At 38.6% G+C, this 288,358-nt stretch overlaps 1 protein-coding gene across 17 annotated transcripts; it reads left to right on the top strand.

Annotated features, from left to right (window-relative positions):
- Positions 1-75,283: 75,283 nt before the first annotated feature.
- SORBS2 (sorbin and SH3 domain containing 2) lies at positions 75,284-282,148 on the top strand. 17 transcript variants are annotated; one of them, XM_082863979.1, is made up of 26 exons: positions 75,284-75,821; positions 109,685-109,817; positions 144,245-144,300; positions 156,634-156,692; positions 187,111-187,160; positions 191,922-192,014; positions 196,647-196,673; positions 196,915-197,039; positions 211,497-211,635; positions 215,270-215,442; positions 220,548-220,614; positions 221,297-221,341; positions 223,870-224,059; positions 226,734-226,848; positions 234,545-234,703; positions 237,257-237,313; positions 241,507-241,556; positions 244,216-244,403; positions 250,883-250,971; positions 252,345-252,391; positions 256,559-256,673; positions 256,759-256,887; positions 258,254-258,457; positions 274,095-274,144; positions 277,815-277,921; positions 280,029-282,148. In XM_082863979.1, the coding sequence occupies exons 5-26, from the start codon at positions 187,151-187,153 to the stop codon at positions 280,088-280,090; spliced, it is 2,241 nt and encodes a 746-aa protein (XP_082720105.1). In that variant the 5' UTR covers positions 75,284-75,821; positions 109,685-109,817; positions 144,245-144,300; positions 156,634-156,692; positions 187,111-187,150; the 3' UTR covers positions 280,091-282,148. The 17 variants fall into 17 exon arrangements, with proteins under 17 accessions (XP_082720105.1, XP_082720103.1, XP_082720104.1 ...); XM_082863977.1 differs by having other exon boundaries at positions 109,685-109,821; XM_082863978.1 differs by lacking the exon at positions 156,634-156,692 and having other exon boundaries at positions 109,685-109,821.
- The last annotated feature ends 6,210 nt before the right edge of the window (positions 282,149-288,358 follow it).

Below are 288,358 nucleotides of genomic sequence, written 5' to 3'. Positions count from 1 at the left end.
TGGGTGATGCCACTCAATATTTTACTCTTTCATTCATTCAATAAAATATGTTTCTCATTTGGAATTTTAGACTACAGAGCTCTAAGTGAGATAGTGTGTATACATTGGTATCGTCGTACATCGGTGGACATCTGTATATATTTTACGTATTTATATATATATAGTTTATATATAGCTTATATCTTTACATATGAAGTTTATAAACTTCCAAAAATATGTATATACACACACGCTGGATTTGAGATGATACTTATTATAGTTTCTCACCATAAAAATTAACATTATAACACCAAAAGGCAACTCTGGGAAACAGACTACCAAGGAAATTTAATCTGAACCTCCCACTATCCCATGGTCTGGCTTCAACCAACAATGACCAGTGAGTGTCTGAAGGAATGGATGGACAATGAATCTTCCCAACAATTCCACATAAATACTGAATATTTCTCTCAAGTGGGGATTTGGAGTGTAATAATTAAAAACCATTTATTAGAAGGAAGATCTTTGCCTTTTCATATAGATATAGATATAATGTTATCATATTCACATGTATCAGAGTCCTGCATATAATCCAAGATACGTGTAGAATCATATGAAGAATGGGAAAATTTCATTTATTTATTTATTTTTTTGTGGTACGCGGGCCTCTCCCATTGCGGAGCACAGGCTCCGGATGCGCAGGCCCAGCGGCCATGGCTCACGGGCCCAGCCGCTCCACGGCATGTGGGTTCCTCCCGGACTGGGGCACGAACCCGTGTCCCCTGCATCGGCAGGCGGACTCTCAACCACTGAGCCACCAGGGAAGCCCTCATTCATTTATTTATTGATGGTTATTTCTTTATAGCATGCTACAGTAGGTATTTCCTTAAGCTATGCTTTATGAATGAAAACTTTACAAATAACTTCAATAATATCTATTTCATTTCCCAAAAACAGTCTTGCTAAAAAATGATTTAAAATTTTCTGGTTTGGACTCAGATATCTTAACAAATAATTATAATTAACTTCCCAATGTCTGTAAAAGGTTAATTCAAATAAGCATTGATAAATAAATAACAAAAGTCGTTCCATTTTTGCATGGAGCGGCATAGTAAATCTAGAGAGGTATAAAACAAGCCATTGCTTGTAAGAGCAAACAGCAATAATTTCTTGCGTCTATACAGATGAGACAGCTTTTATATTCTGCGTGTGAACACTGGGCATAAACTAAGCTGGTGTTTTCCTATCTCCCCTTTAGCGATCATTTCCTCCAAAGCATTTGCTTGAGGATAATGCCCACAGCCCACACTCGGCCATCTCCAGGGCAGACAATAGGGTTTCACTCCCCTTTCTACACACCTTCCTGACCTTGAGACGTTTGAGCATTGTTAATCAAAATCTCCCAGTTTTTTCCTAAAATAACTTTGATATTTACTTTGCTCTGTCTTTACCTGAGTAAATGTGAGAGTGGCAAGGACAGTGAGGCGTGTCCCAAATTAGCCCTGTCCTGCAATCGCTTGGACTATTACCCTGGGCTCAGACAGAATATGGGAAGGAAGCAGAGGGTCGTTCTCTCTCTCCCAGAAGAGCTTGTGTTTATTCTTCTGACAGCAGAGAACCAAGTCTTCGACTTGGTAGTTCACATGAGGTCATTATTTAGTACACATGAATACATACAAAAAGACAGAGAGGACAATTAAAACCTAATTCACACTCAAATATTAACCATTTTAAAAGGTTTATGTCACTATGCTTCAGAAATGGAAGAGCGTTATGTTTTAGTAATGGAATACTGTTTTGCTGTGGCTTCCAGCATTTTCACATGAGAGTCATTTTTCTGAGCCAAAACATTTGGCAGATCTCTGTAATGAAAATAATATAACTTTTAGTATCTCTTGATTGAGAAAATAAAACACTACTCTAAAGTTGACCATATATTTAAGTAGCTTCTACACACAATAAAAGTATTATGCATATGCATATGTATTATATATGTTTTGTGTGTATATATATGTATATATGTGTATGTATTCAATCATTTATAAACAAGCTCAATTTAGATATGTTTTATGAACTCCTTGAAATTATCCTTTATCCCCAGGGGTTTGAAGCCAGTGGATTGGGGACAGCTGATTTGCTGGAGTGACACAGCTAGGTCATCCGGTAGGCTGGCATTATTGCTTTGTCCCTAGAAGACGCTGCACTCCTCAGGTGGTTATGTCTCTGTTTAAAGACCTGAGCTTTGCCATAACTCCCTGGGAAACTGCTTCTTGTTATGCTCTCTCATCTTCTTGGTCCGATGAAACATCAAGTTCACTCCACAACATCAAAGTCAGATTTGAGGTTGTCTCACATAACACTGGATGTTTACAAGTTGCTTCTGTCTTTGGGCTGCATGTAATGTTATCTATTTAATCAAAAATTTCAGAGAAAATACTGAGTCAGAGAACATTCTTTTTTATTCCCACCTGCCTCTGGTGTCACATGCAGGCAGAGAGTCACCCAAGGAAGGCTTTTGACTTTCTCACAGAGAGACAGTGTCCCCCCACAGTCCTGAGGCTGATGAGGCTACTGTCACCAAAGAAGCCTCTTCCTTTGTTCCACTCTGGAGTTCATCCAGTACCACTGCAGTGGTACTTGTAGTGCAATAAGTGGACACGCGTACTTCATCAGTGTCTACAAACTTAGACGTTCTTCTCAATCTCTGTCTCCATTTCTAAAGCACAAAAATATAGTCTCCCAATGTGGGAGCATTCCTTCTTGTATATAAACAGAGATCCTGCTACTCTTATATTGTACGGGTGGTAGATATGTATGCAGGTCTTTTTCCCTCGGAAGTCATGTTCAAAAATTAAATATATGAGTTATATGCTTACAAATTAAATTTATAAAATTGGGGTCACAATAGGAGGCCACAGTTCTCAGGTAAATAAAATTCCAGTCTCAATGCAGCTTTTAATGAATACACGCTAGTTTCTAGAGTTTTAAAAAATACATCATACTGGGGCTTCCCTGGTGGCGCAGTAGTTAAGAATCCGCCTGCCATTGCAGGGGACACGGGTTCGATCCATAGTCTGGGGAGATCCCACATACCGAGGAGCAACTAAGCCCGTGCGCCACAACTACTGAGCCCACGTGCCACAACTACTGAGCCTGCACTCTAGAGCCCGTGAGCCACAACTACTGAGCCCACATGCCACAACTACTGAAGTCCATGCACCTAGACCTCGAGCTCTGCAACAAGAGAAGCCACTGCAATGAGAAGCCCATGCACTGCAATGAAGAGTAGCCCCCGCTCGCTGCAACTAGAGAAAGTCCGTGAGCAGCAACCCAACGCAGCCAAAAATTAATTAATTAAAAAAAAATACATCATACTGTTGCCCAGGGAGTCAATTTCTAGAAGGATGGGCAATTTTTGCTCAATACTCCTAGTATTTCTCAATGCAAATAAGACAAAATCATATGGGCCAGTAGTTTTCGAAATCGAATATGATCTTGACAATACGCCACTGAAATTATCCTAGAGTTCTCTGCATGCCTTATAGATTTTAATACTTTTGATATCTTGCATTGAGCAAGTCCCTTGGACATGATTCCTGTATAACCAGAGCCAGCTTTGAAAGATTCAAGGTTATAGTGCAATTTGAGAGGCTCTGAGAAAGATTTTCATGCAGGTCATTCCATTGTTATCTTGGCTTAATGAATTGTGTAAAACATGTAAAAATTTAGCTTGAAAAGAATATAAGAAACTCAATTATTTAAGTTAATTAACTAATGCTTTTCCAAGAACATATTTGCCAGAGGGGGAAGGAAGAGGTCTAGATAAGCAGGTAGCTAAAGGGTAACTCCTTTTGAGGGGAAAAGGAATTTAAAGACTTTTACTAACCACAGCCTCAGCCTTCTTCACAATACTGTCCCAAACAGCCATGGGTAACTTCTGCCCATGGGCCTCAATCATCTATGTGTCAAGCCAAAATGGACAAGAAGTTAATTTACAAAATCATGATGATAACCATAGCAATAGCTTCTCCTACCCCTTACTGAGTACCTGGCAGTATGTGACATGCTTCACATCGATTACCTCTAAACTTCTCAGAGCCTAGGTTTTTTCTCTAAGGATTAAGGATTTTGAATTCTAGATCCAGAGTTACCAAATCATTTTTTTATGGCGTACCCCATAGAAGATCACTACAAAAAATAAAGCTATGTTACATTCTCTTTAGTTCTTAGTAATAATAGTGACGATGGCTGATATTGATTGCATGCGTACTATGCACCAGGCAGTCACCACACTGAGAACCTTCCATGGATGTGGTGCTCAAAACACCCCATGGAATCAGTGCTATTGCTATTGTCAGGTCACAGATGAGGAACCTGAGGCTTAGAGAGGTGAAGTAACTTCTCCGAAGGTGTGCAAATAGTTAATGGCAAAGCCAGATTCCAACTCAGCAATTACGGCTTCAGAGCAGGAGCTTTTAATTACTTTGTCATAGAATTAATACGTCATTTGGGAATGTTGCATAAAGCCCAGAACAGCTAAACCATTTGTTCTCAACAGAGGTGAACTGAAGTAATTTACAGAATACAAAACCAACAACTTAGGAGGCATTATAGCAGCTTTAGTAAGCTACAGAAAGCAATTAGGATTGAATATGCATTAGGCATATGTATAATTGATTTATATACATAAATTATTATATAATATTAATTTATATGCTATTTATATAATAATTACCTCTATGTATACATATATATAATTCCAACTACCAAGTTAGAAGCTCTTCCTTTTTAATCTCAGCCTTGCCAAAGATGGTCTTTTTATATTGTCTTTAATAACTGTTTGAGACACTGTAGCCTCTAATATTATCATTGTTACCTTAATATAGTAGAAAAAATGTAAGTTAAGGACTTTAAAATAATTTATCTTTTTGCCTTCCTCAAAGAGAGACTCAGAAATTGAGCTTTGAAAAAGTAATATTATTTCAAAGTGACATTTTCTTCAACAGTTCTACCTCAAGTAATACTTTTAACCCAGATTTTGAAGAATGGATAGAAGTATAATATGCTCGTTGAAAATATTATTTGCAGGAAAAATATTATTTCCTGATATAATTTACAAAGAAGAGGGCAAACTACTAATAATTCTAATTGACAGATAATCTACAAAACAGCTCTTTTTACAATAGGTCTTTCTTATGATACCTATACGCGAGCCTCTCACTGTTGTGGCCTCTCCCGTTGCGGAGCACAGGCTCCGGACATGCAGGCTTAGCGGCCATGGCTCACAGGCCCAGCCACTCCACGGCATGTGGGATCTTCCCGGACCAGGGCACGAACCTGTGTCCCCTGCATCGGCAGGCGGACTCTCAACCACTGCGCCACCAGGGAAGCCCGATACCTATACTTTTACTAAGGAGCTACTATTTCACATTTTGTAAAACTGAGGATTTAAAAGTTAAAATAAGCAGAAAGCATGAAGCTCTTTTAACCACAAAATTCTGGTTGCTAATGATCTGGTTACGTGAATTTTCTGACCAATTAAACTTTAACCTTGAGATTTTGTTTGTTTCAGTGCTTGCCTCGTAATAATTGTCCAGTAAAGACATTTCTTTACATGCTAAGGAGCTTGTAATTCATTGTTTGAAACCCTGATAAGTGTTATAACATTTGCCTTAATAAGAATAATTTAGCAAATATAAATTTATCTTTGCATGCTAACCAAAGATCCTATAACCATTGCTAGAAAACTCTATAGACATGAGGATTTGAGTGATTAGTATGGATGTATAATAACCCAAAAATAACCCCTCAACATTTTAAAAACATTTCTGCCATAAATTATTTTACTGTAAATTTTTCTCTTCAAATTTTTGGGTAAGGCAAGGGAAAAAAATCTAGTTTTGGAAACATTTTGCACAACACATGTATTCTGAAAAGATGAATATGAATTAAATTTTATAAATGGCTTCATCATTTTAGACTGACTAAGGGAATTCCAGGGCTAATTCTTCAGGAAAATAAATAAATGCAACCTAGCTAGTGGGAAGCAGCCGCATAGCACAGGGATATCAGCTAGGTGCTTTGTGACTGCCTGGAGGGGTGGGATAGGGAGGGTGGGAGGGAGGGAGACGCAAGAGGGAAGAGATATGGGGACATATGTATATGTATAACTGATTCACTTTGTTATAAAGCAGAAACTAACACACCATTGCAAAGCAATTATACTCCAATAAAGATGTTAAAAAATAAATAAATAAAGTACTACTAAAGTCAAAATAAATAAATAAATAAATGCAACCTAATTTATCATCTTGTTTCATTTGTTTGAGATTGTGAATGCTGGATTTGTACCAAGTGAGGTCAGCCTTGACCCAGAAAAAACAGATGTCCATAAATGGTGTCTTAGACAACCTGGTCATTGCACTGCTTTCATTGGACTATCCTTGGGTTCTGGATTAAATTTAGTCCTTGCTTTTAGTTACTGAATCAGAGGCTTAGTCTGAAATGTTGCAGTGTTTCTTCTCTCTCTCTCTCTCTCTCTCAGCATACACATGCACACTTGCACATATATACAGAATATTGCAGCAAATTGAACCAAAGCCTGGTACTCTTTATGTGGCTCCATTAAACCATCCCTAGGCAAGAGTTGCTCAGGATATTACTATTTGATCACATCAGCACAACATCGTGTGGGACATCCTAGACAATTGGTTTTTAGATTTATGCTCAGTGCACCTTAATTAAATCACACGATGCCTTGGCCTCTATAATGAAGCTCACGGCATCCAAATAATATTCTCTTCGCTTTTCCTGAAGACTTGGAACTGACTCCTTTTCCATGTCACTCCCCATTTTATTCCTACTTCATCTTTGACTTTTTCCCAGAGACAAAGACTAAGCAATAGGGCCAACATGCAGATCAATGTAGTCATAAGTTAGTTTAATTATTGCTTCGTAGCCTTTGTTTTATATCTATTTTGCCACCATTCACTGACTAACCCAAAGCAATACTGTCTCTGAAACACCCAAGGATTATTCTTGATTCTTTCATTTTTCTCACCCAGTCCATACTTCAATGAATCATTGAGTGTGACAGATTTAACTCCTAAATTAAAATAACAACAACTCCCTTTCTCTCCTTCCTTACACACATGGTACTCGTTCAGGCCTTTCTTATCTTTGACATAGAATATTGAAATATTTTCCTTTGTAATCTCCCTTATATTGCCCCCCCTTTCATTTACCCACTGTTCGGTTGCTAGGATGATCTATTTAGAATATAAATTTTAAAACTTTCAGTGGCTTAGGATACAAATGAGTTTCCTGGATATCACACAAGTAAAAGTATTATCAGATTCCTGCCCTATCATCTTTGCTCTACCTTCCTGCAGGAATGGGATGTTAATAAGAAAACATTCATTAAAGACACAGAGTTTATATGTCAAAAAGTCAATGTATTATAGTCATTGTGCTTAGATAGAATGTTAGCCTCTGGTAGAATGTTAACCCTTCAGCTCTTTGAATTCTCTCATATCTTGGCTTGAACCCATATCCGTCAGTGTTCCATGACTTTATTTACTACATGGAGGAGATTGTGGGGCATATCCCTTTAACCATCCATATTTATGGTTGCTACAGATGACTGCACTTTTTCCAGTGGTTCAGTAATACATACTAATCACTGGCATGTGGTAACTTTTCCCCCCAACGTGTAAGCAGTACTTGTAATGGCGGACAGGTATCATCAGAGTAGCTGGGAACTGTTGAGTGAAATTCATCAACACACTGATGTTACTTCCCAGTGAAATCATCCTTCAAATAAGGACCCTCTGGCTGCAGCATTTGCAGAAGATATGGCTCTTTGTAAGTTTTGTAAGTGAGCACACACTGCAGACACATGGGCCTAGGAAAAGAGTATAAAGAACACCCAGTGGGGGGGGAGTCACAGAACACCCTTTGTCAATCATTTTATTACACCACACAGTATTTCTGTGTTTAGAAACAAGAGCAGTAAATTGAAGTCAGAAGTAAGGGATTTCCATATCTCAAAAACCAGTTATTAACTGTTGAAAGAAAATTATTCTGTAATGTGTAACCTCAGTATAACTGACGTAAATATTATCCTGCAAGTTAAATTTTACTTGTATTTCTGAAAGAAGCTAGCTCAGGAAAGTTCCACTGTTTGAAGTTTTACCTTATCATCATATTAATGTTCTAGTTAATCTCAGTATAAATAATATCTCAAATATTTATATTTCTCTGGTATTCTTCCCTTTTTAGAGTTTTCATTCGTGTAATTGTTTGAGAAGGTATAAAGCCCATTATCACAACTTTCGCTTCGCTTTCAAAATTGACTTTTGATGTTAGTGCCCATGATTAAATGAAAAAAGAAGGCCATTGGCATTCCCTTTTCCCTGATCTTTTTTTCCAGCCCCACGGAGGTCAGTCCCCATTACAGCCTGTTCTTGCTTTGAAAACTACTTCAAGATACAATCCCTGCTCTGTGGGAGGGTGTTAATACAATCATCATTAACTACTATTATTCCCTTTAATCCAACAGCCTGGTTGTTCTTGACACCTGCTGAATATACTAATAGCAGCAAATGTGTCTAAATCTCTTCTTGGAGATTGTATTGAAGTCAGAATCCATCAATGCATAAAATTACCCATTTTCTTTAAGTGTATTTCCTTATGCATGAATCCACTGGAATCTATCTTTTCCACTTGCTTCCCATAACAAATTCCACAAGAAAATTGCTGTGGAGTCCATTATTTATTTTACCCAATTTCATTAAATGAGATCACTTTGACTATTCCAAAACATTTTTGGGGGGGCTAATGATCATTTGATTCTTCTTCGGAGATGAATAATTATGGCGATAACTTTTTTGAGATTTCACATCACTCTAATACATTCTGTTAATCAATCCTTACTGACTATTTACAATCCAAGTGAAGATTTGTGCTACAAATTAGTGATCAAACTTTTTCATTAATAATACTTTTGAAAGGAAAAGACAAACTATAGTTTGCCTATATTTTATATCTCTGAAAAAATTATTAATGTTACAGTATGCTGAAGTCATAATATTCAAGTTTCTTATTGTTATGGCCAAGTTCTCGGAGAAGAACCCTAGTCCTTCATTCTCAGCTGCCTTGTCTGGGCCAGTCACAGTCAAAGGACTACCTGGGACCAAGAACACTGAGACCTGGTCACTGAGCAAGAAAGCAGCCAGGCTCTGGGACCACATTACTAGGGTTCCTGACAGGTGTGGTGCTATCACCATGGAACACCAGATGCCACCCTTGGCACCAGGACCATTGTGGCCTGGAGAAGGGATGTTCATGCCACTGCAGAACTGTCCTCCACAGACCTCACCTCTCTGGGTTATCTGTCCCTTAAGCAAAGTCTGAGGCTGGAGCATAGGCTGAGCTAGGTAAGAGCCAGGGAAAGTGTGTACCTGGCTTTTTTTTTTTGGATTCTTTACTGGAATGGTTTAATAGAGTAGGTGTTCCTACAGAAGGGAATTGCTCAAACAGGCATTGAGTTCAGAAGTTGCTGTGTTGCCAAAACAATGTCCACTACACCATGACCTTGATATAATCAGTTGCCTTTGCTTCAATGACATCACTTTTTTGCCCTGTCACTGATAAGAGGTTGGTTTACGGTCAGAATATTGGTCTCCAGTGAGCCCTAATCCATTCTTCTTTCTTTTCTGTGTCTTGGGTTCTTGGAAGCATGCAACTAGTAAATCACATTTTATTAGGTCTAGAATTAAAGGTAAATGTGCAATGGGATCAGATGGCGAGATCATTTAAAAACTGATGCTAAGGTGGGACTAGGTAGGGTAGAAATATTGATAGAAGTGGCCTGAGAATCAGAAGGTGCGGGTGTGTCCAGGTTCTGTCAGGAGCTCACTGTGTGATGGCTCCCTTCTGTCTCAGGAGAATGCTGGGCTAGGATGAGACGATCTCCAGGCCCCCTTCATTTTCTGACAGTCTATGATTTTCAAGTCCCAGTGATGTTTGCCATAGCAATGGGGTGTGATGTCTGGGATGATGGCATGCTTTGTTCCCTTAATGGGGACTGAGGCAGCAGCTCCGTTTGGCATAAGCTGAGCTGTGTCAGCACAATGGAGCTGATTGGCTGGGCCCCAAAAGCAGACCCCAGAGAGATATCGATTCTGACAGGCAAACAATTAAAGGGGGAAATTGGTGCTTTGTGGATAAGACATCCGTGTGCCTGTGATATCCTTGACCAAGTTTTCAAGGGAACATGTGGCTTAATTGGAACGGACAGAACTGCTCTGGGTTAAGACCAGTCTCAAAAGGGGCTGGAGACGATGTCTGTGGAACTGGAAAGATACACTGACATTTTCAAATCTATTTTTATTTTTGAAGGCTTCCAAGAGCAGAAATGACTATCTCTTTATGTTTCTTACTTCTGCAGCCAAGTAATATGTTGGAAAATTAGTCAAAGTCACATTTTAATGTTATGCAAAGCTGCTGGGGGCCATGAAGCATTTGGCAAGTTTTACTCCCACTTTCCCTCCACATCTCCTGCCAACGTTTTCTTCTGCATTTGATCCTTTTGCTCTGTTCTTTTTCATCTTTTCTCCTTTAACATATTCCCATACTATTTGTACTCTTTAAAAATATGCACATGTATTGCCATGATTCCTTCCCTCACAGACTTTCATAGTATCTATGAATGAGGTGCTGAGTGGCCCAGATCCCTCAGGATCACAGCAAAGGATGAAGTTTTACAAATTCAAGCCCTTTTAGTGGGTGTGTTCCAGCACCAGCCATCAGTCCCTGGCACCTCGACCTGGATGTGACAGTGGGAGCTGTGTCTGCTGTATTTCAACTGTCCATCCTGCTTCAACCAGCCACAAGGGTGCACATGTCAGGACACTATATCAAGCCTTCTTACCTTACATGTCTCTAGTACATGCATGAGCCAGCTGGAGCCGCCATAACAAAATCCCATAGAGTGGCTGTCCTAAACAAGAGAACTTTACTTCTCACAATTCTGGAGGTTAGACATCCAAAATCAAGGTGCTGTTCCATTGGGTTCTGGGTGAGAGCTCTCTTCCTGGCTTATGGAAGGCCACCTTCTGGCTATTTCTGCACATGGCCTTTCCTTGGCGTGTGCATGCAGGGATGGGGCAGGGAGGAAGAACGGACTTATTAGTGAATCCCATCATGAGGGCCTCCTCACGATCTAATCTAGCCCTAATTACCTCCCAAAGGCCTCATCTCAAAATACCATTTCATCGTTGGTTAAAGCTTCAACACACGAATGGCTGGGGTGGGAGATGGGGGCACAATTCAGTCCATAATAGGACGGCACAAGACAGCCCATTCCCTAAGTACTGAACATAACAGGACCTATCTCTTCATCCTTCCTCCTCACGATGCAACAGAAATCACTGTAGCTTGCCCTATTTCATTCACAGCTGTCTCTTTATTGCCCTCCTCCACGTACAGCATCCTTAGCAAATTCAAGGCCAGTCACTTCATTGGTCTAGATAGTAACGGTCAGAGTATTTGGACCGGAGAGGAACGTATTCTATGCTTCCCTCATTCTTGTGTCTTGATACAGTTGTCCTTTTACCTGTTCCAAGTTGTTGTTCCTTTTTTTTGTGGTAAACTATAAATAATATAAAATTCACCATTTTAACCATTTGTAAGCGTACAGTTCTTCAGCGGCATTAAGTACATTCCCATTACTATGCAGCCGCCACCACCATTCATCTTCAGATCTTTTTCATCTTCCCAAACAGACTCTGCCTCCAATAAAATACTAACTCTTCTTTCTTCCTTACCCTACCCCCTGGAACCACTATGCTACTGTCTGTCTCTATGAATTTGACTACTCTAGGTATCTCATATGAGTAGAATCATACAATATTTGTCCCTTGTGACTGACTTATTTCACTCAGCAAAATGTCTTCAAGGTTCATCCACATTGTAGCATACATCAGAATTTCCTTCCTTTTTAAAATAATCTATTGTATGTAAATATATACCACACTTTGTTTACCTAGTCGTGGACATTTGGATTGCTTCCACCTTTTGGCTGTTGTGTATAATGTTCCTATGAACACGGCTCTACAATCAGAATCCTTCTTAATAAAACAAATAATTTGGAATTCTGCCACTGTTCTCCTCAGAAGAGGAGATAACTAACACTGATTGCTTGGTGTTTGCAAAAAGGAAATGTTGTAGAGCTGCCTGAGTGGATATTTCGGATTATGTCTACCCTTTGCCCCTTAAGGATACGTGACACAATTCTAAAACATTAATAGGACTTCCCCGGTGGTGCAGTGGTTAAGAATCCCCCTGACAATGCAGGGGACACGGTTCGAGCCCTGGTCTGAGAAAAGCCCACATGCCACGTGAGCCACAACTACTGAGCTCGCACGCCTCAACTACTAAAGCTCGTGTGCCTAGAGCCTGTGCTCCAAACAAGAGAAGCCACAGCAATGAGAAGCCCACGCACCTCAACGAAGAGTAGCCCCTGCTCACTGCAGCTAGAGAAAGCAACGAAGACCAAATACAGCCAAAATAAATAAAATTAATTTAAAAAACAAACAAAAACCAAAATAAAAAGCTAAAAAAAACCCTCTCCTTCCTGTCCTCTGCTCCATCTCCCCCGTCCCCAAAGGACGCAGCTTTTATTCCAAGCCCATCAATGTAGGAGGGGGAAGTAGGAGGCCCAGAGAGGGCAAGAGGCTGCCCCAGGGCCTGTAGCACGCCCCTGACCACTTAGGGCTTTCCAGGCACCGTACTCCAGCCTGGTCCACCTGCCTGTACCCTAAGGCCAGTTGGCCAGGGGCGAGGGGTGGCTCCTTATGGCTTTCATGCCCTTTGTTTGCAGATGTTGAATTTTGCATCATAATTTCTATATTGTCCCTGAGTATTAGAACTGTAATTTATTCATTTTTCTGTGTCTGTGCCAAGACGCCCAGGCTCTGGGCCTGCCCTCTTGCCTAGGAGGCCTTGCCAGCCCGCAAGCTTGTGGGAATACCTAGTACCTGAGCTTACAGGTACCAATGAAGAGGCTCTATTTTACAAAAAAAAAAAAAAAAGTTAAAAACTTAAAAAAAAATAAAACATTAACAGCTTCAAAGTTCTTTCACTGCTGGATATTTTCTTTAAAATCTTTATTCTTCTGTATACTCAGGCTAATTTCTAAGGCAATTGCAACATTCTAGTTCACTCTGATGCTTAAGGATTTCTGGTATAAACAAGAGTAAAGAAATTAACTTGGCATCAAATTTAACATAAAGTATTAAAAGAGTTATAAGGGTTTCTTAGATTAAATTTCAGGAGATACAAAAATTCACTTTTTTTGTTGCCTGGTGCAAAAGAGAAATACTAGAATATACAGAATCTTAACCTCATAACATTTGAGATCTGGAAGGAATTGTAGAGACAACGTAGCTCAATTCCTTTATTTCATAGTTGAACAAACCCGGAGAGATTATGTGATTTCTTTGTTCACTCTATTCTTTTATTCATCATTCATTCAATATTTGAGGGTCAGGGCTTCCCTGGTGGCGCAGTGGTTGAGAGTCCGCCTGCTGATGCAGGGGACGCGGGTTCGTGCCCCGGTCTGGGAAGATCCCACATGCCGTGGAGCGGCTGGGCCCGTGAGCCATGGCCGCTGAGCCTGTGCATCTGGAGCCTGTGCTCCGCAACGGGAGAGGCCACGACAGTGAGAGGCCCGCGTACCGAAAGAAAAAAAAAATTTGATGGTCAACTATACATGATGCGCTGTGTCCCAAACTATAAAACATACACAAATTGCTTATAGTTTTGTTCCTACCCTTAAAGAGCCTATCTTCTAGCAGGAAAGACACTCTAGGCATTGAAATTCAACAAGTATGGAGTCACTACTATGTTCAGGCCAGTGTGCCCCAAACTGAAGAGGATACAAGAATGGGAAGGAAGGCAGACCCAGAGCTGGTGAGCGTGCAAGCCAACAGTGGGACAAGATGCACACACTCTGCACTGTTAGAAAGGGCCCAGGTGAGGCCTTGGGGCACAGTGAGGACTTGAAAGGGTTTTAGGGATCACATCCATCAGGGGAAAACATGTACTTCTGGACAGAGCTAGTGCCTGTCCACAGGCTTCAAAGGATGTAGATGAATAGGTAGAGATGAGAAAATTGGGGAGGAATGTGACCAGCACAGGAAGGCAGGAGAGAGTGAGGCTTTTGCGGGGGACTCACCTTGGGAGCATCTGTGGAGGAGGGCTTGAGGCACAGTCTCTGCTGCTTTCCTAACTTTGCTAGGTTACGGTTCCCTGTGTTAAGAATGCTAACCTGTTTTACTGAGGTTATAGTAGCTCATTTTGCTGAAATATCAAAAATAACATTTTTCAAATCACTTGCAAGAAAAATATTTTTAACAAACCACAACGTTTCTAGTCCATAAGCGTGCATACGGCCTGGTATGAATTTACAGTGTCAAACTCTTAAGTAATAAAAACCACAGTCTCGGATAGCCCCTAAGTTGTGATTTCCCCTTCCTGAAACCAAACTGGTTGTTAATTAAGCAGTAGTTTTTCAACTCTTCAAACAACTAAATCTTTATAACAGCTGTGGAACTGCGGAAAAGAGGGAAGTGTGTTTCTTCAAAGACTCTAATTTGGCTTGCTCAAAACCTTCCTCAGTACACAGAGCACCTTCTTTTCTCCCCAGCTCATACAGCATTCTACTAGCAGAAAGAAATGTATTAGTTTTTTATCACTTGAACTGTGAGTGTTTAAGTGAGTACATCTGCACGTTTACTCAACAACCACGCTTTGTTCCATGGACTCCATCCCTTTGCTCCTTGGATGCCGTCTACTGCTCCCACTGGCTGTCTGGTCTTTGCTAATATGACCCAAGTGCACCTACAAAGTCAACACTCACCTCCCAAGCATTGCTTCGTATCTTTAGACTGGCTGGAAGGTTCCTCTCACTTGAGTTTTTCTTGAGTTGCCTGAGTATTTCTTGAGTTGAAATCCGTTTCTCTGCAGTTTCCAACCATTTGGTCTAAGTTATACCATTTGGGGCACACTGAACAATATGTAACTCTCATCAAAGCACAGCTTTGAAATATTTGAAGACGGTGACAACGTCCCTTTCTGCCACAATGAGTTTGCTCCAGGCTGAATGACCCAGATCGCGCCGATCATCCTTTGTGCCTCATAAGTCCCAGTCCTCTCATCATGCTGTTTCCTCTTCTTGCTACACATGTCCTAAAGCCCTTTGAGTGTGTGCTTCCCTACACTGAATCCCATGTCCCAGATTTGGCCTGAGCAGTGGATGTGAAGCAGAAGCAGACCACGCCACATTAACAGTATGTCTCTCAATACAGCTTAAAATACCCTAGACTTTTTGATGCCCTCCTCACTTTTTCTTTCAAAACAATTGCCAGCAGGGGTTTAAAACTCTTTGGGCATAGTCAGGGAACAAGTCATTAGTCAGTCTAAATGCTTTCTCAGTTCATAATTTTCTATCTTTGCCCGTGGACTTGCTGTGTTCACTTGTAACACATTGTATTTGCTTGTAAATAGTTGTGTTTACCAGCTTGTCAGGTGGTTTACCAAGGAGCACAGTCACTTATTAAAAAAAAAGGAATGTTTAATGCCCTGGATTTCCTCAGAACTTTTAAATAGGAATGATAAGTTGAGAGAGTGGCCTTTTGGAACTTATACGTTAAAATAGAAAGTTTTATCTGACATAAATTGTAGCAGTATTTTCTTAGATCAGTCTCCCAAGGCAAAATAAATAAAAGCCAAAATAAACAAATGGGACCTAATCAAACTTAAAAGCTTTTGCATAGAAAAGGAAACCATGATCGAAATGAAAAGACAGCCTATGGATTGGGAGAAAATATTTGCAAATGATGTGACCGGCAAGGGGTTAATGTCCAAAGTATACAAACAGCTCATACAGCTTAATATCAAAAAAAGAAACAACCCAATCAAAAAATGGGTGGAAGATCTACATAGACATTTCTCCAAAGAAGACATACAGATGACCAAGAGACACATGAAAAGATGCTCAACATCACTAATTATTAGAGAAATGCAAATCAAAATCACAATGAGGTATCAGCTCACGAGGGTCAGAAAGGCCATCATCAAAAGGTCTACAAACAATAATGCCGGAGAGGGTGTGGAGAAAAGGGAACCCTCCTACACTGTTGGTGGGAATGTAAATTAGTGCAACCACTATGGGAAACAGTATGGAGTTTCCTTAAAAATCCAAAAATAAACCTACCATATGATCCAGCAATCCTACTCCTGGGCATATTATCTGGAAAAGAGGAAAACTCTAATTCAAAAAGATACATGTACCCTAATGTTCACAGCAGCACTATTCACAATAGCCAAGATATGGAAGCAACCTAAATGTCCATTGACAGATGAATGGATAAAGAAGATGTGGTACATATATGCAGTGGAATATTACTCAGCCATAAAAAAGAATGAGATATTGCATTTGTAGCAACATGGATGAGATTATATATAGAGATTATAATACTAAGAGAAGTAAGTCAGACAAAGACAAAATTATATATCACTTATATGTGTAATCTAAAAAATAATACAAATGAATTTATTTACAAAACAGAAACAGACTTACAGACATAGAAAACAAACTTATGGTTACCAAAGGGGAAAGCGGCAGGAGGGATAAATTAGAAGTATGGGATTAACAGATACACACTACTATATATAAAATAGATAAGCAACAAGGACCTACTGTATAGCACAGGGAACTATATTTAATATCTTGTAATAATCTATAATAGTAAAGAATCTGAAAAAAAATATATATATAGCTGAACCACTTTTCTGTACACCTGAAGCTAACACAATATTGTAAACAAATACTTCAATTTAAAAAAATATAAAGTTTTAAAATCAAGAATCCTTTGCTTTATGGAAACTCATATGAATAAGACCAAATTCTTTTTCTCTAAAAAAGATATCCCCAAAAAGTGTAATGGAAAATGGAGTGGGTGTGTGTGAAGCACGATTTGGCATTCATCGCGCTACCCTTTTTTTCTCTACAGAGATGCCAAGGATATTCTAGAGAAATTCTAAACAAGGAGCCAAGTGTTCAAGTTCATGTCTACATTATTACATATTTTATCTTTTCCTAAAAATTTTGAAGAGCGTGATGAGAAGTTATAAAAATAACCGGTTAGTTCTTTTTTGAGTTTATATATGGTGATGTAGATGGTAGGCCTAAAGAGAATTTGAAAAGTAAACTATGAAATGCTAGCCTTTTGAAGTGTAATTGGCAATGGAGGTAATCTCATAAGCTGAGTGGGGTCTATGAGTCTGGAAGGGATCTGGAGTACGATTTGGCCCCCAAGCCTTAGTGGGTGGCCCTGAACACTCCAGCACTCTGAACTAAGCCTTCATTATGGTCGTGAACAGCCCCCCGCCCCTCCCCACCGCCGGAAGGCTTGTTTACTCAGCAGCATAAGCCAAAGCAACACGTGCCATAGGGGGTTGTGTCTTATTTCCCAGGCAGGAATGTGAAAGGGCAAGAGTGGACTTGGACCTCACTCTCAGGTTATGTAGCTCCCGTAACAGCATCTTAGCATCCCCAGCATCCCATCGGAAGGCTACACAGAAGAACTACTTACTTCTCGCTCAAGCCTTCAGAGCTATGAGGAGAAGCCCGTGAACTGGGTCCAATTATCTCTAAGTTCAGTTTTTGCTAAATGGCACCTTCTTTCCTAGCAACATTGCTTGAACATTTGGGGATTTTTTTTTTCCTTCCTATTGGTGTCATTCCCAAGATAATTGCAGGACAGGTGTGGAAGAGCTGATGCACACACTGAGAACAGATGGTGGATTTGATATATCAATTTATTCAGTGCTACCAGTTAAGTTGCCTGGCTTTTCTGTAGGGAAATCAGTAGCATGGCTATAACTTTATTACTAAAATTATTGTATATATAATAATATATATTTATTTATTGTTATATATTTAATAAAATGCACATGTATAACATGTAATCATTCCTTCCAAGGACTGAGAAAAGATTGTGTAGATAAAATAACTAAAGAAACTCTCCATTATATGAGCATTCCAGGCATACACTGACTTCATAAAAGACTAAATGTTAGAAACTTATTATGAGTCAAGAGTGTGTTTGGAACTAAAGAATGTTGAGAGATCATGTAGGAATTGGGTCCTATTCTGAAGAAATCACAATCTAGATGATGACTCATCTACAAAGTACCTGCTCAGCTCATGACCTGAAAACCAGAAAGAAGTGTGATTCGATTCCCCAGTGAAATCGTATCTTCCCTCTCAGGAAACTCAGTGATGGTCTGGATTCCCTTTGTTCAGATCTTATTGATCCTTTATATTTTTTGAGCCTTTATTTTGAACTTTAAACAAAAAATTAATGACTATTATTAAAAAATAGTGTGCACTTATATTAAAAATCAAGCAGTACAGAAATGTATAAAGAATGCAAAATGTCACCCAAAGTCCCATCACCTTGATATATAATTATCTTTAGTGTTAATATTAATATTTAGCTTTCTATAAGGACATCCAGATAGAAAAGATAAATTGGGAACAATTTCCATATATAGGAACTATAAACATGTCAACTTAGTTTTTAAAGTCAGGCTTATTGAGGAATAATTACATTCAATAGAATTCACTCTTTTTATGTGTACAGTTTTGTGAGTTTTGGCAGATACAATCCTGTAAGGTCCACCACAGTCAAAATATAGAATGTCACCGTCACCCCATAAATCCCCTCATGCCCCTTTCTAACCAATCACCTTCTCCCTCTCCCGGCTTCTGGAAAAACTGATCTGATGTCTGTCTCTATAGTTTTGCTTTTCCAGAATGTCTTATAAATGGAATCCAGAATGTCTTATAAATGGAATCACAAGCTATGTAGTTTTGTGTCTGAGTTTTCACTTAGCATAATGCTTTTGAGATTCTTCCTTGGTGTTGCATGTTAACAATAGTTTGTTTCTTTATTTTTACTGCTGAATAGTATTTCATTATACCAACATAGCACATTTTGTTTATGTGTTCACCAGTTGAAAGGCATTTGAGTTTGGGCTATTATAAATAAAGCTGCTTTGAACATTTGTACTCAGGACTTTGGATATAAACTTTCTTTCTCTTGGGTAACAACCTAGAAGTGGAATTGCTATCGTCAGTACATGTTTTATGCCACAAGAAACTAGAAAACTGTTTCCTAAGTGGCTGAACCATTTTGCAATCTCACCAGCAATGTATGAGTGTTGTAGTTCCTCTGAATCCCCACCAGCACTGGTACTGTCAAGTTTTAAAATAATTTGATCCATCTAATGGTGCATAGTGGTATCTCATTATGGTTTTAATTTGCATTTTCCTGATGACTTACATTAAGCATCTTTTTCCTGTGCTTCATTTGTTATTAACGTCTTTTTTGGTGAAGTATATCTTTGAAGCTTTTGCCCGTTTTCCAAATTGAGTTGTTTGTTTTCTTGTTAGTGAATTCTGAAAGTCCTTTTTGTAGTATGGATATAAGTTCTTTTCCCAGTAAGTGTTTTGCTAGTATTTCCTCCCTGTCTCTGGCTTGTTTTTAAATTTTCTCAGCACTGTCTTCCATAGTAAAGAAGTTTTTAATTTATCAATTTTTTTCTCTTATGGATTGCGCTTTTGTTATCGTTTCTAAGAAAGCTTTGCCTAATCCAAGATCACAAAGATTATTCTTCTGTACTTTCTTCTACACTTTTTTTTTTTTTCAGGCAAGGCTTTATTGGGGCCTCTGCTGCAGCAGTGGGGAGCGAGAACAAACAACAGGTTCCCTTGCTTACTCGCTCCCTGAGGCAGGGGCAAGCTTGTTCCTTATGTAGGGTGAGGGTAGGGGTGTGTCCAGGGGTCAGGCCAGAGGGGTGGCTTAGGTGTTTTGCTCACACCTTAGGTGGTGTTTTGTGCAGGGGGCATGTGCAGTACCCTGCTTTTGCTCCTGACCCCCTGCTTTTTTGCTCCAGGCTCTTCAAAAGTGGCAGTTGGGTTTTTTGGTCTCTTTGTATCTTTTGTCCAGAATTTGCCCCAACTGCACATGCACACAGTTATTTTTAGTCCCATACAGTTTCTTTGTATTTTTGTTGCTTGAGGAGAGGTGTGTCCAGGTGCAAGCATTGCAGCACTGCTGCAAAGGGTCCCAGGTCCCAGCCTGTCTCATTCCCCCCTGAGAGACTCTACACCCTTATTCTTAAGGGGTAAGAGGCTGAAGGTCTCTTCTTCTGAAACTTCTTCCTGCTGGACAGGGGCCGCAGACCCTAGCCTACCCCAGAGGTGCAGAAGTCCCATGCTGACTGCTCCAAGGACCTGTAGGAACCTGGGCCACTTTCCGCTGGAATGGGCTGGATTCCTTGAGCCATCATGAGCCTTACTTCAAATATTTTAAAGATTTATATATATGTCTATGATCGATTTGAGTTAATTTTTGTATAAGATGCCAGGTAGGGGTCAAGGTTCATGTTTTGGAATAGGAGTAACCAAAAGCTCCAGCACCATTTGTTGAAAAAAAACCGTCCTTTTTCTCCATTGAACTGCCTTTGTACTTTTGTCAAAATCAACTGGTGTATACGTGGGGGGGGCAGTCTCGAACTCTCTATTCTATCCTATTGACCCATGTGTATATCCCTTTGTCAATACCACACTATTTTGATTATTGAAGCCTTATGGGAAGTATTGAAATTCTGTAGTGTGAGTCCTCCAACATTGTTCTTTTTTGAAAAAATGCATTTTGACTATTCCAGTCCTGTATTTTTCAATATAAACTTTAGAATTGGTTTGTTGATATCTACAAAAAATCCTACTAAAATTTTTGTTGAGATTGCATTCAGTCTCTAGATGAGTTTGGGAAGAACTGACATCTTAATATTGTCTCATTATCTATGAATATAGTAGTCTCTGGTGGATTCTTTGGGAATTTTTATGCACACAATCATATTGTTTTTGAATAAAGACAGGTTTTGCTTCCTTTCCAATCAGGAAGAAAGAATGGTTTTCATTTCTCTTTCACCAGTTTAATTTTCAAAAGGTACTAAATGTAATTTTGCACTGATGGAAGGGAGAAATTATATAAAGCTGAATGAATTGCAGAAATGCAGATAAATATTTCTTTGTCACATCATATATTAGTGTCTAAAAGATAACATCAAGATAATGAAAAAAATGTTTTGAAAACCATTAAGCAGTTAGGTTCATTAAGTTTTTTATACGTTTGTTTTAAACTTAGGTATTATTGATGAACTCAATCATATGAAAGACTAAGGAAATTAACAATTTTATACTTTCTTTTCCTTTTCTTATGGGCTGCTCTTTGGTTATATTGTTATATTCATTTTGCCAAGATTTATAACACCTTAAATTCTGTAACCAAAATTCCCACCATAATTTAACGTTAGTGTTATAGTAAGAAAAAAGTACATCCTCATACCCATCCTCTCATAATTGCTTTTCTATTACTGACATTTTTGCTTTGATTAATAACATATTTGACCAGATATCATAGTCAAAAGTCATTGGCATTTTTTCAAGAATTCATTTGTTCCATATTTCCTAAATTCTGAAGAGGTCTGTGACTTGCCTAAATTTTTCATCACTTATAGATGACTTCCTTTTTTTCTATCTGGATATCTGAAAAATTTTTTTTTCATATTTGATGTTAAATAATTTTAAAAGATGTATTTTGGTATCAATTGTTCTATATGCATTTCCCCAGGAACACAGTTTCTGTCCCTAATTTCAGAGAATTTTCCTTGGTACAAAATTCTTATAGAAAGATATGTTGGTTGATATTTTTTCCCAAAATACTGTTTACTTGGATCATTGTCTAGTCTCCAAAGCTATTATCTTCTCTCCATTTGCTTTAATCTCTTTTCCTGTGCTTTCACTCTCATCTGTTTATTGCTGCCTCTAATGCACTGTTCTGTAAAGGTTTATTATTTTGTTTGTCAATTTGCTTAACTCGAAATATCCCTCTTTATATCATAGTTTTGTTATCTGACCATCTAAAGTTCGTTTTACTGAAGTTATGTTAGATCCTTCTAGAGTGCTAAGAATTTGAAAGGAGTATCATTGTGTAATGCCGTTTAAATTTTACTGTTTTATAAATTCAGACTTGTGCTCACTGAATTCCTTCTTTTTTCTTTCCTTTCCCTTTCCTTACCTTTCTTCCCTCTTTTCTTCCTTCCTTTCTTTCTTTCCTTTTCCTTTGCCCCCTTGTATCTCCTCACCCCCCTTCTCCTCCTCCTTCATCTCAGTGCTGCGCTTGTATAGCTATCATCCCATTTTTCATGATGCTTATGCTTACCATAACAATACCTTCCAGAGCTTTCACTCACTATCACAGAATGAGGGAAAGGATCCTGAACCAGTTACCCCTTATCAGTTCTTATTTTCAAGTTCTCTTTGCCTCTAGGCTATCGCTTGAAAATTGGCTATTTTGTTCTATTTAGTTCCCTGTAGTTTGAGAGTCTGGCAAGAAAGGAAGGTGCCAAGTGGCCCTAAGCACAATGTCTGTTAGAAAATATCAATGAGAAATTTGCATTTATCCTAGTTGTTTGTGAATACCATATTGCTATTTTTGTAGAAGGTTTGTTTTCAGTGTTTGAGTTCTTTGTTTAAAATATGTTTTCAAGACATACATATAACTGCCAAATAATAAAACAGTATTTTTTCCTTAAGACACCATTCATTACTTTATAATTGTTTTAAAATGATAGATCAGTTTTGACAGGGCATAATATTCCTCATTTTATTTTAATAAGATTGCTTTTCTCAAGAAATCAGTGTAATTATAGAACAATCCAAATGCATTTGAAACCATATCAAACTTTACATGCTCCCCAACTACGCAGAGTAGTCAGCATAACCCACGTTTGATTTGAAGATTCAAAGTACACTTAAAACAGTCTGTCCTAAAATCATTAAGTGCAGCTGGGTTCACTAAAAAACAAGATATACAGGCCTCCTCTTCCTATCCTAGAGGGATGGAATTTGAAGAATCAAGTTACAGATAGCAATGAAAATAGAGTGGGGAGGTAGCGTGCAGAGGGGAAATGCACAAGAATTAGACAAAACTGGTCTTGAGTCTGAACTTGGCCAAATCTTAGCTATTTAATCATGGGCAATTTACATATCTTGCCAAACCTCAAATCTTCAATCTGTAATGTAAAGTGGGAACACTTCCAGTTTTCTTTGATTCATTCTTTCAGTCACACAGCTGGTATATACTGAAAGCCCACTATATGCCATAGTAACTCTAGGCATGGGGTAAAGCAGGACATAAGAGAGATACTTGAACACCCTGTGCTTGCGGTGCTTACTTTCTAGTGTTCGTGGTAGATAGTTTACCCAGGAACAAATAAATGGATAATTTCAGATAGCTGTAAGTCCTCATGAAGAAAACAAAAAGTGACTGGAGAGTTGGTATTAAAATAGCTGCTGCAGTTGTAGAAAGACCTGACATAGACATAAACTTGGCCTGGTCAAGGGACAGAAAGACAGGTGCTGCGTCAGCAGCTTGAATGAGGTGGGAGGGGTAAGAGATGATGTCAAGGAGGTAGGCAGAGGCCAGATGGTGTAGGCTAAGATAAGAAGATGGAATTTTCTTCCACTACAGTGAAAAACAACTGGGGTCTCCACTGGGGAGCAATAGAATCAGATCTGAGCTGTAGGTTACTTTGGCTGCTAGATGGAAACATAACGCAAAAAGCAAAGAGTGTCAGCAGATACACCGGCTAGGAGGTGGTCCCATGATCCTGGAGGGGCCAAAATGGCTGGAGTTAAGGTTTTGACATTGGAGGTGATGGGAAGTAGTTATATTCAGGAAGTAGTTAGAGACGATGTCAGTAAAACTTGCTGAGGATTTGGATGTGGGGATGAGAAAGAGGGAGGAACCAGGTATGGCTCTGGGATTCTTGGCCTAAGAAATTGGGTAGATGGAGGTGTCATTTACCAAGATGGTGGAGAAGGAGGAAGGGACAGGGTAGGGTGGGAAGAGGGTGGGCTTGGATCAAATGCTTTGTTTATTTTCAGTTCTTTTCATAAGATTTTATAGCGATCTTCATATATGGATTTCCTGAAAATTTTATAGCTTTTCAAATTACATTAATAACTTTTTTCACATTCCCACTTCTACTTAATTGCTCAAGTAGAGCAAACACTATTTTTTAATATTTATCTGATATACATGCAAATTCTTATCATTTCTTTTTAGGGAGAATCACCTGATTTTTCTAAATATAAAAAATATCACCAGAAATAAGAGACAGTTTGATCTTTTCTTTTTCAATGCTTATATAATTACTTTATACCTTAATGATATATACTACAACCTTCAAGGGTGATAAGAGTAGTAGGAAATATTCCTGTCTAGTTCTTTATTTTAGTTGAAAATACTTTAATGTCATGCCTTTGGATAATATGTATTTTTGTTTTTTTGGTAAAGAGTTGCTGTATTTGGTTGTCTCTGTTTATTTCTATTTTTAATGAACATTAACTGCTGAATTCTGCCTTTTCAATGATTATCTAATTTTTTTAAATTGTATGACTTTTAGGAGAGATAGTTGTACTTTCAAAATGATCAAATCAACTATATGTGATACTGATTCGTGGTTTACACTGACTAGTTAGAGAGCATTAATGTTTAATGTGGTTTGTAAATGCATTTGAATTGTTATGTAACTGCAGTAATTTCTTGAAAAAGGAACTTATTAAACAAATCTCTTTTTTTCTGCTTATCTCGGCTCTTTTATAAAAGATAAATTTTAAGTTTTTTTTAAATCAGCCTTTAATTTTAGAGCTAATGTGTTTAACAGATTGCAAATTGCAATAATAGGTTTTATCTTTCTGGCTCTTTCACGGATAGTTATATATATGACATTATTATGGCTGCTGTTTGTGCCCGCAGGAGCCATTTTTAAAGAAAATTTAATTATATTTCTATTCTTTATGATCCAGAGGTTATGACAGATAATTTTATTCTTTTATTGAAGCAGATCTCTGACTTAGGGTCTCACTGTCCAATAGAAATTGCATTTCAAAATTGAAAAAATTTCTAAAACACAATCATGACTAAAAAGAATTAATCAACTAAAAAATTACCATGTTATTTTAACGTCATCAGCATATTTTCTGATTCTTAGAGTTTGGTTTTAGGGGGACATGAATAGTTTGATAACACTCCAATTTGTCCAGAACAAAACTTATGCCTATTGTTCCAGCATCCTATCTTATTTAGCATTTGTCCTGGAATTTTCATTTTAACTGAATTGTTATTTTTGTTGTTGTTAACATCATAATGTATTAATATTTGCATTGCAATAACATTTGTTATTCACATTTGCACTTAACTAAGCCAGTAGTACTTACACCTTAGACTTTATTCTTCCAGGTTTGCCATGGTCTGGTCTATTAGTGTGTAAGATAATACAAGCAGAAAAAGAGGGTTCATTTAGAGTGTGGCTAAATCTTAAAGCTGACCAGTGATAACCCTTCTGTCTTTTAGAAAAACTTTTGGACATATTAAGACCAATCCCTTCCTTTCAAATACAGAATGAAGTGCAGCAGGGACAGAGACAGCCAAGGGCAGCTAATTCCTTCCAGTTTTGGTGGAAGTATAAATGAGTAAATCCCCTTTTGAGTGTGAGGGCATTTAGCCAGTAAAGGTCAAAGTTTAAGATGCATAAAATGTTTAAACCTTAAAATAAAAGTTATTGCAATTCTTCTAGAATTCTGTCAGACACAAGTACCTTACACCCAGGCCAAAAGGTATATGGAGAAGAGGAACAAATACAGAGAAATGTTTCTCATGGAGAAAAACTGAAAAGAATATGAACCACCACCAGTGGTTAGGTGGTGGTTATTAAAGTATAGCAGTTCCATATCATGCCATACTATGCAACTCTTAAAAACAACTAGATTTGTGTATATTGAAGTAAGAAAAAAACTCTTGCAAGTCATGTTATTAAATGAAAAAAAGCAAGGGATAAAAGCGATACTGATTCTAGGATGACATTTATGATAAACAAAGCAACAACTGTATACATGTGTCAGTGTGTAGTTTTTATGTGTATGTAAGCATCTCCCTGATAAACTCCTGGAAGGAGCCAGGCACAACTGTTCACAGTGTTTGTGTCTGGAGAGAGAAGTGGGGGAGGGAAGGCAGTCGCCAAGGGGGTGACTTGCATATTTACTCTTTCCGTTTCTATGTTGTTTGAGACATTAACAGAGAAAATAGAGTCATATCTCTTGTTTATGATTTTTAAAAACTGAACACAGAATAAAGAAAAGCCACTCTCTGTTAACTGTGGCCATCAACTAATGTCCTTAACGTGAAGATTCACTCAGTTACAGCAACATGGATTGACCACAAGGGGACTTTCAATGCTCCAAGATAGGTTTTTGTTTTTTTGCTGTTCTTGTCTGTTTGGTTTGGCTTGGTTTTTATCTAGGAGAGTTTTAACCTCAGAGTTCGGCAGATTATAAAACAAGTGGCTCAGCACTGAGTTCTGGTGTGAGAACTTTTAGGGGATCTCCAAAACACTATCTCCCTAGCATATTCTCTTAATCATCCCTACACTTTTATGATGAAATCTGATTCCATTCAACTAGGTATTTAGTCATAAAAATAAAAAGATCCAGGATCTTAAAATATATGAATGTTTGCACATGCAAAGCCTTACACTAAACACAATATCCTGTAACATGCAAAAAACAAAGTAGGGTAAAATGTGATAATAACTATTTAACTTTAGAATCAAATAAATGGCCTTGTCCCTATATTAGTAGCAAGGTCATTCACACAATTATAGTGAAGGGCAAATAATGGAAGTTTAACGTCAACAAGTAACTGAAAACAATTGTTAGAATACTTAATGATATAGCAGAATTCATTTATAATTAGGTCCTTTATAAAAGCTATAAAAATATCAATAGGGAGTTGAATGTGTGTAGGGAGATGTTATTAGAGAATGATGTGGCCCTAAAGCTTATGCCTAACTTTAGCAGGCCCCTAAAATGCATTTTTCAATTACAATAAGCAGCAGAAGTTTAAAAATTATAAATATGTAAAACTAAAAATATAAAGTCATTCAACATGCATTTATCCGGCTCTTACACTGTCCCAGGCCCTGTCCCAGGTGCTGAACAAAACAGTAGACAAAACTGACCCAAATCCTTGCCCTCAGGAGGCTTACATTCTAATGAACAGATTTTCCATAATTCCACCACTTACACAAAACTAAAGTTTATAGTTTGGCCTATAGCTTTTTTACCTTTTCTCTTTGCATTTATGTGTGTATTTCTTCACAAAATTGAAACCATGTGAGTGTTTTATACTTAAAATAATGTAGCCACATTTTCCACATTATTATTTCTCAACAGCATTATTTTCCTGGCATCATCATGTTCTAATGTCTAAGTGAACTGTGGTTTATTCAATCAGTTCCTTACTATTTCAGATGAAGAGAAGATTCCATGTATAAATGTTATCATACCATGTTTGTCTTTCTCCGTCTGACTTATTTCACTTAGCATAATGCCCTCAAGGTCCATCCATGTTCACACAAGTAGCAGGATTTCCTTCTTTCTTATGGCTGAATAATATTCCATTCTATAGGCCACAATTGTTTATCCATTCATCCATTAATGGACACTTAGGTTGTTTCCATATCTTGGCTAATTGTGAACATGATGCAGTGAACATGGGTGAGCAGATATCTCTTTGAGATTCTGTTTTCACTTCCTTTGGACGTATACCCAGAAGTGGCATTGCTGTATCATATGGTGGTTCTATTTTTAATTTTTTTAAGGAACCTCCATATTGTTTTCCATGGTGGCTGCACCCACTTACATTCCCACCAACAGTGCACAACACAAGGGTTCCCTTTTCTCTATATGCTCTCCAACACTTTTTTCTTGTCTTTTTCATAATTGCCATCCTTGCAGGTGTGAAGTGATATCTCATTTTGGTTTTGATTTGCTGCATTAACTTTCCATTTGGGAAATTATTTCCTTTGAGTCCCTAAAATGTACTAGAGGGTCTGGTACTCACCATCGTGTGCATGGAAAGAAGCTAAAGAAAGAGACTGACCAATGTCACTTAACCGTGTTCCCTCAAACCCTAACACAGAATGGGAACTTAACAGGTGCTCAGAAAGTTTCAACGAATGAATTAGACTTATTTCCTTAATGTTCATGGAATTATTTAGAAAAAAAATTCTTGATTAACACTAGTTTTATTTTTAAAAAGGACAACAGTGTATTCCTTCCAACGAATAGCATCACCTCACCAAAGTGGAACCTTAAGACTTTCCAAAAAGGCCTGATCCCCGGATTCACCTGGCAACAACTGTGATCCAAAACCTTTTTGAAAGGTGGTGATAAGAAGGCACCTGAGAAAGCAAAGCAGGGGCCACTGTGGTCCTCTCTGAGCTATCAGTACAACATTTGTCTAACTACGCTGACCCCAGAAACTTCCTGGGCTGGGTTTTCTGATGCTGCCAGCAGTTTGCTCTCATTGGAGATACAGTTATTGTGATCAGAGTTCAAATGGGTTCAGAGACAAACCATTTGAAACATAACACTGTAAGAGTGGTTGAGGCTTCTGATTAGTTCAAATGAGTCTCCTTTGTTGGGATAAAGAGTTGGGAAGCCCATGGCGGGTCATGAAAAGAAGAGAGGCCGGATCCAGAGAGCAAAGTGTTTTCTGTGAGAGCCCCAGGGCAGGCGGTGGTATGTTATACTGTGGCATCTTATATCTCTTAAAGATTGCACAAATCTTGCAATTCCTATAAGCAGGGAATCCAACTTTTCGTTATGGGCACTATATATAACAATTATATTTTCCTCACTTAAAAGGCAGATAAAGGCAGAAGTTTAAACCTGACAATGGCCCAACAAGTTTGAAAATGTACTGCTTGTAAATTACTATAGTGGCCAGGTGTTATAATTACTTCATATCTAATGTACAGTACAGTTGACTGAAAGTGTTACTCTCTCAGTAAACAACTACGGAAGACTTTTCAACTTTGTATTCCCCAGAGGCTTATAAACAAAATGATACTAAGGGCCTTTATATTTCATGGTTATCTTTTATTTGAAGAAAATATTCATAAAGTATGACACATTTAAATGATTCCTCAAAGAAACCCATTCTCTCAGAACTAGAAAAAAATTCCCCTTCATTTTATAGCTGGGAAATTTGCTAAACGTGCGGAGTCAAAAGCAGAAATGAGGCTCCATCTCCAAGTTCGTGGATCTGTCCCTGAGACTTTATTCCGGGCTGGTGACTATGGCATGTACCCCGAGTTGTCTACCCAATATCAAATCTCCTTTCTTACTAAGAGAAGCCTGGTTGCATTTGAAGTGAAAAACATGCCCAAGTGAAAACTACATTTCCCAGCATCTACTGCAGCCAGTTTGAGTCAGTGAAATGGGAGCTGCAGTCACTACATGGGGTTCATGAAATGTTGGTAACGTGCCTTATTGCCCTTCCTGTTTCTCCTTCTTCTTGTGTAAACGTGATAGCTGAGGGTGCAGGAGCCATCCTGTATGAGCCAAGTAGGAGGCCATATACTAAGGATGTCAAAACACAAAGATAGAAGGAAACTGCAATAGTAATAATATAGCAGGTTCTTCATATAAGTCTTGATTTGCTTACTTATTATTTTTTTTTCTCTTGGCCGCCGCGCCGCATATGGGATCTTAGCTCCCCGACCAGGGATCGAACCTGCGCCCCTGGAATTGGAAGTGTGGAGTCTTAACCACTGGACCTCCAGGGAAGTTCCTACTTATTATTTTTGATAGAAAAAACCAAAACCTTAATTTATTTAAGCTGCAGTTTTTCAGGTTTCTTCTATCAATTGAATGCCTATCCTAACCAAAAGCATATCCCAATGCAGTCCTTCAGTAAATCAGAAAGATTAGAAAAATAGCATTTTTTCAATCAATTATTTACGTCATCTTTGCTCGTAGATTTTGCTGCTTGGAATAGAAAACTACCTGCCCAGCACTGTCCCTCCATCTTTGATGTGGTCCCCATCCTTCCCCAGTATGCATGTCCATTGTGTTTTCTCTTGTTCACCACCAAAGGCAAATTCTTTCCCAACAGTCTGAGCATTCAGAACTTCGTGGTGATTGTGTATTTGTCTTATGCTCCATAAAATCAGCATTGTTTCTCCTCTAGATTTAACTCCAGAGGATTTCGTTTTTCCTTATCACTGTGTACTTATAGCAGAACATTTCTGGCCTATATTGAATGAGCTTCAGATTTCTATCTGAAAAATTGTCCAGCCACTGCCTGAGACAAAGGATTTTACGCACCGGTTCAGAACCAGTGCTTTTTGGTGGGTATCGGACACAACGTGACATGCTCCTAGTTATGGAGTCAATTTCCCTGCCTCTGAATTTTGCCCCATACCCTTAGCTTTTCTCTCTTCCTCTAAGCAGGCTTTAGAGAAAGGGGTCAATGTGAAAAAATTACAACAGGTAACAGAACAAAAAAGTTGGTCCTTAGCCAAAAATCAAGATCTTAAATAGTGGCGGGGTAATTTATTGAAATATTACATGTTTCTGTGTTCTCTATGTTTTTTCCCTCCATGCCCCTCCCCCCAACACGAATCCGTTTTTCCTGAGATTTGAGGGTTTTGCTCTGTAGAAAGTGGAAGCGTTTTATTTTTGCTCCACTACTCAATGCTACTCTCCTCTATGCCACTTCTCTGACTTCCCGTTGAATGTTAGGGGCACTTCCTGTCTTTCGTAGAAGCATAAATGAATTGAAATTAGGCAGGTGTCCCAAAGGGAGGGGAGAAAGGATTTGGCCTTTGAAGGCGTCCAGAGGGAGAGACTTCCCAACAGATGAGATGGAGGTGGGTGGTGTTTGTCCTGTGAGTAGCCTGAGGAGTTAGTGGGACCTCAAGGCATAGTGGGACTCCAGTTTCACAGGGGACATCCAGAGCCCAGTGTGGCAATAAGCAGTAGAGTGTGCAGACCTAAAGGTGATACAGAAAGGCTAGATAATGGACGCATTTGTACTCAGGACTGGGGCCTCTCATATTCTGGAACTAGAAAGACACCAGCATCTTTGCACGGCAGGGATGGGGCTCAAGGAAAAACTCTAGTAATGACTAAGGTTCCAACTCTTGCCAGTCCAGTGGTTGAAATAAAATTTAAGTTGACTTAGACCAAAGAGAAATGTGAACATTCCTCTTTGCCTGACTTCTTGGACAGAGATTCTCACCTACTATATCATCTCTAGAGGAAATGAAAGATTGGCAAATACAAATCTTGCAGTCATGATGTAAAGTCCCCTCTGACCCTAAGCACACTTTTAGCTCTGTTGGGGCCTGTGTGTCTCACGAGGTGAATAGGGATCATCTTGACATCATTCACAGTCTGGATTAGTTAAGAATATTTGTTTAACCCTTTGCTAATAGGAAGTACTATTTGAATCTTTAAAATAAACTTCAATATTTAGTGTACATTGCATGACACCTGAATGAGATCTCTTCTCATTAAAGCACTGCCAGTATCATTTTCTCAGAACTCAGAATCCTGCCTTTATTTGGGCAACTCTGAAATTGTGAAATTGAAATTAACAACCAGCCGAAATATACAATTCAGATTAAGAAACGTACATTTATTGAAGCTGGCAATTCAGGGATAGTAGTACTAGTGATAAAATAAATTCTGAGGTGGCAGGAGTCTGTGCTTTCTACTGAGGTTTTTAGCCAACCATCAAGATGGGAAACAAATAAATTTGTCATAAAATATGATTTGTTGTACAGATTAGAAATAAGAATTTTGAGATGGAGAAAGAAGGGGAAATAAGAAAAAGCTAACTGACTCTCTCACCAGGAAATAATTTTAAGTGATTTGAGCTAAATGCATTAAAACAGAGCAGCCTCAGTTTATGTAAGGCAGGCTCACTGAATCTGTTATTACTTCCACTATATATGATAGGACAAAAAAAAGGCAGAAGAAAAATTATGCCCTTGAATCACATTCATGGCCCTTTTAAAGTTGAATGTGCATTAAATGTAACATATTTGTGTGAGGGTTTAACCGTTTGCATCCAAGAAGGGCAGTTCTATATAACTCAAACTCATTTCCAATGTAAGATGTTTTATTTTAATGAAATGTTGTTACTAATAATTGGATTAATTGAATTAGAAGTGAAATAAAATGTGATTCATAGCAAATCCTCCTTTTTGGCTTGTTTGATACACTTGGTTGTTTGCTGTGAGGCTGGAAACATTGGCCCGTTTTGTCTTGACTGGTACCCACCCAACACCAACTTCCCCCAGCCGCCCTTTAGTAATAGTTATCCGTGTCTTACAATGCCGAATGGCTGGTAACTACAGAAACCAGCGCAGGGATTAGCAAACATCAAAGCCCTCTCAAATATGACTACTTTTTGAGACTTTCTAAACCTGGAATTCCCCTTGGCAATTTGTCCGAATCATGATCTGCATTTCCTGGGTGAGAGCTCAAGAAGTCACATGGCAAAGGCCTAGTTAAATCATGTCATTTGAGACCAGTTTGTGAACAGTTTGTACTTCAGAGCCAAACCTGTTTCATTGCTAAAATAAAAATCTCAGCACCATGGGCAAGAGAAACTAAGTTATGTTTATCGAGAAAGAGCTAGAATTTTTGCATAAGGTATCATAAAAATTGGGAGTTGAATTTAAAACCTGATGGTGCTACGGCTTGACTAGGCTTCTTTGAGACTAGAACCAGAGGTTACATCAGAAAGAACTAGAGACAAATACAAAGCGTTTGAAGTGGAATGAGACTCCTAGGAGTCAAGGTAGGAACAAGATGAATATTTCCTGAGTGGGTGAGTAATTCCTTTAGTAAGGATGCTCTTGGAAGTGGTGTGGTGTGATTTTCAATGCTCCCACCCCAGACTGTAATACCCTTCAAAGCCTATATATACATATATACGTATATCCTAAATCCCTCAGAGCTTTATTTTTTTCTGGGTCTCAGGGGAGACAGGACATAGTTAATCTGCTGATTTTAGGCCTGAGATTTGTATACAGCACGCCAGCAAAGAGGATTATTTCCAACCTAGTTAAGCTAATTAGTGGGTCTTGGTGAGGGCTGGAGTAGCAAGGGCAGGGGATGGGGGGACAACAGGAAAGAAGCTGCAGAAGTCCTGCAGTCATGTGGGTTGTGGCCTTCTTTGCTCCCGGGCAGGGGAAGGGCCAGTGTGCCATTGTTACGGTGGCTTACGTAGTGGTCACTTGAGTTGGAGGTTGATAATTAAACTTATGTGAATTATTTTCTTTTACTATTAAAGGCAATTCTAAATTATTCCACCTTGGCAGCCACATCAAAGACAGGAAAATACAGAACAGAAAGAATGCCTTAGGTAATGTCTAAACTAAGCATTTATTTGGGGAGATAGCAGGGCTATAAGACCATGGACTGGGCAGGGCAAGGTGAAGGTTTATCCTAAGGCGCCCACCCAAACTTCCCCTGTTGTGTGCCAATTTCTATTAATGTTTACTCCTGCTCTCATTACATACAACCCACTTTCTACAGCATGTCTGCTTTGCCCCCATCAAGTTACTTTCTTTTGGTAAATTGTTAAATAATTCCCTTCCCGCTTCCACCTTCCAAATCCCTAGAACCTACTCCAATTGAACAAATCTAGTGATAGTTAGGAGTGATGATTTCAAATCTTCAAATGTGATAATAATCCAAATTTCAACTGGATATTTCTATCCTAATGTTTCTGCTTTGTAGAAAAGTTTGCAAATCAACAGGGAAAAAAAAAAATCTTACCATACAGGTAACAAACAGCATCACGAAATAAACTTATGTACAACAATCCTTTCATTTCTGAGAGATCACTTCCATTCGGGGCTTTTATTTACTTTTTATTTATTGAAGTATAGTTTACTTATAATATTAGTTTCAGGTGTACAACATAATGATTCCATATTTTTATAGATTAAACATCATACAAAGTTATTATAAAATATTTACTGTATTCCGTAAACTGTATATTACATCCTTGTGACTCATTTGGGGCTTTTAATCTCTTTCTTTGCATCTAACCCTTTCTCGTGGGGAAAATTCAATGTGATATTCTTTGCCTCAAAGGTATTTCGTTGGTTGGATGAGATTTTTTTCCTGAGGTATGTTTTCGCCCTTCTTGCTTTTTATAGTATGATAAGAACAATGATCTCATTCTCTCCAGTTGATAATAATGGCATACTTTTTATAACTTGAAAGGCATCTGCTTATTGATATGGGAGTTAAAATTAACTGTAACGCAAGAGTTAGCCATTGCATGCCTCGCCTTATCTTGTGGAGCAAAATAAATAGGATGGAAAACATGTGACACTTGCTCTGAAGTCTTTGTAAATAATAATCTGTGTTCCTGTGGAGACTTTTATCTTCCTTTTACGCTTTATTTCACAGCTAAAAAGTTAAACAAAGAACCCAGTATCCTTTCTAAATAACACTAAAATGAAGAGAAAATAAAAGTCACATTTAATGAAGATGTCACATTTAATTCATAATCATAACTTTCCACAGGTTAATAAAAATGTGACAGCTGACAAGCTAATCTTTCTCTTTGGAGGTGACGCATATCTCCACGTTTCCTGTGGGATCCTATTCTGTTTAAAAATTACAAAAATACCATTAAAGCTGTTTGGAGTTTCAATCCCAAACAAAAGGAAGAATAATAAATGAAATTAAGGCGCCTGACAAAATACGAAACCTGGAGACTGAGTGATTATAATAATCTTATGCAACAGCACTGATAGTTATAAACTAATTTATGAAATGACTTAACCCCAAGTGGATATGAAAGCAGTACATTTAACATGTGGTCTTTTGTTTATGAGTTAAATCTGTAAGGATGGTGGATCACAAATAGTGATAAATTCCCTCATGAAATGAGGACAGGACTTTGCCCGGGATTGCAATTGTCTCTTCACCTATCTGTGTCCCCAACTAAATGAAAGTATCCTCATAGGACTGCATAGTTTTTTATCTCTTTTTTTTTCAACCTCAGTATCTGGCACATTGCCTGGCACATACAGGCACTTGATAAAGGTTTACTGGTATTCAGATTACACACACTGTTGAAAGAAGGCAGATCCTATAATTCTGAATCTAGCCCACTGTTTAAAAAAATTTTTAGCACCATGCTTCTCCTATTGTAAAAATGCAAATGCCATGTGGAGAGGTGAGGGGATTGTGCATTTAGTCTAATCACCATTGAACATATTAGGATAACAGATAATTTAAGCTATTTGAGAGCTTCTCACCACCCTGTCCCCAGCCCACCTCACCACTGGCCTGGGGTGCAGGGTGTGGGCCCTGGCAGGGACAAAAGGGTGTACAGAAAACAGCTCTGGACCACCGAACGGGATGAGGTGCAAGGTGCAAGGGTTCTTACAGGGTAGGTAGGTACGCAGAGGAATTTTACCAGCTGCCCAATTGCAATTAAGTCCAGGCTTAACCACCTGTCCAGAAGGTGGCAGGTGTATGTGAGAAGGGCGGACACCCCGTCATCATCCCCAGAGTAAGGGAAACACGAGAGGGACCTGGGAATGAGGGACAGAGGAAGAAGAGGCCTAGTCTCCAAGCCTCACCCCAGAGCAAAAATGACCCTAAAACTGGAACATTCATTCAAGAAATACGTTTTCTTGCATATTATGTGTCAGACACTGTTTGGACCTTGTTAAATGCTTTAGAAATGAGTCACATAAGCTGCTACCCTTAATGCACAAAGAATTTAGTTCGGGAGGTGAGGGCTATGTGTAAATAATCACACACCAAGGCAAGCAAGTGATCTCAGCCGCATGAGGGATCTCAATGGGCTTAGTGTTTAGAAGAGGAAAACTGCTTAGAGAGCTCTCCCACCACCATGGTGAGCCCGGACCTCATGGCCTTCCTGTCCCCTCTCTTCACTGGAGTCACAGAAATACAACGTTCGCTCAAAGTCAAATTTATCATGTCACTCTCCCGCCGAAAACCTTCACTGCTTTTCAGATAAGTTAAACTCTGTACCATGACCTATAAGGCTCAAGGCTCTGCATAATCTGGCCTCTTCGAATCTAAACTGTAGTCACTACCCAACTCCTGCTGCATCTCCAGGTTTCAATTGCACTTAATGTTAATTCCTCTCTCTCTCCCTCTTTCTCTCTCCCCTCCCCCCTCACACACACACACACACACACACACACACACACACACACACACACACACACAGGGTTTTCTGTTCTACTTGTGCAATATTTCTGGCAATCATGCTCCTCCACCCTCTGTACCCAGTAAATCCCTGCGGTTTCAATATTCTCCTCTCTGCTACCACCACCCTGCTCAACCCGCCATCTCTCATCTGGACGATTGCTGTCATTACCCTGCTTCCAATTGCTTCCCTATTATCAAGACTCTACACAGCAGGCAGAGTGCTCTTTATAAAATAGAAATCAGAGCTCTTTTCACTTATTTAATTAAAATTCTGCCACAATCAAATCCAGACTCCTCTCCGCTTCTCCAGCCTCCTTACATGAATCACTGCTTTCCTCCGACTCTTTGCTCTGCCCACACTAGCCTTCTCTTGATTTCTCAAGCACTCTGAACTCCCTCTGAGCTCAGGGACCCACACACATCCCATCTGCCTGGAACATTCTTCTCCCAGATGTTCTCATGGCTTTTCTATTCACTGAGGTCTCAGCAAAAATGTCAACTCCTTAGCAAGACCTTTTCTAATCTGCCAAACAGAAGTCGTCCTTCAGTTATGCCAGGGGTCGCCAACCGCCAGGCCATGGACCGGTACCAGTCTGTGGCCTGTTAGGAACCAGGTCGCACAGCAGGAGGTGAGTAGCGGGCAAGCGAGCGAAGCTCCATCTGTATTTACAGCCGCTCCCTATCAATCGATCGCATTACTGCCTGAGCTCCGCCTCCTGTCAGGTCAGTGGCGGCATTAGATTCTCATAGGAGTGTGGACCCTACTGTGAACTGCGCATGCAAGGGATCTAGGTTGCGCACTCCTTATGAGAATCTAATGCCTGATGATCTGAGGTGGAGCTGAGGTGGTGACGCTAGTGCTGGGGAGCGGCTGCAAATACAGATTATCATCAGCAGAGAGGTTTGACTGCACAGAGACGGTAATCAATCAATTGCTTGCAGACTCAAATCAAAACCCTATCAGTGAGTAGCAAGTGAAAACAAGCTCAGGGCTCCCACTGATTCTGCATTATGGGGAGTTGTATAATTATTTCATCATCTATTACAATGTAATAATAATAGAAATAAAGTGCACAATAAATGCAATGCGCTTGAATCATCCTGAAACCATTGCCCCCTCTCTCCCCGCTCCATGGAAAAATTGTCTTCCACAAAACCAGCCCCTCAGGCCAAAAACGTTGGGGACCACTGAGTTATGCTCTTCTCACATGGCACCCTTTATTATCTTCCTGACTCTCCTCATTATCTAAAATTATTGGCCATTGATTTGTTTACTTGTTTGTTTACTTGTCCATCTCCCCCTGCACTGGGATGCAAGCTCCTTAAGATACGGAACCTTGACCATCTTGTTTATCCAGTGCCTCATATGAGGCAGTGATGGTGATTTATAAAGATTTAACAACTGTTTCCTGATTTAATGAACAAACCTTCTTTCTCTCACTCTTCTCCTTTTTCATTTGCCATTATAATTCTGTGTAATTCTATTTCATCTCTAGTGGAAAGTTTCCCAGAACCCCAGCTGCTTGTGCAATTACCAGTGACCTTTTATTTATGGGCCACCTTCAAGCCACGTCTAAAGTTAAACAGGAAAAAAAAAAGCTAATAAAGTATGGAAGAATCTTTCGCATATGGTAAAAATGGTAAAGGCTCAGTGTCATTTTTACCTGCCATTCATCTAAGTGACTCATAGTATTGGTTTCTTTACCTGTTCATTCTTTCCAAGCAGCTGTTCTTGGAAATAACAGCCGCTGGAGCCTTAGGTTTTACTCATTATCCACACACCTCTTGCTTCAAGTTCGTATCCACTCCACTCTCTTTCCATTTATTCGCCATCTTTTACTGGTCACCTCTTAGGCACTGAGAATTCAAAGGTGGCTTAAAAATGGCCTGGCCTCAGGAAGCTTACAGTCTACTAGAGAAGAATGGTATGGAAACAAGCAAGAGCAATAGATGCCATAGGGTCTAGAATATAAGTATATGCAGGGAATAGTGGGGTGAAAACACGAGGGAGAGGCTGATTTTCCATAGCAATGAGAGGGGTCGGGAAATGCTTTGGGGACGAGGTGACCATAGAGTGATCTTACACAGAGGAAACAGGCATTCCTAGCAAGGAAGTAAGGCCAGTAAAAGTGGGAACTGTAAACTAGTCCAGCACTTGGAAAAACCACACAGAGTCTGGGGTGTAGGGCATGAGGGGAGTGGATGAAAGCAGGGAGTAGAGCCATGAGGAAGATGAGATGTGCTCTGCAGAAATATTTGAGTTTTATCCCTTGGAAAAAAATGGAAATGGAAATAAAATGGTGTTTATTTTCCACCCCAAGAAATTCTGAAAAAACCATAGTCCATTTTCAGAATGAGTTTTATTTCTTCAGTCTTTTTGACTAAAGTAAGTCCTGTTAAGGTCAATACTGTATTTTTTAAAGACTTGGGAGATACCTCCTCTCAGACAACAAAATAAAGCAAGGTGATAGCTGTTGTTTGGTTTGCAACCTCCTGCAATTTTTCTCCTGTCTTTGTCTTCCCCCAGACTTTTGGGTTCACCCAAACCTAGTACACATGTGTTACAATGCATAAATGCACTAATCCCAATATTGATAAAATTTAAAGGTTTTACAGTAACTAATAAATAATTAGTAATTTCAAGGCATCATTGGAGACTATTGTAAATATCTAGACTCTTTTGACAGTTCTTAGCCTTGTTTACTTTTATCGTAAAAATAGATGCAGTTGTCACAAGGAAAGAAATTGGCAAGTTGTCATATGTTTGCCCCTACGTTTTGGATTTTATCCAATTACTACATAGAGTAAGTTCATGAAGCCAATTAATTCTTTGAATAAAAACGCATTCCGCTTTCTGTGCCTCCCCTTTAGTGGCATGCTCTGAAATGCAGGCTTGTCTAAGAGAAACCAGTGCTGATGGCAACCTCAGCGAAAAAGCAATTTATGGACCTGGTGGAAAGAAAAGGTGTCAAATGGCGATCTGCAACCCCCAACAAATGCACAGTGCCTTCTTTTACCAAAGCGTTTTCATTTCTGCTGTGTAAGGAGAATGTGGAGAAAAGGTGAGAATAGGAAATATGAAAATAAGTAGTGAAGAAAAACAGAGTATTTTAACTTGTGATGCTGTAAGAGTGGCTAGAGGCGCCACCAGTGAAAAAATCTACAGAATTACGAAACTCACAAAGGTCTTAGCTGTAGATAACGTGTAAAAGGGAGGAGATGGGAGGAAGGAGGAAGTAACTTCTGCTGTGTGTCTTCTACCTGCCAGGCGGTGACCTGGCCATATTAATGCATAATCCTAGTTATTATTTCCCATGATTTTGAATCACAGTTGGATGGTACTATTGGGATTTTACCTATAAGGAAGCTAAAACTCAAGGAGTCGGTAACCTGAGCTGGTCACCTAGAAGTGTGGGAGATGGGATTGGAATCTAGCCTGATCCAGAAGCACGTGATCTTTCTGCTTCATGACACTGCTTCTTATTCTAAATGAGGAACATCCTAGTTTACATGCATGATTTAAATTAGACTTTGGACTAAATGAGTAACAAAGGCATGTGAAAAATGCACTGATTTGTATCCTATTGCTAATTTGTTTGAATTTTATACTTTTTAATAAACGGCAATTTGAGTGGAAATTTAGTGTTGTAATCTACAATGCAGACCTATATTTGATTTACATTTATTGAGTGCTGAGTATGTGCTGAGAATCACAGTGGCATACTTCTTCATTAGAAAAAAGTGGTTCACTTCACAAACCCAACGACCAAGGCAGTGCCTTATCATCTTTTGACAACCAACCATAGTTTACTTCAAGGGACTAGAAGAAAATGGAATTTTTTTTTAGTATTGTTGCTTTAAAATGTTGTGTTAGTTTCTGCCATACAGCAAAGTGAATGAGCTACACGTATACATATATCCCCTCTTCCTTGGCTTTCCTTTCCATGGAAAATGGCATCTTAATGCTAAACTAGGAGCGCAGGTATAAATGACAACAGCACACATCACGGGTAGCATTGTGGTGGGTAGTGAGACTGGTGAAGGATTTAGTATGAATACTGACATCTAATCTGGGTACAGATGCTGGGTTTTTATTCTGCTTTGGTTCCTGATGATTCCTCAGTGTTTATATTTACCAAACATAAACAGACCTCTCTGAGTTCGCTCTCAGAATGTGCTTTCCCGAATGGTTTGTTTTTCAGAGAAGGAAAGTTGTTACCAGATCAATGTGCTTAAGGTAGTGAAAAGCCCTTGATTCGCCGCCAAGAAGCCTCCTAGTGAAATGACATTCCCCCCCAGGGATTTCAAGTGGTTAATAAAATCTAGTGCTTTCTGTGTAAAGTGCTTATTGTTGTTTTGTGCGTTCTGAGGTACACTTCACAAAAGTTGCTACAAACATAAAGATGGCCCCCTATCAAATAGATGAATTTGCATGTCCACAATAAGTATTGAAGCAAAAGCTTTATGAACATCACACACTTGGTCTGTGTAGATAAAGCTAAATTTACCACGTGCACATGCCTAAATGAACTCTTCATAAGTCTTCGGACTTCAGAGAGGAAACGCCATCCTTGTTAGCCTAAAAACAGCTAACAAGTTTTCATTTTAGCTCCTAAAATCTGGGAGAGAATGTAAGAAGGTAATGTGAGGAAAAATTATGCCCCAAATAAAATAAGGTAGTTAATTCTTGGAGAAACTGGTAATCTATGATGATTTTTGCAGGGGTGAGTAAACTATTAGACTGTGGTCTTTATTATGCCATCATTTAAATGCATTTTTAAGTATATAAAGAGATTATAGTCTTTAAGATGTCTTCATACAAATGTGTGCATATAAAATGCTTTAAATTTAAGAATGAGGAATCTGATAGTACTATATAGTTTGAAACTAGCAGAAAGCATTTTAATGTTATGGGAGAAGTTTCATGGCACCCAAGGGCAAGGATGCTTTTGGAATCAGAGATGAGCATATTCTCTCTCTCATTCTCTCTGTCTCTCTCTCTCTTATCCCTGCATCTCTTTCTTTTTGAGCAGCTTCTTCATTCCTCTTCCTTACTGTGCAGGAGTCCTCTGGCCACCACAAGAATTTCCAGTTGTGCCTCTCTCTTATCAAGAGAATCATTTTGAGGATAGATTCTTTTAGCTCCAAATTTAGATTCACAATAGACACATTTTGTTTCTTTAAAACATAGTGATTTGTTCCGCAAAATGGATAACCAAGACAGTGCCTTGTCATCTTTTGACAGTTGAGCCGAAGTTACCTCAAGTGACTGAAAGAAATCTTAATGCTAAAGTAGTATCCCAGATGTTCATTACTGCAACAATTGCGTTCTTGCCTAGCTTGGGACAGCTGCTGTTCCCTGAAGCAGTCAGCTGTAGCCAGGCGTTCAAGTTCACAGCGGTATGAATATGCTGCACTGCTATTATAACAGTAGGCGTATAGAGGCACCCCCGCCCAGGAGGATGAGGTGAAGAAAATTCAATATGCCTATCTCAGTGACCTTATATAATTGAAGAGATTTCAATTCAAATGGGACCACTGCGTTTCGTAGCTAAACTTCAAAACAAGAAATTATTACCATTAATCTTTTTCATATTCCCTGTGAAAATTCAGACACAAATGTGTCTGCCTGCCATCCCCTCCCCCACACTCTTGCTGACCAGCTACTGCTCACCTTCAAAGCTCAGCTCAGGTTTCTACTCTCTCTGGGACGCCTTCCTCAACTCCTCCCCTCTTTACTTAATAACATCTAATTGTTCATACTTGAAAAAAGCACTTGTCACACTCTTTAGTACCTGTTTAAAGACTGTAATGGATGATTTACGTGTTAAATATTTTATTTCAGAGACTATTTTCTTAAACTGTCATGTTAAGATAAGCCTAGTAGTACAGATGGCTGACTTCTACAAGTAACCTAAGAATAACATCTGAATAACACATCTATGTCTCTTTTTTTTTTTTACCTATTTGGTGCTGATTAAAAGCCTTACCAAAAGTTCTAGACACATGTCAATTATACCTCAATTAAAAAAAATAATAAAGTCATTGAGAGCATGAAAAACAATCCGAGACACAAACCAAATACTCTATAGTTTTGTCTTCGCCAAATAGAAAAAACAAAAATGATTTTCCTTCCATTTCCTTCTTAGACCTTGTTCAGAGTTCCTAGGTTTCAGCTCTATCACCGAGAAATCTTCTGGCACACTCTCTGTGGTTCTACTCCTTGTCTGAGGATGGGATAATACCATATGCATATATCTAGGAGAATGTTTGAGAACTTTTACAAGTATAATAGAGAGGGAGAAATCCTGACAGTTATTTTATATCTCACATTGAAAAATTAGATGTTTGCATATTTCTCCCCAAAGGTGGAAAGGAGATATATCTCATCAATGTATCCTTCTTATGTTGTCCTTATTATACCCACAAGGAAGAAAGAATTATACAGCTGCTTTCATCCATCACCACTGGACCGCAATCCCAATGCACACATTTGGGGTGTGGTAGGAATCCTATCTATGAACAAATGAAGCCAAGATCATGCCTCAAAGAATACCAGGATAACATACTTTCTGGTTCGACATCATGTATTTGGAAAAGGATACATACTTCATCCTATAAAACTCTGGAGAAGTGATTTTATTGATTTTAGCTTCAATTTCTTCACCCATAAAATTAGCTGTATAACACCCGCCAAATGGGTGGTTGTGGTGCTTTGATATATTTATCCAAAACTCCATTTTTTGGTTGGTTTTGAACTTGGCAACTATAGTCAGCTATCATTTGGGGTAAGAGTTTTCTAAAACCAACAATGCCAGGATATTAAAGAACTACACACTGTCATTTGCTTGTGTTTCTCTGACAACCATGAATAAACTGTCCCATTTCCCTCTAGAAACTTTTTCACAAAGATGTTAGACTTGACATATGGGACAAGCCAGTGGAGCAGAATCTTAAACTTCCTCTTATAGCTCAGCATCTCTCAAGATTGCTGTGAGGACCCACGACACATGGATGGTTAGGGAGCTGTGCATTCTTCCCAGCTCACTCATTACCAATCGTACAACCCACATGAAAGCCACATTTAGTACTTCTCCTTATTTTAAGAGGAAATGGTGACTCACGCCTGAGAGGCAGGATGAGAAGAAAAGTCTCCTAGGCATCTTCAAATCAGATTCTCTTCTACTCTGCACTTATGCTGTGAACGAGCTTCACTTCTTAACAAACCAGAGACCAAGGCTAAATTAGTATCTATACAATCTTGAAGATTTGAAGGCTTACACGGTGCAGTAATTGCCAGTGTATGTGTGGATCAAAAAGCAATGTAGAGGGCTTCCCTGGTGGCGCAGTGGTTGAGAGTCCGCCTGCCGATGCAGGGGACACGGGTTCGTGCCCCGGTCCGGGAAGGTCCCACATGCCGCGGAGCGGCTGGGCGCGTGAGCCATGGCCGCTGAGCCTGCGCGTCCGGAGCCTGTGCTCCGCAACGGGAGAGGCGGCGGCAGTGAGAGGCCCGCGTACCGCAAAACAAACAAACAAACGAGCAAACAAAAAGCAATGTAGAAACCCTGATGCTGCTGAACGTATGCTTGTCTTCTGTTTTCTGGCAACCTAGATCTGCTCTTTATTTCTTTTTTCGTCTCAATAGAAATTAAGTGGTTTTGGCCATCAACATTCTGCCTGTCTTCTTTCAGTCTCCTGTGAAGAGGACCAGATGGAATAGGGCTTTTTATAGTCCTGACACATTCATTGGAATTGAAATAATGGGCTGCTAATTTTCCATTTTTATAGGCAAAGACCCAGGCCTGCACTGGGAGAGCATGGCATGCTGCGTTACTGTCTTATTCTTCAATGAGGGCTGAAGCATCAAAGATTTGCATCTAAAAGAATAACTGTGGAGACAGGAGAGGGCTTACTTAGGAGCAAGAATTTCAGAGTGTATGAATGAAGAGTTATCCTTGCATTGGAGATAACTTATTTTATCATGGGAATACCACCAGAATCTCAACAAAAAGGGGGTGAGGGGAGGAACTGTAAGTTCCTGTAAGTGACAATCTAACCTAACCACCAGTTTGAGCAGTCAATTCAGAGTGTCACTTTGAATTCATGAATTCTTTACTTGTCAACTGAACAGACCTAATGAAGACTTTTCTATTAAGGAAAATCCTACTCCAAAATACAAAGGGTGTCTTGCAAGATCTCAAGCCAGAATTCACAGTGGACTTGGGAAGCTCCCGTGGCTCCATCACATGGTGCCTGCTCTCTGGAATGGCAACAGGACCAAGAAGCGTGTGCCAAGGTGGAAGGACCTTTACTGACCCTGCGTAGGAAGAACTTGCTCTGTGGATCCGATAAATGGAACACCAGCGGTCCTTGTACTAAAGAGGAGGTTCAGATACCACTCTCATGATTGAAGGGCATTATCCAAAAGAACAAAAACATAACTTTTCCAGACCAGCTAGCGGCAAAGTCATTATGACATGGGTGTGCCACTGTTATTTGCTTCTTTGATATAAATAAGTCACAGTGGTAGAAATGCCACAGTAGATGTTTTACTTTGCTTCATCTGGGGGTATCTAATGATCTCAAGCAACTTGAAAATGTTTAGAATATATTATCTGTAGGAATGAAGCCTGGAACTGTACCCATTGGATTTAATAGTCAGAGGAGAGACCCAAACTCTTTGTCAGGAAGACTCCTTGTAAAAAGGTTATAGATACAGATACAGACATAGGTGTCCTTATATAAAGGACATATAAAACTTGGGTTTAGGGGCTTCCCTGGTGGTGCAGTGGTTGAGAGTCCGCCTGCCAATGCAGGGGACGCGGATTCATGCCCCGGTCCGGGAAGATCCCACATGCTGCAGAGCGGCTGGGCCCGTGAGCCATGGCCGCTGAGCCTGCGCGTCCGGAGCCTGTGCTCCGCAATGGGACAGGCCACAACAGTGACAGGCCCGAGTACCGCAAAAAAAAACACCAAAAAGCTTGGGTTTAATTATGAACCATGAAAATATTCATTTCTGTGACAATTTTCCTAATACTTTTTAAAGTTTACTTTTCATAAAATTCTGTTCATTCGAATTTCCCTTTAGGTTGATTTCCTGGTTTCAAAATCACAAAGTCACAGAAGTCATCGACATGAACAAATAAACTACCAGAGCAATATTTAAGGTTGTGTGTCACGGTGGGATTTCGTGGGTTGGAAACTCACCCACCGGCACCTCCCAGTGCATTGACTTCCACTTCCATTTATATTTCATGATATTAGGGGATCTGTAGTGAAACACAGGTTGATTGTTATCCACATGACACATGACTTCCCTAGAATGCCCTTGAAGTACTGAATCACCATGGAGACCATTAAACTTGACCTGAATCCTAGAGCCTTTATGAAAAAACTGCCATAGCTACACCCTCTTTGCCTCCGTTATACGGTACCTGTATAATTTGGAGGTATCTGAGGCTAGAGTTTAAAGCATAGTCCCTAGGGGCCTCTGAGGTTGATCAAATTCTCTGGACTGCCCCAATCCCAAGCCATGACTTGGGGACAAATGTTGTCATTCTTAAATTTCTGGATGGTTCAGATCCTAGAGTATCGACCAGGTCCACCCTGCATCCAGCATGAATGTGAGAAGTGTGTGGAATGATAAATAACCAGCTAGTTCTAATGTGAAAGATGACTTAACTATTCTTTGATGAGAGTAGCCGTCAAAAATGATAGTAAAGAAATCGTTTCCATTGTGTAAGAGATACCTGTTCTAGATATTTCAGTCATTGTCTCTTAAGCCTGATGAACAAGTCTCCTTAGATGTGAGCTTCCACAGTTTAGTCATCATTCCAGGGCCCTAGGGTACAACTTACTGTTCCGGAATAACACTTTGCTAAGTAGTCTATGGGGTTTAAGTTGTCACATTCTTCATGGAGTCAAGGTTACTATAATCGTCACTACAGCAGCTCTGGGAAGGGCCACAGAGTGGAGGGGAATTTCACACGTGCCACGTGTTGCTTTCTCATTCTGCGAGGTCTGGCTTGGACCTGCTGCTGTGGCAGTAGGGGAGATATGTCTGGACGATCAAACACGGGGACCCCAGATCCTGTGAGGATGGATTCTGAGCTATAATTGGTCACCATGACTCACTCGTTTGGCTTGATCTTATGGTAGCAGCATTTCAGCACTCAGCAGTCACCTCCACGCTGGGCAGGGTGAGAATTTGGTGCATCAGTCCAAAAGATACGGAGGGTGTTTTCACAGGGAAACCAAATCGGATCACTTCTTCCAACCAACCCCAAAGAAAGTGACTTACTTCACCGTTTACTCAGTAGGTAGAAATAAAAGTAAGCCTTTTTTCTTATCGTAAAACAAATTGTTTCTTGTTAGTTAAGACTCAAATATGTGCTGGTAAGAAGAATTAAAATAATATCAGTATTGTGCCTATTGTTAACTACAAGATGAGTGTAAGTTTATGGGGCAGAATTTCTCTAGTTGCCTTAGCCTATGCGCCCTTTTGTCATAAAATACCTCATCTCCATTGCCTCTCCTGCCACACGGAAGAATCCTCACAGGCATCATGATCCCACAGTGAGTCTTCCCCCGCCCCCCCGGGTATTCTCATCAAATAAAAAGGTTTTGTCAAGCTTTACTTTCCCTAGTTTTTATTTGACAAATAGGGCTCTTTCTCCAAATTAAATATCATAAGTAAGATTTTTCAAACACAAATGCCCTTGGAGATTCTGAATCATTACCCCATGTCCCCCTCCTTCTGTCCTGCTCCCCAAACTTTCCTGGTTTTGAATTACAATCCTAGAGGAAAAGACACACAGCGGTTTAATTTGATTAATGTAGCACTCAGCAGAGCCCCACTCTCTCATTCTCCACAGAACGCCTTGCTTTTCTACCTCGTTGAATAAATGGGTGCTATTATCTCATTCTTGCTTCAGGCTCTACCAATGAAATTGCTCTTAATAGGGTTGCCAACACCCTTTCATTTGGCTTAAGCAACTGGTATTCTCAGTCCTTTTTTAAAGTCAGGTTTATAAAAGTATAATTTATTATAGTAAAATTAACCCTTTTTAGGTGTATAGTGATATGAATTTTGAAAAAGGCATGCAGTCGTGTAACTCTCATCACATCAAGATATAGAAAATATTCATCACTCCAGAAAAGTTCCTTGTGTCTTCGTGTAGTCAGTGTCTTTCCCACACGCCAGGCCCTGGCAACTCCTAATCTGTTTTCTGTCCCCACAATTTTGCCTTTCCTAGAATGTCTTATTAATGGAAACATGCAACATGCAGCCTTCTGTGTCTGGCTTCTTCCACTAGCATGGTGCATTTGAGATTCGCCCATGTTTTTGGATGCATCAGTAGTTTTTACTTTCTATTGCCAAGTAGCATTTTATTGTATGATGTACCATAATTGATTTATCCATTCTCCAGCTGATGGATATGTGTGTTGTTCCAGGTTTTACTGATTATAAACAATGCCCCTAGAAATATTCATGTACAGGTTTTTGTGTGGACACATGTTTTCAATTCTCTTAGACAAATATCTAGGAGTAGCTTAGTGGGTTACATGAAATTTATGTTTCACTACATCTGAAACTGCCAAAGTGTCTTCCAAAGCGGCTGTGCCGTTCTGCATTCCCACCACAAGTGAATGAGAGTTCCTGTTCTAATATATCATTGCTAGCATTTCATTTTATATATTTTTTTATTTTAGCTTTTTTTATTTTGGTAAATTATATATAATATAAAAGGTACCATTTTAGCCATGTTAAGTATACAATTCAATGACGTTTAGTAAACTCACAGTGTTGTGCAACCATCACTACAATCTAGTTCCAAACATTTTCATCACTCCCAAAGGAAACCCCATACCACTAAGCAGTCACTCCCATTACTGAAACTCTCTTGACTTCCGTGATCCCACACCTTTTTGGAGCTTCTTCCTGCGTCTCTTTTGTAGGAACTTCCTACTCCAGCTACCCTTATAGATTCCAAGGAGTCTGTCCCAACCAGATGCTCTGTTCTTCCTACATACATTCCCTGTGTTACCTCATACAGTCTTGGGGTATCCAATGTCCCCTATGTGCAGATGACTCCTAATTCCATATTCAATACCAGACCTTTCCCAGCAGGCTTATTTATCCAGCTTCATGCCAGCTGCATTTCCCAGAGGCATGTCAGATTTAATATTTCTAATATTTCCTCCATTCATCCAACCCTCTCCATATGCCTCAACAAGCTGTTTTCTCCAGTGGTAATTTTTTAAATACAAATCTGATTGTGTTGCTCCTTTGCTTAAACCTTTTAAAGCCTTCTTCCAAACTCTTCACAAGGGCTTACAAGGCCCTACATGACCTGACTCCTACCTAATTCTCAGGCGTCATCTCCTAACACTTTCCTCCTTGCCATTATGCTCTAGCCACATGGGCCTCCATTCTCTTCCTTGAGCCAATCAAGTTTGCTGCTACTTATGCCAGAAATAAATCTTTGCATGACTAATGCTTTTTGGTCATTGAGGTCATTCAGGCTGAAATGTGACCTCCTTAGGGACGCTTTTCTCTATTCAGTCTAAGTTAGTCAATCTACTGCCTACACATTCTCTTTCCTACAGTCCTATTTTATTTTCTTCCTAACAGTTACTACCATCTGAAATGACATTGTCTAATTATTGATTTCTGGTACTCTTTTTTTTCTGTCTCTAAAAGGTAAGCTCCATGAGGGCAGGCTCACTGATCATTTTGATAGTAGTGACTATCTCTAGTACTATACCAATGCCTGGGCAGATAGTAAATGTTCAATACTAAAGGAATGAAGAAATGAATGATGGATGAATTCTATAATTCATTCATCCATCCACCTGGTTATGTCAGCCAGAAACCTGGGTATCATCCATCAGAGTTTGCTCAGTAAAACAGAAACCACTCCAGGTATTTTAAGCAGGAAAGAATTTAATACAGGGAATTAGGAAATTACAGAATCAATTAGAAGCACTAAAGAAGCAAAGGTCAGAGAAGTCACTGCTAGCCTTTAAGAAAACAAATTATAGGAATTTCAAAGAACTTCCACCAAAGATCTCAGCTGTCTACAACACCAAAGGGAGTGACCCTCAGAGCTACTCACAAAGCGTCATTCTGCCATCCACCAAAACACATGCTCCTGCTCACCACTGCTGGAATAATAATGCGTTTTCCTTCTCTATTGCCTTCTAAATCTTTCCTGAGTATGACTTGTGGGAACCTAGCATGAGACCCTGTTGGATAAAGAGTGACAAAAACGTCAGTGCTCTCGCACCTTCAATATAGGGGAAGAGTACAGAAGGAAAGAACGGTGTTGAAACACTAACAATCCAGTCCCCGGGCTCACCCACCTCCAATACATGAGCAAGTGCTAGAGATTTCACTGCTGCACTTCCCTCAAAGATCTCAAATGTCTTGCCCCCATTCAGGCCCTCATTATCTTTTGCAACAGCCTAACTGGTGTTCCTTTCTTTGGCCTGTTTCTTAAAATAATCTGTCTAAAATATAACTCTGTATTATTCCCTAGCTCAGGTGTCTTCAATGCTTTGCATCACCTACAAGGTAAATTCAAGTTCCATAACAGCGGAAGGAAGGCCTGGCCTTTTGACATCCTTTATTCTTCTGCAACACTGCTTGGCCTTTCTTCATCTCATCCACTTTGTCCGGTATGCTTCCTGCCCTCCCACTTAATGCCCGATTATCCTTTAAGACACAGCTCAGGTGTCACCTTCCCCAGGAAGCCTTGCTTCACCCCCTCTCCCTTCGCTCTCCCTTCCCCCTCTGCTTACACCCACACCCAGTCTGAGCTAGAAGCACCTTCTTGATGCTCCTATTCATGTGGTCAAGTCAGTTTATGAATCAGTCTTCCCTGCAGGAGTGCAATCATGTTCAAAGGATGGATTCTGCCACCTTGTCTTGGCATCAAGTGCCTGACAATTCAGAGCACACAGCAAACATTGATAAACGAATGAATGAATGAATACATGCATGCATAAGTACATGCATCTGGTCCCTTTAATTATTTTTAAAGACTGGGTATATGCAGAGAAAGAATTCCCAGAGAAATGCAACACAGTTGTACATAAAAAGTGATCAGGACTTCATACTTCTGAGACACCATCTCTGATTTCTCTTCCAAGAGTAACACATTTTCGTTCCTCCTGCCTACTTGTATTTGATGAAAAAAGAAGATTGGAATGGAACTAAAAGGGTTTTGTATGCTCAGATAACTTACAGACATGCTTAGAGGAAATTAATAGCAGGGGTGGCGGATCAGATATGCAAGATAATAGCATTGTTATTTTTCTGAGTACAAGCAGTTGGCCACACAAGAGAGATGCTTATGAAAGAATCACACCAAAAGCCAGCCAGATTCCATCTAGCCTGAATGAGAGACTTATTTTTGGTCTACAAATAAGTAGGTGTTTAATACTTTGGCATTCTCTTTGACCCATTCATGTGAAGTTGCCTTTTCTTCTTAGAGCATTTCTGTAATATAGGAAGTTCTGACTTTTCTCTGTTTACCTAAACAATATGCTTAAAATGAACAGGCCCTGTTTATCCATAAAATACCCTGACTCTACCAGTAAGCTAGCAGCACAGAACCTCCTTATGGAGCTTCACAACTGGTGAGCCACACCTGCGCTCCGCTGCTGTCAGCAAGTATGTCTACACTTAGAGGGAAGCGCTGGTGTGAAACTCTGCTCAGCTGCTCTTCTCTACTCTTTCCACTTCTTCCATGGGAAATGACTCATGGTGAGCACCAGATTATATCCTACCTAATAAACACGCTTCACCGTGCTTCATTTCTCCACCCACTCACTGATGCTCAGTGATGCTCTCCATTCTCTTTGGTGCAAGTGCCCCCTGCCTTTATGACTCTGCCCCTCTGAAGGCCCTTCTTTGATCAAGCCAAATACCTAATGATCCTAGGTAGTAACTTAAGATTTCTTGTTTCACCTCTCCAGACTTAAAGCACACCACATTTTAATTCATACAAACTGCCTTTATTTTATGGTGCACTGGCTTTTAATTTGCTTCTTAGAGTTTTATAAGTGTGCCCTTCACGGTCCAAGACTCAGAAGACAATTCCATCAAAAAACAACTCTTAACAACACTATAAAGAAAGAAGAGCACATGAAGCACTGCCATGCGTGGGAGGAAGCTCCATTTTTCTCCTGGCCTCTCCCCCATGCCTCTTCCCTAGGGAACACCCAGTGCTCTAGAGCTTTTGCTTTGGAATAATGACTGCAGGACACATGGATGTGGTAAATATCAACAAAAAATAAAAAACAGTCTCTTGCCGCTCTCCCACCTGATACCTGGGGCCACTGCCAGAGTCCCCAGAACTGCATTAAGCGCATGGATCTTGGGTGAAATAGCCTGATTTTCCCAGATCTTCTTCGGTCCTTGTCGAGAGACTCATTTGGAAATTCTCAGAAAGTTATTCATGTCTATGTGCCCTCTTTCTCTGCCTAGAGCTAGTGACAGAAATTGAATCTGAGGGTTGTATCAGGGTTATCCTGGGCATTTGTCTCTTGAATTTGTCTTCTGACTCAGTTCCCTTCTGAAAGTTAAAAAACATTTTTTTCACAACAGAGCATGGGCCCCACTGTTACCGGATCTCTCTAAAGACAGACTGCACAATATAAAAAAGAGAAATGTTCTCTCCTTCCTTGCAAAATACCACCATGTAGCATTGGGACCTTGAAGATTTTGTGCCTCAAAGCCAGGGCAAGAAAAGGATGCCCAGTTGATGCCCCATGGAAGACAGTGGGACCTGCTGGAAGGACAAATGTATATCACGTAAATCACCACCACCAGATGCTCTGAGGTAGCTGAGCAGACCTGTTTGTGAGCATATATGAGATGCCAGGGATTCACAGACCCTCATGGTGAGCTATTAGTGATAAGAGGGTCTGCGTCAAGGTGAGGACAGAGAAGTCTGTACGGTTACTGTTACTAGGTCTTAATCAGTTTTTCTAGAACCCAGAGCCCGGCAGAGCTTATGTACTAAGCTAATACTCTATGGGCGAGGGATGGAGCTCTGCAATCCCAAGACGTAAGAGTGAGGGAAAACTGAAAGTGAGGCAGGGAAAGAAGAAAAGCAAAGATGAGGTGATACATTACTGAGCTGGCCAGAGTTTCTCAAGGAAATATGGGCTGTTGCTAGGTCATGTGGAGTGCACTACTACATCTTAGCTCTGCTGGCTCTTCGCTCTCTTTTCTCCCTTGGTCAGTGTTAATCCACCCACTCCCCCAGGTTCTCCCCTGGGGAAACCACTGTGTCAGTGAGTTGAATTGGGCCAGACTTGGGCGGTGATGTGCTGTGACCCCAACTCCACTGGTTATGACGGCGGTTTTGCCTAAGCCCTGGGGGAGCGGGAGGCAGTCTGCGGGTGAGGAAATGAGGTGGCAGAGGCCGCAGCTGTGCTTTTACAACCACAGGGGTGGCGCGAGTTACGGCTGGACTACTGCAGCTGGGAGGCCAGGAAGACAGCTGAGGCTGATGGGACAGTAGGGGCCCACCAGACCCAGGGTGCGTATAATATGGGTACTGTGCACTTCCTGGCATGGCAGAAATTAGCATCAAATGGGAAACATTACAAAGGAAGATGCAGAATTTCCGTAGGGATACAGACTCCTAGACTTGGATAAGTGGAGGAGCTGTCAGAGACCATCTCCACATTAAAACACTTCAAATGGAAGCGGTTAGATGACTTGCCCATGCAGACTGCAAAAGAATCCAGAATCCTTCCTTTTCTCGAAGCAATGCTGGTTTTTTTATTATTTAAAAAGCTACACCTTTTGGGGACAGTCTGAGTAATTTTTCTCTTAGATCTTTTTCATATTTATGGTTGCATATTTTAATACTTTTATGATGATTCACTACATAGAGATTTACAAGCTTTTCAAAAGCAGTATCTCAAGACGTCTCGAAGAGTTATATTTATATGGAAAGATCTGACTGCAGGAATGTTACAATCATATTAGGGGTTATGCTCATAAGTCTAAAGAGGAATAATCTACCTCAACTTAATTAGAATGAAAGCCACTTCAGCAAAGCAATACACATATATCTTCTTTCAACCTAGTTACATTTGATTAAGGATTGTATGAGAATTTCCCTTATACTTGGCTTTTCTTCTGAGGTTTTTGAAATGCTTAAGGGGAAAATAAAGGTATTTATTATAAGACCTTTGAAAACAATAGCCTCCCTGTTTATAAAACGTGGAAAACACTACAGCCCAAAATCAATTTCAGAAACATTTTCCGGGTTTAGATCCCCTGGCTCACCTTGGCTCAGGAGTAAATGGCATTGCAACCTGCAGTAAATACTTTGGCCTTCATCTGTGTTTGGGCCTGCATTTCTCTGGGCATAAAGAGTTGATGAATTCTTCTTTTATGTAAAAATTTAAAAATCCATGTAAATTTAACAATTTCTGCATATAAGCAAGATTAGAGTTATGTATTTTTTTCTTACATATGTGTGTGTATATGTATATATGAATTCATCAAGAACTCAGTATGCATAGGCTAGAGATATAATAGGAATATGTAAGATCTCTTTCTTAAAACATTTTGTGGGTAAGATAGACTCAATCAAATATCCACTACTAAGAAGTGGTAAGTGGTGGTTATTCCGAGTGTTCTGTGGACATAAGCACCATACAGTTTTAGAAGTAGGAGCTTAGCCATGTTTGTAAACCGAGTACACTAGAGTCAAAAGATCCCGGGTGACTGTCCTTACATCACACGCCCAGTTTTAGGCAAAAGTGTATCTTTTCAAAACTCTGACTACTCACATAATTCCTTCTTATCTCTGCACTTTCAGGCATTAAAATTCAAAATAAGGTTTTTTTCTATGGAGTTATTTGGATAAGGGAAGCTTGATCCTTGAGTGCTAGTGACATTATGGTGTCAGGCTCTGAGCTACATTCCCTGGGTTTGAATCAAGGCTCCGCCACTTACTAGTTGTGTGACCTTGGCAAGTTTTCTAACTTTCTGAGGCTTAGTGTCCTGGCCTATAAAATGGGGATAAATTTCACGCCTACCTCTTAGGTTCACTGTAAAGATTAAACGAGTGACTTCTATAAAGCACTTAGTGATGAGTACATAGTAAGCACTTAATAGATAATTGATTTTAAAATTATTATTATTGTTTAAGTTGCTTTTAATAAACTTATGAGATAATTTTATAATGTATTTACCCTCAGAATCTCTATTTTTTCTCTGTATATTACCTGGCCTCTTTTATAAGCTGACTTTTTATCTACTCTGATCAGGAAAGACCCTGGCAGTGTAGCTGTTGTTTCAAAGCAGAAAATAAAGCTTGTGTAGAAGGAGATGTTGAGAACTGTAAAACGGGGAAACCTACAGGGCGTCATCGTTCAGTTAGTTTCATTGTGTCAATATGGATTTCAACACATTAATTTTCCAACTATTTTAGTAAATTGCTCTGGGATTATGCTTTTAATGCTTTTTAACTATGCTTTTTTTTTTAGATATGGATTCATGATCAGAGTTCCAGGTAGGCAGCTATAGCTCTTCACCTGAATCTTTTTAGCAGCATCATGCTGGAGACCTGAGTCATTGTTTATTATATCCTTGCTTAGGTTTCCCAGAATTAAGCTTCACTATCATAGGAAGAGACATATGAATATGTCAAGAGACTTCATATTTTCCCTTGAGTCTACAATAGATTGTTTATGGAACTTCAAGGCAACAGGGCAGGCTGAGTCTCTTCAGAGATTCTTCGTCTTGTGAAGAAAACCAGTCTCCCACCTTCAAGGGGGGCTTTCAAAAAATTGAAGTTGGAATCCCCTGCCATTATGTTGGTTTCTGGATGGAGGAGAACTGACCAAAGTGTTTTTCTATTACTTAATGCCCCTTAGCTGAATACTGCTGCAAACACACACACACACACACACACACACACACACACACACACACACACGCACATGCACACGCACACGCACACGCGCACACACACACACACACACCAAAATTTTAAATCTCTCCATTTTATCACTTTTTTGAGCAACGTCCATATAAATTTTTACTTATGTAAGCACATTCTAATGCTCTGTTGAGAAATTCTTTTTCTACTGTAGTCTAGATTCCTCAGGGGAAAATGTCAATGGATCACCTGAATATAAGATGATATGGTTTCATTCCTTTCACTATAAGTCAATAAAATTTTAAGCTCCACTGGAATTGAAATATTCTTTTATTTTCCTTGAACATTTTTATAGTAACTTGCATGCTTTATTTCATTCCACTTTTTCCCATAAAACTCTTGAAAATTATTTTTGGAGATATTTTTAATGTTTCTTATAACTTCCATGGTTAGGCTATTTTATAACTTACAAACATTTTTACTTTGGGAATATGTTTGAAAACAGTAGTGCAGTTGCTAGCAAAAAATGATTACTTTTTTTCTCATGTGCAAATCAAATTAAATGTATACTGATATTCCATAATATCTAAACTCAGTCATTTTTGGTGTTAACATTTTTAAGGTCCAACCTTGAAATTATTTTAGATAGAAATATTTATATTCACTATTTTGGTAACATGAAGAGTAATTCTCATTTTAGGATCTAGTAGCATGTATCTTGTAGAGGGGTATACACATTTAGTGTTGATCGAACCCTGCCTGATTTGAGAATAATATGTGGATATTTTTTTCTTCACCTCATGAATCTAAACTTTTCAAGAGCAAGGGGGCATATTTCGCTCCTAAACACATCATAGAAATGTACAGATGCTAAAAGCACACTCTAAAATATATGTGTTTATCTAATTAGGGTCTCGTGTATACTTTTTATATTTTGTGTTTACTTATATTGTAGAAGCTGGTATACCCATTATTTTATCACCTGAATATCTATTAATTGACATTTCTAATGTTGTAATTTATATTCCTATTATCCATTGATTAATTCTAGAACTACCTGTTGAATGTGTGTTACATGCTACTTGGTGCAGACTTACATTCCTGGAACTTTTAGTCCAGTAAGGGAGTTAGATGTTATCTATGTGATACAAAAACATCAAGTGCCTTCTGAATCAAAATTTAAGAATAATTATTGCCATTAGAATTATACTATTGAATTTTATTACATTTAACTTTGTATTAATTGAAAGGAAAATTAGTTGAGAATTAGTGTTAAATATTAATTGAAAATTAAACATCAAAATGAAATATTAATTCAATTAAGCGCCCTGTGAAAATCCTTGTAAAAGCCTGTGAATAGGTGCTGTAATTCCCATACTATACATGAAAAAAACATGAAGATAATATTCCACAGTCATATAGTTGTTGACACTGATAATCCTTTTGTATCTCATATGTAGTAGTAATCTATTACTCAAAATTTTTCTTTCCCAAACCATTTTATTTTTAAAAGTGTGTTTAAGGCATATATTAATTATGTGGTTTAGTAGTGCTAATTGCTTAACTTCTTACATTCGAAAGGATTTAATTAGGCAAACTTAAAAGCACAGAAGCCACAGTATTACGAGAAGATAATCCCAGGAGCAGTGTACATGAAGCCATTTACTTAATTTCAATGACCAGTTTCTGGAATGTTTAAGCTTTGTTGAAACATTCAGGAACAAAGGGGACAGTGACCTCCCCATGAAAAGAATTCTGTGAATAAGCTGATCAGTTACTTATCAGTCCTGCTATTGTAGCTGTGCCAACCAGACATGTTCGCATTACTTGGACATGATGTGCTGTGGTAGTTATACTCAGACAGGAGAGATAAAAATAAAATTATGACTTCACTCTCCATGGATGACTTATTCTTTGTTCTTTGGAATTAGACGTTTTAAGACCATGTATGAGAAAAACGTAATTTAGAAAAATGTTCCAGCTTGTACAGTAATACTTTTAACACTCCGTAACAGCTAGAAAGGTGAGATCTTATAAATATCAAACCCACTAAACTCTGCTGTTATGAGAGGAAAAGAATTTTTTCAAAGAAGCAAATTTCAGAAAATACTAAACCTCAACCATTACACTTGAATTCAGACTAATGATTATTGATGAGAATTTCGTTTGGTTCAGCAATGAGTCCCAGCTTAGATTTTGAAAATGGGTTACGATAATTATAAGATTGACTATATTTATAGCCAGAGAACATCAATAACAGTAATAATAATATTTAACATTTATTGCACAGTTAGTATGTGCTAGACACTGTGCTGAGCCTTTCATAGGAATTATTTCATTTAATCTGTAGCCCTGCTAGTTAGATACTGTTATTAGTTCCAACTTAGAGAGGAGGAAATGGAGGTCTTTCTAGCTTCACAGTTTTGTTTCCATTCAGCCCTAGGTAGACACACAGGGAATGCATTTTTTAAGCGCCAATAACATGGCAGAGTACAGTGGAAAGAGCAGAACTTTGCGACTCAAGAGACCTGCCTTCTATTCTAGACTGTAAGCTCCCTGAGTACTCTGTCTTGGCTACCATTCTATGCCCAAAACCTCTCCTAATACGAGTGACATAATAAATACTTAATGAGCCTTTTTAGAATGACTGAACGAATGAATGAATGAATGAATGGGTTGCTAACAGTGTATAATCTCGGCCAAGTTGTTTAATCCCTTTGGGCTCCACTCCTTTCTTATTTCTTTCCTATTTTATATCTTCCTTGCTTCCAGAAACGATTTCAGGTGTCATAATAAAAGATGCAACTGCATAAGACCTTTAAAGTAAGGATAAAAGATCAAGAGTGATATACTTTAAGTAGGAAAAGCCAGACCCCAAGTCAAGGATAAGAAGGGCTGCTTCCTTTGAGCATGGAATTGAGACTGAAAGTTGCTACAGAAAAAGAGCACCTGCTTGCACCCACCCCACCTACCAAATCTCCTTCTGCCACATTTGGACAGAGCGTTCTGCTCCTGGAAGGATTCTTGGAGAAAAGAAGAGAAAGGCCCAAAATATCAGCTTTGCTGTCTAATTATTTTCAATCATTAAATCATTCCAATTCTAGATGATCATTTAGGTCTGTTTTAGAGCATATAATCAAAAACCCAAACAGCAGAAAAACCTTGGGTAGGAAAACAGGCTTCTTTTTCTAGTGAAATCTGAGATACCCTACTGGATGGAGGAATTAGAATAGCTCAAAAAATAAGGAAGAAGTCTAAAGAGCAGGTTGAATAGATCAGAAAGAACCAAGTCACAGCAAGTCATAAGTACAATCAACATAGAAGCACAAATTATTCCTGACCTTCACTAGCAGAATGGTTACTGGAAGCAAGAGAAACCTTTGCTAGCAGAATGGTTAATGGAAGCAAGAGAAACCATGAAGGAAAGAATAGAAAAATGTTCTGTCACCATCACACAAACCCAGTTTAACATGATCACTAACTGTTCTAGGGAGGTTGTTTGTTTTGGGTTTGGGCATAGCAGTCTGATAGGAAAAGAATCTGAACCAATGGTGAGAAAGGTAAATAATTAACCATGTTACTTCGACAAACAGCAGTAATCTGAGCTATTCAGGTTGTGCCTCAAAAAAAGAAGCATTAGTACCAGCAAGACTCCATCCTGAGAAGTTTTCCTTTATCCTCTGGACCTCAGCTTCTTTACTTTTACTGCAGAAGCCACTCCCTTTCTTAAATTGGACAAGGCTGCACTTCAGAGATCAAAAGGAGGTCTTTCCAACACACTAAAGATATGCCCCTATTTCTTCAGTGTTTATGATGATGTTTATTCAGCTGTTTCCTCCCATAACCGTTTTCTGTTTGCAGACTCAAAATCAGATATTGGGTAATTCAAAGAATAATTCAGCAAAAATGTGCTTTATCATCTCATAGTCCCTTACAGGTGTGCTGGAGTTCCTGCCTCTATATGATTATCCTGCAGATTCATTAATTGGGAAACCTCCAATAGCTCAGCGTCTCATTCTTCAAACTATGATCTGACAGCACCTAGATGGCCAATGAGAATTTTCTCACTATTTTTCTTTCAATTTGCTACATCTAAGTTAATAATAGTAATCAGAGATAGAAATAACGAAAAAATGTGAAGTGAAAAGAATACAACTTGACTTGCAAAATTGCCAGTATAAATGTGTAATCAAGTGATATGCAATTACAATTGTGCCTCTTAAAATTATATCATACATGGACCTGGGACCCTTGGGAAAATTATAGTGAAAACTACCGAATTAAAAGATATAGACTGAAAAAAAAAAAAGATATAGACTGCAAAAGTGTTAGTTATACTTCTCTTCCCTTTCTTAGTCCAATTCGGTAAAGTCATTTCAACTGAAGATTTAAATCAGAAAATCAAATGATTTATTTGATCTTCTTTAGAGATACATCTTTGGTACCACTCAAAAAGTTGGGTGGAGAAATAAGTAAGTATTAATTGTACAAAGCAGATGGATGGAATTAATAATCAATGAAAAAATATCTTGACATTCTTTATGAAATAATTTTTTCATGGATGTTTTATTCCAGTGTGTAAGTACGGGGTAGTTGTTAACATTTTATAAGTAAAGACTATGTGACAGAAATTGGGAGCAAAACTTAAAGGAAAACTCACTCCCCTACCTTGTGGAAAGTGAGATGTTAAATCTGCTTCATATAGTCCTTCAAAGTCATCTCTTGGTTTGTCTGTCTGTGTGTCTGGTGGGAGTGAGGATGAGGATGGAATAGGGATTACTTTTTCTCATTCATTTTCTCTTTCTCTAAATATTCCATGTTGTTCTGTCCAATATTTTTATTAATTTGTTTGTGTCATCACCTTAATTGTACTGGAAAAAAATTCCAGAACAAAATTAGGATCCACCAAGATCTCCAAGAGTTAGAATGAGAGACAAAATTAAGTTCTACTGAGGTCTATGCAGAGTCCTACAAGACTAAGAGATAAATGGCTTTAAAACAGAGTTTTATTTAGCAACCACATCACAGTGTTCACATATGGAGCTTAGAGTCTAGTATTTTAATACTAGGTCACATGAATAGAGAGGCATGGTAGCAAGAATGAAGATTGTCTCATTCTTTGCATGGGTTAGAGAAAAGTTGGAGCAATCTTCACAGTTTAAGAGGAAAAAGAAGATATTCAAAAGATAGAGGCAAGATACAGGTTTTAAAATTATTACAAACTGGGAACAGGACTTCCCTGGTGGTCCAGTGGTTAAAGACTCCACGCTTCTAATGCAGGGGTCGCGGGTTCGATCCCTGGTTGGGGAGCTGAGATCCCACATGCCTCACAGCATGGCCAAAAAAACAAAACAAAACAAAACAACAACAACAAAAAACTGGGAACAAGTTTTGGGAACTAGGCACAATTAGTTCAAAAAGAATGTCTATGGAACACGTAGGGGATAGGTTAAATCTGTTCTGCTGTTCCATAACACAACAATGGGACCATTGGTAAAAAACTGGGAAAGCAGACTCCACTCACATATGAAGTCCTTGACAACAGAATAGACTGCTTGGGAATGTAGGGAGCTCTCATCACAGGAGTTGGTCCATCCAGTAAAGGCTGGGTAGTGTTTGCCAGGGTTCTAAGAAGAGGTCAAGCCCAAGGCAGCACTTCAATCAACTGACCAGCAAAAAGCCCTCTCCCACCCTGAGAATCTGTCATCCAATTAAAGAAATGAAAATTAAAGGGCAATCAATGTGGAGACAAGAGATATTTGATACGGAATTCATGTACTATGTTATGTGTCTGCTTCTTGGACCATGTAGTATCTGATCTTGCCACGATTGTGGGTGGGTCGAAGTTCCATGCCTTTCTAGGATGCTCTTGAGGTTCAGCTATGCTCTTGGTGCTTAACTGCTATCAGGGCAGCTTTATCTTTTCTTTCTTTGTTGTGCTATAGAAGAGAAATGAAAAGACTGGGCCCCCAAGGATTTCTTAAAGGCTATTTCAAGCCCCAAATGATGGCAATGATGATGATGATGATAATTTTAGAGGATGCTAAAATCCCTCCTATCTGCCCTTCAGGACCAAGTGCTCACCCACCCAGCCCCCAGGAGTATGTACTGCTGAAAGCTCACAACTGAGTCTCTTTCCAAGAATGGTTTCAGCCAGTTATGCCCCCTTCATGTAGGCAGCCTGCAGGATGGATGTGGGAGTATAAAGGCCCAGTCCCTGTGTCTTCACTTGGGACAAATTGGAAGTCTTACCTCAGCACCATAGCTTCTGTGTTCTCTATTGAAACTTCACAAGAGTTCACCTTCTCTCTTTGTTCAAGGTTCCCTCTCCCACTCCCCTACAGGTATTATAACTAAGGGTAACTCCCCAGTAAACCTCCTTGAATAAATCCCCTCCTTATCATCTGTTTCTAGAGAACCAACCACAGCGCTAATCATGATGATGACAATAATGATGGTGCTGATGGGGGTTGGGGGGCAGGTAGCCGTAGCAGTGGAGAAGGAAAACCAACTGCATTCCATTTGCATTGTCCTTTATACTAGCAAATAAAAAGATTCATTTGGGCTTCCCTGGTGGTGCAGTGGTTTAGAATCCGCCTGCCGATGCAGGGGACATGGGTTTGTGCCCCAGTCTGGGAAGATCCCACATGCTGCGGAGCGACTAGGCCCGTGAGCCGTGGCCACTGAGCCTGCGCGTCCGGAGCCTGTGCTCCGCAACAGGAGAGGCCACAACAGTGAGAGGCCCGTGTACCGCAAAAAAAAAAAAAAATTCATTTGATCCTCATAATAACGTGGGAGTGGGCAGGAACCCAAACCATTCCCAATATATAAATAAGGGAACTGAGAAACATAAAGTCTGTGATTTGCTCATGATCACATAATTAGGGATAAATTTTACAGTAAATCTTGCCTTCTGGTTCTTATTTTAAAGTTATTTCACCTAATTATAGTGCCTGACACTTCACAGAACTCAGAAAAATATTTGTTGGGATAAATTAGTGTGATTTCATTGGTCCTTTATCCTTCCTTTTCTCCCACTGACCCTGCAAATCAGGGAAAGATAGAATGTTATCTGATTTTGCAAGATAATCATAGTTTCAAATATTCTGAATTCTGTTTTCAATAAATCTGCTTATACTCACCAGCTGACAAGACCAACTTATTTTGTTCCAAAAATATGACTTGTAGAAGCCTAATGCACAAGGCAAAGAAAAAGAAAATTTTCAAATGGATACTCAAGAAATATTTCCATGACATGCTGACTCACTGTGCTGTGGGCCTGGGGTGATGTATATCATAGACCAGTATAACTGGAATAACGTATTAATGGTCAATAAGGGCACAAACCTCAGCTTGATGAGTGTACCTTATGGGTCACTCTGACAAAAAATATTTCTACCAAGTCCTAAATGTAAAGAAAAACATTAGAGGAAGTTCCCCTAGTTGTGCAGAGCATCTGAGCTCTAAGAAATGTTTATTATGCTATAAATGCATTATGTGGCAAATGAATTTACAAGGATTTGAGTTCACATTTGACGAGGTGTCACTGATTTAAATACTGCTGACTAAAACGCTGCTCCCCCTACTTTGATTTTGTTTGAATCAAGTTCTTGTTTGGCTTGTTAAGCCATGGACTTTAAATGCTTTCAGGTTAACTTGTTTAATTAACTGCAGAAAGACTCCCTGTGGTGACCTAAGATACTTCACTTTTTAGGAGTTTTAGGTGAAGATCTTCTACAGCAGAGAGAAGAAATCTTGAGTAATCTAGGTCACTGCAACTGAGAGAAAATCAAAACCACTGTTCTTCTTTCTTCACAGTGGACTGAGACCCAGTGTATAGAACAGCTGGAAGCAGCAATTGTATCATTCATGTCAGGAGCAACTCTCTAGTTTGATACTGAAGTGATAACTGTTGCTAGTATAATAATTTAAATTCTAAAAATTCTTCCTCCCTTGCCACAGTCCTATGTGCAGTACCTCAAAGCAATGAAAAAATATAATACTTTATTCTATGATGCAGAAACTATAATGAGAATGATCAAGATGATTTATCCTGGATAAATGGCAGAAAAAAAATCCCTGAAAACATCACGATTTCTTTACAGTTGACTTCCAGTAATCTGACCCAAACAAAGCACAGGAGTCTCTACATTTACAGAAAGTTGATTTACAAAGTGTTTCAATAAGAAATTTAGTACGGTAGAAAGATCATGTAATTCTCTGACATCAGAAATTATGATTTTTTGAAGCCTAATCTCTCATCTCTCAAATGAAAATAATTCCTACTTGGCAGGTCTACTATGAAGAACAGACTTAATATTTATAAAACTTGTAGCATAGTGCCTGGCACATGGTAATCTGCTCAAAAAATTACATTGACACAGCGATGGGACTATTACACTATGCTTTGAAATTACAAATGATTTTCAACACAGTTAAAAAAAAAAAACCACCCAGAACAAAATGAACAACAACAAAAAAGATGTTCTCCATGTGCCTAATAATTCCCTGAGATTTTAGGCACTTTAGAAAGCTGCAATAACTGCTTTAGATGACTGCTGGTCTGAAGCTGCTATACTTGACCTATAACCAGACAATGGTGTAAAGCCTGGGAGAGTCTGAATTAAGAAGCAATGCCTGCCTTTGTAGATACAATGAAATCATACATGTTTTCTCTGAAATTGATGACTGAAGAGAACATGCAAGTCCACAGATGGATCTCAGAATCCACGCCTGGGCATCAGACTGCCCACCGCCCACACACGGGGGAGGACGCATTTTGAAGTGAGAACGTGGGTTTGGAGAATTTTGCTTTGGAAGATTCTCCTGGAAAAAGCAATCAATCTGGAGGAGATCTGGTAGGATCTCTTCAACATATCAGATATATCCCTTTGTGTTGTTCTGTTTCAACTTCATAATGGTAGATTCAGTCTATATCCAGTAGAAGAATCTTCTAGTCAGTTCAGCAGAGGAACAAAAAAGCATCTAAGTAAACATCTTGTTTGATATTTCCCATCAATTTCCTGGGAATTCACTCATTTATTAATTCGGTTCAGTAACATTGTCCATGCTTTAGTTCTTCACAGCCCCAACTCTGGATTGAGAGCAACAACTTTTTCCTCAAAAAAAAAGATAATTATAACACCATAACTGCTATGGATTGAATTGTGTTCCCCAAACAGACATATTGAAGTCCTAAGCCCCAGAACCTGTGAATGTGACCTTATTTGAAAATAGGGCGTTTGCAGATGTAATCAAATTAAGGTGAGGTCATAAAGCATCGGGGTGGGCCCTACTCCAATGATGTGTCCTCATAAGAAAAAGAAATTTGGACACAGACACACAGAGGCAAGATGATTCTATAAAGATCAAGGTAGAAATTGGAATTATACTGCCACAAGCCAAGGAACACCAAGGATTTCTGGCGACCACTAGAGGCTAAAGAGAGGCTGGTAAGTCTCCTTCCTTGGAGACTTCAGGGAGAGCACGGCTCTGCTGACATCTTGACTTCAGACTTCCAGCCTCCAGAACCCTGAGACGATATAGTTCTGTTGTTGAAAGATACCCAGTTTGTGGTACTTCGTTACAAAGCCCTAAGAAACAAATACAATAACCATAACCATTTCGGTGTGAAAAACAAGTCCCATGAAGGTTAAGCAAGTTACCCAAGATCACCTAACTAGTTAGAGCTACTCCTTATCTCACAGGAGGTATAGGCTGTAGACTGTTCATTTCAGGTCATTTCTCTTCAACAGCTGAACAAAATTTTGAGATCCAATACACTGAATTCTCTACTTGGCCTTTATATCAAACCATAGACAAAACAGTCTGACTCACTCGTTTAAAAATCTTGATTCCATAAATATATGACCTTGAAAAAAGACCAAATAAAAATAGCACCCAATGCCTACATTTATTCTGTTCTTCTCTGCTCTCACTATACTTTATGGCTAACATTTTTTTCCCCTCAGTCTCACGTGAATTGAAAAAACCATATAAAACAGATTCCCACCTTCTCATTGAAATTATCTTTATATTCATCAAAGCTTCCCCTGGAGAATATATTAGTAAAGCTCAAATCTTTCTTTGATGTTTTTCATGATCATTATTATTATTTTTAATAACTGTTTTATTATAGATAGTCAGTTTATCGAAGAGTATACAATCAAACACAAGTAAAGAAATTTTGTACATCATCCAATCACTCATTTTTAAATATGGTTAATGTTTAGTGTAAATCCTGACTGCCCTTCTTCCTTGACACTATGTCCCAGATTTTACTTACAAAAATGGAATTGTATTACTGCACATTTTTATGGGCTTATTGCTGTTGCTGATTTTTTAAATATAACATGAGCATCTTTTGTGCTATAAATAGGAACATTTTTTGTTAAAAAGTCAAATAGGATCTTTACTCCAGGCCTTCTCAGAGCTTTCAAGATGTATGAGGTCACCATGAAACTAAGAAAGAAACATGGTTTGCAGGTTTTCCCACACATTTTTGGCCTGTGGTGCCCTTTTTGAATAGCCTTTCACAGAACACATTTTGGAAATATCATACTACATAATTACTTTTAAACACTGAACATCTCCCATGGTGTGGAGGAACCATGATCTATTTAATCACTTCCCTATGACAGAAATCAAGTAATCATCCTCTTTAATGTACTCCCTGCCTACTTTGTAAAATTCCCGTCCTATTTCTGAAAGAAAATATCATCTTTCAATAATCCTAAGATGCACATTTCTGCCATTTAAACATCCCAGGAAACAATACGCTTATCAGCTAGGCAGAGGCAGTCATGCCACCCTCACCATGTGCACGTACGTCGAAACTCACTGAGTGTCAGGGAGTCCTGAACACAGAAGATGCGCACCCACTTTAAGCAGTGCACCTGTGCCAGCAGCTCTCCTGATGGCATAGAGCAGTGTTTCTCAAACTTTGGGCGTCATAGAATTTCCTGGAAACACAGCAAAGAATACAGAAGCCCAGGCTTGCTGGAGCAAAGCATGGCCTGGGCCTCTATTTTTTACCACTTTTCTAAGTGGTTCTGAAACATGCCAAATTTTGAAAACTACTAAATAGATGATAATACTGTGTGTGCTGCAGGGAGGGAGAGAGGGCATCTAAATGCCATTCAGAGGAGTTTAACACTGAGCGTGAGGAATTTTAAGAACATCTTAACTACTTTCCCAACTTTTTCTTTCTTTCTTTTTTGTATGCCCAGAGTGACAGATGATGAAATTTAATCCACATATATTTAAAAGAGCTATTCCAACAAATAATAAAAATTCGAACATAAAACGGAACATTACAAATTTACTGGCAATTTTTTTTCTCTTTAGAGGAACATAAAATACTGATATGTCTTATGATTTATGAGTCCTTCATTTTTCTGGCACGTCTCTGGCACCTAATATAACCTCAGATAAAGATGTTCAATAAATGTCTGATAATGATGAGCTATAAAAAGTAATCAAAACATACAGCCCTATGAGTTGCTCCATTAAAATATATTGCCTAGGGACTTCCCTGCTGGCGCAGTGGTTAAGAATCCGCCTGCCAATTCAAGCCCTGGTCCGGGAAGATCCCACATGCCGCAACTAAGCCCATGCGCCACAACTACCGAGCCTGCGCTCTAGAGCCCATGAGCCACAACTGCTGAAGCCTGCGTGCCTAGAGCCCATGCTCTGCAACAAGAGAAGCCACCACAATGAGAAGCCCGTGCACCGCAACGAAGAGTAGCCCCCGCTCGCTGCAACTAGAGAAAGCCTGCGTGCAGCAACAAAGACCCAATGGAGCCAAAAATAAATAAATAAATAAAAATAAAAAGCATTTACTAACATATTTTTAAAAAATGTATTGCCTATGTAAACGTGTCCCAGAGCTATCTTCCTAAAGTACAAATATGGTCACATCTTTGTTCTTTTTAAAGCCCTATGATGGCTTCCCATTTCCTGAAAGATAAAGTCCAAAGTCCTGTACATGTACAACAAAACATTTCACAAACTGTCTCACGTCTACCTTTTCCGCCTCATCTCCTCTCACGCCTGCCCCAGCCTGTGCTTTAGCTACACTTAATGTAGGTTGTACGAACTTTGAACTTGCTTTCCTGTCTCCGTCACACGTGCTGCTTCCTCAGCCTGGCAATCCTTTCCCTGAGCTCCCAGACTGGCAAACCCCTTGTAAACCTCTCGGTCCTCTTCAAGTAGAGCCCCTTCAAGAAGCTCCAGGACTAGTCATATTTCTCTGGCTCCCTGGGTAGAATTGTACCGAAGAGCAAATCACGTTGTAATGTAACTACTTAGGTCACTTGTACTTTCCTGCACTCAGAACAAGAGCTGTAAGTTAGTAACCTGACACCGGATGAGGTTCTTGGCAGGTAGTACAGGTTAAAGGAATGTTTGTTGGATTGAATGGAGGGGCGGCCATGGAGGAAGATACAATTCACCCGCGACTTCCCCAGGCTGTTCATTCATTCATTTGTTCATTCATCGTGCCTGTTTCTGCATACCGGGTGCTATGCTAAGCAACTGAAATAAGGTGAAGACTAAACAGACATGATTCCTGCTCTCATGAAGTGTATAATCCAGCAGGAACTGGGCTGCCCCAGGGCCCTGTCTGTGAGTAGCATCACTTTCAAAGTCCAGCTGTAGAAGCCTTGAAGAAAAATGTGACTCTTTCCTGAGGGGGCCACCCCGAGCTGATTCATATTATCTCATTTGATCCTCATAAAAGTCCTGTGAGGCACTCAGGGGATACATTCATTTCACCCAATTTATGAAAGAAAATCCACCAAGGCCCCTCACACATCTTACACTTACACATGTTATCCCCTTGGTTTACAGACTTTTTTCTATGTCTTTCCCTCATTAAGGCCTCCATGTCTTCCAACATACAGTTTAGGTGTCAACTCTTAGAATTCTTTATCCCCTCTCGTGCCCATCGTAAAGTGGTTTGTGAAATGATATTTTGTGCCAATTTAAACCCACAAGGACTGTTTACAAAGTTAATCTTCTTCCTTTGATACAGAAAACGTCCAAAAGGAGAACATCCTACCCAACTATCAGTTCAAGAAAACTATCCAGCAATTAGGACCTAAGTCTTACTTTTGATAGCATAGGAAATGCATTCTGCTTTGGATAGATTTGGTAAAATAATTACCATTCTGGGGTACAGTTCTATCCTGATAAAATGGAGCTCCCATCCAGTTTTCTGCAAGGGCACACAGGTCGTTCATTTTTTTCTAGCTGTGTATGCTGTCACTGTGTCACTGGGAGGCTTTTTAACTGCATCTACTAAGTCCAGTACATTTTGTGCCTTTGGTTTTTTGTTTGTTTGTTTTCAACATTTTTCTCATTTGGTATCAGACACTTGGATTCTAAAACATGTACCAAATCATGTATTACACAGACCTCATTATTTGCTCATTTCGATGAATAAATCTCACTGAACGGTTGCATCAGAAGTACTTCTAAAGGGCAAAGGTGACCCGCTCTAATTTTCATTCCTCTGAGATCTGGCTGCTGAGGGCTTTGGCAGCTGCCTCTTCAGAGTTTCCAGAGGCTGCCAAGTTTCACCTTGTGCATCATAATTTGTTTCAGTGGCTCAGGTGAAACCAACAGCGTTTGTTTTAAAGTGCTTCTCTCCAGGCGTTGTTTGCTGAGGCTGATGTGTTCCCTTACTAATTCAATAATGCGGTGACGGCAGAGCCCGATGGCTTTCTGTGGAGTCAGGCACTACGCCATGTCGCCACAAGGTACCTGGGAGCCACTGTTTCCATAGGAAACAATAGTGAGTGGAAAAGGTCCCTTGAGATACACTTCGTTAATTTGGTCAGAGTGCCTCTCAGAGAACAAACCACGGCCCCTTGTAGGACAGTAAAAGCCATCAGCCTCCTCTTTCTAGGTAGCTTTTTTAGCTTATCATTATGAAGTATAAACAATCAAATTCCTTGGAAGCAAGTGCAGCTTTTTCTATATGGCTCGAAGAATCTCTCACCCTGTGGGCTTAATAAAAGCCAAGTGTGCTTTTCTCTGGGGGGCAGGGGGGGCAAGCAAGATGCATTTGTGTGTGTGTGTATGTGTGTGTTTGTGGGGGGGGGGGTTACCAGGGCTGGGGGACTGGGGGGTGTGGAAGGTTCATTGTAGGTTAGCTTTTTCTTTTGTTATTGGCTAACACTAAGATTTTTTCCGCCACCTGGTACTGACACATATTAATGGACATTTTCAGATAAAGTCATTCTGGAAAGCTCCTGGTGTTATAGGCATCTGCAAGCCCAGAGCTTGATAAACCTGAAATGTTTAAAACAATGTTGTTATTATTAGCCAGCAAGACCAAGTTCTCTGGATTTAAGCCTGGCCAAATCTTCTTTCTGTACCTTCTGTTACAGTTTCCTCTTCCTCTTAATCTAGAGGGGATACAGAATTTCTAGTGGGTTCTGGTAACTACGAATGGAATTTACTTCTGTGGTGCACATACGGTATTTTTGTGTTAATAGATTTCACTTCACATTCGGCTTTTAAAAACAGTTTTATGTAGCAGACATTTATATTCTTATCCCTTGCCCTCTGGCAAGATTTTGTTCTTCAGTAATCATTTTCTCATTTGTAATTCATTCAATAAGTGGATTTCCATAAAGCCTTCACTCTGCTGGGTTTGTTTTGGTTTCAGGTATCTCTCATTTATGAAGGTCATTCTGGATCCTAATCAAGGTCAGACTTCCTCAGAGGATATGAAGGCATTTGATTAATAGCCTGTGACTAAGTTGGCTTCCCAGCATATGTTTCTTGGAAGACGGAATCTTAGAAATAAATCCCATTTGCTTCACAGAGGTCCTCCAAGCCTCTTTCTAATCCCATCCAAGGTAGCTGTCACACTTCCCATCTTGGTCCCATTTAAAAGCACATTTTTCATGTTATTGCTAACATATCTAATTATGCAAGATTTAGAAAGATCTTTTGGCATATTCTATGTGTTGCTAGGAATTAGAAAATTCAGTCTAAGCTTTATAACAGTCTGTGCTACCCCATTAAACAAACCATGCTCAAGTTCTGTTCTTTAAGTTGTATAAAGAGCTTCTCTGCTCTATCAGGGACAGGATCCCTTAGAAGACTGTCACCCAGCTGTGGAGTCTGCAGGGATAGGTGTGACTGGAGAATATATTGCTTCAGTCAACAGTGATCCTGCTGAATTTTTATAGCAGTGAAGCCGGATTAAGAAGGATTTCAATATGGGAACCAAGGGATAAGTGGCTTATATCAGTATAAGCAGTAAATGTAGGGAAATATCAAACTTCTTTCAAGAAAGTACAAAATGGGACTTCCCTGGTGGCACAGTGGTTAAGAATCCTCCTGCCCAGGGGACATGGGTTTGAGCCCTGGTCCGGGAAGATCTCATATGCCGCGGAGCACCTAAGTCCATGTGCCACAACTAGTGAGCCTGCACTCTAGAGCCCGTGAGCCACAACTACTGAGCTCACATGCCACAACTACTGAAGCCCGGCGCCTAGAGCCCGTGCTCCACAACAAGAGAAGCCACCGCAATGAGAAGCCCACGTGCGGCAACGAAGAGTAGCCCCTGCTTGCCACAACTAGAGAAAGGCCGAGCACAACAACAAAGACCCAACGCAGCCAATAAATAAATAAATAAATAAATAGGAAAGTGCAAAATGTTTCTAATACTCTCTACCGAAGTAGCCTCTTCATAATATCAATCATCATTGTCATCTTAGTCTATAACTTATCAACTTTACTTTTAACTTTGATAAACGTTCTCATCAAGTAATCTTATCTTAAACCTGTGTTTGTTTTGAACACTATTTTATTCTCATTTTATTTCATTTTTCAAACTTTTAAAAAAATTTATTTATTTATTTATTTATTTTTGGCTGCGTTGGGTCTTCGTTGCTGCACGTGAGCTTTCTTTAGTTGCAGCAAGCGGGGGCTACTCTTTGCTGCGTTGCGCGGGCTTCTCATTGCAGTGGCTTCTCTTGTTCCGGAGCACAGGCTCTAGGCGCACGGGCTTCAGTAGTTGTGGCTTGCGGGCTCTAGAGTGCAGGCTCAGTAGTTGTGGCGCACAGGCTTAGTTGCTCCGCTGCATGTGGGATCTTCCCGGGCCAGGGCTTGAACCCATGTCCCCTGCATTGGCAGGAGGATTCTTAACCACTGTGCCACCAGGGAAGCCCCATTTTTCAAACTTTTTATCTTGAAAACAAAGAACTTCAAACTTACAGAAAGATGGAAAGAATAATAAACTAAGTTGGAAATACCCTTCACCTAAGATTTACCAGGTGTTAGTATTTTGCCACATTTGTGTTAGCCCTCCATAGATAGACAGAGAGATAGGTAGGTAGGTAGAATGACAGATATAGATGTACACAGGTTATAGGTATAAATCTATCTTCTATCTCTTGTTATAAGAGCCAAATTATACCGCAAACACACACACATAAGACATTATTACACATTATTATTCTTTCTGCTGAACCATCTGAAAGTAAGTTGCAGACCCCCTGGCCCTTTACCCTAAATACTTCAATTTGTGTTTCCTAAGAACAAAGACATACATTTTTCAAACCATAATATAGTATGAAATGGAAACATCACTGTTATATACCATACAGTCCATATTCACACGCATCTACTGCCTCCATGGCAGGCTTGATGGCATCTTTTTTTCAGATCTAGTGCCCAAGCCAGGGTCACACACTGTTTTCAGTTTCTCTCTTGAGTCTCCTTTTATCTACATCTGTTCCTCAGCCTTTCTTTTTCTTTCATGATACTTGCTATTCTTAAAATAAAAGTAATCTTAATTTGGAAAGGCACTTTTGCTGACAACATTTTAGGGGGATGTGATTTATATGACTTTAGATTTTGTCTTAGAAAATCATTCTTATATCACGGTTGTGGTAGTATACACTTCCATACCGAAAAAAAATTCTGAACAGGGATTTTTACCCACATTCTGCGTAATAAAAACCAAAACAATTAGCAGTGAATTACTGGTTCCCCTTTATATATCAATGGGTAACTTACTAACTTTTAATTATATAGCAAATTTAATTGTAATGTTTAAATATATAAAACATTTGAAAACACCTTCCATGGGCATTTTGTTTAAAATTCTACATTAAGACAACAAACCTCAATAGAGAAAACAGGCAAGAGGTATGAACAGGAAATTCATAGAAGAGGTAACGCAAAAGACCATTGTACATGAAGAGATGTTCAATTTCATCAGTAATTAAAGAAATGCAAATTAAGATGATAACGAGCTGCTACTTTGCACCTACTGTAGTGGCAAATATTTGAAAACTATATAATGCCAAGTGTCCCTACCATAGCTGATGGGATCAAGGACTGGAACCTGACTTAGGGCAGTCCAGGTATACAGCTGCTGGCAACTTATGAGGTATCTCCTCTGGCTCAGAAAGATGAGGTGGGACGATCATATTTGTTTCTTGGGAATCCGTATTTAGCAATGAACAAGTTAGAAGGGAGAAAAAAAGTCTGCTCTACATGCGGTAGAGCAGAACCAGAGGGCCAGAGCAACAGTGATGGGTCATGGCAGCCAGAGTTACATATGAGAGGAGAGGCTTGGGGTAGGTGATGAAGCCACAGCGTGCACAGAACACTCATCCATCCCTCCCCAATCCCCACCCCCTGCCACACAGAGTGATGTATAATGATGAACAGAGGTCCCATGAGGGACACCATGGGAGCAAAAAGATTTGTCTCAGTTCCTACCAGCTTCCCAGTTTCTAATCCTGAGCAGCTTTGGGCGGTTTCTAGTTCTCTTCTTCGGTGGATTATAGTTGATGGTGCCCTGGGGCAAGAAGTCACGAGATAAAAGAAGACCTTCAAAATTCCAAAGGAAAATGACTCCAAAGATTCTTAAACCTAGCCAAACAGTCACGTACAAGGGTAGAATAAAGACATTTTCAAACATACAATGAAAAGAAAAGCTACCCTAAGACACCAGATGAACTTAGGATGTTTCTTCATAACTTTTTTAAAATGCCAAAATTTAATCAAAATCACTTAAATTCTTCTGAAGTTATAGTAAGTCAATAATGCATGGTATTGAAAAGATGAACTAAAACCCAGACCTCACACTATCCAGTCATTCAGCACCTGTTCAGACAGTGTTTTAGGTTCTCCTTCAAAATGTACTGAAAACTTAGAATATTCCAAGTATGACAAATAAGACATGGACCAGGTTGGCTTTCGGGGAGTAGACAGAGCAGTGGAGAAGTCAGACAAGAAAGGAAGACTGCTAATAACCTACGGTGCATGGCAAGTGTGTAATAGTAGAGGTAGATTCCAGGTACACTGGAGGCACACAGGAGCCCCCTACAAACTCTGCCCGTGGCTGTCTTTAGCGAGGTGGTCTGTTTGAGCAACGTGTTGAAAGATAAAGTCGGAGGCAGATTGGGATGGAGGCAAAAGGTGCTGGGGGGGGCGGGGATGGGATCTGGCGGAGAAGCTTTTAGGAAGCAGGAACATCTGCAAGGCAAGGAAGCCAGAAATGGGATGTCATTCAAAATTGTTGAAACCTGGGGAATGAAGAGTAGAATATGAGGCTGACATTGAAGGCAGGGGCAAGTTCAAGAACAGCAAACTCAAAATAACTTAAGGGAAAAAGTACCTTAAGTCAGAGCAGGCTGCAAACAATGTGGAGTGGGAAAGGCCCACCCACGTTTCTTCAGCAGATATGCTAACCTGAGCAGGCTCAAACCCTCCACCTGTGAATCTGTTTGGAGACAGAAGGAAAATGGGATCCCCACATCTGCATGCACAGGATTCTTATGCATAGTAAAGTTAGGGAATTACTACTGGAGCAGGAGTCCTAACACGGGCTGGGAAATGCAACACTCACAAAACAGGAAATCGACGACTAGCAGCAAATGAAGGAAGTATCTATGTTTACAAGTGCAAAGTATTAATACAACTATTTCAGTCACGTTGCTAGAAACAAAAATAAACAGGATGGCGTCTTGAAAATATATCAAACAGAATATGACTGGTGACAGTATTAAAGGGTGGGGATTTTGCAGAAAGAATAAATGGTTAATGGTATGTATTATGAGAAATTCCCTGAAGAGGTGAAATTTTGAGGAAGGGTGGGATGTGATCCATCTAACTGAGGAAGCACAACTATTCCTGCTTGAAAGGTGAGATTTAAAGCAAAGCTTTTTTTTTTTTTCCTTTTTTGCGGTACGCGGGCCTCTCACTGTTGTGGCCTCTTCCGTTGCGGAGCACAGGCTCCGGAGGCACCGGCCCAGCGGCCATGGCTCACCGGCCCAGCCGCTCCGCGTCATGTGGGATCTTCCCGGACCGGGGCACGAACCCGTGTCCCCTGCATCGGCAGGCGGACTCCCAACCACTGTGCCACCAGGGAAGCCCAAGCAAAGCAGTTTTAATTTGGTTTGGATTTCCTGAAGTATTTTAATATTACAAATAAATTATAATTGAGTTGATCATTTTCTGCAGTAGGAAACAATAGGAATTTTTAGAATTTTATTTTAAATTCTGTAGTACATAAAAAGTGTATTAAAATAATTAAATACATGGATCCACAGGTAACATCTTTGGTTATTTTGGCCACATATAATGAGCCATAGGGCTTTGTTTCAGCTAAGTGGCTACAAGATTATCACTGAAAAACAGAAAGTATAACTGTCCACATTTGCCAGTCTCCTTTACGCTATGACGCGAAGGTGGAAGCTGTTTTAACAATGGTTCCAATTACTGTCTCTACAGTGATTTGCATGTTATTAACCTGGATAGACCCGAATCTATCTATTGAGAAGGGCTTCGCTTTCTCAATTTCACATGAAGCACTGGCTCATATAACAAAAGTTCCTCCTGAAAGCTGAAAACTCAGAGCACTTGCACTATCGGTGAAATACTGAGAACGATAACAGAAGCAACCCTCCTCCCAAAATGATGAGTTTCATGAAAAGAAATTAACAAGCTGTGTGGTGCACTGCACGTGATCAGCCATGCTTGCTAAGTCTGTCTGTTGGTTGTTGCTATGACTACGAAAAGCCAGTGGAACCCAATGAGCTGTCTGCAGCAGTGCTGGGAGGACCAGCCATTTTACTTATGGAAAACAGTGTGGCATATTCCGCAGAGCTTTACCCTGGAAGAAGCATTTTTTTAAAAAATCTATTGAGGGAAGAGAGAAGTAGTGGGCATGTTAGTATACAATTAGGACAGCCAAGCATGCCTGCCAGCTGCCATTTGGACGAGCTGTCGACTGCCTTTCCTAGTAGCTGATTTGAGAACGTGGAATGCAGAGAGATAATGCTGCATATCTGCTATCAGACAGCAGAAAAGGTTTTTGTCTTGGGAAGGCTCGCCTTCCCTGCAATGTTATCTCAGCAGCTCTCTAGCTGCTTACCCTGAAAACTAGTGACCCCAAAGGAGGTGTTTTCGTCTGCAAACACAGGTCCTGTGCGTGGCTGTAGCATATGAGTGGCAAGTCTGAAAAAGCAGGTGTGTGCTCGGATGGGCACTGGACTGTAACGCAGGCGGACGCTCTCGGGTTTACCTGCTTCCTGTTAACAGATTGTTGGCTCAGAGAGCATCTGTCTGCATGCTGAAGCTGAGGCTGAGAAGGAGGTCCCTGTGTAGCCACTTGACTGACAGAGGTAAGCTTTTTTGTCCTTTTTCAAGCACAGCATAACAATAACTCCGAGCAAAACTTAACCTAAACATTTACAATCATTGTGTTCTTTGGATTTACCAAGGAAATACATACACACAAACACAAACACACACACACACATACATACACATACACAAAATAGTGTCAGAGACTTAGAATTGTTTCAGTAAGTTCAGGTTCTAGAAATTGTAATGATTTTTTTAAAAATTACTAATATGCCTTGGGGTTTAAAATAAATATTTGCTGTTTTAACAAACCACGATGGCCTGTCGTTCTGGACAGCCTTCATAACCAGCAACAATCTTTCTCCCTTAGAAACAATGGATTCTTTTACGACCTGCACTTTGACATACATTCAGAGAATTACGTGGAAAATCAGCAGCTCGAAAATTGTGAAGCATTTATTTTTAAGCCTCTGAAATGATGTATTTAACTCTTAACACACCTCTATATACGTTTAAATTAAGGAATTCCGTACCCTATGTAGGTCATAAGAGCCAGTGGCTTGTACCCTTGCGTATTCTGAGCACAGAGTCCTGGTGTGCTGTTTGATTTAGTTGCGGGTAGTTGTAAAGCAAATAGTGTAGGTACTGGAAGCTGCTCACGCGTCCTTTCCGAGTATCATGCATGCCACGCTAGCCCAGAGCACAACACCCTCATTGTGTTCCCTGGCTTGGAATCCAGGCAAAGAAAGGAAGTGAATCGCTGCATTGAGTTCAAGCATAGCTATAGTATGTGTCGGTAAAACTTCTTTTATTGCACAACTTTTCTCACAAGCAGATAGGTTTCAGAGATAGAGAGTGAAACCAAAAACACGACCCTCCTCCAACAAATGTACTAATATTTGCAATGGATGTTTGCTGTCCATCACTACGTGATAATAGCACAGACTTTGAACTGCAGTAGGAATTGCTCCTTACTGAGTATTTCTTTGATTTATAGTCTCTTAGGAACAAAGCTGTTACTGTGGATTGAAATTGGTCAGTCAAATCGAAATTCCTGGTAAAGAAATGACCGAATAATGATTAAATTGTTTCAGCAACATTTCAGTTTTACGTAAATCAGTTCTATTGTTGGTCTACCAGAACGTCAGATCATTTAGAATTCTATGGAAAATATTTAGGGAAAACTATTTTGTTGAAAACTTTGAATAAAAACTTCTATGTGCTAAAGATGAAATCTACCGTGAAATATAAAATAAATAGGATCTGAGATCTACTTCTAAGAAATATATTTTTATTTTCTATCCTTTTACCCAATATGTGGATGACATAGGAGTCACCTTTTAAGTATAATAATTTTCATTGCTACATATGAGCACACAGCACCTGTTTCACAAATACAGCAATGTCATTATGCCCTCAGATAAGACAGTTATAAAGCATAGGGAGAATATTTTTCAAAACTTCTCTTCTAAATGTCACCAATATTCAAGGTATAAAAATATTCAAAAAGTTCAAGGTACAAGCAATCTCAGTCCAGAAAATCATCTCCAAACATTTAATAATAAGAGCTCTAACTAGGAATATTGTCTATTTGTGTGTGTGAGACACTGGGTAGGATAAAATGGTGAAACGATAGCATTGTACTTCACTTACGTTTAACTTTCAAAGGAAAGTTTAACTAACAGACCTAGTGTTAGGTCAAATTTTATAAATAAAGATATCAGCCAAGGAAGTGATTCTGCTATAGCAGGAGGAAAAGTGGAAAAAGTCTCTCTTCAATTTAATTCCTGTCAGAGCTTTACACGGCAAAAGGAATTTCTAGAATTAACATAGTGAAAAGTCCGGCAGCAAGAAAATGATTTTGCCTTAGTTTTTCTTGGGGGAGCTTTTAGAAGAACCAGGTGTGGAAATACCTAAGGCTGTACCCTGTTGCCTTTGTGGTGGCAACATATGTGACAGGAGTCAGCCCCACTGGGAAGAGTGACACACAAACTTTATACCTGTACTTTTTTTCCCTCCATTAGTAACCTTTTAAGGTGATATGCTATGAAAGATTAGCATTGTAAGTGCATTTCTGCACCACACATCTATGTAGTTATTAACGCAACAATTTTGAGAACCAGACGCAGAGCTATAATCCCTATCCTTCAACACTCTGCACCTTGGCTTTTATCTATTTAGGTACTCTTAATTTCTGCCACTTCCCAACTCAGCTGCTGGCAATAGCAAATACTTTGTAATTTCCCAAACGCACTATACCAAACTTTTGCAAAGCCAGTCTCCTCTGTATAGACTTTTTCTTCAAATCTCCCCCGCAGCAGCAGCCACCTGCCATGCATCCTTTCAAAATCCAACTAGAATGTCTCCCCAGACACTTCCTCGCCTTCTGCTTCGGCTACATCTGAATCTTATATCTGTAGTTCTGGCTATTGCACCGTAGCGCATTTGTCTCTGCTTATGGGCTTCCAGAGTTTTACTGACCTCTGACTGTACTTTGTCCAGTGTCTAGAACTTGGCATTCAGATATTGTACTGGTAACCTCGGACTTGACTGTTTTCCTATTAGTTACCGTAAATATAGGCTTGATCTTGAAAAAGAAGTCCTATTATCTATTATACTGCATTTGATCAGAGAAACTCAAAACATTTAGAAACAGTGATGAGGCTTTAATTTCCTTGATATGAAATTATAGTTTCAAGATCACAATTGGATAAAAGCTATAAATGTCCTATAATATATCAGAATTTTCTCAAAGAAAAATTTACAGCATATAAGTTTTAAACAAAACCAGCTTAGAAGCTTTAATATCTAGAGGATATTGTTTTTCTATTTATAGCTATTACAAAATTTGCAGGGGAAAATAAGTACAGTAAGTATCCCTATTAGAAATATGCTCTAAAATCAGGTCATTTAAAATTAATGTTGAACTGATGTTGATTAGCACTTGATTATAAAAAAGTTACTTACGGAATTGTCTTCCGTAAGCCAGAGGAAAGTAGAGGTCATGAATTGGGAAGAGACCAAAGGATTAAAATAAAGTCTACAATAGGAGAATTTCTTTTGATTTTCCTTATAAACCTGAAAGGTTATTGGTAATAACTGGCTACATTATACTTCCCCATAACTTGAGTTTCTGGGTGACGGAGAGAATAGTATGTTAGTATCATTCTTGATACAGATATGCTTTTGGTTGTAGAGACTTCCCACTCTTTTTTCTATATTAGATGGCATGATTATTATTTTTTTAAAGCTTAAATTTTTATACCCTTTTTATGGAAAATTTATCACAATGTTGTAATAAAAAGTAATAATGTATCAAAAATTACATTAAGAATTAATAACTATATAATCCCTCATCTCTAAGATATCCATCTAAAAAGCAAAAGTTGGACTTAATATAGTATGAATTCTTGTACATAAAGTAGCAAAGATTAGGAAATTTTAAATATCCAGATGTTAAGAATTAGAAAGCAAAATATTTGGTAAACCACTTAAATTCATATTTCTGGACACTATAAATTCATATTTCTGGACACTATTTTACACTATATTGCAGCATTGAATTTTATAATCAAAGTAAGATATATAGCAACTCTTAAGTGTCACGCTGTCCTTTAGTTTATTTTGACTATCTTCCAGCTGATTTTAATGTGTAACATGCTAATTTAATAATAGCTAAAGTTGAAATTGGTTCTATGCATCTTAAAGACTAATCGTGTTTAATCAATTATTTTAAATTGTACACAGTAATTAGATTTCAGGAAACATGATTCTATAGTATTTCTGCATCATTTTTAAGATTTTCTATTTTAAGTAATTTATAATATTTTGAAGGCCTAAACTATATATAACTATGTTGACATTCAAATGAAATGAGTGAGCTCTTGTGGCATTTTATAATGAAGTATACTAGTACATAATTGTATTAGATAATTTTTTCAAAGTTCCTCAAATAATTTAATCATAGATGCCTATTAAATTCTAAATTATCACTGCAAAGAATTATATGGAGATTTTCAAGATCTCTTTACAACATTTCTGAAAAAGTTAAGACATATACATTTAGCTATGAGGGAACACTTCTATAACTATTGAGTTCTAAATATTAATGGATAAGAAACCTCATTCCAGCTTAAGCTCACTTAAGATGATCTTATTTGAATAAATGACAGAGAACCAGCAAAGAGAAGGTTTTATTTTGAGTTTCAGCAACGTGATATATCCACGTAGATCTATATTACACTTTACCCCAGTCTTCAAAACAGAAGTTTTGCCAACCAGGAATTTTAGCCAAAAAGACAGTAGTTTCCTCTTCCCCTTACAGGTCTGGTATGCATAGATCCAGCATTAATTCTGCACCTTTGAAAAGCATTATTTGAACAAAAATCCAGAAAACTTTCTCTTTTCCTACCTCTAACCAAAGATCTCACTTTCAAAGAAAATTTTCCTACCTCAAAAAAAAAAAAATCTAGCCATATTCTCATTATATTTCCTAAATTTTTTCTCTCCATGTTAGAATTTAAGGAAATTTTATTTTTCATAAGAACGTTATTTGAACATTTTAGTGATATTTTGGTTCTTTAATTTGCACTGTTGCCTACTTTTTAAATTTTTGTATAACCTAGACATTCAATTCTTCTAACTTTCCTTTGAGATGTTTCCTCAACAGTTGGTGTAAATTGCATGTCAAAAATATTTTCTTATAATGAATTGTATCTTCTGCTGTAGGTAGGAAAGTTAGTCCAATCAATGTGGAAATACTTCTCCTTTTTAGATTCCTAAACCAACTGTAGCAAAAATAGGCTTCTAACCAAGAGCACTTGTTACAAAAATCCTTAAGAGTCTAAGCAGGGAATGGCATGAAGAATGGGAAACTTTTAAAATGTATACACACAAAAAATATGCAAATGAGACATTCTAAGGAATAATTGGCCACGCTGGAGAAAATGTATTAGTATAAATGTTCATTCTGTCCTACTCTAAAAAGTCCCTGTCCCTACTTCTAGTCAGGGGTAGTTAACTTCTTCAGAGACATTTAGTCCTCCATGAAGGTGACCATTGGTAGAGACAGCAGCCTCATTGATGGAAAGAAACATGCTTAAGCTTTTGACTGTGAGGGCCTCATCCTCCACCTGTGGACACGTCAGCTACTTCTGCCTCTTTGGATCCTATTAATATCAGATCTTAATGTTTTATAAGGTTTTCTTTCACTTTACGCTATTAACCAAAAAAGTTTAAGAAAGCAACACTTGGTTGTTTAAAAGTGAGCTATTTCGTAGATTGTCAGGATGCCTTCACATCTAATGATTTCAATTCTCTGAACTAAAGTTCACAAAGGAAAAGATATTAGATAACAGTTTCAGCTGTTCTGGTGCTAACTGTGTCATCTGGTGAACTGTTTGAGCACTTTCTGAAGCATGTACATTTAATCTGTCAGATATATAATTGCAGTACAGTAAATCTTATTATATCCTGTGGGGATAAATAACTTTTAATATCTAGATTTGATATTAAATATCAATATCTAGATTTGGAGACGTATATAGCATAGCATTACTAGTAGTGAAGATAAAAATTTTATAACCACTGAGTTCTTCTGGAACAGTGTGAATAGACTTGTGTTGTCTGATATACCTTGAGTACTGGCTTGAACCAGTTTAAGTAAAGGGAGATCCTGAGAGTAGCAAGTACGGGAAAAGGTACAGATTGCTTGGGCAGAATTAAAGTTACAGGGAAAACTCAGCTTGCTTTACAATAGCAGCTGAAACCTTGTAGGTACATGGCAAACAAGTCACTCTATTAAATATTCAGTCAGTATTTGTGGAATGAATGAATGGCTCACAGTTTTCCCCTCGATGTTGTGTTAATGGCAACACATTGATTACAAGATGTTGCTTGAATTTAAAGATCAAATGGTAATTGACAAGATTTTCTGATTTTTGTTTTTTGGAAGTCATGAAACTGAGGAGAAGGAAAAAAGGATGAAGATTTTAGAAAACACTATTATTTTTAAAAATAAAATATAGTCTTCCTGGTGAGAAGCACTATATTTCTAACAATGATATAAAGAGAAATATAACCAGAAACTTAGATAAAACTCAAAGGACACACATCATTTAGAGAATAATTCAGACACCAAAAAATTTTGGTTTCTACTCTTAACTTTCTTAAAGTCTCAGGTTATCATCACATTCATCAAACAATATGATCAACACTAAAGAGTAATTTTTTCCTTTTTAGATAAGTGTAAGAGAGAAAAGTTAAAACCTAGAGTTACAAAATTTAAGAGGTTTACTTTAAGGCTTTAGAATATAGTTAAACAGAGAATTCAGTGTAGAAAAAGGTAGCCATCTGGGAGATCTTTTCAAATTAAAAACTGTAAGAATTGGGAGGCCAATTGGCCAAGGCCAATCAAAATATCTGTTTTGATTAAACTCAAGAAAACATTGAAAACCTGAATAACAAGATTTCAATAAACTACAGAAAAAAATAATTTGATTTTTTCAATCCAAAAGATATTAATAAGAAAAAATTATATACTTTACTCTGTACTAGCTACTATCTGAAGAGCCTTACAGATATTAATATTTTGCTGTTGTTATGTCCCCATACAAAGATATTACATAATTGTGGACTGTATTTCCCATCCTGTATATCTCATACCTGTGACTCATTTATTTTGCAAGTTTGTACCTCTTAATTTCCATCACTTGTTTTTTTCCTCCCCTCAGCTCCTCCCCTCTGGCAACCACCTATTGTTTCTCTGTATCTATGACTCTGTTTTTGTTTTGTGATGTTTACTCATTTTTTTTTGTTTTGTAGATTCTACATGTAAGTGAAATCATACAGTATTAGTCTTTCTCTGTCTGATTTATTTCACTTATCATAATACCCTCTAGGTCCATTCATATGTGTCACAAACATCAAGATTTCATTCTTTTTTTTGTGACTGAGTAATATTCCATTACAGACACACACACACCCCCCCCCCACATCTTCTTTATCCATTCATCTTTTGATGGGCTTCTGTATCTGGCTACTCTGCATGAAGTTTACTCTGTCCTAGCTACTATCCCAAGAGCTTTACATATATTAAAGCTTCCTTTCAGTGAAGGATCTGGGAATTTACAAAGCTTTTAAAGGTATTTGAACTGGAATTTTCCAGAATGTGATCTTAAATTAGTTCCCAAAGAGGGACTGAATGAATAGCACATTTAGTTGCTCTTTCTTAGATGCTCTCGTATCACTTTGTAAATTATATTCTTTTTTTAATCTCATTTTAGTGAAGTTTTTTCTATATGTATCTAATCTTTCCATATGAAAGTGAACTCCATGAGGGAGCAATAGTGTTTTATTTCTATTTTTACCTGCATCATCTTGTCATGGGAATGGCCAACAGTAGATGAGTCTGGGTGATTAACCCGAGTAGGCTGCTGAATCAAATGTTAATAAATAAAATTGACACCAAGGAAAAGAAATAGAGTCAAGGTAATAAAAACTGTATGTAATTCCATGTAACCATCATGAGAAAATTAAGTCAGTCCACAAATCCTTAAACATTTGTTGTTTTGTTTTGTTATAGTTTTACTCTGTTTTTGGTTAGTATGCTTTGATAAAACACGAAGCTAAATGTCAGAGCAATCCTTTTTCAGACATCAGACTTCCTCAGCAGAGGAAATCATGACACAACCAAAAATGATCCAGCTCATTTAAGCCACTACAGACTTTTTCCCCAGAATTTAGTCTCCTGAACAAGTTAACTGTATGTTCGTTATCTCTGACAATCAAGGAAACAATAAAAATGTGGGAAAGCACAGTTACCTCCTTTACCAGAAAAACTTTTACTCATTTGTTGAAAATATATCTGTTTTGGGAAAAGGGTTTTCTTAGATCAATAATTCAGATGACTGATAATATATCCTGAATTCTTTGACAATGAATTTACTTAGAAACTTTTTTTTATATGATTTGTGGTCTAAAAGCTGATTATATCACTGACTTCCTTCCCATCATAAATTTAATTTTAGAAGACTAACATAACCAGTTTATATAATTAATATGACTTCTTGAGTTAAAAAAAAAACCTTCTTTCGGAGGTGCACAAAGTGCTTTTAATACGTGTTAAATTAATTTTTAGATTTATTGGCAGCAGAGAGGAGAGTCATCACTCTAGTAAGTAAAAGTAAATGACAAAGCCATAAATAATCTTATTTTATAAGTAAAAGTAAATGAGAAAGCCATAAATAATCTCATTTTATAAGTAAAAGTAAATGACGCAGCCATAACTTAATTTGAAAATCACCTTCATTTTGACCCAAAGTCCCAAATGTCCTCTCAGGGCCTCGTATGGACAGTTCTCTGGTAAAATAATTTCACTTGCTCTATATATTATTATGTGGTATATTAACACATCATGATCATTTGGAACCCTAAACTTTTACTTCCTTTGGAATGAATTGGGAAAACATACCCCCAAAACTCTGGTTCACTCTTTTTGGCACTGATCTTTGCAGCTGTCAAGAACTAAAAGATTATGATGATAAAATTGAGTTTCCTGGGGAATGTTCCATTTATGAACTGCCTCGTCTCCAGACTCCTCTGTCATTTCACTGCATCTGCTTCTAACCTGGCCTAGAAGAAGTGCTGGCTTCCATGGTCCAGAAAAAGCCTGTGGGGTGGAGAGGACAGGAGCTTAACAGGAGGACCCCAATCCTCCAAGAATGACCCCTCCAACAGGGTCATTCAACTAAAAGAGTTTTAAGTTCAGCAGAAACTAGGAAAAGTCACATGTTCTGATTTCTAACCAAAAGTAAAGCATTTTTTGAAAAATCTGTACACTATGTAATGCATCTCAGAGTGAGAGTATTTTATCTGGCCAACAAAACAGAATGGCCTGTTGTTGACTGACATTGAGAAATGTCACTTCCCAAAAGGTCAGATTACTAACTGGTCAGTGCGTTCTTTAAGGAAATAAAATCAGAATTGCATCTGACAGTATAATGCCAGGGACAAATGATTTAAAAACTATCCTCAAACTATATTTGCCCAACAAACACATCAGAACCACAAGTTCATAACTGCTAAGTGGACTAGAATATCTAGAGTCACCTGTCCCTGCAGCTGGGCTTGACCATACACTGACAAGATTCTCTAACTCTGTTTTTTTCCAGACTTTTGAAGATTGTTGTCTCAGTTGTTGGTATGTTAATATAAGTTAGCTGGCTTCTGATTTTATCTATGATATTGAAAAGAAGCTTTGATAGGGAAAACAGAGAATGAGAGAGATCCTAAGTTCTGGGAACAGTGTAAAGAGAGACCAGACCCAAATACAGATATCAAAGTTGTAGTTGTATATTTTTAAATAATTTTTGAATTTTCATATCATTCTTTTTTTTCATGTACATCACACTCATCAAGGACCTACTATGTGTTTAGCATGGATAAAAAGATGAAAAAAAAAAAGAAAATGAAACAGAAAGCCATTAAGAAAGTTTACAATTTAGTAAAAGAGATGACAGAAACACTAATTATTATAATTTCTTCAAAAGACATGCCCCAAAGTAAGTGTCATATGATGTAGATAAAGAAGTTCTTTAACTGTTTTAAGAGATAAAGTTCTAGAAGATGGTAATAACTAGCTCAGGAAAGGGAGGTGTTTTAGAGGATCAGGGAAGATGACTTAAAGGAAATGATATTTGAATTAGGTCTTGAATGGGGTGGGATTTTGATAATAGCTTGCAAAAGCAAGGTTTGTAGGCATCCTGAATTGTTTTACTCCACTAACTAATTTATTTAGCATCCCCTCACTGCTTTCACATGTCATGTAATCTGCACAGGCATCCTGTGAGGTAGGTACTATCATCACCATTTTACACGAAAAAAGAAGAAATGGAGCTTCTTCATTTCTTCCTTTCACCAATACGATAGGTGAAAGGCCTATCGTATTTTACTCATATAGGTCAGTTGCTGACTTTGAGAAGCATTTCATTCCAGGGCAGGGATAAAGGCGCATCCAAAGATTAAGAAGTGAGAATGTTTTTAAGGATGTGGAAGCAACAGGTACAACTAGAAAATAAATGGAGAAGACTCCAGATACGACAGTAGAAAGAAAAATAAAAGAGGGAGGGAGACAAATGAAGAAATTTGTTTGTTTTGGCAAAGAGCTTAGCCTGTTTGCAGCCATGGAGAAAGCGCCAGCAGGAGAGAAGGAAGGTGCTAGAGGAAGTAGGGCTTCTCCAGGAGCAAGACCTCAGAGAGGGGGCAGCAAAGAGAGAGAAGACTCAAGGACAAGGAATAGTCCAGCCTCCAAGGGAGCCGGGGAGGCTGGGACCTAGGTAGCATGAGCGGGAATTGAGAAATGAGATCAACTCCTGACAGCTAGAAGGGAAATCTCAAAGGACAGTCTTATTACACTGCAGTATGGGTAAGGTCCAGTGTGTACGTGAGATGGAGTGGCAGCCTTGTCTTGTCCACAGTGGCGAATGAACAAGGAGGCACAAAAGGTGAAATAAAAGCCAGTGGAGGGCTTCCCTGGTGGCGCAGTGGTTGAGAGTCCGCCTGCCGATGCAGGGGACGCGGGTTCGTGCCCCGGTCCGGGAGGATCCCACATGCCGTGGAGCCACTAGGCCCGTGAGCCATGGCCGCTGAGCCTGTGCGTCCGGGGCCTGTGCTCCGCAAGGGGAGAGGCCACAACAGTGAGAGCCCCGCGTACCGCAAAAAAAAAAAAAAAAAAAAAAGATAAATTATCTCTAAGAGTTTTTGAGGCTTAACTGCGTTATGCATGTTAAGTGTGCAGAAGGGGGCCCAGCATGTAGAAAATGCTCAAGAAGTGTTAGAAAGTATTATTAGCAATCATTTTTTAAATAAATTTATTTATTTATTTTTGGCTGAGTTGGGTCTTTGCTGCTGCGCGCAGGTTTTCTCTAGTTGCGGCGAGCGGGGGCTACTCTTCGTTGTGGTGCGTGGGCTTCTCATTGCAGTGGCTTCTCTTGTTGTGGAGCACGGGCTCTGGGTGCGCAGGCTTCAGTAGTTGTCACACGCAGGCTCAGTAGTTGTGGCTCGCGGGCTCTAGAGCACAGGCTCAGTAGTTGCGGCACAGGGGCTTAGTTGCTCCATGGCGTGTGGGATCTTCCCGGACCAGGGCTCGAACCTGTATCCCCTGCATTGGCAGGCAGATTCTTAACCACTGCACCACCAGGGAAGTCTGCAATCTTTTTTTTTTTTTCTTTTTGCGGTATGCGGGCCTCTCCCTGTTGTGGCTTCTCCCGTTGCGGAGCACAGGCTCCGGACGCGCAGGCTCAGGGGCCATGGCTCACGGGCCCAGCCACTCCATGGGCTGTGGGATCTTCCCGGACTGGGGCTCGAACCCGCGTGCCCTGCATCGGCAGGCGGACTCTCAACCACTGCGCCACCAGGGAAGCCCTGCAATCATTTTTATATAAATGAGTTAAGTAGAGAGGCATGTGCTGTGATTCTCCAGGCTGTGCAAGTTCAGTGGTGACTAGCCAGAGTCTTAGCTCTTGAGAGCTGTTCATAGTCTTCAGGGTTGAGGGAGGGGAAGCTAATGATGACCAAATAGCATCACAAATACCCGTACAGTGGTGAGCAAGCACTCAGAATAGGGTGTGATGATCTCCCTGGATGATCTCAGAAGTGTGCAAGGTTCTGGACGGAGAGAACACCATGTACAAAAGAATGGGCATGAGAGAACGCTGGAGGTGGGTTAGTGGGTCTGGAATGAGGGAACCGTAGGGAGAACCGAGCCTAGCGTGGGGAGGGGCAAGCACGTGGGCTTTGCAGTCACACGGACTTGGATTTCTTTTCCAGCCCTGTGACTGCTGAGCATGTGGGGACAGGACCCCCAGCCTCTCTAGATCCCTATTTTACTACCTTCAGAGCAGAGATAATAGCGCTCACCTCTGAGGATTAACATTGGGATTAAGTGGGATTATTGTAAATGACTGGCATATCACCTAACACATCAAAAACACCGGAGGAATGGTAGCCACACCACCAGCCTCGGGATCAGCCTTATGATAAAGTTTGGATTAAATCTTTAGATAAGAGAACCATTGGAGTTCCTTTTTTTTTTTTCTTAACATTTTACTGGAGTGTAATTGCTTTACAAGGGTGTGTTAGTTTCTACTGTATAACAAAGTGAATCAGCTATACATATACATATATCTCCATATCTCCTCCCTATTGTGTCTCCCTCCCACCCTCCCTATCCCACCCCTCTAGGTGGTCACAAAGCACCGAGCTGATCTCCCTGTGCTATGCGGCTGCTTCCCGCTAGCTATTTGTTTTACATTTGGTAGTGTATATATGTCCATGCCACTCGCTCACTTCGTCCCAGCTTACCCTTGGAGTTTAAATGGGAAAAAGTAATGCTTATGTTTGTGTGTAAAAAAGATACACCTGGTAAGAGTCTATCAAATTAAATGAAAAGAGCAAGAAGTGGTTATAGAGAGTTTCAACATCTGAGGCAAGAGAACAACAGGCATGAATGAAAGTGATGGGTCAGGGAGAAAAGTGAGGGTTTTATAGTCAAGATTACTATATAACAATCAACTCTTCTAAGTGTTTGGAATGCATCTCAAACAGTGACTGCTCAACAGTCTTAAAAATAGGTGATTCTAATTCACTGTGGTATTGCATTCATAGAGGTGGAGGACACGCACAGGATCTACTTTGCTTCTGCAGGAGCTCCTGAGGCATCACTGAGGAAGAGTTTGGGGTATAAAGAATATGTGGGGGCTTCCCTGGTGGCGCAGTGGTTGGGAGTCTGCCTGTCGATGCAGGGGACACGGGTTCGTGTCCCAGTCCGGGAGGATCCCACCTGCCACGGAGCGGCTGGGCCCATGAGCCGTGGCCGCTGAGCCTGCGCTCCGCAACGGGAGAGGCCACAACAGTGAGAGGCCCGTGTACAGCAAAAAAAAAAAAAAAAGAATATGTGGGTTCTTGCTTTGAAACGTGCTGAGCCCCCGTGATCGAGGAACAGCATGTGCTAAAGCACAGAAGCAAGAAGGACATGTTCTAAGGACTGAAAGTCAAGTCGTTGGGTGTGGTTGGAATGCAGGGTGCTTGATATGGAGAGAGAGAAAGTAAAACGGACAAGCAGGCCAGAGCAAGATTGCGGCATCATTGTTTCACAGTCAGGTCGATGAGAAGGCACTGAAAGAGTTCAGGCAGGAAAGTGAAATAATAAGATTTCCATTTTAAAACCTCTACTCTGGTATAAAGTACAACTGAGAAGGGGGGTGAGACTAAATGCAAGGATTTCACAGAGGAGGATGGTGTAAACTACAGGAAGAACACTGCCCCTGACCTTGTTCTTTTATCTCTGAAGGATGTGAGATATGAGACTGGAGTCTCGGAAATTTCAGGAGACTTTGATTATCTGTGTTGAAATTTCATACAAGAGGGAATGCCATACAATACGCAGAGCCCAGTGCAAGGTGAAAATGCTAGACCCCTTATTCAAAAATCATTGATAATTTCAATGATGAACAGAGTATTAAACCCAGCACCTGGCCTTTCTAAGCACAGGGTCAGATGTAAATGCTCAGGTCACAGGCGCATAAAGCCAACCCTGCACACAACTTGCATTTTTATTCATCGTAAGTGAACACTCTTGTCTTTTGTGCACCAACCGCAATGGACTTAATAAGATGATTAATGAGTCTGAGCTACTGTGGGGTATCTCTACTGGTATCTACTATCTCTTCCTGGCTGGAGGAAACGCAGCTTCTCCCCAGGCTGGGGCCCTTGGGAGGCAGGAGTCCTGCCATACCCTTCCTATACCCCACACGGGCAGGACCTCGGTCATCAGAATACCGTCACCCGGATCCCTGCATCATGTCGAGGGGGCCTGTGAAGTCCCCAGTGTGGGAGGGATCTGGCAGCTCCTCATTTTCCTCTACCTTCTAGAAAACCCTCTTTCCCCACCCCTTCCCATGGTCAGAGCGCATTCCGACATGCAAGCAGAAGATCGAGCCTCCTCAGAGGATGGGGGAAGGGGCACGGGGTCAAGGAGGCATAATCTGGAATTCCCTCTGATAAGCCCAATAGCTACAGAGTTTGAAGTAGGCTGAAGTGTCTGCAGTTCTAGGTCCAGGCCAATGCTTGAAGACACGTTTGGATTTTTGTATCTGTGGCCTTCTGTGAATGGAACTCCCCCGACCTTAAAAATGTCAATATAATGATCAATTTCAGACTTTCCCTGTAGTGTGTTACATATGAAAGTAGAGATCTGCCTCACTGAATAGCACCAGGCGCCAAGAGGACCCCAGACACTCATGAATGTGAGTGCACCTCCCCCACGGTCCCCCTGACTCCAGCCCAGCCTTGTCCTTCCTTCTCCATGTGTCTCTCCATTCTCCTTTCCTTGTCAGTGTTGTTTCTTTATGTGGTTATTATAAAAATCCAAATTATAGTTTGAAGTGCCATTTGCTGTATTTAGTAAACAATTTTATGTTACTTATTCTTGGTTGCTAATTTTTAAAGGTCAGTAAATAACAGTATGAATTAAGTCGTTTTTATGTTTTGATAGCCCATAACTGCTTTTCCTTTTGTATGAGCCTTGTCAAAGACAGGTTTTCTCCAATTCTGCATGAAAGTCCCTCGGATTTTTCAGGAAAGGAGGGAGCAGGCAGGGAGAAGCCTGCGGGGAGCTGTAGGGTAAGGTCGAGTCGTGGGCCTGCCCTTTACGAGGATGTGCTGGCATGTGACTTAACATCTTTCAACCACAGGTTTGGAACCAGAAGAATGAGGCTCTTATGCCTAGATCACAGGCCCATTAGTTCTAGTACATGAAATAATTCATGCAAAGTACCCACAGCAGTGCCTAGCACATAACTGGCTCTCAATAAATGACAACTATGCTGTCAATAAAATTCTCCTGGGATGAAAGAGTAATGGGGATCTAACAGAGATCTTGACATAATGAAGTTCGACTGGGCCCAGAGCAAAAATTACGTAACACAACAATGAATTTCCACAATAGATAATTTAAAACTTCTAAATATAAAACCCACCAGACTTGCAATGATCACATATTTCTTAAACCTGAAATTTAATTTAAAACTCAAAGAAACTTCTAGAAGAGTCTAACAACACACTATCTTCTGGTCTTGCCTGAATTATATCACACTAAGGCAAACTATGCAGAGTATTAACTGCGAACACAATACTAGGATAGAACGAGGGAGATCACCATTTCTAAAGATCCTAATTCCAAGGAAGAGCCATCCTGCCATTAACTAAGCTAACAGAGAAGAATTTTAATTAATCCTACAATCCTAAAGTACTTGCTTCAGAATGTATTATACGGTCGTTTGCCAATAGATTTACCTGCTTAATTTTGTTTTTCTTGAGCTGATCTAAAATTAATCTTCATGTCATGTGGTGTTGAGCTTCGTGATCTGCAAGGTTAGTTAGGAATGTAAAATAACCGTAAGTATTCTTATAAATAATAATATTAGCTACCATTCCCTGAATGCATACTGTGTCAGGCAGCTTGCCAAATTCCTTAAATACCTCACATTGACTGTACACAAAAACACTCTGATGAGGGTATTATTCTCATTTTACGGAAGAGGAAACTGGCTCTGAGAAGTTAAACATCTTGTACTGGGTCACACTTGTGGGGAAGGTAGAAATCAAACTTGGGTCGGCCAGATTCCAAGCCCTGTGCTCTAACATTTTTCTGCTTCTTTGTGGGAACTACTGATTAGCAACACCACCCCCCTAAACGTTATAACTCGCCTGTTATCCTTCTCTATGTTTTTCTTTGTGGACGCTATGGAAACATTTATTTACAAGACTACACCAAGTGTCTTTATTCCCAAAGAGCAGAAACAACGCAACAATAGAGGTATGGAGGAAAAAAAAATCTATGAGGCCAATAATGATTATTTCTTTGTGGTGAGATTCCAGATGGTTTTTCTTTTCTTCTTATGCTTGTCCATATTTTCTAAATCAACTTCAAGTTTTGAAACTTTCAAAATAAGGAGATGCATATAGGTGAGGACCAGAGGAAATTCGTGGGGCACCAATTCTGATGTTCTAAACATCAGAATTAGATGTTTAGACATCTAATTCTGATGCTACAATGCTAAGCAATAGGAATGAAAAACAAAACGAAACAAATCTCTGGATATAAATATTTTATCAATTCCCTTTTATTGTCATAATTCGCCTCCACTTTAATTTGGGAGGTTATTTGGAATATGTCCCACTGGAAAATTGATCACTGCCGTCTTGGTTTTCTGTGCTCAGTGTCAGTGGCCTGTTTACTGGCAGTGATGGTTTTACCTCTGGATTAAGAATAATTAGCTCTACTTTGGAACCAAATACAGTGCAAATGGAGTTCAAAAAGAATTAAGAACCATTCCCTTTGTCACATACATGTGGCTACGTACACACGGAACAATTTCCCTTTGTTAACCATGGCACTGTGATCTAAAGAAGAAGGTGGCCACTTTGAGAGCAGGTACTTTGAGGGAAAAACAATCTTGTCTTCTTCACATTTTTAAGATAGTACCTAGTATGATAGCGTGTAAGAGTCCTCACCTGTATGACAAATTACATTTCACAGGTAAGTCCTAACACACTAGGTGAAATAGATTATCCAGAGCATTTAAAATAAGAAAAATAAGGGGAAAAAACAATTCAAAAGATCATATCCGAAACATCTATTGTTCAATATACATTACATGACCTGCCTTGCCTGACTTGGTTCTCCCATTATTCCATCATTCATTTTTCACTGGCATTAAGTAAGCTTTTTCTATGAATTAGGCAGTGTATGCTATGAAGAAAACAGAAGGTCTTGCCCTTGTGGAGCTTATAGGCTTGAGGTCTATTTATACTTTGTATATGAGGCTGAATGGCTCAATTCATGAATGTATGAGCCTGTACAAACAAAACATATGATGATATGAAATGTGGAAAAGTTTTTTCTTAAATACTTACTGTATTCATAAATATATTTCCCAATTTTTTCTAATATAGGTGGTGAATTTATGCATACCATTGGATGATAATTAAATGGGGCATTAGCAAACTATATTCATTCTAATTTAAATAGATATCATTTTTTTAAGTTGCATTGAAAATAAGCATACTTTTCAGAATTAGTACTTAGAAAAATCTTTAAAGTTGTTTATGAAAAATGCCATTTTAATAAACATCATTAAAAGCAGCACATTGCTATGCTTTTAAATCACATTGACACCGTTTATTGCTTTTCCCCACACTCGTGGTTTTCAACTCAATGTTCAAACTTTTTCAGAGGATAGACATTATGGAATATTTACAACCAGGCACCAAAATCAGCTCTTCTTTCCATTTGTGTGATGTGAAAGAGGAAAGCAATTTCAATGAAACAGAATCAATGCTGAGTTACAAAAGTCGTTCATTTCAGGAAAATGTGATCAGGGAATCTTGAGTTCTGCCCTAAATTAATAAAGTCAGTTGTTAAGTGATAAAAGCATTTTAGAGTATTTATCTGTGAAATGAGAAATGCTTTCTACCCGCCCAAGGGACTAGTGTAAGAATAAGGAAGTTAACATTCTTGACCTTAAAATGTTAAAGTTTCTCAGTATAGAGGTTCCTTAAAAAACTAAAAATAGAGCTACAATATGATCCAGCAATCCCACTCCTGGACATATATCCAGAAAAGACAAAATCTCTCATTGTAAAAGATACATGTACCCTAATGTTCACAGCAGCACTAATTACAATAGCCAAGACATAGAAGCAACCTGAATGTCCATCAACAGATGAACGGATAAAGAAGATGTAGTACATATATACACAGTGGATTACTACTCAGCCATAAAAAAAGAGTGAAATATTGCCATTTGCAGCAACATGGATAGACCTAGAGATTATCATCCTGAGTGAAGTAAGACAGAGAAAGACAGATATTATATGATATCACTTATAGGTGGAATCTAAAAAATAATACAAATGAATTTATTTACAAAACAGAAACAGACTCACAGACATAGGAAACAAACTTATGGTTACCAAAGGGGAAAGAGAGGAGGGAGGGATAAATCAGGAGGGTGGGATCAACAGATACACATTACCATGTATAAAATAGACAGACAACAAGGATTTCCTGTATAGCACAGGAACTATATTCAATATCTTGTAATAACCTATGATAGAAAAGAATCTGTATATATATATATATATTTATATATAAAAAACCTGAATCACTTTGCTGTATACCTGAAACTAACACAATACTGTAATCAACTATACTTCAATTTTAAAAAATGTTGAAGTTTCTTTTACATGAAGAGCCACCTGTCAGTGTGACTGGCTATGCAGATAAATGGAGTGAAATATGAGTCCATAGATATCTTGGCTCTTTTGAGGTGGAGATCATTCCAATTTTAGAGCTCTGCAGCTACTCAGGTATCTTGTTATAATTCCCGAAGTTTATAGTCCTTATCCATTTTGGGGAAGCCATTAGTACATATCCAACAGATGAAATGACAAAGATACATTTATTTTACTTGTAGAGCCAGTGATTATCATGTAAGCGAGAATCAGGAATGTTTTAGTATAAATGTGTCTTTGTGTACGAGTGTGGGCACTAATCAGTACGTGTTAATAGACTGATTTACTCACTTCATTGTTCTTGTGTTTTATATCTTAGCCCAATGCTAGTTCCTCTCAGAACAAAGTTAACAAAACCACTGAAGCAGCGACTGGAGATAAGTAGTAGGAAATAAGACCTCGAACCTCCTGCCTCCTGAAGTGTGTGAAACTAGAGCCACGTTTCATCAGCCTAGAAATTAGCAAGGACCGTTCATAAACCTTTTAATCACTGTACGGATATTGCTTATCATGGAAACAGAAATGGCAAACGCAGCCCTTGAGGCACTGCTCACTTTGATTTGGAAACAGTGTAAGAATTTATATGAATTTATATGTATATGTTGAAACTCAAAACTTCTAAATATACTAAGACAGTGAGAGGATGGTTGAGAAGCAAGAATAGCAGCAAAGTTACATAAACATTCCTCACCTTGTATGTTTTCAAGATTCTTTAGTATTTAGAAAGGAGATTTATGAAATATTGCATTAAAAATCAAGACGATTTCAATGTTATGTCTGTCTTGAATGATTCTGTTGTAAGAAACTAATATATTCTGAAGGCACCACACAAATTTATCCTTCTATAAATAGATCTATTTATATAACTATATAATATATAAATTATAAATGTAATTTATCACTGACTTGATAAATTATATTTTGACAAATAGTCACATTATTATGACTGTATTTTGAATAATTTCTGTATGAAACATGAAGGCTCTGATAACTCTGTATTCAATTAAAATCCAGACAAGATGAGCTACTATGAATGAGAATGAGTTCTCCATGGAGGTGGTTAGTAGAAGGTGGGCAGTACCATTTCCTACGAACAGTGAAAGTACCTAATAATCATCTCAGGGCAGCACAAAAGCGAGCTTTAAAAATGAACCTTAACTATTGTAAATAGTGCTGCAATGAACATTGGGGTGCATGTCACAGATGTAGAAAACAAACTTATGGTTACCAGAGGATAAGGAGGGGAGGGATAAATTGGGAGATTGGGATTGACATATACACACTACTATGTATAAAATAGATAACTAATAAGAACCTGCTGTATAGCACAGGGGACTCTACTCAATACTCTGTAATGGCCTATATGGGAAAAGAATCTAGATAAAAGAGTGGATATATGTGTATGTACAACTGATTCACTTTGCTATATACCTGAAACGAACACAACATTTACATCAACTATACTCCAATAAAAAAAATTTTTTTAAAAGACCTTAAACTGAATTTTGAGGATTCACGGGGGAAAAAAAGAGCAATATTACGTTAACTGGAAGAATAAAATCATCACAACAAAGATGACTTAACCTGGTCTAAATCCGTACATCAACCCTAACCCCAAAGAATGATTGGAGCCCACAGCCAGGGGGTGCTCTGACACTCGGGAATCAGGTATTCACCAGCAAGTGTTCTTCAGTTTGTAGGCTATGGCGTTTGTCACTACTTGAAATTTCCAGCACCTTTGTGGTTACCCAAATAGAACGTGGTGCGGAAGTCCAGTCTGGAGTCTCAAAGGTGTGTTCAAATGTGCGCAAGTCTTTTATTTATTTTTATTTTTTGAATTCTATTTATTTTTTTATACAGCAGGTTCTTATTAGTCATCCATTTTATACACATCAGTGTATACGTGTCACGCGCAAGTCTTTTGAAAAGAGGCCAAGTGGATAGATCTTAATCAGGAACAAGAAAACAGAGTTCACGTTACAGAATGGTAGAGCCACTGCAATTTATAGCTCAGGTTTGGTTTGGCCACAGGTGATGGGCACTGTTTGTTAAGGCCTTTCCAATTCCTTCTTCTCTTACCCAACGTTATATATGCAAATCTAAAGGCAACCTGAATTTAGCCCTCTTTATCTGTCTTTGCAGGTAGGATTCATTACAGAGTATAATTGCAAAACTGGGCAAATAAGTGTACCCTAATGTAATGCTATAAAATGAACTCAGAGTTCCATTTTTTAGAAGAGTTTTACTAAGCAAGCCCTGCATTAATAAAAATAATTTCTTACTGAGAATTATCTCACTTTTGAGTCCTTTTTCTAATTATCTTAAATGGTATTATTCTCCTTTGATAATTTATTGATTCCAAGATCACTTTATTCTACTTGTGTGTCTGACTACACCTCAATTAAAATATACCTAATACTGACCTTGGAAGCTCCAAATTTTTCTTCTTTTCTCTTTAGGATATAGTCTATTAATTTCTTTCCACCACTGACTCCCTTCTTACTAGAGTTATTGCAAACCTCATCTTCTCTACTGTTGATGTCTATTTCTTTTTATCTCTAAAAACCTCTTTTGGTTGCAGTTGAAGCCATCACCTGATACTTTAATGAGTCTACTATTGTGGGTAGCATTCACCTCTAATTTAGTTCATCGGGGGTTGAACACAAGTTTCTATCAAAGCTGCTCCCAGGCAAAAGAAAGTAGCAGTGGGTGATGGAGTAGGTCTGGCGCTCGTGGTACAGACTGACAGGACCCAGTGGGAATTCTCATCCCAACTTAGATCTAGAATCTGCTGCTGATGCTGTTTTATGCCCTTTCAGCCCCACTGGGATACCGTGTCTCAGACCCTGAGCCTAGTGATTTTCTATAAAGTGATCCTCTGCATCCCAATTTTCAAAATATAAAGGGGATGATTAAGTAGGTTTTATAGTGTTCTTTCCAGTTATGATTCAAGGTTAAATGAAAGATAAGAAATATGGGAAGCCAAAACTGGTGCCCCAAATCTGCTGACTATACCGTTTCCGAGGATATGTGTGTTGTAGCAGAGACCTAGGATAAGGCCAATACATAGAGCCCACCTCTCCAGGATCAGTGTGACTGGATGTAGGCATCAAGCTTCTGAGTTCCCACGGTGGAGACACTCAGTGTAGGGAAGAGAAAATGTGGGAGGGGGCAGGGGGAATCAAAGAGAAATCAGAAGAGCTGAGTTATACATAAAAACTCCTATGACTCAAAGAAGAAATCAGACAACAACTCACAGAAATCATGGACTAAGGTCATTACCATCTTTCTACAAAGGAAGAAAATATAGGTGATATATAGAAATAGCCTTATTTAAAGATGCTGTTTACAATCCCCTCAGGTAATGATCACTGTGACAACACTTCTCTGTTCCTTAGAGCTTATCTTTCCCTTCCATATGTGTGAGGAAAAGGTTGTCTTTTATTTACTTTTTACTTAAATCTCTTCCCCAGAACAGAAGTTCGATTGGTCAATGCCTGTCTCTCTCAGCTCTTTCACTTAAACAAGTCAAGCCTTCTGTGTATTATTGTGGTTGTTTCAGTTTCTCAGGCAGGGTATCCCTGCCTGGTTTCATTAGATAGTCACTTAGTACATTCTAGGGACCGGACACTGTGCTGGGAACAGACGATACTTGTGTTTTTAAAGGGAAGCCTGTTCTCAAGGAGCCTACAGTCTAGTAGGAAAATGACAGCAAGCAGCAACAATACATCAAACATCCTTCCACAACAGGTGCTTAACTAACTGGTCTTCACACAGTCTCATTTCATCCTCTCAAAAGGCTCCCCAAAAGGTAGGGGATATTGTCTGCAGTTTACAGATAAGAAAATCAAGGCTCAGACAGATTGAGTAACTTGCTAAAAGTGACAGGGCTTGTCACTAGGCGAACTAAGCCTGATTCCAAACCTTGATTCTTTTTTCTTTCTACGTAATTATTGCTATAATAGAGGTACTTATACTTCAGTTATCACTCATCAGAATTGTAGTCAATGGATATAAGTTAGTATATGTTTGTTTTTAGCAAAGATGGATAGAATTATAACTCTGTTCCTCCCACCTGCTAAGGGAATGATAGACGCTTACAGGGGCTTACAAAGTCAATTCTTTTTTGCTTCTTCTGGGTTATTCCTTTTAATGCTAATATCTTTTCCTCTTCCACCTTCTACTCACCGAATAAGATGATGATAAAATGCTGTTGCTTTAAAGAGGAAAATATCAACCATAGAGAAAGTCATTAGCAAAGTCATTAGCAAAGATGGGAGTTTTCTTAATCCAGCTGTTTGCCAATTCCATGAACGCTTATTTAAAATTAAAAATTTTTTAAACCCCATAAACGTCTGAACGTGAGCTATCTGAAATAACTTTAAGGAAATTAAATTCAGTATCTCAGTGTGTCCTATCCATTTCATTTTCCCCATCAGCAAAGTGAAAGTACACGTATTTGCAAAGATCAATTAATATTTTTGCAAATAATTTTTTTCTACCTGATTTTAAAAAATAACTGATGGTTACTGTGTGCCAGGTGTGATTTTCCATGCAGTATCTTCTTCAATTCCCTTAATAATGCTCTATGGTAACTAATGATATCCCCACTTTTCAGCTGAGGGAAGTGAGACTCAGAGATCATGCCCAAACCAAGCAGTGAATAAGGGGCACAACCAGAAAATTAACTAAGGACTATTTATCCTCAAAGCCCATGCTTTCAACTACCTGTCATGCACCATCGAGAAAATGATGATAACAACAGGAACAACCAACACTTATGCCGGTTGTGTATGAGGCATTGTCTTAAGAGCTGTGCGTATATTAACTCCTTCAATCTTCATACCAATCAGATGAGTCAAGTACTGCAATAGCTCTTATTTTCTTAACGCGAGAACTGGAGCTCAAGGAGATTCGAGTAACCATGCTATGGGAAGCAGTGGAGTCAGATTTGATGGTGGCAGAGAGCCTCCAGAACCTTCCTCTCAGCCATCGTGTTCTTCACAGATATGGATAGAAAGAGAAAATATTTATACGTGACTGCTTGTTATAAAATGGAATGTATTGCAATTTATATTCATTTCCTCAATTTATGGTACGTAACCAGAAGCCATGAGACAAGAACGCTTAAAATAATTTCCACATTGTGTGTGTATCTTCAGTTTTACTTAAAAACTGGAAAATTATTGGCTTCCTAATCCAACATGCTTTTGCCTCAATTACGACGGAGAGCATTACCATTTTAAGAAATCATAAGTAGAAATCTTTAAGGTCATTTAATACTCAAACTCAGGACATCCCTAGCCTTGAATATTTTCTCAAAATCACTTTTTCTTTAACAAGGACAAACTCCATCATTCAATTTAGATTTTGAAAGCTCGGTAAACTACATTGAAGTGACCCTGTTTAAAGTTTTCCAAACAATGCTCTGGCAATGTCCACTGAGAACAGGATAAACAATGGGTTCCTGTTTTGTATTTCCTGTATATTATTATGATATTCTTATTTCTCTTGATATCACTGATCATTAAATGTTAGTTTTAGAAAAAAGAGCTTGACTATATTTATTTAAAGCCAAAAAGATTCAAATGCTGCAGGTCCAAGGGCTTCAAACATATCAGCTCTGTTTTTCACTGCAATTTTCAATCCATTAGGAAATGATAAGGGGCCTGAAACTGAACGCAGCAACTCTTGTGAGGGCTGATCGTTGATACCCAGAAGTACTTTCAGAACTTCTGAAACTATTTTGTACATGATATCTTTTTTAAAAAATATTTATTTATTTATTTGGCTGTGCTAGGTCTTAGTTGCCACGTGTGGGATCTTTTAGTTGCGGCATGTGGGATCTATTTCCCCGACCAGGGATTGAACCCCGGCCCCTGCATTGGGAGTGTGGAGTTTTAGCCACTGGACCACCAGGGAAGTCCCATGTACATGACATCTTAATAGCCGGCCTAATTGTCTTCTGCTATCTTTCAGCCAGTCTGATGTGAGAAAGTTGTCCTTAGATGGTTGTGTCACGTATGTTTGTAGCTTCAAGCGACAGATTACCTTTAACCAGGTGAGGGGTTGGTTTCCCTGAAACAACGAGAAGCCCAGGGTGGGTTCAACTCTGCCTAAGCAGGTGCCTCCCAGAAGGGCATCTGCGTTTCCATCAGCCTAGAGGAGCAATGCCAGGTTAAAGGGCAAAGGGCACAGCAGCCTTCTCCTCAGGAGGTTCTGTGTTATTATCGCGGTGTAAAATGTCTTGCCTTCAGCTTATCAGCCTGAACAAACTGCAAGGGAATCTGAGAAGGTACGTTTTTAAATAGACAGGGTACCAGGAGTCTGTAGCAAAGTTGAAAGCAAAAATGGATCCTCCACAGGTAGAAAATTGTGTCTGCTAGGACTGTGTGACACTATTTATTTCTGGAAATAATGAGTCTGGAAATAGCAAAATAAAATGTATCAGAGGGAAACTTCATTCGAAAATGACCCTGAGAGAAACCCTTGCTGAGAAAAAGAGGAAACTCGCTAGAAGGTAAAAATGTGAGCATTTACTTTGACTCAGACGTCCATTCCCCACCCCTCTGCCTGAACACAAACTACCCACTGCTGCAGGCAGGAGAGGCCCTCTAGCACCTTCCTCTGGAGACCAGGCCAGTCCTGGCTCAGCCTGGAGTCTGAACAGTGATTTTCTCCCTTTGTTGTAAAATTGAGATATCATTACTCATTTCTTGACATTTCTAACATGCCTCTCCCATACCATCTTATTTCTTGTGTTTCCTTTTTGTTAATAAGACTATTGTTGCTATTTTTAGGAGGTTGACCTTGCTGGTCAGACGGTTCCCACCCAAACTTTTCTATGTCTGGCACTGAGGTAAACAGATGAGGTTGCTAATAGCCAGAGGCAACTGGTCCAGAAGCTCCAGCCACCCCAGGTATGGCCTGGTCAGGGGATAACTGAAGGGATAATATTGCAGCAACATCTGTAACCCACTTAGGACACACCAACAGGTCACACAAAGAGGTAGGAAGGTCTGGATTAGAGGACAGATAGCACAGAAAATATTAACATGTTCAATATCTGAAGGTTGCCATTTCTAACCTGCATTCATTTTAGGAAGATGTTTTTCTTATGCACTTGATATAACGAATCTGTAGTTCCTTCTAACCCTTGAATGCTGGTCAACTCTTCCTTTTTATTCTTCACTCATATTTCATCTCTGTGAGTTTCAAGAAAACTTTTCTAACATTTTGTGTATTACTTATGTATGACTGTCCTTGCAAAATTAACTTTTGTGGCCACAGTAACGATGGAAATGTGCCAAGGATTGTTGGGTTAATTCGTTTGTTTTTTAAATGCCTCAGAAAAGATACTTTTCATGCTGTGCTTTGATGACTTCAAAGTGTTTTACAAATGTATGAAAAGAATATACAAAACAGTACATCTTCAAACATGCTTAGGCCATAACCAGCGTCCCTGTGCCCATGGTAGAAGAAAGCGTTACACAGCCTCTTCCCAGGCAACAGGACAAAGATCAGCCCCCAGTTTCTGATTCTGCTCTGTAGCCCAGGCCACACAAAGCTCTCCTTTCCTCTCCTTTGCCAGAGAACAAGATCACAAATCTCCCAGTTTCTCAATGGCTAGTAATTCCTTGTGTGTTTATAACTAATGCACTATATGGACATGAGAAAGGGTTTCAAGTCACAGGAATGACAATGGCCTGACCAGGCAGTGTTGTTGGTGTGATACTTCATGTCTGTCTGCCTGTCTGTCTTCTCCTTATCAGGTACCTATAAACAACATCAGGTATGGCTTGTAGGGAGTCAGGTGGTTATAACTGTCTAGCAATATACAGACAAATATATCATTCTCTCCAGCAACCCTAATCAAAAGAAATTTTGATCAGGGACCCCCAAGTGAGTGATTAATACACCCTAATGGTGTATTACATGGTTCTGAAAAAGGTCTGGAGAGTTGATGCGAGAATGCAGGTAACTTGATTTATTTCAAGCCTATTTTAGAAGATAAATGCAAATTATTAAGATAATAGAATATATTATATCCTGAGGGGGAAAACAAGTGCTATCTGATACTTCAAAAAGCTTTTAAATTAAATACGTAACTACAAAGCAATACAGTTCAGAGAATCTTCTTCGTTGGAAACAGCTGCTTAATTAGAATACAGGGTTTTTGCCTTTTACAAGATACTTTTATTTTACAAATTCTCGTTAATATACAGCAAAAATGCCATCGTGTGTTGCTTAATGCCTTGAGCAGGACTTACTTAATCAAATGCACACTGAGCCCTTCCTCTGTGCAAGGCACAAATACAACACACATGTCAGGGGTACGATGAGAAGGGGAAATAAGAGGAGAAATACATGAATCAATCACTCAAACAAATGCAATGTTTGACATTGGAGGGAATGTGAGGAATGTGGTTCTTCAAGAGTTAAAAACAGTATAATTTGAAGTTGGAGAGCCTGACTCCTCCAGCTCTGTTTTTCTTTCTCAAGATTGCTTTGGCTATTTGGGGTCTTTTGTGTTTCCATACAAATTGTAAAAATTTTTTGTTGTTGTTCTAAATCTGTGAAGAATACCATTGGCAATTTGATAGGGATTGCATTGAATCTGTAGATTGCTTTGGGTAGTATAGTCATTTTCACAATATTGACTATTCTAATCCGAGAACATGGTATATTTCTCCATATTTTTAGGTCCTCTATTAACGCATATATGTGGAATCTAGAAAAATGGTACAGATGAACCTATTTTCAGGGCAGGAATAGAGATGCAGACGTAGTGAACAGACATGTGGACACGGGGGCTGGGGGAAGAGGAGGGTGGGATGAATTGGGAGATTAGGATTGACATACACTACCGTGAGTAAAATAGACAGCTAGTGGGAACATGCTATAAAAGCACAGGAAGCTCAGCTTGGTGTTCTGTGACGACCTAGATGGGTGGGATGGGGGGAGGTGGGAGGGAGGTCCAAGAGGGAGGGGATATATGTACACATACAGCTGATTCACTTCTTGTACAGCAGAAACTAACACAACATTGTAAAGCAATAATACTCCAAAAAAAAAAAAAAAAAACAAAAACAAAAAAGCTTGACCTTGGCTGGAGCAGGGAAGCCCTTCCTGAGGAAAAGGCACTTCAGCTGAGGGCTGAAGGGTGCACGAATCCACTGCTGAGCAGGGCAGGCGGCCGGCAAGAGGGAGTAATGCACGCACAGGCCCTGACCACGGCCCATCCCAGGAACTGAGAGAAGACCAGAGAACCTGGAAGAAATGGAGCTAGAAGGAGGCTAGGAGATGTGGGTGGAGATGTGAGAAGATAGCAGGTCGTGCAGAGCCTTAAATAGGCCCCTTTACGAAGGTTTATCTTAACGATTTTTCTACCATATGTGGCAACTACAGCACATGCTCAATTTCAATGGCATATAAATATCAAGAAAAGCTTAGTCATGGTTATATAAAACGGCAGAGGCACTTGCTAAATACACATAGAGTTCAGACAGTAAGATTAAAAACAATAAGGTTTTAACCAGAAAAGTGAGTTGGAATAAAGGTTTTAAGAAGTTATTTCTATAGAACCTCTTGCATTTGATACTGGTTATTTAATCGTTCCTTCAGACTCTCACCTTATTTGGTAAAATTCAGTCCCAGATTGCATAATGGCACATGAGATGGCAAATCACCTCCTAAAACACATTCGCTTCACATCGGTAAACAGCAAGCAGAAATAAGTGGACATACGATTTGACAACTTTAGATGTAGATTACGGGGGCGAGGGGGAAAGGCCAAATGGAATCTCTGTTAAGTCCAAGCAAAAGTTGAGATGTTAGAGTTAGGAGGGGGTTTATAGCTCAGTTCTTCTCCCTCCCTTTCAGGGCACGAGTGCGGAGGGCTTGCGTGACTGGTCTGAAACCACTCACCTCTTGGGCTTGGGTTTCCCCACTCAGTGCAGTTATTGACTGTTCCGCACGTGTGACACTGAGGTTCCTGGAGATGGCCCTGCTGACACTTACTAAGGGCGTGATGCTTCCAAGCATCACCAGTTTTGTTGAGCATGCTTCACTCTGTTTCATGTGGTCTAAGCAGACAAGTGTAAAAGATGTTAGTACACTTAATCTAGCCTTCATTTTGCATTCAACATGCCAGACTTTGGGGGTCTATCCCTTCCTTTGATCAGTGTTATCTGATGTCTATTGTCTCTATAGTATGAGAATCTGACTGCCCTTTCGGTACATCTTTGAAACTCATGCCACTGTTTCAGACGGTCGTGCTGCCTCTCCCTAAGCACTAAAATATTTGACTAAGAGAATGACGCATTGTTCTCCTGGAATATTAGACAATGCTACCCAACTGACATGGCCACAAAAACCTTCCAACATTTATACTGCAACTCACTTTTCAAAGGACTTCAGAGGGGAAAAAAATGTAACCTGGAAAACAATATTCATGGGAAAACTACATTCACTTCCTTCCTACTGAGATCCTCTCAATTAATAGGAAGTGATGAGGAATCAAATGAGAATTCGGAGTTCTCTTGGGAACAAAATTTAAACAGCTCTCAAAGAAGCCCTCAAAATACATGTACTCAAGAACCCATGCATATAAAAGTCCCTAGAAATCATCATGGTATCTGAAAACAAATTACTACATTTGGCCATATATGCTAACCTGCACAGTTAGATTCTACTATATTTTAATTATTTAACCAATAATAGCATTTACAACGTGCCAGACTTTTCTACATTCCTTTCAAATGACAGCTATTCTAATCCTCACAACAGCCCACTGAGATAGGTCCTATTTAAAGAGGAGGAAACAGAGGCACAGGGAAGTGAAGTAACTGACCGGGATTCTAACCCAGACACACTGGCTCCAGACTCTCTGCTGTTAAGCATTACACATATTTTAAAGTTTTCTGAAACAACCAACCAACCTGTGAGACATAAAGCTACAAATGGTCGCTGCATACAGAACTGGGAGTTTTAAATATTACCAGTGGGTCCGCTTTCTCTCTTACAATGACGATTTTATTTTCAGGAAGCCCTTTGAGCCCACAAGGCTTTGGTGCCACCTGAAAAAGTGAAAAGTCATTTGGCAAACTGGTGAGATCATTCAAAATAGTGTGCTCGCTTATTTAAGGGTGGGGCAGAGGATCCAGAAGACTCTCTACTCTAAAATACCAATCTTTCTCATGGTTCTAACAAGTGGAGTGTTATCTGATTTAATAAGACCCTTTCCTGAGACATAAGTACCCTTTAGCATGGTTTGTTCTACATCAACTGTGCCTTAGCTACATTGTTTTAATTAGACAAATACTTAGCCGAAAACAATCTCAGTTTTTCTTGTGTGCTATGGAGGGAGAGAAGGAAATGTACAGCTAGACTGACTTCCAACATTTCCATCCATTTTCCCCCCTCTTCATCTCAGAAAGATTATTCTTGCTCGAGCCTCTGAAACCAATCCTGTCCTTTTGGAGAGTTTAAGAACCTCAATGAACATGGTGGCTGGTCCCACTCATGCCTCGCGCAAGGGTTCTTGTAACTAGGTCCTTATCTTAGTCTTTGGAGCCTGTATCTCTGCCGGCAAACTTGCCAAGTGTTCTCATTCCTCCAAGAATTAGTTGTTGACCCATGGACCCCTCTTTTAAGTAGCATGGATCGAGACCAGTGGTTCGCCAAGTGTGGTCAAGAATCACTGGGGACTTGTGAGAGATTAGAATTTCAGGCCCCTTCCCAGACGTACTCAGTCAGAAACGAGGGGTAGGACCCAGCATTCTGTGTTTTGACAAGCCTTCCAGGAGACTCTGATGCTCGCTACAGTTTGAGAACCATTGGCCTAGATGGCACTGCCCAATAAAAACAGAATGCAAGCCACATTTGTACATTTAAAAGGTTCTGGCATTTTAAAAAGTAAAAAGAAACAGGTAAAATTAATTTTAACAAATTATCTTATTTAACCCAATATGTCTGAAATACCATTTCAACATATGATCAAGTCTCTTTTTCATACTAAGTCTTCAAAGTCTGGTGTACATTTTGCACTTATGTGACATCTCAGTTCTGACGAACCACATGTTAAGTGCTCAACAGCCGTATGTATCCATCATATTGGATAGCCAAGCTCTAGACTTACAGTGATAATAGCATTAACTTTTATGCTTTCTATGCATCAGGCATTGCTTAGTTAAGCATTTTGTGTGCATCATCATGTAAACCCTCCCACAACTCTGTGGATTGGTACTGTTATTATCCCCATCTTATACAGGAGAAGGGTTATGCCAAAGCCCTATTTAGTGCTACACCAATATAAGAAGTCCAACTCTAATATAAGCATTTTCCAATGATTTTAAATCAACTTATTTGTAAAAATAAAAAAAGAGAGAAAGAATATAAATAAAATCATTAACAGTGGTACAGTTGGTACAATTGCCAAGGCATTAATAACTTATAAAAGACATAGTGGTTGCAAAAGTCCAAAATTTAGTCTTCTAACCTTTAGAAATATGCCTCAATCTGCACTCTTGTGTGACATCAAATCTGTCAAAAGGTGCTTATGGACAGGCTGTCTGGACAGTCAGGATCTTTGGGGAACAAAGGAGACCTGGGTGAGTCACCTGGCAGTGTAGGACTCATCCTAAATGGGGAGCTAGCAGGGTCATAACCTGTTCATTCAAGTGCAGATTGACATAAAATGATTAATAATAGTTAAACAGGAGGCAGTGGGCTTCTCTCAGTATTGGTGTGAAAAGCAGGCAGTTTGGAATTTAAAAATTATGGTTGACTTAGTACTCAAAGAGTTAATCTTTATCTGTTCCCTTAACTTCCATAGTTTCTCAAGGAAGGCCAATTTAAAAATGTATTTTCCTCTTCATTATAAACTACTATAAGGAGGAAAAAGTAAAAACAATTAAAAATTTTTTTTCTGAGGCTAGGCTTCTATTTTTTTGCCAGAATTACCATTTATCATTTTGACCAAGTAAAGTAAATATCCGATTTTAAACTGACAGTTATTTAAGACATATTAAAACGGGACCGCTTAAAATAAATGAACAGAAAAATGCATTATTCTACAGAGATCTTTTTAAAAACCCTGCTGCATATTTTTTAAATAAGGTTAATCTTATTTTAAAATTTTGATTACATATTTCAAACGTAAGTTATAATTTTTTTAATTTAAATATCTGCATAGTTTTAACATGAGCGTATCATGCCGAAAGATTTCACTATTTTACCATAGTAGTTGAAATAGCAGTCGTGTAACTTTTTTTAAAAAACATATCATGGGCTTCCCTGGTGGCGCAGTGGTTGAGACTCCGCCTGCCGATGCAAGGGACACGGGTTCGTGCCCCGGTCCGGGAAGATCCCACATGCCGCGGAGCGGCTAGGCCCGTGAGCCATGGTCGCTGAGCCTGTGCGTCCGGAGCCTGTGCTCAGCAACGGGAGAGGCCACAACAGTGAGAGGCCCGTGTACAGCAAAAAAAAAAAAAACACAAAAAACATATCATGCATAGTCTTCAGTATTTTCTTTCTTTTTTCTTCCAGTTTTATTGAGATATAATTGACATACAATACTGTATAAGTCAAGGTGTACAGCATAATCATTTGATTTACGTACATTATGACGACCACAGTAAGTTTTGTGAACATCCATCATCTCATATAGATACAAAATTAAACAAATAGGGAAAAAAGTGTTTTTCTTATATGAGAACTCTTAGGATTTACTTTCTTAACAACTTTCATATACAAAATACTGCAGTGTTAATTATATTTATCATGCTGTACGTTACATCCCTAGTAGTTACTTTTAACTGGAAGTTTGTACCTTTTGACTGCCTTCACTCCATTATCTTTCCTCCAACCCCTGTCTCTAGTAACCACAAATCTGACCTCTTTTTCTATGAGTTTGTTTGTTTTTGGAGTATAATTGACCCACAACATGATGTTAGTTCCTGTTACACGGCATAGTGTAACAGGATTTCACATTTCTATACATTTCAAAATGATCACTACAATAAGTCTAGTTGCCATCTGTCACCATACCAAGATATGACATAGTTATTGACTGTAGAGATTCCCCACACTGTACATTTCATACCTGTGACTCATTTATTTTGCAACTGGAAGTCCGTACCTCTTATTCTCCCTCACCTATTTCTTTCCTCAGTAGATTCTCTAATCAGTTGCAAGGAAAGAGTTGAATTTGATCTGAGCCTCTGGTAACCAACCTTCATAATAGTAACTATAAAATATATCAAGGTGGTTTGTATACTGCACTAAAATCAGAGAATCTTCTTACACCTCTCCGGAGTACTTTCTGACTGCGCAAGCCTTCTCTTTGTTATGAAGAAAAGGGAATTGAGAGGATTCAGGAATTTCATCTACGTAGAATAAAGGCTTTTATAAAAAATACTTAAGTGTTTCCTTGGTAGGAAGTAACTAATTTTCCTTCTTAGGGGTGTTGCTAAAGGTATAATGAAGCAATGGAAATCAGGAGTCGGTCTGATGACGCATATCTTCCTTTAGTCAGAGTAGAAAGAGATCTCCATCTCCAGTTGCTATGGTTTGAATAGCCTGTGGAAAAGAAGCTGTAGAAGTCTGTAGCAAATTCTGTCCTTATTCTTGCTGCGTTTGTGTGCTGGAAGCCTTTTGAGGCAAAGACATTGTTAATTTTGTCCACTGTTGTATTCTCATCAGAGTTCTTGGCAGAGAGTAGACTCAGTACTTGCCACAAAAATATTTGTTGAATGAATGAATGAATACAATTTGTAGATCTTAATTCATCATTCTACAAACAAAATGAAAGCTCAGAGATTGCCAGTCATTGTTGGTGACCCAATCTGAAATATTTCTTCGTTGGCCCTTGGAGGGAGACGCAGGGGATGGGTGCCTGTCTGCGTCTTGTCACTGAATGGACCCCAATCTCTGCCAACAGATAAGAAATGTCAACAGCTTAACCCAGTAGCTGTCAAAAATAGCATAGTTGATGAAACTGGAAATTTGGGTGTGGGCTAGAAATAAACCATTTGTCTTCGGTCTTAAGAAGGGTAGGATGATAACAGCTATTCCTCCCAGAGAGATCTAAAATATTTTTTAAGACCCGTATGAGCAAGCAAGGAACTATCCGAAGAAAACTCTTTCCTCTCAATGAGGCATAAATAGAACATCTTAGTTTCAACAAACCAGGTGGATCATTTTGAAAACGCGAGGATTATGGCAAAGCACTATGTTTCTTTAAGGTTTCAGTCGAAATGTTTTATTGTGTTTTGTTTTCAATCGTGCTGGCACTTTTCCTCAAAATGTCAATGAATATTTGCACAGTGAAGCAAGTTGTTGTGGGCTTCCTGGTTTCTGTCCCGCCCCCCTTCCCCGGAGGGGGGCTGTGGTGATTCGGCAAGGTTTTTTCATCCCTTGCAGACAACCCCGGCTGCTGTTAATGCTGAAAATAGCTCAAACGCTCTCAGAACAGTAGCACCACCCAGCAGCTGGGATTCTTTCCGTCTCTCATTTGCCTTCTCTCTTGCCTTTTTTTTCCCTTCAGACACTTGGGTTGGACTTAATCTTAAACCTCTGGAGTTCAAGACCTTTTAAAAAGGGCTAAATAAACAATCTCCACGTGTAAAAGGCCAATGACTCCTACCTCTCTTCAGAGCAACTGTTGAACCCGGCTGCCTGTAGGTAAGATTTTTCTTTAATTCTTGAGTGATGTTATTGGTTTATGATATGTTTATGACTGATGTTTTTTAAATAACTTGTTAATCGGGAGAATAAACGGGGGTGCTGAACGATTTCCAGGTAAATACGGTGTTCCAGGATACAGCAGTAGCATCTGTGCATTTCTGTGGCTGTAATTTTAAACTGTGCTGAACGCACTCTGTCCTGTTGACCTGCAGTACAGACCCGCCTGTGATTGAGCTGCAGCAGAACGCTAATTAAGCCTCATTGCCAGAGTCGTCCAGAGCCTTGCAGACATCCTAATTTTCCTGTTTAGACGGCTTACTTATTTTTAACTTTCTAAGGGCCTTTTTTTTTTTAAGGAAAAAGATGCCACTACCTGAGGAAAGGAGATATATTAGTAATTATTTTAAGGACAAGGAGATAGCTCTACCTTAGTACCTTCTTTCATCACTGTGCTGTTTATTACTTGCGTAGAATGAGAACAGTTTTTGTTTGTTTGTTTTGTTATTTTGTATACTCCTAGCACAATTTGGTGACTCGGTTTTGAGAATTCCTTAACTAGCTGACTGTCTTCAGCTAGCAGGTTTCTCCAATGTGACGATATAATATTTTGGAGAGTTTTCTGTGCCTTCCCCTCCCCTATCTTATGCTTGGTCTTGACATTCTGCAAAGGACTTTGATCTGTGGACTTTAACTTCAAACACAGCATTTACTTTCGTTATGAGTATTTACTATGTTCAGTAAAAAGTCTTTTCTTTTTTTTTTTGGTTTAACGCTTTTATATTATTTCCTTTGAATAAGCTATTGAGCTTTGGTTTTCTCTCACTGATATGTGTTAGGTTTTATTAGTACACGGACCCCCAACTGAGAGGCCAAGACTATTTTATGGCAAGTTTCTTTGACCATTATAGACTTTATGATAGCTCTCTGTTCCCCTCCAAGCAGATGTCTAAAATCAAGCAGCAAATGACGGTGCACAGACCAGATTCTATCAACCGCTCACTTGAGTGCCTCCAAATTACCATGTGCCTCGGGGACTTACTGTTGCTTTTTAACATGGACACTGAAGTCCTTGGAATTTAGAGATTCTTGTTTCCAAAGAAGTTTATTGGTGTCACACCATATTTCAAAAGAAAAATGCATTTTAAACACACATCTTCTGGGTAACTTTTTTTAAAAAAAGAAAGAAAACGAAGAAGAAAAAATAAAGAGAAAAAAAATTAAAAAAAGGAAAACTAGAAAAAAAAAGGAAAAGAAAAATCCTCTGTAGACAGAAGTCTGTATTGGTAGTGAAACTTCTGCTGAATGAGGGCTAAGGAATGAAAAAAACGTATTTCCTAAAATAGGCAGAGGGTAGCACTTTCTAACCATTCAGTCAAATTCTTTATTTTGGAGAAAATTCATGTATGTATTACATTTGTTTTTCACTCTTTTCTTCTTCACCACAAGCAAAGGTTATTTTCTAAGTCCTCAGCCAGATACTGAGTTTGATGTTCCCTGGCAAGCTGTCCCTGTGTCCTGGTGAACGTGAAGAGTAGAACGAGCCTGATCCTGTCAGGATTCTGTGTAAGTCCCCGACTGTGGGGACTGATACACTGTGCTCCGTGCTCTGCACCTTGCTGACAAGGAAGAAAGCCAGTGGCTGCAGGACTCCTGTTCAGAGGGGTGGAGTAGGGAGTCAGCTATGGGAGACGTCCCTCCAGGTTAGGAGCAGATGCAGTATGATCTCTAGAACTGGGACTGAGATAGTAGGAGAACCTAGAGCTATTCAGTCTAATTTATTATTTCCCAAAGCTGGACATTTAATTGCTAACTTTCTCCCTTCAGATCTGCATAATATGGAGCTTTTTAATCATCCCATTTCTGTGATGTGTGTACATTCAAAACTTGAAATCCTCCAGTTATTTTGAGCATACACTTCCCTGCCTTGGGGGGTTCTAGAATACTCTCCTCCTTAATACTAGGAAGGCTTGATTTGGCATTGCTGAGGAGAAATGTATTGCTAAAAGGCAATACAAGTTCAGTTGCAGAATCCAAAGGATGAAATGGGTTTGGAACATGATAGAGGCCATTAAATTCTTAGGCAAGCCATTTTTTGTGTGTTTTGTTGGGTTTTTTTGTTTCTTTGTTTCCCTCTGCCCCTTAATTTTACACTGAAACTTTGGCTTGTTTGAATGTGAAACTCAAGGAGAAACCTCGCCAAAACCACTGAGTTTCACATAGGTTCCACATGAAAGAAGTATTCTACCCAGCCTTGCTTGAAACTTGGCCCATGTTTTGCCAAAAGTTTCATGAATGTCAGTGAGCCTGGATTTGAAACATAATCCCAAACCAGGTGACTTCTGGCGACTTTGAGGCTGTCCTGTAGAAGTATAGAATCTGTCAAACAAGGACACCCCTTATTTTCATATCTCTGACTAATTTCATGTGTATACACATTTTCCCAATAAACTTCCATTTGTTCTATGATGTTTTAAAGCCAGGTTCAATCCTAATATGAATTTTTATAGCTGTGGGACTGAAGCATTGGCAAACAGAAGTCTGCATTTTAAATTCCAACACAGTCTGAACCAAGTGGTGTGAACATGTTGGTATAATTCAGCTGAGGAAGGAAGTCCCAGGAGAGTCATGGAATGTCTTTCTTTGCTTAAATATACTTCTGTGCTTGTGTGGAACAAAGAGTAACATTTTGTCCAGGTCTATCTGCTTGACAGTATGCCTTTTGTTCGCTCTCCAAAGGTGGTGTCAAATGTATTGGTGGAAAAATAATAAACTTCCAGATATATATTTTTTTGCCCGCTTAACTGATACACTCCTAGGGAACATTGTAAGCATTAAAAAGTTCAGTACTGATACTTGTAATGTAATGTATACTGAGGATAAAGGGGTACTCAGCAGAGTCTATTTTCTTCAGAAAAGCTTTACCTAGAGCTGTTGTGTGACAGTCTAATGGGCTGGGTTGTGTGTGTGTGTGTTGAATGGTTGGAAAGGAAGAGGGGATTTGTAAGCTTTGTTCAGCAAATGTGTTATATTTAAACCAAAAACAACTGAGAAGAAGAAGGGGACAAAGATGAGAGCAGTGGAAATAAGAAGAGACCAACTGGAGTAGAGGATGAAGCATCAGGATGGTTTGATACTGCCTTCTTTAACTAGGCTTTCTCCTAGAAACTAAAACTCTACCTGCAAAATACCCACACCTGTAATTTTATTTAACACTCAGAATTATCAGAGATAACAGATTGTATTTTTATTTCACCCAGTGCATAGGTGTTTCACATTCAATAACTACTTTGATTTCCTGGATCATCTATCTTAAGGTAGGGTGGTATTACTATTAATATGGGGTTGGTCATGCAGGCATTGTGTTCCCAATGTACAGGTGAGGATACTGACCCCAAAATTGCCGCATCATCCACTTTACATTCCTGGTAAATAGCAAATGGCAGGTTGGCTCTCATGTCAAGAGCTTTCAACATGTACTATTCCACCCCATTGCAAAATACAAAGATATAAAACAAGTTAAAAATAATAGCCAGAGGATAGGAAGAAAATGACTGGTCCAAGCAATGAAAGAGCTATTTCGAATCATAACAACTTCTGACTTCCTATACTTCACTGAGAGAAAAACGTAAGCAAAAGAGGGATTAGGATTACAGAGAAAGACACACATGTGCCAGTGGTATAATGAACCAAAAGTTATGACTTGGTTGATTGAAACAGAAGATACAGGTCAGCAAAAAGAATCAGGTTAGTAATGACACAGCTTAAAATAATAATGTGCTCTCTAATGAAAGGTCAATTCAGTATTAGAAAAGATAGAATAGAAACACTAATCTCTTGTTCTGAAGATACATTTGGGCTTGAAAAAAGAAACTGAATTTAGTTTAATGGAAAAACACATGTATAGCATGTGTTTTTAAATGTTGTGTTTTGGCTACTTTGACCCGTTGCAAATCCTGGTCCAAGTACAATTTTGAATTGGTTTAATTCTAGTGGAGCCGTTGCTCCTGACACGCATTCAGCTCAGTGGTAGTTCTCTCGTTCAATTTTGTAAACCTAAGAAATTTGGTTGGTTTCAAATTTAGCTCCAAGCAGTGTTCAGAAGTTTTGTGTTTGTTTGACCTGACCATTTAAATATTTTAAAACTACACAACACTCAACCTTTAGAACAAATTCTTAATGCTAAAAACACTTAAGAACATTGAAAAAGTTATACATAAGTACATTGTCTGCAAATTTAATGAACAACCAAATATAGTTAACAATACAGTTTTGACCTAGATCAAAACTATTTTCTATTCCACATTTAGCTGTTTTACTATGAAAGTATTCACTTTTTAAAAAATTGTTATTATACTGAGATTAAAGATCATGGTTAAGAATGGAAAACTGGGAATTCCCTGTCAGTCCGGTAGTTAGGACTCTGCACTTTCACTGCTGAGGGCCCGGGTTCAATCCCTGGTCGGGGAACTAAGATCCTGCAAGCTGCAGGGCATGGCCAAAACAAAAATCCCTGAAAAAAAAAGAAAAAGAAAAAAAAGAATGGAAAACTGTCCAGAAACAAATATGGCTGTGTAAATATGCAGTTAGAATAGAAACCGCATCCTCGTGGTACCAGCAGAGCCAAGTGTTGGAAAGCATGATCTGGCATCTGGTTGACCTTCATGTGCACATGTGTGAATAGTCCAGAACGGTGGGCCTGTACTAAAGGATTCAGCAGGGGAGTGTTGGAGATAAAGGAAGAAGTTTTGTGCTAATTCAAGAAGGATGTTAAATGTCAAACTAAGAGATCCAGCCCTCATTCTGAAGTAAGAAGTGGTCATTATCCCTGACTGTACAGGGCAGTAAAATGATAACTTTGGGGAGAAGTAAACAGTTGACAGAGTATCACTTCTTAGTGGTTGAGTTTAAATAAAAAATCAAATTGCTTTCAATAAAATTCATTTTATAATTTGAAATATAAATTTAAAAAATATTTTTAATTTATTTAATTAAATAAAGTTTTAAATAAAATCTTATTCTATTTTATTTATTTATAAATTGTGTTAAAATTTGAAATATAAATTGTTTTCTTATAACATGTAAACAATTGTTTACTATAAAAATCAATAATTTACTATTGTTGGACATAAAATTAAATCATTGAAATTTTCTTTTTATATCAAATATGATTATTTTCATTCAAGGCAGAATAAAACCAAAAGTAGATGTAAACAGGTTTCTAAACTTTATACTGATATCACAAAAGACTGTGGCTTATGATGAGACTTCTTTTTTTAAAAATTTATTCATTTATTTATTTATTTGGCTGCGTTCGGTCTTCATTGTTGCGCTCGGGCTTTCTCTAGTTACGGTGAGCAGGGGCTACTCTTCATTGCAGTGTGTAGGCTTCTCATTGCAGTGGCTTCTCTTGTTGCGGAGCACGGGCTCTAGGCATGTGGGCTTCAGTAGCTGTGGTTTGCAGGCTCTAGAGCGCAGGCTCAGTAGTTGTGGCGCACGGGCTTAGTTGCTCCACGGCATGTGGGATCTTCCTGGACCAGGGCTGAAACCTATGCCCCCTGCATTGGCAGAAGGATTCTTAACCACTGCACCACCAGGAAAATCCTGATGAGAGACTTATAAAAACCAAGTAAAAGACTGAAAAGCTGAGTAAAATGGTAAATTCAGTAAGAGTTAGATGATTTTTGTTGAAAGAATAATGAAAGTTGATTTTGTAAAAAACAAAAAAACTTTTTTTAAGATGACTACTGGTCTTCAATATAAAATATAGCTTCATTTTAGCTTTTGTTTGAGCTACTTTACTTTAAAAATCAATGGATGAATTTCATATTCCAAAATTAATATAAGGTTGGCACTTGGGCTTTGTCTCATGTGGTGAGATCCATGACTTAATAGCCAAAGTTTGTGTAAAAACTTGTCTGGAAATAAAGTGATAATAGTTATGCTAAGGTGAGAAAATTTGATTGCAGTGAGATTTTTATCCTCCTTACCATATTTTGGATATTGAAATTAAACAAAAAGCATTAAGGGTTAAAAATCACTTGTGCCTAAATCATAATTTTATATATTCACTTACATCCTTTTCCTAATTAGTGTTCTGAATGACTATATAGAGCATACAAATAAAAACACTTGACAGAAGACCAGTTTGTATTTCTCAGTGAACATTATAGCTTTGTACATTTAACACTTGACTGTGCTTATTAATTTAAGAAGAATGATCTTACATATAAATCAAAAAGGAAGAAAATTAGGAGGTTATTAGTAAAACCAAATAGTGTTTTAAGTAATTACAAATAACTCCTTTTTTTTTTAAGATTTTTTTTTTAAATTTTTATGTGGACCATTTTTAAAGTCTGTGTTGAATTTGTCACAATACTGCTTCTGTTTTATGTTTTGGTTTTTTGGCTGCGAGGCATGTGGAATCTTAGTTCCCCAACCAGGGATCGAACCCGCACCCCCTGCATTGGAAGGCAAAGTCTTAACCACTGGACCGCCAGGGAAGTCCCCCTACAAATAACTACTTTTAATACCCTAAGCATTTTCATATTTACTGAGTGAATATTTTCGTAAGGATCTTTTTCTATTGCTTCAGTCATTTACTTCTTAAAGACTCCATTCACCATCATATATGAATCATATGAGACTTGAGGTTTAAAACTTTACAATTGACACAGACTATAGATCAATCTCAATGCAGAAAACATTGATAAAACCCAAAACAACTTTTCAAAATAAAAATTCACAACCAGACACAGGAAAGAATCGCTTTAACCTTAAGAAAAAGAAAAAGCATCAGGGCTTCCCTGGTGGCACAGTGGTTGAGAGTCCGCCTGCCGATGCAGGGGACCACGGGTTTGTGCCCCGGTCCAGGAAGATCCCACATGCCGCGGAGCGGCTGGGCCCGTGAGCCATGGCCACTGAGCCTGTGCGCCCGGAACCTGTGCTCCACAACGGGAGAGGCCACAACAGTGAGAGGCCCGCGTACTGCAAAAAAAAAAAAAAAAAGCATCAATTAAAAACCTATATCATAAAAGTGCACTGAAAAATATGAAACTCAGATACTGGTTACCTCAGGGGAGTTAGGGAAGATATTTCAATCAGAGGCGTGTATGATAGGCTTAATTGAATTCATATTGTCCTTTTTTTTTTTTTTGTGGTGCGCGGGCCTCTCACTGCTGTGGCCTCTCCCGCTGCGGAGCACAGGCTCCGGACGCGCAGGCTCAGCGGCCATGGCTCACGGGCCCAGCCGCTCCGCGGCATGTGGGATCTTCACAGACTGGGGCACGAACCCGTGTCCCCTGCATCGGCAGGCGGACTCTCAACCACTGCGCCACCAGGGAAGCCCCCGTAATGTCTTTTAAAAAATATTTTTAGGACTCTGTATTTTATTTTTTTATACACAGCTTATTAGTTATTGAATTCATAATATCTTATATTTTAAGATGAATGGTGGGTACATGGATATTTGTTATATTATTCTTTTTATCTTTTGAATGTCTGAGTAAAGACCCGTATCTCCCATGCCTTAAATTTAAGATACATTGTATATACCAAAAAAATTTTAAATATATTTCTCAGCCGATAATATTGAAAGACAATTTTAAAGCAGAGCAGATTTTCTGAAAATTTACAAAGAAGCAATACAATAGGTGGTGTGTTGTTTAGCCTATATGTCTATATTTTTACCTAGGGCCCAAAACTTCTATAAATGGTGAATTAGAAAAGACAATGAATTTAGTTCTTTTGCATGCAAATGTCTATTGTAAACCTACATTCAAGATCACTTTTGTAGTGTGTATTGTTCCACAAGGCATTGTTACATACAATTCTTAGAATCTATTAAATGTGATATTTGCTCTTCAAAATAGTGAATAATTTGTCATTTTGCTTTATGAGAATTTGCAACGGGGTTTGAATGTAGCAGTGAATAAGTATATTTTAACTTATCTCTTTAACATTGGTTTTAGGATAATATATTGAGATGAAAGGATTTCTGTTTCAAGATGCTCTATGCAATAAACGTATGAAAAATGATTTTATAACATATAGGCAATCCTCTCAGTGGCCATGGGACCGGGACCATAAGCACAGAAAGCAATAATGTGGTTGCTATGCCTGAGTTTCCAGTTAATGTTATCCTGTGCACAGTGAGGACTACCTATATTTAATATAAAGACTTCACTCTGTAACTTAATAGCACATTTCTTAAAATTTAATTTATTCAAAAAATTTACATACACACAACTGTTCCTTAATTTTCACACTTAACACTTCTTTGATATCACAGGGAAAGAAACCTAGTGATTTTTCATTATCATTTGACAGGAATCAATGCTTAATTTTGAGAATTTTTATTCTGAGTTTTTTGTTTGTTTTATTCATAGAGTTATCCCAAATGCTAAAATGGAAAAACTGGCAGACATCACTATTTTCTTAGGGGGTTTGATAAATGATGGATTATACTGAATAATTTTTTTCCTTTTTTTCATTACAAGTAATTTTACACGTAGTCTGAAAATTCAGTACAAGCCAAAAGTTCCTTATTTTAAATCATAAAATTCAAAGAAAATATATTTTCTAGGTTTCTAGGTAAAGTATGTCAAATATTTGAATGGTAAACAATAAACACATTGAAGAAATTGTGCAGTTCTAATAACACAAAGAATTACTTTGAATTTCTTCATGTCATTGTTACTAAAGCTGAGAAACCAGTTACTACATAATTAACAAAAAGTAATATTTGGAAACAAATGTGAGAAAAAGGCTTTCAGGTTACTGGCACTATGCACTGTCAGCTCCCTGACCATTAAAACCTCTTCTCCTTTGCCTTCTGTGACACTGGAAGATTTTCCTTCAATCTCTCTGATCACTCCTGAATTCACTTACAGGTGCCTCTTTCTCTGCCTGACCTTAAAGGTATTCCCTTGGGTTCTGTCCCTCTTGTTTAATCTCCACTCAGTTCACCTTTTCCTCCTTTATGAAAATCTTAAAATCTATGTCTCTATCCCTGATCTCTCTCATCAGTTCCAGACTCGCATTTCCAAGTAACTGGTAAACATCGCATATGAATATCTTCAGTGTCCTTCAAACTCAAAACTTCTAAAACTCATCATCTTCCAACTCTCAACCTGCCCTTCTTCCCCAGGGCTATGTTTTAATATAATCATTTCACCCAGTTACTCAGAATTAGAATCTTAAACAAGCCTTCAAATTTTCCTTCATACCAACTTAGTCACTGTTGATTCTATCTACACTTGCAACTTCAATATCCCCCCTTGCCCTAGCTTAGAGGCTGCTGCAACATTCTTGGCTAGGATTTCTCAGTACTGTCCCGATCACTCTTGACATCCATTTTCTCTGCCTTCCAGTCTAATCCCTTGAAGCCAGAGTCATTTTGTCAAAATAAACAAGCTGTGCATGTAGACTTCCCAACTACCAAACTCCCCTATCATATAGCAAGTACATTCACTTTGCTTTCTTTTCAGGCTTGAAAGACCAGGAATGGTGACCATGTTAACCAATGGAAGTAAATTCAGTACATGATGTTCAGGCATAAATAGCCCTGTGTTTTCCCAGATAAAAGGCAGAGCTGGCAACCCTTCCAGACTCATTAGTAGAAAGGGTGTGGCTCGCTGTGCCAGCCATGGAACGGAGATCCAGTGTCAGTCCTGTTACTTCTCTCAAAGAGCCCTTTTCCTCAGACTCTCCTTCTAACAGAGTAATAACAACATTCGCCAATCACTTGTTTGGTTGCCACTTATTATGTACTGATGTGATGGTTGTAGGCAAATGCTAAAAGATAAACGTTTTGTTTTAAAAAAAAATCAGACCATAGTAAGAACACAAAGTTTTAAACCAGAAACTCCATATGATTCATATGTGACAGTGAAAGAAGTCTTTAAGAAATAAATTTTTTGAGGAACCCCCACACTGTTCTCCATAGTGGCTGTACCAATTTACATTCCCACCAACAGTACACAAGTGTTTCTTTTCTCCACACACTCAACAAGACTTGTTATTTCTTATTTTTTGATGATAGATAGCCATTCAACTCTAAAAAATGTGAGTATCTTCAAAACCAAATATAAAAAAAAGAAATGACTGAAAATATAAAAAGATCCTTATGACAATATTTCACTCAATAAATATGAAATCGCTTAAGGTATTCAAAGTCATTATCCGTGGTCACTTAAAACACTAATCGGTTTTACTAGTAAATGCCTGATTTCCTTCCTTTCTGATTTATATGTGAGAACACTCTTCTTAAATATAAGCACAGCCAAGGGTTAAATGTACCGAGCTCTAATATTCAGTAAAAAATATAAAAACAAGGTATGGAGTTATATTCTGGAACAGCATAAAGGTCTCACTCTTTGAATTATTGCCATAATTTCGGTAAATGTAACTTGATCTGAAAAGCATAATATAAAGGGTGAAATTCTAAATACCAAACTTCTGGATCTTTTAACATTTATGGCACCATTGGTCTTTATGTCATCTAGTCAATAATCATTTGTTAAGAGTCTACTCGGGGCCTTTTCTCACCTTTTGAGATGGCCCACATTCTGTGGAGTGTGTTTCTCTCTAAATAAATCCACTTCATAAAAAAATAATAATAATAAAATAAAAAGAGTCTACTCGGTAGTCTGTTCTGGCCTCTGTGATGGTCCCTGTGGACTAGTCACCCCCACCCCCATCCTCCGTGCAGTTGGAGGTAGTTATTGAAAGGTAATTGGCCAAATAGTCATGTAATTCAAATTGTAATAAGAGCCATGAAAGAAAGATAAAGGAGGCTAGAAGAGCAGAATCTACAGTTCTGAGAACCAAGGGTCAATGACAAAAAGACTGCTAGATTTGGAATTTAGTGAAATTATTAGGAAGGTTAATTACTTGGGGTAGCAATCAAAAGAGGCATTTCCTGTGCCAAGAATGATGGCCCCTTTTATCAATTACTGAGGGTAAAGAATAAAGAGATGTGGACGTGATTCCTCCAAAAACAGGTATGTCAGGCATCACTGTGAATATCCACCCTCTAAATGCACGTGAGTTTATGTGATGGACTTTGTCTCCTGTGGAAAATATCTTTAGAATGATAGCTAGCTGTGCTAGTATATATAAATTCTCCATGGGTTATGGAGATAGTGTTGTCTTTGCTCCTATTTAAATACTGAAGGAGTATGATTTCTGAAATGATATATGAAAGATGAATGTGACTTTGAGAAAAACTTATTTGAGCTCTGAGTAGGATTTTCAAGATGAACATCTAAGGAAAATCTAACAAGAGGGATATGGAAACGAAATTTCTCAATGAATAAAGACCTTACTGATTTGCAGCTATGGAGTATTTTGACATATGTTCAGGTGTTTGCTTTGAGGCATGTAAGGACTTAAAAGTGAAAGAAGATGTTTAAAGTGTTCTTTCTTACTTTGAACTACATTTCAAAGAAATATATAATTTCAGCATCAAACATGTATTTCCTCCATGGACCAACACAAATATGTGTGTGTGAATTAGATCTTGTGGTTGGGGTTATTCCTATTATTTTTATTATGTATCTGAAATGGCAGTTATTTAAAATAAAATATTTTCTGCTTTAATAGTATGATTCAGAGTAGGATTGATAACAATTTTTTCTTCTGCTACTTATACCCTCATTCACATTTTTGAAAGCAGCAACATGGCTAATTTATTTTAAGAATTTCAGTTATTTCAAACAAAAATATCTGCATGCAACTAAAAATAGAGAAACTTGGCTTTTAATGCATTACATGTTTTTATTTTTCTGGAAATGTTCATGACCTTAGATTTGTAAAAGGTAGCTGAGCACTTTTCTGACATTTCTTTGCCAGGGATCAGTATTGCCCTAGAAAATGCTGTGTGAAATCACAAAGTGGGTATCTGTATAGATACGTTTTAATTTTTCAGATTATTCCTTCCTCATGTTTGGCTTAACCATGAACGGTAACAAAAGGGAATGAAAGAGAGTAATAAACAACGAGTATTCCAATTCAGTGAGTATTATGCAAAGTATTAAACAAAGCACTTCCAATTCAATGAATATTATATTCCTGATGTAAGAGTTGAACCCGAGAGCTGGGAAATCCGGGTGATAAATATATGTTGAATAAAGTAGAATCAAAACATTTGTTGGAGTGCCCTAAGCTATCCTTGAGTATATGCCATTTCAATGAGCCGACCTGCAGTGGAAAACAGAAATTTGCTCCATAGGAATATGAAAGTGCTGTGGCATAGTGTTTTACAGAAGTTGAAGATCTAACCTTAAGTGACTGCCGAAGTTGACTTAGAATTTTGATAACAATACAGGATTTTTGCAAAATGTGATAAACTTTGAAATAATTAATACAACAGTAACATAAGACCATGAAAGCAATTACAGAATTATTACTATAGGATATAGATTTATTCTATTGACTTACCATCTGAAATATCATCACCTATCTTTGAATACTTATCTTAGAGCACAACTTCTAAGAGCACTCATGCAAATCGCAGCTATATTTTATCAAATTATTCCATTTTTCACATTCCTTAAAAATTGTGAAGGAAAATCTTTCAACCCATAGGAAATTCAACTTTCAGAGAAGACCTAAATAGACATCTCTCCAAAGAAGATATACAGACTGCCAACAAACACATGAAAGAATGCTCAACATCATTAATCATTAGAGAAATGCAAATCAAAACTACAATGAGATATCATCTCACACCACTCAGAATGGCCATCATCAAAAAATCTAGAAACAATAAATGCTGGAGAGGGTGTGGAGAAAAGGGAACCCTCTTGCACTGCTGGTGGGAATGTGAATTGGTACAGCCACTATGGAGAACAATATGGAGGTTCCTTAAAAAACTACAAATAGAACTACCATATGACCCAGCAATCCCACTACTGGGCATATACCCTGAGAAAACCATAATTCAAAAAGAGTCATGTACCAAAATGTTCATTGCAGCTCTATTTACAATAGCCCAGAGATGGAAACAACCTAAGTGTCCATCATCAGATGAATGGGTAAAGAAGATGTGGCACATATATACAATGGAATATTACTCAGCCATAAAAGGAAACGAAATTGAGTTATTTGTAATGAGGTGGATGGACCTAGAGTCTGTCATACAGAGTAAAGTAAGTCAGAAAGAGAAAGACAAATACCGTACGCTAACACATATATATGGAATTTAAGAAAACAAAATGTCATGAAGAACCTAGGGGTAAGACAGGAATAAAGACACAGACCTACTAGAGAATGGACTTGAGGATATGGGGAGGCGAAGGGTAAGCTGTGACAAAGTGAGAGAGTGGCATGGACATGTATACACTACCAAATATAAAATAGATAGCTAGTGGGAAGCAGCCGCATAGCACAGGGAGATCAGCTCGGTGCTCTGTGACCACCTAGAGGGGTGGGATAGGGAGGGTGGGAGGGAGGGAGATGCAAGAGGGAGGGGATATGGGGATATATGTATACGTAGAGCTGATTCACTTTGTTATAAAGCAGAAACTAACACACCATTGTAAAGCAATTATACTCCAATAAAGATGTAAAAAAAAAAAAAAAGAAATTTCTTAGGTCTTCTCTACTTGATTCCTTCACTATTATGAGATATTGTAAATTGTTATAACTATGTTCTCTCTACCCACTGTCATTAAATCTCTCCTATCTTACAGTCATGTAGCTCATCCCTTAGAAAAAGACATCCCCTCTTCCCTTCCAACACACACACACACAACAAACCTTATTCGATTTCTAGATATATCAATGGAAAACCTTACCCTAATTTATGAACCTGATAATGTGTGGTATTGTGAGAATTACTGAGAAAAAAGCAATCAACGCTTTGAGGTTGTTACTTGAAAGGTGCTTTCCTTATATTAGGCAAAAATAGTTTTAACTCATACTTCATATATTTAACCAAGGAACTGTTCTCTCCTCCGGCTTTTGGCATACCAGACTTAGAAAGACTGACCTTCTGATCGCTCTAGATATAGCACCACCATTCACTCACACGGATGCAATTGGAGCACCTTCTAAGAGCAAAGCACTGTTCTGAGTTCTTGGGACACATCAATGAACAACACTGATCAAAATTCCTAACCCAACAAGCTTACAGTCCCATGAAAAGAAACAAACAATAGAAGATAAACATAATAAGTAATTACATAGCAGATAAGAAAGTAACAGAGTGCTTTTAAAATATAGCAGAGTAAAGAGGGTCTGGAGAATGTGTTGAGGACAGTGCAGCTTAGAATTTTAAATGTTGAGCAAAAAACTTGAAGGTGTGGAGTTATCCATATGGCTCTCTGAGGGAGACATATTCTAGGCAGAAGGAACTGCCCCTGCAAAGACCCCAAGGCAGCCAGGGCTTCCCTATTCGAGGTACAGCAAGGAGGCTGGTCCAGCTGCAGCCGAGAGAGAAGGAGAGTAACTGGAAGATGAGATCAGAGAGGCACTTACACTATAAAAGGCTTACCCTGGCTGCCGTGTTGAGAGGAGTCTGTAAGAAGGGGAGGGTGGGAGCTGGGGGACTAAGTAGGAAGCTAGTGCAATCATCAGGTGAGAGAGGATGATGGCTTCGGACAGGGTGGGGATGGAGGAGGTGACAAGAAGTGACTGGTTCTCCCTGGGTATCTAGATCCCTGGGATATTCCAAGGTTGAGAGGTCAGGAGGAAGAGGAGAAACAAATCAATGAAGCTCTGAGAAGACATATCTGGGGAGATAGGAAGAAAAGCAAGAGGATGCAGTGTGCCGGAAGCCAAGAGAAGAAATTATATCAGAGGAGGAGGAATGATCAAGTAAGACGACAACTGAGACTTGGCTAGTGAATTTCACAATTTGGAGATCATTAGTGACCCTGACAAGAGCAATTTGGTGGAATGGTGTAATTCTGGAAAGTCTTTTGCATGATATTTAAGTTAAAAAACCTGAAGTGCTTTTATTGGTGGTTGATACCTTTTCGATTGATTTAAACTTCCACATTATTTTTACTCCACTTGACCGTAGATTCCAAAGCCACTGCGCCACTTGAGCACATAAATGCCAGTGTTTAATGAAATATGTATATTCAGGTCTGTAAACCAAACCATGCGACTTGGAGTGCTTCCTGCAGACGATCTGACTGATGAGCATTTACATGGACCATGGCAATACCCAAAAGCAAAATGCTTTTATATTTGTAGATTACTTCATTGAACTATATAAAATGGGTATTGATAAATGTATTTACTCCAAACATGAAGCATAACACAAGCAAATTCATGCTGACTTACTGGCAATCTGTGAATTGTTGTTTAGGGCCTGAGAGTTTCTGCATCACCAGTTCTTACTAATTGTATGAAAAATTACATGATATTCTGGTTATCAACCTCTATGTTAACAATCTATAGCAGTTTCCATTTATTACATTCAATCATATCAGTGAACCAACCAATTCGTATAACCTTTGCTTGCAAACAACTCTTATAATAAGAGTAAAATAAGAAAGCCACCATTAGGAAGATCATTTTTAAACACCTAAGCCTGACCTTTACCATCTGGTTGTATAGATCTAACTGGAAGGAAAGCAGATATTTTAAGGATTTGAAATAGCTGAACTAATTTATACTCTTGTCTCTGTAGTTAATACAGTGGTTTAATTTCTAAGGACTCAGAATAATTGTTAAAATAGAATTGTGATGTTGGTACAAAGCAAATGACATTAAAGATAAATGCTATTTTCATATCTTTTTTTTTTTTTTGCGGTACACGGGCCTCTCACCGCTGTGGCCTCTCCCGTTGCGGAGCACAGGCTCCGGACGCGCAGGCTCAGCAGCCATGGCTCACGGGCCTAGCCGCTCCGCGGCATGTGGGATCTTCCCGGACCGGGGCACGAACCTGTGTCCCCTGCATCGGCAGGTGGACTCTCAACCACTGCACCACCAGGGAAGCCCTATTTTCATATCTTGAAATTATTTTATAAAGACATTGGCTTCTGAATTCTCTTGAATATCAAGTTAACAATGAAAAGGAACATTAACAAAAATCTCTAAAAGTTTATATTTAGTCTAAATATAAAATTAAAGACTAAAATTTGATACGAGGTTTAGTTGTGTGTTTTTCTTACCCAGAAATCAAAATTTGAAAAGCAGTAAGGGTATTTTGTCCTGCTCTGTGTTCTTCACTTAGATGAATTTCCTGTCTCATTTCTGAGGCTAATTATGAAATGACAGCATAATCAATCAGATACTACTCTGTGTCAAATTATGTTTCTTGAAGGGGCTTTGCATACTCTAAATATCTTATGTTGTAATAGAAGTCACTGAAGTCCAGAAAAATGAACTAAACTTGACAATATCTTAAAGTCTTCTAGTAGAAGATCAAGCCCCCTGAGCAGTGCACCTCCTGTTTTTCCATGCAGTTCAATGAGGAAACCATGACAAAAGTAGAGAAATGGAAACCCTCTTCAGGACCCAGCCCTGGGTGTTACCTGTATTACCTATAAGCATATGTAGCAGATAAATTTTTGTCGGCTGACCACATGTAGTTAAAGTTATGCAGGGTTCAGGCCACATTCAACAATGAGTAAGCCCTGAGTTCTTGGATGGCTTAAATAGATATAGATATAGATATAGATATATGATATATACACACTGATATTTACTTCAGATCTTTTTTCTAACATTCAAAGTTAAATTTGTTCTTTTAATAAATGTAACTGGATATGAGATTGGGATCAGTGAGATGAACAAATAAAAGACTTTTACCCCATGAGGTATGAGGAATGAGAAGCCATTTCCTTCTTTATATATAATTAGACGGAAAGGTCTCGAAAGAATGAATACGATTGCTCTTAGCCCAAAATTATATTGATGGTGGCTTCTGAACAGAATGATGTTTGCTGAATGATAAGAAGTTCCAAATGAGAACTTTAGCCCTTGTGTTCCAAGTTAATGGATGCTTTAGCCCGCCCTGATAGTCAAATCTGGTTTTTCAAGACTTTGTGCTACTTCCAACTCTATGACAATTTTCATCATAATGTCTCCTCTGATAATGTCTGCCAGTCAAAATATGACTGGATTATTCATGATCTGATATTTATACCAAATTTCAAGTTGTGTATTTTTGACTGGAAAACTGTCTTTCATGTCAGACTCCTCACATTTGTGATATTTCTGGTGCCTACTATTTTCTCATGACTCTTCAAATACTTTCAAGGAGCATCATTTTGATATAGTCTATGAATAGCAGAGTCTATAGTCCCATTCCGGGTGACAGTGACTCTTCCCCATGTTAAGACAAAGATGCAGGGGACACTAATCAAATCTTTCTCATGAACTGGACATGATTGCTATTGGAAGCAAGACTGTCAATCACAGAAGGAAAGGAGCATTATTGCTTAGAAGACCAAGAGGGTGGCCTGGGCATGATAACCGACTAGGTCTGATCCTAACTGACTGCCTGAAACAGAGGCCTCCCACCTCAACCTCACCTCCCACCCTCCACTGACCTGCACGGGATATTTAATCTTCTTGTGTTAAGCCACTAAAATTTAGGGCCTGTCAATTACAGACATCCGCCAACCTTACAGTGCTGATGAAACTATAGAGCTACATAACCCTATAGTATAATATGTCAACATATCCTAATAGATTTTGTGATTATATATGAAGAGATATTCCTCAAGGGAAGTCTTTTTTAAAAGATAGGTGAATAATTTCAGAAACTCAAATGCAGTGGTGCCATGATTTTAAAAGAATTTTTAAAATCATTGATTTTTAAAATCATTAATTTCATTTGAAAATATTTTAGTTACATTTATGTCTTTTGGACAATGCTCATTAAATATTTCTGCCTTCTAAGAGGATAAGAGTTATTCTATCATAAGGAAGAATCCACAAGACACTCATTTTTTTAATTCCCTCAAATGAAACTGTTATCCTTTCTACTTTATCTGAAAGGAGAATTTTTATGAATAATCTTTAAAAACAGACTTGAACCTGTCAAGTTCCAAATCAGTACCCCAATTAAAATTTTTCAGATTAGATTTTTAGAAAGCATACGTTACCTTGAACTCCTCAATGTATTAAAATAAACAAAGGAAATCTAAAACTTTCTTATTACGAAGTTGTACATCTTATTGAATCTTTATGCAATTTATAGTTCTCTTGATAATGTGTTCTGTTTTGTTTTTTACCACAACCTATTTTTAGAAAAAGAATTCCAGACAATCCTTCATCATCATTAAATGACTTAGGAAAATGAAGATGTTAGTGCTGGTGTTAAAATGGCCCTAGTTCTATACCCACTCCCCCAAAACCTTTTTTTTGTATTTGTGGGTCGGTGTCCTACAAAATATAGTGGATAAAGAATTAAAATTCATTCATTAGGTCTAATTAGGATCAAATATATATTATGCACCAGTAGCTACACTGAGTGTATTTCCTAGGCTGGAAATTGTTTGTGGCTAATGTGTTGTAGCAACCCATAAAGTACTCATGGCTGTGTTAACTGGTTCTGAGATTGGGTCCCCCTTTGTGGAAGGTCTTTCATCTCAGTAGCTGCTTTCTATAATTTGGCTGGGGTTTCCCCTACTAGTCCAAATGTAGCATGTTAATGCCAATTTAAAAATCAAATATTATGAATAATAGACATGCATTTTTTTGTCTAATAAATATCCATTAATTACCTCAAAAGGGAAACAGATTCTTCAGGATATACATTTTTTCATGACTAAATGGGCCAGAATTCATTAGCAGTTTGGAAAGACAAATATAAAATGGGACCAGTAGCTGAGTTTAATTAAGTTGTCACTTCTTTCAATTTCTTCTTTAAGGCTATTTTCCACTCATTGTATCTGAATTCTTTCTGAAAAGGACCAAGTTCAGCATACCATTGCTTTCCATTGGCATGATTTTGATAGAGTATTTTCAGTTTATTTTTTTTAAAGGGTGATGAAATTGAATATATGCTTTCAAAAGTCTTATAGTAAATGTATATATTAAATTCTAGCCACAATAATAATTGTTGCTTAAATTCATGTTTAGCAAATGCATAATGCCAACGTTTACAACTGTGCAGTACTAATTTGCAGCTAAGTAGAGTCGTTTATTTTTAAGATCGTGTTCTGGTTTTCACTGGGATCCTCTAGACTAGGTTTCTCGACCTTGGCACTGTGAATATTTGGGGGCAGATAATTCTTTGTTGTGATGGATTCTCCTGTATGCTGTTGGATGTTTAGCAACATCCCTGCCTTCTAGAAGCCAGTTAGCATCCTCCCCCTTCGCCCAGTTGTGACAACCAGAAATGTCTCCAGATTGTCCAATACGCCTATGTCAAAATCACCATGGCCTTACAGAATAAAACTGCTGCATTAGATAATAAAATATCCCTACATTTCACCTCCATGTAAAGGTGATTTCACTTGTTTGTAGACACAGCCTCTAGTAAAAACCCTTCTCCAAAGCAACTTGGACTTGTCCCAATCATTCCAGTGCCTAAGCTTCTGGGGAATGTCAGGCATCTTTCCTTGGCCTCCTTTCTCTCCGTATTCCTGCTGCTTTTAGATGTCCCAGCCTATTACATGCATGTGTACATGTGGACACACACACTTTGCCGCTGTTGTGGTCAATATGTATCTCCTGCATTCAGAAAGTCTCAGCTATCTTCTGAGGACATCTGGGCAGCTGCCTCTCCTGCCCCTCCCAGCCCTCAATCCAGCCTCCTCAAGCTTGGTCAGAGATTGACTTTGCCTAAGGATGACTATTCTTGCCCCTTTGCCACCTAATTTAGCAAAAGGTCAAAGATGATGGCCGACCTTCTGCTCATCTCACTTTTTCTCAGGCCAGGCCTATCTTGTTTCAGTTTGTTGTTCGTCTTCCTCCTCTCCTGGTTCTCAGCACTAGTTCTTACATCCAGATCGACTGTACTACCTACATTCTTTTCAAATAGTTCCTTTTTGCCCTGACCTCTATCTCAGTCTTGACTGGAAAGCTCACAGATTCCTCTCTTTTCCAAATTCATATAGTAGTTAGAGCTAATGGCATTCCTTTAAGCAATTTATTTAAGTGCCCATGTGATATAACAATCCATCCATGATGTGTTTGAGCACTTGTTTGCATCCTACATCACGACCTTTTCATGTGGTATGTTTTGTTTCCCCAAACAAGGCTACAAACTTTTTGAGACCGAAACCATGTTGTAAATTTTTTGCATCCCTTGATGTGCCTTATGTGTTGATATAATGCCTCATATATACTGGGAAAGTGATTGCTATTTGCTCTTGTGATTTGAATTTTAACACCCGTGTAAGGTCAAGTAGAAGAGAGAAATGCTATCAAAAGGAAAAAAAAAGAGAGAGAGAGAAAAAAAGTTAAGCGCTCCTAAGTAGCTTATAGTTTACCCCCAAGTTTCAAAATATAAATAAAAACCAAAAGACAAAGTTAGGGGCCACGCTTTCTCATTCAAGTTCTCTATCACTCTTTAGCACTACTCACTCCATGAAGAGGGAGCATTTCATTCTCAAATGAGTGACTCAGGAAATGTTGGTGAAAGTGGGGCTTGTTTGTTACTTTGGAATTAGTTCATTTATTTTCCACATGGTACAAAATAACTATGCAAAGAGTGCACCAACTTTATCAGTAAACTCCAATAAAGATCAAATGTTGGGGCCTCCACGGCAGCCCCTGGTCCACTCTGCAGCTTTCGATTGTGCCGTATGATTGGGACAGTGTGTGCTGGTCATCTTAGCTATTAGGTTATGACAGGTAATATGCTGCTTTTGAATTTTCAAGATCCTTTTCAAATATATGATTCGATCCTGAGTGCAGATGTGCTCTATGTTCTTGCTATTTTCCAGTGGGAAAGAGACAGTATTGCTGGGATGATGGGGAAATTTAAACCCACAGTTTGATGGTGATGAAATGAAGCTGGATTTTATAAGTTGTACATATTTGATATATACAGTTGACACTTAGAGTGATACTTTGTAGCATGCTTTTCATTTACACATGAGGGAGAGCTTCAGAAGAGTTAAACTTTCTGAAAGTCCCAAGGCTAGTGAGTGGCAGAGCAGGGACTCTAACCTGGGTTTGTGTGACACTCCAGCATCGAGATTGGTCCTCTGCGACAGGGAATCTCTCAATAGTATGGTGATAGGATTAAAGGGAGGTATTTGCAAGTAGCTGTATAAGTGGTTACATTTGAACAGTTTACTAGTTCCCCATTGAATACACTTAGCACCCAGCCCAACCAGTGTTTGTAGACAGAAAAGGAAGCCATAGCACCCAGTTGGGGCAGCAGGTGAGCAACAATCCCCCCAAAATAGCTTCTCATTTTTTGTTTATAAGGAGCCTAATGGGTATACGCTGGGTAGATATGGAGTTTCTTTTTTGGGTTGCATCAAAGGTTTTGATCTCCATTTCTGTATTTGTTTTGTCTACACGGGCAACAGGAAGTCTTCCATTAGATCTGTAAACTCCTGGCAAACGAGTCCACTCAGGCCCATCCTGCTTTTGCCTCGGCAACATCTCCAAAATTATTTCCTTATATTTTAACGCATATGTTAACTAACTTATCTTTCCAGTTTCTTCCCTTCCTGAAATTCATCTGGCCTAAAAGTCCATTCACCCTAAGGTTACACAACTTCACACGTTTGTCTCTGTAATTCTGACCCAGAATGGCCAGGAATCAGAGGTCCATGTGATTAATTCATTGGTATATAATTAGCTCTGATAATCCAATCCCATCAAGATTTCAGACTGAAAAAAAAATGTCTTTTTTCTTCTTTCTTGTTGTTGCTTAATACAACGTGAGGGCTCTGTCTCTCTCTCCCTCAAGGCTGACTCTCGGTTGGGTATCAACAAGGCAGGAAGCTCAGAGCAATTAAATCTCCTCTGTTCCCAGAGGTGGCTCAGAGCAGGGGCAATTCCTGGGAGCCCTTTGCTCTTGGCAACATCATGCCGTCTTGCCTCCTGGCTGTGGTGCTAGGGTCACTCCCATAATGCACTGCTTCAGTGTTCCTCTCAGCACCACCACCAGAGGTTGATTAATGGCAGTGCTGGCTGATCCCTACTGGTGACTGTAGAATTCCATGGCTTTATCAAGGATCAGTTTTATTTAAAAAGTCTTGCTCAAAGTTTCCTAAATATGCATTTTTTTAAAGCCATAACCACAGCAAGCAGAGCCGTATTTCTAAACATCTTTTTGGTCTTTGCTCCCCTCTGAGAAAAGAACACCATCTTAGCTTGGAATTCTCTCTCATTCTTCCTCAGGTTCTCTTCCAAGAAATGAGGGCTCCACCCCTCATTTCTTCAGGTGGAAAGGTGCTGCTTCTTGCAGTAGGGCACAGGAGCTCATCAATAAATTAGGCTCCAGAAACAGCCCAGGGAAATCCTATAGTTGCCAAAGGTAAAAGGTGAACCAGCTCTAATAATAAGCCAGGTTTGCCATCATTTTTCAGTATGTTACTTGGATTACAAAAAACTGATGAATCAATTCACTAACAAGATCTAATAGGATCAGAAAATTACTTTGAGGTGGTGAACAAATCGACTTTATGCTTCAAATGTCACTAATATCAAACCTGCGGATACAAAATCCGTGACAAGTCTCTCCCACCCATTATTAGCTCCTTAAAGTTGCCCCTGGGGCCCTGCCTTGATAGCCTGGACTGGCTGTGGAGGGCGCTCTTGCTTTAGTGTGCAGGGAGACGGTACCAGTCCTTAAGCGGTTTCAGCGCCCTGCTGCCCATCTCACTTTACTTCAAACCCCAGAAGCAAACGTCAATACAGAAGGGTAATATTGATGAACGCTAAACTCCGAAAATATGTTCAAGAACAAATTGTCAGCGTGATTAAAAATCAAAGCCAGCATGATTAAAAATCAAAGCCAGCATGATTAAAAAGAGCTTCCCTGAATGACTAAGCGGCCTCGGGTGGGATTCGTGAAGGATTCGTATGAGGTCCTGAAAACCTAGCCAGTCATTCCCAGTATCCCTGCTTCACACTCTGAGGCCCTGGGCCACAGTTCACTTCGTTGGAGCCCAGTCATCACTGAAGAGGCCAAGGCCACATGCTTGGATGTTGTAGTAATTTGGATGGCCAAGGCCACATGCTTGGATGTTGTGTAATTTCCCAGTTCCACAGTGTCACCAAGAGCAGCCCTCTCTACCTCAGAGTGGACCGCCCCAGAACTCACAAAATGTGCCTCGAAGAGAAGAAAACTTTGTTACCAGCCCTTACAACATCTTAGACCAAACTGGGGAGAAAGGCAAGGATCCCTCGTCCAGGAGGTGGCAGAGACCACAACTTTCCCCCTTCAGGCATGGAGCAGTGTATGCTAGGAGAGGACAGGGGAAAGCCATTGCCCTGATCACCTGAGTCTAACTCACTGTCTGGGGCCCAGGTAGGGACCAGCAAGGGACCAGCAATGGCACAGTCTGGTACCTCTGGCTGTCCCTGAGAGAGGACAGAATGCTCTGTCTTCTACGGGGCTCTTACTGAACACACTGCCCATTAACTACCACCCTCCAGGCCTTTCCTATCAGATGGATCATCGAAAGCCTGTTTGAGCTCACATCCAAACACATGCGATAAATTCACATTACTGCAACACAAAAAGGTGCATCCCTTCCTTCTAGCTTAAAGCCTACAGGCTGCAACTAGTTTAGGAGACAGTCTGGTTGATGAGGAAAGAAAATCTCCCCACACAGGAATATTTTACCAGGCATTCCTAACCGTACATCAATCCAGGATGAACTTAGCTTGTCATAGCTTGTCACAGTTTGTCCCAGCCTGTAACCACACAGCTTCCATTCCCACTTAAGCAACTCGAATCAGGTAAAAGAGGCCATGTGGATCCATCACAGTTCTGAAAAACATCCCTAAAAACATGCCTGATGGTGATGTCAGTGGAGGACTTTTCAGAAACAACTAAATGTGTTTGAATTATGTCACTAGGGAATCATCTTTCTATAACTTTTCAAGCCACTTAAGTGTAGAGAAAACATTCTCTCCTGTAAATCTTACCTAAAGGTGACCCTGATGAAAAGTCACTTGCTGTTCTTCCCCGAGTGTCTGTCATTTTGTTATTCCTTCTGTGATTTCTCCCTCTGCTGCCTTTCCCATAGTTTATAATGTAGGAAGATAGACTTGAGGTTTTTCTGATGAGTGGAGAGAACTAAAAATATGATCTGGAAGACTTATTTGTGACAGCTGGGGCTGCCCCACTTTTCAGGAAGGCCAAAGCGGCAGTCAGAGTCATGGCCAGGGGATAGAAACCAAAGAGATGGATGAAACAGGTTTTCATCATAGGCACTCTTGAGGCACCTGAGCTGGTGTCTTCAAACCGTGTGTGGGTGCTGGGGGCAGTCTATGCCTAAAAATAAAACATACGTCTGAAGAGAACCGAAAAGAGAAACGCCATCTGTCTGATGCTACTTTGTTTTTTACCTGTGAAAATAATATTTAAATTCTCCTCAAGTATTAAGCTGGTTTTCTACTAAATATATCAGAGTACACCCTAGATAGGGTAAGACACTGATTGACTGATACAAGAAACTGGATTCCATACCCACCAAGTGTTCTTGGGGATCCTGGAAAAAAGGCTGCCTGGAACTACTAGGTTTCCAAATCCTACAGGAATACAGTAACTTACACGATGGGGTATACTCTTTGGAAACCACCTGCACTGACATGATCATAGTGTCACTGTATAGTTACGATAGTATCCAGCCACGTGAACCTATAGGAGGCAAAAGTGGGAGACAGAAAAACAAAAAAATAAAAAGGAGAGGAGGAAGAGAGGAAGAGGAAGAAGGATTAGGAGGTGGAAGAGAAATAACACAAATAATACAAAGAATCTTAAGTTTGCCTTGTCTGACCACCCATTTGATACCTGAACCCTCTCTAACATGGAACTTGTGGGAGTGCGAGCGGGCAAGGCAAGGAAACTGAGTAGATTATGAAGTAAAGAAACAGAGTTCTCAGCTACTGGGGGTACATACTGAAAGGAGGCAATAAATCATTGCATATCACACTTTTTAGATATATGTCTTCACTTCATCCTCAGGCCTGAAGGACGATGTGGAAGAAACAATTACAAGACTCACAGTCCTGGTCTTCAGCATCCTAGGTAGCAGGCAGGGAGCAAGGTAAGCAGCCTTCGCAAAATTAGCAGTGATATCAGGAATCCAGTGGGTACATGAGACAGAGTGAGTTCAACACTCTAGGTTTTCACGCTGTGCCGAAATTAAGGGAGGTCAAATGACTTATCGAAAATTTCCGCTAAGCAGCAGATTGTGAAACAAGCCTGCTCACCAGGATGCTACGAAAAAGCAATAATAAATGAAAGTGATTGTAAAAATATGGTTAAGATACACTTTAAAAAGAAAGTGTATCTAATAAAGAGTAACAGTACAAAACCTCAGTCTTACCCACCGTATGATCTTGAGATCTGAGGTTCAGATCTAGGGTGCAGTTTTGTAGGTGGGTGTAAAAGAGATCCCTCCTCAGAAAAATGCAGCTGGTACCAACTATGCCCAGAGGGCTCATGGCTACTTGTTGCCATGCTGCCCACGGCCCTTTAGAGTTAAGGGGGCACCAACACATGCTGCAGGCTATGAGGCTAGGTGCGGGGTCATATGGTGTGCGCACAGGTAGGGGCTTTATAAATACAAGTTCCCAGCTGTGTAACACCCTATCCCATAGCACAGCTTACGGATTAGGAAACACTCAGAATCTACTTAATGCCAGATTCATGAATGCCTTTAGTGAACATTCCTCTTTCCTGACTTCCCTACATTTTCTCTCCTTTTTACTATAGCAGATATATCTCTATTTCCGATTTTAAACCTTTGCTAAAAAGTTTATTGTTATTATAATAATAGCTAACAACTGTTGAGTATTTTCTGTGTCAAAGACACTATGGTGAGCTGTTTTGGTGGATTATTTTATACAACCCGGGAAGTAAATTGCACTGGGATATAAACTCCATGAGGGCACGGACGCTGTTCTAGAGTCTTCTGGATTCCTTTTGCCTGGGGGGTAGTAGGTACTCAATACATCTTCACTGAAGGAATGAACAAATGGATGAGTGAGTGAAAGAGCAGACTATAAAGCAGGTACTATTATTATTCCCATTTTGCGACATGCAAAGTTAAGTGGCCAATCGATGGGGAGAACAAGATACAAAGCCAGGCAGTCTGTCTCCACAGACAGTCTTCCTGATGTGTTCTGGTACCACCTTTACATCAGGTGGGTTTTGTTTTATTTTTATTCACTGCTTGCTTTAGGAATTGAGTTGCCCTAAAATGCCAGCTGGCAGGCTTGAAAGATAAGATTCTCAAGGGTTGCTTCAATCCCACACCCAAACTCTTGGAGCCAGGGCTGGCCCCCAAGAACTAGAAATTGTTTTCTTCCCCAAGAAAGAGCAGAATAAAGAAGCCAGTGGGGCAAGTTAAATCAGAAAGAATGCAAGGGGGCTGGGATACCAATTTCCGAGAAAGGCGAGGGGGGGCATCTGGAAGGCCGCCAACGTTGGAGGGACTAGAGACTGCATCAGACTGGAGCGGTTCTTCAAGGCAGGAGATAAGACGAGCCGGTACAGACCACAGCGCAGGGAGGACTGGGTGGGGTGGGAGGTGGTGAACATCTTAATAATCACCTCGAAAATCAAGCATTCAAGTTTGCTCTTGTATGCTGGCCACTGTATGATTTGTGGCTGGCTTAGTCCAATGTAAAGGACCAGAAATAAAGCAGATAACAAAAACAAAAATGTATTTTTAGTTTGCTTTGTGTAGCGTCTAGTGCAGTGTCCAATCCGGGCCACAAAAGCAAGGGTGCATAATGAAGGTAAGAAGGGGGGTGGGTCTCAGGTGCGAGCCTGGTTCTAAAGCAGTGACAGGACTGGAGAAATGAAAGGTATTTTTCATGCTTTTCTCTCTGTTTCTCACTCTGCCTTTTTCCTTGTTGACTCCTCTTGTTCTCTCTTAAATAATGTTAAAGTTTTCAGACCACGTTTCTCTTTCATGTCTTATACTCATAGACCTTGTCATATTCAGGCAAGGCACAGACCACAGGTCCTAATTTGGCAATTTTTAGTTAGACTTTCTCTACACATTTTTGGGTTCCATTTCTGTGCCACGGGACCAGTACATGACCAGTACTTGCAGTGAGAACTGGTCTGAGGTGCTTCTTTTGCATTTCTGGCCTCTCAGCATCACTCCATGCTGCAGCGCAGATGAGTTGACCTTCAGGACTTTATTTCACTGACTTCCAGCTTTCCTTATGCCAAAGCCACAGATCATTCTTGTGTTTGAAAGTACCTTTTTGCAAAAGCAAAGAGGAAAACCCAAGCACCATAAATAACTTGGCCCGCACACCCCACAGTGATATTCCATAGGTTGAAGTTTCTGTGCCCGTTGACTCCTTGCAGGGGTGCATATGCTTATAGCTCTCTGTCGTTTATGTAAATGAAGCAGGCGCTGCCATGCCCACAACGCTGATGCCCTGATGAGTACCCTGTGCACGTGCGTCTGCTGACCAGCACAGGCGAAGTCCAAGTTCGATGTATAGGCAAGACCGACACTGTGCTCTGCTCGTCCTGCAGAAGCCACACACAGCAGACTTGTATTTCTGTCAAGGGCTCCGGTTTTCCATCATCTATTTTTTATAGCACTGATACTAAACCAACTGCAGCAAATGAAGGGTATTCTTTCTGGCTTGGGTGCATCACCATGCTGATTTGCCGTTCCTAAGAAGCAGGCTCGCTGAGTTGGGTTTTATCCTTTACCATGGGAGACCTAGTTCAACAAAACGTAAGTGTTTTGAGATGGCTGATTTTTTCAAAATGTAAATAACGAATTCCTCATGCATGAGGGGAAATGGCCATGTGATAAGATGGAATAGGGATGGAAATTTTATTTGGTACAGTTGGTGGCAGGATGACAGTGGATTTGAAGATGAGCGAAATAAATTGCTTCATCCTCCAGTTTCTCAGTATATCATTAACCTCTGAGGGAATCTTAGTTTATTCTGAAGCAGCTTTGTGATTTTCAGAATCATATTGTCATGTGCTCTCTCTTAAATGTTTGCATATCCTCATCTTTATATGGTCTCCAAATAGAATAAGCTTGCATTTTTAGACTTTAAAGAGTGATAAAGATTTGCAAACAAGGAAATTTAGAGAGAACCATTTACAAAGGACCATAAAGCCCTTCCCCCATACCAAACACTCTCAAACACCCTCACACACTAACAAACACAAAGAGATTTTAAAAATTAACTAGCTAACTAGCAATAACATTACATATCAACCTAGAATGCTTTTTGCTTACAGTAGATTTATGCAGAATAATTCGTTAAATGTCAGTAACAAATGACCATATTTGTTGCCCAATGTTAAGCTTTAAATCTGTAGTGTATTTCATCAGGTCGTTTGTGGTTTTATGAAAGCTAATGTTCTTTATTTCTCTATGAATATTTATCACATTTCAGGTGTATAGCTATTATTGCTTTTTCAAGCTTGTTTTTACTTTGTCCTATATTCTCAACTCTAACACTATTCAACTTTTTGACTTTGTGAATGTAACTACCATTCTCAGCTGATAAAAAAGAAAATACCAAACTAAGCCATGTGAATTGCTATTTTTCAGTGTTCCTGTGTGTCTGTGCTTTACCTAACAGCAAGATCAATAGGACACCAGGAATGGAAACAAGTCAGCTCTGGGCTGCATTATTCACCTTCTATTAAACTTGACAGCTAATTTGCAAGTTCGCACTTTTTTAATGCTAGAGTTCTTGAAACCCTGACAGCTGAACCCTTCTAACTCCAGCTAAGTATGAAAATAGAGAATGGAACCCAGAGGGTGCCCTTGCATTGGTATCGTTTCCGAGGTATTACTTTGGTCAAAGACAGAAATTAATTCATGTTTACTGTTTTCTGGTAAAAGGGAATAGTATGAGGGCAGTGAGAGAAAAAGTAGAATTGGAAGTGTTATAAAACAAGCCTGAACATTCCACTGAGGGTCACAAAAAGAATTAAAAGACCAAAAATTTAATCAAAATTAATTTAACAAAATCAAGTTAAGTAAGGATCTTTCCTTAGACCCACTGATGGAATGTTTCAAATGCTTTTTCTATACAAAGAGACATTTAATCTGATAGAGCAAGTGGCATTTTTAAACCCCAGAAAAACTATTTATTCTTAGAAAAGAAGAAATCTTGGACATGTAGCCAGATATGGGAAAAAAATATTTAAGGGGGGACATTTTTTGGCAGGAAAGAGAAAGAAAATAGTTTTTTTTTTCCTGAAACACTTGGCAAAGCAGAAAGCTTAAAAATATTTCCCAGCTTGACCAGTTGCAAAACCACACAGCGTGTTTTGCCTTTCTGTTAGGGAAGAAGGAAAATCCTCGTCTGCAATGGGTTTATGAGTCCCATCACTTCCCATCCCCTGACGGGGATTAGTTCCATTAAGTCCACTCCGGTTGGAATGCCTAAGCTGTCATCTGCCCTGACCCCACATGAAACACACGGCATTCTGAGAAAGAAGGTAAAGCAGCCAGTTTCTCAGAAAATATCGGAATGACCCTCAGAGGTTAACAGCACAATCATTTCCACAAAAATTGCTTCCAATGTGGATGTGTTCTTCCAGGGTCGGCGGAGAATCTGTGTCTGCTAAAAGCTGCACACAAACAAGCTGCCCTGATTGGATTAGAAGCGTAGGCAGATGCTGGAGAAGAAGGCATGGAAATCACAAAAAATGTGCTATTACCATTCCTTCTTAACACCATAGCTTTTCTCTCTCCAATGCTTTTTGTCCCCTAGTGTGTTGTATTCCCTAAAGCAGTTTCATTGAGATGATTAAGCAACTAGAAAATGATCTCTTCTAAACTAGTAAGCCCTTGTGCTCTTTTGGTCTCGTATTTAAAGTCAACAAAGAGTGTTTCTATCTGCTGACTGGAGAGTGGAAATGTTTGTTTATTGAAAGGAAACTTCACAGTATTTTTTTCTTTTTTTTCCATTTTACCTCTGAGTTCAACAAGAGGTCTGGGTCTTTAGGCAGCAGACAGAACCTGATTTTGTGGAGATTTGGCTTTATCTGTGGGAAAGTCCTTTCATTCCTCCCACGATGTAAAATGTAAATCCTCATAAAGATGCCTTACTTTCTCCGATGCTGGGAAGATACCATATGTACCTCACCTTCCCACCCAAGCTTCAGAATCAGAACCTTCAAACTGTCAAGGGTCTTATGGAGTCTCTCTTTTTTTTTTCTTTTTGTGCGGTACACGGGCCTCTCACTGTTGTGGCCCCTCCCGTTGCGGAGCACAGGCTCCGGACGCGCAGGCTCAGCGGCCATGGCTCACGGGCCCAGCCGCTCCGCGGCACGTGGGACCTTCCCGGACCGGGGCACGAACCCGTGTCCCCTGCATCGGCAGGCGGACTCCCAACCACTAGCGCCACCAGGGAAGCCCCTCTTATAGAGTCTTTGAGAAGACATAGTTTTAAGTTTTTTCTTATTTTTTATTCTTCAACGATAGAGTTCACCTCCATTCTCCCTCCCTTAACTTTAAAACAGAAAACAACAAGAAAAACACAACCTCGTTTCTTTTGAATTGCACCTTATTGTCAGCACAGATCTCCCTAAACAGTACAGCCATTCTAGGGGAGGCGCAGGTTCTAAAGGAGCAAAGTCTTGACGCTGATCGCGCTGATTGCGGGAAGGGAGACCCGGCTGCTGGATGGTCCCCCGGGCCCTCCACCTCCTCTCTCCTCCGGTCCTGGGTGGGTGGGTGTCAGCCGCTACTGCCCTTCCTACCAAACTTCTTTAAGGCCCAAACCTGAGACTTGAAAGCAGTGGAAATTCTAGGTATAAATGCCAAGTCAAAACAATCATTGGAAAATGAACCTCTCCTTCTCTTTCGCCCTGAAAAACACTGAAAGAAGCAGTGCTTTGAAAGCCCCTAAATAATTGCCGAAAAGGGAGAAACCGTGGGCAATCTCAATAGCAACGAATGCTGCCAGTTCTTAGCCTGGTTACTATCCTTTAGTAAATGAGGTGAGAAGCTCAGACTCATGAAGGTTGCGAAGAGCGACCCAGGACTCAGACGCTTTTACTATGCTTTACTCGACTTGTAACTTGAAGTAAAAACGTTAGCGATGGGGGCAAAGGGAGAAATTACAGTATCGCTAGGTAAGCATGTACTGTTAGGTAAAACGGATGAGGATTTGGGGAACCCTCCAGTTTACCTCAGTATGGGCTCTCAGTTCCCGATTCCAAGTCACTGCTGAGAGTGGGTCACTGTGTAGATGACCCATCTCTGAATGAACAGCTCTTGAGCCCGGTCCTGGAGGACCCTTGGGTTGAGCGGGTTGTGTCAGAATGGCCCTGTTATTATCAGAAACAACTGGAAAACTCATGGGGGCTGGGAGTCACCCACAGTACAAATCCTGTGCTGTGACCAGTCAGCCTTGGCTCCTTTGCAAAAGGCGTTTAGTCTGAAGCCTCATTTTCAGAGTTTGTGTTAAAGCAAACAGAACCAAGTGCTGTGGTCATTGAATGTCATTAGCTTCAACCTCCCCTTAAAGCTCACCCTCCCTTCCTATTTCTCCCGAGTCCCAGGTCTGCTCCATGACCTCCAGAATACCCAGCTCCTTCATGTACAGACTTCCATATAGTTTGACCTTAATAGTCCCAGGGCACTTGCAGACAAGGGTAGACTTTTGTAGGGGAAGAACAATAATTTGCCCTCTATCCTTCTGAGTTCTTAGCTAAGACTCCTGTAATAAAAGACAGATAAACAAGAGAAAAACAAACAGAAGTTTATTAACATGTATACCTCATACATGTGGGAGATACACAGGGAAAGATGAGAAACTCTCCAAGGTGGCTTAGAATTCAGGCTTAAATGCCATTTTCACAGGGAAAGGGGAGGGGGGATGTGGGCCTCTGAGGGGACGGTAAATGATATTTAGGACGATGAATGGACCCTTAGAAGAACAGACAGGAGGTGTGATAGTTTGTGAACATGTGTCTGGGTGTGGTGTTGACTTCTAGTCTCCTCTCCGGTGAGAAGAGTCCCACTTTCCTGGTTGATGAAACTCTCAGAGGGGATCTGTGACCATTGAGTTCCTTTCGGAGGATCTGTCTTTAGGCAGATAAGGGAGTTCAGAGAAAGCCTCTCCCTGCATTTGCTGTTTTTCAAGTGCCTACAGCTCAAAATAATGAATATACCAAAGCAGCATATCTTGGGGTAGTATATTCTGCTAGTGTTCACTTTTGAATGAAAACACCAATATGCTACTTCTTTGCCTTAGATGCAAAGCATACTTTTCCTTTTAGTTTAATACAGACCCAGACTTGCACTACAGCAGCTGCATGAAGGTTAGTGATTGGTGAGGCTGACACAGCTACAAAGTTGATTGAGATGGCTCTTGGTCGACTCAGTATCCAAGCTCTCAAGAAGCCACGATGAGCAAACCCTTTGGGACCGTTATGATGGGGCAGTTTTAATGCAGCCATAGCAGAGTACATCTGAGCCCTGCCTGTGTGGGAGACACAGCCCCACCCCTCCCCTGCCTGGACCTGGGTAACTGGGCACCTGTCAATGGCCCTACCATTGGGGGGCGGGGATTAGCTAAGTTACTATAACGTTTGGAAAAGAGCTTGACACACGTGTTGGCTGCGATAGATACTATAATTGCGTTGCTGGGAACTCAGCAACATTAGTATTGTATTAAAAATCAAATTCTAAATATTTTCTGAGATATTTGTTCATTGCAACTGTTAAATAATCTGAACTTCGAGGCACGTGCACAAAACTTTAGTTTTCTGCAGGTAAACCATTTATTTTGATCCATGATAGATGAAGGGGACAAAATTACACACACACACACACACACACACACACACACACACACACACACTCAAATACTTTAAAGATATAGTCCAGGAATGGTGATTTAACTAAAGTTTAACATAGAAGCAGATGCATTTTTAATGAGGTTTCACCAGATATTATTTATAAACAGGTAGTTTAAACAGAATGAAGACTTGGAGAGATTTGGGGGGAGGGTTGCGTGCGTGTGTGTGTGTGTGTGTGCGCGCGCACACGTGCTCTTTGCCTTTTTCCCTTGTCAGAATGGTTCCATTTAGGAAACAAGCTTTCTTCCCAAATTTGCAGATGTCTGCAAATAGTATTCTGCCCAGAAGGGAAAAAATAGCTTACTATGATTCATTTGAAACAAATCTCTTAGAATGTCAAAAGGGAGTACTTATTGCTGTGAGAAGATTGATTTATCTGCAGAAACAGGTATTGCTTCTCACCCTAAAATCAAGGCCTTCCCTTGAAACAGGTTGACTAGGCAATGCCTCCTGACAAGATCTGAGGCCCCCTGACAAGTCCTCACTAGCCCCCAAGTAGCTCCCCACAACCCATGACCCTTGCTTCCTGGCTGGTCTGAAATTCCTGCCCACAGGATCAATCCTATGTTTCAAAAATACAGATAGCTTGCTTAAAATAGAATTTACCTGAGAGAGGAGAGTGTGTTCAACTTCTGTTAGCACCTCTTAGAGCCTTAAATGGTCAGATGAGCTACTGCACCCCTTCAAGGTATAGAGAGCAGTCCCCGAGAGGTGATTTTCAATTTGTGAAAAGCATCTGGGCAATGGAAATTTGAATTGTAGAGAAAGAAAGGATCAACAGCTGGTGAAACATCGAGGAAAGATCCTTTGAGGAGGGGTACCTAATGGGGTCTCCTTGCAGGATGAGTTGGCTGTGGGTAGAGGGAAGATAGCAGAGCATGCAGTGGGCACAGAGGGAGAACACTCCAGAGAGCTGACTGGATCCTGCAGAAATGAGGTTGCCTCACTCTTACCCTTTATATCTCCCGCCTCCCCTATCTCCACATAGATTTGGGAAGGACTAGAAAAGCGAAGAGGAGATGGGAATGGTGGGTATAAAATATACTAACACTATAGTCTTTGCTATTCTGCCTACTTCCATTCTATTAAAACGCTCATCAGTGGTAATGAAGCTTTGTAAGAGAAAGTTTGTTTTAAACAAAAGGGGCAAGGAAAGTGACAATAAATCAGCAAAACAAATCAGGGCTTCCAAAGTCACACTGCCTGCTCCAGCCCCACCTGAGACCCACCCTGGGTAAAAAAAGCCCCAATCTACCCTATTCTATGTAATTCTGGTGGCGAACTGTGGTATGTAACAAACTAAAACTAACGACAAGTATTTGCACAGTTTCTTTTTTGCAGCTGTTTCTTGAGAAGAAGGTATCAAACTTGGTCAAGAAGAAAGTGTATATACAATGATAAAGTGAAGTTTTCCTGAGTTTGATTTCATTGCTATTTTGGTTGTTTCGTGATCGTGGAGCCGATCCCACCCACCTATTTACTGTAACGTTTCTTTTCTAGAGCCAGAATAGGACAGACTCATATACCATTCTGATCTGGGTGCATTTCTTCAGAAGGTATGCTGTACTCACGGGGAACCGCGGCTGCCTGGGCTTGGGGCTGACAAGGCCAGGAGGAAATCTGTGCATGTATTTTAACAAAAAGATTTACCAGGGAAGTTAAGGAAATAAAATGATGGGCACCAAAGAATATGAGGCTACTCTGACCTCTCCTTGCCATTCATTCCTATCATGTCCCAGCAGAATTCTGTTGAGATTCTGCAGAGACACCTTTGATTTAAGCTGATTGATTTACAGGCCAGTGGGGAAATGAGAGGAAGTGAGACGGGGAGGCCAGAGCGATGGTTTTGGAATTCTTGACTCTGCCTTATTTCACGGTGGAATATTGTGCTGGGGGTCTTAGGAATACTGTGAGGAATCTATAACGAGGCCCCATCCTTGTCCTAAAACTCCTCCCATCTTGCTCTTCTCAGTTACAGCCACGCCCATGTGGTCCCTACTCGTTATAGTGATTGGATGTCTCTTGCTCACTGACACTTCATGGAGCACAGGGAATGCTCTGATCGCCACAGGCATCCCTGATGGCAGGACTTCTAAGGCCCTCCAAGCCACCTACTTACGTTGAATTTTCCCTGGTGCAACTGGGCTCCAATGGTGGACAGGACAGCAAGGCCCCACTTCCGGATGTCCCTGCCTGCCTCTTCAGTCTAGTTAGGTTGCTTCACCTGCCGATGCCCAGGCATGCCGGCTCTCTCTGTTTCTGACACCACCCTGGCCAAATGCTGTCTGGATTTGGTTCTACCATATGGTGTTCATCTAACTCATCATGGAGGAATCTACCCAAATCTATCCCCTGAAAAGGGCGAACTTAAGTAGTTCCTTTACCCCTTTCTGACAAATTGTTGCAGCCTTGAATTGCAAAAGAAGAGATGCCTAAAGGATATATCCTAGGCTCTGTATTTGTTTCCTAGGGCTGCCATAACAAAGTGCAACAAACTGAGTGGCTTAACACTAAAGAAATACCTTGTCTCACAGTTTTGAAGGCTAGAAGTCCAAAATCAAGGTGTCAGTGGGGTCGTACTGCCCCTAAAGGCTCTAGGGAAGAGCGCTTCGTGACCTTTTCCTTGCTGCTGGTGGTTGCCAGAAACCCTTGGCATCCCTTGGCCGATGGCAGCATCATTCCCATCTCTGCTTTTATTGTCACACAGTGGCGTTCCTTTTTCTCGTGTGTCTGTCTCTCTCCAGATCTCTCTCTCCTTAAAAGGACACCAGTAATTTCATTTAGGGCCCACCCTAATCCTCTCTGACCACATCCTAACATGATTACATCTGCAAAGACCCTATTTCCAGACGAGGTCTCTTTCATCGGTACCAGGAGTAGGACTTCAACATACTGTTTTGGAGACGCAGTTCACCGTACAATCGCCACTCCTGGGCACTGGGTCTCCGAGCAAGAAGCAGCTCCTAAGTGTATCGCAAGCTCAAAACACACCCCTCAGTCCCCAGACTCAGCACTCACCCTCTCCCACATCCTTGCAACTGACCTGCTCTGTGGGGTCCACGCACGGCTGTGGCCTAATGTCTCACTGGCAGGACGGGCCCACCTGGTCCAGGCTATTTCTGAGTGAGGTCAGAGCCCGGAGGACTAACCACCCCTCACTATCACTCATGCACTTTGGTCTACTTTGAACTTTAAGCCCGAAACTTACTTTTTTCTAAGTACTATGATCATCCTTGGAATAGATCATTCTTTTTTCACATTCTTTCTGTCACACTTAGACGCCCTTCCAATCCACACACAATATTGAGATTTTCTTCCAAGGGAATGAGTTTTCCTAAAACTTCATGGGTCCCCTTGATTGTTCTGAATTTGGAGAGCTGCAGAACACCCTGGAGTTACTTATTCCTATGCAGACAACTTATAAGACCACCAATCTCCACTGAACTTTCCATTTTCTACTCCTATATTACTTTTAAAAGGAAAATGTTGACTTCCTCAACTATAAATCGGGTTTTAAATGTGCATATTTTTCAAGAAAGCAGGTCAGATATCAGGGCACAGATATCACACTGTGGGATTTATTATCCATGATCTACAGTAACAATCTGTGTGACACTTTTAGTCCTCCATCTGCACACTGATTTGAAAGCACATCCAGAAACAGACAGAGACAGAGGCAGAATGAGAGAGAGAGAAATTCCACTTTCTAAAAGTCAGTGCTTAGTCATTGCATCAGACTTTGTGTAAAGACAAAGAGAATGGGACTTCCCTGGTGGCACAGTGGTTAAGAATCTGCCTGCCAATGCAGGGGACATGGGTTCAATCCCTGGTCCGGGAAGATCCCACATGCTACGGAGCAACAAAGCCTGCACGCCACAACTATTGAGCCTGCGCTCTAGAGCCCGTGAGCCACAACCACTGAGCCCGCGTGCCACAAGTACTGAAGCCTGTGCGCCTAGAGCCCGTGCTCCACAACAAGAGAAACCACCGCAATGAGAAGCCCACGCACCGCAACGAGGAGTAGCCCCCGCTCACTGCAACTAGAGAAAAGCCCGTGCGCAACAACGAAGACCCAACGCAGCCAAAAATAAATAAATAAATTAATAATTTTAAAAAAAGACAAAGAGAATCCTACTGAAACAGTAAATACCAAGAGGCTTAGTTAGGTATGACAAGGCAAGACATTTTATAAATTTTTCATACATAGGTACAAGCGAAAGTGATTTGTGAGACGGTAATTTTGCATTATGCTATGTTCAAAGACAACTGAAATTCCTCATTTGCGTTAACCATCTGAACTGTTTTCCATTTGGAGGAAAGTTCTATTCTGAGTTCCAGCTCCTCCCATATTAGGTGGGCAGCATTGGAGCCTCTGTATTCGAATCTGTCCAGATGCCACTGTGTATCAAAGTAAGTTTTACATATCCTAGGTGAAGGAAGGATTTAAATTAACCAATGGGACTTGGTTTCTTAAAACAGCCAGTTAAAGAATATGGATACTTGACCATGAGAAAAAGATACAAAATAGTGAGTGGCATGAGTCATTTGTTCCCTAATAGAAGGGAATGACCTGTTTAGTGGTTTTCATAGGAAAAATATCCAGTAAGCAGATAACATCAATTTAAAAAAAATATATCAGTAACAATGGAATTTGGGTAGAACACTGATGTGCAGCTAAGTCAGGATAAAGCCCCTTCCAGGTTTCAAGATGGTTGATATTTGCTCACCTGTTCCAGCAGGAAGGCAGGTGCCTGGAAGCCCGGTTCCAAAGGTGGGACAGCATTTAAAGCCTGGACCTCCTCAAGCCTGTGACTTCTGGGGCAGGGTCCTGAGCTGAGCTATTATTCCTGGGTTCTAGCTGCAAACCGCCTACTGCAAGCTGGGCTGCAGCAGTTCACATGAGGAATCTCTGACTGTCCTTCTTGGAGGAACTTAAAAGGGACTCGCTCAAGGACTGCTTGTCAGAAATGCTGAGTCATCAGTGTTCTATTACAATTCATCACATGCATACATTGCCTTTATTTGTGGAGATTCATAAGAGCTAAAACATGACTTCTTAAAGTTTCTTGGCTGTCCTGACTGTCCCCCTGAGTGGAAGAAGGCATGCTTCACAAAAAAGAAAAAGATGACTTTTACAAAAATTCAACCCACCCGAGAGATGCTGAAATGAACATTTGGAGATATTTTTCTCCTGCTCTTAAAAAAATTTCATAGTAACCTTTTTAAAAAACAAAATTGGAATTACACTGCATTGCTTTGCATCTTCAATTTTACTTCACTGTTTTGAGAATATTGTTCCCATTCATTAAGTATTCTTTGAAAATGTAAATTAATTCGCTGCACAGGGAGTTTACACTAAATAAGTAAATTACAATACAACCCAATGATAAATACTAAAAATTTTCTATCTCTTAATGCTAAAGGAGCCAGAAATTCTGCATTGAGTGTTGGATTTTGCTCATTCCCTCAAAAAAACTGCGTTAAGTTATACCGTACATGAAATGGTACGGGTTTTTTTTTTTTTTCCTACAAAGTAGATCATGATAATTCTAAAATTGGGCAGAACCACCTGGAATATGAGTCATTAGACTAAGTAAGAAGAAAAAGAGAAAGAGCAATAAAGTGTCTTCCCAGGAAACTGAAGATCTGCATTATTCCTTGTATTTCACAGGCTGGAAATGTGCAATCTGGGCAAACGTTAGATCAGATGATTCTCCAGAATTAGCTGACCCTGTGTATCTGTGATCCACTTGCCTACAGAACTGCGGCCATCATTTGACCTGAGGGTGAGGGGTGTTCTCTCCGAAGCAGTTTAACATAAGGACAAGGCACACAGAGAAAGCACTAAGCATCTAGCTCTGCTCTTTACTTAGAGAAAATGCAGAAGGAAATCCTGTCTCTAGCCCCTTAGAGGACAGTCCTCTGAAAGAGTAGAGATTTGCTTGGCTGGCTCGGAGAGAGCTGGGTAGAAAGTCAATGAAACATCTAGAGTCCTTTTGTTTTTCAAGTATACAGACTTTAAAGTGTTAGCAGCTTTATCCTGAGTGTACTTGTTTAATACTGGTAGAACTTATACTTTACCACATAAGAAAATAAAGGAGAACAGGAAATAAAGAAGCAGTTTCTATGAGTCGGAGATAAGGCCTTGATGTACGAGATAAGCAATTCCCAGTCACAGAATTCTTATCATATTCTCTACCCTGCGCTCAACACTTTCCATATATTATCTAATTCTCACACAGTCAGTGGTAAATAGATATCATCATTGTATTCCGCAGCTGAGGAAGGAAAGACTGGGGGGCTGACTTCATCTACTGTCCCACTTAGTCCCTCAGAAAACATGCATTTAGCTCCTAATGTGTAGCCACCATGGTGTGAATGCGGGGGAACGTGGCCGGGAACACAGCCATCCCCTCTGCCTCCTTCCCGAGCGGCCAGGGATTTGCATCTGTCTGTCCGTCTCCAAGGCACTGAACCCAACACTAATAGTCCTGTTTAATAGAGAGACTCGTGCAGTCTCACAGGAGACCAGTAAGTAGCACTGTATGTTTATTTATTTTCTTCCTGATTTGAGAATCACCATGATTAACCTTAGAACTTGGAATGAAAATAACCGGTGATACTGTGTATCATTCTGTGATGACGAGATGAAGACAGGATTCATTTGGTTATAACCAGATTTAGAAATAAAGCCCTGTAGTTTTGCTGCTTCACCAAAAAGTCTTATCAACCACCACGGAAGAGACAAGAATGCTTACACTAAAAGAAATATCACCAGTATTTACCTAGAACACAAGATTCATCCCGATGACCAGAATTAGACAGAATGGCAAAGTCAGAACCTTAGCAAAATATTTTCAAGTGATCCCCATCCACAAATACAGTTTTATTTGGCAAGCCAAGGGCTTTCACCACAGCAGGTGAAAACGTTTGCCTAGGTGACAGATGGTAGAGCCAGGCAATCATCAATTCGTGGCCACATTTTTCCATATACCATGCAATGGGCTTTTTTAGGGAACGCAGGCACTGGCACTATGGTAGATCTTCTGGTCCCCATAATGGAAGACAGAACCTTATCTGAGTCCTATTCTTGGGCTGGTTGGATAAACCCACAGACCCAAAATACAAACACTTTGTTTTTGGAATAAAAATCTTTTTTTGAACTTTCTAAAAATGTCCACAGTATTCTCCATAGGTTTACTAAAACTCAGATTAATTTTAAGGCATTGACCATGTATATTTCAAGTGTTTTTTTTTTAACATCAGACCCCTTGTCAAGGATTGTACCACCAGGGTGTGTTTAATCTTAAAAGTAAATCGTATTTCTGTGAGTTAGTCATCAAAGAAAGCATAAAACCTGTCTGGAGCAGATTCAGGGTCAAACATTAATCAGTAATTCAAAACAGTGATTGAGGTGATTTTATTTGGGTTTAATTATTTTTCCTGAACAAGCTATTCCTCTTACTTTATCTTAAAATGTATAGCAAACCTGGTTTTATCAAAACAAAATATGCCTAATCATGGGACATTAATTGGAAATCAAGTTTTATCGTTGCATAATGGTTTAATAACCTTGATAAATAAGGCTTGTGTCCTAATGAACACATTTGGTTAAAGAAGCTTATTGAAATGAAATGAATCTCTTCAGGCATTTCTTTCTTAATGTAGGTATGATCTCATAAAAGGCTTAATTTGGTAATCTGGTAACAAAAATCATTAATTTTTCACTAACTTTGAAAAAAATCAAAAGTATTGAAATAAATAAAATTGACTCATTTAAATGCCAAGAGTATAATAAAAGCTAATTACTGAATTTATTAAAATCCTCCTAACTTCCTCTTGTATGTGAGTATTGTTACTTTGATAGTAAGTCATTAACACAATATGGTGACTCCGACACACCTATTTAGCTAGCCATAATTGTGTAATCGAGAGCACCGAAGTAAAAGCACCACTGATGCAAACTGAGGACATTCCTTAATAATCTGTCGACTTTTCAGAGGGGAAGAGAATTTGCTTTGATGAAGCTGTTTATATCACATCAGTGTTGACTGAAGTGAGTGACTCATTTAGTAACCATGGAAATAACGCCGAGGAGTATGAAGGGGGGAACAAGTGTGCAGGCTTCCAGATGCTGCTGCTTTTGTGGCAGCATCTGTTCAGGGATCCAAATCTGATTAGAAACACATTTAATGTCTCAAAAAACCAAACTCATTTGGTTTTGCTTTCCCTTCACACTTTTGTTGTTTCTCTAGAATAGCCCCAAGTAATTATAAAACAAGGCAACCCAATACTTCACTCACAGGACCCTATGTTCTTTCCAGAAATGAGTCTCATATTTAAAGATGTGTGTCCAAATGTGCTAAAAACAGACCTCCTCCCAGACACATTTTTACTACTTCTATTTCTGAAATCCCTGGTCAATCTCCAGGCTCCCATACTATATTTATCTTTATGTTTGTGTCTTTCTATAATATTTATCTTGCATCTGTTTCCGTGATTTTCTAATATATTAATACATATATACTTGTAGGACAAACAGACAAGAAAAGAACATCAAGAAAATAGGCAATCAATCTCCTTATTCACTCAACCTAAGTCAAGTTATATGTGTATATACATCTCTCCATACTTATGTCTCCACATGGTTTCCAAAACTATAATCTGTTTAGCTTAAGTAGCACAGAGTTCCTATCAAGTAAGCTTTGTTAGATTAAGTATCTTTGGGGATAGATCTTTTAAAGATGATCCATGAAAACTTTGGGTTTTTTTCTATTTAAAATAAAATTCTACTAATACGTTCCTTTGATATTCAACCAGTATTAACTGAAAGTCTACTATGTATAAGGCACAATGAAGAACACGAAAGTGAATAAAGCATGGTCCTTGCCCTCAAGAAAACATAAACACAAATAACAGAAAGTAAGCCAAGATAAAGTGGTGAAGACAAGGAATTATATTCACTTAAATGAAAGCAGGCAATTTATGTTATATATACAGCAGGCAACTTTGACGTGGACCTCCAAGAATGGGTGTGATTTTAAGAGTGATCAGGAGTAATCCCAATGGAGGAAACAAATAAAAGATATGACTCAAAATCATATCTGCCTCACCACACCAGTCATGCGTTCCTGGGAGACAGAGACTGGTTTTGATGATCTGGGCACCCCTGAGACCCAGAACTATGTCAGACACATGGTAAGGCGCCCAGTTAAAATGTGCCGATTTAACTCGAAGGCTGAAACATAAAATGTGCATAAAAATGAGCAGCAAAAAGTCCAGTTTGGCTAAAGAACAGAATATGAGAAGGGAAATGGAATATAGCATCTTGAAAATTATGATGGGAACATATTGTGCTGGGCTTGATTTGGAATGTATAAATAGATAATGTGAAGTCACTGGTCCTTTTCAAAAGATTAACCTTGCAACAGTTGCACCATCAAATCGAGAAAGAGAGAGAGACGGAAAGAGGGATTGAGAGAGATGAGAGGGAAGACTAGAGACAGGAAAACCAATCAAAAGATTAAGATGGGGCTTCCCTGGTGGCGCAGTGGTTGAGAGTCTGCCTGCTGATGCAGGGGACGCAGGTTCGTGCCCCGGTCCGGGAAGATCCCACATGCCGCAGAGTGGCTGGGCCCGTGAGCCATGGCCGCTGAGCCTGCGCATCCGGAGGCTGTGCTCCGCAACGGGAGAGGCCACAGCAGTGAGAAGCCACCCCCCCCCCAAAAAAAGATTAAGATGATAATTTGTTTGATAAAATGGAATTAAAATGAGATGATGACCCTGAAATTAACAGTAGTAGTTACAAGAACTCTATGAACAATAGCAAAAAGTGATAAATACAACAATAGCTAATATTTAATGATCAGTGCTATACCCAGGCACAGAGTCAGAATTTCTATTAATCTACCTTTTGGGACTCTTACTATAAAGTTGTAATTCACAAGTTTATAGGTGAGGACATTGAGACTTGGAGAGATTAAGTAACTCCCTCATAGGAGCTCTTCTAGAAACTGTATTAGGATGTCACATTTTGTCTCATCCTCTGGAATAGAATTCTATGTGGTAGGTGTCAGAAACCTACATTTAGAAGCTTTATCAAATGAAGCTTCTCTTTTGAATACAAATAATTAGCTAGAGTAGGCAGCACCAGTGGTAATAATTCCAAACTAGAATCTCTGCAGCATGGGGCTTTTTACAGGATAATTCCCACCCCTTTGTAACTAGGGGATGAGAGCAGGCTGTGATGGTTGATAGCTATTGACCCACAGAAGGCTGAAGTTCACTGTAAATATTAACAGGAGAAATGCTCGAAAATAGATGTCTAAATCTTTTTATGGAACTAGTCAAAGATTTACTGTAATTGTTTTTTTTTTTAAAAAAAAGCCCTCCATTAAAATATAAACTGGCAACACAATGTTATATGTGATTCACTTTTTTAAAAAATGTACTAAGCATGTAAGGTGTGCAAGGTGCTGAACTAGCTGGAATGTGAGATAAACGGTGAAAAGAAATTAGCCTTAGTCTCACATGTATCACAGTGAGAGAAACAGACAGACGTGAAATAGATAAGTATTCTAGTATTGCCAAAGGAGAGTGTTTTGAGAACATAGAAAGAATAATGACAGTCAATGCATCAGGCATATGAACAAGCCAGTTTTAGAGTCTCTTTCTGTGTTTGAGGTTATGAGGAATACACGCATGATTTCAGAGACTATTTTTGCCTGGGGGAAAATAAATTGTATGTTACAGGATTTGAACAGATTAAAAACATTTTAAAAAGCACAGAAAGAAAGAGTAATTAATTAGGGAAAGGGAAGCCTTTAAGAATGGGTGGGATTTAGGGAAACCAAAAGGTTAAGGAAATTCTATACCCAGATTGGGAAAACAGCATGACCATCCATGGTGGCTTTGAGGAAGAGCAGGTAGACACGGCTGAAATGAGGGGCATGGTGGAAGATAAGATTGGAAAAGAAGGATGGCGTCAGATCAGGGGATGGCCATACAGTCACACTAAATTGTTAGAAGTTGACCTTGGACAACAGAGAGCCCTGAGAAGTTTTGGAAGGAGTGACATAATTGGGCTAGGTTTTAGGAAGAGACCTCTGGCAACAGTGTAAATGATGGTGAGGGGAAGTAGGAGAGTTAGGTTAGGTACTTCTACCTGAGATCTCAGAGACAAAGTATGGATCTGATCATCGGATGTTGCATTAGGAAACTGTTAGGTCAATTCTGCAAATACCACAGCACTCCAGAAAATATTTGCTGTTGAAGGATAACTAGCTCCTTCTGGTAGCTATGAAGACCATTAACTAGCTGCTCACTCCTTTGTCTTCTTTCACTCTCTGTGCATAAAAATACTCCCAAGTAATCAATAAAAACACATCAAAGTGGTCCCAGCACAGCTTAAGATCTAAATTTATGGTGTCTTTTTTCTTTTCTTAAAACACCCAAGCATCCTCAAAAAAAGCCAAAGATGCTATATGTAAGTCAAGAAGCCCAAGATCTTTTTTTTTTCCTCCCAAGATTTTCTTAATACTAAGCTTCTTGGATTGTTAACTTTACTTGAAAGTTGAAACAATGAAAGGTAATTTATACCCCCGAAACAGCTTCCTGCTGTCCACTTGTAAAGAAATTGGCCTTCAGAATAGAGGAGTGAAATTACCTGGAGTATTCAATTAATTGGCTAACACAGAAATGCTTTTAAAAACACTGAAAATTGTTATTTCCTGGGTATCTGCCCTTTGTGTACATGGCACGCCAAGAGAAGTTTAAAGTAAGTAAAGTGATTAAAAATATGAGGCTAGGGGGCTTCCCTGGTGGCGCAGTGGTTGAGGGTCCACCTGCCGATGCAGGGGACACGGGTTCGTGCCCCGGTTCGGGAAGATCCCACATGCCGTGGAGCGGCTGGGCCTGTGAGCCATGGCCGCTGAGCCTGCGCGTCCAGAGCCTGTGCTCCGCAATGGGAGAGGCCACGGCACTGGGAGGCCCGCGTACCGCAAAAAATAAATAAATAAATAAAATGAGGCTGCAGTGCACCTCTAGTCTATGGATTAATATACTGCCACTTTCTCCTCGCTCCTTATAAACCCAGGACCTTTACATCACAGAAGCAAGGTTCACGTCCTGCTCTGTGACTGTGAACTCTGTTTCTTCCTCAGCTCTACAGAGATCACTGAACTAGAAAGATGCATGCTTCAAAAGGAAGCACTACAGAACTCCCCAAAGCTGTAGAATTTCCAGTGTGAATAAGACACAATTCCCACCTCGAGCCTCCAGATTCTGTACGCCTGAACAAACACCGGAAATTATTCTAAGGAAATTAATGGAATAAGACTTGGTAGTTCTTAAGGCAAATCAGCATCTCTGCTGCTTCTGGGTATTTGAACACACTTATACTGGTGCACTGGATCTTTTTTTTCCTCCTAGCTTCCCGTAAAGCTTCATAATTATTTTCTCACCATCCTCGTAGAAACAGATTGCTCTGTTAACATCTATCACCTAGGTTTAAGATTATTAGATCATACCCAACATCTATTACCTAGGTTTAAGACTATTAGAACATACGCAACATCTATTACCTAGGTTTAAGATTATTAGAACATACCCTGTTCTATGTGATCTGTAATTCAAACTAAATTGGTCTTATTCTCCAAAAACATAAGATTGTTTTCAAAGTTCTTAAGGGAGATAGAGCAAAAGAATCCTTTTCTTCATGTTTTCAGTGAAGTTGCTGCTACGCTCCAGCAAGAAGGCATCTGTGTTATTTCAGGTGCTTACCTTTATTGCCAAAGTTGTGCCCCAAATACAATATACCTTTAAGTGGCTCTGGGATTGATTAATTTCTCAGATATTTTCCTTCTTCCCTCCATGGTGATGTGAAATTCAGCTCTGGCCCACTTCAGCTATTACACAAAATAACATTATACTTAGTCTTACAAAACTGGCTCTTTTTCTGGCACTTTGGGTGCCCATTTTGGGTAGAGTTTTGGGTAACAGTAAAGGAGGGTTAAGAAAAGCTCAGGTGTTTCTGGTGAGTAGACACTTAATATCAAGTATTCTCAATGCTTCAGCCATTAGTTAAAGGAAAAAGGAGATGAAGTTCTTAGGCCCAACACAGGGATGAAGGAATAGGACCTCTCTGCTCTCTTTCAAGTCCTACTCTTTCAACAGCTTTCTCAAAATTCTGTCCCAGAATAACTTATGATCTATGCCTGATTATTTTTTATCACCAATCACATGCCACAAACAGACTAATTGTAAAGCACAATTCTGCCAAGGCTGAAGTGATATTCAGGATTTCCACACCTCTAAAGATATCCAGAAAGGCAACATAGCTGCTTCATGCTAAACTCAATTAGAATAAGTTCCAGAAACACTTTTCCAAATAATACCACTTTCTAATTAAATAACTGTGTGAATAATAATAGTTTAAAATAAATCTAATTGTTCATAGCTGATTAGGATATAAGAAGCATTTTGAGATCCAAAGAATTAGGAACTCTCCTATGTCATTAAACTTCCATGGATGTTTTTCATTTAATAGAAAACAAAACTTGGGGGCTTCCCTGGTGGCGCAGTGGTTGAGAGTCCGCCTGCCGATGCAGGGGACACGGGTTCGTGCCCTGGTCCGGGAAGATCCCACATGCCACGGAGCGGCTGGGCCCGTGAGCCATGGCCGCTGAGCCTGCGCGTCCGGAGCCTGTGCTCCGCAACGGGAGAGGCCACAACAGTGAGAGGCCCGCGTACCGCGAAAAAAACCCAACAACAACGACAAAAAAACCTCAAAAAGTAACACATTCTTCCCTGACAACACGGTCATAGCTGTTTCATCACCCTGTCTAGGGCCAGTGACAAAACATGATCTCCTTTCTATTTATCTTTTGCAGATTATTCTGAAGTACGATTTGTTCTAACAGCTGTTACAGAACTCATGAACTTTTGACAGGTATCAACGGCGCCCATTTATATAATTATGTGGGACTTTAATTATTGTTTTGGCTAAAATCCAAACAACTTCTCGTTTTTCTCCCTTACTACATTCTACTACCATTAAGAAAGCTGTTTTGGAGAAAAATTATAATCTCGCATGATAGTTTTCTTTAAATTATTTGGAAGTTGAGCAACATAGGAATAAAAGTCCATAATTTCTAAGAGGAAGACCTCAGTTCTCTGGAACAGGGCTTTTCCTTAGGTGATTGGTTTAGTCTCCTAAAAAAGTTCTTGTTTTCCTCATTTTTTTCAGTGCATGTCAATACAGAAACCATTTTTCTCTCCAGAAAGATTTAGGTATTTTTTTCTTCTACTTTATGGTAAAGTACTTGGCTTATTTGAAACTGTGGTCTCGGGTTCATCTTCTGGTTATACCCCCCAAAATTCTTTCTCCATAATTGTTTGGTTCTCAACCCTGTTTGCATTTCACATCTGGATCAAAATTCCAATTAAAAGTGACAAAACAGGGACGAGGGCAAGACTTTCACTGGTTGCTCCAGAAAGTTTGCTTACATAAGCTTCAAAGAGCTGCTACTTGTTGTTATCCTTTGAGAAAGTTAGGGCACCAATTCAATTACCGTGGTGATTTTTGTCTACAAATAGATTATAGATCAAACATTTCTATCATACTTGAAAGAGTGTAGGGTGGGGCTGGAGGGAGGAGAAGGAATTAGGAAGTTAGTTTTCTTTGTAGCTGATTTTTTGTTCACAGTGTACATTGTCCTAGATTGTCTCACTTTAGCCTCTGACCAACCCCATGAGGGAGACAGACCAGGAACTCTAGAATCATCCCCACAGCAAAGGTAATGCCTTTCTTGGCTGAGAAATGTTTCTGAAAAAATTTTCCAAATGTCTAGAAACTTTCACTTTGTCCCTGTTCCTGCACTGCAAAGACAGAATACACTGTATACACAATGCAGTACACACAAGGTAAAATACAACTTGATTCATTATTTGGTTGTAGCAATCTTCTCACTTGTAAAGCATGTTTACATTATATGTGAATAATCAGAATCTACTGTTATAATATCAACTCAGGAAAAAGGAAGAATTCAGGAAAAAATAAGGAATTTAAGACATTTTTAGAACTTATTTTCTAAACCTCAGGATAAATCATTTTTTTTCCCCTGAAGACATTCCATGGATATTTTGCCTTTTATGGTTTTTGCCCTCTTAATCTTTAAATAATTTTTACTGGAAATGATCAATAAAGGAATAAATAATGGGCTTGAAGTGCTTTATACTTAAAGGCTTTATGGATTTAAGAATTCCATCTTATTTAATATATCATACTACCGTTTGTTGTGCCTAGGGCTGTTTCTTGAGGTATTGAATCACTTCAAACTCCACTGAAATTCTTCTTTGAATGTGTTATCACTAGTGATTAATAATATCTGTCTGGAAACTTAGAAATTAAATTTTATATTTAATTTAGGCACTTGTTTTAAAATTGTTCATTTCAGGAATTCAATTAATGCATAGTAATGTTAAAAATTAATACAGCTCTGTGCATGTCTTTGGACTATTTCCTCAAACAAAGGCTCACTCCGAACTTTTTATGTACAGAACATTGTGTTTAGACATGGGATAGTAAACATTGGAACATGGAATGTAGGTCTTGGCCTGAAGGAATCTATAGTCCAATAGAGATGATAAGACATTCAAGTAAGAGTGGGAGGAAAAACGGAAGGAAGGCAAGAAGGAAGGAAGGAAATAAGATCTTTGAAACAGATGCAGGGGTTATAGTGCCACCAGGAATATATTTGCTAGCCAACATTTCACTCAATCTGTGACGATTAGAAGGAAAATAAAATTTACTATAAAACTGGAGACGTTCTCCTTATAACTATGCATGAATATAAATTGAAGGAGAAGTTATGCTTAGCTGGATTCCAACCATGGTAGTCCACTCATTGGGATAAAAGCTCAGTGCTGTTAAAGATACAAAATAACAGAGGCTTAAATAAGGGAGATGTTCATTGCCCAGTCGTATGAAAGCGCAGATTGGTATTGCTGTAATTACCAGGGGCCCAGTCTCCTTCCTCCACACTCAACATACGGCTTCCCTTTTATGGTCAAGATGGCTGCTGCAGGTCTGCATTCCAGCCAGCAGAGAGGAAACAAAGGGAAAGCAGAAGGCACCCCCTTCCCTGTAAGAACCTGGCCCCTTGGCGGGTGCACACATAATTCTTTTCACACTCACCAGCCAAACTTTAATCACAAAGGAAGGAAAGCTGAGAAACGTAGTCTTGGAGAGAGTGGGCGTGAGAGGGCAGCTAGGTATCTCTGCCATGGCTAGTAACCGTGCTACAGTCTCCTACCGAACCCCATTACTATGGATGAGAAAAGTGATCTTTTTCTTTTTTGGCCACATATTACTAGAGCTTTCATTTTCAGAAACAGATAAGAAATGCATCCTGGATGATTTCAGCAATCAAAGGAGGATTTCTCACTTCGTCAAGTGCTACCCTCTTGCAGCTGAAAGCTAACACCTTATGCTAAGCTAGTTAGAGCCAAATACAATTAATTAGATTAAGCTTGTCACTAAAATATCAAGACAAATGTTCTTGAAACATGGCACTTTCTCCCTTTGCCTTTTTTTCCCCCCTTGTCTGGTTTATTTACAATAAAAGTAGGTTGAGGGATGGAGTTGCAGAAAGTGATCCTTATAACTGTTACTCTATACATCACATAACTGATAACCAAATGCTGGAGGGAAAATCGTATCTGAATTGTGTTAGCATAGACTGCCCAGCCTGGATCACATTTAATAATTAATTACGGTGTGTGGTTCATGCTGGTTTGAGAGCCTTTATAAAAATACTACGGGCAAGTCTGTATACGTCATTCTCTAAGGAGCTTTCTCGATTTAGTACCAGAGCTGTGACTTGCACCTGCTGCTTCTCCAAATCAGAAAAGACTGAATTTTCCTTTTCTTCCTTCCTTCCTCCCTCTCTTCTTTCCTTCCTTCCTTCCTTCCTTCTTTCCTCCCTCCCTCCCTCCCTCCCTTCCTCCTTTTCTTTTTCTTTGTCACCTCTCTCTAAGAAAATGATTTGCCAGAGTAGTTTTTAAAATGCACTGTTTAAGAACTCTATGACACACCCTTATTTATGCAATGGACAACAGACAAGCTGATTTTTGGAAAACCAGTTCTCTTTTAGAGTCATTGGGCAAACTCGCTATTTAATGGAATTTGATAATACATTTGTAGAGAGTATGACTCATCTGTAGAGCAAAAATAAATCATCTAACAGTTCCTGATTTCAAACTCTGCATTTCCACATGGGCAGGTTTGCTTAGAACTAACCTGCAAAGGAAATTGTAGCACAGGACTGCTCTTCCAAAGAGGAATCAGAAAATTACGAATTGTGGAGATCAAGGAAACATCGTCTAGAAGTCCAACTCTCTCATTTGCAAATGAGGACACACGGAAGTCCACAAAGGTAGAAAGATCCCACCCAGTTAGCAAACAGAACCTGGATCCCAGGTTCTCCCAAATCCCAGAAAAGTGCACTGTCTGTTGCTTAACACTCGGGACCACATGACTTTTAAGTGGAATAAACATAGATGTCCTTGTGCACAGAATCTGATTAATATGTAGCTAATCTTAGGTAGCCTGGAGCACATATATACCAAATTCGTAACCGTCACTGAGAGTAAGGTGATAGTCAAAAGCTACCAAGACAGGATATTTAAGTAAACCTCAGCTTTCTCTTTGCTTCCTTGAGCTTTTCCTACTTTGGCAAGTCTGCTCTTTTTATCTAAATGTGTGGCTTTCCAACCTTTTGAAGTTTCATATACCTGATCCTCTAACTCTTGGGTGGTGATGAGCTGTATTCTGGGAGCAATAAAATAATGCTCATAATCATAGTGAAAATGAAAATGATAGCTTATATTCCCTTAATCATTTTTAGTGCCAGGGACTTTCCTAAGCATATTATTTTCTAAGTATATTACATATATTATTTCATTCCATCCTCACACTAATCCTGTGAGGTATGTACTGTTATTTCCCCAATCGTATAGTTGTGGAAACTGAGGCACAGAGCATGTAAGTAATTCACCCCAAGTCCCCCAGCTAGTAAGTCGTAAGAGTTATTGTTTACACCCAAGTTGTCAGTTTCAGTCACTACAACATGTTAGCTCTCATAGAAAAAGAATTCTATAGCTCACAGTATGTACAGCTGTACATATACAGTATGTACAGAAGATGGTATGGCATAACGAAATGAGCCTTAGTCTTGGGGCCAGAAGGGTTACAGTCTTTTCTTTTACTTCAATCCAGAGGATTGAGCTAATTATCCTCTTCAGTGCGTGGACCCATATCTCTTTTGACCCATGCTAGGCTCCTACATGTACGTGTAAGCACTTCTTTTAAGCCATAAGCCACCCACTGTATCTATGCATGATACTAGTATACTATTTTTGAAGAAATTACTAAAAATTATGATTCCATTTGATTAAACAAATAATATGTATTAAACACTGGTAACATGCCAACCACATTGGCATGTGGAGAAATACTGACCCTGCTCAGATAACAATTCTTAAAATTCTACTACATTTATCTTCGTGGCTCCCTTAATCTCCTCCCTTCATGCAAAACGGCCCAGGATTCAATACTTCACTGCAAGTAACAGGAAAAAATGATTCTTAAGCAATCACTGCCTTTTTTTTTTTTTTTTTAAACTTCTGGCATTCTGACAGTGGGGCGGTTATGCCCTATAATCAAAGGAAAACATAAACCGGTCATCTCCTAGCAACGCACTGAAGATTACTCCCAGGGAATAATTTGTGTGGCTGAGTCTGAGCACATGGAACTTTGAACTTTGAAGCCAGCAGAGCTCCTGCTCTGGCCATTAACTCTTTTCAGTACCCTGCAGATACAGTGAACCCGTTTTTGATGACATTGCGGGAAGAACAGGCACCAAAATGTCCCAAGCAGGGGCAGTTCTATGTAAAAGGAACTGAAGAGTTTTATAATCTTTTTCGTTGTCTTTAAAAATCTAATTGCAGTGCAGTGTCACTAGTCATCAAGATCATTTTGCTGCTCTGCGGTTCCCCTTTGCCGAAGCCTGTTCCCTGCCTCTCTCATATAAAGGGACATCTGTCGCCTAGGGTTGGACAGCGTCACGGCATCCTTGCCTTCCCTGATGTTTCCTCCCAGTGGGCTTCCTTCTCTGCCGGCATGGTCTGGTGTGCTGATGAGACCAGTCAGTCAAAATCGGCTCCTTGTCCATCTGACGAAGCCACTGCTCTAGGATCCTTCACGTGCCAGATGAAGGTATAGTCAGAGCAGGTTTTATTCGGCCATCTGTGCACTAAAGAAGCAAGTGTGACGCTAGGAGAATTCATGTCATCTCATCAATCCAGGAGTTAATACACTCCTTAAAAATGTTTAGTTTATAAAAAGAGAAAACCCTACTAGAGAATTCATTTGAATGAATGACCGTGGCAAGAAAGGGACCCATATCTGAAATGAGTCAGCCACTAGTCATAAGAATCAACATCAAAGAAACATTCACTTTTAACAGGGATGCAAGTAACATTTTTGGCTTGATGTGCCAGATTGATCCACTTTCAAATGCTTTATGTATATTAATCATGGGATCTTTAACAACGCTAGGAGGTTGGCACCATTGTTATTCCTACTTACAGAGTGGAAAACTCAGGTTCAGAGAGAGGATAAGTAGGTTGCCAGAAGGTATCCACGGGGATATGGTAGAATGGGCTTTTAACCCAGTTGGCTTGGCCCCAAAGTCCTGATCACCGCACTAGCCCCCCCGCCCCCCCAGCAGCAGGCATTATCCTGCACCGACCCCAGCTCTCTGTCTGGAAACTGAGGGCAGAAGGTAATGATGCTACAGTTCTTGAAAATGCTCATAATTCAGATCGTAAATATTAGTTCTGAAATACTTTTTCTATGAAATCCTCTGATACAGAAATTATGTCTCTTTCTCTCAAGAAAAGGAAGAGGACTGCTTTCTTTTAGGTCTCTTGCTGTGGTTTGTATATGGAAAAGTATTCTTGTTCTGAGCAGACTAAAAGATGTAATCAACTTTAGGTTTTCTCGGTGCCCCCCCCAGCAGAGTTGCATTATAGGACACTGTGCATGAATAGCGTTCTTTTAAAAATATTCTGTTAGATATTCTGAAAACACTTACTGAGAAGTTAGTATTATTATTTATCTTTTGAGCATTTAGTATTTTTCATTTATTATTTATGATCTCTGTCTTTAAGCCATTTATACTCAAGAGAGAAACATGAATGGGGCTGTCACTCATGCATACTTGTGAGGATTCTAATTCCGTCTACATTTTCAGTCTTTATATTTCAAATTATTGAGCCCCAGAAATGTTCTGCTCACTACATAAAACAGTGTTTCATCTACATTTATCAAAAAAAAAAAAAAACCTTTTGAATTGCGAGGAGTGTCTTAATCCTGCTAAGTTAGGACTTAGGGGAAAAGTAGAATTAATTTTACCAGTGCTTTTTCTGATTTTAAAATTTCAGTCCCATTTTTATTCAGCCTTGATTATTCTGGGCTGAATTAAAATGTTTCTTCTTTAATCTGAAAAGCTATTTTATTTTGCTTTACATCTGTCCCTTTGATCATGCTATATGCCTTTTCTTAACTTTGTTATCTCTTTTTAGCATGCAGGAATATTTCTTGGAGAGAAAAGCTATAAAGTGTTGGAGACTAAATTAATATTAAAATAGAATGAATTTTGTTAAGACCCTTTTTGCCTTATTGTCTGGGATAATTTCATTTTACGCCTGTTATGTCAACATAAGTATGAATGACACCCCCTTTTACTCTTAACACTGCTCTCTCTGTTTAGGCAAATTATATAGACATGCTTTCCAAAAGCAGTATAAAGCTAATGATTAGTAAATTTGTTTTTATTTGCAAATGAATTCATGTATATTTACTAGAAAATCTTGATATTTCCTGAAACCTTTCTTGAAAAATGCCACTGTAAAGTAGGTTTGTTTTTTGTTTTGTTTTTGTTTTTTTTTTTTTTTTTTTGCGGTACGCGGGCCTCTCACTGCTGCGGCCTCTCCTGTTGCGGAGCACAGGCTCTGGACGCGCAGGCCCAGCGGCCATGGCTCACGGGCCCAGCCGCTCCGCGGCACGTGGGATCCTCCTGGACGGGGGCACGAACCCGCATCCCCTGCATCGGCAGGCGGACTCTCAACCACTGCGTCACCAGGGAAGCCCCCTGTTTTGTTTTTTTGACAATGATTTACAAGGCTTTAACTTGTGGTCCAAAAACACAATTTCTTATCTTGTCATAGAATCATGTGATCTGAAGTTGACTTAAGTGAAAGTGTAAAATCATTCGAGATACACAGGTAGCAAGATGGTATTACTTATTGCTATTGTAAAACACATCTCTGCGCAAATTTTAGGATACAAGTTCTGTGTGGTAATGAGGTAGAAAAGGACCTAAAGCAAATTTAAGTAAAGATTTAAATAAACATTAAGTTTGTGTAATCTGCCATCATTCTACATGATGCCAGCTCAGTGTATCCATGAAACTCCAGTATAGACCTGGTATGGCCATGCATAGACGGAGTATAGAATCAGAGGGGACCAGCGGAGCTTCGAGGCTCACTGTGAGACATTTGCTCAAAAATATACTACACTCCAGCCTGTTAGCTGCTCCCATTATTCGAGACACTCCTTTGGAAAGAAATTGAAGACAACCTGTTAAAATTTAAATGGGTTATTTTTATAAGGCAAAACCTCACCACTCAGAATCTTAACAAAACTCGATGTTTTGATAATGTAAGCTAAGACATCCTCCATCCAGCCAATTAAATAATGAAGGTTCTTACCACCAAGAAAGTCATTTTTTCATTATACTTAGGATAGGTGATAGCTATCTATCCCATTTACAGAATTGAAAGTTAAGATCACAAGTAGTGGTAGTGATTCTAAATTTCACTGAATTGCAGCGTCAGTGTTGTTTGGAATCAATGCCTGTGATCAGAGTCCAAAGTTGGATGGTGACTGTCTAGTTTCACATGAGAAGACAACAAAGGCAAATCATGTCCATACGGCTCAGTATGAACAGTGTTAATTTGTGCAGTGCTGCAGCATAATGACAGCGGAGCAAGTAGCAAACAATAATGATTATAGTTTCTGTTGATCCAATTCTGAAACACCGACGTTGTCTACTCTTTGACTTTCTCTTGCACTCCGGTCCACAACATCAGTATTTGCTACTGCTGCCTAAGCGGTAACGTTGACTACCTCTTTGCATTTACTAAAGTGGGGAAAAAAGATTGATTTCAAGAATTTGTAATCTCCTCCCTTTTCCCCTAACTACCCTGTGTGGAGCCACAGGATGCCAGTGTGTAGGCGGAACCTCTCTGGAAGCTCCACCCCATGACTGAATTTCCTGCCTCTGAATCACTTTCCCCTGATAAAAGTCCCTGGTCTTCTGAGCTTACGTTCTTAGGGTGGGAAAGAGAAAATAAACAAACATGGAAGATGAGAGATGATAAGAAGTGTTCTGAAGAAAAAAACTTGTAAAGGGTAAAAGAAATATGGAGGAGGGATTTTATAGGGGGTGGTTAGGAAAGATCTCTCTGATAAGGTGCCAATTGAACTTAAACCTGAAGGGCTAAAGGAGTGAGCCGCTGATAAGGAGCGAGTGTTCCAGGCAGAGGCAGAGACCCTGGGACCATTTGAGCTTGGCATGTTCAAGGAGCAGGGAGGAGGTTGGCAAGCCTGGAGCAGAACAAGCAAGGAGGGAGTGGCAGAATGCCGCCTGAGGTCTAGTGAGGGCCCAGGACATGGAGGACCCTGTAGGCTGTGGTAAGAATGGGAGGTGAGAGGCCATGAAGGGTTTCCACCAGGGGACTGAGTGACCGCTCTCAGGTTTTGGAGACATCATTCTGAGCACTTTGGGAACGGCAGGATGCAGGTGATATAAGCAGGTAAAAGGAGACCAATCATAAGCCTACTGAAATAGTTCAGATTTAGACTAAGGTGAAAGGCAGTAGTGGACAAGGTGATGAGGAGTATTTGGATTCTGGATATATTTTGAAGGCAGAGATAGTAGGATCTGCTCATAAATGAGGGTCAGGGATGGAAGGGAAAATATGAGTCAACTGTCATGTCACTGCTGTTGGTCAGAGTAACTGAAATGGTGATGCTGTTTATGGAGAAGTGAAAGGCTGCAGGGGGAGAGGCTGGGTGGTGAGGTGAAATGAAAGGTCAGGTTGATGTGCTTGGTGGACATCCAAGTGGACACGGTCAGTAGGCAGGTGACGTTCCAAGCCTGGCATGCTGAAGACAGGCAGGGGCTTGAGAAGTAAACTTAGGAATCTCCAAATGGTTGTAATTTTAGGTTACATAGTCCCTCTTTCAAACACATTCATATCTTACTCTACCACAGTTCCAAGTATGATTGCCTAAACCCCAACATAAGTTGGGGAATTTTGCTTGGGTTCAGTGTAGGCCCAATTGTGATGAAACAAAAAAATAATACAAAAAGATGATGGAGGTAAAAACACAGACCAAGGGTGGAAGGACACCAGAGATGTGCTTCACCTGCTCTGCCATTTTTGCAGGTGCTTTGACCCTTAGAGCTCACTTGGATGAGATTGTACAGCAAGAGACTGTGTGAATGGAAACACTGGTTACACCTGTAAATTCCTGCAAATTGCTCTAGCTGAACTCGAGAAATGAAATATCTGTAATAAAAGGTTGTCGAGATCTGTTACATAAATCTATCTCTTTGTAGAAGGCATTACATTGGTTTTAAAATAATGCCAAATATCTAATTAGTAGGATCCTTGCTATGTTTGGGATATAGTTATTTGCAATTTACGAATAGAGCTATGACTCAGTTTTGCATCTCTGATGGCCCATGAACGTTTATCCAAAGATCTTGGTTCCTCCCAGCCCCATCAGGCACATGGTCTCTCTGCGTCTCCACTGCCAGTGGACCCGCTTGTTCCCACACAGTGTGGGCAGCAGACTGGTGAGTGCTCACTTTGCCATTAGCATCCCCCGCTAATGTACGACACAAGGTCCATAACTCATAATACAGGGGCTCCCACAGCACAAAAGCAGCTGTATATCTCACACAGAAAACAAAGACAGAAACAAAAACAACTCAAGTGCTGGAAACTAACGACCAAAATACAAATACAGGTATCATGCCATCATGCGGGAGGAACTTAAGTAGTAAATATTGGGCAAAACACATTTAATCCATCTTGACAATTTGAGGGTAAATGTAGATCTAATCGAAAACAAAACTCAGACACACTTAATCGGCAGTAGAAAAATTCCCTTTTGCCTGTTTAATAAAAAAATGATGTAAGTAATAAATTTAAACACTTCATACTTTTTGTCCACTATGTCCATGATGTTATTTTATGTCCCAAGATGAGGAACAATAAAGGCATTCACAGCCAGCAGGCCTCAAGACTGAGGCAGTATTTTGTATCTTCTAGTTTAGACTTTAAGATCTCTGGGCTAGGGGAAGTTTTGTGAAAGCAAAGCTAAAATAATAAAGATGACTTTCAGTCCTGGGAAGAAGAGGCACAGCATGCTAGAGGTAAGGAAAATCAGAGGTCAAATCCACCACCCCCGCCCCTTTTACATATGAGGAAACTGAGGCCAAAAACTCTAAGTGACTTCCTCTCTCCTCTCAAGGAACTTACAACTTGCTGGAAAGGCAATGCATGTAAAAAGTTAAAAAGTTAAATACAATGGCAGTCATATCAGAATGCTGCAAGAGAGTTTATGATTCAGTGTCAGAAGAATGACACATGTGGTGAGCCTTTAGAAGTATGCAAAGATGTGGGTGATTGGGCCAGAGTGGGAGATATGAAGAGCTTGAACCAAACTTTGAAAAGCAAGTGAGCATGCTTTCAATAAAGGAAGACGGGATTTTGAGGTCATCAAAGATATTAAAGGGCGCATGAAGGTTTATGTTAGGGAATAGTAGGTCCATTTTTCTGCCGGGTCACAGGGATATATTCTTTTAAATGTAGGTGTGTGGGTGTGCTATAATTTACTTTTACGCTTATGTTTATTTCATTTTAAAAGTAACAAAAATGCATCACAAACTCTTGGAAAATTGCAGAAGAAGGTCACCAATAATTACCCCTACCCTAATACAAAAGATTAGTCTTTCTTTGAAACCTGCCATTTAGTTTCAGCAAAATGTAAGCTGTTTTATTGTAAATTTAGTTTCCTTTTATTAAAAAAAAAAAAAAGAACCTGAAGAGCTCTTTGGTTCACAAGAAGGACTGAATTGAAATTTTTGATGAACAAAAGAAGAGGAATCCAAGTTTAAGCATAATCGGCTCAGCCTTTTGTATTAAGTATTAATAAATATTGAAAAACCTGCATGGCGAGAAAGAGAAGAAAGGGAGAGGAGAGCCGGGCAGCTGTACACTCTTACACATGTAGAGATAGGTACGGATGTAGCTGAAGTTTGGAAATCCAGAAACAGTGTTCTAATTCAGATTTTAAAAATGAAGATTTTAAAGGTTCAGATATGTAAAAGCAATGATAAAGATAATATTAAACTGTCTTGAAAGTATTTGTTTCTTTGAAAGATGCTTGCTTTTAAAAGATTACTGATTGTGGGACCTTTTCCCTCTTGCCTTAACGATGTGAAGGTTGTCAAAACCACATTTCCTGCTTTTTTCCTGTTTTATTGGCGTGACCAGGAAAGCACTGGGAAAGGAGAGAGATGGAAGCAGGTGTCACAGAGGGTGGAAAGAATGGGTGAGATAATTCCAGGGAGAACTCAAAATAGCTAATTAGTCTTTTGCCAAACGTATATGAAGTAATTTACTTTTTATAAGGTTTGTTCAGTGGAATAAAGTGATTTCATTTTTGAATGTTCCTGTGATTCTAACCAAAATATGACTCATCCATCTGATGGCTCATTCTTCCTCTTGAGACTAAACCTTCAGAATCAGGATGAACAAGGGCTTAATGGAGCCATACACGGTGGCTCTGATGATGGCTTTTGTGCTGCCAAAGGAGTCAAATGCTGTTTGTGCTTCCTGTCTTTGATATTTTATGTGTATTTATGGCAATAGAGTTTCTTGACCAAATTTATTTATTATGGGTTATATTGTGTAGTAACATACGTAAACTTAAGGAGAGACATGCAACCTTCCGTTTGCCAGGATGTCCATACGTTTTTGAAGATGCTGCTTTACTGGTGGGTGAGAGTTTTTGCTCCTAATGTAGGAGTATCTTCTCCTCTAGGAAGTAAGAGTCCAAGTCGTCTCTGCTTTAAGCTCATTATCTGATTCCCTGAGAGCCACCCAGGGTCCAGACTGTGCCCTTAGCACAAAGGCATAGAGGAAGCCTGGGCACCTTAAAGTGATGAAGATGGGCAGGGTGACTGTAAAGATGAGCACCCTGATTGTGATGTAGAGGGATGAAAAGATGTAGAGAGATGTGACAGATGCATCAAAGAACTGCCACCACTGGGTTGGCGGGGCAAGCAATGATACCTTCAGCGTCAAAAACAGGGCTCATCCCATTGAAACAAACCTGCCAAGAGCCTTGTGCCAATGATAAAAGATATTCAAGGAAGTTTACATGAACATGTGTCTTAGAGTAGTTATGATAGGCCTGTGCATTTTCAGTATTGCTCATTACAAGGTATACTATACATTGATCAATCCAAATTATGACAGTCCCACACTCAAATTTTGGTCAATAGCCAAACTATATATTATAAACTGTTGTAATCCTAAAGCTTCTTAGATCTAAGAAAGACACTACAGCGCAGTGTTTAAGAACACAAACTGAAGCCAAGCTGCCTAGGTTCCCAAGCTTGACTCTGTTACTTGATAGCTATGTGACTTTGGGCAAGTTTCTTAACTTCTCTGAGTTTTTGTTTCTTTAGTCAGTAAAATAACAATAGTATTTACCTCGTTTGGTTACTGTGAGGCTCAAGTGAATTACTATGTATGTAATATTGTTAGAATAGTTCCCAGCACATAGACAGCACTTAAATAGGAGCTATTATTATCATTTAAGTTCTCTGGCAAGGAGTTCATTGATAAGCAAAGCAATAAGAAACATGTATATAAATATTCACGGGAGCTCTATACAAGAATGGCAAACATCTAGAAGCAACCCAAACGCTCACTTAGAAGAAAGCAAATATATAAACTGTGGTATAGTCACACATTAGACTATTATATGGAAGGCAAAAGGAACACACTACAGAAACAGGCAGCAATATGGATAAATCTTAGGAATATGGTTATATCCAGAACAATGACATCATTATAAAGATAAAAACAACAAAAATTGAGTGTACTTGTAGAAGATATATATACATATATCTTCAATGAAAGTAGATAATAAGGAAAGCAAGAGAATGACCCACATGGAATTCAGAATGATGGTTATTTAAGGTGTCCGCAGGCAAAGGATAGAATAATGGCCAAGACCATCTGGTTAGATGTAGCTTCCTTTCAAAGGCTACCTTTTGTTTTAGATGGTGAGTATGTAGGCATTTAGTGATAAGTAAGAGAGGGAGGGTGGGAAGGAGATGTACATGGATTATGATTAGACCTTGTCATGAGCCAAGGGTTTCAACTCATCCAGTTGTGTATACTTGAGACCCACTCACCTCCCCCCGACAAAGTAACAGCAATCATCGTGTTGGGATAAGGAGTGGTAAGCTAGATATGAAGAGCTGATATTATCTGCCTTGCTGCCCCCTACCTATATACCACTGGAAGATATCCACTTAGTGTTCATTGGTGTCGTAGGAACATGAAGCAATAATATTAGTCCCTGTATCACTGTTAACCCTCATGCACTCCCATCTCCTGACTCTGGATGTTAAATTATGCTTAACCTGTATCTGGCCCTTGTAAAGTCCAGAGAGCTAAAAATGCATATCCTCTCACATTCAAATGTCTTGGCCAAATGAGCTGTGTGGCTGAGATAGAGGCATAGTATCCCTTCCAGGGCTAAATGTCTCTTGTTTAATACAGAGTTGAGGGAGACAGAGAGGGAGTTGTCAAGGCTGAACCCCATGTTCTGCTTATACAGTGTCTGCCTTTCAAATTTTTCGATTTATGAATTAATGCATTAAATAATGAATGAATGGTGCCATTCTCTGAGTTAGGGCATGCTAGAAAATGGGGTGAGGTTTGGGGAGAGGGGAATACCATGAACCCAGCATGAAATGGGAAATAAATATGAAGTATATTTGAATTGTAACTTAAATGTATCAGTTTACAAATGAGGATAACCGGATGAGGGTCTAGGCTGCCATTTACTTTTGATGGTATTAAAAGCTAAGTTCTTAAAGAAAATGCTAGCATAAATACCTAAACTACATAAAATAAACCTTTTATGAAACATTTACTACATGTAATTTGATGCCATATGTACTAATCATTCTTATGTGTTTATTAAACTGGGACCCCAAAGGACCCATTTTTGGCATTATTTCCTGGACCTAGAGTTAATCCATGTTTTTAAAGGAAAATAAATTGTTTCTTCACAAACATTTGCTAATTCATACTTCTCCTTAATTTGACTGTCTTTCTCAATCACTTTAACTTAATGACACATTTCTCACATAGTTACCATACAAATAACCTAATATATTAAATCATAATTTATGCTGAGTAAACGTTCAAATTCCAAAGATTCTGAAAGGGGAAAGGGCTGATTGAAATTTCCGTGGGTCATAAGACTTTGGCAATTTGTTTGTGAGCCTGATACCAAACCTCAACATTAACCAAAGCATGCAGCAGCAATTATCCACGTGAAAACTAACATGAAATACCACTGTACTTCCCATGCTATTATAGTTTAGCAAGTGATGACATGACTAATTCAGCCAGTAAGAAAATGTAATGAAAATACTAGTTTGGAACACAATGTGCTGAGATCTTTTAGGCTTTTGTTTCCTCAAAGGTCAACAGACTTTACTCTTTGAAATACGAGATATGCAAAATAATGTAACATTTGGAATTTGAAACTGCATTCTTGACTTATCTGTTTTTTCCACTGCAAAATCTAATAGAAAGCCAAAAAAATCAATGATTCTTGTCACTCCCAATATCCCTGGCACCATCACACCACCCATAATGAAAAAAGCTCTAAAAAGGTGGTAATAATTTATTGACTGAAGTTTATTTTTAGACAAATAGTTTTGGATGTGCATTTATAAAATGGATATCGTTTTAGGTGAGATGAAATCATAAAATGGATCATCTCCATTGAAGGACACGCGAGACGATATGGGAAGACATGTTATATAGAAAGAGGTCTATAGATCTCATTTCTGGATTTAAGTAAACTAGGCAGCTAAGAGGATAACATCCTTGGATGATGGCTTGGACTTGTACTAATACACATCTATCTCATACTGATGCTATTAGAAATACAGATCTTTTAAAATCTCTTTCTTCCTAATTTTAATGTGTAAATGAGTCATTAAAATATTGACTTCCAGTAAGATTCTGCTTTATATTATATACAATCATATCAGTAAGCATATTGGTTTGCACTGTAAAGGTTCGCAATAAATATAAGTCAGCTAAATATACCCTTCTTGGATTTAAGAAAATTTCACACCATAAAAGGACCTTATATGCTTTTGAATTTTAAAACAAGCTTTTCATTTTATAAATTAAAACGCTCAGGCAGAAAGAAGTACAGAGATTTGCTCAAGCACATAGACACACATAAGACTAAATACTGATACCCACTTTAATACAGTGAAGAATATAATGGAATGTTAAGAGCATGTACCTGAAAGTTCCCTAAAATATGGGTTGTTAAATCCTGACCCTGCCACTTACTAGCTGCTGGTGAGGGTATATATATATTTCGGAAGTCGCCCCTCCCACAAAAAAGAAAGTTGCTAACATTCTGGCCCACCCATTATCTTTTGCTCCCTCCCAATATGAGCTATACTTTCTTTTTTTTTTTAATTGAGATATAACTGACATACAACATTTTGTATGCTTAAGGTGTACAAATTGTTGATTTGATACATTTATGAACTGTAATATGATGAGCTCCGTTTTCTTACCCTGACACAGGAAGGGCAGACAGGCACCATTCCAACAATGATGAGTTCACATTAGGGAATAGAAAAGGGATCGCTCTCCTCAAATATATTTGCTAGAATCGGTGTGATAGCACATGGGCACAACACTGTTTCTAGGTTTCCAAATGTTGCGAGAGAAATGAGGGAATGCTCTGCTCTGTATTAACAGAGAAGAAATGATATTGAAGTCAGTGAGTGTCAGACTTTTGTCATGGGAATGTTCACGGCAGATAGTCTCTACCTGTGAACCTGAAGTAGAACACAGTAGAGTCAGTGTGAACAAAAAGCCCAGGGTGGGTCCTTAAGGTCATGACCTCATGTCACAGCTTACCCTGCAGGGGAACCCAGCGTTCCCTGAAAGAGTTCCTGTCCTCATGCAGTTGTGATGTCAAGATGAAGTCTTTCTGCTTTTCAAAGAGCAGTGGCAGTCCAAAATAAAAGGAAGTGGAAGACTTGTTCCCATAGATAAAAGGGGGAAAAAAGACTAATAAGGAGCAGATCAAGTAAGATTTAACTACCTATGTTAAAATATGCTCAACAACCATCTAAAAGACTATTCCAACCATTTCTAGATGCAGCAAATGTGTCAGGTAAAGGTGTTAGGAAAGGACAAAATCTTTGTTCAAATAATTTTCACTGTTCTCCAAAGTATAATTTAAGTATAAATTTGTAGGTTGTTTTCTTTGCCTATTTTTGGTGGATTGAGTGAAAGTTTTAGCTTTAAATAGTGGCAGGGTATAAAGGACTATATTAGGTATAAAAAATGAAGAATGCTGGTACATGTGAATTGGGTAAGACCTAGAAGTGAGGTCATTTGGATTGGCATTTTGCTGAGCAAAACAGCAAGATAGCAACCCCAGTTTTGTTGTATAATTCAGAATTATTAAAGCACTTAGTTCTAGGATGGAGTCATTTACATCCTTTCTGATGAGAGTTGTAAACCAGATTGTTAAAAGCCCGGCAATGAGAAACAGTCCCATTTGTATATCATGTTTCTTAAATGCAGGTACATCTGAAGGGAATATTGAAGCTTCTAGTTACAACTGTTACCTGTCTCCCTGTCAGTGCAAAGCATAAGTGTGGATGATTTAAGAGCATTAATCCTAAAAGCCACTCGGATGATTTCCCTGAGATAAAACAGTAACAACAAATCAGGGTACGGTCAATAATTTTGCTACTGCTGCTAACACTCTCGTGGCAGCTCTTTCCACCAAATCACACAGTGGCCTCACCACCTCCCTTCAGCATTCAGTGCCAGGCCCTAAAACCTGGTGAGACACTTACATCCATACCAAGTTGGTTCATGGACAACAGCAAAAAGATGACATTTTTAAATTGCAGTGAGGAGGTGCCAACATGGCCATAAAAGTAGGATCATAATCTTCCTTGATTTCTGCAACCACTGTTCATTTTTATGTAATTATATTTTAAAGCACTGAGCTCACAGCCCACTGAAGCTCCTAGATGTATTTCAGATAAAGTTTTGAGAAATCAAGCTTTTCAACCTAATCATGAAATAATTTGGTTTAGCTAAATTGCAAGACTTATTTATCCCTGTTGAAGTTTAATTCAGACTGTCAAGATAATCTGTCTTTCTACTTATTACCTATCCTCTCTCGCATGTATGCCTTCTGTAGAACATGCCAGGTATTCTTCCCCAAAATAAAAATGTTGAAGATACATAGGCAGGGAAAGGCACTACTGAAAATGATTTTTCATTCACCTCTAATTCCACCTAACACTTTTACAGTTAGTACCTAGAGATGTCATGAAGAATTTTGCCAGACTTCTTGCTAAAGATCTAGTGAACTACTTTTGCACTCCAAATATTACAGAAATACATAATTTTAACAATGAAAAGGGAAGATATCTATCTTTATTATCTATTTTCATTGGCTCCGAATGAATAGTATCATAAGCTGCCCACTTTTTGATATTTTTGCCAACAAAAATATCAAAAGGTTCAAATTTTAATAGATTCAAAATTTCTTCAGAGACAGTATTTTCCCCCAATGGTCCCTTATTTTCTTCCTTGGATTTTCACAAATTAGTCCAATGACCTTAAGGTATATGTGAAGTGACTTCATTCTAAATAAACTTTGCAAGAGAAATACTCTTTAAATGTTAAATGACTAAATTAGAGCAAATTTCTTATCACCATCCCCCCCACCCAAAATTCAAATTCCACGTAGCAAGCAGAGTTTCACCATTTCATATCTGAGGCACACACAAACACAGGTTTGTACCACTACTGGCGGTATACAGCAGGCTTTTGCCCTTGCTAAGTTATGTAAATGTTATTTCAGGTGTTCAGGAAGCAGGTGTGTTCGTTCAATCAAAAGAAAAAATATGACTGTTTCTTTAATAGTCAATTAACAATAAGCAGGATTATTTAACGGTTATTTCATAAAATAACATTGCCATGGAAATACATTAAAATAAACATTCTCAACTTAAAGTGCTGACGTTTTCTGAAAAAAAATATAGCAATAGCTATTGGTCTAGGCTTAAGTCTAAATAGAGCCTTGTATTTGGGCTTGTGCAGTCGTCGGGCAAAAGAAATCCTTGTCATAAGCAACCATTATTTCCATATTAGTTATACAAGAGTAAATCCTATGGTCCTCTGCTAACAGCCCTTACTTATTCATCAGCCAGGCCTGCCTCGTACCACACCTCCTTCTCTCCTGGAACCCCCAACATATCAGCACTCAATTAGGCAACTATGCCTAATGTAATGTATTATAATTAACTGTAATGTGTTGAGGGGAATTATCTTGATTTCAGTTGACATTTCAAGATGCCTTAAAAGGAGACGCCTTTTTTTCACTAACAGTCAGGAAAGCTAAGTCATTTTTGAGGGTCAGCTTTTTACTGTTTGATCTTGGAGCAGTCATTTCTCTTATCCTCAAAAGCCTTATCTAAAAATCAAGATGATTGATCCAAGGTCCTTTTCAGAAGTTGTGGTTTAAGAAATAAAACACACATAAAATGATGTGTCTTTATTACTGCCACAGCATTTAATGTTTGCTTCCACTTAAAGTCTAAATATGATATATATAAAACTAAACTACATAATTTCTTTTTATATCCGATGATTTGTGATATCAATATATAAAAATTAAAATGAAAGGTTTTTTTAAAAATTTAATTAATTTATTTATTTTTGGCTGCGTTGGGTCTTCGTTACCAGGCGCAGGCTTTCTCTAGTTGCGGCGAGCGGGGGCTACTCTTCGTTGCGGTGCGCGGGCTTCTCCTTGCGGTGGCTTCTCTTGTTGCGGAGCACAGGCTGTAGGCGCGCGGGCTTCAGTAGTTGTGGCACGCGGGCTCAGCAGTTGTGGCTCGCGGGCTCTAGAGCACAGGCTCAGTAGTTGTGGCGCACGGGCTTAGTTGCTCCGTGGCATGTGGGATCTTCCCGGACCAGGGCTTGAACCCGTGTCCCCTGCATTGGCAGGTGGATTCTTAACCACTGCGCCACCAGGGAAGCCCAAAATGAAAGGTTTTAAAATTAAAAATAGGAGGAAATTTATAAATAAACAACAAGATCCTACTGTATAGCTCACGGAACTATATTCAATATCCTGGGATAAACCATATGGAAAAGAATATTAAAAAAATCTATAAATGTATATAACTCAGTCAGTTTGCTGTACAGCAGAAATTAATACAGCATTGTAAATCAACTATACTTCAATACAAAAAGTTTTTTAATTTTTAAAAAAAGGATATTTAGCAAAGCTCAAATTTTTAAAAAATTGTTCTTTTATTTTCAATTTTTTTTACATTGAACATAACTGTTATTAACATTTTTAAATTTCAACTTTATGGAAGTTATAATTGACGTATACAGTTGTAACATATTTAAAGTGTACATAGTGATGATATATGTATACACTGTGGAAGGATTCTCCCCATCTAGTTAACACATCCATCACTTCACATATTAATCTTTTTTTTTTTTTTTGGTGAGAACATTTAAGTTCTACTCTCTTAGCAAATTTCAATTATACAATATAGTGTTATCAATCATAGTCATCATGTTTTACATTAGATCCTCAGACCTTATTTATCTTATAGCTGAAAGTTTGTGCATTTTTACCAAACTCTCCCCATTTCCCCCTGGCCCCCAGCCCCTGGCAACCACTTTCCTACTCTCTGTTTCTATGAACTTGACTTTTTTTCTTTTTTAGATTCCACACATAAGTGATACCATACAGTATTTGTCTTTCTCTGTCTTACTTATTTTGCTTAGCATAATACCCTCAAGGTTCATCCATGTTGTCACAAATGACAAGATTTCCTTCTTTCTCACGGTTGAATAAATATTCCATTGTGTAAATATACCGCATCTTTATCCATTCGTCAGTTGGTGGACACATAAGTTGTTTCCATATCTTGACTATTGTGAATAATGCTGCAGTGAACATGGGAGTGCAGATATCTCTTCAATATTCTGTTTTCATTTCCTTTGGATTTATATCCTGAAGTGGGATTGCTGGATCACATGATAGTTCTATTTTTAATTTTCTGAGGAACCTCCATATTTTTTCCCATAGTACCTGTACCAATTTATTCCCACCAACAGCGCACAAGGGTTTCCTTTTCCCCACATTTTCACCAGCAATTGTTATCTCTTGTCTTTTTGATAGTAGCCATTCTAACAGGTATGAAGTGAAATCTCACTGTGGTTTTGATCTGCATTCCCCTGATGATTAGTAATGTTACGCACTTTTTCATATACCTGTTGGCCACTGCATGTCCTTCTTTGGAAAAACGTCTGTTCAGTTCCTCCACCCGTTTTTAAATCAATTCGGTTTTTTGAGTTTTGTTTTATTTTAGTTTGGTTTTTGGCTTTTTGCAGTTGAGTTGTATGAGTTCTTTAAATATTCTGGATATCAACCTTTTATCGGATATACGACTTACAGATATTGTCTCCCATTCTGCAGGTTGTCTTTTCCTTTTGTGATGATATCCTTTGCTGTGCAGAAGTTTTTAGTTTGATTTACTCTTACTGGCTTATTTTTGCTTTTGTTGCCTTGCTTTTGTTGTCAAATACAAAAAAATCATTGCCAAGACCAAAGTCAAGCTTATGCCTTATGTTTTCTTCTGGGAGTTTTATGGTTTTAGGTCTTACATTCATGTCTTTAGTCCACTTTGAGTTGATTTTTGTATATGGTATAAGATAGCGGTCCAGTTTCATTCTTTTGCATGTGGCTGGCCAGTTTTCCCAGCACCATTAAAGAGACTATCCTTTCCCCATCGTATATTCTTGGCTCCTTTGTCATAAATTAATTGACCATATTTGCATGGGTTTATTTCTGGGCTCTCTATTCTGTTCCATTTGTCTATGTGTCTGTTTTTATGCCAATGCCATATTTTTTTTTCTATAGCTTTGTAATATAGTTTGGAATCAGGAAGTGTGATGCCTCTAGTTTTATTCTTCTTTCTCAAGATTGCTTTGGCTATTCATTTGGTTTTTTGTGATTTCACACAAATTTTAGAACTGTTTTTTCTATTTCTGTGAAAAATGCCATTGGAATTTTGGTAGGGATTGCACTGAATCTGTAGATTGTTTTGGGTAGTATGGACATTTTAACACTATTCTTCCAATCCATGAGCCTGAAATAGCTTTCCATTTATTTATCTCTTCTTCCATTTCTTCTTCCTTTTCTTCCATCAATGTCTTACAGTTTTTAGTGTACGGATCTTTCACCTCCTTGGTTTCATTTATTCCTATGTATTTTGTTCTTTTTGATGCTTTTTTTTTTTTTTTTTTTTTTGCGGTACGCGGGCCTCTCACTGCTGTGGCATCTCCCATTGCGGGGCACAGGCTCCGGACGCGCAGGCTCAGCGGCCATGGCTCACGGGCCCAGCTGCTCCGCGGCATGTGGGATCCTCCCGGACCGGGGCACGAACCCGTGTCCCCTGCATCGGCAGGCGGACTCTCAACCACTGCGCCACCAGGGAAGCCCTTGATGCATTTTTAAATGGGATTATTTTCTTAATTTCTCTTTCTGATATTTTGTTATTAGTGTATAGAAAAGCAACTGATTTTTGCACATTGATTTTGTATCCTGCAACTTTACTTAATTCGTTTATTAGTTCTAACAGTTTTTTGGTGGAATGTTTAGGGTTTTCTATATGTAATATCATGTCATCTGCAAATATAGACAGTTTTACTTCTTCCAAATCAGAAAGAAAGAAGTACACTTTTTTTTTCAAAGATCAAAGATTTGCTCCTCAAAGTAGAAATTTATGGTACTCTCTGCAATGGTGGAAAGCAGGGGAGATACTTTCACTTAGTGAACTAAACAGGAATGGCTGTCATCAGGATGCTATCACTCTGCAATCTGCCACACAATTCTTTATGTGACATTTTACAGACATCTCTTTCCTCCACCCATCACCTTGGGTTATAAGCTGTCAAAGGTAATGGAAAGTCTTTTTTTAAAGGCTAATTGTCACGACCTTTAAGTGTCACTTTCCCTTAGGTTCAGTAGCAATGACGTAGCTGGCATAGGAGGCAAGTGTTTGATTGAACCATTTCTTTAGGTCTGTCTCCTCTTATTCACTGCAGTGGCGGTGGGGCAGGGGGAGAACTTTGCTAAAAGAAGGCTCTGTTTAAGGAGGAAAGAAAAGCTGCCTGGAAAGCAGAATTCCTTTTCAATTCCAGTATGTTGCTAAGTTGGGCATGGAATAATTGAGTAATGGGAAAATACATACAAATAAACCTTACGAACTGTGGTGGCTTAGTTTAATTTAAAGCAATAAAATATAGTCTGTGTGTTTTCAGGAAAGTCTAGATTATACTCTTATGACTCAATCAAAGATAAAAGTCTGTCTCAAAATATTCAAAATATTGGTGACTGGGCATGACGCCAGTTATCCAGTTCGGGGATGGTTTGCTGCATTGGGGGAGGGGTTTGATCTTGCTGCTGTTGCTACTGCCGGAGATGATAATGATGTTGCTATAAATCATTTAGATGGCTGGAAATGGGCAAAACTGGACTTGAATCCAGGTGCACTTGACTTCAAGACCTAGCCTTCCAACACTATTCAGTTCACCTGTAACATGTATTTCTATAGTCTAATTCTTTCTATGTTTCTTTGACGATGTGCCTGACTCACCAGATCCACATTAAGGTTCTGGTTTATTTTCATTAGGAATACACGGCTTTTGACTCATAGAATAGAAACCAATGGAAATTTTCTAGTACGGTACTATCAAGTTGATCAATAATTTTGTCTTAGAAAAAAATGCATTTGTAAGTACTTAGATGTATCCTATAATTATCCTTAAGTATTGCAGTATAAAAGTAAAAGATACGATGACAGCAGGATACTAGAGCAATATTAAATCACATGACAATTTAGTGCAAAAAGAAACCAGTATTCTTTTATAATTAAAAAAGAGAGTAAATCACAGACTTTGAGGCTTTGAAATAGCATCAGAAAGAAAATTATCTACCAGGATTGACTTCTAACTAGTATACATTTTACAGAAAATCTGCACGCATTTTGACTAGCTTGCATTGTAAAGTCTCAGAAAGAAAATTGCTAGTTTCCTTGAAAAACATACGGTGCTCTTGAGGAAATTTTTCCAGGTATCATGAAATTTGGTATAATTAAAAAGAACACTTTGCATTTTTTATGAAAATTGTCAATGGCCTCGCGTCCTTTCACTCATCACTATTCACAGTAATGATTTTGCCTTATTCCTAGAAATGATGTTATTTGTGTTCTGATCCCAGCACTCACATATAGATGCTGTGGATGATTTGGCTTCTGAATACTAAGGACCCATCTTCAGGCACCATTAGCTCAGGAATGTTGGGAGGGATTTAAGTTCTTATGTGGAGGCTGCCCTCATTAGTGACTGTGATGATTTGTACCACCCACTCAGAGGCAAAGAAGTCCCTGAGTTGACGTCATATACCGGCTGTCAACGCAGAGAAACCATTCAGAAAAGGGGGAGACGTGGATTCTCATTTTTCTAAGCTCAGGGACTGTAAAGGACATAATAAACTACTTAGGGTATTTCCTGTGAACATTTCAAAGCAGCACATTAATATATTAGAAAAGATAACTAAAGATAAATGTCAACAGCCTAAATTAAGTCATTTGGCTATAACTGAAAAGTGAAATCATTGGGCATTTATGAATACGGCTAACCCTACCACAGAGAGAGAAAGGATTTGACCACTCAGGGTAGTTTATGCAGAAAGAGTGGTACATATACCATTTCAAAGTAAATTCAGGCTAAAATCTGGTGCATAAAATTAATATGCACCGTACTTTTATTCTTGTGTTTAAAATATCTCTAAGAAATCTAACATCCCTCAATGTTTTCCCACCACTTTGACTATCTGTGAGTCCTTTTTTCTGAGTTATATATGAACTGTGAATAGAACAATTTTAAAATAACCTAGCAATTTACTGGATTAAAATTATTCCATGGAAAATCTTTTGGGCTCCAATCTTAAACTCCTCACATTAGCCGAGCTAAACTGTAGTCCTATAGTTGTATGGCTGGCCTTGGTGCTTAAAATCAAGTCTACAAAAACAAAATGACTAACACGGAATTCTTGGCCAAAATTGAGGAGGGAATTTGCCTCTGGTCCTCTTCAGAATGGGATGCCTCATAAGCAAAAGATTTCAAGCAGAATTACAAGATTATGGGCACAAAGTCATGTTGGTGCCCATGAGTGAACAATCAAACATCTTGGGATCCTCATTCAAAACTTAAATTACCCAACCTGTTGTCATACGCATGTTGGAAATAAAGCCGACTCTGATCCATAAAACAAAAAAAAAGAGAGAGATATCTGATCACTGAAATTCAAGCAGAATTAAAAGACCATAGCCACCAAATCATGTCTTATCCGTGCATGAACAACCAGCACAATCTACTGCCAATGTATATTGGGAAAGAACCCTACTCTGACCTATGAGAAAAACAAATCCATTGCTATACACAAATTGGATACATATAATGTTGCCTTTTATATAAAAACTTCAGCAAGAACTGAACTTAAGTAAATACATCTCTGCTCCACCTGTTGAATACCATTTTGATACTCTAATGCACAGATAGTTTTTGCTCTGTGGATCCTCTGCTGAGGTTCAAGGTAGTCTGCATTTTATGGTCAGTTTTCATAGTCTTGGACCTGGTTCAATTCCAATTTAAGAGAATACTTGAAATACTGTCTCTCCTAGTAGCATGCAAACACTCCAGGAATTTGATGCTTTCCAGAATAATCTGTGCTTGTTATGTAAGTACAATCAAAGACACTTTTTCAGAACAGAACAAAAGAGATTAGATTCGCTTTAGTTCAAACTGTCTAAAGAGAGTTCTCAGTTGTGGACTTGTTAATGGCTTTAGTACAAATAATGGAAATAGAATCATGCATTTTTATTAGTCACCCAAGAAGCCTTCGGTTTCGGGTTCTTCTGCAGAGCTCAATCACTGTGGCTTTTCTTTTAAAACTTGGAAAATGTCTTGCCTGATTAGGAAGTTAGTCATTTCACATTTTGACATCTAAAACAATGCGAAGCTAAAAAACCTCACGTGTTACATTTATAAGTAACAGGATACATCACTTTAAAGATGAAAAGCTCAAGGATTTGTGGCGCCTTTCTTTGTTCCCGTTAATCCAATTTTACTTTTTTCAGTGTCAGATATTTTGTAAATATCTGCATTTGAATTCAAACAACAAATGCTGATTATTAGTTCCCTAACTTGGTATAAAAACATTATTAGAGTAGCAGGTTTTGTGTTCTGAGAGTTAACTTTCCTTCTGTTTGATGTTTTCTTTATCAATCAGTATTGTTCCAGCTCAAACACTGTCTTTGTCATTCAGTTTTAAAACTTAAAACAGTTTTAAACATCAAGTGTTTTGAAAAGGAGTGATAAATAGAATTTGGGAAATGTCTTTACAGTCCTCATTTTTCTGGAGACTTGTTTATTCCTTCTTGTTTTAGCAGTTGCCTCAGCCGTGGTCACAGACATCCCCCGAGGCTTTACTTTTCCATTTATTTTGTCCATTTAAGGTTAATGTATTAGGAGTTTTGCTCCTGAGACATTAAAATAAATACATCTGATGGAGTTTTCTCAAGGCTCCTGCACTGACCACTGCCTTCTTCCCTGACTTCATTGGCACCCCTTCAATCCAGGCGGTATTAAGGCTACCAAGTAGGCTACATTAGGTATTAAGGCTACATACTTAGCTATGTACCACATTTATTTTTATATTCTGAAAAAGAAAATAGAAATGTGCCTCTTTATTTATACCAGCTGAAAAATAAGAGATAAAACTCATCATAATAAAGTTTCCTTCATTCACTATTTAATGTCAATTGGCCTGTGAAATTTTACCGTAAAATTCAGTGTAACATTGTGGTAATTCTCTCAGTCCTAGATGTGGCAACTGTACACATTACTCCTGCCCTGCTTCTCCTACACTGCTGCAGTGTCCTTCCAGGGTGGATGGGCAAGAATGTAACACTATACACAATCAGGTGATACCAAAACACTACATAATGAGGATGTCATCTGTGTTGTTTTCAGTTTATAGCTCTAAAATATAAATTGGGATGAACATCAGTACTGTGATTTTATCCATTCTATATGCTCATTGTTTTAGTATTTATTGAGTACCGGGTATTAGTAATTCAATCTAGGTGTAAAAAAGATAAAATCCTTCTCTTCTTGGTTCATATATACATCTCATATCATTTATGTGTATTTTTTTCCATGCTATTTTATTTCCCCATTTCTCCCCCTACCCTGGGGTAGAAGGTATCATTATAATTAGCTGGTGTTCACATTTAAAAATTTTTGTAGGTTTAAATAACTTTTTTCCAGTTTATTGAGATATAATTGACATACAGCACTTGTATAAGTTTAAGGTAAACAGCATAATGATTTGACTTACATACATCATGAAATGATGACCAAAATAAGTTAGTGAACATCCATCATCTCATAGAGATACAAAATTAAAGAAACAGAAAATAATATATTTTTCAATGTGATGATAAATCTTAGGATTTTCTCTCAACAGCTTTCATATATAACATAAAGTAGTGTTAATTATATTTATCATGTTGTACATTACATCCCTAGTACTTATTTATATTGTAACTGGAAGTTTGTACTTTTTGACTTCCTTCATCCAATTCCTCCTCCCCCTACTCCCTGCCTCTGGCAACCACAAATCTGATCTCTTTTTCTATGAGTCTGTTTGTTCATTTGTTTGTTTTTGAGGTATAGGTGACCTACAACACTATGTCAGTTTCTGTTACACAACACAGTGATTCGATATTTCTATACATTTCTAAATGATCATGACATTAAGTCTAGTTACTGTCACCATACAAAGATATTACATAATTATTAACTATATTCCCCACACTGTACATTTCATACCTGTGACATCTTTACTTTGCAGCTTGGAAGTCTGTACCTCTGAATCTTCCTCACCTATTTCTCTCTTCCCCCAACCCCCCCTCCCCTTTGACAACCACCTGTTTGTTCTCTGTATCTGTGATTGTTTCTGTTTTGTTATGTTTGCTCATTTGTTTTGGTTTTTTAAATTATTAAAAAAAAATTATTTTTGGCCATGTTGTGCAGCTTGTGGGATCTTAGTTCCCTGACCAGAGACTGAACCCACACCCTTGGCAGTGAAAGCGCAGAGTCCTAACCATGGACCACCAGGGAATTCCCTGTTTTGTTTTTTAGATTCCACATGTAAGTGAAATCATACAGTATTTGTGTCTCTCTGCCTGACTTACTTCACTTATACCCTCTAGTTCCACCCACGCTGTCACAAATGGCAAGATTTCATTCTTTTTTATGGCTGAGTAATATTGCATTGTACATATATACCACATCTTCTTTATCTATTAATGTATGGATGGGTGCTTGGTTGGCTTCCATATCTTAGCTATTGTAAATAATGCTGCAATGAACGTAGGAGTGTGTATATCTTTACTAATTAGTGCTTTTGTTTTCTTTGGATAAATACCCTGGAGTGGAATTGCTGGATCTTACGGTAGTTCTATTTTTAATTTTCTGAGGAATCTCCATACTCTTTTCCATAGCGGCTGCAACAATTTACATTCTCACCAATACTGCAGGAGGGTATACTCTTTTCTCCACATCCTTGCCAACACTTGTTATTTCTTGTCTTTTTGATAATAATTATTCTGACAGGTGTGAGGTGATATCTCATTGTGGTTTTGATTTGCATTTGCCTGATGATTAGTGATGTTGTGCATCTTTTCACGTGCCTGTTGGCCATCTGTATGTCTTCTTTGGAAAAATGCCAATTCAGATCCTCTGCCCGTTCTTAATTGGGTTGTTTGATTTTTTTTGATGTTAAGTTGTATGAATTCTTTGTATATTTTGGATATTAACCCCTTATCAGATAAATTGTTTGCAAATATCTTCTCCCATTTGGTAGGCGGTCTTGATGTTTTGTTGATAGTTTCCTTTGCTGTGCAAAAGCTTTTAGTTTGATGTAGTCCCATTTGTTTATTTTTGCTTTTGTTTCCTTTGCCTGAGGAGACATATCCAAAAAAAATATTAGGAAGGCCAGTGTCAAAGAGCATACTGCCTCTATTTTCTTCTAGAAGTTTTATGGTTTCAGGTCTTACATTTAAGTCTTTAATCCATTTTGAATTTATTGTTGTGCATGGTGTGAGCAACTAGTCCAGTTTGCTTCTTTTGATGTAGCTGTCCAGTCTTCCCAATTGAATACTTTAATTTTATTATTAGAATTTCACATTAGTACTAAATAGAACCAGGCTTTCTATAAGAGGTGAACTTCGATGGCCATGTTGAAAGAAAATGATGAATGATGACTAGAGCAGAACATACGAGGACCGGAGAAATGGTCAGAAAAGAGGACAGGGCCAGAACCCTGACAGGCAAACACAAGAAAGCCAGGAAGCTCATTTGGTGCTCTTTTTAGAGAATGCAGAAAAACTTATTTACTGAAGGTCTTTCTTGACGGGTCATGACAGGTGATTTCATTTCAACCCTATCCCTACTCATCCATGAGGTATAGATAAAAATTGTTTTAACTATCGGATGTTAGAGTGCTAATGCACATGGAAACTGAATGTGTGGTGCAGGGGAAGTTCACGTTCATTAACAACAGGCCCTACTCAGAAGCCAAGGCAAAGTGGCCAGGGTTAAACATCTTTCAGAGAGCTCTTCCTGTTAAAAGAACTGCTTCCTGAAGAGCCTATCCTTTCTCTTTGGTTGTAGGGTATGGATAAATAAGAAACTCTAAAAATGGGCTAAGAGAATACGCCAGGGAAAGAACTAAGTCATCTCACACGTCAAGAAATAATACAAATATTAAAAAATGTTTTTCTACAACAAGCACCATTTTCCCAACCACTTCTAATGAATTAATCTCAGTTGTTATACAGCAAACACTTCAATGGGAAAAACCACCATATCTGATACTGAAACAGAAGTGGGTTTTGTAGTAATCATTTATTTCTTGCATCTTTGTAAAAATATATGAATTTATCTTCTTTGACTATTTGCTCAACATACATATTAAATACATTAAACACTCCCTGGTAGTAAATTAACTCTATAACAAATTGAATATAATAAATTGAATAATGTAAGGTAATGATTTCAAAGTACCAGAGTGCTTATTAAAATTCTGGAAGAGGACGCTTAACAACCAGTGATCCTTTCTGGCTTAGAGAACAAAAACTGCTAATATAAATGTTTATGAAAGCAATTTAATTTTTAACAATGAAAACCCCATTTTCATCCATTAATGGTCACCATTAAACAAAAACATAAGTTTATGTTTAGGATAATAAGACCAATAATAATTGAAGTTTAACTTGAATAGAATTATAAATTCTGGCCACCTTATTTTTTTTTAATTTTTTAAAATTAATTAATTAATTTATTTTTGCGGTACGTGGGCCTCTCACCGCTGCGGCCCCTCCCGCTGCGGAGCACAGGCTCCGGACACGCAGGCTCAGCGGCCATGGCTCACAGGCCCAGCCGCTCCGCGGCATGTGGGATCTTCCCGGATCGGGGCACGAACCCGCGTCCCCTGCATCAGCAGGCGGACTCTCAACCACTGCGCCACCAGGGAAGCCCTGGCCACCTTATTAAACTCTAATTTAAATAAGACTAATGATCATGTGATATTAACTCACAGGTACACCAAAACAGAACAAAAACAAAAACACTCTTTCATGATATTTTGTTCCCCATGCTAGTGAACAAATTAATACATCATTTTTTTTCTACAGGAAAACTGAAGACTTTAATAACAAACCCTCCAAGGTCAAAATGAACACAGGTATGCTGTCTCTGTTAGTTCTAAACTCTTCAGCCTTGCTCTCTAAATATCATCTTGGCCCTAAATCATTAGTTTAGCCCTCTGCTGATCCTAAATGTGATACTGAGTTTCTTAGATAGTCTAAATTCATTACTTGATTTCTTTGTTTTTGTGTTTTAATCTTATAGCTATCAAAAGTAGACTTTTCCGTTTTGCTGTATATTCTTACTCCCTTTCTCTGTAATCACATAATGACATTAACTCCTGTAAACCCTAGCAAGAGGTAGCATGCCATTCAATGCATACATTTGAAATCTCTCACTTAAAATAGGTTAAATTCATAGGCAAGTTGCTCTAGTAGAAAATATTTAAAATTCCCCATTCTGTAGACATTTTATGTTGACAGCGACCGTAGATAGAGTGCCAAAGCTTCACAGGAAATCAGCTTAATTAATCCACAGACACAATACACCTAAAGTCTTAAGCATTATATTTTTTGATGTGGGAACAGTATCTCCAAATAGCTTAATAATAGGGATGCTCTGAACTCTTGTGCTGTATACAGATTAACTGTAAAAATGTTTGTGATACTTGCTTGATACATATGATTTTTTTCCATAATATAAGCATTTTAGCTTATATTTTCACCTTCCTCTACCCCTGAAATTTTTATATTCAGTGTTGAATAATTCTGGAAAACAACTGTCTCACTGAAATTTTGTAACTTGTATTTTAAAAATAGCTCTTCCTATCCACAAGTGATCACAGGAAAGTTCTTTTAGTGCCGTCACTCCACAGCAAAGGAGAAAGGATAGTGGAAGACATTTTTCTCATGTCAAGCTGGTTGCCTTTTTGCTGTCTCTTGTTATCAAAATGCCTCAAGGGAGGATTAACAACCACTGGTGAAAACCAATATCTAATCCCTAGATCAAGTGTAGAAACATGCACTATTGAACATGATTCTGCGGCTGCCCCTTAGCAGAAACCTGCCGTAACGGACCTCAGATAATTCGAGGTTGGCTGGCCCCTGAAGATGCGATCAGCCCGTAGGTGTGTAGAGCACCAGGCAAGACGAGGATATTGGAAACAGTTGAAATATACAAGGAAGGCTTAGAAATCAAGAGAAATTATAACCCTGGAAATGAACCAAGAAAAGTCATTTGGACAACTGGAGATGACAGAATTATACATGGGAAATGAAAGGAAAATATTATTAGGGAAAAGTGATTGAAGAAAGCAAATAGAATAGAGAGCCCACAGCTGAGCTATGGTAAGTCGTACTGTGAAACTGCAAAATCACTCCAGCAGGACGTGCACAGGAGAAAGTTATATTTACTTATTGTTCTACAGCATTTTCCTGCAGACCTAAGTTGAACATAACTTCCCAATATCCTTCATTTTGTGGAGTCTGATTTTCCTATTTATTATAACCCTATTATGACAGAGGTATAATATGTGATTATACTAAATATGCCATATTCATTACAATGCATTTAGTAATTAACCTTCCCATTCATAGAATTCAGTCCATAATAACAAAGTAGGCAAATAGAAATTTGTAAATTTGTTTAGTTCTCTAGGGTACTTGAGCCAAGTTACTGTTACAGCAGCATGAATATAACCCTCTAAACATCCTCTCATTAAAAGGAATAAGCTGGGCTTTATATGGAATGCTAATTTGCGTAGATATTTTGATTATATGACTGAATTTATACATCTATGTATGCATATAAAAGATGATATTCAAACACATGCATACATAATTAATTAGAAGTGACTGGAACCCTTTGTTTAAAATGTTAAAATACTATAATGTTGCTATAAAAACATACCAATTTTGAAAATATATATAAATAATACTGTAGGAAGTTGAAAAAAGCATTGTCACTGTATCTCAAAATGAAGTAGAAATTAGTTCCTAAGTATCCAATAAATAAAATGGGTCTTCATTATTTAAATACCTATCAATCATTAAAGGGATATATTACTATTTCAATGTTCAGTCACTAATGTTTAAAAAAAAGATTCTTTTAAAGCAGCTCTTTGTTTTTAGTCAAATACATAATAAACGAGCCAAGGGAATTGTGATACATTTTTCATACTAAAGTATCTAAATAATGTATAAAAATACACAAAACAGCATGTTTTGTATATTTGTACTCTTGGAATTTTCGATCCACTATTTTCTAAAGAAAATCTTAGCTATGGAGGAAAGAGAATAAGACATCAAATGATTCACTGTATGTGGTTTACTCCTGTGAGTGTTTTCCAGCAGTAGAAACAGCTGCTGAGAGTCTTGCCGCTGCCTGGAAGACTGTGCAGGTCATTAATGAGTGTGAAGGTAACGGTAGCATTAGGATTCTTTGGGATGACCTAAGTATGTAAGACAGCACCCTCATTTTGTGATCTTAAAGGTATCTTCAATAACTAGCAGAAAGTATCAACACAATAAGTAGAAACAGAATATAATAGATTTCTCTGTTCCAGCAATTTCACAAATGCCTCAACTTTTCAAATTAAGCTCTTTATTAACCTGTTAATAAAGACAAATTCTCCAGTCATTTTATCTAGTTCTTAGAGTTACCTAGAATACAAAAATTATTTAACCCAGAGGTTCCCACACTTTCTTGGTTTACGGTGCCAAGATAGTTCAGTAATTTTCCACCACACTCTCAAGCCAAAAGAAGTACCTAACAGTTGTATTTATTAAGTAGTTAGGTGCAAACAACTTAGTAAGTACTCATGTTCTATCAACTCGGAAGCAATCTGAAAAAATAATATACTTCAACTGAAAAGTAATCATTTTATCTCATTCTTTATAACCACAGTTACTTGTTATTGGGATGTCTGTGCGTATTGGATGCTACAAAACTTCTCAGACTTGGAATTAGATTGTACGTCACCACTCCCAGTTACTGGTCCAGGTTACTTTCACAGGGCACTTGCTTTCAATCACAGCAATCACCAAAAACCCAGCTTTACAAAGATGTGACATCATTTACAGGAAGATAACACGACCTCTCATGTTGAAACTGGGAACTACCTCAGGACAGTGGTGTATGCAGTCTGTCTGATAGATATCGCTGTGTTTTCCTCAAAAACGTGAACTGTGTCCCCAAACCCTTGTGAATCCACTGAGGTGGGTGCTCAACACAGAGTTTTGGAAACCAAAGGTTTAACTAGTGACCTTGGGTCTCCTCATTCTGAAATTTTCCCTTTGCATCTCTGCTTGTTTTCAGATGTTCAAAATTAAAAGAACTAGAAAATTAAATCTCTTAGAGAGCTTTCCATTTACACTTTCAACACCCTGGACTACTTAACCCTTTTAGACATTGATAGCTGCTATATACTGCATATTCAATTATATTACCTGCATTTTATCAGAAACACTCATCCCTCGTAGCTATTTTCAGTTTGCAGAGATTGCTAAAATCCTATCGGTGCCTCTCCTGAAGATACGTTTTGTTGTATGTTTCTACCATTTATGTCTTTCTGTATTTGGTCTTTGATTTACTTTCGTATGTTGTTTCAAGTCATTTTTCTGTTTTAATTATTATCTGCATTACGAAATTGTTATTTTAAGCATATATCAATATTTAAGAAATTATATTTTGACATGAGAATCATTCTATCAATTTTAAGGTCTGCTGACCTTACTACCTGTGATTTTACCAACAATTAGTCCAAATCATACTTTCAAGCACTCTTAAATTCTCTCACATCCAATAAACAAAGTGGATACACTCCTTAAGAAATAAAGAAAAATAATATGTAAGACTAGCATGCAGCAGTATATATTAATTATGTTTAATATTGGTGGTTAAAGAATTCATCTTCTTGTTACAACTTTCAAAGAGAATTAAATTTAAGTTCTTTTGGTTGCAGGGGAATGAGCAAAACTATTTATTGCACATTCCAAATAAAAAGGAATGTGGGAATGGAATTGGAATCTGTTCGTAAATAGAACATTAACCTTCCAATTTTAGAAGTCTTGTTATGCTAAACTTCTCAAATCATATTAAAATAGCTGATGAATTTTCACTTATTTTGCTTCATGTTGTGATTTGCATAAGTGAAAATATATAGATCATATACATATGTTTCAAAAGTACAAAAACTAATTTTTAAAAACATGGTCATTTCAGTACTGTATATATCAACATTGTTTTTTATTTCAATTAGGCAAATTATTCCCATAACTAATAATAACCATGGGAAGACACAGTATTGCCATAACACCATTTGTTTTTCTTTATGAATCTTATGTATCAAATATATTATACCTATAACAGCTAACAACTTTTACTTCAAGAGGTTCTTCAAGCTGTTTGCAGGAATCATAATAGCTAGAATACAGTAAAACCTATATGATGGATACAAAAGTATGTTATACCATAGCTCTTAATCCTGAAATACAGGTTATTCATAACTCTAAAAGCTAGTTACACTGCTTGTAAATTTAATAGTTGAATTTAAATGGTGTAAACAAAGTTGAATTCTATAGCTGTGTGTTATTTAAAGAAAACCCATAAAATGTTAAGTATAAAATCTGATTTTTTTATTAAATCATTGGCATCTATTTCTAAGACAGACCCCTGGCTTTTTCTTCTGTTTTGTTTTGTTTTAGTTTGGGGTGGGTGTAAATTCTGCAGATGTATTCCATGGTTACTAGTTCTGACCATCTTTCTCATGGATGTCTGCCACATTTCACTGAAAATGCATGATACTGCATGTGCTTTATCCTTTGCTGTGGCCTCTGCTATATCATTTTTTTGCTTCCAGATAGCGGTGGGTGTGCTCGCAAACGTGCTGCCATGTCTGTTACATTAACATCTGTGAAGAGAGTTCAAAGTTCTCCAAACCTATTGGCTGCAGGTATAATACCACTAACTCACAGAATGTCATACTTGAATGCCTTTCTCTGACCTTTCTTTCTTTCCAGAATTATCCTGTTTGGATGATGAAAGTGGCTGTAAATACCTTTCTAATGCCCCACAAGTTCTTATTTTTCTTGTCTCAAGAATAGCTCCTATCCCTTATGACTGTTTTGCTCTAAAAATAAAGAAGCCAAAGGAAACTGATATCTTGTAGAAAACATTTAAAAAATCTAATTAAAAACAACAGTCACTTGCCAAAAATGTGTTAAGTAAATGCAAGTGTTAATAACTATTGAAGTTTTTGCATCGCATGAACTAAAGGAACATAATATTTAATTAAGATAACTCACAGGTGCTTTTGTTGTTTTTTACCTAAAAATTGTTGGGGGCTGGGGACACAGAGGGTCAGGAAGTGGGATTTGCAGGAAACTGAATCTTTATTAATTTGCTTCTATACCAAAGGTTGCAAATATAATGATAGAATATTAGTTTTGAAAGAGACTTTAAACCTTCCTTTAATCCAATAAGCAGAGAACCTTCTAATATATATTTTTAAACATCTTGGTCCAATTAAGACTAACATGCACCCAAAAGTATAAATATACTCTAGAAAGTAACTGGGGGTGCGATATTTCAGCATTCACTAAAGTAAGTCTCTTTATAATAAATAATCTCTCATGACTTCCACCCTGGCCTCTCTAGACCCTGAAATACACCCATATGTTTTGGTGACTGGTTAGTTGGTTGGTTGGTTTGATTGTTGGTTGGTTAGTTGAGGGTTCCTTGGTTGTTTTTTTTTTATAATATTCATGGCTTTTGGAGCAGAAGTGGGAAAGGGATGAAGAGTGTTTAAATAATTCTAATTCTCACAGTGCATATTAGTGTCTTTTACACACATACATTTAGTCGTTAATTAAATAGTCAGGATGTCCTTAGCTTTAAAGCCACTTGATCCTAAACTACCCAGCTTCGTTGAGGGAAAAAAACAAACTTCCATGTGGAGAATCCCACTCCTGCCCACCACCTCCAATCCATAAATAGATTTCAATGTCTAAGTTTAAATACGAAGCCAGGTGGTTCCATAATATATCACATTTTTTAAAACAATGTAAATTGCATTGCAATGTATGTAGTATGAACTCATTTTGGTTTGAAAAAAATTCTCTTTATATATGTATTTGTACATGTTTGTTCATGTGTATGTGAGCATGAAAAATGTTAGAAAAACTACAAATGTGTTTACATTGGACACCTGAGGGAAATGAGAATGAAGAGAAATAAGAAAGTAAATAAAATGAAGTCCAGGGACATCAGGTAGTTGGAATGTGTATACCATGAATATCACTGACATTTCAGCCAAGTAAAATTCTAGCCCAAGCTACTCAGATGTGGACCATTAAGGCACATGCTAGGGAACATGGCAATGCTTCAAAAATGCCATACTGTTGTTATTTATAAAAGTAACCACAGAAAGAATACTATTAGGTTGAGCTAGAGACTGCCATTTTGGAGAGTCAAAGCTAGAAGATTAGTAATTTCATATCACTCAACTTAATATAATATATTTAATGCTTCAGAGTCAAAATATTAGAAAATGTTAAATACTTTGGGAATATAAAATAATCTTCAGTAATAAAAGTTAGTAGTCGCTCTGGACCATTTTAAATTTCGTATCACTCCCATTATATCAAATAGGAGTAAGAGTTCTAGAGAATGAGGTCCCCTCAATTTTGGATTTAATTGTTACATTAAAAATAGATCTCTTCTGTATTAATTAGACATGTAAGGTATGAGCCCCTTTTCAAAGAAGTTTTAATTACATTTTGAAGAAAGAAATCAGCCTCTTTGTATGCCCACTCACATTATATGGTAGCCTTCATAGTAACTTATTTGACAGTCTTTTTGTGAATCAAAGGAAGATTAATAAATATTTACTGCTTTAAATATTGTTAAAATAGAACAGCCTTTAAGTAGAGGCTGTTAGACTACCTCCACAAAAGAGTCTAACCTTCCCAATCTCTCCTCCCAGATGAGAGAGTCAACATGAGCTGCTAGTCATCAACTATTTGTCCACTAAATCAGCCTGTCTTTCTCTTTTGCTTTTACAAGAAGTAGAGTCCCAATGGACAATTCATGTATTGGAATCATAAAGTTGGAAAGGACCTCTAAGGACGTCAAGTCCAATGCCTGACACCAAGCCAGGAAGGCCTTGACAACTTCTCTGACAGGTGTTCCCTACCTTCTGCCAGGACGCAGGGAGTGCTCATTGTAAGAGTGAAGAGCAGTTATAGTCCTTAGTTCTCAAAGACTCTTGATTTTCACATGCAGAGCAGCCAGGGAACAATAAATCTGTCCCATTTCCTCATTCTTAAATTTTCAAAGAAGCAATGACTTCCCACTAAAGAATACTAGAAATTAAGGGCTCTGATCCCTAGAATTCTAGTTCTGTGTTTTTCACAAGTGAATGGTCATGAATAATGTTCATGATATTGATCAAAACCATTTTCTCCATGCATTTGCCAAGTCATTTATCAACCCTTAAAAAAAAACTTTATTCTCTTTACTTGACATGGATCTAGGATTTTAATCATTAATGTAAGCTTCATTAAAATACGGTTTTGTCCTGAAGTTTTGATCCATGGCCATTTTTATCCTTTCTCATAATTCTACACACTTGTGTCTACAGTGTAAAGCAGGGATTTTCCATAGAGCTCACCATTATTAATATCTCATATTTCCTGTAGCATAGGTACAGTTTCATTTGGAGATACTTGGGCCTGGTAGGAGGGGAAAGGGATAGACCCTAGCTGAGCCTAGAGTGACTATCCTCTGATTCTTGCACCTAATGTTTATCCCACTGAAGGTTCCATAACCTCCAATATGGTGGCCAGTAAGAAGAAACAAAACTGGCCCTCTACAAACTGTCAATTACAGGAAGTTTATTTCAAGTGTCCTTCAGGTCTGCTCAATATACCCTCCTCTTCCTCACCAAGTCTACACCTCTCACACCTCCAAGCATTTGGCTTCTATCACATCTATCCCCAGCACGTACCCTTGTTTATAAGCTCAGTTTTATCAAACCAAGAGTAAAATTAACTCCCTATTCTCAAGCAAATAATTACACTATAAGTAATAATAATTATTATTAATGCTGTTTCTCTTTTCATTGCCACATACCGAATCCCAAAACTTGTTCCTTGTCCACAAACAGTATGTGGCACCCAGGTGGTTATTAAATCGCTCTTCTTGGGTGCCCCAAAGCAGACCTCTGATCACTCTGTATTGCTACACTGTGTTTGCTTTCTTTATAGAGCGTCCTCATCATCATTTAAGTGCTTGAGAATTTCAATCATTTCTGCTTCCATCAAATCCTAGAAGTAAAGTCTAATAAATATTTCATGTATAACTTTTCAAAGTTATTTTTACTTCATGGTACCCACTTTATTACTCTGATTTTGAGTTCACTGGAGATAAGTCCATACTAAATTAGCAACTATCATAAAGAATGAAGATTTATTAGTCTCCTCTAACTCACCTAAGCTGGAGTCATTCTAATGCACTCTGTACCAATTCACACTTATTTTTCTTCTTTTGATTTGGAAAGAATCTATTATAAATATTTTATCTAAAAATCAAAGTCTTGTATTTCTCAACTAATGTTTATCATTCCAAATTTATGTATTTAGATTTCAAAATAACTATTCCTTAAGCATTAGAAAGAAAACAGAGAGTCCTTTTTACACGCAACTTTCATGTTCTATTAGGCATTGAAATAACAGCAATTAATAATGGTTTCAGGGAACATGCAGAAGGAATCTAGGACCTGGACAGAAGGTTAGGCCGAATGACCCCTAAGAGCCTTTCCAAAATTAAGGTTTTATGATTCTGGGTGAAGTTGGCCATGTGTTATAATAGAGCCAAGCAACATAAATTGATTACCTAAAATTGTTCATAAGTTATAGGAGATACTTGAATGTATAATTCCAATAGAACTGAGAGTAAACATGTCATTGAGCCACTTCCCAAGTGCATTATCAAAAGCAATTTATTAGTACTGAAATGCTTCCTGCAAGACAATGGAATGTCTTGTAACAGCTCTTTCAGAATTGAATATAAAATGACTCAAATGGCAATAAAAAGAAAATTCAAAGTCTAGAGAATAATTTGAAAATATCACATAATATGGTAGGGTATTTACACTTTCTTAAGGTAAAAAACCCCGCAAACTACAAAAAATCAATGGCATTGAAAGCTAAGGATCTGGTGGTTTGATTCACTGCTGGGAGAAGCATTCATTGTTTACAAACCATTTGACCCTTTAATTTGATATTTAGAAATTTATCCAGCTTAAGCAATAATAAGATAAAATTGAATGGCCGCAATATTACTGAGGGAAAAATCAGTGTTTGATATATGTGTTGATTATATATTATAGATATTTAATGAATTACATTCTAATTGGAGTAAAAATAAATGCACAAACTTCCATTAGTTTATTTGACGTACCCAGAGTTTTAGAACTGATATAACGTTTGCCAAAAAATACATGTAGCTCTTGGCCAGATGATCTTAACGTGACTGTTCGTTTCTTTTACCGGAGTATTCATTTCAACATTTCTTTTTCTTTTAGGGCGTGATTCTCAGTCACCGGACTCAGGTACAAAAAAAACTGTTCTGAATAACCACTACATTTGTTGTGAGTTTTTTTAAAAACATATTTATAGCCACATTGTTAATCCTACCATAAACTTAAACTGCATATACATTTATGTATATTAAACTTTTAAGAAAGAAAGAAGAAAACTTCCATTTTGGAAATAAAAAATAAATTCTATTTAAAAAATGTTAAAAGTGAATGTAGATATTTTTGTATCCGATTTGCTTTCCCTTAATAAAAGCTTGGAGATGTTACAATGATCGAAATCAAGAGACACTGAATGGAGATGCTACATATTCCTCTCTTGCAGCAAAAGGTTTTAGAAGCGTTCGACCAAATCTACAAGAAAAAAAATCACCAGTTCAGGTAATCTTGCACACTGTTGTCTACTGTGTTATTTTAAAGCATGGCTATTAGGCCACTGCTCTAGAGCCTCTTTTCTAGTAACATGCATATTTTGATATGTTTCATTTTTGATATGGTTTTGCTTTTGTATTCGTATTGACTTGTATTTACAACATGGAAGACAAGTCTTAAGTTCAAAACAGGTTTCTGAATATTTTTTCTAATTCAGCTGATAAAAGCAGGTCAGTTTCTGACATAATTTTTAGGATATTTTCTAATTCTTAAAAAACTGTCAGCTGATGATTTGGATTTCAAAGTTATGAGGTCAGCAATATATTATTTCCTCAATAAATATGAGTTATACAACTGCTCATTATATTAACTAAAGAAACTCTGTGTTGGAGAGATTAGTAAAATTGTGTTACAGGCGTGAAAAGTGTTACCAAAACAATGTGAGTAAATACTATATATATACCTCAAGGTCTAAAAATATGCCAAGAGAACATATGTTCACTTTTAACCTAATTTCCCAGAATGCAGATGGAGACAAACTTTATAATGTATTCTCTATTCTCTATAAAACTATTTTCCTCCAGAGGGCAACTATTGATAATAAATTAAAACACATTCTAAACAAAGGAAAAATGATCATTCAATCTGGCCATCAAAATGTATAGCATAATAAGAAGGTATCACGTTGCTTTACTTTAAGGGTAGAGTTAACACTGGTTTAATTATTAACTTTGACTTTCTCTCTGTTTTTCCTTCAACATTATTTCTTTCTCCGGATGTTTTGATAATCCAGGCACCCCTTCCACCACCCAGAAAAGAGAGCTTTTGTAGCTCCTTGATAACCAGTCACACAAAGGGTGACATTTTAGACCAATTAGTAACTAACACACAAATTCCCTCCTGTACAGAGTTCTTTACTAACAAAACACCTCTTCAGGGAACTATGTATTCTAATGATGAGTCCAGCCAGACAATTGTATATTCTGAAGAATCTAACACAACTGTTTCATATACACAAAAAATCACTAATCCACTACCACCACCTTCCAGCACAGGTTCCCCACCAAAAGCTGACATGAGTACCCCATTTCTACAAGAGGACTACACGCAAGATTCTCAGACTCGGAGAATCTCTACATTGAAACTAATCCATAACCAGGATCCAGGAAGTAGCATCCCCTTTAATCCTCCACAGTTTTCCAAATCTGTTGAAGTACCATCATTTCGTAAAAGGCCTTGCTCACCACCCCCTAACCCAGTGCCTGAGATACACACAGCGTCTCTTTCCATTCAGATAGCTCCCCTTTCAGGACACGATCCTGAAAGCCACAAACAGCCATCTGAGCTTTCTCCAGAGACTGCAAAGATACCTCTTCAGCCAGAGAGACAAAAACCTGCAGTTGCTGCGGCCTCTCAGTCCTCAGACTGCCAAGTGGTACCTTACACTTTCCAATCTCTTCTTAGAGCATTCTGTAGAGACCCTAACTCCTTTGGTTTGGGCTTCTTATGTAATCCGATGCTTTGTCAGTTTGCAATCAGGAAAGGAGAAAGAAACCATCTTCCTATTTAAAACCGTACTAAATTCATCGATAAGTTTCTAGGTATTTTTAATTTTTAAAAAATCTACATAAAAAGAAATATATATCTACAGATCTTTTATCCAGAAATAAAATGTTTTAACAGTTTCTTCCTTTCAGGTATTTATAAGAAATCACTGATGATTGGTTATCACTTAAGACTGCAAAGTACTTTTAAGTTTTAAAGAAATATTTTTCATGCCAGACCTTTGAGTACCTAGGTTGTACTTTATTTACATGTGTAAAAACTCTAAAAATAATTGTCCATTATAATTCACTTTGGCAAGAAACATTCATCTTAATTCCACCAGAGTTTATTTTCTTGTAGTTCAATAATCATTTTCATTGAAACTTGATCAATTTCTACCTTTTTAAGTTTACAATTTCAGAAAGTATATTAATCAATCTTTAGTACTCAGACTATTAAGAAGTAAATTTTTATTCGCTTATACGTAAAATTCTCCCATAGTGTCATTCTGCTGATATTTATTAATCTAGTTAGAAGAGAAATGTGTTTGTCTTCTTGGCTTTTCCACAAAATGATGTAATGTTAAGAGAATAAGCTTTAACGATAAACTGTAGATTTCAATCCAAGCTCTATCACTGGCTATGTGATGAGGCAACCATCCTAACTACTCTATGAGTCTGAACAAAGAAATGAGAATATTAATTAATCCTTAATTCTTAGGTTGTGATAAGAGTAGGGAGATAGTAGAGGTAAATTACTTAGGACGGAGCAAGCCCTGCGTAAATGGTAGCCATTTATAAAGATACACTAGCAACTGCAGCAGTAGTGGGAGTCTAGAAAACACTCATACCTGAGTAAATAATTTGTATAATACTATTTCCTGTAGCTGTGCTATTAAAGATCGTTCAAGACATATCCTTGAAGAGATATATTTTTAAGCTTTATAGAAAATCTTCAACAGGCATCTGATTGACACCAAAATCCTCTCCTCCCCACCACACCCATAAAGCAGAAACCTTAAGCTTAGACGATTAAAAAGACAAGTGGGTATTTCTATACCTCTACTAAAACATTTCCTTCATCAGCTAATCATGATATGCAAAATTCATTCATTAGAGTAAATTCTTTGAATAAAGGTAGTATTTTCTAAAAGCCCTTATGAAATAATAACAATAGCACCTAACAAATACTAAGAGTTTACTATATGCAGATGCTGTTCCAACTTATTCACATTTATTAATAACTTCCACAATCCCATGAGGTAGGGAGCAAAGTCAAGCTGAGACACCACAGACACGGCTGGGCTAGTGTCAGACAACAGACTTACCTGTGTCCCAGGACGTGTCCCTGGAAGCAGGTGTAGGAGCAATCAGAGCAAATGCTACCACGTTCACAGCTCAGTTCACTCATCTGACATAGTTTGGTTCTTCTAAATCATTTTATTATGTTTGGAAACTTAAGTTGATAACTTTCTTCCCTATGGCTTTGTCACCGTCCAGGCTGACCGGAGACAGTTGGTTTCATAATACAATCCTCAGGGAATCACCATGAGCCACAAGTTAAGCTTTGAGATGCTGTCACTTTTATTCATTCAACAAATATTTATTGGGCATGTGTCGTCTGTTCTAGTCACAGAGCTGCATTTGAAACCATTGATGATTAAAGTCTTGTTGGGGGTCGAGGGGACAAATATTAATAAAAACTTAGATAAGTAGATTACTACATACATTAGAAGGAGATTATGTAAATAAACTAAGCAGCACTGAGCAGGGATGTGGGGAGCAGAGTCCATTTTAAATAGGAGAGTCAAAGAGTCTTCATGCAGTAGGTAGAACAGCTTTGAAGGGGGAAGAACATTCCAGGCAGAGGGAATATCTAGTGTAAAGGCTTTAAGGCTGAAGCACTCTGGGACTGCTCATGGACCAGCAAGGGAGTCATAGGGAAGGAGAGGAATTATGTGAGGTGTAGGTAAGAGGAAGTTAAGTCAGAGGTAACAGAGGCCAGAGGCCAGATGCTCCTAGAAGCCATTGCAAGGATTTCAACTTTTACTCTCAATATAAATGGGAGTCATTGGGGGATTTTAAGGCTATGGCTGTCGTCATTTGACTTATATTCAACAGAATCATTCTGGCAGCTCAGTGGAGAACAAACTATAGTAGGGCAAGGAGAGTCGGCAGGCCAGGTAGGTAGGCGGCTATGGCAACAACTTAAGTGAATGGCGGTGGCTCCGAGCAGGGTGGAAACAGTGGAGGTGGTGAGAAATCGAATTCTGAATGCATTTTGAAAGTAGAGTAAATAGGACTTCCTGACAGATTGCATGTTGGAGGTAAGGGAAAAAGAAGAGTCAAGACTGACTTCAAAGTTTTGCATCTTTGCAACGGGGAAAAATGGAATTTGCCATGCTTTGTGCACTGAGACTGGATAACCGTGAGTAGAGCAGCTTTGTGGAAAGATCAGAGGTTCCATTTGGGACATGGTAAGTTTGAGGTGTCTATGAGACATCCACATGGAGAGGTCCACTATGTAGTTGGATATATGAGTCTGGAGTTCAGGTGAAAGGTCCAGGTTGGAGATCTAAGCCATCGGCTTATAGATGGTTTTGCAGCCATGAGACTGAATGAGATGACCAGAGCATGACTACAGAGAAAAGAGGAGGCCCAAGGACTGAGCCCAAGGGCATCCCAACAGTAAGAGGAGGAATCAGCTAAGGAGGTTCAAGGGAGGAGGAAATCCAGGAAAGTGAGGAAAGTATATCGAGGAGAGATGATTAACTGCATAAATGCTGCTGACAGTACATGTGTAAGATGAGGTCTGCTAACCTACCGCTGACCTAGAAGTGGGGAGGGGAACTTTCTTGTGGGTTTAAGAGAGACTGGGAGGAGAACAATTGGACAATCAGCTCCTTAAGGGGTTATTAATGTAAGACCTTTCATCTAGTTATTCCCCTTCCCTGAGCCTCACTTCCGTCATCTATAAAATGGGGAAAATAATAGCATTCATCTCACACTATTGCTTTGGGGTTTGAATAAGACACTGCCTGCTACATAATAATCTCTCACTATGGAGTAACTGTTGTTATTTTAAAATAATATCCTTTTTCCAAACTATGCATCTGATTGGGAAAAGGAAATATATTATTTTCAATAGTACATTCTTTGAATGGGTGGATAAAAGTTTGTTTCATCCAACCAACAGTTGGTTCCGAGATGACAGTATATAGTCTTTCATAACACTTTCTCAAAAGGTGACATAAAACTGTTGCGGTTCTGAGTTTTCTTAATTGTGTCAGAATATTTAACATGAGATCTACCCACTTAGCACATTTTAAAGTGTACAATGGAGTCCCGTTAACTATGGGCGTGATGTTGTACCACAGATCTCTAGAATGTAATCATGTCATCTTCTTGCGTAACTGAAACTCCACCTGTGAACGGCAACTCCCATCTCCCCATCTCCCCCACCCATGGCAACCACCTTTCCACTCTCTGCTTCTATGAGCCTGACTATTTGAGAGCCCTCATATATGTGGAATCATGCAGTATTTCTTCTTCTGTGACTGGCTTGTTTCACTTAGGATAATGCCCTCAAAGTTCACCCGTGTTGTCTCATATGACAGGACTTCCTTCTTTCTCTAAAGCTGAATAATCTTCCACTGTCTGTATATACCACATTTTCTTTATCCATTCATCCACTGATCGGTGTCTAGACATGTTTGCACATCTTGCCTATTGTGATACACTTTACTTTTGTCTCATTTTCCACCTAATGGCCTTTCATGGTGGTGACCTTTTCGTTTTAAATACTTACATTCCACATTCTTGCAAGAAGTCTCAGTAAATGCCAAGAGCTGTCAGCTACACATCATGAATTAGCCAAATATATGCTCTATTATAAAGAATTATCCTCCCAAGAAATCAGCAGTCCCAAGAAACAAAAATGCTCTACACTGAGAGGTGAAAAGGAAACATTAGTGTTCTGGAAGTTTCATTTACATACTTTTGCTGTTTTCATTAAAGTCTGACCATTAGTGTAAGAAGAAAACTGCAGCCTACCATTAGGAATTTTAATTCTCTCTGTATCTGATAATACAACATATTGTTTTATAAGCTGCATATGTTTTAATTTACCTCCTACAAATTTATATATAGAGAGAACACAAAATGAGGTATGTTACCCTCTGTCACTGTGTGAACAGACATCCTGTTGCTAAAAATGTCACATTGTTCTCAGTGTCAGATAAGTGAATGCCTAAACCAGAAGCTTTGAAAGACAGCAAAGTCTACACCCCAGACATTTTCTCTGGCATTTGTTAGTGTTGTGCCCTTTGCTTCAGGAGGATAAACTTGGCCCTTCTATTATGAAATAATGTCATCAAGCATTTGCCAAAGCCTCACTTTCACACTCCTCCTGCACATATGCTGGGGACTCAGAGGGGACTTTGTCTCAGTGTCATGTAGACAAAGGAGAAAACTCATCTCTTTTGCTCCATGGGATCAAGATGTAGAAGTTTTAAGGAAGGCTGAATCATGAATAAATGTCAGCAGTGTGGGATGATAGAAAAGGTGTAGAATACAGAGTGTGCTTTCTGGACCAGTCCCATCAACACCAGCTCTAATCACTCATGTGTTCTATTAGGATGGCCAGCCAATATCTCATGACTTCTTTTTTATGGGTTTGTTATGAGATCAATTGATCAGGTCTATGGCAAATCCTCCACCTGACGTACGTGTGTGTGTGTGTGTGTGTGTGTGTGTGTGTGTGTGTGTGTTTGAATGATTGAACAGTAGAGAATATTTGGGATTCCAGTATGAATTTAGAAATCACCTAGGAGTCCCTCTATAACACCTCCAAATAGAAGAGCAGCCTGCCTCTTCTTGAATACACGTAGGTATGGAGAGCTCAGTTAGTGAAGGAACAGCTAGTCAAGGCTTGGGCAATTCTCAGATCTAAGTATTAGAAAGTATTTCTCTTATTGAGGCACTCTGCCTTCCTTAACTTCTGTACTTCATCAACAGGAAGCAAAAGAGATGAAGTTGTCTCCCTTTCACATTACTCTTCTCTCTACCCTGCTCTTTGCTTTGGGCAAAGAATTCCTATGCCTTCCAAGCATTTTAATTTTTTAAAAATGGCTCTCATTTATTGAGAGCTATTACAACACACAAAATGCTGAACTAGCACTTTACATACATTTTCTCACTTAATTTTCACAGGCTTTAGGAGTTGGGTTTTATTAATGTCTGCATTTTTACACATGAGGAAACTGAGGCCAAGAGAAGGTAGACAACTTGCCACGTCTGTCTGACTCTAGACCCACAGCTCAACCAGGAGGTTCAAGTGCCTTTAGTTTCTGATATAATCTGACACTTGAACCCCATGTTCTGGCAATGTTCTTAAGATGTGACACCTTCTTGGAGTCAAAATCATATTCCTGATCTGAGTAGCACAGTGGAAATATTCACTCCCCTGATCCGGACAACACACTCCATCAATGTGCCCAAATCTGTGTGACCATCTTAGATCACTTGTCACCCAGGTTGTGGGTAGGGACTATAGGCTAAGACCTCTGGGAAAAAGGGTTTTTATTCTGAGGCTACCGGGCAGTTTTGTATCATGAAATGCAGGCAGTAAAGCCAGGTCTTAGGGGGCCTGGGGAATGACCAGTTAGCTACTCTCTTTGTCCGTCTTAGAGGCCACCCAGTTCCTGTCTCGCCTCCCTGCAAGTCGGCCACATTCTCTTAGCTTCTGCCCTCTCGTCTCTCCAAGTTGCCTGTGGATTTCCATGACATTCCCTGGCTCTGATTATGTGTGAACTTGCATCTGGGACTGTGGGGTACACGATTACCTGACTGGGGCATTCAGTATCATTTAATTCAAATTCCCTGGAAAGAGGCAGTGCCTCGTTGGCCCAGTTTAGTTCAGTTATTCCCTCTCCTAAACAATAAAATGGGCTTGCCTGGTACAAACATGGCAGCCAGGGGCTTCCTCCTCTTTCCCTCAGGAGGGCTGTGAGAGAGGGGGGTGATTATCACAGAAGGAGATGGGGTGGTATGTAAAAGCAAACTTGTTTTTTCAGAGAAAGTCTTAAATTGTTTCTTTTAAAGTTACCATGGAAATTGTAAATCTTAACAGTGATATGGATAATTATAAAATAAAACCCATTTTAAGTAGCCCATCACAAGGCTTCAGCAATTTTCATTATTTTGTCACTTGTTTTCAACTGTCAACCTCAATTATCCTGGTAGTAGTTTAAATCCAATATAAGGTACAGTATCCTTAGGTCTGTAGAAATTTTAGTACCTCTATCTAATGGGTGAAGAGAAAAAAATAATGAAAATACCATTATGACACCTAATAAGATACAAATAATTTCTTAATATAAAGATTGATTTTTGTATAACTCTCTCCTAGATATTCTTTTCAAGTAAATTACTATCAGCTCTATTGAAAAGTAGAGAACAAAACCTGTCACATCCTTTCACTTGATATTTAAGACATATTTCATATGTTTCTTGAGAAATGAGGCCTAGAAGTTCAACCACTAAAGACATTCAAGAGGGAAGTGTTAAGATCCCAGACTACAGTGCCATGTCAAGCCAATTAGAGTCTGAGACAGAAAGAAAAATATTTCCCCCATATACGTATGTTTTTATGTATGTATGTCATTTTTTTCTAGGACATTTCAGCAGTTTAAAAAATACTGAAAAGTTGAGAAGTAAGTGTATCGAAACTGAACATTATTTTAAGTTTAAATATTTTATTTTGACCAAAACAGAATATATTACAATTTTAACTTCATCTTAAATTAGTTAAAAATTGTTTAAGATCATCGTTGGCCAAGGGAAATTTGTCAGGCATGGCTATTGTCTCAACTGAAAATGAGATTGGGAAAAAACAAATTTTGAAAATATTATTATTTTATTATAATATTATTGCTTCCATTAAAAATCCAGGATACAAAATTTTCCTTTTTCCTCAGTCTTCAATATGACCTGGCATGGCACTGTTCATTATTTAAATTTTTGATATTTTGTTCAGTTTGGATTTTTTTTGTATTGACTTTGATTTTTTTTCATAAGATTGCATTAAAATAGTGTTTATCTCCATGACTGAGTTTTTGTCACTCCGTTAAATTCTGCACCCAAGATAAGTGCCTTGCTCACCTCACCCTCAGCCTGGCCCTGCCAGACTCTGCTCCCTTTCTCTGTACCCCAAGCTCCACTCCAAGCCCATATCCAACTATTCCCCTTCCACCTCCAGATTCTACATTTACTGAGCCAAAAAACATACGGCCTAAGGGTTAGGGAATAACTATAGATATTCTTTGTTTGGTTGCCACTGAGTTAATTTTTAATTTGGCTGGCTTGGGGCAACATGCCCTTTGCCTTCTACCAGTTTCCATCATTCCCTCTTTTTTATTTTCTAACATCTTTATTGGAGTATAATTGCTTTACAATGGTGTGTTAGTTTCTGCTGTATAACAAAGTGAATTAGCTATACATACACATATATCCCCATATCCCCTCCCTCTTGGGTCTCCCTCCCACTCTCCCTATCCCACCCCCCTAGGTGGTCACAAAGCACCGAGCTGATCTCCCTGTGCTATGCGGCCGCTTCCCACTAGCTATCTGTTTTACATTTGGTAGTGTATATATGTCCATGCCACTCTCTCACGTCGTCCCAGCTTACCCTTCCCCCTCCCTGTATCGGGACAGCAATAAAGATGCAGACGTAGAGATTGGACCATCATTCCCTCTTATCTAACCCCTAGCCTGATTTGCACATTCTGGATACATTCCTGGCCCAGGGTCAGCACCTGAGTTTGCAATGCCCACATCTGAGTATAAAAGTATCACATTTAAAATGTGTATCTTTAAACAACAACAACAAAACCTCACTAGATAAGAATAGAATAGAAAAATCTGTCTTTTTATCCAGGGTTGGAGTTTCTTAACCTGTTAGATTAAAGATGTGCTTTCAAGTATCCATGAACCCCTAAAGTTGATGCAAATTTTATGCATACATGAATTTGTGCATTTTTCCTAAGAGAAGGATCAATAGCTCTCAGATTTTTAAGGTATCTGTGGCCAAGAGACCTTTTTATATAATGGATTTTTTAAAACTCTCCAATTAAAATTCTGAGGACAAAAATTAATTATAACTTTTTATGAGATCAACAGCCTGCATGACATCAACTGTTAGGAAGATGATGGCTGGCCAAGAATCACTTAAATCTTTACTAGGCAAGATTTTTAAGTTTATACAGTTTTCTTTAATACATTCCCCATCCTTGTATTAATATCCTATAATACTTTGGCTATCTATGCTACAACTGGCCCCATACTGAACACTCAAAAAACCTTTATTTTGGAGGTGGGGGTGAGGAGTAAGAAACAAAATTTGCTTCAGAGTTTTATTCACTCATGTTGAATGAATTCACTTATCATCACATTTGCCCTGTGTGGTCAGCTATCATGAAGGTGAAAATGGACAGCTATGACATCTTTAATGGGCCATCCGCTCTCTTCCTTTTACAGACCACCCCTCCGCCATGTTTAGCCTTGGAGGTATTAAACCTTTTCTTTCTCCTTCAGTTTCTTTCTCCTTTACCTAAGATTTTAAGCCGACAGTAGTTCTAACCAGCTAGGGTATACTCTAACATCATCAGTGGCTGTTTTTTTGTTTTTCATTTTCACACAAAGGTACCACCATTTGCACTGCTAGGATATTTTAAAGTTCAATTCCTTTAGTATTTTATAGTGAAGTTAAAATAGAGATTCAATGAGTGGAAAGGAAACAAAATTCCCTCTCCATTTAGTTGTTTTTAATTTGATCAGTCTCTAGATCTGAAAGTCAGAAAAACATGAGGCAAACTGATTTATATTTGGGGGACATTGTCCAACAAGGAGGCAGTAGGGAGAAATCTGGTGAAGGGAAAACTAATTCTGCCAACCAATGAATGACTTGATATTAATTTGTTGTCACAAGTGCAAAAACCAAAACTTTGGAGAAAAAAAAAATTGCATTATGCCAACACTCTTAAGCCCTCACCCCAAACTAAAGCTGTGTGAAAGCTGGTCTTATTTCCAAAAAACATTTACTAGATTCCTTTTCTGCATGTTTTCATGCTTTTCCTCTACTGTGTGGTTGGCACCTAATTCTTCTGAATATATTTCCTTAGAGTGCTTGCAAATAAAACCGATGCTTTGCCTTCTCTGCCACATTGCAAAAAGAGGTGTTTTTATTAATTGGATCATTTATATCTCTTCTCATTATTTTTTCCTCAAACCCAGCTCGGAAACCAGAACTTAACCGCCAATGTGCTGGAGGTAAATGCTTCACAAACACACAGACAAACCCCACCAGAAGCCTCTTCTTCACGCCCTCCTTCTGTGGTAACTTTTAACCCAACCACTTTTTCACCAGATGGTGGCTCCAGCCCAGCATCACTTACCCTGCTACCACCTGCTGATTTGGGGCCTTCACACCTGCAAAGACCCCCGACGTTTTTGCATTGTTTTTATAAACCCCTTCTTCTTGCTCCTGCCTGCCTTATCCACAGCAACGCCACAGGCTCTCTCACTACAGACCTCCCAGGGCGAGCACCCCTCCTGCTCCTCCAGGGAGTACTCCTCAGACACCCCACATGAGCTGCAGATAGCTGACTCTGACAAACTGACTGTTCTGAAACACCTTGCCCAGCCTTGGGTCAGCAGTCTGCCATGACAGGTGGCATCACTTTAACCATCCCTGCTATCATGCATGTAATTATTCTCCTTTCCTATGCTCCATCATTTTTTAAACAGATCTCCAAAGACCGAAAGGACCAATTTCTTGTCTGCCATCTGATTTTGCAGCCGAGCATTTTTATTTGCATACATGTTGATTCCATCTAAACCGATTCCATACAGTCTGTTACAGAAATACATTACATTCATCCTCATAAACCTACTTTGGGCTAAAAAGGTCAATTATATTCTCTTCATTCATTTTAGAGTCACTTACGTTTACACTGTGTTGCTGTAGCTAATGAGTTGTACAGTGATTTGCCTTAATAAGAAGTTTTCTCAGAAATTTAGATAGGTATACATATGATGATGACTAGTAAAGAAAGTCTAAAATTTTAATCCAGTATTAAATCCTGGTAGATAACAGTTTACTTCAGAGATTCATATGAATGTGCCCTGTGTGAACAGTTCACATCTCCTTATTTGTCACATACATGATTACTCACTGTATGATGTTAATTCTTCTTGCTCCCTTTTCATTAACAGCTACATCTTTTGAATCCATCTATCCAACAGGAGTGAAAGATGCAAATAACCTTAATCTACATTGTAGAAACTTAGCTCTATGATTTTGTTGGAATTATTTTCCCAAGACACTCCAGTATAGAAATTTATGAATATTTATTGTTTTATATATCAACAATTTGTCTTCCATTTAGAACAATATATAAATATTTCCCATACATATTTATTTCATCTAAATATATCAACTTGGCAAGCAGTCCCTAATAAATGATTTATAAATGCCTAAAGTGTTTCAAAATTTTATGGCGCAGATTTTCTATTGCATATAAAGTATAGATAATAGCTTCAATTTGAAAGGCTAACTTTAGGCAAAATGAAGGGAATTTTTTTCTAAAATTGATTTCATAATGAAGTTCTAAATATGCATTGTCATAGAGAAAATTTTAGCTGTGCTACATAATTTTTACGTTGCATCAAGGTCATAAATCTGTGAATTTCATGCCTGGAGAAATATTATAAACTATATGTTTTTCAAGACATTGCAATTACAGAAGACAAAAGGTACTTTTTAGTATCTTTACTAAATACTTAATAATACTTTAGATGGGCTTCAGTATTAATTCAACAGCTGGGTATAAAACTTTCCCCTGAAATGTTGCATTCAGAGACTAGCTACAGAAAGAACCTCCTTTTCCACAGCTAATACCTCCCCTGCCACTAGTACCTGGAGCGCAACAGGCATGAGCCTCTCCATGTTCTACTATGCTTTCAATAGTTCTTTACTTTTAAAACTGTAAGGAATGCCTTTACCCAAAAATACAAAGCAGTGATAGTGTATTCATTTATGTACTAGCCTATTTAATTTACTGTTTCTAAGACTCTTCAGGAGCCTGAGAGGCATACATATAGCTTTGTGGAGCCAACTGTAACTGAACTTAGTTTCAAGTAACAGTTTAAATTGCACGTACCTTCTCCATGAGATGGTTTTCCTAATAATTATTTCACTATAATAATAAAGTATTTTCTAAAATTCTAATAGTATTATTTCATTAGTAAAATCCTAATTGATTTAACATGATGAAAGGCTAAATCTATCTGCAGCTTTTATTTTGTTTAACCCATAACCAATGTTATTGAAACCATCAAAATAGGAGGCAGGGCAACTTTCCTAAGTTTAGTTACATAGTAACATGATAGTTTTTACTAAGGAGAATTCTCCTGCCTTTAACATTAATTATAACAATAATATTTAAATTATATTTACAAAGATCAACCAAACTGGATTTGGGCAAGGAGGCAAAAATAGTCTCGAATAATTCATCGAAGATATATAAGCACTCTGAAGCATTTGGGTAGATCAGTGCATCACACTTAGCTGAATGGCCAGTGCTCTAGGGTAGATGACCCTCAAGATGGGGTTGCTAACAATGATTTCTGTAACAGCCCAGAGCAGTAGTTCATCATTAAGCACAATCATTGTAATGATATGCTTACTGACTTTAGGACAGGTGTGGTATGGCTATAAAGTAATGAAACTAGATTAATTCTACATTATTTGAAAACATCTGCTTTAAAGTGAAAAATCATGGAAATGTGCAATTAATTGACTACCTATGTTTCAGGCCTATACGACAGAAGTTTAATTTGTTTTAAAATAAGCAGATAAAGGTCACAAATTATGGTTCTTTATCTATGCGCATATGTGTGTTTTGTGTGTATTCAGCTGTAAGGTGTTTGAACTAAATGCTCTTACTAATGTTTTATCTTATTTGCATGCATTATACAATCTCCACAATGCTCAGTGCTATGTTGTGGACAGACAGGCATGCTTAATAGTGAGCTCCACCTCTCTAACTGAGCTGATTCAATTCAATGAGAATATGTATCTATTGAATATCTACTATCCTATTAGCACCAGGTTGCATGTTATACAGAAAAATATGTTTAAAAAGCATATATATAACCGTCTTCAACAAGAATCTTGAAATACCACTGGGGATATGAAAATACTCAAATATAAAGCAATCAAAACAATAAATTATTAAGGAACCAAAAAGAGGCCTATAACGTGATAAATGAAACATGAGTAGGAAGAAGCCGGCGGGTTAACACCACTTTCTAATGCTTCACCAGGTATTTGATTCTTCCAGAATAGATTGCTTCATGACATATATAAATCCAAACAATTGTCCTCCTTATGTTAGTCACCTTGCCCTGGAAACCCTGATTCGCTACAGGATTCCCTGATTAAGTCTGAGAACCGATCACTTTCCTCTTGTCAAAGAATGTTCTTTTAAAATCCTACACCCAGAGCAGTGTGATTTAAGTCACGACATTAGAGCAGATTCACCCTCCACGTTTACTTTATACTGGCTCCTCTGATATCTTTGGACATCACTGTTGGCAGAGCAATGTGCCCACTAGTCAGCTGCTTCCATTCTCCTAATCACCTCCTGTGCCCTCTGACATATAAAGAGAGTGATTTTCAGAGTAAAGAAGATAGTGAAGACACTGGAAAAAAAAAGTTCCATGCCCTTCTCGACATCAGTTAGTAAATAAATACTGGACAGCTGATTACTGTCATGTGCATGGAAGCAATTATTGTCATCTAAAGGAGTGATGTTTACAGGGGTCCGTGTACTTTAACAGGATGTCTTTGCACTTTTCTCAGAGCCAGATAACGCTGAATGGAAACTCTGGAGGCACTGTGAGTCCACTGAGTTACTATCAAAGGCCATTTTCCCCTTCTGCCTACTCGCTACCAGGCTCACTCAATTCAAGCATTATCATGCAGCATGGCCGGTCACTTGGTAAGTCATCGGATAGTCATGATTTTCATGACAATTTCAATATAACAGGTACAAACCAAATGAGAAAAATATATAGCATCCAAGTAGTTTTTGGAAAAGGAAGCAGAAACATTCAATACTTCACTATTTAATGAGCCTCTCCTAGGGGAGGAATTAAAGGCAGAGGATTTAACACTGGAGAAAATGGGGACCCGGCTATTCCAAGACGATGACTATATCTATATCTGGCCATCTATATCTGAGTCTGGAGAAGGCTATTAGATATTTGGGGTGATGGGGCAGAAAGAAAAAGATGGCCAGTTGGGGAGAGGAGTGTGCATATATACCAGGAGAACGTTCATGTAGTGAATTTCCATGGGTGGCAAATACCATCCATGTTCGAGACAGCCCTTTCTTTTGTGGAAAAGCTTTCATTGTAGAAAATTCTTTTAATATATATAAAGAAGAACTATTTAACAGTTAAAACAGTTTAACAAGGGGATAGGCTGCCTCCCAAAGTAGTAAACTACTATTCAAACTGAGACCAGAAGACCACCAGTCAGGGATGTGAGTTCCTTTAAATAATGATGCAGAATTTTATAGAAAGATAGTTCTTAATCCTTTGGGAATTAAGAACTAAATGAAAGACAGAGCTCTCCTCCCCCCCAGAAAAATGAACATTAGAACATTCATATAAACTTTTAAACATATGATTTCATGGCGCTTATGAACTCTTTAAAGCTTCCTGGAAAAGAAGCTGTGCTATATAATGTTAGAAATATTTTTATGCAGCAAAATATATTAGGACAATTTAGAAAATAATGTAATAAATATTTCTTAGTTTTTAAAAATGCAAAAAAACCCAACCAAACAAACATTGAAAAACAGACCAAATCGAACCATCATCTGAATTCAAGCGGAGAAACGTTCCATGTTGAGCAACTAGAAGGATTGCAGGGCAGCAAGAAACAGTGAAGACGGCGCAGGACCACGTGACCACAACATACCTCTCAGAAGAGCAGGAGACTGATCCTCTGGCCACCACCAACCAGCAGAGAGAAAGAAACTAGAACACAGGGCTTTAACTCCCAGGTCCTCATTGACAGCAGACAGCGCCTTCTCTTCCCCGACACTGTGTATGGAAAGAAGATGAGGCTATTAGTTTGCCCAGGAACACCCAGCCTATGGATTGTGGAATTCAACTTCTATGGCCAACAAAACCTCTCTAACTATAAGAGTTACATGTAGCCATGAGACTCAAAGAAATGTCTAAATATACTCGCACCTTCTCTAAGGCGGCTCCTGGGATCATCTGTGAATCTTATAATGATGTCCCTTTACAGTATAAGAGAGTAGAACGTCTTTGTGCCAAAATACTGCCCTTATATAATCAGTCCCTGGTGTAGTATTATAACAGGAGTCCATTATATCTAGATTCCTTATGGAGCTATGCATGATTACACATCTATAGTAAAACTCTACAAATTATCCTAGCCATAATATTTTTCCAAATAATTATTAGCAAAGTTGGACTCTGTCCCCTTTGCCTGTCTTAATGAACACAGTTTTGTCCCTCCCACCCCAACAAACAAAATATATAAATACTTAAGTATGGACAGGCTTTTATATTAGAACATATCAATGGGTGGATTTTACATATAAACTATACTACAGAGAAAGAAATTCTGTAGATAAATACTGAACAAATTCCAGTTGGCCAGTGCTGAGATAGGTCCTGAGGAATATATACAAATCTATTCTGCCCTAGAGGAACTTTATAAAGTTGAGGACAAAGCTGCAAAACTGAGAGTTAGTGGACCATATAAGAGCATAATAAAATAAAACGCTAACTTGTAAGCTGTAAGTTCATAGAATCTTATGACCCACATATGAAGAGAGTTAACACTGTTTGTTTAGGCTAGGGCTTTGCAAATACTCAGTGCTTAAAAAGTGTTTGATAGAAATACTAGCATCACGGTTGCCCACTCAAATCCTTTCTGTAATTAAATGGAAAATCAGAGTCAAATATCACTTTGCGTCTTAATTCAGAGTTAAGTTGGAAGAGATACTACGTTTACATACAATGGCATGTAACGCAGTTGTATTCCTAGCCTTATTCATTGTTCATCAGAAATGGATTGAAAATGCTTTTCTGTTGCAAACTAAAACACAGTCATAGTAACAGCAGTTACAAATATTATAACGGATATTAGTCTACAAAGGTCTTATCTCTACTTATCCTTATAATGATGAGTTAAATTTTTTAAAAATCTTATGGAATTTTGTATAAATTTGCTACAAAAACACAGTCATATCTTTTTAGATGTCTATATCTATACCTATACGTAATCAATGACTGCTGCCCTGACATAAGGACTTTTCCATATGCACATAAAAAGAGACCTGACTAACAGATCTGACAAACCAAGAGTCATACTTGGTCAGCAAAATTTTGAACTTTGTTGTAGAAAAACAGGAGGTCATATTATCAATTGTACTAAATACATGATAATGTAGATTTTCATAAATACCTGTAAACTCTAAGTGGAATACAGAGTACACCTATGTCCTCTGTTTCTTATGAAAGTATACCACAAATGAACGAAGATGGCATGAAAAGCATGATACATCTCAGTCACAATGTATGCTTAGGGCAATTTTCACATCCAAGGGGTGAGAAGTCATGGTTTTTGCTACTTTAAAGTAAAAGCGAAGCTACTTTACTTTAGTGGCCGTCATGGAGTCTTAAATAAACGTTAATATTAATAGCTTACGATCATTTCTCTACCCATAAGCCTTCACATCCAAGTATATGTTTGGATGTGAAGATTTCCTTATGTGATTTTTGTTTTCACTTTATTTTTATAAAATCACTGTCATAGACTCAATAGTCATATTTTTCATCCTAAAAGTACACTTTAGTACTTTAAGATAATGGTAGTCAGCAGTTTCACCAAAATAATAGTAATGTAAATGATGAGCTGAAGGAAATTACTAAACTTGTCTCAGCTTCTGCCCCCTCATTTATAAAATGGATCCCTCACCCAAGATTACTAGAAGCATAAAATGAAGTAATGCGGGCTTCCCTGGTGGCACAGTGGTTGAGAGTCCGCCTGCCGATGCAGGGGACACGGGTTCGTGCCCTGGTCTGGGAAGATCCCACATGCCGCGGAGCGGCTGGGCCCGTGAGCCATGGCCGCTGAGCCTGCGCGTCCGGAGCCTGTGCTCCGCAACGGGAGAGGCCACAACAGTGAGAGGTCCGCGTACAGCAAAAAAAAAAAAAAGAAGTAACGCATGTACAATGCTTTCTTAACACAGTGGCTGCCACGGGGCCGCATGGTCTTTCAACAAATATTATTCTTCTCCTTCCCCTCAACACTGAATGATGATGATCTTGTTGTTAGAGGTCTATTCAATATATACCTACATGTTAACAATGAGTGGCTCAAATTTAAGGTCAATGAGTTAAAAGATATAGTGATGGAAATACACTTTATATTTATTTATAAATATAATATAGTATTATATATTTACATATAACTATGTAATTATACGTAATTACATGTAATTAAATATATTATATTACGGTAGGCCTGAGGCTCCATTAATTTGATTCCTCGTGCATCAAGTATATTTCACCAAATTTTCTCCACAGATTCCTCAGAGGCATACCCCCAGCATGCACAGTCTCTGGACGGCAGCATGGGCAGCTCAATACCACTGTACAGATCCTCAGAGGAGGAGAAGAGAGTGACAGTCATCAAAGCGCCGCACTACCCGGGGATCGGGCCGGTGGATGAATCCGGAATCCCCACGGCAATTAGAACGGTAGGAAATGCCAGCGCGCCTTGCTCCGGGGCTGTGCACAGGCTCCACAAAGGATGGATTGTCAATGGCTTTGTGCATTCCTATGCTCTTATATAATGAGGATTGCCCTCCGTGCCATCTGAGTTCTCATGAATATTATGCTGTGTGTGGCAGAGAAAAGGAACTGTCGATTGAAGATAATGACCCAATCTGTTTTTCCATTTCAATTAAAAATCACGAAAAAAAAATCACGAAAATTGTGATTCTGTTAAACGATAAAAGTAGGCTTTGTCTGGTTTTACCTTTTCCATGGAGTGTTGGGGCAATAGAAAGAGAAAAGAGAAGGAAGAAGAAAATGTGAATTCTTTGGCTGCACTGAATTCCCATGTGCATTGCGAATAAACCGGTGATTTGTTTCTTGAGATGGATGTGTTACCACCAGGAGACTGGGAGCCGTGAATTGGGTGTTGGGCAGCGAGATGATTGGAGGGAAGGGAGTTCATGTCGTGGAAAGGAAAAACTGTCTGAGGAAAATACACATCACGTTTTAGTGTCCCTCGTCAGCTGTGCCTGCTGAGAGCTCTCTGGGGCGATAAGTGAAAGTGTTTGGGTTTTTTTTTTTTTAAGTCTTTAAACTCTGCCAGAACATTGCTCGGTGTTTCAGGGCAGCCCCTTCTGGCAAAGTTCAGCAGCAGCAGAGGCTGAGCTTGGGCAGGCAGCTGCTTGCTGATCCAGTCCACTTGGAGAGGAGGTCTGTGCTGGCCTGCGCGAAGGAATACTGGGGGCGCCAGGATGAGAGCGGCAGCACCTCTGCAGGTGAAACTGGGGGGTGGTGAGAGAAGGGAGCGCCGACTGCATACACTCGGTCTGCAACACCCACGTATGCGGCTGGGCTGGTGCCGAGAGCTACTGGCCTGGAAGGCAAACCTGGGGGGCCAAAGACAAGGGTGGAGAAAGGAAAAGAACCGGCAAGAGATCAGAAAAAGAGATCAGGGACGATTGGAATCGCTCAGAAAGAACGAAAGACAAAGACTGAGGGTCTCTTGTCTCCTTGGATTTGCATTCATCACATGGGGATCCTGTGTTCAGAGAGGAGAGTTGAAACTTGATAATTCCAAGCATCTGTATTAGAATTGGAAGCCAGAAAGTAAATCTGTAGAGCAGTTGCTGGGGCTTTAGACTCATTAGATTCTGGGGATGCTGAATGTGACTAATTATAAAGTCCTAAACATCTCTGTTGGAACCAATGATTGTCCTATTTAAGTGACAAGAAGAGTTCAGGGATTGTGACTAACATTCTTAATCTTATGGTGGCTGCATGTTTCCGGTGGTGGCACTCTGTTGTTTGTTTCTCTTTTAAGATTTCTAACTCAAAATGGTTTAATTTGAATTTCTTTTCCTAATAACGTAGGGATACAGTGTCAGACAGGTATAATGTCACTGGTTCTGTTTAATTGACCCTTGACAAATTAGGAGATCCCTGATTCTGTGTAGTTATAGATTGTCTGATTTTATCTGAGACCTCTAGGTATGTTTTTAAGTCAATATACGATAGACACAAATGGAAATGCAAAGCTGGAACTGTCTTTATCCGTAAGATATAATTTTCTTAAATAGCAAGACCTTGCTTTTTACGTTTTAAAAGGAAAAAACTGAGATGTTATAGATGGTTAGTGAAAAATCAAGAAATATTAAAAATTTATATATTTTTAATCTACTGCCAAATCAAAAGCATGTTTAGATATGCATAAACAAATGCAGATACTAGACATTCAATGCAAGTTCCCCCTCTATAAAATAGAAAATAAAAATATAAGCAACTCAGAAGTTCCTTATAAGGAACCAGCATTTTTATGTACAGCTGTGCTCTTATGTAGACTGTTCAAAGTTTGCAGAGAAGGTACAGGTCTGAAGAGTCATTCACATTTCTTATCTGTCAGCCCCACAGAGCACATCCCCAAGTATAGCTGTGTTTATAAATGTGGAGTCTCGCCATGTCTGAGCCACGGCAGGCCAAGAATCTCCAAGGCTGTTTTTCTTTCTCATCCGCATAGAAAGTAATGATTATCAGACTTACATTACTTCACAGGGGCTTTCTGCTCAGTGTACACACCAAAGGCAGTACTGTCCCAGTGTATCATCTCAGGGTCTCATTTTAGACAACCAGCATAGACCAAGGAAACAGAATTTCAAAAAGTAACATGGAAACTCTAAAAAGCCAAGAATTAACCAAATGTACCTTTGAGCTATCTGAAGAAAGGGAAGCAGCTCCCAGACTGCCCTCTCTCATGCGACCTGGGACGTCTATGTTAGCCTTTTACTGCCATCCTTAAAAACAACAACAACAAAAACCGCTAGGGTTCAGATCCCACGAGACTGTGTAATTAAGGCGAGTAGTTAAGTGAAATGTAAGATTCTTTCCTTCTAGTTCAAATATAACACTGTTTGAGTCTTTTCCAAGCTGGAAAGGGGCAAAAATAGAATAGAATAATGTATACTGGTGTACATTCTTATTGCTTGGAAGTATTAAACAGTAATGAAAGGAACCAAGATTTGAATCTAGGTTGATCTGACATTAATCTCAGCTTTCCACTGCAGCCTACTGTTTATATTATGTCAAAAGCGGGGTGGATAAGGAGCTTCTGCTTTTAAGGAACTTACAGTTTAGTACAGCAAATGTTGCCAACATTTTATTATCACGTTAAAGAAATTTTGAAACAATATCTATATTTTGTGACTTGCTCTAGGACACTAGATTGTTTACTATAGCCAGTATTTTAGTAACTTAGACTAGTAAATACAGAATTTTTATTTCTCTAATTCTAAGCTGATGATCAGAATACAATTCGAGTCCAAAATATTCCCTAGTTAATTTTTAAAATAATGTCTTGAACACTATACTCACTAACAAGTTATTATGGATAATGATAATTATCACCAAAACTGTAGAAAATATGTGTCTTTTCCCTTTTTGGAAATCTCTGCACGATAAATCAATGTAGAGTTCTGATGTTTTGTAAACTACAGGAGTGTAAAATTTCAGGTTTATTCAGCCAAGTTATAGAAAACAACCAAATAGTGATTTACTAGTAGTTACTGCCCATGCAAAATCATTTTGAAGAACAAATACACAAGTAAACTTCCGGAAATTTGAGTAGACTTCCGTTTACCTAATCTCAATGTTTGCCATAACAACCTACATGGTGGCATTTCTAAAAGGGACTTTAAATGCTTAGAGGACTTCTTTTAGAAAGGGACATAGAGTTTTAGTATTCCCATTTACTAGTTTCACATTCCTCTTTGCCAAGCAACTTGGGCATTTCCTGGCATCTCTGTGCTCACCATATAAAGCTAGCAGATGGCACAACAGAGATCCCGCCAGATATGTGCCCTCCAGCAAGTGAAGGAAAAACTCCTTTCTGTCAGGATGCATTGCCATATACAGCGATATAACTCACTTATTCAGCTTCCTCGTTGCCATTGGTTGTGTCCAGGTATGGCTGGGAAACATTTTTACACAAAGTTATGTCTTATATTTTATTGCTAAAGACTGCAAAGGAATTAAAGCTTAATGAAAAACAAATCCATCTTTTATGAAAATAAGTGTCCCTTAAAGATACATGTTCATCTACTTTGTTTAGCCCAGCAAATAACAGCCACCATTTGAGTATAAAGTCCACCAGTGATCCACTCAATATTTCCATTGTAGAAAGAGCCTAGAATGAGTGAAGAAGTGATTCCCAACAAAGTCAATTAGCCCTTGATGTTACTCTGTATTTGTGGTGATTACCAGAATCATATATTCTTAGAGATCAAAGTAAGTCTAGATATAGCACAAAACCCTCAATTTCCAGATGGAAAACACGATGACCACATTGGAAAGAAAAATCAGGATATAAAATCTACACCAAAGCTCAGTCTAACAAATACAAGAATATTTTTGTGGCCTTCCTAACAGAATATTTTCTATGAAGAGAACTGCCTCGAAAAATCTGTATATTTAGTCACTATATACAGAATGGTCAAGTTTCCTACCAGAATAACCCTGGAAGAGTTAAAATGAAGACACTCCAAGCAAAATCTTGAATTATGATTATAAAGGCATATGTCCACTTTCACAGGTATATGATTAGGTAGACTTCCATCCAATAACCTGGATTCATTCATTGTTTTATTCTGTAAATATCTGAGGTTTCCTACTGTTATGATTTATTGAGCATTTCTTATATTCTAGGCATTGTTCTAGGTCTTTTTGTATACACTGTCTCTTTCAATTTCCATAACAATTCTACGATGTGGATATAATTATTTCATCTTAGAGAAGAGAAAACTGAGGCCCTAAAAGGTTACCTCACTTGCTCAAATTCTTATTGCTTGGAAGTATTAAACAGTAATGAAAGGAACCAAGATTTGAATCTAGGTTGATCTGACATTAATCTCAGCTTTCCACTGCAGCCTACTGTTTATATTATGTCAAAAGCGGGGTGGATAAGGAGCTTCTGCTTTTAAGGAACTTACAGTTTAGCACAGCAAATGTTGCCAACATTTTATTATCACGTTAAAGAAATCTTGAAACAATATCTATATTTTGTGACTTGCTCTAGGGCACTAGATTGTTTACTATAGTCAGTATTTTAGTAACTTAGACTAGTAAATGCCAAATTTTTAGTTCTCTAATTCTAAGCCGATGATCAGAATACAATTCGAGTCCAAAATATTCCCTAGTTAATTTTTAAAATAATGTCTTGACCAGTATACTAACAAGTTATTATGGATAATGATAATTATCACCAAAAGGAGCGAAGCAAACAATTATAACACTATAACTTTTATTCAGTTAATTTTATATAAATAAGCTTGCACAAATATCAACTACCTAGGGCTGGGCACAGCTGTGACCTGGAAGAAATAAAACCATAGCGTACAACATTCCAACTCAGCCTCCACTCAAACAAAGGGTAATGTATTTACAAATGGCATGTATCCCTGGATAAATTACTGATATGTCATCATGACATAGTAAAGAGTCAGAACAGAAATCTTCTATTTAAAAAGATATAATATACAAAGAGGAACAATGTTTATTTGGAACCAGTTTTGTAACTGTTGGACATTTTCTTTTACAGACAGTTGACAGGCCAAAGGACTGGTACAAGACCATGTTTAAGCAAATCCACATGGTGCACAAGCCGGGTATGTAGTTCTGTTTTCTGATCAGGTCCTTGTGGGCTGAAGGATGTACACTCTTTTGTGTAGTTTTGGTTCACACAAACTGTCAAGACCCCAGCAAACTTCATGGCCTTTCCTTCTTTTCAACACTCCTCCTTATTCTTAGATCACCCCTCAACACCCAGACACCCGCACTGCTGCTTCACCCCTGAGCTGCCAGGAAGCCTCTTAGAAGGTGACCCTTCATCCTTCCCTATCCACAGTATAAACTGGCCTGGCGTATTATCTGCTTAAAGAGACACATTATTCCTCTGTCCACGTGCATCTGCCCCATATCAAGACAGTGACTGTAGCTGGGTCTCACTGAGTTGACAAGGGATCTTTAAAGCACTTACTAAAGGAAATTCATGATCCAGGACAAGCAGAAAGGAGGAAGAGGGACTGATATCTGTATGCTGTGAAGTGGGCAGCAGAGCAAACCTGTTAACAGCCCAGAGAAGTCAATTTGCAAAGTCCCAGCAAAAAAAAAAACAAAAAACAACAGAAAAAAAAACCCCATAATATTTGAAAATTTAAAAATGGTTTTATGAACTAAGCAAAATGTGTTGGTTTTCTAACAAATCTGTTGTTTCTCTGAAGTTCTGCTATCTTGTTAGGATGTGGTGACCAATCTGTATTACCATAATATTTATGTTTCATTTTCTAGATGATGACACAGACATGTATAATACTCCTTATACATATAATGCAGGTAGGATGGGTTTCCTTGCTTGCCATGACTACACTGTGTCCTCCCATGCTTGGAAGAACTTCCCAGTCATTTTTTTTTTACCACTCTGCGTGCACGATTTCAGTCTCTACAATTAGGAAGATGCTTTTTTTTCTTTTCTCAGCATGTATAACGAAAGATTTGATCTTTTCTCATGGAAATGAGAACTAATACTATTTTATCTCCTTCATCCCCACTGTTAGTTTATTCTCGGCTTCAGGAATGTTTAACCAAAGTGTGAAGGACAGCAGGAAAGAACATACTGTAACAGGGGGTACAAAATAAGATAAAGATCTCCTTTTATCAGTAGAGAGAATGATTACAATTGCGTAAGATCTTTCAGATACACTTCACCAAAAACAAGTCAAGCAAGGTATTTTGTGACCCTGTCCATGCTTTTGCTCCAAATGCAATCATTTATTGAAGGATTTTTAAACATCCCAGTTTGCTGGACCACTTTTCTGACTCAGAGTTGCCAGCGGTCATAATGGAACGACTTCAATTCTGGGCATTTCCACTTGAACTTGAGTGAGTTGGTATCTTGTGAAATGGTTGCAGGCTGGAGTGAGGGACCCCTGAAAAATGTTTCCATCATCGCTTTCTCCTAAATGTCACATCAGGGGACCCCACACAGGGCCACCTGTCACTTCCCGGCCCCAGGCTCAGGACGATTGCACAGTGCCTGTTATTGCCTTCTGTAGAGAAGTCTCCGAGGCCCACATCCCATTCAGCAGCTGCAGCCTCCCATCGAGGTCCCCTTGCCAGCCACACCCCCAAACGGGATGAGGTTGTCCCCTCCACGAGGCCTAAAGGCCAGCACTCAGGCCTTTTCACTGTTGAGGATTCTGCTACTAGTGTCCGACAAGTAGAAGGAAAAAAACAAGCAGAACGGGCTCAGCAAGCTGCAAGAATCTGGTTTTCAGTCCTCGCTCTTCCAGACGGCAGCAGGTGGCCTGCTAAGATTCCCTCAACTTTTATTCCCGGTCTCAGGTTCTCCTAACTCCTCTCCTGTGTTTCGCTTGTTAAAATGCAAAATTCAACTGAGAAAATTTTAAAGATCTTCTTGGCTTTATTAAACGATTCATGAATCAGGCAGCATCCAATCTAGCAGACAGAAAGGAGCTCCGAGGAGCTGAACAAAACGAAATGCTTTCAATAGGCAGAAGGGAGCAGGAACAGGAAAGTTAGACTAAGAAAAACAGCGGGTGGGTTACTGCAAGGTCACTTTCCCTGAGGGGAGGGCAGGGGGCTGTCAGGCAGAGTATCTAACTCCTGCTGGCCAGGCCATTCCTGATGGACGGCTTTAAGATTCCATTTCTGGCAGAGTCAGAACTGTAACTAAGTTAAGTCTCGGTTTGGTGCTGTGGGGCTTAGCACAAGCAACTCCATTTTGGGTCTGCTGTTTCGTTCTGAACAAGCGCTCAAGTTGAAGTCTGACTGTAGCACTGAGGCAAAACAGAAGTGCAGACACTGTCTCATTTGTCATAGCCAATTTGCATGGACCTTCAGGAGGAGCAGATGAATGAAAATAGACTTACCTCAAAAGATTGAGGTGGCAGGAAATTCAGAATTTTTATAATTATTTTTCATATTGAAGTTTGCATCCATTAGAATTAGTCAATTGAACGGTAGTTACATATAAACTTGCAGAGCCCTTTAGAGTTTTACCATTTAATCGGCAGACAAAGCAACTCTGATTAGTCTCTTCCCCTCCTACTAACCTTACATCGCGCTGTTCTATGCCTTGCACTTTCTGCTGCTTTTTTTCCTCTGCCATCTCCGCTGCCCTCTTCCCCGACCCACCCAAACCAATCCTTCAGGGCTCACTCTAGTGTCATCAGTTCTGTGATATATTCTCCGACCAATCACCATCTTCTAAAATCTTTAATGCCTAAAATATGTTTTCCTCATGTGGCCTTTATCATATGCTACCAATTATTTTCAATCATAATTCTAATCACGTCTCTTTTCCCCAGATGTGCTATAAGCTTATTGAGAGTTGATGTTTCCTTATGCCTTGCACCACATGTATTTAACTTGCTCAATATTTTGTTTGATTGCAATTAACACGTCAATTATCATATGCAAATCAGAGCTTTTAAAGTAATAGAAGATATTTGGAAACAGTTCTATGAAGTATTTTTAATCTTCTTCTAAAATCTTAACTACGATATTAGTTTACACTATCCACGAGAAAATTTGCTAAGTATCTGTAAGTTTGTTTCTAGTACCAGTTGGAATTATTACTAATTCCATAATAATTGATGAGGATTCACTGTAACCAATGCTCGTGCATGCAATCCATTAATGAATTAATAATGATTAATAAATTAATAATATTAATAAATCAAGAGCATACCATCCAATGCATGCATTGTGAATATGTTTACTGATAATAATCTTGGTAAAATCATGGGATATTTTTGTGGGGTATAAATAATGTAATGCACTTTCAAAATGTTATTTGTTTCTGTTCTGTTTTTGTTTTGCTGTGTTGTGTTTCGTGATAGGCCTGTACAACTCACCCTACCGTGCTCAGTCACATCCTGCTGCCAAGACCCAGACCTACAGACCCCTCTCCAAAAGCCACTCCGACAACGGCACTGATGCCTTTAAGGATGCTTCCTCTCCTGTCCCTCCCCCGCACATTCCTCCTCCAGTCCCACCACTTCGACCAAGAGATCGGTCTTCAACAGAAAAGTAAGGCATTTTCCCCTGAAGTGTCCTGTATTTAGCTTAGGATAAAAATAAGCCCACAGGGCATTCAGCAGAAGAATCACTGCTTACCTTTCTGAGATAGTATATGTATAGTCTTATAAAGGTGCCATGTTCACCTCTTCTATCAAGAGTGTAGCGAACACTTTCACAATATTGGTTCATAATATCATGGTCACCTGAGTTAGACTTGAAGTAACTGAGCGTCATCTCCACTCTTTGATCAGTAAATGCGTATGGGGCTTCCCTGGTGGTGCAGTGGTTGAGAGTCCGCCTGCCGATGCAGGGGACACATGTTCATGCCCCAGTCCGGGAAGATCCCACATGCCGCGGAGCGGCTGGGCCCGCGAGCCATGGCCGCTGAGCCTGCACGTCCGGAGCCTGTGCTCCGCAGCGGGAGAGGCCATAACAGTGAGAGGCCCGCGTACCGCAAAAATAAATAAATAAATAAATTAAATTAAATAAAATAAATGCATATGAGACAAATAAATAGAAATAACTGACACTCCCTTTGGCATAGCAGGTCAGAGACTATGCAGTTAATTTTCAGTTTCCTCAGATTTGAAATGTTAGGACTATTAATGATTTAAAATTTCCCCTCTGATCACAAAAGTATCTTTTTAAAAACAGAAAAGGTTATTCATAAATCATAAGTAAGGCATTAATGTGTCTACCTGTGACTCATTTCCACACACTAATTTTAATTTCCCCACTGAAATATTTTTATAGAAACTATTCAAACAAAAATAAAAATTTATAAACACACTTCTATTGGGCCATTTTTATTAGGATAATGACTAATGGTACCACTTATAGGTAACCTTCATTGAGACCTCACTATGAGCCACTAATCTAAGCACTTTTCCTGTATTATATTACTTAATTCTGAGAACAACCCAATGAGATATGTTCTATTTTAAACCCATTTTAGAGAGAAAGAGAAAAAATAAGCTGTGGTTTTGGAAATTAAAGTAAGTTGCTCAGCTCATGCAGCTACTATGTCCAAGCCAGGATTCACACTCAGCTCTAACTAAAGCCATAGCTCATGCTATACCAGCAATAATAAATAAGAATATAAGAATTATTCAGTATTAATATGGTTATTAAGCATCCATCTGTCATACCCATCCCAGAAATATTATATTCAATGCCCTGTTGTACCATTAAAAGTAACTGATCATATAGGGTATAAGATACCACAAAGATAGACATACATTATGTGTGAAGAGTTCTCATTTTAATGCCCGTCTCCTCATGATGATTATGTGTTTATAGGTGTTATGTCTTAAATTTGAGAAATAATTGTCTAGACACAAAATACTAGCTCTGCCATAAAAAAGAACCAAAATGAACTCAGATTTAAATGTATTTTGTCCTATATGTCTAGTAAAAATAAATCTTTCATTGAGAAACACGATAATCCCTTAAAATTTTCTAGAATGTTTTCATATACATTGTCTTATGTGATGCTCAAAGTACATCTGCTGAATATTGCTCATCAATTTACTAGAAAGCCAGGACCTGCCTGCCCCTAATTCTCCTGTCTTGTAGAAACTTCTATTTCCAACATGCATGGAGTCAGAATTTCATCCCATTCTATGGGTCAGAACTGCCCCCACCATGGGACTTTCCTGGTGGTCCAGTGGCTAAGACTCTGAGCTCCCAATGCAGGGGGCCCGGGTTCAGTCCCTGGTCGGGGAACTAGATCCGACATGCGCAGCTAAGAAGTTCACATGCCACAACTAAAGATCCCGCATGCTGCAACAAAGATCCCTCACAGGTAACAAAGATCCTGCATGCCACAACTAAGACCTGACGCAGCCAAATAAATTAAAATATATTTTTTTAAAAAAAGGAAAAAAACAAAAGAATTGCCTCCATCTACAGTCAGAAAATCCTTCTTCCTCAAATGTGATCCTCTCAAAGGAAGCCTTCTTCAGCCTCAGCTACCTAGAAAAGCTTTACTTTTGAAGTCCCTCTTTGCCTGCCTCTTGAAGGATATTAGTTCAGGAAAAAGAGCTGATTCCAGGGTCTCCTACGCAATGGAATAGATGCCAGCCTCTGGGTTTTCAAGGGTAAAGCCATGGAGGGTCTCCACTGCCATACAACTTGCTCTTATGGATGGCAAGCCAAGTGATACTTTCGCACTTTTCATAGACAAACTATGATGCCACTTGCAAGATAAACAAGATCAAACATGATGTGTACATTACTCCTTGTCACTTCGGATCAAGGATGCCAGGTCACAGAGTGATGGGATAAACTCACATAACTTAATGGAGCATAACTGCTACTTCCTCTAAACACAAAAATACACAGCTGCCATTTGTGATCCCCAGAGTTCACCAGCAGCTAACTGGCTGCATTTCTATCAATACAAACCGCTCGTGTGAGTTATTGAGCCAGCAGGAGAATAGTCCTTGTATGAAAAGAAGTAGAGGAAAATATAATAGGAAATCAAAGAAATGGCTTTCTTTAAATCGTTTATGAAAAACAGAACACAAATGTGCTATTTTTTTGCATATTAACATTTTATCCTGAAAAGCTTTAAAAAAAGTCTATACTAAAATTAGCTTTGAAAACAGATAATCAGTGGTTTTATACAACAGTTTTAAGCACAGAGAATTACTTTCATATGTAATTTGTTGTTGATTTCTAGGCATGACTGGGACCCTCCAGACAGAAAAGTGGACACAAGGAGATTTCGTTCTGAGCCAAGGAGTATTTTTGAATATGAACCTGGGAAGTCATCCATTCTGCAGCATGAAAGACCAGTAAGCACTTGTCATTAAACAGAACGCCAGTTCTCTAGGTTTCCTGGGTTCCCAAATAAACCTGAATTTCATATCGTTTAGCAGTTTTTGAATCACAAAGTAATTTATTTATTTGGCATTATTTAGAAATCATGTTTATTTTGTATCATGATTTGTGTATCTTATCTCAGAATTAAAAATACAGTCTCTAATATATTGTCCCTACTCATCAAATATAGGACTCATTCTCATGTAACTATAAATATGCCTAATCATGATCCTGAGTTTAATTTTTAAAAAAAGGAAAAGAACAACTCTCAAATGCAACACTGAATTGCCAGTCTACATTGCTAATGAGAACAATCATTCATTCTCTGATACACATGGGCCAGGCAGTTCCATCCCTTGGTTTCCATTTTGGTTTCTTAATATTTCTTTGGCTTAAAGGGAAATTTTCCAAATGTCCTTTGTTATAACAAGTTGTTTTAATTGATTCTTATTAAATCTCCCTCAGGTTACCAAGCCTCAAGTTTCCTGACTGATTGTCAATCTAATGGATCAAGACTATATTTAACTTTGCAGTGTTTCTCCCAATTATATATTTTAGTTACATGCAAAGGAAAAGACATAGAAAGTTGAAAATAACCACTTGCCTCCTCAAAGTACAACTGAAGAAATAGGCTGTTCCTTGGCCCTCTTTTGCTTTGATTCCCCCAGTCCTTGCTTTCCCTCCTAGATCAATGCCTTCAGGATCTCTTTGAAATTCTATAATTCCTCTGCAACCCCTCTATCAAAACCTGGCTGCAATTTGCTCTTGTCTTTGTCTTAAAAGAATTTTAGGTGTCAGTGAACAGGAAGAAGAGAGTTTTCTTTGTTAGTGCCTTTAAGAGTATCCAAGAAACCACACTATTGTATATAACATAAGGCCAGCCCTGAAATTTGATTAGAAACCGTTACTCACCACACCCAATATAAGTGTCCTTCATTTAGTTTTTGAAACCCTGTATTTATGATTATGTTCTTGAGAAACATGTTCAAAAACCTTATAATCACATAATTCATACAGGATATTTTTCTAAGCCTTCTTTGCCTTTCTTCAGATAACTCATACCGTTTAGAGTAACAGGACTTTACCAGAAAAACTGAAAGAAAAAAAAGGAACACCACTGAACTGCAGGTTCCATTGCAAACATATAACCCATTCTCTAAGTTATATGACTGAATATCATGATCTTTGAAATTTCTAAGATGAGAAGTGGGTGAACCATGATATCACCATTGCATAAAGTTTAAAATAACAAAATAATCATGCAAAATAATGAGTCTCAGATTTAAATGTAAATAACAAAACATTAATGATCATTCTAACAATGTCTGAGACTCTTAGGATGCTGGGGGATGTCACTGTCCTGGAATGCTTTTGTATCTGTGATGTCAGGAAACAGGATTGATTTTGGAAGCAGTCCCGTCAGGATATTTCTAGTCTTTACTCATGCAGCAAAACCTGTGAAGCCCCACCTATGTGCCAGGCATCGTACTACGTGTGAGGGACACGGCAGTGAGCAAAACATAGTCTTTACCTCAAGGAACTTGGAGTCTATCATTTAATCAATATGCAGAGTAGCGCCACATTTGTGAGAAGTAGACCATCTCCTGTATGGTTAAAACGGAGACACACCAAATGAATTCGCCCCATCAAGAGCTTACTCACAGGCCCGTCACTGTGACTGAAATTTCCACTTTACTCATGTCTTTGGGTTAAAGCTTTGAAGGCTCCTGGTTTAAAAATAGCAATAATAATAACAGCAGCAATAGCAGTAGTTGTAGCTCCTTATTGAGCACTTACTTATGTGTCAGGCCTTATAATTAGTAATTTATGCCTTATATAATGATCCCAACAACCCCATGAAGTAGATGTATGGAATTCCCGTTTTACAGATAGAGAGGCTGAGCACATATTAAGTAACCTTGCTCAGGTTCCCGTGGCTGGTGAGTGCTGGACCTGGAAGTTGAGCCCAGGCAGACTCATGCCTGGTGCACTTAATCACCACCATACTGCTGCACATCCAGGATTAGCTAAATCGAAAACACATTTAGCTGCTAGTCATTATCACCTTAATTAGAGTATTTGATTATTTAATTATTTTGCAGTATAAGTTAGTTTATTTGTTCATTTATAATAAATTAGTGTACTGGATTTATTTTACCAGCAACCTGGGCCCTGAGTAGTTAGGACAGAAGACCAGTATACTTAACTAGCTCTAAGAAGAATGGAAAGATCTCGAATGTGGGTATGGCTGAAGATTTGGGTACGGATGGGTCTCTGCTGCCACAGGAAAGGAGCAGTGGAAGGAACCTAGAAACTTGGAAGGAAATGAAAATGGATATCTTATGAAGAAATGGAAAGAACCAAAATGTTTATCCCTCCTAAACAATTTTGCTGAGAGCCAGCCTTACGCAAAATGATTTGAGCTAATCATCTTTATCATTTTGGCCAGGTTTTTATTATAGGACTCGACTATTATCTTTTTCTTTTCATCAACCCTGAATCCATTCCAGCTGCCTCTCTAAATCAGAAAAACAAAAACAAAGGGCTCAGGGCATGGTGCTGTTGCAGAGTGGCTGTATCTTGATAGAGTTCACGTAAGATTTGAGAGTGTCTTGGACACACACGAGAGAGAGGATAGAGAGCAGGTTTGCTAAATGAGAGTGATGGAACAGCACACGTACAACATGTAAGGACTGCAAGATTTAGGCACCTTCATGTCTTTTTCCTCCAAGACAGTTTGTGAGAATTCCTTTGCTCTTTTCATCTTTAACGTCTGTAAATTATACACCACCGCTGGGTTGACTGGTGCACTGGCTCTGTTGCTCTTTTGAATTCCGAGATGATGCCACCGTCTGCCCAGTTTTCCCAAGTGTCATCTCGGATTCCCCTCTCCCCAGCCATCTCGAAGTCCTGCCTCCCAGGAGACATGCCACGGCCACTCCTCTCTTCTGGTCCACAATTGTCCATTGCCTATATTAGAATGACAGCCACTAACTCTTTTCTCTAATTCTCCAATCTAGTCTCCACACCACAGCCAGGGCAATCTTAGAAAACCTCCTGCTCAAAACTTTCTCCCAGCTCTCAAATGTCCTTAGAGCAAAATCCAAGTTCCTTAATGTAATATATAAAAAACCTTGTGGTTTGGCCCCCATTTTGACCTCTCCGGCCTCAAGTATCTTCCTGCCCTTCCTGCTTTGCTCACCATGTTCCAGCTCTACAGAGAGCTCTCAATCTTCCCCCCATGGACCTTTGCACAGGCTGTCTCTCTGCCAGGAATACTCTCTCCACCACCTCTTTCTTCCTGTGGAAAATCCCATCTCCCCCTCGGCCTGTCTCACTTCCCCCAGGGCACCATCCTGACTACTGGACACTACTGGGGCCAAGCTTCCCCTGCTGTGAGCCCCCCTACAGCACACGGCATTACCCCTCACCACCCTGAATTGTAATGGCCTGTTTACTTGTCTGTGTCCCTCACTAGACTTTAAGCTCCTTGAAGGCAGGGACCCCGACTGGTGCACCAGTCAAATCCCCAGCACCTAGCGCAATGCCTGGCACATGGTAGGTGTTCAGTGAATATACACTGAATTAATAGTAAGGGAATGAGTATAGGTTTTACCCTTGCAGTTAGTGGGTAAAGTTGGTGGGACCTAATCCTTATTCTGTTGCTTATCTATGAAATCTGTACATTTCTAGTAACAAAAGGCACCATGGGTCTCCATCAAAGCACACACGGGGGATTCCACACACTGCTATTAGTAACTGTGGTTCCCGAATTCCATGATTCCCTAGCATACAAAGGGGGTAGAGGAAGAGAAGTCCTCCTCCGACCCTGGCCAAAAGAATTCTCCTCTTCCTTAGAAATCAATGGAATATGCATTTATATTCTTTAACAGGAAAGTAAAAATGAATAAATTTTTTTTTTTTTTTTTTGCGGTATGCGGGTCTCTCACTGTCGTGGCCTCTCCCATTGCGGAGCACAGGCTCCGGACACGCAGGCTCAGTGGCCATGGCTCACGGGCCCAGCCGCTCCGTGGCATGTGGGATCTTCCCGGACCAGGGCACGAACCCGTGTCCCCTGCATCGGCAGGCGGACTCTCAACCACTGCACCACCAGGGAAGCCCCTGAATATAATTTTTGAAGTGCCTAGCTGCTCATTTGACTATAAATTTAGAAATGATGACTAAATGGGCCAAATGTTTGATCTAGAAAAATACTTTGCCATCACCAGGAATTTATCTTAAACTGATTTGAACCGCAATTTATTCCATGAGACGATCATGCAAACTCTCTGCTTGGATTATATTAATAAAAATTCTACATCCCATCTGGGCTGGATATGTCTATAGGTGAACCACATTAAAATAAAATAATATAAATTCAATTAAGCACTTATTTAGGACACCTTTATGCTTGAAAATAGAAAATAATGGGGAGATGTTATCTTCCTCTACAATAATTAAACCTGCACATAATGGTAAAAGTGAAAGAAAAAGCATTGAAAACACAGGGCAGAGTTGAAATGCAATTTAAGCCCTCAGTAAACTTAAGCTTCTTTAGCAGTGAAGACTGTCACTTAAAGCTTAAGCTATAAAAATTCTGAGACTTTGATCTGTTGGTTTGAACCATAAAAAATTATCCCAACTAACAATGTGTAGAGCATTTACTGTGGTATCTCAATAGATATAAAACATAGTAGCCAATGTCATTAAAGCTTAAAAATCTAATGAGCATAAGTTATAAAGGACCAAATGACGTTGGCAATTTTTCTGTTCGGAACAGCACATAGAAATCCCATGCCCACAATAAGAATTCTGAGAACAGTAGAATTTTTATAACCTGAAAAGCAACAAAATGCTTTTAAACTGTAGAAAACGAAACTTCAAAAATAGGTTACCTTTAAATAAGAATTGTGTGTGATTTATAATTTTAGGTTTTCTTACTTCCCCTTGAGCTCATGACCCCATGTTCATTGTTAAGCCCAGGTGTGCTGAGTTTTTCAAAATGAAAAGAGATCAAAAGAGGGTAGAAAGAGGGACAGCAGTATCTCTGCTCTTTTGTTGTCTTTTATGAGCACGATCATGCTTCCTAAATGAGTTTCTGAATGTTAACATTCATGTTGAACGACTAAAAAACTTTCAAGTCACTCATGGAAAGTGCTGATTTAGTGAGATCATTAGTATGTATGTCTGTCTGTTGGCTGACCATCTGAATGTGTATCACTGACTTTTGTGAGGCCTCTGTGTACCTTAGAGTGACTCAAGATTTGCTACATAATACATTTAATTGTTTCCTGACTAAAGGGATTCAAAAGGTCAACTACAGCATATAGAAAATTCTAGTTCTGCCACTTACCATTTCTTTACCATCGAGGCTCTGCTCAAGCATGTGCCTTTCATTAAGTTCCAAAGTTATGGATAATTACCAATTATCCTTGCGGGGGTTTTCTCTTCTAATTTCTATTGGCATGAATTCTAGACAGTTGCCCATTGAGACTATAAATTGAAGTTTTAATCTACAAAATCGTAATTCATGGGAAGTTGCCATTCCAAGGTAGGGTGCAGGATGGTAGATATTCTGCTCCCTTTTCCATAGTCTATCATAGAAATAGATTTCTATAAATCAGGATTTAGTATATTTGTTTGTTGTATCTATTTTTTAAGGTGGAAATCGAAGTGAAGTTGTAACCAAATATACTTATTTGTTTGGCCCTCTACATTTGCTGCCCTCTACTGTTCAAAATGTTTTTTAAACAAATGTCTCCTCTACGAGAAGTTTCTATCTCCCCTTAGCAAAATAAAGTACTGTACATGAAAACAGAGATTATAAAATCAAGAATTAATAATATTATTAAGGATATAACATTAGAAACAGTGAGATTTGAAAAAGCCAAAGATTAGTTATCCTGTGGAAGCAGTCCTGGGTCTCTACAGACAGAACAAAATTACTGGAAAATTCTCTCTAGTGTCAACTACCTTAAATATCAGCTCCAGCCAAACTATTCCACAAAATACCTACATACTGCAGCTATAATCTAAATGATGATTGGAGAAAAACAGTATTTCAGTACTATCAGAATCTCAATTACTACTTTTGCACTATTGAACCAGAGATAAATTGAAACAAATTTTTTAATTAAACAGAAAATGGTAAATTAATTACCAGAATATTTTCTATCAATTTCACTGTTACTTCTGAAATGTAAAACCAAATATAATGTTGACTAAGTAAGAGAATATATCTCAAAATTTCTGCAACATTTCTCATAGTAATTATACGATGTTCCCCATAACATTATAAAATATAATAATATTTTAAAAGAAAGAACAGAACAATCTCAATACTGTGCTTGTCCAGACACAGGCTTTGTGACACCACCACAACTATTATCATAGTCTGTTTTTAATCCCCTAGTGCTTCACGGTAAACATGTCACAGGGTTGTTACATGGCCTTTATCATTATGGTCACCACATATTCTGGATACCATAGGCCCTTTCGCTCTTGTGTTATGATGTCTCAAACTTTTCTATCACTGCCTGTAACTACTATTATAATCTCATAAAATATTGAAATAAAAAGCACATCTCTAAAAAGACTTTGGATATAATTGATTATTAAATACAGACTGTGTGTTATTAACAAAATTATTGGGAATGCAACAGGCCAACAAAACACTTGGACAAGCTAATGTCTAATAATGGCTTTTGTTTGAATATGGCATACCTCAAAGCACCCAAGATCACAAGGTTGTAGAGCATTTCTTCTGGAGCTGAGATGTAGTTACTCCACGGAGGTCCTTGAGTTCTTTAGGAACTGGAAGGGAATGATATGGATCTGCTTTGAGGCCATGAGCACATCATATATCTCCTGGAATAGGTCCTCTCCTGGCCCAGGTGAATGGCTTTTAGAGAACTGGAGTTTTTTTATTTTTCCCCTGACTTAAAATATTACTGTCCAGTTGTTCCATGCTTAATTAGGGTCATGTAATAAATTCTCAAAGAAGTCATAACCCATATGTAGTACTTTAAGCATCCCTTTTTAATGTAAAATCAATGGCCTGAATGAATCTGGTCAGGCATGTATTATTTAAAAGATTAAGGATATCACTGGGTAAAATAAATGCTCTTTTTTTCTATTATTAAAGCATATATATATATAATATGTATATATTTTCTCAACCTGCTTATATTAACAGTCCTAGGTTTTGTATCTTAAATATGACATTCAGAAACCAATGGAGGGGTGTAAGTTAATTACCAAAAAAAAACAATTTTTTTTAAAAATTTTTCTCTAAAGTGTTAACCAAACCAGGGTGGGATTTTCTCCCTCTCTCTTCCCCAACCTTGACCGACCACAGTAATATGAAAAACCTAACTCCACCCAGGTCCATTTCTCTAGCTCAAGGTGGACCGGTAGAAGGTGATACTCGGGTATCTCATAAAACGTGGTCTTTCTTCACTTTGTGAAGGTTTCCTGTCTTCACACCTTTTCAGTGATCCGGACCATTCCTAAGTTATCTGAGACCCCGGGGACATTTCACCTTTCCTGAACGTTTCCTCCTGCCTTACCTAAGGCAGGACACAAAGTGCCCCTAGCTGGTGACCTCTTGGTTCCATCGAGAACCTCCATCTAATGAAGCAGTTTTTCCTTCACCCCTTTTTCTTACAGCCCCCTCTCCCAACCACTCCGACACCTGTTCCAAGGGACCCTGGCCGGAAGCCTATTTCTCTGTCACCATATGGAGAAGTAACTGGTAGCCCCTCCCCTCCGCCCAGGACCAGCATTCCCACACCACGCGCGTGCACCCCGGCTCTCTCTCCCATCTGGGTGAGCTCCTTCCTTCTTTAACTTATCTCATGCCGTCGGGAAGTTCAGACGCAGCCCTTGCTCCCCAGAGGCTAAGAAGATAATCAGAGGCTGGCTACTCACCATCACCCCCACCTTGCTGCCCTTTTGTTTCTCACCGAGACCCCGGGTTCTTCATGCCAAACAACCCGCTAACAGTCTCCCAGCACTTCTCACTCCTCCCCCACCTTGTATCTCTTCCCACGTGACCCCTTGCCTTCCCCAGGCTCTCCAAGTGCCTGCACCTGAGCGAACTGTCTGCTGACTCCAGGCTTACACGCTGGGACCAATGAGGGCAGGGGCGATGGAGTGACTCGCCCAGAAGAGCTACTTGGTGACTGAGTTGAGCCTGTTTTAATATCCTGCTGTGCTATCAATGCTCAATCTCACTGTCACAGAGAGTTTGTCATAGTTTATGCATCAAGCTAAGGAGAAAACTAGAAATGATGGCGGAGAAAATAACTAGGGGCCTAAGTGATGCCATCAAAGCTCACCTTCATATCCTAATTTTGCCCATTTTACTTTACTTCCTTTGTTCTCTCTGGCTGAGATTTGTTGGGTGAGAGTTGATGCATGTTTGTGTGCGAATGTGTGTGTTTTTCATGCCTCACAGCGTTGCCCTCACTTAGCTCAGTGTGACTTTTCCTTCCCTTTTCCTTCACATCTGCTCCAGACTGATCGCATAAATCCAGATGACATAGATTTAGAAAATGAGCCCTGGTATAAATTCTTTTCAGAACTGGAGTTTGGACGCCCGGTAAGTGAGGCTAGACTGTTAATATAAAACGATTAGGAGAATGTTGTTTGATTTATAAAACATATCGTTATCAGAAGAGATAGGTGTCATTTAGAGAACAAAAGCTGAATACTATGTACACCAAAAATACTCTGAAAAAAGTATATTCTACACACACAAATTTGGTACATCTTATCCCGCATTCACTTCTCTACCAAACATTTAAACATGTCAGACACTTCCTATATAGTTTTTCTTTCCCACCAAATCATGCATTAGATTATTTTATATCTGATTGATTACAGATTCAAAATGTTGAGATAGTATCGGTCCTAGAATAGTCAGACAATTATTACAGATTTATAGATTTGTATTTGTTTACAGTCCATTTGGATCTAGCTCAATCAGAAAAGCACTGTGAAATTTACAATAATAAAACTTACTATTATGATAGCTCCTATTTGCTGAGGAATCACCAAGCACCTGGAGAGGGCTGGGTTCCATATTAATGATCTGAGTCTTCACAGTGTCCCTCCAGTAAGAAGCCGGAGGCCAGAGGGGTTAAGTAATTTGCCCAAGAGAGTTAAGTGGCAGTGTCAGAAGTTAAACTCAGACCTATCAGAAAAACAAAAACTTCTGGCAAATCCCCACTATAATATACTGCCAGGATATCCCCACTATAAAATGTCTCATTTGCCCTTAGGGATATAAGGAAAAGGAAAAACGAGGAAACCCTGTGGACCTTGATTTCTCCTCCTGCTACTGAAAACCACCACAACTCCTCTAGTCCCCAGACCTCCACCAAAGGTGGACCTTACGAGAACTGCTTAATCTGTTTGGGATAAAGCATCAACCCAAGCTTCAAATAGCAATTTCCTTTATTAACTCGAGTTTTACTGGGGAACTGCAGCCGCCGACAGCAGTGCATTTGATGTCTGTCAGTTACATAGTTTTTATACTCTCACTGGTGTTTCTGAATTTTAAACACTTAAAGAACATACTGAATACACCGCACAGAAGTTTGATTAAAGATCAGAGAGTACAATCTTTCTTTTATCATGTCATAGGCTGATTTATACAGTCATATACTGACCATATATTATATACTAGGTGGTTATAGTAGTTAGTCCCTTTTGTCCCCTAAAATGCAAAGGAGACTTGGTTAGATTCATTGTATCTTATTGAACTGGATCAAAAGTGACTGTAAATGTGTATAAACCAAATAATATTTTTAGAATTTCTATAACTAATAGGAAGAATACTTTTCCTAATTTGAATCCAAGTACTCACATAAATGCATTTTACTTTAGAGAAAAAAAATTCCCTAGCTTTAATTTATATGTGTTGTTATTGTTGATTAGACAGTTTATAGGGATAGGACCAATTTCTGTTTTGAGCCTAAATTATCAGCGTTTTTCTACAATTATTTTCAGGCCACACATGGAAACTCACCAGCATGCTATCCACCTGCTCCTTTGGTGTTTTTTTAATGTACCTTGCATTCCTCTGTGGCTAGAGACTAGGAGTGCTAATTTTGATTTGATGAAATGAGTTTATAAATATACTAATCAAATCACTAGTAATTTTGCCCAGTGCTTGAGAATATTTACGAACATCGCACTCTTCCTCCTGGGCTACACCCATTTTGCTCCATTCATGTCACTCTATATGTGTATCTGATACTGTCAGCGCTCAATTTCTAACTGTTGTCACCTTTTCCACATGTTCATTCCTTGCTGCCATTGATTCTCCTCCATTCCATCTCTACACTTCTGCTTATGTGGTGCATCTACACCCAGCCTCCTAAAAAGGCTCTGGACTATGTTCAAGATCATTCTTCTGGTGTTTCCAATGAGGTAAAAACAAATTATTCTCTTTTTCAGATTTCTCTCTTAGGACCTGTACTGTGATTCTGAACATCCGTGTTTTACAATTCGCTAAAGTGTCTAAGCTGTTTTTGAAAATCTGTCTTTGCATCACTAGATTGTATCCAGTATCCTTGCCTGGACATTAATTATACCAAAATTGTTGGCTCTTTGTGAAACATAGGTGAAGAATCATTCCGATCATTACTTGCAGGTGAACTATTCAATGCATCCTGGTATCCAGGAGTGTGATAATCAAAAAGCAAAAGTAGTAGTGTTAGTGCATATATTTGATTAGACTGAGTAAAATACTGCTAGAACTCTCTTCAGAGCCGTTTTATCATCATGCTTGGAGGTGTAGAATGTAGATAATCGGATTTTTATGTCTCACGTATTCCTAAAATTTAATTCTTTCATTTTCCTAAATACAATTTGTGGACTTTAGCATCAGATAAAATCAAGAATAGGGCAGACAAATAACTGGCACACATGTCACAACTTCGCAGTCAGATACCCCTGGCAGACATTACTAATCCTTCTCAATGGTATAATCCAGGCAGCCACTCTAATAGATTATCACTGGCAAATGAGATGAAATGCATTTTCCATCTCTCTATAGGAATGCTCATGACAATCTGATAGGTAAAAAAAAAAAAAAAAAATTATGCCTGGCAATGTAAAGTGTTATTTGAATTAGTCAAAGAGAGTATGAAAAATAAATATTTTCATTGAAAAGTCTTAACTCAGTTAAATACATGCAACTAGAAAACAAAACTAGTAGAATACCTATGCTGCAGGATATACTACTGACACACGATAGTGACAACTGGAATTGCAGGCACAGTCTCAGGAGGAAATACCCAACTTTCTAGACCAATTTGCAATTCCAAATTATTTCCCCTGAGGTATGCATCACAGTGTATGTTAAAACAGAGAAGTGTTGAAATATTTATATATTAAATAAAAAGTAAAATAGAGTAACCAGAAACATTCTGGGTTATTGAATTCAATCATTTCTAAAGGCTTATTTGCTATAGATAGGTGTATAATCTGAAGAAAATCAAATACAACAAGCAGTTCTATTCTGTGTGTCATGTTACCTCTAGATCTGAAGAAAGGGTATCATTTCAACACATGAACAGCCAAAGAATTTACTTTGGAATTCAATTTGGTCAGATATTTCTCTCAGACATCTTGGTCAGATATTTCCAAGATATTTTTAAGACAGTTAGTTCATTGAGAACTGAAATGGAGTTAGAGATCGCCATGTCTAACTCACTCATTTTTCAGTCAAGAAAAGTAGAGTCCAACTATTTTAAGAAATATGTCCAAAATCAGATGATAATATGGTGGCAAATTAAAAATAAAAAACAGATCGCTTAACCTTCACTTCAGTGCTATTTCCTTTATACCATACTTCTTAGCAATTCCAAAAGATATATTTAGAGCTCAAATCTTTTAGAAACAAATTATTTACTTAATACTATTTCTTATTAACCATTAATTTCTGTGAAATACTTTTCTATAATTAACATTACACAATAATCCTTGGGATAAAAATAGTAGAAACTTAATTCTATGCATTCTGTAATGTTAACAGTAGTGGCAAAAAAAATCACATAAAGAAGCACTTTGCCGATGGTAAACTGATTTTGCATTATCTCTTAGGGATTGAGAAGGGGGTGCTGTATGTTCTGATAGCATATTAACTATATTATTAACTTCACATCATGGTTTTTCAGTGTTAAAAAATCCTCTGATAAGGTACTGGATTCTCTCTCTAATAACCATATGTAAAACACTTCTGGTAAAATTTGTAATTGATTAGACATTATCTTAGCAACCATTTATCAATTGCCTAGTATATGCCATGAATAACATACTTTTTAATCCATAAATATAAGTGAGAAGCTGGCATTAATAAGGAACAATTAAGGACTTTTAAGCAAAGTTTAATCACATAGCAGAAAGAGCAATTCAGTGTCTGTATTTTATTAACATGACCTTCATTTAGGTGTATTAAAATAATGGTAATATGTAAATACTCAGTAGATCATAATAGGCAAAATAGCTACCTCCTTTCTGGAGACAATTTCCATTTCAGAATGAGTACTATTCATATACTTATCATACAAGGTTTTCTCTTAGTCATCTATCTAGACTTTTTATTGTTTCCTTATAATTTAATACTGAACCTTTCCTTTGAACACACATCACAATACTGGTTTCAGTTTATTTTAGGTTGTGGAAACCAGCACAAGGAGGAGTAATTGTAGTTTCTTAGCCTAAGTCTGAAACACAATTAATTTATCAGTATAGAGCCTTCACTTCTTACACTATGTTTTATTTCATATTACAGTATTGTTTAGGCTTATGATTCAAAATCATTTAGCTGGTGATTCAAAATTTCTGATCACTCTAGGGGTATTCTAAGAGTGTTCCACAATGGATACTTTTTGATGGCCAACTGTGGTTTGTGGTTGGATGTCCCATGAAAGCTGTGAGCCACACAGGTGGCAGTGCTCTGAGGCTCTTTGGTGTTGCTCTTCTGCAAACATGTAGAATTAATATTTCAAAATCAGAATATAATTGTCTGGTTTTATTTATTTACTTGTTTGCCATCCTTCTTATTTAGTGTTTATCTTTCCACCTTTCCAGTGTCCAATTCAGAGTAGCTGAATAGTTAAAATAGTCATGTAAACTTATCCGATTAGCAGACCAATTTTCTTCTATCTTTATATTTATTGAGAAATTCAGAATCTAAATGTTTTACAGGAACTAAAAGTATTATAATATGCTTTTCTCTGTCTAGAGAAAAGAGAGGGTAATATTCTCTTGCAGAGAGATGCTTTTGTTTCTTTTTGGGCAATTCCATTCTCATTCAGTAAAAATGAAAATATTAGTTAATAGAAGCAATTTTAGAGTTATGCATAAGGGGGATTGTGTGTGTGTGTGTGTGTGTGTGTGTGTGTATATATACTTGGTAGGCATTTCCCTATACATCCTAGACATCATACATCATACCACAACTACTTTCATCTCAAATTCATATCTAACAGTTTTGTTTAATATCTGTTTCATTGTATTGTTCAGAATGAAGAAGTATGAAAATGGTGTGTACAATAAGCATTTGGAATTATTTATCAATTTGTATCATCTATTTTTCTTTGTCCCTAAAACCATGGATAACTGAGAGCTGATTTTCTGACTAAAATGTTAAAAGTACACTTTTCTAAAAAAAGGTTATATTTTGGTTCATTAAATCATTTATTTTAAACTAACCCTGAACATAACTAATTTCAAAGATATAAATCTGTACCTGATTTAAGAACCAGGTAGTCTAGTTTAATTTCAAACCAAATTCTGTGGTTTTTATTAAAAAGTCATGTCTATGTTAACCAATGAAAGAAGTTCTGCTTACATTTTATGTCTACATAAAAATAACACCTGGCAACATGACAAAAATTTATAAAGAAGGTTATGTTTTATAAGGATTGAAGACTACAAATATTTCTTTAAACACCAAACCATTCCTTTATGTAAGAAATTTCTATTTATAGTCTATTTCTACATGAAGGAGTGGTTATTGATTTTTCTTTTTCCCCCTCAGGCAATGTTTGATTTATGAATATTTTGAGTTACACAGAGAAGAGCGGTGCTGTACAGTCGACCCTCCATATCTGTGGGTTCCACATTCACAGATTCAACCAACTTAGGGACAAAAATATTCCCCCACAAAACATTCCAGAAATTTCCAAAAAGCAAAACTTGAATTTTCCATGCCAGCAACTATTTCCATAGCATTTACGTTGTATTAGGTATTATAAGTAATCTAGAGATAATTTACGCAAGGATGTGGGTAGGTTATATGCAAATAGTACACCATTGTATATGAGGGACTTGAGCATCCTCAGATTTTGATATCCTTGGGGAGGTCCTGGAACCAATTCCCATCAGATACCACAAGGGATGACTGTATATTAGAAGAGGAAGTAGATAAGAACAAAGTAGAAATTAGGTTGCATGACTTCTCTTCGGGAAAACATTTTTATGCCCAAAATAAATGGTATTTTTAATCTCAATTTTGACAGTATTCTTTTTAGGATACCTACTATAATGTCCAGGGACAAACAAAATTATGCTATGGTAAAAATTTTCATGGAACTATCTTTCTATCTTAACAGGCCTCCTTGTATCAATCCTCTATAGACAGGAGCCTGGAAAGACCCACTAGGTAAGAGTCTCATTATTATGCAACCAGGATATTCTATATCAGTGGTTTCTTTTTCAGTGAAATAGAAATGAAAAATTATGTATCCCTCATCTTTATTTTAAGCACCATAATTCATGAAGTTGTTTTAACTTGTTTCTGCATCATTTTATATGACCATATTCAAGAATGTATAAAAATTAAGTAAAATAATTCTAGATTCCATTACAGGCTGAGAAATTCTTGCCTTCCCTGTCTCCTCCATACCCAGTTTTCTTCTCCTTAGATAAGTATAATAAACATCTAATTTTCAATATTGTTAGATGATGTGATGATATATTTGAAAAAACTGTAATAAGTTAGAAAAAATTTTATAAATTATGTTCTACATATGTTTGTTCATTATACTCTGACCACACAAATCAGGAATGCTGTTACAACTGATAAATGGGAACTTACTATATACCGGGCATTCTAAGTACAGAAACATACTCAATCCCTAAGATTTTATCTCTAGTAAACTGAAACTTGGGCTCCATAACATACGAAGTTTACACAGTTGGCAAAATAACTTGTAGGTCCTAACTGCTAAGAGTCTACCAAGGCAAGTTCTGTTCGTAGGCTTTAAATATCACTCTTACTTTAAAATATTACAGAAGTTCAGACACAGTAGAATGACAATAATGAATAATGCAAACTCCCAGCCATATCATATCATCAACAACAAATATTTATATAACAATAATTTGCCCTTCTACAGATTTCTATCAACATAAATGGAAAAGTAAACTGGGTCCTTTGTACATTGGTTTCATGTGTGCCATTCAACAGCATTAATGTCACTGAGAAAGGAGCTCCCTGCCCCCTTCTTTTATATCTTTTACAATTATGTATGCACCTAAAATGTTTGAATTTTAGTTAGTTCTAATCTGATCTAAGGATTTACGTAGAGACACACAGACACTCACGTGACAGGATAATGACAGCAAAAACAGGTCTAGGCGAACATGGGTGTCCTCTTTAGAAGAATGCAGACCAATTCTGAGGTCTGGCTCCACCTCTATACTTGCAAAGCTTGCAGGTTACATTTATTCATTTGTAAAACAGTGACAACAGCACATAGCTCAGCAGTTGCCGTGCATGCTGTGTAAGACAATAATGACAGTAAAGCAAATAGCATACTTCTGGTTCATAGGAGCTGGTGTGCTGTTGCTGCTGGTGGTGGTGGAATTTTATCTAATAATTTGACAGACAGCATGCTATGTGAGGTATATATTCGTTCACTAATGTTTGTCTTAAATGATATTACACTCAGATCCAGAACCATGATATAAAGTCCCTGCCCTTACAAACTGTCGACACCTTTTAATACAACCAGGTAAAAGGACTCTAATAGTTTATTTGATGATCAGATTATTGGTCATTCATTATTTAAACAGAAAAACGTTGGAATTGCAGTGTAAGTTTTTTAAAGCTAAGATTATTAGGAAAAGCCATAGGGAAAGCTCGAGGTAAGAAAAATTGGTCTTACCAGATCTTCTTCTTTTTTCCAATCCTTTCCTCCATTTTGGCATCCCTCCTCCAGATATATTCATGTTGTTGCAACTGTTCTGTATAGAGAAAAGATGTATGGTACAAATCCTAACACTGAATTGTCAGTAACAAAATATTACACTAACAGGAGAATTTTTACTTTAAAAGGTGATTATGTTCATACAAAAAGCCTGTACATGAACGTTTATAGTAGCTTTATTCATAACTGCCAAAACTTGGAAGCAAACCAAGGTGTCCTTCAATAGGTGAATGGATAAACAAACTGTGGTACATCCATATAATGGAATATTATTCAACAATAAAAAGAAATGTGCTATCCAGCGACAAAAGGACATGGAGGAACCTTAAGAGCACGTTGCTAATGAAAGAAGCCAATCTAAAAAGGGTACATACTGTTGGTTCCAAATATATGACATTCTGGGAAAGGTAAAACTAGAGACAGTAAAAAGATCAGTGATCACCAGGTGTTCACAGGGAGGGAGGGATGAAGAGGTAGAGCACAGGGGACTTTTATGGCAATGACACTACTCTATATGATACAGTAATGAGGGACACATGTCATCATACATTTTTCAAACCCATAGGATGTTCAACAGAAAACATGAACCCTAATATGAACAATGGACTTTAATTACATTTAATGATAATATATTGATATGATTCATCAACTGTAAGAAATGTACCACACTAATAGAAGATGTCAATAACAGGAGAAAATGTGTGCAAGGGAAAGGGAGTATATGGGAACTCTCTGTACTTTCCAATCAATTTTTCTGTGAACATAAAACTGCTCTAAAAGATTTTAAGATTAAAAAAAAAAACTGCTCTAAAAAAATTAAGTCTAGGAAGTCCTAGCCACAGCAATCAAACAAGAAAAAGAAATAAAAGAAATACAAATTGAAAAGGAAGATGTGAAACTGTCACTGTTTGCAGATGAGTCTATTAATTTTCAAAGAGGTGATTATAAAGAAATAGTTTTTAATATCAAGGAATGAATTCCTAAGAATGCAGTTTGGGGGATGGGAGATAAGAGGCATACTATGGCCACCAGCACCTTCCACTAGTCTTTCTGATTCAAAGTTGAACCCCCTGCAACACCAACTAAACTGAAGCTGATTCCTTCTTTCAGTTCTGCAAGCATGGCCAGTGACTTCAGGAAAAGGAGGAAGAGCGAGCCTGCGGTGGGGCAGCCGAGGGGCTTGGGGGATCCAACTGCAAGCAGAACTAGCCCAGGTCGAGCAGACCTCCCAGGATCAAGCTCCACCCTGACAAAGTCCTTCATTAGTTCTTCTCCTTCTTCCCCATCAAGAGCAAAAGGTGAGCAGCAATAAATGACATATAAACAATTTACTAGTTTAAGTTTTAACTATGGGAGAGCTGGTCCAATGATAACTACCCAGAAATAGTTAGCATGTAAATAGTGTCTTAAATAAAATATAGTTTCAGAAAAATAGCTTTCTTTATACACAGACTAAATCAGGATGGTGAACCATTTGAGTGGCTTAAAGGACTCTTATCATCTGTTAATGCTTTCTTTCTTCAAATATATTGTGTGTGTTTTCTGGAACAAATTTAAAGTATGAAATATTGTATTGTCAGGCTATTAAAAGATTACAGTTCCAAACATTTGCATATTGTCAACATTTTCTAATGTTACTACAACTAGAAAAATTAATCAGATATATAGAATAGAAACTAGAATAGCAACAGAGAACATTGTTGTCTAAAACGTAAATTGGTTTTGGATTTTTTAAATTATTTAATTCTAGACAAAAGTTTGTCTAACCTATGAAAGTTGTTTCTTTAATCATTTGCTTTATATTTTGGTCAATATCCATACATACAGTAGAATATCCATGTTCTGCATGTAACATAGTGTTCAATTCAAAACAGTCCACTGGTAAGAACTAACTGGTTTCAGGCCATAATTGTAAAGTTTAGATATCACCAAGCCAATTTTCTGTATGGCCTGTCTCCTCTCTTGAAATTTAGTGAATTGTGTTGAAAGGAAGATGTCACTCCTTCAAGTCTCTTTTTAGTTACACATTACTGCAGCTGTAACAGGAATATTCCCTAAATAGAGACCTAGGAATGAACCAGTATCCATAGGTACCTAGGATTTGGGGACTCAGGGTCTCCTCCAATCCTCTGGGGTTGAAACATAAGAGAGAAGAAATTTGAAGTGTGTGAAGAAAGTGAGTTGTAACTGAAGTTTCCATAAAGTAGCAGAGATTCAGCTACGCATATTGAATGTAGGCACTGAAAGTGTTGCCACATGAAATTAAAGCTAAGAGTTAGCTGGTCTGTGTGCAAAAGATTTGATGATTGGGCTCTGGATAGGCAGGAGGTGCTAGCTCTTGTCCGTGGCCTAGTAAAGCTATGACTACTTACTGGGAGATTCACAGGGAGGGATCCCCTTTCACTATACCATTCCTCAAATTAACAGAAGTACCCCGTATTAGATTCTACTCATTTATATAAACAAATACCCCAAGGAAACCAATAGGTCATGAAATGCCATTGACTCATTATGCTTGGATACCACCCAAAAGTTAAAAGGGTTCTGATTAATTTAGATATTTGTTTTTATCCTAGGGGGTGTTAAGTCAACTTCCTTTCTCAAATACTACACAGCTACTTAATGTGCTTATCACTTTTGAAGAATTTGGAGAAGGCAGGAGCTGTCAATAGAGCTGTTTTCCTCCACTAGGCTTGTTTCTAAGAAGAAAATGTTCCATCAGATGTAATTTGGCCTCTCATTTATTAATTAACTCAGCAACACAAAAGAAAAGACTATTTCCATAGATATTCGAAATTGATGTCAGGGTTAGCTCTACATTATTATATTGCAAATGATTTTTTAAAAAGACCCTTCCTGGAAAAAAGCAAGTGCATTTAACTGTGATGAAAGTTTTACATTATATCCAGTTATCCTTATGGGAAACTGCCTAATAAGAGGTTGAAGTTAGAGAAATTAAAGAGGTAAATTCATTTGTTTAAAGAGTTGCTAGTTGGGTTTTTTCTTAGAAAAATATTAGCAGCAATAGTTCACAGCAACTGAACTTGATTTTGCAATTTGGGAAAGTATTTTGTCTTATAGCTTTTTCTACCTAATGCCCATGAAAAATTATTTGATACGGTTATGGAAGTATTAATTAAATGTAAATTTATAAGTTACTCTTTACTGTTATAAATTAATAATATTATTAATAATTAATAATATTATTATAAATCAAATAAGATTCAAATCCTGACCCTATTAAGATGTTTAAATCTATAGCATTTTTGGTATTAATTACAAACCTTTTAAGTCACTACCAGGTCATGCTATTAGCTTACAAGGCACTACTGGATTTTTGAATACCATATTTGCAGAAAGATGGATGAAATATGCAATAGAAATAGGCGTATTAGCGACACCAGTTACTTTTTATACATGGTTTTGTTAACTATCATCTGCAAAGCTACATTTATTGCCAAAGCATTGCCTTGCTTTAGAATTAGGCTTTTTTCTCTAAGTTGAAGCTACACGTATAACAATCAATGTCTAGATTAAACTCCACTAACTGCTTTCTCTTTGCTATGCTATCTGATGCTAACTGACATGCTCTCCTCTTTATGAGCCTTTTAACTTCTCCAACGTCTCTCTTCCACCACGCTGCCCTGGAATAAAAGGTGGGGACGATAGCAAAATATGTCCATCCCTTTGCAGTTACTCAGGGCTCAACGGCAACCCCTCCCATGAGTTAGATTACTGTAACACTTACAGACAGCATTTGGACATCCCACATGACTCACAGAGGGCCATTACTTTCAAAAATGGCTGGCAAATGGCCCGGCAAAACGCAGAGATCTGGAGCAGCACTGAAGAAACGGTTTCCCCCAAAATCAAATCCCGTAGCTGTGATGACCTTTTAAACGATGACTGCGATAGTTTTCCTGATCCGAAAGCCAAGTCAGAAAGTATGGGTTCTCTGTTATGTGAAGAGGACTCCAAGGAGAGCTGCCCCGTAACATGGGCTTCCCCCTACATCCAGGAGGGCCGCAGTAATAGCAGATCAAGGCTCCGACACAGGTCAGCCCACGATGCCCCAGGGTTCCTAAAATTGTACAAGAAAATGCACCGCATCAACCGCAAGGATTTAATGAATTCAGAGGTGATTTGCTCTGTAAAGTCAAGAATAATGCAGTACGAAAAGGAGCAGCAACACAGGGCTCTGCTCCATGGATGCAGCCAGTCCTCCACTGAGGAGGTGCCCAGGGACATGGTCCCCACCCGCATTTCTGAATTTGAAAAGTTGATTCAGAAGTCAAAATCCATGCCAAATTTAGGAGATGAAATGTTATCTCCTGTAACCCTAGAACCACAACAAAATGGTTTATGTCCCCAAAGGCGATTTTCCATTGAGTCTTTGCTGGAGGAAGAAAATCAAAGTAGACACCCTTCTCAGGTACAACGAAGCTACAAGTCTAAAACCCTGGTGCCCATCCACATTGAAGTCACCAGTGATGTGCAGCCCAGAACCCATCTGGACTTTTCTGATAGTGACCAGGATGGAGTCGTGTCTGACCACAGTGATTACCTTCATGTAGAAGGATCGTCCTTTTGCAGTGAGAGTGACTTTGATCACTTTTCTTTCACATCCTCTGAAAGTTTTTATGGATCCAGCCACCATCACCACCACCATCACCACCACCATCACCGGCACCTCATCAGCTCCTGCAAAGGCAGATGCCCTGCCTCCTATACTCGATTTACAACAATGTTAAAACATGAAAGAGCTAAACACGAAAATACTGAAGAGCCCAGAAGACAAGAAATGGACCCTGGCCTTTCTAAACTGGCATTTCTAGTCAGTCCCGTGCCTTTCCGGAGGAAAAAAAATTCAACTCCCAAAAAACAGATGGAAAAGGCAAAATGTAAAACATCTGTATTTGAGGCTCTGGACTCTGCCCTTAAAGACATTTGTGACCAAATTAAGGCTGAAAAGAGAAGGGGAAGTTTGCCAGACAACAGTATACTGCACCGTCTTATCAGTGAACTGCTGCCAGATATTCCAGAAAGGAATTCATCACTCAAAGCTCTAAAAAGGAGCCCCATGCACCAGCCTTTCCACCCACCATCTCAAGAAGGTGCTATTCATTGTCCATTGTACCAGAACGATTGTGGGAGAATGCCTCACAGTGCCTCCTTCCAAGACGACACCAACAACAACTACCACCACCAAGACCACGACAGTGCACTGGGCCTCCAAGGTGGATCACCTTTTCTATCTTTCCCTTGTGGTTCAGATGCCCACCCTCCAGCTCTTTCATTTTCCATTCCTACATTCATCATTCTTGAGCTGTGAGACCACTTGGATTCATTATGCATTGTGAAGCAAATGCTTGTTGTGCAAACGTGCCTTACTGAATAGTTCTCATTTGCTCATGGGATATCTGGACTTGATGTGTGGCTTAAAGTAATCATCAATTCACAAAAATTTACTCATTCAGAATCGAAAGGGAAAACCATTTTGTAGCTTGATGTTAGGGTTGAAACAACTGTTACATAGAAACAACCAATTAAACTTATTTTACCAATTTAAAGGAATTTCAAGGCAAAAATCATAATTGAGTATCAGTATCCTTAAGAAACTGACAACTTTGCATTAGCTCTTTTTTTGTTGGAAAATGAATCAAAACCAATAGTTTAACAGTCTTTTCCTTGATTCTTATATTAACTTTATAGTCATTCATTCAATAAATAATTTGCTGGCATTCTATATAGAAGATACTAAATCAAAACACTCAGGAAGCAAACCAAAATATGTAATATAGTAATTGATTGGCAATTAAAAGAGAATAGGACTTGTTTAATAACTTTCTCCATTTAAAAGATACAATTGGGATAAAATTTTTGTGAATATATCTTTAAGCTCTCTATATATGTCTCATTTCCATCATTCATTGTATTCATTTTCTCTTCCCTTCCATTATTTAATTAATTTATTTTCTATTTCTGCTAAAACAACCCTATACTGACATTTGAATTAGACTATTTAGGATAAAAGTGACTCTCGACTTCATTTTCATAGATGGATTATTCCTTAAAGTGGAACACAAGGACAAATAGCAATTCAAATACAGAGGACATTTTTTCAGGTTTACGTTACTGAAAAACACAGGATGTTTTGATATTTTTATCCAATTCTTTTCATTAATGCTTAAAGTGCATCTGTTTACTGTGTAAATTTTAGGAAGCTGGAATGAGTATTCCAGGCTGAAACTTGGATTGTCAAGAGAGTTTTCTATGCACCAGACACTGCAAAGTGCTTTACATACATTATCTACTTAACACGGCATAAACCTAGGTGATAGATATTATTGTAAATACTGTTTTACAGTGGAGGAAATCAATACCCAAAGAGGACAAGAAATCTGACCAAAGTCACACAGACAGTAGGTAGCAGAAACAAGATTCAAACTCATGTAATTCAGAATTTGTAGCATAGAATATAATCTCTATAGGCAAAAAAGAGACATAATTCAGATGTCATATTAATGTACTATATATAGCCCAATTGTTAGTTACCACTGCACACATTTGTTTATCTTATTAGTATTTATCTTTGCTTTCATTTATACTATACGACATGCTTCAAAAACAGTAAATTCAAATTTTCTAAATCAATGCCAACAATCTGAAATTTTCACTGATTGAGACATGTCATAACCTAATGTTTTAGTAAATTAGCTACTTTTCCAGTTATTCAATATCAGTTACATTGCATGCGATATAAGATACCATCAATAGATACTTGCAATCATTATTTTATAATGTAATTAACCATGTATATTTTGTTTTAAGGTGAACAAAAACAATGCAATAGTTCATAAGTAATTTGGCAACCAATGCAACACATTCTGTTTAGAAAATTTTTATCCCTTTGTTTATTGGAATAGATATTCACTTTCTAATAAGATAGTTGAGCACAAAGGAAGGCAATAGGTGACAGCCTTTTAAGCCTTAAGCTTTAAGATGCCATCTTCAGACTCAATAAGTAATTAAAAACAGAGAGAGGGCTTCCCTGGTGGCGCGATGGTTGAGAGTCCGCCTGCCGATGCAGGGGACACGGGTTCGTGCCCCGGTCCGGGAAGATCCCACATGCCGCGGAGCAGCTGGGCCCGTGAGCCATGGCCACTGAGCCTGCGCGTCCGGAGCCTGTGCTCCGCAACGGGAGAGGCCACAGCAGTGAGAGGCCCGCGTACCGCAAAAAAATAAAAAAATAAAAACAGAGAGAAAGAGGGAAGAGAATGGCCATGACATAGTTCTGTCATCATCATACTTTATTTTTCTCTCTTTTTCATTACTATGTTCTTAAATTAAGTCGTTGCTACCTTCTCCATCTTCTCCAGGCCCTATCATAGTAATTATAAACTGGTGGCAAAAAGAATAGAAATAGAAAGTATTAAATCTTTGAAGTGAACAATCCCTGTAACTGCAAATTGTCTATACCAGGTGCTACAGTATAATTATATCAGCAATGTTACAATTATATTTATGATTATAATACTTCTGCAATCTTGTATTGCAGAAAAAGGAAAAAATGGGAAAATATCCATTTTTCCTCTTAAAATGCTCTGTTTTTGTCTTATATCACAACTTTATAATTACCCATGAGTTTCAGACCCATGTGTTCCATTGCGGTGTCTCTCCAAATGTGAAGGGTAAATAGTTGCCACCAGGAAAAATGGCTAAACAAGTCTGCTTTTGATTAAGTGGATACTCACTCTGGCCCTGTCCTTTCCAATAGACCGTGAGTCCCCTAGAAGTTACACATCCACGCTGACCGATTTGGGGAGAAGTGTACCAAGGGAAAGAAGAGGAACTCCAGAAAAAGAGGTAGTCGTTTTAGTATCATTTGAGTCTTTTTCACCAATATACTTGATAAAGCACTTGCCAGCCGAAGTTACCTCCAAAACCAGTAAAGAACCCAGATTAAAAACACAAAAGTGATGGCAGAGAAACTAGAAACCGTTTTCCCTGGAGCCCGAGCAAAGGACTTGAAGCTAGCTGCATTCTGACCCTAGCGGCAGGTCTCCCCCAGTTGTAATCCAGTTTGACAGTGACTCTCTGAATCTTGACCTGACACCCATAAATTAAAGAGTCTTGAGCTGGGCCGCCCCTTGGAGGAAGAAGGTTTCCCCTGTACAAATTTCTGGCCCAGTGATGTAGGGGACAGCCCTAGGTCAGCCGTGCTGCCAATCAATACAAATTCCATAGAAACAATTTTTGCTGGCCTGCTTTTGTTAGAGAGGATCCCTGAAAAAAAAAAAAAAAAAACACTGCCCCTGAGAACCACCCACCTACTGGCTCTTGTCCATGGTCCTGAGCCAGGGCTGGAGGTCTGGCTTGTACTTCCTTGGAGCCATGAAGGTTTGATAGAAACTGAAGGCTGGTCTTGGACTGGCAGGCACTCTAGAAAGTTCTCTACAGGTGTCTGACATAGTCCAGGGCCTATGGACCCCCAAAGAAGTCAGAAATGATCCAGGTTGCCCAAAGTTCACCAGAGTCACAGGGAAAGAGAGTGAGGTGAGGGGATTATTGGAATCAGAGAGGAAGTAGCTACAGGTGGCCCAGGCAGATCTGTGGGCCCCGAAGCTTGAGTGTGGGCACGAGTCACATCGTATCACGACTCAAAGATGAGCAGCTGGTTTACTGTGTGCTGAAGAATTCCTGAACCCTCCAGGGAATATAAAGTGACCAGCCTATACTTTTGGCCACTAACGAGCCTCTCAGTGATAAGTGGGCTAATATTTCTTTGCTACTATGTCAATTAGTATTTAGTAAAAGGGGTAATGACTTCCCTCATGACTTTTTCCAGTCCTTTTATTATGATTCAGAAGTTGTGTCAATACTTAGGACATACAGCAATTGACCTCCCACAATTATCCCAGGAAAAGCCAAAATTATACCGAGGACTGAATCCTCTGCAGGCATTTTAGTCCCCTTTTATGGCATTCATTTACCTTAGTTCCTAAGGTGAAATATGATATTCAATAGTTAGGGTGAATAAGTCATCTGTTACATTCCTGTTGTAGTTTAAATATCTAAATAAAGAACTAATTGATTTATTTATAAATTGCATAAATGATTTAAATTGTATATGTTTAATCATTCCTTGAGGTTTCATTTCTCTTTAATTCACGTGAAACTGCTTTTTTATAGGAAATCCATAATTTTAAGTTAGCGCTAACCATTTCCTTCATTTTCAGAAATTGCCTGCAAAAGCTGTTTACGATTTTAAGGCTCAGACATCCAAGTAAGTAAGATAAGTGTTCATCATATGATTTAAGTTGACTTTAAATACATTAATAGTACTTTGAAAGACAAATATTGCACTGGGATGTGTTACAAATAAGACCTAATTCCCAATTCAGCAATCTACTCTAATTAAATGGTTCCTTCTGAATTGACTGGGATGTGGGTAATTTTATTTTCATTTTGAGTTTAGTTGAAAAACATTGAGTTTTAAATTACACCAAACATGTTAGAGCACAATGAGTTCAAAAGGATAGGGAAAAAAAAACGAAATTAAGGATCTTTGTTTCTACAATTTTCATGTGGAGAATGAAGTAAAAATAAATTGTTGGGGGAGTAACACTTAACTGGAGAATTTTATATCATTTATTTATCCAACTATATTAAGGATAGCTTGTGGTTAAAGACTAGAATTGTTTATGAAGATTCCTGCAGTAAAATCTCCATTTCTCAATACTCAGAGCTTAGAGACTCTGAGCACAGTTCTATCCTGTGGTCTTTTGATGTTGGTGTTTTCATACTCCTGTCTCGTAATTTTTTTACCTTTTTTTTTAGGAATTTGTTCATCAGGTGAGCATAGGGTTGGGGAAGGCTAGTACTAAGCACATGAGGAGGCTTAAATAGGAGTGAGTTTTCCAGCTCTGTTATGGCCCATGTCACAGACCTTACTTAAGAAACTTTGGTCTCCATTAGAATTCAAGATATTGGCATTAAATTATACCGTGCTGTTTAGCTGAATATATATACAATAACCAAAGCATTTATTCATAAAAATGCATATTATATGAATTAATAGTTAAAGAATCTATCTCTGACAGAAGACACAAAAAATAAAATCACTCAGAATTTGGGAATTAAATTAACTAACTAAGAAAATTCTCTTTAGAAGTGAAGATGTCAAACATGGCTTAAATCTGGGGTTAAAAAAATCCTGAAGGGAAGCTTACAACTTTTTTTGATGAGATAAGTAACATCTGCTCTGTTTCTACTACACTATGGTCCTAGCTACTGTTCTTTGGATATGGTGTGATAATTTGTACAAGGCATGTCAGTTTTATAAAATAATGACATAAAACATGTAAATTTCATTTCTTCTTTGTGAAAATCAATCAAAAGTGTCCTTAGATGTATGAAGCCCTGAGAAATAACAGGGCATATAAAATATGCCCAGGGCTCACAGGCTTTTTGAGAAACCTTAATTAGAAACAGGCATTGAAAGAAAGATGAGGTACAGTGCAGAGGAGAGGTGTTTGTGGTGTTGACTCTGTCACTGGATTGCATTTGCTCCAAGTGCCCAGCCCCTCACCCTCGTCCAAGACCACATCCTCACTGTGAACGTCTGACGTTGGCAAAGGTTCACGGAAACCCACTCTCCCACACGCTGCCCGTGGGAGTGTAAATGACACAACTGTTCTGAAGGGCTGTTTGCACCATCCCACTTTCACAAAGGTCTTCCTCAACCAACGAAATCTAATTGTATTATAAGCCTCCAGAGAAGTGAACTGAACAATCACCCATGGAAACCATCCCATAATTTTAGTAAGAAAAAAAACTGTTTCCCCCATACCATCAATAAGTTTATCTGATTGCAGCTTAATCACATTCCTCTTGTTCTGTTCTCAGGAGATGTAAAGAGCGGTTGTCTGTCACCCCCAATGTAGTTATGTACCTGACACAAAAATCAAGGTTATGGATGACTCATGCAGCTTTAAAAAAAGGTTCACAGGGCTTCCCTGGTGGCGCAGTGGTTGAGAGTCCGCCTGCCAATGCAGGGGACATGGGCTCGTGCCCCCGGGAGGATCCCACATGCCGCGGAGCGGCTGGGCCCGTGAGCCATGGCCGCTGAGCCTGCGCGTTCGAAGCCTGTGCTCCGAAACGGGAGAGGCCACAACAGTGAGAGGCCCACGTACCTCAAAAAAAAAAAAAAAAGGTTCACAACACCCAGAGAGCACTGAAAGTTTCAGGAGGACCAGCCACATTTTTAAGTCACTTCAATCATTAGCTAGATGTGAGGGTTAGCAGACATTTGGTCCTATCCAAAATGTCCATGAGCATATTTGGCTCATGCCAAATTGTTCTGGACAGGACCAAATATCAAGGACCTTTTCATGTGGACCAAATGTCTCATGGACATTTTGGGCAGGACAAAATGTCCTGCAAGAGATGTGAGTGCTTTTTGTGCCTAACATCTTACAAACAAGAGACAGATATCTCTGTTTCGAATAATTACCTGTTTTAAAAGCTGTTTTTCTTTACCTAACACAAGAAAGTTTAATTTTCAAAAAGACAACTAAGTAACTCACCAAACATAATGTCTCAACTGTTAAGGAGGAAAACGAGATAAAATGCTATTTCCAAAGGTTGTCAGTGGCCACTGTTCAAAGGTGGTAGGCACTGGTTGGAGCAAACTGGTCAAAATGGGACTCTTAGAAAGAAATTCTAGTTCTAGAGATGAGACGAACATAATTTTGAAAACTGGAGGGTGAGACCACTGTTTTTTCTAGACGACTTCAAAAATTTAAATACAAGTCTTTACACATAGAAATCTTGTCACACTTAAAAAAATGTAAATAAGAGACAACTAATTATTTTTCTTTTAAGCTAAGCTTCCTACTCTCATTTCCAGAAATAAAACATACCTGTTATAAATAAAACAGTTGGTTTGTAAACATTAAACATTTGGGGTTTTATTTTCTACATTAGGCACTTGCATAAAAGAGGGAAGTACTGTATTTGAATGTCAGGCCCTGTGAATCTTGTTTGCTTTTAGGGTTACTGAAAATTTAACACAGATTCAATGTGAAAGTTTTAGCACTTCTAAATGTGTAATAATTCTTTTTACTATGCAACTTTTTTTCAATTAATTCTTTTAATCAACACGAAATATTCTACATCTGATATAAACCTCTCCCCATTATGTACTCTGCACACATAAATGATCCAACTCAAGATTCTGAACAAAGCAACGCAGAAGATTTGGGAGTGGGAAGGCAGATGTGTGTGAAAATGGGGCTCTTGGCAAAAGAGCTGAAATAGGTACCCTCCAATGAGACATAATTGTGGAGGCAAAATAACACAGAGACACAATTACCTGGGGGATGAAGCCATGAAAACCTGAAGCAGTGAGGGTGAGAATTTAGGCGTGAATTATTTATGATGACTAATGTATTTATAACTTAAAATTAAATACTCCAATTTACGTACTGTCTCCTTAGAAACAGCCCAAATGGAAAAGCATAGTTAGTTTCTTGAAAATATTTTTCTATTTAAAAAACAAAAGATATAAAGGCGGTTACAAGCCATCTGTGCATGTCTTTGCACTTGAAACACGTTTATCTTTGTGACTATAGTTAATAATACTGTACTGTATCTAAGAGAGTAAATCTGAAAGGTTGTCATCAGAAGAAAAAAAACCATTGTAACATATGTGGTGACCAGCTGTTAGCTCAACTTATGGTGGTGGTCATTTTGCAATATATACAAATACTGAATCATTATGTTGTACACCTGAAACTAATATAATGTTACAGGTCAATTATACTCCACTTTTTAAAAATGTTTATCTTTGTGCCTCACTGAAAAATCAAAGTATAAAATCTTTTCTGTTTCACAAAATAAATTCATTATCAAGATATTCTACTTAAATGCCTGTCAAGCAGCTTCAAGGATCCACAAATAAAATTTTTTCTCATGTTGGCACTTCTGTGCTAAGGCTAAATGATACTGGTTTCCTTATTGTAAGCTTTAACATATCAGAAGGAGACAGAAAGAGAGAGAGAGAAGTAAGTAACCAACTAGCTTCAGGACAAGTAAAAATCGCTGCGGAATGAATCCAGCCTTATGGCAAGCTTCCGGACTCCTCTACTCTAAACCAATGACTAGACAGCAAGTCTGTCCCCGCCTTTAAATTTCATATTAATCTGCCTGTGATTTAAATCAGATGTGATGTTTACATTTGTTCTTTTTGAAATCATTTCTAAAGTTACAATGTTTCAAAGGAATTCTAAAAATTTTCAAGGAAAATCCTCATCTAACTGGACTCAACAGATTTTTTTCAATATTGGAAGTATATTTCCCAGCCACATACAGATCTAGCGAGAATCTTGATCTTAAGAATAATCGCCATACATCCAGAGAAAAAAAACACATTCAAATGTATCTCTTCTAGGGAGCTGTCATTTAAGAAAGGAGATACCGTCTACATCCTCAGGAGAATTGATCAAAACTGGTATGAGGGAGAGCACCACGGGAGAGTGGGCATTTTCCCAATCTCATACGTGGAGGTAAGTCCCTTCCCCTTCCTCCTTACGTGGTTGCTGTTTCCAGGATTACCACAGGTCAAGCATAAGTAACTGTTCTCCTCCATAGAAACTCACACCTCCTGAAAAAGCACAGCCTGCCAGACCGCCTCCCCCTGCCCAGCCTGGAGAAATTGGAGAAGCTGTAGCCAAATACAGTTTCAGCGCTGACACAAATGTGGAGCTATCGCTGAGAAAGGTAACCTGCTTTCTTCACTGGTGCATTTGAAAGGCTGTATATTTTCACAACTAAGTTAGGTCATCTTTTTCCTTGGACATTTTTGTGTCTCCCTCATTTTCCGCAAAGAACTCCATCAGGCTGCCCTGAGTCACTGTTACCTGCCACTCCTATGTCCTTCCAGATGAGGTGCCTGTGGGATGCAAAGCTTCTCAGAGAGACTTTCCCTCTGTGGTTTAGCCTGGGAGGCTCCAAATTGTCTCCAAGGGGTGCCTCGGGCTAAATATCAGGAGCTGTACATGTGGAAACATCAAAAGAAAATAGCAGTTTAATACAGTTCAAAATCGTGTTCTTCTGCTGCCTTACTATTCAAAAATTATATCAAATTCAAAATTTAAACTGGGTCTTGTGGCATTGGCTTGATCCTGCAGCCAGCAGGAATAGTGACTGTAGAAAGTTCTATCATTGCAAAAGCCAGGGGGTTTATAAAAAATATTATTGGGCTTCCCTGGTGGCGCAGTGGTTGAGAGTCCACCTGCCGATGCAGGGGACGCGGGTTCGTGCCCCGGTCCGGGAAGATCCCACATGCCACGAAGCGGCTGGGCCCATGAGCCATGGCCGCTGAGCCTGCGCGTCCGGAGCCTGTGCTCCGCAACAGGAGAGGCCACAATAGTGAGAGGCCCGCGTACCGAAAAAAAAAAAAAATATATATATATATATTATTGACCGCTATGGCATGGCCACCCACCAATCAGAATGGATGCTGGTGCTACACCATCTTGATGCAGACCGGGTGGATGTCAGCCCTGGCCACAGCTATGCATAATCTAGGATGCTAGCTTTGCCCTGTCCTGTTAGCCTCACTCTTTGTTACAACTCAGAACATGTAGATAAAGAAGAAAAACATTGTGCTATCCAACTTCATCCCTTCCAGGGGTTGACTTCTAGAACCCATTTCAGATACACCATCACAGCAAGCTATAGTGCACTTTCTGAAGCTCTTCCTACATAAGGTCATTCCCTTGAATCTGTCAGTGATCAGATGATGGTACTGTCATCGACACATTGCAGGTTAAACTACTGTGCTTTTTGAAATAACTTACACATGTCATTTCCCACAGTACCAATATGAACATGTATAAGGCCAAATATCCTTAGGAAAGATTCTAATGTTGTGAATGGATGATTAAACCGCATATATGTTGATAAGCCATAATTTGGGAGTAAGCTCTGAGGCTTTAGTTGCATTCTCATAATGAAAACAAAACACTGGAAGTATAAGGCTTTCCCAGATGGAAAATTATTGTTTATTAGAAAACATTGACAATTATAATTTTTATGTTATCACATCTCTATTTCTAATGCATTTTCCTAATATTCATTACAGGGAGATAGAATTATTCTTCTTAAAAGAGTTGATCAAAACTGGTATGAAGGTAAAATTCCAGGAACCAACAGACAAGGCATCTTCCCTGTTTCCTATGTAGAAGTCATCAAGAAGAATACAACCAAAGGTGCTGAGGATTACCCTGACCCTCCAATACCCCACAGCTATTCTAGTGATAGAATCCACAGCTTAAGTTCAAATAAGGTAAGAAAACATTCTAGCATATTAAGTATAATATTTGGGAGCTCAGAGTAACATACTCGGTACATGATTTTAGGACATTAGATTACAACATCATACCTATGGCAAAGCAAAAGATTTACATGTTATGTTTCTAAGTGCCAGGTCAAATCAATATAATTTAATTTTTCTTATGGGTGCTGGCATAAAGGTTTAAGCTACATAAAGGGAAACTACATAAAGAATCTACTATCTTAAGAGAAGCATTTTCTTTTAAAGGGCTAAGGCTAGGCATTTTATTTATTCTACTTTTCTTTGAAGACTGGGTTGCTGAGCAATTACTCTCAATCCTTTATCATTGGATAATGGAACAGTCTGGTACTTTCCAATTTTGTTTGATTGGTTATAAAATTTTCCAGAATCTTCTTTAGTACATTTACTTCACTAGCAGAGCTCAGCATTTAGAGCAACATCCTTCCTTCAGTAGTTCCTACTGCTAGTAAGAAAAGAATCTTCATCCATATCTTTGTCTTATCCACCATTCAGTCATCTTAAAAGAACTACCAGATAAATTTCAAAGCGACTGTACTTTCAAATAAAAGTTTATAAGAAAGAATAAGTGTGTATCTACAAAGGCTTATTTAAAATATAAGAAATTCTTACATGATGTCATAATATTGGCAATGTAATATTTTAGATCACAATGTTTTAATCTTTGCTGAGAATATGATTTAAACGTATTTTCAGTTTCCTAAGTTTTCTCTTAGAATACCAGATTTTACATTTTATAAATCGAGAAATGTACAAATTTCACTAATAACTAATTATTGTTTTATTCTCACTGCTGGGGAAAAATACGTTGAAAAGCTTACGTTCATAAATTTTGAAAAATATTTAATGGTTTTACCAACTGGTAATGTATACTATGATGTCATTGGCTAAGTGAAGGGAACTTCTCAGTAGTTTTGAACTGAATCATTTTCAGAAAAAGAACTGTAATGTACTTTTAAACCATGATACCCAAAATATACTAAACGTTAAATATCCTATTTTCTGACTGATATTTATAAATAGAGGAGGGAATTCATTGTGATTTATGAATCACTCTTGGACATACTCAAATCACATTTCTTGACATACTATCTTTATTTTAGGAGGGACTCAAATGTAAGTTGATGTTATTTCTGATATTTCTGCCTTTAATATAGTAGAATCCAATTCTAATGCTTTTGGAAGAAAAGATAATTATATGATGTTTGTATTATAGGTATATTTTTGTGATATAGGTATCTCGGGATACTTAATTTAACTTTCAGTAGAAGCAAGTCCACGGTAAGGCTAAGCACTTTGAACCCATTAACATGTATATTCGTGACTGTGGCGGTCATGGAGCTGGAGTAGTAGTAGCAGCAGGTAGTAATGGGATAGCAGTAGCCATGACGATAATGGAATTTAAAGACCTTTCCTCCTCAGCCACATAATGTTCCTAGCACTAAAGGTGCTATGTAGCCTTTAGTCTTGAATCTTCTGTAAGGATGCTCACAAATGTTTTGTGACATTTAATCTCATTTATCCCACCCCATGGTGACACGGCATCACATTTCTGTTTTTAAAAACTCTAAATAAATTCTATTAAAGCCCCATTCCTATCATAGGACAGAAGTCAAAAGTTAAGTGGAGAGTGCACTGTGCACTGATCCATACTAAGGCCCAAGGACCAAGAGTGCTGAGCGCACCAGTGACGTGTCAGCCTAAACAGTCAACCAGCAAGTGCAATCTTTCTTGAAGATTTTTTCTTTCCAAACCCAAATCATCGACCTGGAAAGAACCAAAGTAAAATGTCTTCCACCAGCCTCTCTCAAGGCCTTCATATGTGTAGCATATAGCATCCTTCCTAGTCCAAAAACAATACATAAATGTATTAGAATGTTTCTAGGCAACACTTCTAGAACAACTTTTAATGAATTTACATAAAAAATTCTGTTTTGTTCAATGTATCCAAAATATAGTGATAATATTGATATACATAAGTATTTTTTACTTCAGGAGATTAAGCTTCATAAATTAGACCTCCACTAGATTATATAAAATGTCCAGCTTTTGAAAAAAAGAATGGAAGTCCTAGCAGAAGTTTATTCCTGTTCGCATCATATGCTCCCTTTCTATGTCAACAGTTACTTTGGATTTTTTAAAACTTTGAAATAGTAGTTATGTAAGTTCAATCTTGTTTTGATCATGGGTTTCTGTTCTTAAAAAATATCTCTCAGAACTTACTCATTTAGAAATGTGTTAACATATAATGATGTAAAAATATTTTATGCCGTATGTTATAATCACCTCACAAGCCCAAGTGAGAAAATGATGAAGGTTCAAAAGATTTGGCACAGGAAGAAAGAACACTAAACAGATTCTGGGAATAAAAAAGGTTTCATTATTGGTTTTCATTCTACATTAACATTATTTCAGAGTCATTTACATTTAATCAATATCTGGAAACCTGCTTTGAAAGAAGTAGTCTATTAAATTAAATCTCTAAAGATTTTGCTGTCTGTTCTTATAATCTCTATGACAGCTTTATCATGTCATTTGACATTTAATAGACCTTTTCCAAATACTAGTATAGTATTCAGATAAATCTTTAATTAACATACTAATTATTTTATGTATTTAAATTCAAAAACTATAAGCAAATATAGACCATAGCATAAAATATTTTTTATATTCACCATCATACCTTTCTGCATTTCTCTGTCTCTGTGTTTTAATGCATTATTATTATTTTCATGTTTTTTTAACTTCATATATCCTGCTCGTTTCTAAGTTGGCTTCCAGCGAACCAGTCCCCCCTCCCTTGCACAAAGCTTCATGTGGCCCAGATAAAGGAGCTCTCCAGGGAATCACCCCGGGGTGGCTGTCCCTGACAGCCAAGTGTCCACTGGTAAAGCCTTTGGCCCCAACACTACCTCCTTTTCTGGACAACTTCTTGGACGAATTAGAGAAGCTTGGTGCTTTAGTTTTACCTGCTGACCAAGCCAAACCAAATACCCCAGAGGAGACCACCCTTGAAATTAAGGAGGACCCCTCTGTTGTCCTCCCATTGCCGCCAGCATCTGCACCTGCCAAGCCACCCTCCTCGCTGCTACCTCTCCCCCGCTTGGGTGCGACCTCAGCTGCAGCCCAGCCCCCTGAGGCAGCGCCACTTCAGGATTCCAGAAAGACACCTCAAAACCATTTTGCAGATCTGACAACGAGAAAGGGTTCTGCAGGCCCTGAAAAAGTACCTGAGGTCCTAGGTGATAAGTTCGTGACCTCTGCACACGCTAGTGTGGGTCCCTTGCCCCAAACCCTCCCCGTCATTGGAGAAGAAGATGAGGAAATCTATGAGGGGGTCATGGCAGGTATCCGAAGAGGGCCAGAATCTCAAGAACCAGATGCCTTGTGGTGTGGCCACGATGGCACAGAGGTGACACCACTCCTGCACATAGAGGAGGAAGAAGAGAGGGAAGCTGACCACTTAAAATTTCCAATAGCAATGCCCACAGACCCTAGGAGTCCTAAGGAAGACAGCGATGCAGCAAAACCCAGTGAAGAGGTACTCTAATTTTGCCTAATTCCTGAAGAACTAACCAGTCTTACTACGGTTAGCTAGTACAGCTAACCATATTAATAAACATCAATTTTGACACTGTCTTGGAAGGTTTCCATGCAAGAAACACAGCACTATATGAGGTAGGGGTGGAGGGATGGATAGAAACACACCAAATTTTAACAAGATGATGTAAATATGTGATATTATTCCATTATTTATTTATTACTATAAATTCATATTTAAAGATTTTTGTAATTTAAAGTCTTTCTAATTTTAATATTCATAATAATAGCTAATAGTTGAGCTCTTACTGAGTGTCAGGCAGCTTTCTAAGAATGCTACATCTTTACTTTTCAAAGCTCAGTAGGGTGGGTTATATTATTATTCCCACTTTCGGGATGAGGAAATTGCTACACAGAGAGATTAGTTCACCTCCAGGGTGAGAAAACTATACACCATATCTTTGTAGCAGTAGCAGTTTGAAAAAGAAGGGAAGAAAGAAAGAGAAAGAGAAAGAAAAGAAAACAAAAAAGAAAAATATACTGCAGTTCCCTTTCCACTCTTTCTGAAGAGGTAACTGCTTTAAGTTGGTGACGACCTAAGAGTTGAGTCCTACATATTCACCTTACAAACAAAGAACCTTGGGCAATAATTTTAATCAGTTAAGAGGGAAATGCTCTAAATCTTTAGCTTGTAAGCTTCTCTCTTTCAAAAAAGACAAAAACAAAACTTGATGTCTCAAATATTTAATCTGTGAATTAAAAAGCAAATATGATTACTGGCAAATATTGAAATTATGGAACAAAATTCATGATTCATATTATGCCACTAAGCAAGTCACTTTCCCCCATGGCTCCTCTATTTAGAAATCTTTAAAAATGAAAATCAGTTTTAAAACCCCATAATTTCCAATTAAGATCTTACCAATAACAAATGTAGAGGCATTTGGTCTATATAGGGTATTCTTGGGATTAAATAATGGTGAGTGCCCATTAGGCCACTGGACACCCACAAAACCCTGAGTCTTGGCTGTCCCCTAACCAGGTGAGAAAATGTCATCTGGACAAAGAAGGGAGCCATGTCTGCATTCGTATAAAATAAACACACTGCTTAGTAACAGAGATCATTCATTCATTGCAGTAAGTCAAACAGATTTCTAAGTCAATTACTTAAATAACTAATTTCCCCTTCAATTTAATCAAGTTTAAGATGTGGTTAGACATGTGGCTTGGTTCCCAGGAACTGCTACTGCCGGCTGCAGGCAGCACGCACAGCGTGGTGCTCAGGGGGTGAGTTTCACAGCCAGTTCCCACCATGCACGCACACGCACAGACAGAGGTCGTAACTTCCCTAGCTTTGCAGCAAACTGACTATAAATTGTGATCTACTTCACAAGCAAGTTACAAAGAGTCATTGCAGGGTTTTACGCTTTCTTCCTCAGTGTTTAGAAGGACCCATCCCACAAATTACGTTATACAACTGTAGATTATGGGGGTTCTTATCTCCAGCCGCTCATATCAGAAAAAAGTGAAACTGATCATACCCACTGGGAATTTTGAATCAAATGCAGAAGAAAAAGTTAGTGCTTTCAAAGCAAGAATTTGTCATAAATGTCACACGCCCCAGGGTATTTGGTAACTTTAAAATTATTTAGGTGTGGGGGGTATTCTCTAAAAAGCATGTGACCTCATGCTGGACACAAGCATAATTGCACCTTGTCTTTCCTCAATATTTAAGCCATCTTCACTTCCTTCGGGAGACAGAACATCTACATCCTTTCCCAGCTGTCTGCTTTCCTCCCTTCCCTCTCATTCCTCCTTGGCCACTGCCTCTGACCTGGTCCCCACACTTTCTCAGCCTACCCAGCCCTACTCATCTCCGCTCCTCCCTAAATACTCTTATCAACAGGAGATAAGCTCACCAAAATTAAAGGTAACTGCATCTTGAGTGTGGTTTATTGCATGTCTTTCAATGAACTTAATTAATTAGATGTGCGTCTTTAGGTTGGTGCCATCTCACAAGATCTAAAAAGCCATTTGATATTGGTTGCTAACTTTTAACATCATTAGCATGGCCTCTGTCCAAAAATTTGAAAGATATATTTGCATAGCAGCTAGACTTAGATTGAGGAGAAGAACAAACTAAACTTCATACAAGAATAAAAAGCGATTATTAGATTTTTTTTTTTAAGTTGAGGGTCAGCAGGAGAACCATCCCATTCAAAGGGGTCAGCTTTGTGCCTGTCACTCTCTGTCACTTCTTAGTGGGCTCATTGCCTCCCAAGTTCCCCAACCAATCAGCAGGTTCAGCAGAGCCTAAGGGCTGGATGATCTTTGGCACTGTCTTGAGCGTTGTTCTTCCTCAAAATTGAAGTAAATTAATGAGGATGTGGAAAGGAGGCTTCTTTTGTAGCAGTTAACAAAGCATCCATCTCTGAGACTTGTTGGCTGGCTGGCAGCTCTGCTGGTACTTAACTCCCTCTTAGGATACCATGATAAAAGATTTTTAACAAAGTTAATGACTGGCCTTGGAAAGAGATGCAGTGACAACCACAGCATGAAATTAATCCATCTCAGAAAAGTTTTACTTCTATGTCCAGAATGATCCTGAAACCTTTTCCTTTAGACAAAAGGACTTCAAATAATGACTCAACCTCACACTCAATCTTCTCCACCTGAAATGAGAGCCTCTGCACATAAGTCAAAAAACAATACAAAACGAAGGCTCTGGTAGAGTCATGTTTTTGAACTAGGAAGCACCAACACCTGAGAAATGCCATTTATGCAATCTTCCAAACCCCCATCACCAAATCTATCCACCAAAATAGTCCATCTACGTGAATTTTATCTTACGTAGGAAAGGAATCTTTGAAAAAAATGTAGTATATTTTAAAGACATATTGCTCTTTGCCCTTTGAGGTTTTTATCTTAGCTGGCAGGAAATAATTAGGAAATTTTTTAAATAATAATAATTCTTTAGAAAATGTCTGAGTCTAAGAATTTGCCTTTTTTTCTCTCTCTGTGGTTCTCTTTTAAGGCCAAAATATTTATTCCTTGCCTTTCCCTAACTTGTTCTTCAGCCTTTAAGCTCAGTCAATAAGTGGGCAAGTAACTTGAGAATCAGCCTTCTCAAATGTAGAGAGATGGAACACACCACTGTAGTGTCAAGGACAAAACCAGAACTTGAACAGGTTGATTCTCCTGCAAGAACCAAGCTCATCTCATACATTCTGTATGTTTCAATTGTTCCCAGAATGGTATGAGAGAATGGAGATATTCACAGTAACCATGTTTTAAAAGAATACTTTAATAACCACATCAAATAACCAACTCCAGAAAAATGAAGTTTTTTCTCTTTTTATCTCATATTTGAGAGCAAATGTTCATTTTAATCCCCCACTTTTTCTGAAAACTTTATAAATCTATTTTTTACTCATAGAAAGAATATAAGTTGACTGAAGTTATGCTTGTAAGTATACATACAAATTGCATCAACTACAAATTTTAGGCCATTATTATAATTTAATCCACATCTGACACAGTAACAAATTGATGTGAATCCTTTAAGAAGGCTTCCTATTTCTCTCATTTCAAGAATGTTAGAAATTTTGCTCATTACAAAGAAGGAAAGTAACCTAGCACTAAAAGCAAAGAGAAAATAAAATTTTAATAATGCTTTAATAGGCATAGTATAGTATGCATGAAATCATGACAACAATGTTATCAACCCCTATCAACACCTATCAGCCATTGTTTTACTTAACTCATGTTAATTTAATGTAATTTTGTTCTTTAAAGTATTTTCTGAGATAATGTAAGTCTGTCATATGCAATCCAGAATCTTCCATGGAAGTAAAAGTTACCACGACTTTATAGATGACGGAAGACTGAAATGTACATATAAATTATGAGTTTGATATATAAATCAGAATCCAATATTTTCTCTAGTCTTTGAGCATCTTTTAAATATTGGTTTTTCATAATACAAATTATTATAATCCTCAGCTTTGCTGTAAGCTGAGCTTCCAGTTCCGTCTAAGAATATTCTGTAAAAGAGTCTTGCAGCAATGTGGACTCAAGCTGCAGTGGAAGCGCTTTGTGAACAGAGAGAAAGACTCTTTCTTAGGTTTCTTCCAAGAAACTCAGTTATTATGGTCCCAGAAGGAAGTCTCCTCACCCTAAAGCCATCCCACTGGAAGGTAATCCCCTTGAGCACAGTTTCCAACATGAAATTAAGCCCTGATTCTTCCTAATATGTTCAAATGATCTTTCCAGTTGTTTATCCACGTCATTCCAACAGCTACTTTTTTTTCTCTATGAGTCTTGATGTTTATAGAACCCTTGTATTAGTCAAGATTGGGGCAGCTGCAGTGCCAGAAGACTCAAAATAATTAGAGCTTAAACAAGGTAGAAATATATATTTCTTATGCATAAATGTAGGGTATCCAGGGTTGGTATGTGGCTATACAGTCATCAGGGATCCCAGGAGATTCTATTTTATTTTGGCACATCACCATGCTCAATGAAAAGCTTCCACTGCATGGTCCAAAGTGGCTGCAGCAGCTCCAGCAGTCCCTTTCTCATTCCAGCCAGCAGGAAGGAAAAAAGGGGAGGGAAGCTTATGTCTTCTTCCTTGAAGGGCATTTTCCAGAAACCGCACATATCCCATCTGTCAGAACTTACCACATAAGCACATCTAGATACAAGGAAGTTTGGAAAATAGACCTTATTAAGAATGGCCGTGTGCCTACCTAACATTTGGGATTCTGTTACTGGGATGACAAAGAAGAGAATGGATATTGGAGAACATGAAGCATTCTCTGCCACAAGCCTTAAAGAAAAATGCCTGATGCATTTCATCCCCAGAGACTGAAGATATGAGGTCAATCATTACTAATTATTATGAACTTTTTCCTAAATGAGAGTTGAGAAAAGCACATGCTTTTATTTAAAAGTCCATTAGTCCTGCTAAAGTTCCCATAAGCCAAATCAAATACTAGACAGTACATTGCTAGGTCTTGTCCATGAATGGACAGAAAATAAAACATACACACAAGAAAGGTTAGTTTACTCACTGTCATATTAAAAATCTTGCTTTGAAAGAACACCAAAATAGTCACAAGGTGCTTGGAGTTAGAACAATATTCTGTATTTAATTAAACAGTATTTCACAATTTCCCCCAGAAAAGCCTTTTTTTTTTTTTGGCCATGCTGCAAGGTTTGTGGGATCTTAGTTCCCCAACCAGGGTCTGAACTTGGGCCCTCGGCAGTGAAAGCGCAGAGTCCTAACCACTGGACCGCCAGGGAATTCCCCATATTTTCTTTGTATGTGTTTTATTAGAAAATTTACCTGTGACAAATGATTGACACTGTCTATGAAATTTGATGGATATGAAGCAAAATTTCCCTGGCTCTTACCTTGCATCTATTCAAATAAACACAAAGAAAACAGGTCAGATCTGAGAGTATCTTGAAACCAATTGTTAAGCATTCTATTAAAGACATAAATTTTCTTGTAAGTGTTCTTAGCCATCTACATTGCATTCAAACATCTTCCCTATACCAACTTCCCTCTATAAATCTCTCTCTGCTCTGCCTGTGAGTTCCCTAGTAAAGCAGCGACTGATGCCTGTGCTGTGAAAACTCTGGGCCGCCAGAAGAGCTGTCTGCAGACTGTTAACCCTTCCTGCTCTGCTCTCATTCGGGAGTTTGGCATGCTGTGTGTGCATGGAAAAAAAAAAAAAAAAAAAAACAGGAAAGCTCCTCTGAAGGCTGGGTAATGAAGATGAGAACTAATTAACTTCTTACGGCTTTTCCAGGCTGATTTAAAAAGCGATCTACTTGTCTTGGGTAAGCCTCCGCGTAGCCCAGTGATGTCCTGGAGATCCTGCAGTTCACCAGTCAGAGGGCTCAGCGGTTCCCACAGGGTAGGATCAGACGCCCCACCTTGAGCCAGGCACCCTGGCCACCCCTCCGCCGTCAGTGGGCTGGCTCTTCCTTAGTTGTCATTGCTGTGCTTTGCCAATGAAGTAGGGCTGGAGGTACCCTTGAAAGGAAATGACCTTTCTGATGATGATGAGCAGCTATGAAGTCAGATCAACACGAAAATCCTATCCTGAGTCTCTGGGCAATGAGCTTCTCCTTTATGTGTGTGCGTAAGCTTTCCAAAAGCGACAAAGACATGCCCCAATTCTCCTCTGTACAAATAAGGGTGTGGTATATGTTGTCTTCCACATCCATCTCGTGTAAATCACTGCTTTCCCATCACTAGTTCTAGTGCAAAGAATAAAGCTGCTGCCAATCATATACTGAACTCACACCCTTCCAGGGATGCTTGCTTCTGTGTCGTTCAGTTTATGTGGATTTCTTTTAACCCATGGCCCTTGTTGTAAAATATCTTGTTGCTCTGCTGACATGTGCCGCATTTACTCCATGACCCTTTCAAGCCAACTCTGCTTCTCTGGACTCCAGGGGTTCCCAGTCTCTTGACAGCTCTGATTGAACTTAAAGGTCAGATTACTTTCCCTTTGACTACTTAGTTCTATGGCATCGACAGCCCTGGAAAATGAATGGATTCTAATTGGTACCATTAATACTGAGGATGGCAGCCGAGGAGTTTGAGAATTTTCATCTCTGCCTGAATCGGTCCTTTCCCATTTCTATTTTGATGGACCCTGGTTTAATCTTACATGCTCCATTACATGATTATGGTTCTACAAGCTTTTAAGGACTTGATGACAGATTTCCTTTTCCGTTTTTAAGAAATGTAGATACTTCTCTGTACTTAGGCCATTTTTGTGCTTTTTGCCTTGCCTAATAAGACCTGATTTTGTTTCTGAGGCAGAGATTTGTGTTGCCATAGAGAATGAGGAATGTTGATTGGGAGAGATTCTCACAGAAGGGCTTTCCAGAGCCAAAAAAGAAAACTTTTCCAAAATTAATATGGCCCATCCATAAATTCCCATGGGTCAATGAGATGGTATGCTTTGGGTCACCATAAGTTTTCTTCTTTGTCAGATTTTTACATTATGTACTTGTATGTTCTATTATATGTGTTTGTGTGGAACACAAATATTCTATATTCTCTAGATTTAGGCAAAGTTGTGTTTTCACAATTTAAAAAATAATTTAAATATTTAAAATAATTGTATAAGGTAAGAAAGAAAAATACGCCTAGAAACATAAACATGGTACTGTTTGTTATTAAGAGAATTTCATCTAATTCTGGTTGGCAAGTACCACACCTAACATTTTCTGGGAAAAAAAAATAAGAACTCTAGAACTGCTAATAGCTCTTTCAAAGATTTTCCCACATTAGTATTTAAAGTAATGGTCAATCCTTACCTAAGAATTACCTAGTACTAGATATAGCTAATCCCCCAGATGCCTCTGCAGAAGCACAGGTAAGAAGGTAGGTTTAGGATAGACTGTGCCTTACTATCTCAGCTAGAAAAGTATATATTTTACTGATACCTAAGGTTCTAGGATGTTTCAAACCAACTTTCTTATGAGCAGTGGCTTGTGATTGGTTCTGGCTTTGAAAATTAGCATGTGTTTAAAACCTGTCTCATTTGTATCTGCTTTTGACAACATTAAAAAACAGCTACACTAAAAGAGAAAAAAAGATTGTTGCATTGCCAAGGAAAAAGCTAAATATTTAGGATTCTATAAAAAAAGCATGTTTCATTGGATTTTCTAATTTTTATTGTGCTCTTAAGACTCATTAAGGAAATATAAATATGACATAATTCTCGCTTAAAATTTCCAGCACAGTTACTGCAATCTGTTAACTTCAAAATCATCTTTTTAAACTCACAGCTCATATGAGCTTCTTGAATGTCACTCATGTATCTTCTATATTTATCACAAAACTGCTAAGAAGTTATGAGTAATAGAAATGCCTGAGCAGATAGTGAAAATACAAATGAACACAGACCAAAAATACTGGTGGCTAAAGACTGATCCTTTCTCAAGAATTTAAAACGTGGGATAGGAAGAACATGGTCAGAAAAACATGAATATCTATTCCACATCGCTCTGTGGTCTTTAAAATATCCTTTCAAAATGAATCCAGGCTGAAGCAACTTGGTGAGAGCTGTCCAAAGGCAAAACAACTTTTAACATGTTGCTGCCTTTACTCACCATTAGGTGGCAAAAGAGTGCAGATACCTCACAGGTCTTTGCCCCAGGGTTTGTGCCCAGCTATAAGGAAGGGGAAAGGCAAAAGACAACCTTCTACGACAATTTGTTTGGGTATCCATACAGAACATAAACACTTGCCTAAAGGAAAAAATTAAGGTGTTGATTTTAAAAAGCCTGCGCTATCTATTCCATCATAGTAAGCTTTTATGCAATAAAGAGTGAGAGTCAGAATTGTAGTTCTGTTCCTTCTTCTTGCTTATTTGTGATATTAAGAAATTATCTTTGGGTTTTGGTTTACTGATCTGAAAAATGAAGTTTAATTATTGTTTTAAAATTAATTGTTTTTACATGACTGAGACACTTGGGAATTAACCAATGCCAGTTGTCATAGCTCTCTGACAACTGAATGAGTATCAGAGGAAATATATCTGTGGAAACATGGATTCCTTTATGGATTCCCTGAGGGGGACAAGATCTAAACCATCAACTTGTCCACCTCCTTGATTTTAGAGATAAGGAAGCTGAGGTGCATATCCAAGGTCATATAGTTAGTCATCGCCAACACTGGAAAGACACAAACATGCCCTCATAAGTATCTGTGCTGCTTATTCCTCTATTGACCAAAGACTATTTTTTAATGTAAATTTATTTATTTAATTAATTTATTTATTTTTGGCTGCGTTGGGTCTTCGTTGCCGCGCACGGGCTTTCTCTAGTTGCGGCAAGTGGGGGCTACTCTTCCTTGCGGTGCGCAGGCTTCTCATTGCAGTGGCTTCTCTTGTTGCGGAGCATGGGCTCTAGGCGCACGGGCTTCAGTAGTTGTGGCGTGTGGGCTCAGTAGTTGTGGCTTGCATGCTCTAGAGCACAGGCTCAGTAGTTGTGGCACACGGGCTTATTTGCTCTGCAGCATGTGGGATCTTCCCAGACCAGGGATCAAACCCGTGTCCTCTGCACTGGCAGGTGGATTCTTAACCACTGCGCCATTAGGGAAGTCCCAAAAGACTTTTAAAATAAATTATTTCAGTTGCTGTAACTGGTCATCTTTCCTTAAAACTGCCTCCTAGCTATCCATATTCACATGGAGATGATTCCTATCAAAAGTAACCTCAGAAAAGTTCTAAAAGTCACCATTATAATAGATACACAACTGCTCTGCTAATAAAAGCTGTGATAAATCCTAGCCTCAGTATGTGAACAGTATAGAAAACCAGTGATTCAGAAAAAACAAAACAGTGGTGGTAGATCCTTTTAAAGGATATGAAGGAAGTATTGAGAAAGATGAGTAAAAACAAGGATGTTACTGGCTGACACACCCAGGAACACAAGTTCTTAAGACTTAGAGGCCTGTAGAATTAAGGAAGCCACATACTTTTGGCAATAGCCCAGTTTTCATAATTGCCACAGAGATGGTTCATTGAAATGATTTATGAGTTGAATTAAAGGAATTAAACCAGGAGAATTGTAATCACAATAACGGAAAGGTGCTATACGGATTTTATAAGTAGATTGTTTTACGTTAATGAACAGTTTAATCCTGAAAGTTGCATTCACATTTTAACGTAAGGGAGCAATGAAATTAGACCAGCCAGTTTTACCAAGCACTGGATGCCGTGATATCAAAGTGAAACTTCTACTCAACTCAAAAATACTAGAATGGCTTAAATATGTGGAAATAGGCATGCCATTTTTAGAGCACAATGAAATATATTTTACAAAAGATTTTCTCTTAAGACAAGAACAAATAATATTTCCTTATTTATAACTTTGTTGTGCACTGTAAACTGCGCTATGATTGTTTTTGTGAGAGAACCGTTGCTATCTTGGTATGTGATTCAAAACATGGCATTTTCGATTTTTTTAATGGCATTTTTAAATATAGTGTGTTTGAGTAACTAACACCAGTATTTTTAATATCGTGTGGCTTCAATGCATAATCTTTGGCCCGAAATTTTACTCCTGGAAATGTGTCCTAAGAGATAGTTCAAAACGAGAAAATAGTTCTTTGTATAAAAATTGTATGGTATTGTTATTTATGATAGTGAAAAGGGCGAGATCAATCTGAACTTCAAAAACAAAAGAGAGAGAGAAATGGTTAAGACAACCAAAAAAGATATAGACAGATATGTGAGGGAATAATATGCTGCAGTGATTTAAAATGAAAAGGAAGACTGAGAAAAGGAGACTGGAAATAATTACAAAATATTAATAGCAATTGATATATACAAATCTTATTTCTGCATAAAACATATATATATAAGATATATATGACATACATCATATATATATGACTGGATGAGAACTTGTAGAAAGGTAATAGGGTATAGGCTTATGAATGACTTATTTTACCTCTTCATACATTTAAACTGATTTCAATAATATGTTGAATTAAATGACCTTAAAAATGGCTGGGAAATGGTTTAGTCTTAATCATTCTTAAAATAGTATATGTTATAATTCTAATAATAGATACATTGTTAGTTATTTTATGTTGATTTATAGGGTAAGTATTATACTCTTAAGTCATACATGTGTCTGATAATTTTTATCCACTCTTTAATCTTATGCTTATATATTCCATGCTCAGACTGTTGTGTGAAATTTCTAAGAATACTGTTCGTAAACATTTCCAATTACTATTAACTGAAAGCTTAAAGTTTTAGTAGTAAGCACCTAGTCTACTATGCTAGATAGACAGCTTGGATGGGAAGGGAGTGGATAAAGAACGCAGGAAGGGAGCAGACTGTAGACTGGAAGACTCAGAGGAGCCCCAGAGTCCCCCTCCGTTCTTGGACCAATGGGGTTTCTATGGACAGTCTGCAGGGGGAATTCCCAGCCTCTCAGTAATCCATTCCTAATTCCGGGATCCAGGAATTAGCCCTGAGGTCTAAAGACATGGATCTAAAAATGAATGCAGTCATCAATAAAGAATCACTTACAATTGCCATGCAATTTGCCATGCAAACTCTGGTTTATCTCATTTTACCATGCAGCCATCATTTAGAAGAGAATGCTTTTGAAGTGTGTTATGAATGAACTGAAATTCTTTTTTCCCCCCTTAAAAGGTAACATTTAGGTAGTCGGTATAAACTACATTGTGTTTACATATTCAAGAAATGTGTGAACTTTCATTCATTGCAATTTTTATGTGGATATATGGGACGCAAAGGCTTGTCATTTCCAATATTATAAGTATCTATTACAGATACTGGTCTTGATGCTTAGTTTAAAAAGAAAGGAAACTCTTTTGAGAGTTCAGTGCACTGGGAATTTCTACCAATATTTCTCTTCTAAGGTAAAATGTTACATGTTACCTGGATATTGTTTGTTACATGCTATTTCATACTCTCTGTTTTCTCTTTTTAAAAATGCATGTGTTTCCTCCACATTGAGAACAGAGAGTGTAACTTCAAATGTAGCATGACATGTCTGCCTCTTGACATGTTTATCTGTACTGTATGTGAAAATGTTGTCTGTGAAGGAAAAGTATATTAGAATGAATGTGGATACTTTGCTGTTAGACTAAATGTGGTTTATTCTTTGCTTGTTTGAGAAAACGCTGAAGAATAAGGTTGTATGAAGGTGTCCAGACTTCCCAGTCTAGTGATTTGGTGTCTATGTTCTTGCCATGTTCCTGGCCTTTGAAAAATCAATGGGACTAAACCCTGACTCTTCCTTAAAGCTTGAGCAGACAAGATTGCAGATATGTTCAAAACATTTGAACCTTGGTTATTTCAATTTAATTTAAAGCACCTTTCAAAATATTTTAATTATTAATCCAGCAGAAACCCTTTATTTGGTTTTTTTCCCTTCCTCTTGGTTTTTTACAACAGGAAATATTAAATGTCAAGAAAAGTGCCATGCCATTATCCAAATTATCTTTTAATTAGTACCAGTTTAAGCATTGATTACATTGAAAATCATTTCATTTCAGCCACAGCGTCCTGTGTTTACTCATGAAAACATTCAAGGTGGGGGGGAACCGTAAGTATTCTTCTTATCTTCTAAATTCGAGACTAACCTTGACCCACAAAATGGACCACTGATGTACCATAAGCGAGGATGGTACAACTTTGCAAATGAAAGAGATCAGAGTAACTAACATGAGATGACATCTCCCAGATTAAGAGAAATTGCAATAGTCTCCATCTTTCACAACAGAGAACAGAAGCTAATTTAAGAAAAAAAAATCCGTGATTTTGCGGAGAAGACTGATTTATGCACTAAGAAAAAACCCTTCCAATGCTGCAGTGATTCCTAAGATTCATGAATCTGTCTCCCGCTCTGTTCTACTCACCACGTAGATTCTAGTAACTACAGCCTTAAAGATACACTGAAAATGTTCTAACATTGTTTTTACACATATTTGAAGAGCAGGAGAATGTCAAAGTAGACCTACAGTGATACGTTAGTAGCATAATTCCAAAGTTCCATTCTTTTGGAAATGGCAGTATTAAAACATGCACTGTCATTCAGTTGCACGATGTTCACTACCCAGAGGACCAGGAAAATGCCTTTTCACACTTTCTTTCAAATCCCCTCTCCTTTCTAAGTCGAATCAATCTGAAGGTGTCACACATTGTCTTTTAGGGTCTCTTTCTGCCCCATTTTGCCCGTGAGAGAATATTCAGAGGTTATCCACTTCCTGTTGGCTGTTGCCTACTCTGAGTGCAGAGCTAGACACTGGGAAGGAACATTTACAGGACTAAACCATGTCAGGCTGACTTGAGCACACACAGCATGCCTCCTGCCCACTGTCCAAGCTCTGCTGCCCTGGAGCAGAGCAAACCAGGGGGGCCTGGTGACCTCACTCCTCACAGACCTGGTGCTCAGCTAAAAGCATGCTCCTCGGAAACCATCTCTAACCTGAAACTGGCTCTCACGGAGTACAGCCAGAAAGGTTTTATTTGTTAAGGAAAAGACTATGAAAAAATAGCTTGGAGGTACAAATAATGCAAAATTTCATTTACTTGGAAAAATGTTAAATATAACTTGTAACTCGAAAGGTTTGTGTTTCCTTATTTACACAAATGATGAAGGGATCACATCACAAAAAGTAAATCCCAAGGCTGCTTAGGTTTACTGCATTATCAACACATTATATCAGCAGCTTTTAATGAATTTATGAATTAAGATGTAGGTGATGTCACACTGTTTCATGTCACAAAGTTAATGCTTCCTCATGTTTATGAGCTCACAGGTGGAAAAAGGCATTTTCAGTGTCCTGCTTTGGATATAAAACATTCTTTATTAAATTTCTATTTGATCACAATGCCAATTAGATGGGTATCACTTAATCTCTTTCATTTAAGAAATAGGTTTTGAGTGAAAATAGGAACATAATGTTATAATGTCACTGCAATTCAGAAGTATGGTAAAATATGTTATAGAAGAAGTTGCAAGTTATAGAGAGAGCTTCAAGTTTGGTTGAGCATTTCCTATTTAAAAGACATTTCTTTTTGAGGCATCCTAACCCCACCACCATCATTCATCTCACCAACACATCTTTCAAAACAGCATTTTTTTATTGTAATTCGACTGCATTTCCTGTCGTGCAATACTGATTTTGAAAGCCAGCAGAGGCAGGAGGATTTCCAGAAGGTTTGTTTATGTTTCCATGAAACTTCCAATTTTTTTTTTTTTTGGTGGTCTAATTAAACCAGAATGGTAAGTAAACTCTGATAAGCATAGTGGCTTTCATCATATCAAAGTGAAGGAGTTCATGCCAATTTTTTTTTTTTTTTAATCTCTTGGGACCTTGAGATTCTTCAAGCAGCTGGGGTTTGTGGCCTTAAATAGGCCTGTCTCTGTAAGTGGCTGGAGATGTGCCTGGGTGAAGGCTGAAGCCTGAAAAGCTCAGAGAATCAGTGTTTCCCAAAGTGAGAGATGCAATGTATATCCATGGAATTAACAGCCCAGGAATGCCTATCTCCCTCAAATGTGAGATTGTAAAAGGAACTATGGTGAAATTAACTTTCCCCAGGGATAGACAAGAGATACCATTCCTTCACCTGAGCATCTTCAAATCAAACAGCAGAATAATTTTTTCCAACCAGGGTTGGCCCATGCAAACATCCAAATTAAGGAATGTCGGTATTCAAGACCTTCCTGTCTGTTTCCACATGGCTCTGGGATTCAGGCTACCTTTCTTTGTCCTTCCCCACAATCAGAGAATCCTTTTTCCATAGAAGACCTCAGAAGCTCAAGTGGTTAAAAAGGTTTACTAGGAGGACAAAATATTAACAGGGGAAGAAATCTCTAACGTTGGAATTTCAGGCTTTGCTCTCAGGCCAGGGAAGATAATGTTTCTAGGAGAGGCTGTTAGGCACCACATCTTATCAGCTCTTTCCCCAATACACCCTCCCCCAATCCAACTTTAACCAGACCCCCCAATGTGAAAAGTTCAAGGACAGGGAGAGAAGCCAATGCAGCCGAGGCCCCAGTTTATCACATGATGTTTGAGTTCAGGTGACATGATAGAATAGTTTTGTTCTACCAAAGTATGATTTTCTGACTGAATGAAGTAATCAAAATAAATCATTCTTGTTCCTGAGCAGTATCCAATATTATCAACCTTTTAAAGTTGCCTTGAAAAAATTCACAGTGCCCTGAAATGTGGTTCTTATTTTCTTACATTGGCAGAATTACATTAACTGTTATGAAGAACGGCAAAAACAAATTCACTAACTTTTAAAAAAAATCCCCCTCACATACTGATAATATTTTAATGGTAATATGAAGTTTTCATGTTCACTGCATATCAAATGCTTCCTGACCCCGAGCTGCTAGAACTTGTGTCTTTCTAAAATGCCAGTCCATATGAATATGCATGCTATTTTATTACCAAAAATTCAATGTCTGAGTTTGCTACTGATGAATGTCAACAAAATATGTGTTCTCAAAAAATTCAGACAGAGAAAGTGGCAGCATTCTATCAGTAATTCTTTTTTATATGATTATTTTGAGAGTTTTTACATTGAACACAATTTCTCTGAGACCCATTTAAAAAGGAACATATGTCCCTAACCTACTGTTTGAGATCACCACTTACACTGATTCAAACTATGAAACTAAACTGCTTTAAAGAATTCCTCCTGGTAAAAAACAAAAAGAAACAAAAACAAAGAACACTTCTCTGTTATAGTAATTCCCATACAGTGATTTAGAAGTTGTATCTGAGACATTTTGTGCATCTCAATTTAGAATCTTTTGAAAATTCCACTTGCAAGCTGCAATTACTTGCTTCTGATTATGGCTAATTAAAACTGTAATTCCTTCTTGTTTTTATATAGCTGAATAATGCACATATCACTTCTTTTATATTCTGTACTATCATTTAATGTCCGAATGATAGCTATCCATGACTGGACAATTGAAATGCAGGTCCAATTTATAAATGTTTTAATCCAACTATGGATATTAGAATCTTCCATAAATTTTCCTCATTACGAGTTTTGAAATGCTATTAGAGTGGTCTAATTCCCATGAAAGCCTAACTACTTCTACTTACTTTACATGCTTACCAAAGACTTATACTACCTATTTAATATGTTAATAAGAATAGAAATGTTAAAAGTAAAATAAATATTATACTCTCTTCTGTTTCACAGAGGCATAAAGATTTTGTTTAACGCGTCCCTTTGTCCTGTTTAAGGTTTCAGGCTCTGTATAACTATACTCCTAGGAATGAAGACGAGCTGGAGCTCAGAGAAAGTGATGTCATTGACGTGATGGAAAAATGTGATGATGGATGGTTTGTGGGTATGTGTACATTGGCCATTCTGTAATTTGCTTATGTTTGCTCCCTTGCACGGTTGGATGCGATAGTCAAGCTTTCTTTGATTTCATAATGCCTTTGATCTTTCACACATCCATATGCACTATGTAATCCCAAGGCAATGACTTTTTTTTTTTGCGGTACGCGGGCCTCTCACTGTTGTGGCCTCTCCCGTTGCGGAGCACAGGCTCCGGACGCGCAGGCTCAGCGGCCATGGCTCACGGGCCCAGCCGCTCCACGGCGTGTGGGATCTTCCCAGACCGGGGCACGAACCCGCGTCCCCTGCATTGGCAGGCGGACTCTCAACCACTGCACCACCAGGGAAGCCCGGCAATTGCATTTTTAATATAGTTTAGTATTTACTGCTTCAGGTATACGTGATTTTCTGCTGGTTTTATTTCCAGTTCAACTGAGAGAAGAAAATTTCTTTAAATAGCACCAACCAGGAAAGACTGAGATCTAAGAACAAAAACAACGAAACTGCTCCCTAGATGCAAAATACCAATACCCTTGTTGAGTGGTAAATGTTAGTCGTCAGCAGTGAGGATCTAATTTGAGAAAACAAGATGAAATGAACAACTCACCCATGACTAGGTCTGCTGTAGGTGCCCTAAAACACCAGTGATTCACCTTCGCTTTAATGTGTGGTCCAAGTAGAAGTTCCATTCTCACCACTTAAAAAACAATCCCATTCTTACCGTCTTAAAAGAAAACTAGAGGTTTTCTGAGAAAAATTTTGTAGACAAGAGTGTCATATACTAAGTCACAGAGGAAAGAGGTAAAGAGGAATCAGAGGCATAGGAGGATGGAGGAGACAAAAGATGAGGGAATAAGGGCTTTCTGTAGACAGGCCAACAGTGGGGAAATATAAGAGCAAAGGCCACATTAGTAGCCACAAGCCTCTGCCTCTGTTTATATTAATCCCCCATTTAGAAGAAGGTAAAATGGCTTACCTACACAGGGATAAAGAAAATCAGTCATCAAACCAGGTCAGTAAATGCAAAAGGGAAGTGTAGAGACCCTGTTCGCTCTATGTGAGCTGGAAATCATAAGGAAGAATTTAGTGCACTAGCTCTTCCAAACAGTTTCAAAGAAATCATGTTATTCTAATCCAAAGGCGATCATAATGATGGCCGCTTATGCATTTGGTTTTACTCCTCATATTAGAAACATGCCCAGTGATAGAACCCCCGCCCACTAGTAGTGGTCTATCTTTCTTTTCTTTAGTGACTTGGTAAATAGTTCAAATTTTCTATATTTTATTAAGGACCCTGGCAGCGCTATTTGTAAATGAATGCTGTGGCGCTCAGCATGATCTTGTATGAGATAATAAAACTGGAGAGTGATGGCAGCCCCAGTAAAGCCTTCACGTTACACTGTGCTGAGGAGCTGTGACAGACGTCCTGCTCCCAGAACCAAGCCTTGCTGTGGTGCTTTTCCAGCCTACCTTATCACGTGGCCAGCCTTATCCTAACTGAGAAGATTGGATTTGAAAATGTCACTTCCCAGCTGCGTTTCCTATTCCACTCCTCACTCCTGTCTAGCAGCCTCGGTAATGGAGCCTCATCAGACTTGAGTATCATTGTACTTAAAAGCCCACCTCTGGGCTTCCCTGGTGGCGCAGTGGTTGAGAGTCCGCCTGCCGATGCAGGGGACACGGGTTCGTGCCCCGGTCCGGGAGGATCCCACATGCCGCGGAGGGGCCGGTCCCGTGAGCCATGGCCGCTGAGCCTGCGCGTCCGGAGCCTGTGCTCCGCAACGGGAGAGGCCACAGCAGTGAGAGGCCCGCGTACCGCAAAAAAACCACAAAAGCCCACCTCCTCAGCAAGACTGTCTCTCCCCTCAGACTGAGAGGCTGAGCTTTCTGTTCAGCCCGGTGTGATGGAAGCACAGCATTTAAGCTCAAGAGGCAACAGAGGCATCAGTCAAAACAGATAAAACTGCTTACTTTGTCTTCCTATCCCTTCAAGTGAGTTTTCTCTCTTTTCCAAACCCTGAGGGCTTGCTCTCTTAGTGAGTTTTCAAGCCCACATAGATGAACTGACATTTCATGGCTGTTACCCCTCTTTCATGTATCACTTCTATTTTCAGGAACCTCAAGAAGAACCAAATTCTTTGGTACTTTTCCCGGGAACTATGTCAAGAGGCTGTGAATCACTCTCCCCATTATTTATGCTGCATTTCAGCACCACATCTGCATAACCTTGCCTGAAAGATCTCCACAGGCCTCCTGCTGTTATGCCTTCTGGTTTCCAATAGAAGTCACCCACCATCACCATCTCCATCTGCCACCAAACCACCAGCAATGGAACTGCCGCTGCGGTAGGGAGATTGGAGGATTTGCTTCGGTGTGAAAGTGCATATTCCTGCCGTCTGCTCTAAACTTTGAAAAGTCAATATGCGGCAGCAGAAAGAAAATCATTATACTTAATAACGGTTGAGTAGTTGAGGCAAAAAAGTAAGTGTCTCAAGGAGGCTCTCTTGTCCACTCTGAAAGATGTTCTCCCCTCAGGCAACCAGAAGCTTGTTTATTACTACTTGCTGGGGTTTGCATTTTCACCTTCTTAGCTTGGCAGTATATTTTCCTTTCACGAGTTTGCCTAGTGTCCTGGTTTACACGATATGACAACTGTACTTCAGCTATTGTTTGCCTGCACTTATATGTTGTAATATGCACAGTGATTACAGAATCTAAAGCGAGAGTAGGAAAGTTAATTCGAATGAGTGTGATTTTGTTGAATTGAATGTGAGTTTCAAATAGGAGTCTTCTGCAGGATTTTTTTTTTTTGTACTTTTTAGAAGTGCAAACAATAAGTGAATAAAGAGCCTTTGGTAATAATCAGGAGAATATAAGAGGTTTAGCTAGATTACAGAAAACGATTGTGTTGTAAAGTTGCATTGCTATTTTATATTAAAATGTAATAATCAGCATCATGAACAATGAGCTCTTAGTGTTTTATTTATCTGATAAAAGTTAAATGAAAGCAGTGTTAGTGAGAGGTGCAAAGAATCATTCTAACATAGACACTTGAAAGCATCTGTAAGCAATATTCATAGGTAAGATTTCACTGTGTGTACACATACACATTTGAGATTGTATGAGAACAGACAATCCATAAGATATGTTGTACATTTATGGAAATGTAAAGGAATCTCACATATTATTTTATAGAAATAGAGTACTTCAGAAGCATCACAAGTATTAAGGCTGGTTTTAGTAAGGATTATGATCAGTACAATTATTTTTACTATGATAATTATTTTTCTTCTCTGGAACTCAGAATCCTGGCTACATTTGAGGACAGGAATATGTTGAGCCTGATTTTCCTAGTGTGTGTAAAATATTTCCTCAGAATACATTAGGCACTTTTTAGAAGCAATGTTAAATCATTCAGGTTAAATTTTCTGCCCTGCAGTAGAAACCTTGAAGATGATATTGGGACCTGAAAGATTTAATGTGCTTAACAGTGCCTGAATTACACATACCCCGAGAACTAGCTTTGTATTTCTTATGACTTTGCATAAGAACTATTCATATTTGGATCCTGAGCACCTTATAGACAAAACTTTTTATGGCATTTCTTCTGTGAACAGTGGTTGATCTTTTCACAATGCATGTAGACTCTAGAATTTTGTACATATGTTTGCTCATTTTTTGTATGGACTATTTAGTTGTTGAGAAAACACGGGAATTTCCTAATTTGGTCTTTATCCTTCCTTTAAACTAAGCTAAAACACTTTCAACAGATTACCCTTTACATCTCCCACAAATCATCATTATGCCTTGACAGTGCAATTCTGTAAGACAGCACTTCTGCAAAAGTTTATGAACATAAAACATCTTAGCAGCCAAACTGAAATGTATATAACTACCGATTAGAGAGGAATTTCATTAGAAAGAAGGTAAAGAAACATCTTTGAGTAGCCTTGATTACTACCTTGATTACTGTCAAGTTCACAGCCAGCTTTATATTTTAAAGGCTTTGGGTTTGAAATTAGGTCAACTGCATGCAGCTTTGCTGATAAATGAATAATTACCTTTGATGCCATTTATGAGAAAAAATTCAATATCTGTTGCCTGTCATATTTAAGAAAAATTAATGTTTCTATTCTCTGTATCTGATTTTAAAAGGAAAAATATTCATACCTAGCTTTTAGGTAATTGACTTTGAATTCTTACAAGCAAAGGTCATTGTGTTTTTCTTGAATAGACATCTAATAAATTTTGCTTGGAAGTATACTTCAGTTTTTCTTCTTGACATTTATCCTTACATGAATTGTGTATTTTATCCCAATCTTTTAGATAAACCTCAGAGGAAATGCATTTGCTCTGTGTTCTCTTGACACACAAATGGAGAAAAGATGCATTTGCATAAGCTCAGAGAAGAAATATTTTTTAAACCCATCACCAAAGCTCATTTGCTAAATACTCCTTGGCTAAACATTGCTCTTCAGCTAAAACAACACATTTTAAAACATTTCTGCCTCAAAAATAGCTATTTTTCTAAGAAGAAGTCAGTTACAAGAAGTTGTAAGCACTTTCCAAATTCACCTTTCTTCAGTTGCCCTAAAAAGCTTTATCACCATTGGCATGGCAGACACTGTTAATACTCACAAGATCTCAATGAATCTCAAACTATGTATTGCCATTGGGTGTCATTCCTTTATCTCACATAGATAGTAAGTAACTAGCTCTTCTAGTTGGATCCTTTCTAATAAAGCGTAGTCCTTTCTGCTCTATGTGCTTCAGCCCTCTTCCATATCTATCACTCACGTATTCAGAAACACGTACGTTCCTCTGTTGGCAATTCAGTTATCAACAATGTCTTACCATGTTGCTTCATCCTAATACCCACCCTGATCCCCTCTGTTCCACTGGATAGTTTCCACTATGTATTAGCTTTCCACAAAAACGTGTTCCCTTTGTAGAAAGAATATGACCCATATTATTCTTTCGTCCCTGTTTTCATGAGAACATTTATGGGTAATTTAACTAGGTGAATCTGAATCTGATCAAATGAAGGATGCTGTTGGTGTACTCAGAGGTTGCTTGTCATTACTCTCTCCAAGAGAATCTGTTACCAAGTGTTCGGCACGCTAGAAATATAAATCTGGGATTTTAAAACCACATGCATCAAAATCTGGATTCCCTTGTCCCACCTGAGAATTTATCATCTGCTCCTCTGTAGAGTCTGCTGAGATGCAGCAAAAACTTTGTCAAAGCCCCGGGCTCAAGAATCCCTGAACAGCTTTTCATTGTGCCTAGACTTCTGTCACAGCCAGCCAGGCACTGCTGTAGGTTCCAGAACGGCTACAGCCACAGTTCGACCCTCCTGCCGTGCTTCCTCACTGTGAATGCCAGGATTCTGGGTAGAATGAATTTATTTTTGCTGCAAAAATTGATGCTTAGTGACCTGTTTTACTTGATTTTATGTCAATGCATAAAATCAATACACACCAAAAATTCCTAAGTGCATCTCATTTGTGCCACTGATGGCCACCTTGGCAGGTGGAGTCGGATCCATCGTTGTGAATCCAATACAATGAGCCCCGTAAAGCGCCGTCTCTACTAACCAGCCTCAATCTGCTGTGGACTCACATCTGTCCACTAACTGGCCAGCCAGGTCAGCGGAAGGGCAGCAGGAAGGGACACTCATTATTTTACGTGCCAAATTTTAATCCCCCCTTTAGAGGGATTACTACAAACAGGCATGTCCATTTCTTATTTGACAGGAAACAGAAAGAACCTGTGTGAGTAACTATTTCCATGATGGTCCACTGCTTGATCTCTGTGCATAGGTGGTCACTTTGTGTGGCCTGATAATTTCTTCCCACTGTTTTCCAGATTGCAGCCACAAATTGATCAAATAGAATAAGCACTTGGTCAGCTTCGAAAAGCCTGTTTATTTAAAGGTTGAATTATTTCATCTTCCTTTCCAGATGGTAGCCCTCCGAGAGTTGTTTACGTAGCAGTTATGATTTCAAATTATTTACTTATCATGGATGATTGGTTTAGAGCACAAGCAGAGACTGGCATTAGCGGTAAACAGATTACACCAGGAATTGGCAAACTATAGCCTGTGGACCAAATTCAGCCTGCTACCTGCTTTTATTTGGTCTGCAAGTTAAGAATGGTTTGTACAGATGAACATGGGCAATAAATTTGATGATAACTTTGAGCCCCAATTAAGTGAAATCCTGTGTCCCCAGAAAAAGAATCCCTTTCTTTTCACTGGTCGGTCTATATTAGAAAAACTTTAACCTATTATTATTATATTTTGAATTTCATCAATTAAAAATTGGTGGAAATTAGTTTTCTCTCTGTAACGTAAGTATGTACATAATATCCTCAATCTTGCCTCCTGGCCCACAAAACCTAAAACACTTGCTATATGTCCCTTTATAGAAAAAAAACCTGTGAACCCCTGGTCTATTCCAATTGTCAGCAACAAACCTAGAAAGTGACTAGAGGGAAAGGAACACTGAATGTCTGCTATGTCTGTCTGCCATATGTGTTATTTACAAGTATTCCATGTCTTTATCCTCACAACAAATCTAAGAAGAAATCTGCTCTGTGCCCATTTTATAGATGTGGAAGCTAAGGCTCTAAGATGTTAATAGAAAATATGTGATGGAAATTGGATTCAAAACCTGGTATCTATTTACCAAGCTTGTACTCTTTCTTCTAAGCCAGCCAAGCCCGGTGCTAAACACTTTTGATCAGATTGTGCACTCCAAGTCAAACAATTACATCCATCCACCTCCCTCCCTCTCCACCACTTCCCTCTCGCAAATTCTGCCATCACGAATGGCCAGGCGCTTGCAACAGCATGGAGCTGTGCACAAGATGATGAGAAACAGGTGTATGCCTTGCCCAGCACAACAGTGTTTCCCTGAGGAAAGCTAATTTGGGTTTCTAAAAGTACACAGTAACCAGTGAGGATATAATTTCAATTACTGACATGTCTCAGCTGAGCAGGAGCCTGCCCGTGAGCTGTGATTCATGAAGATCCTAGAGGTCGTTGCCTGTGAGTCACATTGGCAGCTGGTGGTGCTTTGGGAAATGCTTGCTATCGTGGAGCCATTTGGAGACAGGCAAGGCCAGCATGCTCTAAGAACATGGTGTGCTTACTGGACCTCTTTTCAGTATACAAAGCCCCAGGACACACTAGCTATTCTCTGCTGGATGATGCGCTAAGTGACTGAGAGCTTTAGCTCACTGCTAAATTCAGCCCTTCCGTAGCTCAGGAAAGTTCCATCTGAGCTCATGCACATACATATATCTTGACCCAAAAAACTTTCAGTACAAGACAGAAATCTGCCTAGTGAATCTTCACCTGTTCCTTTGGGGTTTCTTGTTTCATCCTTTTCCCTAAAATACAACGGGTGACTCAGTTGTCCTGGTGTCTTCCAAAAATAAGTGCCATTTCAAACAAAACTCTTGTTACCATTAACAACACACGTGGATGAGTGTCAAATCTTGCACTGATCATACAGAAAGCTTGAGAATGACTTTGTAAAGCATTTTTGTCTTTTTTAATTACACCAGCAACAGATGTATATTGTAGGAAAAATTAGAAAATATAAATGAGCAAAAAGAAAAAACATGTAATCACTAAGAGTCTCATTTAGGGTAAAGATTACCATTTGGAACATATACCTCCAGAGTGTTTTCTACACGTGTATTAGCATGGTGTGTGTGTGTGTGTGTGTGTGTGTGTGTGTGTGTGTGTTTAGTATGTGAACAAAAGTAGAATCATACTGAACATATTATTTTACAACCTACATTTAACATTGAACAGGACTCTGAAATAAAGTGAATAAATCATGTTTCAAGTCATTTCAACATTACCAAGGTTTATAAAAATAGTGAGAAAAAGCCAAAGTTAATCCCCAGGATTCATGAAAATGCAATTAATACAAAGCCAAGAGGCAAGAACTACAGAATTACCACTAGGCTAGAAAATCTGTTGCAATCTGAGGAATTGGTAGAGGAAGGAAAGAAAAGATAAAGAGAGAGAAGAAAATAGTATTTATTATCTCCTTGCCATAAGCCATCACATGCATTAGGCATTTTTATAGCTAAGGGGTAGCTAAAGGAAGAGAGATATTAAAATGAGAAATGTATATACTGCAGAGCAGTTGGATACAGTATCTGAACCATCCTGGGAGTTAGCTAAGTGTACAAGTGGTGAATCAAAACTGAGAGAACAGATAATAATTTATTTTGAAAGTAGATACATTCCAGAAAAGTTAGATCTAAAATATTTTCATAACGTATAACACGGTGCTTCTCACCCAGGGTGATTTTGTCCCTCTCTTAGGGGACGTAAGGCAATGTAGGGAGACATTTTTGGTTGTCACAAATGTAGGTGCTCTTGGCATCTGGTGCATAAAGGCCAGGGATGCCAGGAGTAAGATTGTCAGTGAGGTTGCACAAGGTACCAACTAAACAAGTGCTTACAGATGAACATTAAACTGTGGAAAATGTCCTTGAGCAAAATGGGGCCTCTGGGAAAGCATCTGAACCTGATACTGAAGCCCATCCAGGGCAGAGAGGCTGGTCTCTCCTACGGTGGAGTCAAGGGCTGGGCATGGGAGGGTAGATTAAGTTCAGAAATCGGTCACCTGATCAGAGGTCCCATGGATGGTAAGGAGAGACTTCACCTCCTTCCCAAAGACACAAAGACGGTAGGGAACTTATGACAAGACTAGCCTGAACTCTGAGTGAGAAGTTGACAGTGCCACCTCCTTAGGCTTCCCTTGAGGCATCCAACTGTGCCCCTCTAATTATTCACACCATCTACAATATGAGAGTCACACCTATGTTCCTGGTGAATAAAAGGGTGGGAATATTCTCATCTCTAGTCAACATTTTTAGTAATAGTGACTGTGTTTAAATACAAAACGAGGAGCTTAGTCCTTGTTATGGGCTGAATTGTATCTCCCCAAATTCATGTGGAAGTCCTAACCCCCAGTACCTTAGAATGTGACTGTGTTTGGAGATGGGGCTTTAAAGAGGTAATTAAGTTAAAATAAGATCATTGGATGGGCTCTAATCCAATATGACTTGTGTCCTCACATGAAGAGGAGATTAGGACAGAAATAAGCACAGAGAGACCATGTAAAGACTCAGGGAGAAGATGGCCATCTACAAGCCAAGGAGAGAGGCCTTCAGAAGAAACCAACCCTGCTAACACCTTGATCTAGGACTTCCGGCCTCCAGACACTGGGAGAAAACAAATTTCTTTAAGTCACTCATTCTGTGGTATGTTGTTATGGCAGCCCTAAGAAAACAGTACAGTCCTTCTCTTGGGGCCACTCATCCCCACTCCTTCTCTGCTCCCCAGTTGTTGATGGGTGATAAATACAGAAAAAATATCTTGCCCCAGAGGGGTGACAACATGGAAATTCCCCATCCTCCAACCCCCATCCTCAATTTGAAATTTGCATATAAAAACAATATATAACAGAGGATAACTGTTAAATAGTTCAGCTTATGCCTTCACAGAGAAGAGAACCCTCTCCCCTACACATACCACACACACACACATACACACACACACACACACACACACTCATGCACATAAAGAGACACCCCAATAAAAAATAACCAGTGGTATATCCAGTAATGCAGAAAAAATTATAGTTCCCCGACGGGTAAAATTTTACCAAGATCTTCTTACTCGATGTTAATTACACACAAACTTGCACAGACTAGGAAACTCACCATGAGGCCATCCTACAGCAGAGGCTCTGAGTCTACAGGAGTATCCTTCATAGGGAGATGAGTCCCTATCTCTGATCTTAACTTTCTCCATTGTCTTTTACATGACTGCACATTAATCAGAGCCCAGTCAGTACCTCCAGTGAGTTCAGTAATAAAATACTTTATGGAGTCATTAAACAACATTTTGCTGAATCTTTAGAAGATAAGACTAGGTATTGACGCACCATCTCCTTCTGACACATTGGCTGAACTCATCTTAGTGGCTGAAGCTCTCTGTATGGGGTCTATTGAGAAGATATTCAAAGACTTTTAGGTCTCCATAGGCTCCAGGGATTTCTGTATTAGTCTATTAACCTTTCAAAACCCTGGGTTCCCAAGTTTTGCAAATGCTGCTTCCATGATGGCTACACCCTCAATGAGAAGCACAGAACATTTCTAAATTATAATTGTACAGCGTGGAAAGGGTGAGGTGAGGAGACAAAAAAGAGAAAGGACACAGATACCAATGTCTCTTCAGATGATGCCTCGGGCTCTCAGGCTCCTTTGAGATCTCTAGTTGGCACCTAATTCCACAAGACCAGACTATTTGATCTACTTTGTTTCACCGTATGTTCTCAATGATCTTCTTCAAGAAGTAATCTCAAATACACACTGAAAAGACCCTTCAAAGGAAGTGTCAGCAGCCTGCTAG

Source organism: Leucopleurus acutus (assembly GCF_964270905.1).
Source record: "Leucopleurus acutus genome assembly, chromosome: 21".
NCBI classification, from domain to species: domain Eukaryota; kingdom Metazoa; phylum Chordata; class Mammalia; order Artiodactyla; family Delphinidae; genus Leucopleurus; species Leucopleurus acutus.
The sequence above is the reverse complement of the archived record's forward strand: the minus strand, read 5'-3'. Positions and strand labels throughout refer to the sequence as shown.

Bases quoted from the DNA above. Each gene is read 5' to 3' on its own strand.
- SORBS2 (XM_082863973.1), top strand. The intron at 187,161-191,921 runs GTATGCTGTCTC...TTTTGCTTCCAG, and splicing joins CAAGGTCAAAATGAACACAG to ATAGCGGTGGGTGTGCTCGC. The intron at 234,704-235,394 runs GTGAGCTCCTTC...CATCTGCTCCAG, and splicing joins CGGCTCTCTCTCCCATCTGG to ACTGATCGCATAAATCCAGA.